Source organism: Oreochromis niloticus, linkage group LG20, assembly GCF_001858045.2.
Source record: "Oreochromis niloticus isolate F11D_XX linkage group LG20, O_niloticus_UMD_NMBU, whole genome shotgun sequence".
Classification (NCBI taxonomy): Eukaryota; Metazoa; Chordata; class Actinopteri; order Cichliformes; family Cichlidae; genus Oreochromis; species Oreochromis niloticus.
In genome coordinates, this window is record NC_031984.2 from 22,016,007 (window position 1) to 22,304,364 (window position 288,358).

At 40.5% G+C, this 288,358-nt stretch overlaps 9 protein-coding genes and 2 long non-coding RNA genes across 38 annotated transcripts; 7 read left to right on the top strand and 4 right to left on the bottom strand.

Moving 5' to 3' along the window:
• Nucleotides 1–23,514: 23,514 nt before the first annotated feature.
• On the top strand, nt 23,515–61,272 carry clstn1 (calsyntenin 1). 4 transcript variants are annotated; one of them, XM_005478202.4, is made up of 19 exons: nt 23,515–23,800; nt 40,017–40,139; nt 42,593–42,622; nt 44,210–44,405; nt 45,504–45,712; nt 46,436–46,585; nt 46,836–47,021; nt 47,109–47,357; nt 49,898–50,019; nt 50,168–50,330; nt 50,635–50,685; nt 51,635–51,792; nt 52,094–52,242; nt 53,198–53,442; nt 54,655–54,825; nt 55,010–55,155; nt 55,265–55,400; nt 56,182–56,366; nt 57,985–61,272. In XM_005478202.4, the coding sequence occupies exons 1-19, from the start codon at nt 23,719–23,721 to the stop codon at nt 58,177–58,179; spliced, it is 2,946 nt and encodes a 981-aa protein (XP_005478259.1). In that variant the 5' UTR covers nt 23,515–23,718; the 3' UTR covers nt 58,180–61,272. The 4 variants fall into 4 exon arrangements, with proteins under 4 accessions (XP_005478259.1, XP_005478261.1, XP_003444853.1 ...); XM_005478204.4 differs by lacking the exon at nt 50,635–50,685; XM_005478203.4 differs by lacking the exon at nt 42,593–42,622 and having other exon boundaries at nt 23,516–23,800.
• A 954-nt stretch (nt 61,273–62,226) lies between these two features.
• lzic (leucine zipper and CTNNBIP1 domain containing) lies at nt 62,227–65,845 on the bottom strand. Of its 2 annotated transcripts, none has more exons than XM_003444804.2 (7): nt 65,639–65,845; nt 65,229–65,471; nt 64,921–65,056; nt 64,698–64,796; nt 63,589–63,684; nt 63,348–63,429; nt 62,227–63,265 (listed from the first exon to the last, which is right to left on the bottom strand). In XM_003444804.2, the coding sequence occupies exons 2-7, from the start codon at nt 65,327–65,329 to the stop codon at nt 63,210–63,212; spliced, it is 570 nt and encodes a 189-aa protein (XP_003444852.1). In that variant the 5' UTR covers nt 65,330–65,471; nt 65,639–65,845; the 3' UTR covers nt 62,227–63,209. The 2 variants fall into 2 exon arrangements, with proteins under 2 accessions (XP_003444852.1, XP_005478264.1); XM_005478207.4 differs by having other exon boundaries at nt 65,229–65,370; nt 65,639–65,825.
• nmnat1 (nicotinamide nucleotide adenylyltransferase 1) lies at nt 65,802–72,262 on the top strand. 2 transcript variants are annotated; one of them, XM_003444802.4, is made up of 5 exons: nt 65,802–65,938; nt 66,340–66,468; nt 67,656–67,839; nt 68,923–69,029; nt 71,345–72,262. In XM_003444802.4, exons 2-5 carry the CDS (start codon nt 66,354–66,356, stop codon nt 71,743–71,745), a joined length of 807 nt encoding a protein of 268 aa, XP_003444850.1. In that variant the 5' UTR covers nt 65,802–65,938; nt 66,340–66,353; the 3' UTR covers nt 71,746–72,262. The 2 variants fall into 2 exon arrangements, with proteins under 2 accessions (XP_003444850.1, XP_003444849.1); XM_003444801.5 differs by having other exon boundaries at nt 65,875–65,960.
• Nucleotides 72,263–73,893: 1,631 nt separating this feature from the next.
• Nucleotides 73,894–75,430, top strand: rbp7a (retinol binding protein 7a, cellular). The gene is made up of 4 exons (XM_003444803.5): nt 73,894–74,130; nt 74,298–74,476; nt 74,617–74,718; nt 74,849–75,430. Exons 1-4 carry the CDS (start codon nt 74,058–74,060, stop codon nt 74,918–74,920), a joined length of 426 nt encoding a protein of 141 aa, XP_003444851.1. The 5' UTR covers nt 73,894–74,057; the 3' UTR covers nt 74,921–75,430.
• Nucleotides 75,431–76,911: 1,481 nt separating this feature from the next.
• ube4b (ubiquitination factor E4B, UFD2 homolog (S. cerevisiae)) lies at nt 76,912–95,287 on the top strand. Of its 3 annotated transcripts, XM_003444905.5 has the most exons (29): nt 76,912–77,265; nt 78,265–78,484; nt 80,924–81,059; nt 81,302–81,389; nt 81,697–81,841; nt 81,950–82,175; nt 82,359–82,835; nt 83,378–83,488; nt 85,608–85,749; nt 85,965–86,065; nt 86,257–86,371; nt 87,130–87,213; nt 87,389–87,445; nt 87,920–88,036; nt 88,428–88,526; nt 88,632–88,745; nt 88,953–89,151; nt 89,518–89,656; nt 89,742–89,841; nt 90,034–90,161; nt 90,342–90,440; nt 90,674–90,909; nt 91,057–91,183; nt 91,337–91,481; nt 91,707–91,841; nt 92,314–92,505; nt 92,756–92,930; nt 93,899–94,045; nt 94,198–95,287. In XM_003444905.5, exons 1-29 carry the CDS (start codon nt 77,239–77,241, stop codon nt 94,260–94,262), a joined length of 4,146 nt encoding a protein of 1,381 aa, XP_003444953.2. In that variant the 5' UTR covers nt 76,912–77,238; the 3' UTR covers nt 94,263–95,287. The 3 variants fall into 3 exon arrangements, with proteins under 3 accessions (XP_003444953.2, XP_019205215.1, XP_005478265.1); XM_019349670.2 differs by lacking the exon at nt 83,378–83,488 and having other exon boundaries at nt 76,913–77,265; XM_005478208.4 differs by lacking the exons at nt 82,359–82,835; nt 83,378–83,488 and having other exon boundaries at nt 76,919–77,265.
• A 1,233-nt stretch (nt 95,288–96,520) lies between these two features.
• Nucleotides 96,521–156,319, top strand: kif1b (kinesin family member 1B). Of its 17 annotated transcripts, none has more exons than XM_025901525.1 (51): nt 96,537–96,848; nt 98,045–98,200; nt 115,952–116,028; nt 116,116–116,295; nt 116,971–117,039; nt 117,435–117,613; nt 118,242–118,353; nt 119,283–119,360; nt 119,478–119,543; nt 119,725–119,742; nt 120,064–120,139; nt 120,547–120,625; nt 120,709–120,851; nt 121,484–121,525; nt 123,148–123,359; nt 124,785–124,864; nt 125,747–125,822; nt 126,820–126,899; nt 127,210–127,316; nt 127,608–127,691; nt 127,851–128,031; nt 128,140–128,212; nt 135,171–135,276; nt 135,486–135,503; nt 136,419–136,567; nt 138,424–138,602; nt 139,185–139,322; nt 140,165–140,416; nt 142,012–142,130; nt 142,453–142,538; nt 142,751–142,880; nt 143,231–143,384; nt 144,399–144,489; nt 144,579–144,697; nt 144,853–144,908; nt 146,012–146,120; nt 146,240–146,306; nt 146,464–146,548; nt 148,070–148,175; nt 148,642–148,668; nt 150,532–150,646; nt 150,745–150,878; nt 150,979–151,040; nt 151,135–151,280; nt 151,467–151,727; nt 151,822–151,893; nt 151,990–152,111; nt 152,205–152,357; nt 152,584–152,776; nt 152,923–153,041; nt 153,153–156,319. In XM_025901525.1, the coding sequence occupies exons 2-51, from the start codon at nt 98,095–98,097 to the stop codon at nt 153,193–153,195; spliced, it is 5,529 nt and encodes a 1,842-aa protein (XP_025757310.1). In that variant the 5' UTR covers nt 96,537–96,848; nt 98,045–98,094; the 3' UTR covers nt 153,196–156,319. The 17 variants fall into 17 exon arrangements, with proteins under 17 accessions (XP_019205396.1, XP_013126573.1, XP_025757310.1 ...); XM_025901530.1 differs by having other exon boundaries at nt 96,538–96,848; nt 123,226–123,359; XM_025901532.1 differs by lacking the exon at nt 140,165–140,416.
• Nucleotides 155,819–158,406, bottom strand: LOC109196177 (uncharacterized). Its single transcript, XR_002057649.2, has 2 exons — nt 157,790–158,406; nt 155,819–157,667 (listed from the first exon to the last, which is right to left on the bottom strand). It is a non-coding gene; the product is annotated as an uncharacterized LOC109196177 (long non-coding RNA).
• Nucleotides 158,407–166,528: 8,122 nt separating this feature from the next.
• pgd (phosphogluconate dehydrogenase) lies at nt 166,529–171,994 on the top strand. Its single transcript, XM_003444904.4, has 13 exons — nt 166,529–166,686; nt 167,113–167,188; nt 167,276–167,455; nt 167,549–167,614; nt 167,697–167,815; nt 167,901–167,970; nt 168,090–168,224; nt 168,334–168,523; nt 169,523–169,653; nt 169,911–170,044; nt 170,581–170,680; nt 171,167–171,289; nt 171,482–171,994. Exons 1-13 carry the CDS (start codon nt 166,679–166,681, stop codon nt 171,599–171,601), a joined length of 1,452 nt encoding a protein of 483 aa, XP_003444952.1. The 5' UTR covers nt 166,529–166,678; the 3' UTR covers nt 171,602–171,994.
• Nucleotides 171,995–176,668: 4,674 nt separating this feature from the next.
• On the bottom strand, nt 176,669–181,695 carry tardbpa (TAR DNA binding protein a). 2 transcript variants are annotated; one of them, XR_270265.3, is made up of 7 exons: nt 181,455–181,695; nt 180,638–180,801; nt 180,379–180,519; nt 179,828–179,998; nt 179,444–179,528; nt 178,469–178,615; nt 176,669–177,622 (listed from the first exon to the last, which is right to left on the bottom strand). XR_270265.3 is itself a non-coding variant. In XM_003444799.5 (5 exons), exons 1-5 carry the CDS (start codon nt 181,693–181,695, stop codon nt 179,055–179,057), a joined length of 1,191 nt encoding a protein of 396 aa, XP_003444847.1. In that variant the 3' UTR covers nt 177,704–179,054. The 2 variants fall into 2 exon arrangements, 1 of the variants encoding a protein (XP_003444847.1); XM_003444799.5 differs by lacking the exon at nt 176,669–177,622 and having other exon boundaries at nt 177,704–179,528.
• Nucleotides 181,696–181,751: 56 nt separating this feature from the next.
• ciroz (ciliated left-right organizer protein containing ZP-N domains) lies at nt 181,752–191,677 on the top strand. Of its 4 annotated transcripts, XM_019349701.2 has the most exons (14): nt 181,752–182,260; nt 182,388–182,474; nt 183,479–183,573; nt 184,151–184,244; nt 184,317–184,399; nt 184,477–184,578; nt 184,668–184,792; nt 184,903–185,046; nt 185,143–185,181; nt 185,311–185,448; nt 185,530–185,614; nt 187,322–187,518; nt 187,661–187,778; nt 189,792–191,677. In XM_019349701.2, exons 4-14 carry the CDS (start codon nt 184,213–184,215, stop codon nt 190,295–190,297), a joined length of 1,569 nt encoding a protein of 522 aa, XP_019205246.1. In that variant the 5' UTR covers nt 181,752–182,260; nt 182,388–182,474; nt 183,479–183,573; nt 184,151–184,212; the 3' UTR covers nt 190,298–191,677. The 4 variants fall into 4 exon arrangements, with proteins under 4 accessions (XP_019205246.1, XP_025757766.1, XP_019205245.1 ...); XM_025901981.1 differs by lacking the exon at nt 183,479–183,573; XM_019349700.2 differs by lacking the exon at nt 183,479–183,573 and having other exon boundaries at nt 181,752–182,474.
• Nucleotides 191,678–191,797: 120 nt separating this feature from the next.
• Nucleotides 191,798–213,223, bottom strand: LOC112843366 (uncharacterized). Its single transcript, XR_003215690.1, has 3 exons — nt 212,822–213,223; nt 195,721–195,772; nt 191,798–193,477 (listed from the first exon to the last, which is right to left on the bottom strand). It is a non-coding gene; the product is annotated as an uncharacterized LOC112843366 (long non-coding RNA).
• Nucleotides 213,224–288,358: the final 75,135 nt, after the last annotated feature.

A 288,358-nucleotide genomic window follows, 5' to 3' on the forward strand; every position in this document is an offset into this window, starting at 1 on the left:
TAGGTATGTAGCCTAGAGTACAACCAGTTGAGTCAAAGAGATGTGGTGCAGACTGACTCAGATTGACTGCAACTTGTTGGAAACCTGGCTGCATTTATAAACTTGACAGCAATTATTTGCAAATCTTCATAAATCTGTGTGTGAGCGATGGCAGTCAGTTCAGGTTGGACAGCAATTGTTTGGAGACATGTTGCCTTCCTCCAGGTCACACATGTAATCACCTTGTGATCGAAAGGCAACTGGTTGTCCGGAGGTTGAGAATGCAACCAGTTAGGTAGTGCAACTATTTGCACTCAGTCGTCAAATGTGGGAAAAATTTGCAACCCGTTATTCTTCCTAGTTGCAAGGAGGGAGTGTCCTATTTTTAATCTACTGTGAGGGAACCATGAACAAGCTGCATCTATAAACTTAACAGGTGCAACACAGAGTAACTAAAGTGAACCTCCACATGATGTTTGTGGTGTTTTTAGTGGGATTGTCTTACAAATAACACTTTTGCTGTGGTGTTAATGCTACTTACAAACCATCTGTGAAATCTGTGATCCAGTTTTGGTCTAGTTTGTTATTAGTCTGATGACGCTCACTTAAGAAATTAACACAGCAGCAGCCAAAATTGTACCAACGAGGCTTCAATGAGGTTTCACAAATGATGGTGCAGTGATTGTGCCCAACCACTCTGGGACCAACATGGAACCACAAAAGAAGGTTTCAGATAGTTTTACCTTCATTTAATTATTAGATTTATGATCCTACCCATAAAAACTTTTAACAACCGTCCTTTGAAATGACACACTTTGCACTGGCATCTTTCCAAATGAAAAAAAAAACAAAACTTTGAAGCTCTCTCATTTACCTCATTATCTAGCAATAACCAACCACAGCACTGTGCAATTCCCTGTCGGCTTTTAATTGAGGCAGATGTTTAAATTACCGGGGGCGCTACTTGGTCGCCAAGTTGGAGAAGGGATTCCCTCTTTTTTTTTTTCCTCTGCTAATGATGAACATCTGTTTACTGTTCCGGTACCTTTATCAGCTCTGGGGATAACAAGCCAGCTGCTGTAGGTGTCTTTTAACTGTAACTGGACCAAGGTATGGATGAAAGTGCGCACATTAGAAACTTGCATGTTTTGTTGTTGTTGTTGTTGTTGTTTTTTTAAACAATTTTGCATATCCACATGGGGGAACATTTTTTGTCCATCAGTTATTTTTAACGCAGCCTCTCAGACAAACAGGGGAACATCAGTGCCCGACTCTCATCTGCCAGCATGTGAGAGGACTTCTCTCTCCCCGGCAGTATAAGCTCCCACTCTCACTGTACACGTGAGCCCTGACGTTGTGTTTATCTGATGTCAGGCAGATCAGACCCGGAGCTCGGCGCACAGCAGCTGATCTGTGCGCCAACCAGCTGATAACTGCCACCAGCACAATCGCACTGCATTATGCAACTCTGCGTGTGTGTGTCTGTGTGTGTGTGTGCAGCGCTCATCATCATGATGTTCATATACTGCGGACAGCTGTTTAAGAAACGTTTCAACTGTGTGATGCGCAGTCACATCAGTGCCTGTGAATTTAAGTTCTTTAAAATATGAAATAAGTTTGAAAGGATGGTTTTTCTTAAAGCAGTGCCTGTTGTCACATTATAAGGAAGAGCTCTCTGGAATATTCACTTTTAATTGAATAGTGTTGTGTTTTCTATAAATTTCCTTTCTTTGTTTTTTTTAAACGTACTTTAAGAAGTTTGGTGTGTCATGTGTCATTTTTTGACTAATAAATCATGAAGTTGACCTTTAAGGTCTTGGTGGACAAAAGCCAGATTTGAATGCATTGTTAACATGACCCCACTCTACACCCCTACAAAGCTTTGTCAGAATTCATTCGTAACCTTTTGAGCTATCAAAAACATAATCTCCTTGAGGTTATGTTTTAAATAAAACAGGATGCAAATTAGTTTTAATTAAATAAGGGTGAGAACGATAGCATTACCAAACTCATTTTCATGTTCTTTTGATACAAATGTATTCATTCAGCTTAGTTTCATTCAGTCATATTTTTCACTTGGTTGTCTGAGGCCCACTTGCAGGCCCAGTTAAGTTTCATTCTCCTGATTTCAATGTTTCAAGAAAGACGAAAATGAAGATGAGGGAAGGACCTGTTGAAGCTAGGTTAGGCTAGAAGAGAGGTGACGATCAGTGAGCAGCAGTATGGCTTCATGCAGAGAAAAAGAACTACTGATGTGATGTTTGATTTGAGAGTGTTGATGCAGAAGTATCGAGAAGGCCAGAAGGAGTTCTGCCGTGTCTTTGTGGATCTAGAGGAAACGGATGATAACGTCCCGAGAGAGGAACTATGGTATTGCATGGGGAGGTCAGGAGTGGCGGTGAAGTATGTGAGGGTGGTGCGGGACAAATGTGAGGACAGAGAGACAATGGTGAGTTGCACGGCAGGAGTGACAGATGGGTTCAAGTTGGGAACAACAAAGATTAACTCCGAGCCGCTTCTTGTCAGCAGTGGTGATGGACAGGTTGAGTTTAAATACCTGGGGTCAGCTACCCAAAGTAACAGACAGGTGAAGAAGAGAGTGCAGGCGGGTTGTAGTGGGTGGAGATGAGTGTCGGGGATGATTTGTGAAAGAAGGAGAGCAGTAAGAGCAAAAGGGAACATCTAAAAGATGGTAGCGAGAGCTGTTGTGCCGTTTGGTTTGAAGACGGTGACACTGACAGAAAGAGACGAGGTGTTGCTGGACGTGGCCGAGCTAAAGGCGCTCAGATTTTCTTTGGGAGAGATCCAAATGGACAAGATTAAAATGAGCACATCAGAGGGAAAGCTCAGGTTGAGCAATTTGGAGGCAAAACTAGAGAGGCAAAGTGAGGAGGGACAGTGGATACTGGACCAAGGATGCTTATTATGGAGCTGCCAGGCAAGAGGAAAAGAGGAAGGTCACAGAGGAGGTTTGTGGATGTAGTGAAGGAGGACATGCAGAGAGTTGGTGTGACTGAGGAGGATGCTGGGGATGGGGTGAAATAAAGGAAGATGATCTGCTGTGGCAGAGGGAGAAGTTTAAGAGGACGAATGTAGGGTAGGGGTAGTTTGTCTGACTTGCCTGTAATCAATTTGTAAACACAACTGTAAGAAAAGGGGGAAAAATGCCTATGACATTCAGGAGTTCAGCATTTTTATTAACCTATCTAAAAAATTAATTATAAGATTTGATTACAGAAGATATGAACTTCTCGGTAGGTCTCCATCGATGTCTTGAGCAGTTTGGACTCTGTTGCTGGAGGAGACCACAGCTGTGGGGGAGTGTCATTGCCATTATAGAGCAAAGCTTGGGCAAGGACAAGCTTTCCCAGCAGTGGCAGACCTTTGCATTGTAATGCGAAGATTAATGTCATTCGCTTCACTTGTCAGTTGTTTTAATTTTGTGGTTGATCGGCGTGCAATTGAAAATATAAGTACTGCTTCTTTTTCTTTTTTTTCCGGTGACAGTGGGTCCTTGGACTCCTGACAGCATTCCGAAAATTTTAACAGAGTTTAAAGTCAGTATTATTGAAAGTAAGAAACTTTAAAGCCACATGACTCTCTGACCGGCACTAAAAATTACTCCACCCCCATACGTTTGAGGGGGAAGGATATAATTTTATGGGACAAATGAATGTGATCAGCTCCGACTTTCATCTTCAAAGCAAAAAGCGAGTTGAAAGCGTGGCAGCTCCAGGAGCGAGGGAGGTGACGCTCCTTCCCACCTTGTGACTCAACACATCGGGCAAAGCCAAGAGTATCCAGAGAAGAGGGAGGGAGAGGCGCGCAGGCAAAGAGGGGCACATGCGGAGTAATGCAGCACTGCACAGTCACTCACGGGCATACACAAAACTCTGCAGACACACACTCCCTAAACCTCATGACTAATAGATGAGACTTGCTCCCAGTTTCTTCTACTAGCAGCACCTCACGCTCGCTTCACGGAGAGAAATGAAACCGGTTTTCTGCATCAGATGCTCTGCTGATAAGAAAACTTTGATCATTCCTGCGCTGGTCCGCAGCATGACTGTTACATACAGAAACGCATATTTTCATGAAGAAAATACAAGGCAGGTTTATTTGTGTTCTTCAAAGCGAGCTTTCCCCGAGACATCAAAGGCTTTTTCAGCGAGATGAAAGAGATACGAGCCAACATAAGAGACATCCTAACTGGCAGTAAAATAAAATGAAAGCGAAAATAGAATCAGCTCCATAAAATAATGAAATTTAGCTGGTAGTTGCAGTGCAGTGCAAGATATGTAAAAAATAGGCCCGAGTTTAATTGAACAAAATGCAGTGACAAGCAGAAAAGTCTACATACCTGATGATAAATTTATTATTTTGGTTCTATGTTGGTGATGCATAAAACTGACTACAGATCCATCCACATCCAACAATAATGCTGCTTCTCCTTGTTTAGTTCAGCAGCCATGTCACATGACCTGAGCCTGAGCGGTAAGGGCAGATGAGCCAATCAGAAAGATGCTTTTTAAAAAAGTTAGTGAAAAGATCTGTGAACTGGACTGTTGTGACTCCCTTTTCTGCAGCAACAACAAGCAGTGTTTACAATGGTTTCCTTAAGTCTTTTTGAAGCAGACCACCTTTATTTCTCAGCTACTCTTAAAGTTAATACTGAAGCAGCTTCGTGTGGATAAAAGGTTTAGGCTTGAGTCCATACTTTCCACAAACCTTCTGGCTCATTTTGGAGTCTGTAAAACATCTTTGGTGCACAGTTGTCTCAGTTTTATCTGTTTTACTCGTCATGACTTTCTCCGGTGCTCGATAAAGCACGAGCTCCTCACAGCTCATGACCGCACATGAATTAAGGATAGAGCTGGGCTGCTACTGTGACTGTGCTGCAGATACAAATACACAACTTGAAGCATTACTTGAAAAATAATATCAGTTGACTACAGATCCAACCGCATCCAACAATAACAACTGGAGGAAATGATTTTGGATGGTTTGGGGATTTGCTTTTCTTTCAGCGCTGTCATCACGTCAAAGGTTCACTTTTAGCTCACCCACCGATGTCTTGGACATGCAGATGTGCATACAGTCTCACAGCTTTGCCAGTATGGCTGTGAAGTCCTGCCTTGCTGTTATCCTACACACATTAACCCTCTTAGTAGATAATACCTGCTGAAAACTCATGTAACTCCCTACCCCTGTAGGGTGGAGAATAATCTCCTTCCATGGTGTGAGACTATATCTCACATGAACCTGTCATGTTTTATATATTATGTACTTGAAGCTTAATTTAAAAAAAGAGTTGGCTGGACTATCTTATCATATCATATTCTCTGTCAGGCCTTCTCTTCATGCTCCCACTCATCCCATCAGACTGAAGGCACTGCTTCATCTGCTAAACTACAATTTTCCACAAAACTCAATACTGTTGCTAATTTGGGGACTAATTACCAAAGACTCTGTACATATTCCTTTAACTTCTCCATATTTGGAACACCACAACAAAGAAATAACTTAAAAAAAACAAAACAATTTTATTTAATTTGTGTATATCCTGAGGGGAATATCACCAAAACTCAGCTACGTTTGGTACATCCTGCATAAAATGTGTGCCTCTGATGTGCCGACGCTTTAAGGAAAAAGCGTCTGAAATTACATACCTGCCATTACTGCTGTCCATTTCTGCCATGAAAGTAGAGGAATTACTTCTCACTACAAATAGATTTCTTCCTCATGCTCATGTGCAGTCCTGTGAGAGAGACATTTCTTTCACAGGACTCTCTGCAGTCCTGTGAACACCCCATGATTCAAGTAATAACTTGAAGCTATTTTTTTTTCCTGTATGACTTTATCAGTCTCTCACATAATTGTGAAAGAATTCTTGTAAGGTCCCACCACAGCATCTCAGTCCGGTTGAGGTGTGGACCAGGTCTGCTCTGGATCATTCTCTTGTTGCATGACCCAGTTTCGGCCAAGCTTTAGCTGTCAGACAGACGGCCTCACATTTGACTTGAAAATACTTTTGTATACAGAGGAGTTCATGGTTGACTCAATGACTGCGAGGGGTCCCGGTCCTGTAGCTGTAAACAAGCCCAAATCATCACCCCTCCATCATAACTTTCACAGTTACTATGAGTAAGTAAGTAAGTAAGTAAAATTTTATTTGTATAGCACCTTTCAAGATAAAAATCACAAAGTGCTTCACAGAAAAGCTAAATCATAAAAACAGAAATCAGCCAAAAGCAAGTTTAAAAAGATGGGTTTTAGCTGTTTTTTAAATGAAACCACTGAGTCCACAGATCTCAGGCTCAAAGGAAGGGAGTTCCAGAGTCTGGGGGCCACAGTTACAAACGCTCTGTCGCCTTTTGTTTACAGCCTCGTTTATTGGACGTCCAGCAAGCCCTGGTCACATGACCTCAGGGACCTGCTGGGGATGTACGGATGTAAAAGATCTCTGATATAGGTTGGTGCTTGTCCATGCAGAGCCCTGAATGTCAAAGTCAAAATCTTGAAGTGGATTCTGAATTTTATGGGGAGCTAGTGCAACCGGATCAGCAGAGGTGTAACGTGAGAGTATTTAGAAGACTTGGTCAGAAGCATTTGTGCTGATATGCTGTGTTTGGTTTTCACCAGATGGCGTGCTGTGCAATATGGCCAAACATCTCCACTTCGATCTTGTTTGTCCAAAGGACTTTGTTCCAGGAGTCTTGTGATTTGTTCAGATGCAACTTTGCAAACATGCTGCCATGTTCTTTTTAGAGAGAAGAGGCTTTCTCCTGGTGTGTGCTGTCATGAATGTTAGCATTTAACCTGCTAACTGAGGCCTGTAGAGTCTATTGCAGCTAATGTAGCGCCTGGGTTTCTTGCATTTTTGTGAGCATTGAACGGTTGAATTTGTAGGGACATTCACTCCTGGGAAGATTGTAAAATTCTGTTAATGAACACCTGAATGCGACGGACCAGCAAAATGCCAAAACCTCTGTTTTTATAGAGGTGATCACACATACTGATGATCAGTTTACCAAGGGTATTTGATTATCAGCACCTAGCTGCTACTTCCCCTGGTGTTTTATTATTATACTGACCGTACCTGCCATCAGTTTCAATGCCAACATCACTGTGTGCCTTTGAATGCTGTTTAATCCATAACAGCATTTCTTTAGTGCAGTAATGAAACATTGCTTTTCCCACCAGAGTCAGTTCCACATTCTTCCATGCTGTGCTAAATCCCTGCTGTGCTTGGTAGCTGTGAAACCAGGCCATATGGCCATTGAGCTGCTGTGGGGTCAACCACTGACCATAACAGCCAGAACAGTGGCAACAAAGATCCACAGCTTCCACTCGGTCTTTGAGCTCCCCTGAAGGCGTACCAACTCCCGCCATCTGCTCGACTTCTTTCTAGCTGTGATATCGTTTTGACAGAAGCTTATTTCCACAATATACTCTCAGGATCAAAATACCTGTCCACCTCCAGGATTCCCACTCCAGTGCCTCCTCTGAGTGAGATTTATTTCGTGCACACATTACAGCGCGTAGGCAAAATATATGGAGATGTCATCACCGCTCTTTGCATTTGACACACTGAAAAGGAGAATACTGTGGAGAGAATTCACAAGGGTGTGTTGGGTAATCAAATACTGCATGTGTTAAACGATTCTAGAGTAAACCCAGAACTTACAATGAGATTTGAAAAGGTATTCTAATTTTTGCATCTATTAATGGTTAATTAATAGTTTCTATGCTATCAGAGTGTAGTGACATAATTTGACAGGTGTAAGGGAAATCCAGACCCAACATCCTGTATATGTGCAAATATAAACAGTTCAAAGGCTATAAATATAATTACTATTCAAGAATCATACGCACAAGTTTCCCCTCAAGCCTTAAAATATCAACACAGGTCTGTAACTTGGTCTCAGTTTATGGGTGCGCCATCAGGCCTGAAGTATGTTGACTGAAATAAGCCTGAGTGAGTGAGTGAGGGTACTGTTGCTGGAGGACCAGCATATTCTTAGACCGTGTTTAGAGAAGATCCAGCTACAACAACAACACAAGTGGTGCAGCCAACTGCAGTTGTGCCTCAAACAGGAAAGATGGATTTCACAACTCGAAAAATTGGGAGCAAATTTTGCATTTTTAGATACTGAAAGCTTCGTCTGGCCTGCCCGTCTTGCAGTGACAGCAGGCATCGACTGCAGCCTCTCCCCACAACCCTGGATTGGATGGGGCATTTGTTGCAACTTTGTTTATTTTTGTTTGGTTTGCAATGAAATAAAATGAAAAGTAGATACTCCATAAAATTCTCCAGACTCCCTCTCTCATTTCAATTCACCGAATGAGTGAGGGAGGAATGTGAAAATGCTGAAACCTTAAAGTGATAAAATTCCTCCCCGAGGAGGCAGGGGAGGAGGAGAAAGATGAACAGCCAGCAGCAGCTCTGGCATTGATTAATGAAACAGACTCTAAGCTCTCGAGTTCAAAGCTGTATTTATTACTCTGTTTTCTTTTCGCTACACGATGGAGTCTGTAGGCTGAGATTTTTGTTTTCCCTCGCCTGAAACTCAGGTTATAAACTGGAACAAACTGTTGATGCAAGTGCTAAATATGATAAACTATCAAATCAGACTCATTCAAAGCAGGATAAAGAGCGATGCACGGAGCTATTTGTGGATTTTGACCTCAGGTGAACATTCGGAGCATTGAAGCCGGTGCAGCGTCCTGCTGAACGCTGGGAATGCGATAAATGACTCAGCGTTCTCAGCAGGAGCTGGCAGAGCTGACATCCATCACGCCACTGTGACGGTGTGGCCGTAGCCTATAGTGACTCCTCTGACATTATAACTCTGTGCAGGTGGAGCAGACACTGCTGACTGCAGAAGAAATATTAGTCTTTTTCTGAGCAGAGGTCAAACTAATCTGAGGAGAAGTCATTTCGAGGAACGGCCAAACTATAAACGGCGATTAGGTCTGAATCAAGACTGACTGTCTCGGTGGGATTGTAGGATTGGGATGCTTTATAACAAGCTGCAGGACCTCTGGTGCAAACATGAGTTGCGGGGCAGCTTCATTAAATTTTCCCTTAAGCCCCCTTAAGTAATTAACAAAAGCTCCAATGCTTGGAAACTATCCTGCCTAGCTAGATCTTTCTCTTTCTACTCCACGCCAAGTTTTTGTTTGTTTCCAGAAATTAGCACAAGATCACTTCTTCTTCAGCTTCATCCCTTACACTATGAGCAATCAGCCTGAGAGGAACCAGCCTTTCCACTGACAGAGCCGAGGCTGAGAAACACATCATCCAAAAAAAACCCATCACACTCACAGCAATCACTACCTTTTGTAACTTTGTTGCTTCCCATGAAGGAAATTGACAAAAAAAAAGCTTCAACACCTTCAACAAATTATTACAATCTAATAATGATAACACCACAAGCCACAGCTGTAAGAAATCCCCATATTTTACCTCTGTGTCAAAGAATCAATAACATCACGGAGGTTTAAATTTGTTTTGATCTCCTGCAGGCCCCGCGCTGCTACGTCTACCTTTGCCCTGCACAAAACATAGTTTTTATTTTTCACTCCTTTTTTAACTCCTCTCTCCTCCTCCATCACAGGCAGCAGAGGTCGGGATCATCTGGAAATCGGCACCCTGCAGTAGCTTCTCTGTGAACCAGCTCAGCGAGCCTCTTGCTGAAGGACACACTCCGGAACGCCTTATTGACCTCGTGCATGACTCCCACATAAGAATTTGGAAATGCATGCGCCAATACCAGTTCTGGAAAGCGTTGCTGGCATGATTGGAATAGAACCAGCTTTGATTCAGAGCATCAGTGGCCTGATGCTAATGCACTGTAATGAACCAACTGGATCTTATGTAACAGCAGCAGCAGCAGCTCCTGTTAGCACATGTTAGCATCAGATGATGATGCAGATATTAGTGACTGATGACAACATTTCAAGCTAATTATTTTCAGGTCTGGCATATGCACCAACCAGCTCACACAAAACAAGTTTGTTTTTTCTTTGTTGACATAAATTATATATTTTCTCATTTAACAATTGCCTCACTCGCACCAGCAAACAAACCCTTCAATCATACTCCCATGACACAGGGGGAGGTGTCACTGTGAATGCTTTCCTTGGATCGGCAGGTGGTGTTACCACGGCAACAACAGATGAAACTGTCTTAGTGGATCATGAGTTGACTGTTGGAGAGGGGGAGTGGGGTTCACTCTTTGCCCTTAGATCAGGTCCTGACCTCCTCGGGATGGGTCCCTTGGGAATAGTAGTCAGAGGTGCTGGTGCAATGATATTCTGCCACGCACATGCAACATGCAGCTTTCTTACTGACTTTAATATCCACTGGCTCTCAGCTCTCTCTGTGACACCCATATCCTTGGGCCCTCCACTTAAAATTAGAGAGCAGCTGTCCCCAGATTGTCTTATCCTGAGACAGATTCCTAAAATACCTGGGACAGAATTATCCTGAGGGTGATGCAGAGAGGAGGTACGGGGCGGAGAGCCTCTTTTAGAGGTGATGGTACATAAATGACTATTTTGAACTGTGTTGGTACTCAGGCAGCAGCCTGGCAGGAATGAATGCATCTTAGTTTGTGTTTCTATAACAAACTGCCAAAGCTAGGGCATCACACTTAATCCAGTGCCTTAAACCATCTATTTTAGGATTATATGATGTGCTTAGTTATGTATTTCATTTTGTGTCTCAGCATGTTCATCCATCCATTCAATTTTCTACCCCTTATCGGGTCCAGATCCAAACCGCCCTTTCCCTGGCCACCTCCTTCACCTCATCTGGGGGCTCACTGAGGCAAGTTCATGACTGTAGGTGAGGGTAGAGATACAGGATGACTGTTATTCCTGCCGCTTCACAATTGGCTGCAAAATGCCCAGTGTGAGCTGGAGGTCACCCAACACATTGAAGCCAACAGAAGCACTTCATCTACAAGAAGCAGAGACAGGTTCCTCAGCAACTAAAGTGGATCCTCCAAAGGATGTGATTGAATGCCTTTTCAAAGGCCACATAACAGACATAGACTGGTTGGGGAAACTTGCATGCACCTTTAAATCCTCGAGAGGACAAAGACCTGGTCCAGCATTCCATGACCAGGACAAAAACCAGGACAAAAACCACATCATTCCTCTTGAATCCGAAGTTTGACTAACAGACGGACTCTCCTCTTCAATACTCTGGCGTACCCCATTTGAGGACTGTGATCACCTTGAAGTTGGAAGCCAATCACTGGTCTCACTTCTTAAACTACCACACCAGGCACTGTCCCAGACTTTTATGTGTCAGCAAAGACACTCCAACAACATCCAGAGAATTGAGAAACTCATGGTGCATCTCATTCCCCCCCCCCCAGGGACCCTGCCAGCAAGGAGTTGTTTAACTACCTCATTGACCCCTGCCCCAATAATGGGCGAGTCATACCGCTCGTCCTCAGACTCTGCTTCCTGTATGGAAGGCCTCAGACTTGTCATTCCACGAAATGGAACTTTCCCCTGCTGAGTTGCCAAAGAGTTTGCCAGAATCATTTTAAGGCTGAAAGAATATCTTGCTCATTCGCCCCACCAAATTCCTACCACGCCCAAGTTTATGCTTCAGCTACTTCCAGAGTCACGCTCCAGTGGCTTGTTGGTACCTGCCAACTGCCTCCGGAGTCTCACAAGCTAACCAAACCTGACAGAACTCCTTTTTCAGCAACTTCACCTCCAGTGTTAACCACCTGATTTAGGGTTTACTGTCACAAAAAGCACCAACTACCTTGCAGCCACATCTTCATGCAGTCCCCTCAGCAATGGAGATGAAGAACATGGTCAACTCAGATTAAACGCCGGCAGCCTTTCTGGAATGCAATCGACGCGTTGCTGAAGGTGGGAAGTGAAGACCTACGTCGATTTCTAGCACACTTTCACCACATAGCTGGTGATGATCAGTTGACAACTCGCTCCTCTTTTCACCTGAATGTCCAAGACACAGACAAGCAATACAACTACAAAATCAATGATTGATCTGCAACCTGTGGTTTCCTTATGAACACCTTTATGCTCAAACATCATTATAGACAACCAGTGATTAGTACAGAAGTCCAATAACACATTGGACAGGCTCTTCCTCCCATTCACACACCTCCAGATCTCGCTGTTGTCCCGCACCAGAACAGTGGAATCCCCAGCAGGGCCACCTGCAAGCACCCCACCCAGGTACACCAACAAAGCTGGGTACTCTGAACTTTCATTTGACACATGAGTTCAAAGGCTCCTGAGGACAGATTCCCAGACCCGAAGGTACAGGGAAACAACCCGGTTGTTCACTGGAGAAAAACCCCAATGCACAGTCAGAGAACCGAAGCAGATACAAGTATGCCCACCCCCACTCAACTGTCTCTCACAAGGGGCAGTGACAGATTGGAACAGAGTCCAACCCCTCACAATATATATGCTCTATATACTGTATTTTTGTCTCAATGAGTGTGTGCTTGTCACTGGGAATGTGGCTGTTTGCTTTTCTGTGTGTGTCCTTGTGGGTTTGGTAATAGAGCTCCAGTGAGAACTGTGACAGTCTGTTTACACTGGTGTCTCAGAGAACTGGGCTGGTGCTCTAAAATATACCTCATGTGGGTGTAAACACATCTAAGGCTTTCTACGAACCGACATCTCTTCACAGGAATCGTTTCTCATCGAGAGGCTTGTGTCACCATCTCCACGGAGAACTAAGTGGATCTGACCAAATAATGTAATTCACTGATAGCTATAACTCAGGGGGTGTGTGCTCTTAGGGGCGTTGCAGGTAGCGTGAGCTCCCATTTATCTCAATCTGAGCTCCGACAGTACAAATACACGCCAGCACCAGGAGCGTGCAGTGTTTAATGAGATCGTGTGAGGCTGTCGTTAGTGCAAGGAGAGATGCTGGATTATTGATGCCTCTAAGGTCCTTTGCTGGGCTCATTTCTGGCTGTCTTTTCAGGGTAGAGGTGTGCTTACTCACCTCCAGTTTCAGTGACAGCCCGGTATGAATTACCTTCCTCATTCCCCCCTGCTGACACTGCAGGTAGCGGCCGGCAGCGACGCATTTTAATATGGAGACAAGACAGGGAGAAGCACATGAGGGAGAAGCGAGTGGGAGAGAAAGGACAAGACGAATTTGGTGCATGTGCGTTTGGGTTGCTATGAGTGATTTTGTGTTTTGGAAGAAAAAGAGCCGCGAAGATAAAGGGAGAGGCGGAGGCACAGACGAGAAGAAGGAAAGGAGATGAGAGGCGAGATGAGTCCTAGTGAGCTGAAAATCAATAATTAAAAGGTCACACGAAATGAGAAAGTGAAGGTCCTTTCACTAAATAATCCTCTCTTAACATGCAGCTGCCAAAATCTGCTGCTTCCTCATCCCATCAGGTCTCTGGGAGTGCTGACACCAATGTACCCAGCGCTTTATTCATGCAAAATATATATCCACCACACACACGCATATGTGTAGTGTACATACACAAAGAATGAGTCCTGAATTGGCCGGTGATGTGTGGTTATTGCTGAATAATATACTGTAGTGTGCCTCTAACACTTGACTCATGCATTATGTTAAACACACGCCGGTACTCACTTAGTGCATGCCAAAGGAGCATTTGAAAAAGCACTTGGTGACGGTGCAGAAAAAAAATGTTCCCTTTTAACAGGAAGAAATCTCAGAACCAGGCTTAACCGGTTGGGCTGGGAAGTGGGGGGGAGTAGTGAGGCAAAGGAAGAGCACTACTAGTGGAACATGCAGATCGGGAAATGCGGCACTTTAGATCCAGAAACAGCTGCAGAAATGTAGAAGGAGAGAAAGTATCGAGGGGGAAAAGGGGTCAAACCTACAGGAGAGAGAGGACACAAAGTTAATGACATGCAGTAGTGACATATAAAAGCATGATGGGTGAAAGAGAGTTCAGTGGGAGCATTCCTGGGCCTATAGCAGCATGGCTAGGAGACTAATCATAACCCCTACACCTAAACTGAGCTGGTTCAGGGGGAAAGTAGAGGAGTCTGATAGCTAATGGCTCAACCTCTCGTTGTCCAAAGGGTTTTATTGCAATGTCAGCATGAGGTCATTAAGATATGACTGCGCTTGATCTTTCAGTACTTATTATATGAACAGAATATTTAATATCTACCCTATAAATCTAGGTGATTCCATCAGACTGACCTTAAAAACGTCCTCGGTTTGAAGACGTAGACAGAGCTTTCTCACCTAAGCCCAGCCGCTCTCCTTTTGAATGCTTAAGTCCTTGTCTGGTCTTTCTATTTGTTTGCCGCACTGAGATTTTGAATAATCAAATAAATTCAATCACCTTGTGCAATGTGTCGCATTGAAGCACCCAGTGCAATCAGTAAGTGCATCACTGGCCGTTCAACTTGGACAAGAGACAGACTTTTGTAGAGAAAAGGCCAAGCTCAACAAAATCTATAATGAACGAACCCAATTAACAAAATGGATGCATTAGAAGCAGCTTTCCACCTTCCTGAGCATCACGCAGTGCTGATGCGTCGATTCTGACAATCTTAGCCATGGACTTTGCTGCAGAGTCTAAAGGACATCTTAAAACATGAGCCTGGGGATCATGTGTCACACTGTGTTAAAGCTCAGAGTCATTTCCAGTAGCTCTAACTGTTTGGGGTTTTTTAGCGAGTGGGGGCATGAAGTGACTTTGAGTGTGACCTGGGAATACTTCAATTGCTCCCCTTCTGCAGCGCTGACCTGGTCAGTTAATAATCGCTGATCTGAGTTAATGGCAGACTAACTACATAATTATGTGTAGTCTGGGAGCAGGACACAAACACTATAACATAATGGGACCTCAGTGACAGTGTAGTCAAGCTGACTGCACAGACCCTGATATGTCCTTTGCTCTAATGTCTTAACACCAGCTTTACATGTGTTGAGGGACATGAGGGTGAACAAAGTAACTAAATACCACAGGAGGGATCAAATATTGTTTGGGGAAGAGATTAAGTGAACAAATTACTATCATTAGAGCCCACAAGACTTACAATTTCAAAGGGGGGAATATTTCTGCTCTTTAATTAAATTAAATTGATTTTTAAAAAAATCTGTGTCGGTCTTATGTAAACACCTGAAACGAAGCTTAACTTTGAGTATTGAACCTTCCTTTTGTACTATTTTCACATCTCTAAACTTACTTGAATTCATTGAATTTAGCAGATTTCTTTCTTTTTTTGTTTTTTTACAGCTTCTGGGTCACCGTGCTCCCAACTACACTGCTCAGCCAGAAATCATGGAGCACACCACACACTGGCTCGGAGCCATTTCTAACCTTCTCCACTTTAATATAACCCACTCACCAGATGAGCCTCCTTCAAGGGTAATGATGGAGAAGACTGCTCACTTCCCCCTGTCTGGACAGCAGATTTTCCTATATACAAAAACAGGGGCAGAGATTTTAATCACAGACATGTCTCAACTTGGGGGTTGTTAAAATGGGTGGGCAGTGTTTCTTAGGTCTGTGTTATTAGCTTTATCCGGTGTGTGGGTGGACACATTTGTGTGTGTTTGTGTGAGTGTGTGTCAAGTGTTATGTTTGTTAGCTGAAATAGGAGAAGTCTGTCAAAACTCCCTCACGTGTCTTGTTCCAAACATTTATGTTTTAAGTGGATGATATTTGAAAAAAATGAACAGGTTGAGGTTCATTCATACTAAATTTATTAGTGGTGAAGATGGAATCAGACTTTTGAACCCAACTTTCAAGGCTTGATTTATAGCCAATGTTTTGGTCCTAGAGTTTCTTCTTCTCCTTCTTCTTCTTCTTCTTCTTCTTCTTCTTCTTCTTCTTCTTCTCCTCCTTCTTCTTCTTCTTCTTCTTCTTCTTCTTCATTCAGCTGATCCCAGTGGATCATCTGTGTGTCGCCCTATCCCTATTATCCTCTTCAGTCATACCAACCCTGTGCATGTCCTCCTTGAACCTTCTCTTTTGTCTTCCTCTTTTCCTCCTGCCTGGTTCCTCCATCTTCAACATCCTTTGTTCCATCTATTTACTAAGTTTCCTCTCCACATGTCAAAACCACCTCAGATTTGCCTCTCCAACTTTGTCTCTAACCCACCCAACCAGAGATGTCCCTCTCATATACCAATATCATGTCCATCCTGCTGGTCACTCCCACTCAACACTTCCAGCTCTGCTTCCTATCCGTTTGATATAGACACAATCCCCATTAGTCTCTTTGTGACAAAGAGGCACCATCTTAAATAGGGAGTGGCTGTTAATAGAGTTTTTGTTTGTTTGTTTGTTCGTTTGTTAGTTGTATATAAGCTAAAGACTGTTATATAGTAAAATCTAAGTTAGTGTATAGGAGTCTGTTTGCACTATTTGACTGTTCTAACGTTTTACAATTATTTATTAAAGGTTGTGCATAAAAGATGGGCACAGCTAACTTTTGTTTCTGGACTCAATATTTTAAAACCTCATTGTTAACTTTTTTGCCTGTAAAATGTTTTTTTTCTTTGTAGCCAGAAGCCTGTTGAAGTTAAGGGTCTGGCTGCTGGGTGCGGTCAGCAGACACTTTGGGTCCTTGTCTAGCTTAGAGTTAGCATGCTGTCTGTGCAGGTGCTTGTAAACAGCCAAAGTGGTGTTAGCAGCATAATGCTGTTTTGCACTTGTCCTGGATACAGTTTCCACTTTACCATCACCTTCTCGTCCTTTCTGAGCCTCTAATTTTCTCCTCTTTCACGGGAACTGAAATCAGCTGATTGTAGTGCAAGTGTAATCAATAAGCGTATCAATGGGCAAGCTGACTAACAATACTACAGGATTGATTATCTGAAGCCTGGTCATGCAAAGGTGAAACTGGTCACAAAGTGATATGTGGTGGTGCATCGAAAACCACCTTGGAAATGTTTTGGTTGCTTGCAGATTGCCACAGTGACTGGTAACTTCTATGGAAGGCGGTGATTTGTTTGCAAACTCAGACAGTCAGCAATTTCAAGCAACCACTTGCCAATGAACTGGGGCATACACATTTTACCCTAGCAACTGCCAGAAGGCCTCTGGACCTGTGTGACTGATGCCTAAGGTGACCGACTTGCCTCAAGTGGCCAGAAGCTGCAGTGTTTTTGTTTCATTTACTCAATAAATTTAGCAAATTGTTTCTTTTACTTATCTACTTTATGGTTTATTTCACTTGTCAGCTATTATTCCAGCAGCTGTTTTAATGCTTTAATCATTTCTACTCTAATTTATGAAATTATCTGTGTGAACCATTTTTCCCATCACTTATCACCAGCGTTTAAACGTCTCTCCTCGATTTCCACTTTTCATGCACTGCCACAGCACACACTGTTGGATCAAGTCCTGCTTTATATTTGCTGAGCAGGTGCTCTTCTCTTATAAGTCAAGTTCTGAGTACCACCTTGGCATTTTTAGTATCTGTGGTTGGAAATCGCTGGTACTTCATTTACATCTGAACACTCCAACTTTGTCCGGCATGTCTGTATTCATCAGCTGTCATCCCCAGGGTCCTAATATTCAGCGCTTAAAATGAAAGACTCTGGGGAGTCAAGAGACCTTGCATATCACAAATGACTGATTGGAGTTGGGGTGACAGCCATGTTAGTGCCCCCTCCCTAAACTCTCCAAGGCAATAAAGCCAAGGAGGTGAGAGTTTCACACCAGCTTAACCCCCTATGAACAGTCTCCATGGCGTGTCAGAGGTGACCTTCTGTAGGGTTCAGGGGTGAAGGTCCTAAAACAATAATATAACAATCATTCCACCCGCCCCCTTCTGAGCAACCTGATGCCCATCTGGAATCCACCACATATAAACACAAAGGTGGCTAAAAATTATGTTTTAGCTCTGCCTTCAAAATGAAATCAAACACATGTGATGTCTGGTACCAGCGATAAAACTAAAATACAGCTCTCATGAATATTCCTGAACGTGCTGAGTGAAAGTTTAATCTGCAAGATCCTTGAACCCTGTTGAGTGGACCACAGCGCTCTGTTAGGTTATCACGCCTCCATCTGCTACATTCCCACTCACTCCGTGTCTTTAATCAGTAACAATGAGACCTGAGGCACCGCTAAATCTGCAATAGCGCAGGGGGACAAAGTGCTTGATCAGGTTTGGATCAGTGTGCATATTACTCCACATATATCACCCCTAAACTAAACTGGGCGGCTGGAATTCTGCATTGCGTCAATGTGGAAAATGAAAGCAAATAGAGAAATGCACAGATTTCTTGTCTCATGACGTTGGCTCCGTGCACTGACAGCAATTGTATTGGCTCCTGATTAATGATGGTGGGACTGTTTAAAAAAAATAAAAGGACCACTGACAGTGCATTTTCAGGCCATTTTTAGACAGAGTTTGTACACATTAAGGAAGAGCGTGTGTTTAATAAATGACCACAAGTGACAGCCCAAGGCAGTAAGATAAATGAGAGCTTCTTAAGTGGAGAGGAATCAGTCACCGCGGGTATGTTTTAAACGTTCCCTGTGGGAAATGTTTGAATTAGATGGCAAAGGCAGCTTAAAGGTGCACAGCTTAGGTTCTTTGTGTGATTTGTTGCCGGGCTCCTGCACCTACAGACCCATCGGCTTTAAAACTTCCTTTGGAAGAACTTGATATCGTCCCGAACTTCTAAAGTGGGATTTAATTTCTCCCCAGCCGAGGATTTTTTAAAAACTGCAGTCATGAGCAAAGTCAAGGAGACACCCGTACCGAAGCAGAAAAAAAGGCTCCGTGTATAGAAAATGAATCTTTCATTGAAAATGTTCTCAGAAAATTGAGGATTACAAATGGATGAGGCGACACTAATTCAGCATCCGTGGGATACATTTTTGATCATCAGATATAGAAAGAGAATGTGACTTTAAATAAAAAATGGAGGCAAATTGGCATGCAAAGCTTCAATCCACTGAAATAACTTTGCTGAGCTTTTTTTCCTCGGGCTAATTAAATCCTGGGACGAATATGCTGCTCCTTTGTGAAAGACATACTAACAAAAACAAATAATTTGGTCTGTACACATAATAATTATAAATTCCCATCTAATGAAGTCATTACTAAATGTTTCTGTTGTGCCAAATAATTACCTTGTGAATAATTATCCTCGGTAAAGCCGGTGCCTGTTATCAGAAAAGTAGTACAGATAATAGAAGTCCAGCTTCTCCTGGGAGGAAAAGCCAAAACTTTGTGATCTTTAATGACACAAGCTGCAGTCTAGACATGAGACAGGAAACAGAATATTGAGAAGCCGTAGTCTTTAATGGTCACGGCCACTTTGATTCCCATGGTAGCAGTCGAGTCTTTTTCATGCTCTGTTTGCTGCCAGCCGCCCACCGTGATTGCAGCCCACAGTAACGTCTCTGATGGCGCGATTCCTACGGTCAGTGACTGAACACGTTCAACCCCCGCTGGATCCACCCTCTGTCCATGCTGACAGTGTGTGCAGCTCAGGCAGAAGGATGGCAACTGAGGTGGAAAGGTTTTTAAAGAATGTGAGCATCCATGAGGCATTCATGACCTTCAACCATGATAGCCTTATAATGTGTCTAAACCCCAAATCCTTGCCTGGAAGATGTGTGGTCACTCTCTGTGATGGATAGCTATTTCATATTCTATTTCATGCTGAGGAGCTCGGCAGTGGAGGGGAAAAAACTGATGATGTCTTCTTTTTTCTTCTTCTTTTCATTTCTGACCAAGAAACGAGAGGAAAGCGGCAAATTCTTACATTTTAGAAGCTGGAAACTCCTTCATTTTTCTTAGCCTTGATTCTTCCACACAGCCTGAATTCTTTTAGCCAAGCTTTCTTGTCATTTCTTAGATAATACTTCTCCAGGCTTCTACTGAAACCATTTCTGATGAGGCTTCAGTAAACAGGTTCAATTAGTCCAATTTTCCAGTTTCCTTAACAGTAAACACCATGTTTTTGGCTAATAGTTCTGTGGCACTCACCTTACTGGTTCAAAAATACTATTTCATGCCTGTCAAACTGTGTTATCTTTGGCATTTTTTCCAGATTCAACTAAAGAAATTGGGGGAAGAAATTATTTGTTCTTGCCCCTAAGCATACAGTTTAAAATCAGTACTTTGCTCAATTGTCTGTTACGTGTAAACACAACACTGTTTCATCTCCTGAGTTATGTTTTTTTAAAATGATTTGCACTTCAGTGTTGAGTGTGTTAGCAAACAAACAAGGTCTAGACTGAAAATGAGGAAAACGCTGCCGACATTCAAAGAAAAATGTGAAAGATCTTCACATCACCTGGAAGTTGTTGCTCGGGTTTGGCTGCTTGGAAGCAACATTTAAAGCAATGAAGGGTGGCTCAAGACTTTTGCAGAAAACTGTACAAAATCCAAAATGTCATATGTTATTGCAGCTTCCCTTTGTTGATCTATCATATTCCAGTCATTCATTTTCTCCCTCTTGCCCAAATCAAGGTGGTGGGTGGGCTGGAGCACATTCCTGCTCTCATACGGTAAAAGTCAGGGTACACAAAGAGACAGACAACCATTCACACCTATGGCTACTTTAAAATCACCAATTAACCCGACATGCATATCTTTAGACTGGTGGGGGGGGGGGGGGGTGTCAGTCTGCATGCAGGCAAATTTGCCCAACACACCCCTGCTGTCCTATAATATACTTCATCACAGTCATCTCTCGTGACTTCTCTGTGGACTTACGCTGATTTCTTGCAAATAACCCTAAATCACTGTTGAGTCACTGTTTTTTTTTAATGCTCATCTTCATTCCCATTTAACTCGCCTTCATTGTTTAGAAATAACAAAGGACAAATATCCTGAAACCTGTAAAATGCAAACTGAAAGTTTTTTCCCCAAAAAACTGCTTGGACTAAGCAAAAAATCTGGTACCTACCAACACCCATATGTGGATATTAGTGAGGCTGACAGGTACGGTGAGAAAGCTCTGCTTATGAAGCCAAACCACTGCTCCAAATTATACAGACTGCTAAGTTACTCTTAGTAAGAATGCATTCATAGCAGACATTAAACTATCAGCAGTTGTGAAAACCCCTAAAGAGCACAGTGTTTCTCTCACAGTGGGTAAAATGCTCCTGAGGAAGTTGCACCTACCTGAGCTTTTGTTGTTGTCTCACACCTACTCACGAAGCCCTCCTATTGGCTGTCATTGTATCCTAAAGAAATGATAATGGCCACTCTGTCTTTCTTCCAGAGTGCCGGGGATCTGTGAGAGAAGCTTTGTGTGTGTGCGTGCATGTGTGTGTGTGTGTGTGTGTGTGTGTGTGTGTGTGTGTGTGTGTGTGTGTGTGTGGTGCTGGGTGTCCACTTTCTCTCGTTCACTTCATGTGTTGCCAAACTGGAAACAAACAGGCATTGTGCTTCAGTTCTGCAGCGGCGGCCCTGATGTCTGTAGACTGTTCCTGTTTATGGACCCATCACTTAATTGTGGCCTCACACAACTATGCCCATTATTTGGTGTTTCCCTGTGAATGCTGTAGCCAGCGCGGCTTTGCTGAGGTCTAATGGTGGGCCTCTATCCTTCCAACATCTATATATGATTTGTTTGGGGCAGTTTTTCAAGTAAAAATCGACAGATATGTAACAAGATTCCTTGCTTCACAGCGAGAGTTTGCATCATGGGCTGCTGACCTTTTCTTTCTGATTTCCCAAGTAAAATAATTGAAGCTACATGTGTCTGAATTTGCATGAGCTGCAGCCGTAGCAAAGTTCACAGTGTGATGCAAATTTAGCGATGCAGACGCATCTGAAGTAATTCTCTGATTGCTTCGCATCCTCCTCTCCTTAGGGGTGCTATCTATATCTGAGGGTGTTGATTAGATAGCAGTCCCCACCCACATTAGCAATTCAAGGAATTGCTATTCTCACATTGCTATGCGCACCGCCGTGTGGTTGTTCCGCAGGGTGAAGACTGTAGTTAACTCATAAATGATCAATATGCCATACGAGCCTCTTTCACAGAGAGTGAGCTTTCTGAATGTCCCTCTGTGGAATAGAGACGGGGTGAAATGCATGGATGTACTTTTGATTTACAATTCCCATCTTGCCTGTCTGGACTTAAGGATTAAAAACAGCTTTTTAAGCTTCGCACATAAACAGTTTCACACATTTTGTCACATTCTGGTACAGACGTTTTGTTGAAATGTCAATTTTACCATGTCTGGATTATCCATCCAGGGCCTTAAGGCATTGGGCACTTATGTGTTTAATCTACTCTCTACCAGCAATGTTCTCTGTCCTGTCCAGTGGAAACCTTTGAGATAACTGAGGGGACTGAGATCTGCAACCAGTGACCATGGGTCAAACACAAATTTGCAAGTAAACTGTTAATTTGTCAAGTTGCCCTTTGTTGGCCCCTGTGTTTCATGTGTTAAGTACTCTGTTCAAATCAGCCATGCACTTTAAATTATGGCGACCACTTAGAGCCTGCCATCCCCACAGATCCCCACATAGCACCGGAAAGCATCTGACCCTGGACCTCAGTCTTAGTTTAGCCGCCCGTGCTAAACTAGCTGCATGCTCCCACAATAACAGTATTGACGTCACTGACCATCGTTGGACACGTGCTGCCTTCAGGTTCTCATTTTAAGCTCAGATTTTGGAGATTTGGAAAGCTGACATAGAATGGATAGAGATGGAAAGAAGGGACAAAATAAATAAATAGATAAATAAAACATAGATAAAATGCAACCCAGTAGGCTTCATTAAACATCTAACAGTATTCATTTGATCCTAGTGCATGTGAGTTATGGTTATTTAAGCAACTGGCCTAATATGGATGTTTTCTGATACTTAAATGTGGATGCATTTAAAATGTACAATGTGCCATGTATTCCGGTGCCATGTCGAGCACTTGCATAGCAGGGGTCTTTTGCAGAAAACGTATACCGGACTATAGCAAAGTGTGATAAAAATGGAAAAAACATAACAGTAGCTGACTTGTCATACATGAATGTGTTTACCTGCTATGGGGACTGATAAAACAAACTAATATTTCCTTTCCCTACATACAGCCTAACATTTGATTGGCACCCAGAACACTCGATTCAATATTTAAACTAAACACATAACTAAAGTAATCTTCCCTGTAACAACGCAGCATTTATTTTACTTCAGGTTTTGGTACTTCTCCCCCAAATTTAAAAATTAGACAGATGCTGTGACAGATGCGGTTTTCCTAATAGATAATATTGAGTTTTGCTCTCATACGATAAAGTTAATTAAATACCCTTTTATTTAGGCTCTCCTTCTTAGTTTAATATCGGCAATCCCAGCTTCTTTGATACATTTGATACATACGAGTCTGTTTTGATACATTTAACATTACATTTGGTGAAACAATCTCAATACACGCCTTCTTTTTGTATTTAAATTGTGACTAGGTGGTTACTTAATACTTAAACTGTGTCATCGGGCGCACACCCATGAGTAAGATTTAGGACTGTGTGTATTTTGGTGAATCCGGACAGGTCTGGGATTTTTTCCGACAGTCCCTGAACGCCTCGAGCTGCAAAACTGCGAGAGAAGCGGTGATTGAAGAGGATAGCAGAGCGGCGGTGGCGACGACGACGGCCATCTTAGAGCTACCGTGGTAACCGACACACTCATCTCCTGGATTTAATTTTTCTTGTGAGACAAACACTCCGCCTGACTGACGAAAGGAAGAGGAAGAAGAAGACGGCTGTTTTTGACTTCGCCGCGGTTGAACTCGAAGTCGGGATGCGGTTCCGAGGGAACAAGCAATTTGCATCCGCAGTCGGACTGGTCCTCGGACTATTATGTGCGGTGGAGGCAGCTAAAGGTAACTAAGCTGGGATTTAGATCCCGTTGTGTCTTGTGAGTGTCAGAGGCAGACAGGCTTTTATTTCATTTTATTGTTTGTTTGCGGCTGTCTGAAGCCGCGGAGTCGCTCCAGGACGCTGAAGGTTACAAAGAGAGCGGTTAGCAGGCAGGGGCTGTGCGGTCCTGAGGGGGGATGCGTGTCCAGTAACCTGCTCCGGGATTGCCAGCCCCGGAGCCGCAGCGGATGGATGTGGCGAAGTATCCCGCCGGTGGACAAGTGCATCCCGCGATGCTTTTTCCAATGCAGCTTGAAGCAGAGGGAAATTAGCCATTATGGTCCAACTGCACTTATTCCCTGTCCTGTTAAACATTGCCTCCTTAGTGCAAGAAGTGTGCCGCTTTGAGATAATATCGAGGCTGTGAACGACCCCCTTCTGTCATCCGCATCGATTCTATTTTTGGCATCTAGTCACTTATTTATACTCTTTCTTTTTTTTTATCTTTGTGTTTTGTATTATTAGGATTAAAAATCCGCTTCACCCGCTGCATGCTTTGTAATATTGCCCGTGGCTGGCACTCCCTGTACTAATCTTGTTTTTAAATACGTTTGAGTACATCTGGATTAGGGCTAGTGGTGATATGTTTCTTTACCCCCAACCCACCCAGTATTTTTGTGTGTGTGTGTCTGTTTTATGTCCATGCTGTTAAAACCACGCAGGTTTATTTTTCCATTAGTGAGTTTAATACTTGGGGTTTGGCAATGTTGTGTTCGCACCAGGATCGAGTGGCTTGGTTGGCTGCGCATTGCAGATCCTCTTCACCCTGTCCCTGTTTCGTCGGTAGATTTAAAAAAAAAAAAATGTATGTGATGTGATCACGGGCTTAAAGTGGGGGAAACACACACACACGCTCAGTAGGTCTGGGCCTACTTTTGTGCAGAAACTATGCAAGACCTGAAAGTGCATCTGCCCTCTCCTTGTGCAACGTCACCGGTGGGCATTTGCTGCAGGGCGGTCCACCTCTCGTGCTTCACAGCGGCTCCAATCTGACCACCGTCGATGCGTGATTTACACACCGTGTTTCATAGTTAAACTCCCAATCGACGCACTCCCTAGCGTGAGCTTCCTGTTTCAGGGTGTGTAGAGGCAGGTGCGCCTTAATCACCGGCCATATCGGCATGCCCAGGCAGGGCTACAGAAGCCAGGGTGTGCTTTTGTCTTTGATAGTTATTGTGATGAGAATACAGGCGGTGAAATAGACACAGGTTCCAAAAAAAATGTCTGCACAAATAAGGGGTGGGGTGGGGAGATTATTCCAGTCGTAATTCCCTTGTTTCCAGGTTAAGCAGCTGGGAATGCACCGCTTGTACAGCTGTAACTTCATTTCTTTTTCCATCCATCAAAAGAAAGAAAAGGCCTGTAGCACCTAGGCCTGGATAGTGTGTCAGTGTGGCTGCCTTTTAATGATCTACTAAAGTGTGTGTGTGTGTGTGTGTGTGTGTGTGTGCATGCGTACAAAGTGCACCTGCTGCCTTTCCTGTGCTTATCAGCGGACAATACCTGTGAACTGGGCATGTTGGTGTTGGCTTATCTTTTATTAACCAAAGATTACTTGCTTGTTTGTGTGCACTCTGCCCTACAGCTTTATGTTTTCATTGCTTTTTTTTTTCATTACCAGCCATCTCACAGCACATGAAGACACCAGATAGTCCTTGGGTAGTGGTTCTTGTTCCCTTCCCTCAGTGTTAGCAAATATAAGCACTATGGAAACTGATTGAGGTGAAAAGCTTGGCACAGTCAGGTGATTTGGCAAACTCTGACCCACAACTCAGACTGATGTGTTAAGGATGTGTTGAAACACTATCTTTTTGGCTCCACCTATGATCATATGATCCATCATATTGCCGGTGAGGAAATGCTGCTGTGTGTACCACAAAAGTCAAGAGCTAAACAGACACATCACTTGTTTTTCCGAGGTCTCACCCGTGTAATTTATTTAGTTTTCTGTATACTGTGAGCAGCGGCTGTGTGTCTCCCATGCTCCAGAGTCAAAACATTAGGTCCGCTGGGATGCATGAGTTTGTTCTGTGCACACAGGGTCAGACAAAAGAGAGGCTGGCTTGTTGGGAAGTTCCTTGGCTCATTCATCATTGAATTAAGCAATTGTAGTTGAACAAATCGGATGCCCTGCTTTGTGGGGTTAACATATGCGTCCTTCTCACATTGCTGGGAGTTTTTTTTAAGTCAGAGACCCCCCCTCCGGCAAAAAAAAAACTTCCCAGTCCTGCGTTAGCTGCAGATGCCTATCACCAATCAATAGTTGAAATTAAAACAATGTAAATAAACTCTTTATTTTTAAAAAAAAAATTCTTGCTGGGCTCTGAGGTGACTTATGGCAACCTCATTAAAATATTCTTCAATGGTGTAATTAGCTCAATTAATTAGTTATTACATCAACAATTTGCTCAAATTACTAATAATTGCATTTGTAATCTAATCACTTATTACATGCTTTTTCATGGTCAAACAAAAGCTTCATTGCAAAAATGCTGCACTGATTGAAACTGCTTGCCAGGCTTATAAAAAGGCCCCTCTTTCCAGTGGATTAGAGCATCCCAGGCACCAAGTGATGGATGATTGCCATTTGTGACTTTGCTGACCCTGAAGGAAATATATACTCTTACATTTTCTACATGCTGCCGACTGTCTCATTGGAGCCCATTTCAAGCCTTCAAACTAGCAGCGATCTGCGTGACGTATGTTATCTTGCCGTGTTATGGCAAGCAGAAACTATGTGGATGCACACAGCTGACAATGACTGCATTGTTCGCCTCTTCCATGCAGCTCGAGAAGCACTGTGGCGTGCTGCTACTTAGAGTCAGTCCAGAGACTTGTGTTTTTCCTTAGAAAGTATGCCAGTAAGTATGGGGTTGGGACAAAATATTGATAAAGTCATATCTCGCTGTTTGCTCTCGAGATGCAATTATGGGGTGAAAATGTCGATCTTTTAATAAAACGTGCAGCAGCGGCTCTAAACAGTTTCCCCTGATAGTTTGTCTTACTAGAGTCACCGCTTTATGACTCCTTCTTGTGGTGCTTATCAAATGATTGATGGTAAACTGAACCGAGGCTGCAGTGAAAAAGAAATTTAAGGGGGGAAAAAAGACAAATCGCACATTTAATTTCACACATTCTTGAAACTGAATGCAAATTATAATAAATATGCACAGACACTGACACCACGGTGCAGTGAGTAAATGCATCACTCTTGCTTTTTGCTTTGTTTTTTGTCTTTAATTATGCAAATATTGTGATGTATTGTATGCAGTTGTCTCAGAATCGCTCATTGAGGCATTATTATGGTCTTAACATACTGTGATATTAGTCAGATGGCATGGCAGTAGCTTAAGGTCCACAAGTGTGATGTAGCGCTGAAATTAAAAGTGAGCTCTCGTTTTGAATATGTCAGGCTTCAATTAGCTGATACGTGTGTTGCATAAAAGATGGATTGCTGTAACATTATTTTTAAGTTGTTGAAGAAGGAAGCATCTAGAAAGAACTCAGGGGAAACGCGTAGCTTTCCTGAAACATCATAATATTATGAAACACATATCCCTTCTTTTTTTTTTCTTTAAACTGTTTGAGTAACCAAAATAGAAACCTGATTGTGACTGGCTCTGTCATTTATTCTTAATTTCCCATTCACCCATTTATCCTTTCATCAGAAAAGCATGTTTGAACTAGGTGGGAACAGCTCCACAGGGCTACGGGAAGGTGGATGCCTTCAGTGCAGTTACTGCCTTGTTTTCAGAAACTTTGCACTCTTAGTGTTTATTTGTTATACTGTAGCACCACTTGCTGCGAAAATGTTTTGGGTGCATGCGATGAAAAAGTGATTACATATTTAGATTGTGTAAAGGTAGTTTGTTTTAAATACATCATGCCCACCACACATTGGAAGTTATCTGCTTATCGAGTTCAGGTATTCAGCTAATGGTAGCCATGTTTGCAAGGATTAAAAGCCTCAATGATTAAAATGCTTCATGTAAACCCACCAATTAGAAGATCCTGCCTTTGTTGAAGCTAGTGGTAAAGATGGAGTGAAACAAAACTGGTCTGTATCTGACAAACCTTTTATTGGAAATCGGAGCCATTACTACTTCTACTATTTCTGGAAAGTTAGACAGTTGTGTGCATGCAAAAATTCCTTTTTTTCCCCTTTTTTTTTTTTTTTTTGTTTTGTTTTGTTTTGTTGAAATCGTTCATGTGTATGTGTATGCTCTTCATGATTGGCTCGCCTCATTTAGGGTCCATGTAAAGAGTGAAGCTCTAATATGAATTTTAATCAGATTGAAGAAATTTTGCACATTTAACATGGCTAGTGGGCAAGAGGTTGGGTACACCCTGGACAGATGGGTTAGCTGTTTGTGGCATTCCTACAGCCAATTTAGAATCTGCATTTAAAGTAACAAGCATGTCTTTGGACTGTGGGAGGAAACCAGAGGCACTGAATCCACCTCAACCCTGAATTCAGAACCCACTCGCAGCGCTAACCAAAAGGAATAACGGCCAGATATCTGAGGAAGATTGGACGGTAAAGATATTAGAGAAAAGTCTGAAATGGTGGACAGTTTCCTTGGATATATGGGTACAATGTGGCAACCCTGGACAAAAAGAAAACAGTACTTTGTTGTTCTTGGCACAGAATTTAAGGGTCACACATTTTATTGTGAATGGCTACAGGGTGACTGATGGTGCTTGTCATAATTAAACCTAGTCATCTGGGTCATGGCCTGCACCAGATTTCATTAAAAATGTATTCACTGAGATCAACGAACATCATGTCCAAGCTGGATTTAATATTGAATGTTTCTTCTGTGGAGACTCACAAGAAGCATTACAAAAAAGTTGCCCTCTGTTGGCCTGAATAACAGTTTGCTTGCCCTGAAGGGAAGCTCCAGTCACACTCGTTACCTCTTAACATTTTTCAGTATTTATTCAGAGATTTCTCAGAGGAACAAAGGGCTTTTATTGGCTAGATGTCGGGGGGGTCGGGATCTCCACTGATCACGTCACAGTGCGGTCACTGTTCATGGAGTTGCGCCTCAAGCCCCTGAAGAATGTGTGTATGAGTTAATCCCCCGAGAGTGCTAAGATGTCGAAGCATTTCCATTTGGTAGTTTGCCACTTAGGCCACGACAATACTGGACTCAATTTGTGTCTGTGATGACTTTCCTCTCATTGGTGCCTTCAGGAGCTGAAAGGAGTCAGTGAACTGTCAAGAATGGGTCATTCAGTTGTGAATATTAAGCCGGCCAGAATACTGGGAAGTTGTGTCGGCCACCAAGAAAGAAGTCTGTAGTCAAGTCAGCCTCTGGTTGTTAACTTTTGCGTGAGATATAAAAATAATAACGTGAGAAAGTGCTTTTTTATTAATTTTTCCCTTTAAATCTGCCTTAAATCTTTTTTCATTTTTTTCATATATGTTTCTGCATTTGAAAATAATACTGCAATAAACTATCCAGGTCTGCAGAGAATGTAATAAAAATATCCCCTTTCCTCGTAAAAATGTCAAAAGTGAAACAGAATGCGTAGAATGCCTTAAAGTAATAGCCAGTGATGATGATCCTATTGTGTTATTTCTATAAAAGTGTAATAAAAACCAGAGTGAACAGGGTTTAACTGAGTTCAGCAGCTTATCTGGCTGTTACCTCCTACCATTGCTGCCGGGTGAAGATGTTAACCCGCTCAGCTATTCACATTTAGGTGCGTTCTCATTAAGATTCGGTTTCCTTGAGAAGCAGGTAACCAGAGAGCACATTACCTGCCGCAGGTCGGCTCCACCCGAGCATCTGGTTAGTTTCGTCTGTTTTACTCTTGTGTTTTCACTCTCACTGGCCCCTTTTGTGCAGCTCGCACAGAGAGGTGATTGAGTTGCGTTCAAGGCCCCGCAGCTCCCCACCCCCGCTTCGGAGGAACGCCGCGTCGTCCGGGGTGTGTTCGCTCTGTTGGGCGGTTGTGACTGCACGGAGGACAAACAAATGTTGTTGCCTGGCAGGGAAACTGACAGGCTCTGCTGTGTGAGCCGGGTGTTTAAGGAGTGAAGGGGGCCTGAAGTCTGGGCTTCGTTTAAGGGTCTTCGGGCTTCTGTGAACAGTCCACAGTCTGTGATGGAAGTAGCTTACGTCAACAAGCTCCTGAGCTTTTAAGGCAAGGCAAACAGAGAAGTGTGCCTGCTTTTTCACACCCTGAGCAGATTATTCTTTGATTATTTTTGGTCCACAAAAACAGACTAAATAATTCAAGTCATTCCTTGGCTCACATTTGCAAGCATCACATACCTTAAGCTGTTTGGCCACAGCTTCTGTTTGACTGTGCTGCCTTAAATCCCTGAAGTTGTCATCTAATTTGCAACGAAGGCACACCTGTTTATGAGGCAAACTTTTCTTCTGGCTAGCACAAAATTATTGAATAATTTTACATAGTTAAAATGCATATGCCCTCATATGCTGAGGCAGGGGATATAGCTGGGGCATTCAGCATATTCTTCTGTTAGAATAATGTTTATTTAAAGCAGTTCAGAAGTTTCTAGACTCTCCATGAAAACCCCATAAGGTCTGACTATCTCCTCAGTGCACACACGCCCTCCTTCTTTTCTCAGTGCAGCTACTCCTGCAGCTAATGGGACAAATGTGATCAACCTGGCAACAACAGGCTTTATTTAGTCTCAGACAACACACTCTCTGCACGCGCTGCGTGTAGACCATTCAGCCACTTGTATTCCTTTGATTGGCCAGTTTTTCTACTAGTTTCATTATATTTCTCAGTCTGGTTAATCAATCATTGGAATGAGGCTGATTATTCACTACATTTGGTTGTGTGTGTGTGTAGTATATCATAAATAAAATTTCCATATACTTGGTTGTATGTGATAGGCACGAATGAACGCTCGAATTGTTGCTGCACAAAGGAAAAGTGTTGCTATGGTGTGACCGGCCATAGCTCTGCATTTGCATGTAATCAAACAAGATTTCAAGTCTTGCAGGCTGCCGGCCTGTCAAATATAAAATCGACGAAGCAGACCTCCACTGAATGTCACAGGCCTCACGTGTGACTGCAGCATCATCATTACACAACAGGTCCTCGGAGGTTCCCAGGCATTATGAGGCTTTATCTGATAATTACGGACTGATCGTCTGCTGCTATCATGCAGCTACAATCTGGACAGCTGTGGCATTTTTCTCTGGTTCTTCCAGAGTGAGGACAAGTGAGCCATGTTTTCATTGTGTTTGGTTTAATCTGTACTGTTAGGGAGGATTATACAGTGAAGTGAAAACTTTTGGCAAGTGGTTTGAGATTAAGATTAAGATTTTTATCCTTGTGTTTCCCTTAGGGGAAATATGTTGTGGGCTCAGAGTTGCTGCCACAGAGTTTTGGTGTTGGGGAGGAGGATTCACAGTCCTGGCATAGATGGAGAATGAGTGTAAAGGCTGCCTATTGAATCTCAGGATTACCAGGACCTATTGTGACTCTAATGTTCTCGCAGGAAGTATTTCATCACGGTTAATAGGCCAAACTGTATAGGTTAGGATTCTATAAAAGAGCAAGGCAACCATAATGGGGACTTTGTCTTTGTGTCCAAGTGAATGGACAGCCTGTAACCTCATTCTTTTGGGGTCATGAAAGAAATCTGTGGTGGAGTTACATTGGGGTAATTTTTGAGGTTTTCTGTTGTTGACTTTGTTTCTTTTGAGCAGATTTGAAAGAACCTATTGGAGCCTTATTAAGCCTTTATTATATAAAACTATTGTGCTTTTGGGTAAATTAGTTGCAAGGCAAGCAGAAAAGCAGAAAAATTGCTACGCTAATCACTCTGGACCACAAAGTTTTCTATCGAAGCTCTTTTTCTCAAATCTTTGCAAATTCTTTAGTTTGTGGGATAAGCCTATCTTTATCTAGCTGCAGTACTTGCCGATCATGATTTAGTATATATGAAAATTGAAACTTAATGTGTTGAAAAGGAAAGCACATGACAAGGAATACACAAGTCTTCATTTCAAGTCCTCAAATGCCCCTCTGCTTCATGAGAGCTCAGTGCAGGTGGCAGAGACACAGAGCTGATTAGTCGAAGGCATGCCACAGCACAGCTTGGCGCACACAGTCAAATCGAGTACTTGATCCTGGTCCATCTGTGTCATCAGTCAGCTGTGTTTCAACTTTGCTTTCCAAAATGTTCTCAATCTCTGCAGTTCTTCCTGTCATTTGAGCATCTTTTATGCTCACAGCTTAACCCTGTCTCATGGTGGCCATCCATTATATCAGCAGTGGTGTGGCAGTATTGTTCAGGAGAATACTGTGGCGGCTACCTGTGCTTTAATGGCGGACATAAATAGAACTGACTGTGTAATGATGATGATGTGGCGTTACGCAAAGTGACCATTGTGGAGGGCATACTGGTGCCATTCTATGACACCAGCGTCCACTAGGGTCCGCTTTGGTTCCTATCATGTAAATTTCATCATCAAACGGTGAGGATCTGGAGGGACCAGTGCACAGAGAATTTACATTACAATAAACCAATTATGCTTGCGCCCAAGCAGCAGACTTCAAAGAAGTGTAACAGGAATGACTACCCGGCTGTCGGGTCTCCAGGTGTACTTGTCCATATCCACAACAGGGTATAATCTAGGCTTTAGTCTTGCAGGTGTTGGGTGGGTTAGGGGCAGTCTTTGCTAATGTCGTGGTATCATGGTCACCTCTGTAGAAATAGTATATTGGTTTACAAATCATCTAAGAATTGAAAGATGCTGGTTTCAATCCTGGGAAGAGACACAAGTCCCTTTGGAGTTGCGTCAAGAAGGGCATCCGGCTTAGAAATCTGCATGTGACTCTACCTGCAGTAGGGCCCCCGACTCGCCCTTGTGAATAAGGGAGCCCCATGAAAGTAGCTCCATGCCGACCTCTATGTGTACACGATCAGAATTTGGCAGGAATTTGTTTTCTCCAGGTTTCGTTGATGTCTTTATATCTCGCTCGTTGCACGACCTTGTCATTGAATGAAATAGACGCATCCCATTATAGGATTAAATGCCATTGGCCTTATTTGCTGTGTAACAGGATTGCATGGCGCTGTGTGGTTGCCGGCCTGGAAGTGCATCCAGTGGCCCACCATCTGTGCACATTTAGTAATAATATCTTGATATGTGTGTTTGTCCCCAGCTTCTGACACATTCATCCCTCAGAGGCTTCTTGTACATTTTCATTTTTCCCGTGTCTATCTTTTTGTGTTTTGTGAACTTATTTGTATTCATGGTTATTGGCGGGGGGATAATGCTGCCTGAAAAGACTTTATTACACTGCAAAAGGCCAAGATTGGTTTCATATGTCTGTGTATTTATGGCCCAGTTCTGCATATAATATTTATACTGAGTACAAAGACTTGCTTGTGTTAAAAATAGGATGGTGAATAACTAGTCCATTTCTCTTAATCTTTAAATATATGCATGTGTGTGCAGTGGTTTAAAAATGGCTTTCCTTTTCTGTTCACCTTTTACCTGATAAGTCTGCACCACAGAATTTAAATGACACATTAAATGTGGTTAATGATGCGCCATCCCTACTGTTTATTTCTCTAGGCATCTTAAAAATGAGTAAGGGTTTGTGTTTCTTTTCAGTCTGTCGCAGTGATAATGGGGCCAGATACTCACAGAATTATGCTCGGCTTGCTTTTACCTTTTGAAGTGCGCTTTTTAAAAAAAGAGCTTTATTTTGCAGACCGTTAAAAATGGATTTAACGTGAAGCTACTTTGTTCCATGTTGCTGTGACTTCTTTTGAGTCTTTTAACTCAGAGAGCATCTTGGCAGCTCCTGCGGGCAGTTACTTTATGACCAGGACGTAAAAACTTCATGTATAGAATCACCAGCCAGTAAATGCTTGAAGTTTGTTGACTTTGCTGAAAATTATGGGAAGGTTTTTGGGGTTTTTTCAGTTTGATAGTTTGACATTACAGGTTTATGTACGGCTAAAATCAGAGTGCCGGCACAATCGAGATTTCTGGTGTGTTCCACTGGAGCACTTCAAGAAAAATTGCATCATAATTCACGTATACTTGGTTACATTTATATGACAGTATTGAGTAGATATATCACCACACAGTTAAAACTGTGTGGACCTTCTCTTTGCACTTGTGGCGGTGCAACAACACAATTGTAAGTGTAATATAAAATTACTGAGGGGCTCTTTGGGAGTGAGGTGCAGGATATCCACTACTTTCTGTATCATAGAATATATTTGTGATTACGGTTCTTTAAGTGCTTTTTCTTTCCCTTTCTCTGATTTCGGCCTCCAGTTTTCTTTTCTGTTCTTTCACATTTGGAAAAACTATTCTGAATAATTTTCAGAGATTTTGATGATCAAATAAAAAGTCAGTTCAACTTTAGGATTAGCTTTAACCTGGTCATTTTTGGCATAAAAACACTATTAAGATTAGTTGGTGGTTAATATAACTAGTGAAAAGAAATCAGATCTATTTTATTTGTTTTTTTACTAACACGAGACACAGTAAGGCCAGTTTATCAGTTTAATGTTAATCACTCACAAGAGGGTATCAGCTTTCCGCTGAATTATATGCTTTGATTTGTATGAAGACCTGAGTCTGCAGGTTATAATTGTGCTGGTTGGGCCTATGCACTGCATTAGATGGATTCATTTCCTGATTAAGTTAAATTAAAGAAATGGCACTCGTCCAGGTTGAAAATCCTCAGTGCTGCAGCAGCAGGCCTTTAACAGACTGCCTTGTTCAGCTCTTACTTCTAATCTCATCCCAAAGTCTCCCCTTTTTTTTTTTTAAGCAGCCAGTCCATCCCTTACAACACATCTTCTCCCCTTATAATCAGTATATTATAAGTAAAAGATAATATAGAAACATAAAGGATAATGTGTGACAAATGACACTGTTTTGTGTCTGAAATTATTCATGTTCCTCTTTGTCAAATGTTGCCAAAGCACAACAAATGTTCTCACTACTCGCTGCAGGCTTGATGAAGCGATCATGTTAAAAAGGCTTTGTTGGCAATTTCATGCAATACATGTGAGATTTCCCGCTTTAAATAAAATAATGTTTTAGATTTGATTTCTTGGGAAGTGTCTGTTTGATTTGGGCTGTGATTTTTGACGGCAGTACAGTAGCGGTAATCTGTCAAAGGTGTGTTAACGTCTTTTTCCCGGGCGTATACATCGCTATTAACTCTTTTTCATTCGTTTTGTGTTGTACAAAAAACACACTTCAAACTCAAATTTGTATATGTTGTATAACACAATAGGTTTGCACAATTAGACAAACACATTTATAAGCTACAATATCAGACTGTGAGTAACTCCAGCCAGTTAGGGTATTCACACAGGACGTCTTGAGGTGTCCTGTGGTGTCTGGCACCCTAGATGTTGGCAGCAAAACCTTTTTGATTAGGGTAGGTGAAACGGATCAACGTAACATCTTTAGGAATCCCGGGACTCAAGGTTGCCGAAAAGAAGTAGCGTTGTCACATGGCAAGATGTTTAGTGCTATTCACCTGTCTGTCTGAGATTTGCTGAGTTGGTGTTTATTTTCTTCATCTCCTTTTTTTTTTTTTTTTTCTTGAGGGGAATGGAGGCGTTCCACCTGACATTTTATTTTGCTGTCTCACTGGGTTGTCTCCTTGAGAATAAAAGCCTGTACAGCTATACATAATTTAAATGGCTCATTGAAGCTATCATTTGGGGTTGGACTCCATTTTGCACATCCTTTTTTCACTGATTTCCTTCTTTTACAGAGCACAGACGACACTCGGTGACGACCTCTGTATCGTCAGTGTTGAATTTTAAAACCTCATTATATATCAGTAAAGATATGGGTTGACAACCATTAGAATAGCTACCAGGTTTTTCCAAGGTTTTCTAGTACTAGTAAGCAGTATAGGCAGAGATCACCCTCACGAACTTCTGATGCACAAACCACATACACCTCTGTGAATATATCTGCAACTGAATAGATAGTTGTTAGTAGAAAAATGGTATCTATCACCTAGCATTGATAAGTAAATGGACATTGTGTTTAATATATTGGGGCAAATAACTCTTAACTAGTGCAATTAGGGCTGTGCGATATGACCAAAATCTCATATCCCGATATTAAGACATCTATCGTCCGATAATGATATAAATCACAAAAATGTAACATTTTCTGTAAATTCTGTGAATGCCGGGCAGCTCGACTTGCGTGAAGTGTTTCCAGCTGGGCGTCGCGTACCTGGAGTCGAGTGTTTTAACTGATGCATGAAACGATACATTTTTAGACATAGGTTGTAACGGCCGCTGTTTTCTTTGTGAGTATTTATTACACAGCGTGCTGCGGGGAAAAGCCTGTTCTAACGTTTAAGTCTAAGGTTTATTTTTTTTAGCACCTGACGGCTCTTTTTTGCTTCTCATCCGTTAATACTCTGCATCTTTCACGTGATTCAGTTTATTTTGAAAAGTCTCAACAGGATCTTGAGCTTTATTGTGAAAGGTTTATGTGGAACATAAACAAGCGGACACGAGGTGGTTTTACCATCGTTGTTGCTAACGACAACGCATAAAAACAAGCGCTTGTCAGTCTGTAGTGTGGTTATATTAAATATAAGAGAAAGAGAGAACTTTAGGAAATTAATATAGCCACTACAGTGACCATCAAAATAATGAAAAAATATTGCCGTAAACACTTTATTTTGCGACACCACGAAACAAACGATAGCGTAAAATGAAACGATAGACGTTTTTATATTGTCATCCGATATATATCGTTATATCGAACAGCCCTAAGTGCAATTCATTGCTATTCTACCTGAGAGATGTCCTGGTTGTTTCATCGCTGGGATAAGATTGCAGGTTTATACGAAACATTTCAGAGTCTAGGAGGATATTGCATGACCTCTTGCCATTTAGTATTAGTCCTGAAGGCCATAAAGGACTCGTGAACAAATGTGATCATGTGACCTAGCTCACAGTAAGTGTGAGTCTGAGGAAGCTAAAGCTGATTATTGTAGTACTGGTCTGTTCTGGCAATCTGTCTGAAGACATCCACTTCACTTCAGGGTCACGAGACGCTCAGCAAAGTATTCATTAGGCTCAATCAATTCAAAAATTACTGGCAGGCAAAGCAGTGCCTTCAATTAAGGCACTGGTGTAAAGTTGTGTCAAATAAAATGTTTTTTATATTAAAGACTCAATTTGAGTTAACATTATAGTGACATTTAAACTCAGTTTGTTGTCATAGCTGTGCAGTATTTGTGTCCTTGCTAAGACTAGACTTGAGGTTATTACATATTGTACGGTTCAGACACACTTTTAATGGGTGATCAACTGTTTCATAATGATTATACAGGCTGTGACATTAAATAAAGTGAATAATTGTTGTAAGTCATGTTTGAAAATCCTTGCTTGGTAGATTGTGCCAAATTCCTTCGCTGTAAGGATATCTAACTAATTTCTGGATAATAATACTAATGCTTGGTGATGCGTGTGTCGTACAAATCCCGTGCAAGTAGCTTGTAATTAATTTCCATTTATTGTGCAATCACTGAGAATTACACTTAATTATGTGATGACACAAATGCAATTTAGTTGCTTGACTGAAATTGGATTTGGCAAGCTGTCACCAAATGTCATCTGAAAACATTTACATTGTGCGTTTATGCTTGTGTGGGTTTTCTATTTACATCTGTGGTTACTATTTAAAGCTCATAATGTAATTGTAGCCCAGACTGTCTTGGAGAACATCAGGCACCTTCCTATTAGTAAAGTAATTTCACTAAAAGGCATATTGCAATTGCTATGTAATTGTAAAAAGTCAGGTAGGAAAAACGTCTGGAAATGTGTGCGTTTTGTGTAAGTCTTAGTGGAACGACAGATTTTTGAAGGTCTGGATATCCTTTGGGTCAGTTTGCTTACTAAAAACGTTTCTGGAAAAAATAGTTATCAATTATTGAGTGTAAAAGTTTAACAATACACAAATTCATGTGTACATTCCTGAAAATATCCGTGAACATTTTGCAGCACAGATCCGGTAATTAATCCTAAAGCTGTTTGTTGAAACGGTGTTGTCTTGTGAATGAATTTTGTGCATAGGATCAGCATTATCATGTGCAATTAATTGGTAGACTTTAAGATTTCTGTTCATGTAACCTTTTACCATTTTTTCTTTGTTATTGATGTAAAGCAACCAGAAATGTAAAAATGCAATTTTGAGCTTTTAAACAAGATGATTAAAGGAGAATATGGCTCATGAAATAATGACCATGCTGAGCTATAAGCGTATTTGAGTAACTGCCAATTATGTTTAGCACTGTGTCTGGCAAAGAGTGTTTGATTATAATTACAGTTTGATGTTATGCCATAGTTTTTATATCGTGTGAAACATGCCAAAGTGTGTGTGGACAGATACAAAGCATTGATAATGGACCCTCCCACTGTCTTTTCTTTATATCCAGTTTGTGTCTGACACTGTCAAAATGGGCCTTTATAATAGCAAACCAGGCTTTTAGAGGCTATTATTTAAGCGGTTCAGCACTGCAACGTTTCCCTGCAGTGTTGTGATTAAAAGTGGAAAAAGCTCATGAAGCAGGTAATTGATTAACTTGTTTGCGGAAAGTCTGTATCTGCTCTATTGCTTTTTGTCTCATCTCAGAAAATTGAATGTTACAGAAAAAGTTCATTTACATCCGACAGCAGCCTGAGGTCACTTCACGTGTGCTTTAACAGCTGTAGCATTCTTATCAATAAACCCCCCAAAAGTGCCTTTATTAACACTGGGAGTTTTTCTCATCTTATTGATTATTAAAAGAGATCACTCTCAATCCCACCTGTTATATAACTGGAATTGTTTCCTATTTTTGAGCCTCCTAATTATGCTGTGATCAATGATTTCCCGCCATTGATTGTTTAGGCTATTGCAGCACTTCATTGTTAGCAGGGTTTAGATTGTTTCTATTCAAATTTACCATCTGAATAAGAACTGCGGTTGGTCGGGGCAGAGGCAGCATGTCTGAACGGATTTCAGCAAGCTCTGTTTGTTTGTGTCATCACAGTATAAAAAAATAGAGCTGTTATATAATATTTTCTTAATGTGATATTATGCCTGAACTAAAGCTACAATTCCAAAATGCAGCGAATCAGTGTCAGAGCGATTTGGACGTATTTATGTGGTGTTGTGCCTCGTCTGGTTACCTCTTCGACCGTATCTGTCCCCCACGGCGTGCTGTCAGCCAGCGTCAGCGTCACCTTTGCAGATCAGTAGCACAGGAATACCGTCCTCCCTCGCATTCTGAAGTGCTCGCATATTGGCTGTAAGAGAGCTGTATCTCCCCGCATCAGCGCCATGTTCTGCACCGTCCCAAATATGTCACTCACTGCAGCTTTTTACTGCAGCCGCCAGCTACAGCCGAGTCCCGTCTGCAGCTGGGCTTCGTCCCAGGCCGATGAGCACGCAGTGATGTAAACGGCTCGACCGCCGCTCCAAAAACTGGCCTGAAAGTCTTTATCACTCCTGAATCTACTGTCAGGACAAATTAACTCATGTGAGCTGTGGATCATGCTTTGTAACTTGTACATCTTGAAACTGAAGCTATAGAAGGATGTTCAATACAGGGTTTTTATTAGTGATGAATATTGATATTATTGATATTCCTATGCATTTGTGATCAGTTTTCTGTGTGTGTGATGTAAAAATGCTGTTTAACCCTTTAAATCCTGAACCAAGAATTTATTTATTTATTTATTTATTTATTTATTTATTTTAATTGAAGCTTGTGAGATTAATTTTTTCCTCGCTGACGCTGGCTGAAAAATTAGTGTTGATACACATGCTTGGAGGCACATCAGTGTTGGACCTGCTCCTTCCTTCTATAAACAATGCATGTTGCATGGTTGTCAGTTGCTGTTGTACGTGATCTTTTCTTGTTTGGTGTTGCTTCTAATGTCATTTCTAAAAATACCATTAAAAGCATCCAAAACCTCATTAAAAATGTATTTAAGCTTCACTGGTGAGGGGAAAGAAAAGTCAAGCCAGCAATGAGATCACACACACACAGTGTCAGTTTGTTATTCAGCGTTGGTGAGAGGCAAAACAAGTTGCCAGCTCGATTGTGAACAGATATTTAGTGTTTTTGATTTTTAATATTACATACTCATACTTTTTCTCTCTCTCTCTCTCTCTCTGACAGTCAATAAGCACAAACCATGGATTGAGACAACGTACCATGGGATCGTAACAGAAAATGACGACAAAGTTCTTCTGGACCCTCCTCTGATTGCACTGGACAAAGATGCTCCTCTACGCTACGCAGGTGAGAGAGAGCGTTTAATGCTGCTGCATCTGTTCCTTAACAAGAATTATTCTTTTCACACCAAATTATAGAAAACATCCAGCAATTAGTTTGTACCTTTTTGAGCTTCGTGACATTATAAAGTATTATGGATGCAGGAAAACCTGCAGGAATAGCTTATAGACTTGAAGAAGAAGAAGAGTCCCTCTTATCCAGCCTTTAATTAAGAGTAAATCTTATTCTTCTTGATAAATGAAATAGAATAAAGCTTGTTTAACACTTGATTCTTTAAAAAATTACATCTATGTCATGGTTAATGTGTGGAGGTCTCTTTCCCTGCAGGGTGTCTCATTATGCATTGCTCGTAATTCTTTCTGTGATACAGGTTATAATCTTAGATTAGCTATGCACACGGATACAAATCAAAGCAGTGAGTCTGCAGTGAAGAAAGAAGACAGTAACTGTCAGGTCTTAATTCTCAGTTCACTCTTGAATAAGTTCTGCTAACACATTTCTGCACATTAGTTTTTTATGACTTGCCTGCCATACTGATGTACAGCTGGCTACCATATCCTCCAGGCTGAACCTTTTGATATTCAGATCAAAAACTTTTTTCAAGTTTTTTCCCCCCCTCCCTCTCTCTCCCACTGTAGAGGCACAATTAGTGTGCTTTATGTACCAAGGCAGCATTAGCTCTGGGGGTTTTAATCACATCAGGATTGACTTTGGCCATGATTCAAAGCACCACAGCACTGGAAATGGTTTCCCACCATCTCACATCACATGAGTTGTGTGATCTCTTGTCTGCGGCTCTCTTCACACTCGGTGCTCTCACCAGGCTTTATATGACTATTTTAATCACAGATTACTCCCCCTGATTTAGAATGTGAGGCTTTAGCATCCACGTGCACGCCACAGGACATGCCAAATGTAATCTTCTTGACAAAGTTATGTGAAATTTCTCCTGAGCTGATTGGCTTGGCAGCTTTTTAAGGTGGACAACTGCACCAAGAGAGCCATGATTAGAGTAATATGCCCAACTGTCTGCATGATGTTTGTCTCCCTTCACAGAAAATTTGTTTTGAATGCAGAGCTTTGGGGAGGGGAGTCCTGTTTCTCTCAGCTGGGGCTCTTCTTTTGATGAGCAGGCCTTTTGCGAGTGGACTGTGTGTCCTTGTGAACTTGCTCTTTTGAGACAGAGCAAGCAGTCCGGCTTCACGTGGCAGCAGGGGTGACCTACTCTGTCATGCCAGCCTCCCTTTTAGTCGGTCCTCCTGTGCGAGCAAGCAGGGTTCACTTTAAGCCAGCCTGCAGATCATTCAGAAGCCCAATCCCAGGTTCTTAAGTCAGTCTGAGGAACAGAAGCTTCACCACGAACGAGGAGTTGCTATATAAGTTGTGTCTGTAAGGCTGATTCGCTGTGGGACGGGCAGGGTAATTGGAACTGAAATGGCTGAAACTAAAGCCTTTGAAAACAAGCTCAGTGCTCATGGATGACTGTGCTGTAACACAAGTGTGAAACACAAAGCAAGAACGGCCCACCCACCAGATCTGGTTATTTCATTCCCTGAGAAGTAATAGACAAGGCGACAGGAGGAAAGATCTTGTTTCTGCGACACAGCTCCTGGAAAACGGGTTAAGATATTAACCTTTTGTGAGTGTGTGAATGTATTGAGAACATTACTCACTGTATTTAATTAGTACTAGGCAGGCGGAGGATAAATGTTTAACTATCCTTGTGATTGCTGACCTGATCCGAACTGAGAGGCCTGTGAGATAAGTGAAAAGCTAAGGAAATCCTAAACTCCTGATGTGAGCTGGTCGTTAGAAGTGTGTTAAACTCAGCAGCCACAATGCCTGCTGCATGTCAGACTTTAGCAGCACCTCCATCCATCCACTATACCAGCTTGCCCTGGCTAATGTAAAATCCATTTCTAATTGTTCAGTAGGTAAAAACAAAGGCCCAACTCACCGGAGCCTGTGAAAGAGATTGAAAATGCCAGCTAAGCAACAAAAGAAGTTGTCATTTTGTTTTTCCTAAGCTACTTTATCTTCATGTCTTGAAGTTTAATATATAAAATATATTAAAAAATGAATGGAAATGGTAAATGTGACGTTTTGAGAAATATGATTTGAATGTGATGGGACTGACTTTCCATAATTGTCTAAAACGGGCTGTGTAAACTATCCTCTAATTATATATTCTTTTTCTTTTTTAACTTGTTGACTTACTGCAGGCTTGTAAAAATCACACATTTCTATTGTAGATAGTGGGGAAAATGTGATGTTTAGTACTTGTTTACTCTGGTGTAGTCCTTATTCCCCACTTGCAGTATGTTTTTTGTTTCTCTGAGGGAGGTATTGTAAGCCTTTAGCTAGCGTGTATTATCTTCCTGTCCTCTGTGTGTGTTATCTCTCAGCTTCTAACTCTTCTCTGAACTGATCTGGGTTTATCTTGTCTCCCTTCCTTGTAGAGAGTTTTGAGGTGACCCTCACTGAAGAAGGTGATCTTGGGCTCTTTCTTCTGCCTTGTGCTTACTTGTTACTATTAACCCACTAACGCTAAAACCAGCATCCACACTTTTACACAGAAACTCCTCCTGCTCATGCTCTGTAAACTCCCCATTTGGTTTTCTTGACCTTGCGTTTTATTTTCTCACCCTGAAGTTTTTGCCGTTCCAACAGCTGGATGAAAAGTGTGATGTGGGGGCTGACTGTTCTTAGAAATATCTGTGCATGAGACATCCATTGCAGTTTGCAGACCCTAACAGTTTTTCAGCTGTCAGCAGGAAACAGAAGCCGCTTTAAAAATAACAACAACAAAAAAACAGGAGTTCTGAGTCTCTTTGCCGTTTTGTCCAATTCGGTCCTTTTAATTCCCCGAGGGGGAGAAAAAAAAGGGGGGGGAGGAGCAGAAGGCTAAAGCAATTTTCTGCACAACTCCAATTTAAAAGTCTGTGTAGGATTATTTTATAACCTCTTTAACATGCGGCAATTGGAGCAGAAATTGAAACTCTAATTGGTATTTTAAGAAGCTGAACCTTCTTAAAGTGTAACCATCTTAAAGGCACCGAGCGTGCTCGGTTGTGGCCATTAACGACCTCGTTATAGCTGCGCAATTCCAGTGACTCCTGTCAACCTTTCTGACATTTTAAGTCTTCACGTGAGATTGCTGAGATTGTTAACTAATGCAAACTCTCTCTGCTGCAAAGTTTCTGTTATCGCATCTTTGCCTCAGTGGATCTCTTGATTTCTAATTCTCCACCACTAATCTCTACCATTAGCATGGCTGCAGTTGTCATTTGATGTGGATGTCGAGCAAGTTGATATTTCTAACCCCAGTTCTCATCCAGTACTTTTGTTTTTGTTTGAGAACTGTTCTTGTACTGGTTTAGTTCTCTATGATTTCATGGTTTTCTTTTCAGTTCATTTTGCAGTAGTTTTGGGTCAGAGGCAAAATTACACAGGAAGACTTTTCTCAAATTGTGCCAAAATATTAAGCGTTGTCTGGGCTTTTTTTCCCCTTTTCTTTTCTTTCGCAGACATTTAAGCCGGGATGGCTGAATCTCAATGGTCTCCATTGTTAAGGATCTCAATTTTTGTTCCTATAATTTGTGTTATATATTGTTTCTTTCATGAGATAGGATGTAACGTTATTTTTTTTATTCTCAACAAATATACTGTGCTCTATATGCTTACTTTTCGAACTTGGTTTCATGACTTTTTTTAATATCTTAAGTACTCCTGTGAAATGCCTGTCCATATTTTTTTCAGTTTCTGCCTGCATGACTGGATGCAATGTTTTCAAGCGGCTTGGAAAATACACTCTCTGTACTGATACGTAATGTCACCCACCCCCAAACTACTCACCCACACGGGCTTCCTCCACAGACCCCACGCACCTCAATCTACAAGTCCCTGGCTCCCAAAACCTGTGGCTGACTTTGATTTGATTTTGTTTATTTTTGAGGCGTTTAATTAATTTGTTTTGTGGTTAATATAATTGCTTAATCGCTTTATTAGACGTTTAAATTTCACAGCGGTCACCAGTTATTCTGAGCAAGCTCTGTTTTGGCTCTTAACGTGTTCAGGTGAGATTTGCGGCTTCAGGATCCACGGGCAGAATGTCCCTTTTGAGGCAGTGGTGCTGGACAAGTCCACTGGAGAGGGGGTTATCAGGGCAAAGGACAAGCTGGACTGTGAGCTGCAGAAGGAGCACACCTTCACCATCCAAGCCTACGACTGTGGAGAGGGTCCTGATGGTGCCAACATGAAGAAGTCCCACAAGTGAGTTAACGCCTGCAAAATTATCTTAATTATCATAATTATCTTTGAGCACATTTTCTTTGAGATAAAATGTTTTAACTGTTTAAAAAAAAGGGGGAAAACATGTACACTGGTTTTTTTAAAGGGAACTGGTGTAAAACTTCCAACTGTATATTTTTTGTTCCCCGACCTTACCATGTTAGGGTTACTGAGTCAGCCAATCGGTTTCTTTTGATTGGCTGCCCCTCATGAATTGAAGGTGTTAACAAGGAATTCCTTGGGCTCTTTTCATTCTCAAAGCCATAATTGTGTGCTTAGAATGATCACATTAGGGCTACTGATTCAAAACTAGAAAAAAAGAAGGGGGGGGGGTGCCAAAATATGACAGAGCAATGGGAAGCCTCAGCTTTTGGCTCACAATGATCACTTGTTCATACGCTACTATAAAGGAATACAAAAAAGAAAAATTATTTTAGGTCTCCCAGGTAAAAAATCCTGATTGTGGTTCAAATGCATCATCAAATCTGATGCATTTGCCCTGACAAATGGGTTATGAAAGCAAAGCAGAGGAAGCACACAAGTGTGCAAATATAGATATGTGGTTTTGGCGTAAAATCGAAAGCTGCATTCTGTTAAGTCTTTATGCTGATTGTGGGAACTGTCAAGGGAATCCTTTCCCGAACGAGCCGTATAATTATCCATGAGGATTTGGTGACATGAATGCACATCTGGATTGTGAGGATTTCCAATCGTGAATGAATGGAATAAGGGTCATGATTAGATGGTTATTTGATTTGTCTGTCAACAGAAAATTAAGCTGCACCTTTTTCAAAAAAACAAAAAAGATCAGCAGTGATGAAGTAATGATTACAAATAGAGTTGACTCAACACAAGAAGATTATTCTTTCCATCTGCGGTAATCGCAAACAAAAGCCAGGCCAGGGCTTAAAGTCAAGAATTGATTTTATTTTAACCAATCCAGGATTTGAGATCAGTCTTAGTCATCCATTGAAAGAGGATGATCATGAAGGTCTCATTTTCATAATAAAATAAAATAAATAAATAAACCATTGACTATCCAACTGATAAAGTGTCCTAACTTGAATATCTCCCTATCAGGGCCACTGTCCACATCCAGGTGAACGACATAAATGAGTATTCACCAGTGTTCAAGGAGAAGTCCTACAAAGCCACCGTCATTGAGGGAAAGAAATACGACAGCATCTTGAAGGTGGAGGCGGTGGATGCCGACTGCTCGTTCCAGTTTAGCCAAATCTGCAACTATGAGATTGTGACCCCTGATGTGCCCTTCACCATCGACAAGGATGGTATGGATGTTCACATAGCGCCTTTGTCTTTGTGCCCACTGGAAAAAAGCTGCAGCCCACGCTCAAGAGTCATGAGTGCAATGACACGCTTCACAGTGCCTATTGATTTGTTTAAACGATGATGCTGCAGGGCTGTCATTCAAAATTCAGCACAAACTTGTCGGCTTGCAAGACAATGACGGCGTTCTTTGAACGTCACCAAGCTGGTCAGTGATTAGTGCCGGATTTAAAGATCATTTCTTTTTATCTTTTAAAAAAAATAAATAAATAAATAGAAAAAGTGAAGACCCAGTTTTCGAACTCTGACCGATATAATGCCTAAATAGAAAAATAAATAAGGATGGGTGATAATATGAGGAGATCAATCAGTGAGAACCGGTGATGTGACACTTTAATTTCACTTTCACTTTAATTGTGAGACTCTGCATACACACAGGCTTTGAAAATAACTCTCAGTACAGCATTTAAATTCAAAATATTATGAATCCTAAGAGTGTTCCATCAGTTTTTTGTTTGGCTTGTCGATAAATCCCTTTTGTTTTGTTTTTTTAAATAATCTTTACTCTACGCGTTTCAAACAGAATTATAATGTGTTAGTGCTTTGAGGGTTTCTATACCTACCGATACCTCTGCCAATTTTAGCACAGCCGCAGCTTTGAAGTTAAACAAAGAGTGGTCCTTCTATTAAAATTACATTTTTTTCCCCCCACCTGCTCTGTTCAGGCTTTATCAAGAACACAGAAAAACTGAGCTATGGCAAAGAGCGCATGTATAAACTGACCGTGACCGCCTACGACTGCGGAAAGAACCGAGCCTCTGAGGACGTGCTGGTGAAGATCAGCGTCAAGCCCACCTGCAAGCCCAGCTGGCAAGGTATGAAAGCTCTCCTCTTTTGTTGTAGCTCGCCAGCCATCACTGTTAAGTTGTGTCTTTTGTGTTGAATATAAATGATCATTGATGCAGTCCAAACAGGCTCTGAAGGATAATTGAACTCCTCTAAACTATAAGGCCTCATTTCAACTCAAAAGAAGAGGAATACTTCTTAAAGAGTGATTAGTATTAAAAAGGCTTGTACTTAAAGAACATCTTTTAATGCTTTTTACTCTCTCTGCTTCTTTTTCAGGCTTCAATAAGAGGATTGAATACGAGCCTGGCACTGGTAGTTTGGCCCTTTTCCCCAGCATGCACTTGGAGACCTGTGATGAGCCAATCACGTCCATCCGGGCCAGTATTGAACTGGAAACCAACCATATTGGAAAGGGCTGTGACCGTGACACCTACTCTGAGAAGTCTCTGCATAAGTTGTGTGGTAAGGAACTGGAAATGGTTATTGTTAGTAGTTGTTTTATAACTCTGTGAGCCACACACAACTAAGTCTACCATCTTTGTTTATTAGGAGCCAGCTCCGGCACTGTGGAGCTCCTTCCTGCTCCCAGCAGCTCTGCTAACTGGACCGTAGGGCTGCCAACTGATAACGGCCACGACAGCGATCAGGTGTTTGAATTTAATGGCACCCAGGCCATCAAGGTTCCTAATGGTATGGTGAGCACCAGCCTGAAGGACCCCTTCACCATTTCTGTGTGGATGAGACACGGCCCTGGGGCCCACGAGAAGGAGACCATCCTCTGCAACTCTGACAAAACGGGTAGGAGTCACAGCTTATTGTGAAGAAAATAAACATGCGTATTTAAAGGCTCCAACTATTATTCAGCTGTTAAAAAGGGGGGAAAAGATAACTGACTCACCGTATAAATTAAATCTTTCTATCAGTCCACTTTAATTGAAGATTTAGCTTTATAATAAGATGCAGCATCTTTGTTTGTCTGCAAACTCCTCCAACTTGGCACACAAGAACATCTTAAGCCCGTATCACATTGCCTGGCAACCAACTTGGTTAAAATGATCTGTGTTTAGTCTTTATGAAAATACAGCACCTTATGAAAATATCCTGTTGTTTTATCCATCCATTCTCTTTCACTTATCCAATTCAGGGTTGTGGGAGGCTGGAGTGTATCCCAGCTACCACAGAGCGAGAGGCAGGGTACACCCTGGAAAGGTTGCCAGTCTGTCCAGGGTGTACCCTAGACACATAGAGACACTCTATCATTCTCACTCACATTCACAGCTATGGGCAATTTAGATTCACCAATTAACCTAACCCCACTAACTGCATGACTGTGGGAGAAAGCCCATGCAGACTCCACACAGATACTGGAATTGAACCTTCTTGGTGTGAGGCAACAGTGCTAACCACTGTACCTCCTTGCTGTCCCTATTGTTGTAAATCCAGTACAATCATACTTATAGCCACAAAAGTTTAATTATATATGCTTAGAAACCACCTAGCAATAGGCAAAAATGCCTTGTTTTAGCTTATAAATGACATGTACTACCCCATTTTCACCTTTCCTAATGTAATGAAGTGCATCCATTCGCCAATGGCATGATAGATCAACTAATACTGTAACGCTGGCATGAAATAATAATAAAAATCTTGGAACAGAAGGTTTGAAGAGTTCTGTAGGACAGAGCGTCTTGTTTCATACATATAATAAGCATGGCACATGGACTCATTAATCTCAAAACTGTGCTATTAAAATATCTGGCGGCTACTGATTATTGGTGCACATATGGTGTCTGAAGAGATCCTCTGATTAAAAACAAAAAAAACTCCACCATTGAAACTTCAGGCTATAATCAGCGTTTGTGCTCAGCTGGTGGTCTAACACATGGAAACGTGATTCCTTTTTAATTTCTTTCTCACATCCCGCTGAGCGCTTGCTGACCTTTCCATTTTGACAGTCGTTGTAAATTTTCTGCATGGTCACAAGCTCCTTGATCTTATGGACTGTAAAGTCTGCCGTGGCCAGTGACGGGGAGCCAGTTCATCAGCTTCGGCCCAGCTGCTTATATAAGGAGGATTACATCAGGCCTGTGGCCTGGACAGGAAGCTCCCATACCCATGAGATCATGGGTCATTTGTGACCTTTTTTCAGCAGAGTCTGGAACAGAAAGATGAATCTCATTTTGCTTTAGCTTTACAGAACCACGTAAAACTGACATTGGAGCACTTTGTAAAAATGTCAGTCAAAAAAGATAAGAATGTATTTGCAATCATTTAAACCATATTTTAAAAATGTTATTTGCTTCATGTTAATGATAAATTGACCATTTCTTATATGGTGGTTTTGTACTCTACTTGAGCACTTTATCTAACGTGGACCATTCACAACTGCATTCATGGAAGCACCTGCAAGTGCTTTCTATCTAACACTCACACTACAATCAACATATTAGCAGCAACCTAGGGTTCAGTATCTTGCCCAAGGATACTTTGGCATGCAGAGCAGCCAGGGACTAAACCTCTGAACTTCTGATTAGTAGATGACCTGGTCTGCCTCCTTAGCTACAACCACCTTTCTGTCAGTTTGATGGTGTACTAATAAGTTTTAATTGGCAGTATTAGTTAATTGGTTACCAAAAAAAACCCCAACCTTCCCATAAAGGTTGAATCTTTCAGAATCAGAAACAAGGAGAGGATGACCACTCTGTGAGAGACTGTGTGGGCAAATAGTTCAGCATTTCAAGAGTAATTGTGAAGATGCAAGACAAGATTAAAAAAAAAAAATGCATAACCTATGTATCCATGAATCATCGTATTTAAGGACCATCCATTTCTATCAGCACACTCATGCTTTAGACGCATGGCTACATACATGTGAGGGCACCATTAATGCTAAATAATGTTCGCAGGTTTTGTGTCGATCTGTAAAATCCCATCCAGGCATTGTTTTTTTGTTTTTGTTTTGTTTTGTTTTTTTCCTGAGGTTTTGCTTAATTCAGTAAGGCGTTGCTAAACCACGTTGTGCATATTACAGCCACATAGCTATTTTTGTAATAGAGAGAGGCTGCTAAAAGGGCCTGTATTCAGTCCACACCTTCTCAACACTTAGTGTTCTGACAGATTGCAGATTTCGACACTGAGCTGGAGCATGAGTTCAGTTTTACCTGGAGAATCATCAAGAAAACACATTTGTTATTGTTTCTTCAGAAGATTGAGATCTTTTCTACAAATACATTGCTACACATTTCCATGGATAGTCAGATACTTGATTTAGGGAAATTATTGCATATTTTAGAGTTACAGTTTCTCATCCTGATCTTTTGTCGTTTTCTTCTCTGCAGAGATGAACAGACACCACTACTCGCTCTACGTCCACAACTGCAGGCTGATCTTTCTCCTACGACAGGAGCCATCTGAGGCAGAGAACTATAAACCCGCAGAGTTTCACTGGAAGCTCGACCAGGTCCGCTGCTTCCAAAACTAAACTTTGTGCCAGTGTGCAGCATGAGGCGGCACATAAAGTTAAAAAAATAATAATAAAAAAATCAGGCTGCAGTGTACTGCAGAGTCTAGATTTCAGTTTTTCACTCCTTCTGCTGTCATCTTTCCAGGTGTGTGACAAAGAGTGGCATCACTATGTGCTTAATGTGGAGTTCCCCACCGTTTCTGTATTTGTGGATGGGACTACCTTTGAGCCCTTCCTGGTTACGGAGGACTACCCACTGCACGCCTCCAAGATCGAAACTCAGCTCACAATTGGTGCCTGCTGGCAAGGTAAACTGTGTAACTGATTTTTGGAGAGCTCTCTTTTTTGACATCTGTATCATTTATATGCATTGTATTGAAAAATGTGATTTCTTCTTTTGTGTGTTTGATACTCTATTAGAAACGGTTAAAACTGTATTCATGCTACATGATATAAACTCTTGTATAAACTATTACTTTATATTCAGCCAATGCTGTATTAACTCTTTGTAATATTAATGACGTGACCTCGTATGTAGCATCTGAATCTCTCCTCCAGATCCTCAACCTTCCTCCCTGTCTCTTCCTGCTCTCTTGTTTCTGTCATTTACAGAAAACTCAGGACATGACAATGACACTGAGACAGTCTCTGAGCCCAGTTCAGGTTGCTCACGTCTTTCCCTTACTCCTCAGATATGTCCATGTGTCCACAATGTCCCACCATGCTAATTGCATCCTCATTCCATTAAGACTAGAATGATTCCTACACATTCTAGATGCAAAAATAATTTGTTTTTGTTGCAGTATTGATGTTCAGTGGCACCTGACTCCCATTTATTTTATTTTCTCTTCTAACTGCAAAAGCTACGTAGTTGTTTTGTTTCATTTTCCCCTTATTTCTTTTTTTCCCCAACATTTGATACACCAGCAGATCGCAAATAAATATATAACGAGTCAAGATTCCGATCCAGCTGCAGCATTTTAGCCATGCTGGCTTTTCTTTCAGAGCTTGACCTTGAGGCTGGAAGCAGTAACTCCTCTGTATCAGATAACAAACCTGCAGCAGAAGCGCGTGCACACATCAGTGGATGAATACGTGACCTTGAGATGTAGAGTTTGTCGCTGACTCCGCAGTGGTGCAGACTAATGCTCATTATGATGTAGCTGGAAGACAGGAGTGGCGTACCTCTCTCAAAATGTCAAGACTCCAAATTTCAGATCATGAGCATTTTGCGGTCCTCAAGATGGCTCTGTTATTTTGTGAAAATGAGGTGACTAAAGAGGATTAATTCATCATTATCTTACGTAATCCCTTCTTTGAGTTTCTTTTCTTTTTTTTCCTGTTGATGCCATTTCTTTTCCCACAGTAAGCCGTTCACCCTTTTAATGCAAACGTTGCATGCTGCCGCTGGCGTGCATAAGCTCATCAGTCATTTGCCTGTCTTGCTCATTGGGCTTCGGGCCTCTTGAAGGGCACACATACTAACTTGCATGAACTCCATTCACGCCAGCTTTGTACAGTGAGACAGCATGCTTGAAGCTCCAGCTCAGAAAAGGTGAAGCCTGTTAAATGTACCCCCTAAATAACTTCTATGTGTTGTCTTGGAAACCAGGTGGAAATGCTCGAATGGCGCAGTTTTTCCGCGGTAACCTAGCAGGGCTGATTATCCGCACCGGCAAGCTGGAGAACAAGAAGGTGATCGACTGTTTGTACACGTGCAAAGAAGGACTGGACGTGCAGCTGCCTGAGGAGGTAGCTTCAGCTATCAAGGTGAGGAGGGCAAAGAAAGCTTTGAGATTTGTGAATCTTTAAGAGGAAGTCTCATTTTAAATCATTTTACAGCTTGCTCATCTAATGAACTGCGGTTCATACCATCCAACCAAACCAAAAGAATGATTTTTAATCTTAGACCTGCAACTTTTGGAGAATATTTACCTCGAAAGTTGCATTTTAGCTGATACTTTAAGTGGTTCTGCAGGACTGATGTTGGAAAGAATTGTTTGTTTGTTAGCTCAGCATCAGTCACAGGTCATGTTATGTACAAGTCCCTCACCTTGTTTTCTTCTCTCAGGTGGAGTTCAACCCCAACCAGTCCTCTCTGACTGTGGAAGGTGATGACATCGATGCCTTTGACAAGGTCATGCAGCACATCTCCTACTTAAACTCCCGCCAGTTCCCAACCCCTGGCATCAGGCACCTGCGTATCTCAACCACCGTCAAGTAAGTAGAAGCAGAAGAAGCAAGAAGCGCTTATTGTTTTCACAGCCTGGCCTGCTTCTTGTCACTTCATCTGTTGGCTGGCAGCAGCAGCTCTCTGTTATTTATAAAGCAGGTCCTTTCTGCCTCATAGACATTCAGAAAGCTTCTCTGTTGCTGCTTAAAATGTAAGGATGGTTTATTGAGGTAAAATGGAGGTCAGGCGTTTTACCTGATGCCCATAACAAAGAGAATAAACACGAGGTGTTTTGGTGCTTGAGAATGAAAGACTGAAGAGCGGTAGGCTTTTTTCCCCCTTTCCTTTTTTCCTATTCTCTTTGATGTATGCAGCACTGGAAAGTCAGTAAGAACAGCAGTAGTTTTACTGATTTATACACGAGTATGAAATGAATTCATCAAAGCTCTCGTAGTTGTTCTCAGCCTAGTGTAAGATTTGTTCCAGTTGGTGAAGTCGTTTAGTATTTGTTCTTATTTGCACATGCACTAATGTGCGTCAGCTCCCAGCTTTATAATGCGGACTGAGTAATCAGACTAAAATGTTTTTATTTTTTCTTAAAATTTGTGATGGCAGTTAAATTTGTATAATTGATGAGGAACATTTGAAATTAGCTTTTTATATGTAGTTGCAGTCAAAGTGACATTTAATGTCAGTGAAAAGCAAGAATGTGTTCTTTATTTGTTACACATCAAACAGCTTGATGCATAAAAATACACACATACACACAAGAACTCTTATTTTGCCACTTCTACAGATAAGTGAGCTTTAGGCTTCTACACGAGCACAAATAAGGGTCTTTGTCTTTTATGCTGCACACTGTTGTTGGCTCAAATTTGTTCACATACCTTGAAAACTATTCAGAATGCCACTTTTCTTCTATAGGGAGAAGCAGCAACTTGATTTAATAAAAGACAGAAGGAAAATCAAATTTCTGAGCATTTAAAATTGTCTGTTTCACAGATGCTTTAACGAGGAGTCCTGTGTAACGGTGCCAGATGCTGAAGGTTACGTGATGGTGCTGCAGCCAGAAGAACCCAAGATCAGCCTGAGCGGCATTGACCACTTTGCCCGCAGTGCAGCTGAATTTGAGAGCCAGGAAGGAGTGACGCTGTTCCCCGAGCTACGCATTGTGAGCACCATCACCCGTGAAGTGGAGGCCGACACGGAGTCTGAAGCTGCAGAGGGAGCTGACGATGACCCTACAGGTAAGAGATGTGCACACTGGACTCTGAAGCAACTTCTTATCATTCTAAAAGGATTTAGCATATACACAGGAGCTAACCTGTACCTGTCCATTTAAACATGGCTGCATATGTAATAGTAATTATTGCCTTGATGGCATTACAGAGTGATGATGTGTTGGGGTGATTTAAGGCACATCGGGACTGGAGCTGGGGATCGAACCACCAACCATCTCATTTTAGCTCCTGAGCTTCAGGTGTTTGTTAAGAAAGCAGCTGGTCTTCCGTTTGCACCACACATAGGCACGTAGGGCACGCCCACACTCACTGGTTTGATTTCTCTTTAAACGCTCACCTGTCTGCACCTTTGACAGTGAATGATTCTGCAGTTACAGGGTGTGTACAGTACAGACGTTTGTGCAGAACTACAGTAGCAGTCTATGTTGAGGATTACGCTTGGGGGATGAAGGGATTGGAAAAACAGAGCGAGGGAGGGGAGGAGAGATAAGTTGTTTACTACTTTGTGGGAGGGGTCAGTGACCGGCCGTGCCATCTGTTGGGCTTGCACATAAGTTAAGCGGAGGAGACACAATAGACAAGCTCTGAGGTTGACACAGATACCACGAGATACGACGTCCTGCAGTGAGCAGCAGGCCATAAGAGACAAAAGGGCTTACAGAGCTGTGCTGCTATCACCTGCATTACCCTGCCCCACCTTACACACCCCGCAAACAAGAGATGACACAGTAGATAATTAAGAGTCATTAAAATGGAGCTTTGAAGAGTCAAATGGTACAGGCAGTAGATGCATAAAATATTAATTTGTTTCATAAGCAAGCTGAGGATGCAGACTATTACATTATTATGATTTAAATAATAAAATCACTTTCTCTGATATACAAGTATACTAACATTGCTAAATCTGCTGTAGTTGTTTTATTGGACTCTTAACTGTTGGAGCCAGGATTCTCTGTTTACCGGCATTTCTAAGGAGCAAGCTGCACGTTGCATATTCTATAATGTCAGTAGTTGACTCGTTTTAGCATTTTCATATACAAAATTGATGCTTTGGTTGTTGTTGTTTTGTTTTTCCCCTCATCCTTTTAAGATTTTCAGGTTTCGGATCAGAGTGAAGCCAAACATCAAATATACATTACAGGCACAGCAGACTGCTGCATTTCAAAGGAGTGCTCCAAATCTTTCTCCTCAATCGTTTTTGTCCTTTTGTTCTTTCAGTCCAAGAGACTGTGGTGTCGGAGGAAATCATGCACAACCTGGACACGTGTGAAGTGACTGTGGTGGGAGACGAGCTGGACGGAGAGCACGAGAGCCTTGAAGTGGACATGTCCCAGCTGCAGCAGCGCAGCTTAGAGATGAGCTCATCCAACATGGGCCTCGTCATCACCGGTACAGATCACAGTGCTCGGCTAGGAAGCTTTATCTAGCGTATAGCCCTGGTTTCTGCAAAACCTCTGATAGTACTGTGAGATTAAAGAAAATGACGAAAAGATCTGGAATAGTACATTTTCACCAACAAGAACTTGTCACTAACACCCCCCCCCCCCCCCCCCCCCCCCCCTCTGTGTTCCAGGTGTGAACACCATGGCTAACTACGAGCAGGTCCTGCACCTTATCCGTTACAAGAACTGGCACACCGAGGCTCTCTTTGACAGGAAATTTAAACTGGTCTGCTCTGAACTCAATGGTCGCTACATCAGCAACGACTTTAAGGTCGAGGTACGTCTGAGCGTTTGTCACGTGCACACTGAACCGTGACCAGCCTGTCCTGGTGTTATCAACACACTTGTGTGCCCTCACTTCACGTGTGGTCTTTATTTCTCTGTAGGTTAATGTAATCCACACAGCCAGTCCCATGGAGCATGCCAACAATGCCATGGTGCAGCCCAACTTCATCAACCCTGTCCATCACGCCTCTGTGGATCTGTCTGGGCATAACTTGGTCAACGCTCATCAGGCCTCAGGTACTGAAACATGGAGAATGCTTCATCCTTTTTCAGCAGGTTGCATAGAAAATCAGTAGTCATCTGCAGCCATCAATTCACCAAAGTTTAAAAAAAAAAAGGAAAAAATCAAACGTATCTTTTTCAGCGACGTGGAAAAAGACAAAAAATCAAAGTATAAAAATCTTTCCTGCATAAATTGATTTAAGAATGCCTGGAAAATAAATTAAGCAGTAGTGTTTATTTTTTTCCTCAGTATTGGCTGCAATATCGTGTGTTTATCTGTTGAATGCAACACTAAATATCATAATTAAACCAGTAATCAGCTTAATTGTTGCTGTAGAAAAAGATTTGTGATATGAAGCAGGAGGATTACAGCCTACTAAGCAGAAGTGGGGCATGTATGAAACACTGGTAGTGTGTCTGTTTTTTAATGGACCAAGTTGGGGATTACTTTTGAGCGCTGTTTGTGACATCTGTACAGGCAGCGCACACTGAGCACGACCTTTTATTTTCCGGCTTTTGTATTCTTCTAAGCTGACTGCCTCGCTAAGCTCGCCACTGCGCCAGGGAGGGCTCTTTCTGCTAATATTGAAAGTGGAGCAGGTTGGCGCGAGACGGGCTAAGCTATTTAAAGAAAAACGCACACCTTGAACAGCCAAAAGCACGTGTGTTCAGATCGCTGGGAGCACGCCATAAAGCCAAAGCGGCTGTGGAAGCTGCGTCTCCACAGATTAGATGGTGAAGTGTTGTTTTGCGTCTAATCACTGTGTTTTTCCTGATGTGGTTTACCTCCTCGTAGTGGTTCCCAGCGCTGCCACCATTGTCATCGTGGTGTGCGTCAGCTTCCTGGTGTTCATGATCATCCTGGGCGTGTTCCGCATCCGAGCTGCACACCAGCGCACCATGAGGGACCAGGAAAACGGCAAGGAGAACGAGATGGACTGGGACGATTCAGCCCTCACCATCACCGTAAACCCTATGGAGGTAAAACCACACGAAAGGAAGCAAAATAAGCACCAGATAGATAGATAGATAGATAGATAGATAGATAGATAGATATAATATGATGGTGATTAACTGGTGAAAAGCTGTTTAACAGAATTTCGCTGCTGGTGTTAGGCTGTAGCCCAGACAGCTCTTCGCCTGCTAATGCGAACTGGGTGATGTTAAAACTGTGCCCTAGTTTTGTCTGAGCCCCTCGTAATTAGCAGCCTTGCGGGGACGCGAGAGAGACTCTGTTGCAAATATGTAAGTCACATTACCTCACTGACACACAAGAATGAAAAGAAAGGAAGCGGCTTCTTTTCCCAAAAGCCCAAAATGAAGCGAATGAGTCAGCTCGTGGGCTGAATATATTTGTACAAGAAGATTCGTGTCTTTCTGAGTCATTCAATTACTCATTGTTGCTTCATTGTTTGTTAAAATGGCCGATTATTTACCTCGTTTTGATTTGCTTTAACTCCCATCCTGCTGTTTACAGGTGACTAAATCACAAAGGTGGTTTGCCACAGCACATCTGCCGAGTGAGACTTTACACATTTGACCCAAATGAATCTGATCTTATACAAACTCTCCAGTGAGACTTAGCCCGTCGAATACAGATTTGTTAAAAGATGATGGGGTTTTTGTAGCTCTCTTTTGTTAAACAGAGCTGAAATGAGACGCTCAATATCCTGAGTAACTTGGAAATGACTCTTTCAAAGAGGTTTGTTATTTTTATTGAATGGATTTGGTTCGTAGGAGACAGTTATTGAGGTAAAGCAGCGTTTCTCAAAGGCAATGCAAGACATTAAATCCTCTCCCGTGGTTTTATTGTATATCGCTGCCTTTTAATGCTAATCTACATCCCATGTGAGCTTTTCACCTGATGTGTTGAACCTCCATCATATTTACATCAAAGTGTACTTGAAATGTCCAAATCTATTTAGGTTTGGTTGATGTGTGAGTTCACCTTGAAAGGCTCACTGCTCTGACTGGGTTTTTTTATTGTGTCTAATGGCCCCAGTATTTTCTAATATGTGAAATTCAGAACAGTGGACTTGATACACTTTTGTCACCACCACAGAGGATTTTAAGCAAACAAGATGTGATTGAAGGGCAGACTTTTAGCTCCAGTTTTGCAAAAGCTTTGCAGATGAGTGACGTGGAGCTTATTCCAAGTGTTGACCAGCTCAGCAGCACCAAAACAGCCTGTGAGACCACAGAAGACAACTAAAGTGCACGATGGCAGATTTATTTCAATGGTTCAAAATCTTGAGGAGGTTGGCATATTATTGTCAGGAGTCTATAATCAAGAGACGTCTTCGTGAAAGGGAATGCAGAAGATTTACAACAAGGAGCAACAAGAAGGACAGATTAGTCTTTGCTAGAAAACATCTAAAGGAGCCTGCACTCGTCAGATTAGCAGAGGCTGCTGTGTTGTTGTCCAAACACACATACATGAAAATGATGTGAAACAGGAAGGTAACGTGCACGGTGCTTAACAAAGCCATGACCTGTGTAAAGTTCTCTAACACTGATTTAAGTAATTGAGTAGTTAAGATCACAAAATGAGTGCCCACAGTCACAGTCTCCATCTTTTCTCTCGCTGTCACTAACGCAGACATACGAGGACCAGCACAGCAGCGAGGAGGAGGAAGAAGAGGAGGAGGAGAGCGAGGACGGCGAGGAAGAAGATGACATCACGAGCGCTGAGTCAGAGAGCAGCGAAGACGAGGAGGGCGGCGAGCCGGAGGACCAGCAGGGGGCCAGCAGACAGCAGCAGCTGGAGTGGGACGACTCCACCCTCACCTACTAAACACACACAAGACACCCAAACAAGAGCTCCCGACACACACATCAGAAACTCACTCATACTCCCTCCCTCACACACACACACACACACACACACACACTCTCTCTCACACACGCAGCACTCCCTGCAGTTTCATGTCTAGGAGCCATGATGTAAAAACTTAACAAAAATAAAATAAAAAAAATCAAGAAAAGGAGAAACATAAAGTCCCTTCAGCGTATATATGGTCAAGGTTTTCCTGTTGTTATCTTAGTGGTGGTACTCAGTGTAGTGTAGTCATCACCAGATTGCTGACTTTTTTTTTTATTTATTATATTTTAATTCCCAGGAAAACCTGGCTTACATTGGAACTGTGTGAGGAAGCCAACCCTGCACTTTTTTTGTTTTCTCTCAGATGTACGTATGGCTTTGAAGAGCAGAGTAATCGCTTCTCCTGATGTATATTCTTTGCTAATGCTTGTAGATTTATTCGCTAATCTCACAACTAGCTCCGACTTGGGTTTTCTTGACTTGTAGTCCACAGTGAATCGAAAATGATGCTTTTAACAAGTAGACTGCATTTTCCTCTTCCATTTCTTTTTGTTTTTCTTTTTAGTGCATGGAGAAATTTTGGGGAAGTCATGTGTAGAGAAATAAATTGCTTTTTAAAGATTTTTGTAAATATAATGAAACCATGTAATTAGTCAATGTGTTAGTGAAGACCTAATCAATGGGGTCCAATATCTACGATTATGTAATGTAGACTATTTGTGTCACACAGGCTGTCGCAGCATGCCGCTGAATTTCTGCAAAAGCTGTTCCATCACGCTTGTACAAAATGTCTCGCTTCATGATGCGAAACCGAGGACTGTTCAGCGGAGGTTTCCATGACAAAAAGGTCTCCATTTCGTCCCTTTTCTTTAATCTTTTGCGAGGAGTAAAGTAGTTTCTTTTGCTTTCTCGTAGGCAGAGGACTTAGTTGACGGTTTCAGCTTCACATGATGCTTTTGCTTCGCTTGCACGCGTTGCAACGCTCTACTCCTGGCTTTAGTGTTATTTCATTCCCAGCAGATCTCACTGATGTACACTACAGAGGGAATCTTCTTTCAGTTTCAGAAAATGTCATGTGGAATCACAAACATCGGCTCAGCAGTGCCGTTCGTGGTGAAAATAAGGGTACTAAAATGTCCTCAGCAGCTTTAAAACCTTTGTCCCTGTCCCTGGTGTGGTTCAAGGAGAAACCCTTTCAAGCTACTGAAAGAAAATGTTTATGAGCTTTAGTGGAGACTGGCTGAATCGTTGAATTTCTGGCAGTGTTTTTTTTTTCTTTTTCTTTTCATGGCACGGCTATTTTACCTAAAATAATAATACATAGCCTGTATGAGGTACATTTTTAAACTGTCTACTTATTGCTGAAGCATCGTCGTCTTTGTTGGCTGCGATGCTTACTGCAGGAAAACACTTTAAAAATGAATCTTCTTTGAATCTTAAAGTGAGATATTTTTTTGCAGTAGACCACTAGATTTTATTGTACATGAAACTGTACTGTAGAGTTGTTCAAAGATATTTGTTTACATTTGGTAAACTTATTTTCCTTCGGGTATTAGTATGAAGCTTACGATTGGGAAAGGGTGTCCAACCTCTTGTCTCCTCTCAGACACTGTTGTCCATAACTGTTGTATATAATCTTTCATCAGACCAGATAAAAACGTGCCGTCACACTGAACGATTTTAGTGTTCGTCTTTTTTGGGGGGGGGGGTACAGAGTAAAATATAAGCGTTTCCCAAACCTGCATTTATTACGACCATGTTTGGGGCATTGGATTGTGCAGAAAATGGCATTATCAGGATTGGAAAAGTCTTTGCGTGCAAATCTGTTTTCAGAGGCCAAAATTGATTTAAAAACACCTTCAATGCTTATTATTGTTGTTGTAAAAAGTTTCCAGGCTACTTTTGTTTTCAGCTCAGTGAATCCATTTGATTTATTTTATTTTTATTTTTAATAGGTGTGTATTTGAAACGTAGTGAACAGTCTCCCTTCCACGATGACTTTGGCTTGTTTTAAAAAACTAAAAAACTAAAAAAAAAATTAAAAAGGGGGGCGCCAGGTCTGAGCCGGCTGAGATGGGAGTGCCTTTTGCCGATCATAGCGTAATTAGCTGGTCTAACAAACACACTTATCCGTGCTCTTTTGTTTTTTTAATGCTAGATTTCTTTCGTAGCTGGGGAGACGTTTTCTCTCAGTTTGTCGCGATAATAGGCCGACGCTAGTTTTATTACAGGTGAAAACATTTTACATAGATGTCACGTGTCCTTGTTGATGTGTAGAGGAAGTAGATCCACATTGTATCTTCTATAGATATTGTACTTAAAAATCATATTGACGGAATCCACCTTTAAAAGATGTACATTATGAAATTGCTTTGGCAGCATACAGCGGGTATACTGGCCTATTTGTGTATAGTGGAAGGTGAGTTTTTTTTTTTCTTCTTCCTTTTTGAACAGTGTCCTGTTGCTTGAGCTGTTGAGAAACAATTTTATTAATTTTTTTGAGGGCAGCATGAAATTTCACAAGAGTATATATGCCTGTCAGTGCCGCAATTCTCACGGTTTCATTGTGTCAAACACTTCATGTCCACATTTCAGCTACAGTTGAAAGGTTAACTAGCATCTCGTTTTTCGGGTTGTGTGCTTTCTGGTGCGCCCCCAATGAATGTCACTGCCTAACAATCTGAAATGCAGCCATACTGTAACAACACCAAGACGGAGTAAGGAAGGAAGGATGGGTAGGTGGGTGGGGGGTATATTGACTTTGCATGAACCACAAGTGTGTGTACGCTCCATGTGGGCCTATGAGACCGGAGTGAGAAAGGAGACGTGATACACTACTGATTCTCAGATTGTCTGTTTCACACATCCATGACACTCCAGAAATGTTTTTTTTCTTTGTTTTAAAATCTGCTCAAAATGGGACGGTGACGGTGTTTTCAGCGTGGTTGGATGTTTCCTTTGTGCTTGTTGGAGCTGCTCTCTTTTCTACCAGTTGAAAGGCAAATGTAGTGAAGTTGATGCTTGCTCGTAAACAAAATAAAGGATGACGAGATGGGGTATAACTTACGTCTGCTCTTGTTTTCCTTCATTGTATTCTCTAGTGTAAACGTGGTTCTATTGCACAGCATGGGAACACACCCTGGGTGGTGCTGTGGAAAGTCTGTTTTTAAATATTGAGCATTGTTGCCCTCTGGTGGTGAAACTGAGATCTGCTACAGCTCCACGATAAACTATAGAGCTGGTGGATTTATTATCATTTTCAACTCCATGCTTTTATTTTTGCGTTCTACCAGGGCTGCTTTGCATGATTCACATTTCAAACTGTGTATAGTAGAACCACCAGTAATACCAGTAAGGCCTTAATACTTGGGTATATTTCTCAGTTCCCTTTCTTAGAATTGGCTGCCCCTCAAAAACGGGTTTGAACAGCAGGTGGGTGGGCCTCCTGTGCTGAGAGCATATTTATGATACCCACTCTCAGTGACATCATACAGAGCCAAGATTTGAAAAATGTCTGAAGTGAACCTTGAGAGCAGTTTGAAGCCAAATCTTTAGGCACTCCGGGACGACTTGAATGTTTGCCGATCTCATTATTTCAGACTTTGGCCGTGTTTAAAATGAGCAGCCATGACTGTAACAGTGAACACACTGATGAGATACTTTATTAGACTTAACCTGCTAGTATCAAGTTGGACCCTCCTTGCCTTCAGAACTACCTTAATTCTTTGTGGCAAAGATTCAAGACGGATACACGGTGGTCATAAAGTGATGGACATGGCCTGCAGTAATACTCAGGTAAGCTGTGGTGTTTATTCGATGCCCAAAATGTTTGAAGACAACAACCATGACACTTTCAAAGTCACTTTAAATCTGCATTTTGGTACTCTGTTTGACCATGCCAACATGCATTAAGTTGCTGCAATGTGATTGGCTGATAAAATATTAATGCTGATGAGCAGCTGAACAGGTGTACATAGTGGCAGGTGAGTGTACATGGCGGGAAATAAAACACGAAGCCTGTTGTTAGTTTTCTTTTTACTCACATTAAAAGTAGCAAGAATATCAAGATTAATGCTGTAAACATTGTGACATTCACTTCTACACAGACTCTGATGCGAGTTTAAAAACTATCAAACTTCATCACTGTCAATATGAAACTACAGTCATCAGTTTGAATTACATGATAATAAATGCATAGAGGACTCATTAAAATAATGGAAACACCCAAGTGACACTGAATAGTGGTAAAGCCTCTCAATTCATTACTTCATCCTGTAAAATCTTTGTATTTTCTCTGTATTTTCTCCATGAACAGACTGAAGACCCACACTATTAATAAAACTTTATGATTCTCATATTCTTGGACGACGGCTGCTCTAATCCACCCTGCAGACTCAGCACATTTCAACTAAACTGGTCAAAGACTCGTCAAGTTTTACTAAAGATATCATCAGACTCTACATCCCATCGGCACACAAGTGGTTTACAAATGTATTCATATATAAATGCAATTGTAAATTGGTTATAGTGTACATATTAATCGAGGCAGATCCGATCATCTGAAGCGCTGTAGTTCTGACACATGCAGTGTTTCTATTATTTTATCCAGAGTCCTGCAGACGGCACAGTTCTAGCTGAAATAAAACTACACCCTGAAGGAAATCAGCATCATAAAAACAGCACTGTTGAATGTTGAATATTGAAATTTTGGAATAAAGAATCACTGCACAAACCACAAGATCATAATAACAAACTGTCTGCGCCGTCCTCTACATTCACGCGCCTTTTAACAAATCACACGCTCGTACCTAAAATACATTTTTACACTTTATCTGGACGATTAAAAGACATTTACAAAGATTGACGTGTACATATAAAACAATACTGTTAAAAAGTGTCAGCGTCTGCAGTAGCACTTAAAAGCGCACTGATTGTTTAGAAAATCCATAATTGGATGGCACATTTTTGTCTTAGTTAAAAACACACTTTTTTTTGCAGAACTGCTATGACTTTGTTTTCACACCAGAGCTAGCTAAAGCCATTATTTTGTCTTCAGACCCTGAAAAAAGGAAGGCAAAATGAGGTCAACAGAAATATGTGAGAAAATATCTGTCTTGTAGTAAAATCACCTTTATGCTCACCTTGGTTTGCAGTCACTTTTTCAAACTGGCTCAGGGTCGCTGTGGCGTTTTCAGTGAGGAAAGTCTCGTCTTCTGGGGTGAGCTGTCACGTAATTACAACATGAGTGAAAGGAAACATTTGAGGCATTTCGAGGCAGCTAGTGAGGGCTGCATGACTGAAATGAATCAGTTCAGACTTTACGTGGCACAAGCCGCTGAATCATCCTAGACTCTAATCATGTGTGCTCTGAGTGCTCCTCACCTTCTCCCCCAGTTTTCTCAAGGCAGTGAGGATTTCCATTTTCTGCTGCGTGTACACGTCCCGTGACAGTTTTCCCACCATCACATCGCGGTCCATCTGCACAGTACGTCACACACCGGTTGGGAAATTGTCAGGCAAATGAATCTCCACATAAACACTGAGGTGTGACTGAACTCTGCTGTTGTGGTCAGAAATTTGCGTACAATCGTGGCAATTTGGGGCTTTTGATAATTTCTTTGAACTGTTCTTCCAGAGTGAAACAATTTCACAGCAAACATCTTTCATGATATTAAAAAAGAAGAATTTTAAAACAACGTTGAATTTTTGGGGGATTTCCTCCAATCCACACAGGCTGAAAATAATAGGCTCAAATATAGACATACGCTCACTTAAATCTTTTAATAAGTGGCGCTAAAGGTTCTACATGTCTTTTAACTTGAAAAAATTAAGTTCTACTAACTAAGCTGTTTTGCTGCCAGTGTCACTGGTACACTGTGCAAAGTGGATGAAATAATGAAGGATGAGGAATACCTCAATTCTTCAACTTCACCTCAAATGAACACAACACATGATCAGAACAATGATCCCAAATACACATCAGAACTGGTTTCAGTTTGGATAAAACAGGCTAACATTAAGCTTTTGGAATGACCTTCCCAAAGCCCCGACTCCATCCTTGTTGAAAATGTATGGACTGCGTTTAAAAGTCGTGTCTGCGCCAGGAAACCAACCAATTTAACTGGATTCTGCCAACACTGCCAAGAAGATCGGTTAAATATCCAGCAAGAAGTATGCCAGAAGATTGTTGATGTTATCCAAAAGTGGGGATGACAATTTAACCAAATATTAGTGGGGGTGTATGTTTATGTTTGAGCCTGTATGGTTTAGAGAAAATCCAAATTAAATTCAATCTTGTGCACACAATTCATGTTTTTTCAAGTCATTAAAGATAAAAAAGAAGTAATATAGAAAGTAAAAATGAAACATCAAAGAAATCATTAAATGCCCAAAATTAACATGATATTCATCCACATGGGTGGGTGTGTAAACTTCTTACCACACTCTGTGTGTGTGTGTGTATTATACAATATAAATTTGACATTGCAAACCTCTGCCAGTCTGCTTCTCAGCTGTCCTGGCTGCTTCTTAGCAAAAAGTCGTATCACCTCCGGGGTTTTGAAGGCTTGGCTGATGGCAGCTTGGATCGCCTGATGAAGACAGAAACATCTGAACGTTCTGATATTTTACTAATCATCAGTTTTCTTAATCAATGTGCTATAACATATTTAATGCACTCCTAATACACAGTAGTAGCACATTAATTGTCCATACCAGTTGCATCCCACTGAGTTCATCCACAAGTGTCATATCTCCTGACATTATTTTCTTTAAGGAGTCATTGAATTCACCCAGCTGCTCCAAAGTTTCCTTCTTTGTCTCTTCGTACTCTTCCTCATCCAGATCTTCTCTGGAATAAACAAATGAAGGAATGAAAACCGAGACACAACAGAAGAATAGAGAAGCATTTATTTACCCACTGTTTTTATTCTCTCTGTTATCCTTCAGGTACTGCATGCCAGATTTTCATATACAAAAAGCACACAGGAGGAGTTTATTGTTTTTCTTTTTCTGTACTACACCTGCATTCCTCCAGGTCCTGAAGCTGCTGCATTAGTCTGTCAAGTTGTTCCTCCATATTCTGCTTCAATTTTCCAGTTTCTGATTTCCCTCGAGAGGCCATCTTCAGTTAAAATCCTATTTTTTCTACGGGAACTGGGAGAACTGGCACCAAACAACAGATCACGTTAGGTTTTGTTGCTGAGGTACTTCACAGATAACTCAAAGATGACCTAACGTGCTATTTCCACTCGATGAGTGCAGAGCTGTTGGAGTCAGTGGAAAAATACATAACATTTTATCAGATCTAACAGTCTCTTTGGCGACTACACTGACAGGATAAATTTATCTGTGTGTTGGAAGTTCATGCAAACAGTCCAAGTTGTTTTGTTAGCTAAACAGCTAGAGTGCATGCTAAAAGAAAACACCTTACCGGGACTTTCTTTGTAAACAGCTGCAAATCAGCCTTAGTAGAATGTTAGCATTTGCTGAAGAGTTTGTCGTAAAGAAGGTGGCCGTACTAGAGGAAAATTTAAAAATTACTTAAAAACACGGCTATAATACGTTTACTATTAGTCGAGACGTTTGGGATTTGGGGAATTTGTGATTGTGAACGCAGCACCACCAGAGCGGGTGCGGTTCACCTCTTCCTGGTCTATTGTGTCCAATCAGATTAGGGGATCTTACAGCGTAGTCCGTGACGTCAAAACAGGAAGCGGGTGAAACACAAATGGTATCTGTGGCCGTTTCTCTTGGTACTACAATATTTGACATTATATTAAAAACGCATAATTTGTTTTTGAGTTAAGCACCGAGTTCATGCTTTGTCTGTTTAAGGGTCCTGTACGTGAATCTTTGATGGAAAAGGAGCTGTGTGCTCAATAGATAAGCTAAAGTTAGCTACTTGTTATAGTCGAATGCTAACGTTTAACGAAGATAAAGCGTCAAGCTTTAGTTTTCTTTACATTTGTAGTTAATTAGTTAATGAAGCTCACAGACTCTAACTTTAAACGAGGTTAAACTACTCTCTTGATACAAATATACCGTTTCCTCCCCCCCACAAAGCGATTCTTGACATGTGATCAGCCAAGTTTAATTTGTCTTCGTTTCTTCTCCTTGTTTGTGCAAACCCAGGTCCAGTATGAGCCATGGAGGGTCACAGTATAACCAAAGTGGTCCTGCTGGCCTGCGGGTCCTTCAACCCCATCACCAACATGCACATGAGGATGTTTGAACTGGCTCGAGATCACCTGGAAGACACAGGTTGAGTTACATGACAATTGGGTCTTTTATTGCGATGCATCTCCACCTTTATCAGTTATTCATTAATTTTTTCCCAAGTTTTGTGAACACCACAGATTTAATTCAGTTACCCTCCATGCTCTTCAACTGAGTTATTCTAAAGGCTAAAGTCTCAAATATTATCATCATGATTTAGTTAGTTAGATTTAGTTAGTTCTCTCTGGGTACTCCAGCTTTCTCCCTCAGTCACCCGACGTGGAGACATGCATGGGGTGATTCTAAAATTACTGTAGGTGTAAATGTGAGCATGAAGGGTTCTCAGTTTCTATATGTTAGCCCTGCAACAGACTGGCAATCTACCCAGGATGTACCCTCTTGCTTTATGACAGCAGGGATAAGCATCCAACCCCCAGCAATCCTGAAATGGATAAACAGAGGAAGATGGATGGACAGGCAAAAATTAAGTGAAATGGGTAGCTTTGTCTTAAAAAGGGATTGTGAATCAGTACATTGGAGAGACAAGTGTTTTGGATAAAATTGTTATACCTATAGTCTAGTTCAAGAAGGGATTATGCTTTTGTAAATTGATTAATATGACACTACAGAAAAGCTGGCAGTATTTTAATATTGCATTATTAATAGACACTATTAGGTTGTGCCTCATGTTTCATTTGGGAGTTTTATGCCAGATGCCCTTCCTGACCCAACCCCAACCCCCAACTTCTCTCCAGCTGGAATCACTTTGCATTTCACCACATATTTTGATTTGGCAGATCTTTACACTGGATGCCTTTGTGTCTCCTCCTGGGATCAAACCAGGGATCTTTTTGTTTGTTAGGCTAATGTGTAAACCACTACACTATCGAGCTACAACCAATTATTTATTCAGTAAATGCTGGTTTCTTTGATTCTGGATTCTGTTCTGCTCAGACAGTTTCCCATGTGTCATTTCTTGTCTACTCTACTGTTCTGTCCAATAAAGTCTAATAATTCATCTCAAAAATTAAAAGAAAATACATTATGCAGGAAAAACTGAACTTATTTCAAATACTATGCAAATTTTACACTTATTATTATATTTTGCAAACTTGTAATGACCTTTGTATATGTTTGTAGGAAAAGTACTAGTAATAACTAGTAATAATTGGGGTCAAATATAATATTTTACCTGACCAGTACTTAAACACATGTCTTCTTTTGTGCGTAAGGTCAGTATAAGGTGGTGAGAGGAATCATCTCTCCAGTGGGTGATGCATATAAGAAAAAGGGCTTGATTGAAGCCTGCCACCGTCTGGAGATGACCCGATTGGCTACCGAAAGCTCAGACTGGGTTATGGTGGATTCCTGGGAGAGTTTGCAGCCAGAGTGGGTGGAAACAGCTAAAGTAGTTCGGTGAGTTGGCATTTCTTGCGTCTGAGTGCTGGGAGTGCTTTTGTGTGGTGTATGTGGTTTGTCTTGAGACAAAAACTGTGTGACACTACCTGTGACCTTTACTGTTTTGTTATCTGTTGTTTTCTGATTCACCTTTATTACTGACTCACCCCAAGCTGCGCACTTCTTTCTCTATTATCTTAACATTATCACTGCAAGTAATAAACCTATTAAAATACTGATTTCCTAAACCTAAAGCATCTTTAAATGACATGTGATGTAGATAATTACTGGGAACCTTAATGGTAATTGATTTATGAATTCTTTAGATTTGGTTTGTGTGTGTGTGTGTTGCATCATGTAGTATGAACTATTTTTACACACAAAGCGTCAAACTCCCTGCAGTTACACTGGCTCACACACTGCTGAATGATAGACTCTGTATTTTTCAACACATGTCTTGAAACTTTTTATCCTTTTCTAGATAAATTAATTCTTAAAGTAACAAAATCCATTATGGAGGTTTGATTTAAACCTTAGGGATTAAAATTAAACTTGTGCAGGCTTAATTAGATATTAGATAATTAACATCATTATGCCTCACATAAATGAAATCATTATTTAGAATCTTTGTCATCTGTTTTCTCGTGGCAACAGGAAAAGGAAGAAATGCAAGTCAGGAAATGTGAGAGCCTTTACTGGTATGATACTTGATACATGTTATGATTTGCTGAATACTTCCCAGAACTTTGCAGGTGCAGTTCAAACAAGATAGAATCAGACAAAGTCAATCAAAATTCCATAATTATTTAAGGTGAAGGCTGAAATTATTAAATGCTGATGGTGTAAAGAATCTGAAATAGTATCCCAACTGCAGCCTCACAGACCTGAAGAAAAAACCCCCCATAAAAGGCACAAAAGCAGTTTAATAATAAGATCAAATGCGTTTAGCATAATGAGAATTGGATTTTGGAGCACTCATTTGCTGACTGACAACTACCAATAGTAGCCTTTTTCCACTTTATAGCAAACTGTAAATACAGTACACACTCAGCGTGGTTTTTGCTTGATAAAAATCTTTGATTTCAATTTGTAAATTTACAGGCATCACTATGAGGAGCTTCTTGCAGCAGAGCAGAACATCGATGATGTGGACACGATCAAGTATGCAAAAAAGAGGCGCATAGAAGAGAATTATCACAAACATAGAGGTAAGTCATGCCCTACATTTACCTCCCTGTCATTGTCTGTAACTTTTCTTGTCCATCAAACGAGCCATGCAACAAACGTAGTTGTCAGGATTTTCCTGTTTGCAGCTTAACTGACAAGAGAATGGGTTTAGGGTGTGGATACACAGGTGTGGTGTTAACAGCACGAGCTGAGCCTCCGGGGGATGGAAGGGAAAAATATGCATTACGGAAGCACTTGAATTTTTGCTGAAGGTGCATTGTAAAAGCTGGCATGTTGAAGTGCATACTATGCTTTGCATTTAAGTTCTACTAGCATCGCTTGACCCTGTAAAGCTTGAACCATGAAGTATAATTGCCAGAAAATTCTGAGAAAAGGTTTATGAAATATCAATTTTATCAGTTTGCATATATGAGTTATATGTGAGCTACAGTTGGCATTTTTGTGCAATGTATTACTTAAATATTTACTGTCCAATTTATTCAGGAAAAAAAAGGAAAACAGAAGATGCAGAGGTCACAAAAACTCACGTATCAAATATGTTACACTTGGTGTTTCAGGGTAAAGATGTCAGCAGTTCAGTTTAAAACCAGTGCAGCAGAACCGGATATCTTCTTCTTTATTTCATGAATCACTCTCTTTCCTCATCAAAATTTCAACCCTGCAACGATCTGCAATGCAACATGACCACTGACAATTCATTAGGACATTTGGGTGTGTTCTTATTCGCAGCTAATGTAGGCGAGTTCCAGTAAGCGCACTTCTTTGTTATTCCACACCGTCAAACTCAGCTGATGCAGAAGCTGAAATACATAGAATTTGATTTTATGTGTGACATTTCAGGGAATTCCTACAACAGTAACGTATGCACTGTTCTGCCCCATGACCTGTGAACAGATAGTGAATACACTGTGGTCCAAACTTGAAGAAGACCCCAATTCTTCCATTCTTTAAATTGAAATTCAAGCAGCTCAAGTCCAGTGATTAATTTGAAATGGCATAAAGGTAAGTAGTGAACTGTCAGAGATTTAAAGAATATTGTAATATTACCTAAAACTAAAAAATACATATTTCAGAAATATACAACAGCCTTTTTTAGAGAACAGGAAATGGATTAAGAACTTAAACCTGTTCCGTAGCAAAGGCGGTTGATCGAGCTTTGACAGTTGGTCCTACCAGCCTACTTTTGTACACTATTGAACAAGAAAAAACACGTTGAGTGTGACATCAACTTGTAAATATGAGGAGGAAGCGTGATGGTCTCGGGATGTTGGTGACATGTACAGATTTAGAGGCACCTTGAACCAAAATGGTTCTGCATCGCCATGCAGTACCCTCTGGTATGCACCTAGTTGGTCAGGGGTTCATCCTACACCAAGATAAAAACCCAAAACATAAGTCCAAGCTGTGCCAGAACTACAGTAGGAAAAAGGAACAAGAATGGAATGACCAGCACACTCTCCATCCTAAAAGTGCCACGCATTTATGGGAACTTCTGCAACACAGCTGGGAAAAACTTCCATCCATCCATTTTCTTCTCCTTATCCATGGCACGGTCGTGGGCGCAGTAGCCTAAGCAAGGACGCCCAGACCTCCCTCTCTCCAGCCACCTCCTCCAGCTTATCCCGAGGAACACAGAGGCATTTCTAGGCCAACCGAGAGATCTAATGTCTCCAGCAGGTCCTAGGTCTGCCCCTGGGCCTCATTCTGGTGGGACGTGCCCGAAACACCTCAACCAGGAGTTGCCCAGTAGGCATCCTTGCCAGATGCTTGAACCACCTCAACTGACTTCTTTCGATGTGGAGGAGTAATGACTCTACTCTGAGCCATTCTCAGATGGCTGAACTCTTCATCCTATCTCTAAGAGAGAGGCCAGCCACCCTTTGGAGGAAGCTCATTTTCGCCGCTTGTATCCGTGATCTCATTCTTTCAGTCACAACCCAGAGCTCGTGACCATAGTAGAGGACAGGGACGTCGATTAACTGGTAAATCGAAAGCTTCACTTTCATGCGGAGGGATGGATGGATAGATGACATTGTAGAGATAATGCCATGAGTGTATTTAGCTGTTCTCTCTGCCAAAGGTGACTACTTTGATGATTCAAAAGTTTAGATTACATTTTGAATATAAATGGATTCTATGGTTTCCTTTTTAACTTTATCTTTCTATGCTTTAATCTCAGAGTACAATGAGATATTGAACTGCTTGAATTTCAATAAAAAACTGGAAGAATTGAGGTGTTCTAAAATTTTTGACCTGAAGCATATGCACAGTGTGGATTAGTTGACTCTTGTGTTGTGCTGACAGAAAAACGGTTAACTTGTCTCTCTGTGCTCAGATGGCCTTCAGCTGATGTTGCTGTGCGGGGCTGACGTCCTCGAGTCTTTTGGGATTCCCAACATGTGGAAGCAGGAGGATATCGCCGAGATCGTAGGCCGCCACGGTTTGGTTTGCATCACCCGCAGCAACAGCGATCCATATAAGTTCATCCACCAGTCAGACTTGCTGTGGAAGTATCGCAAGAACATCCATATCGTCCGCGAATGGGTGACTAACGACATCTCAGCCACTCATGTGCGGCGGTCGCTGCGGCGCGGCCAGAGCGTCAGATACCTGCTTCCAGACAGCGTCATTCACTACATCAAAGAGCACGACCTATACAGCTCTGAGAGCGAGCAGAAAAACGCAGATGTGGTTCTAGCGCCTCTCCAGAGGTACACGGGTGCTTCCTCAAGTTGAGGAAATTTGACTGTGAATTTAAAACAAAACACAAATTCACGTAATTCATGCTTCCGACAGTGCCTGCACTAAACAGGGGTCTTTTCTAAGAATGGGTGTGTTTCAGGTTGTTGAGTGAAGTGATTTAGTAACAGTTTCACTTTGCCAGAACTTTTTGTTTGCGTGTGTGGAAAAATACACAAGATCACAAAATAACCGAGCAGCAGATCATATAGATGAGTGGTCACATAAATGTGTTTCCAGTCAATCAAAGGATTTACATTCAACTGTGAAATGGTGAGCAGATGATGCACAGAGAATTAATTGAATCACACTTGTTTTACCACAGTTATCTTTTCCATGTCTGGCTTCAGCATACGCCTGTTAGTCAACATGTTTTTGTACCTAGAGCTGTATTTTTCCATGCTGTCCCTCAGGCTGTGCGCTTTAAATACCCACTTCTGCAGATCTGATAGTAAAGACATGATTTGTGATATTCTAGAAATAAAGAGATAAAGAAATAAATCTTTGTTTTCCACCTTGTGAGCCGTTCATTGTTGCTTTCATCGCACAGATAAGAATCCTTAAATATCTCCAGTAAAGTCTCAGCTTTGCTTTCATGATGAAAATGATTATCTCGCAGGATCATCCTCACTTTTAGATTTCAGGTGAAATAACAAAACATCAGCCAAATGAAGAGATTTGATTACAGTAATGGGGTTTAAAATTAAAATATAACAGAGAACATCATCATTAGTATCAGAATTGATCATTATTAGTAGTAGCTTTTTAATAATAATAATAATTTTATTATGATTAATTTTGAAAAACATTATTATTTCTACCAATTTACTCTGAGTATGTTTTAGCTAGCATCCCAAACTCCTCTGTGTTTTATTTAAGCAGTTAGTACGTCTGCATTGTGTTTACGCACATTTAGAGTCTTGGCAGGGAAAAAACCCTGACGTGGTTTTCCCATGTCACAAGACAACCCGTCAGAAGAAGCAACAACACCTGAGTATTTGGATAAGTGCCATGTGTTTCATTTATTTTTTTTCCACACTTGGCTTACATCAATCCTTTTCACACTGCATGACAGAGTATGCAACAGTGTCACTATGTTCCTCATTGCACATAAAGGTGTGCCATTTTTACGTAGGCCCTGTTCGTAAGAATCAGTAGCTGTCTGATTCTGTTTATGTCTGAAGCCAGCTTTGAACAACTGGAATATTGAAATCCCTCTCCCTCTACAACTATTATATAAATATAAAACCTTAAATGAGATAAGCATGATTTTTTTTTTTCTTTTAACTGGGAATATGTAGATTATTGAAACTCAGAGCGAGTCCAGTGCCACAGCAAATTCACACATAGTACAAAAACATTACAAAAAAAGATAAAGTGCTAGAAAATGTATGCCTACCAGCTACTACACATCCTAATCACAATTTAAGATTTCTCTAACTGTGCAGTAAAAAGTATAGTGTGCAAATCAGTCGATATAACATTTATAGTCGTGAAAAACAAAGATTTCAACAGGACTGTGCAGCCCTTAGCACACCCCATGATTATTACCTATTATTATTATTATTATTACCTATATATATTAGCTTGTAGAACCACCTTTAGAAACAGTAACTTGGAAGTTACAACTTTCTGTTTGATTTTTCAGTCAAACAGAAAGTGACATGGTTGTGGAGGAACTTTGGTCCACTCTTCTGTGCATGTGCTGCCTTTTTCTTTTTAGAGAGAAGAGGCTTTCTCCTGGTAACGACTCCAACGATTCCAGCAGCTCCTTGCTGCTGCTTACCTTCTTAATTCCTATCGAAGCAATTAGGGTGTACTTAGTTTGTGTACTTAGTCATGTAAAAACTCTTTTCACATGGCTGTATTTACTGCAGTTATGTAAGAGAAATAGAGTGACTGCTTTGCCATCATTGTACAAGTGATTAATTCTGAGTAACTTTTTGTTTTATTAAAAGAAAAGGATAAAAGCCTTTCAGTCTGTCATTCAAATCCAAACATTGCTTCTGGATAACATGCACCACTAGGATTTGAATGCCATAAAGGCGTGATGCCTGGGGCAAATTTTCAAAGCCATGCTTAGACTGAACTGTTGCACCAGTCTGACACGTCTGGCCTCTTCTTTACTCTGGAACAAATCAGTTCACCTCTCTCATCCTCAGGTGACAGGACACACCTGCCTCTGTGTCTCCTGACCTCATATAAACAGCATTTGCCTCAGCCTCTTCTCAGCAGTCTGCACCTGACCGGCTCAGGATCACCTTGCACTTACACGCTTCCCAAAAGAAGGAAAAGTCAAGTTCGTCAACATGCCTGCCAGCCTGAGTGGCAAATGGGAGATGATCAGCAATGTCAACTTTGACGACTACATGATTGTGCTGGGTAAGTCCTTCAAGCGTGTTGTTTCCCTCATGAGAATGTGCATTCACCTCATTCAAAATGCACTTTTGTAGAAAAACACGGCAGCAGGGCTATTTATCATTTAACTGTGCGAGAAATGAGAAAATGAATTTGTGCCTATGGCTCAACCTCTGTTTCCACTTTTCCAGGCATCAGCGCTTCCTTACGAAAAATTGCTACGAAACTTAACTTAAAGAAAACAATTGAGCGGCAGGGGGACCAGTTCATCATCAAAACCACGAGCACTTTCCGAAACTACACGGTCACCTTCAAAGTGGGCCAGGAATTTAATGAGTTTACAAAGGGACTAGACAACAGACACCTGAAGGTAAATGGGAATGGCTAGAGTGTATCATAAATATCATAATTGGAGGGGGTTTTTTAATAGATAATTAATGTACTTTGAATATTATGCATGTTGAAAAACAAGTCGTGATTCACACTTTCGCTTCTCTGTTCCCTTTGCAGTCGCTTGTGAGATGGGAGGGGAACAAACTAATATGTGAACAGACTGGAGAGAAGAAGAACAGGGGATGGACTCACTGGATTGAAGATGACAAGCTTCATCTGGTAAGACTGTGAATTTGGACATTCTACATAATACACAGAATTAAAAAACTATGTATTATTGAACTCATTTTAATCTGTTATATTTAAATAAAATGTAATTATTAAAGCTTTTCTGACCCTTTCTCTTTAGGAGCTATTCTGCGAAGGACAAGTCTGCAAGCAGGTTTATAAGAACGTTTCAAAGACGAGAGAAGAAGAATGAAGAGTTGGAGGAGGATCTTGAGGTGGTCCAGAATTAGAAGGCTTTATGTATTAGATCCAACCCTGACTGAGAATCCACACCGAGAGTTACGACTGGTGTCTTACCCGTCGCTTAAATACTCGGTTCAGGTGGAAACGTCTGTACTCTCGGGGTATGCATTTACACCACTAGATGGTACCGCTGCAATACTTTTGTCAGATGCTGGTCTGTCTGGTCCTGTAGCCTGTCGGTGCGTGCCTCTATCCCAAACCGTCAAAAATGTTTATAGCACCTTTCAGCTGGCTGAAAAAAATGTATTTTTTGTTAAATATTTAGAGCTATGAGAAAAAGGAGACACGGGTGCAGCTTGTGCTCTCCGTCGTGCATTTTGTTCAATGTTTCTGTAAATTTCTGTTCATTCAAGAACACTTATAACCAGTGTAACTGAAGGTTATTCGTAGGATGTTTGGAATACAGTTTTGTTGTATGTAATATGTGAGTAAGAAAAATAAATCTGATGTAAAAGTTGAAGCATTTTTTTTTATTGTGTTCTTAGTAAACTGACAGGTTTTTGTTGTGCCATTAATCACACGTCAGCATCGGATCGACTGGTAAAGTCACCATACCCCGTCGGCTAAATACTGCTGACACACTTCAGTTATAAGTTACACTAATGCATACGATTTGCTGCTTGAGCTCTGTGCGGTGGAAGCTTCAGGTAACAGTAGTTTAGTGCTTCTGCAGCAATAGTGGTAACCAGCATGACTAAAGGACACTGAGCGGATTGTCCCGTGCAGGTCACACTTTGGGGAGAACCCCTCATGTCTCTTTGTAATTTAAAAGAGGTCAATCATCAGCGTGTGCAGCTAGTTTTAAAGCTCAATCCTACTTGATAATTGCACAAATTGCCAGACAAATAGAAATGTGTTGAGGAAATTCTGCGCTCACAGCTGCCCTTCACTGATCCACTTCTGTGCCCAGAGTAAATGTGTCATCTGATTTGACTCTGCAGCACCACCCGTCAGCTACCTATGATCCACTCCCAGGCGCTTCATACACCACTCACACTTTGCCTTAGGTGACCTAAATAGGTCACATGGGGTGGGGCAAGGTCTCATAGTGACTTTACCCTTAACCCCAGGTAATGGTAATGACCCACACCTTTTTTCACACCATCAGGACCACCTCCAAAGGGGACAGCCCCCACCAGGGGTTATATACCTGGGACTCTCCATCTTCTTCATTTGTTTTAAAAACTGAAGAAGCTTCTTGGATGGGAAGTGAAACGTCTTCACAAACCTAAAGAAATCCAGTTGACCTCTTTTTTTTCAATCTCAAGACTCAATCCAGGACAGATATTTTTGCACTTTTATAAATGTAGCTGCATTTCTCAATGCACATACCATATATTTATGAGTATTCCATGTAAATAGTGAATGAACTGGTACTTTCTAGTTAGTTGATCAGTCAGGTGGGGCAACTCAAGGTTTAAGTGTCTTGCCCAAGGAAACTGGGTATTTTGTATACTGACTGCCTGTGTTTAAAAAAAAAAAAAAAAAAAAAAAAAAAAAATATATATATATATATGTATATATATATATTTATTAATTATGGCGAGTTATTACCAAAAATTGTCAAATTTGGTTGCCTGTTCAGTTCATCTGGTGTACTGCCCACCCTGTCACACACGTGATGTGGCTGTAACTGCGGTAAAAATAAATAGGCATTAAAATAAAATGTATAGGCACATACTGTATATTGCAGGCATCTTTACCTGGTGACAGATGATTGGCAATTACGTCACTAATATAAGTCTTTGCAGTGACCTTGCACCCCTCTGACTGGCCATGGTTCACGCACGCTCAGTTTGATACGTTGTATGTGGTAACTGTGACCTCAGTTATAACCCGAGGTCATGCTAATGCAGGAGCGTTACATTGAAGTGACCTAAAACAGACTTTTATACTTACACAACAGGTGAAATACTCCATTTATCTGTGCGACACGCTACGCACCCCCACCTTTGGTCCCTTTGGTCACGTGACTTGTGGAACCAAAATGGCCGCTGTTGTATTTTGACGTATAATAGCTAGCTACTTTTCTTTTTGTTTCATTCTTGGTAGAAAACCAGCAAACAGCAGACTTTTTGGGGGAACTATATTTCGCCATCCTCCGAATATCGGTGTCGTTTTTTATCTTGAAGACAATCAAAAGCCTGACACATATATTTGTTGAATGAGTTAGACTATGCATATTTAGATCTAATACAAGCTAGCTAGCTGGCTCTGGCTGGCATATTAAAGCATTAGAAAGTGAAATAGCTAGCTGTCTTAGCTGGGATGATGGAGGAGTTGAGCGCAGATGAGGTAAGGTGACAATATGAATAAACGCTTACACAGGGAATTGAAATGATTTTACGTTACTGACGTTACAAATGTACGTTTTGCAAATTCTTCCTTTACCCCTTTTAGGGGTATTGCTGCTAGCTGAGGTGCTACAAAAACTAGCTGATGGAAGAAATACATTTTCGACAAAAATCTCAGTTAGCTAGAACACGGTAGTGGGTGTTACGCAGTTTAACTCAAAGGCCAGTTATTCACTTCTTATATTGGGAATATAAGAAGTGAAAGAACGAGAGGTGGATTTGGGCCGTGTTCTATTTAGCTGGAGCAGCTGGGTTGCTAAATGAAAGTAGCTAACGTAATGCTACAAGCTGGAGAACACTGCTCTTATATAAAGCATCGAAAATATTTCAAGATCTTGTTAGCCGCTTGTAAGTGGCAGATATTTGTCTGTGTTGTGTTTTCACAGGGAAGTTAGGAAGGGAATACCTTTTGACTGATTTGTTTTCGCGTGTCACCTCGCGGCGGTTTAGCTGACAGACAGAAATTAGCCTGCGAGACGACTCAGCATAAAAAACACACACAGAGACCGGGCCACCATTGTGCAATCAGCCGTGGGCCGATGCATGGCCATTGAGCTGTTTATGTGAAATCGCATACAGCATACTGCAGTTTACAGTCATCATTTTCAGCTGCTCGATTAGCATTCAGCAGAGTGTGCAGCAGATAATTTAGCTTTAACGTCGCTCCTCGGCCAAGCTGCGACGATTCGTGTCCGCATCTGACTTTATTCGCGATGTTTTTCTTCAGATCTGACTTTAAAACGTACAACAAAGAAAATCTGTGCCTTAATGATCTGTCTTTTCTGGGCAATATATGCATAATTTGGTTATTCTTACAGTGTCCAGGGATTTATATACATACATATAGGTTTATTATTAACCTATTAATACATTTCAACGTTATGCAGTTATGAAGAGCTACAGAGTTCTTTTAATGACCCTGTATATCTGCCCATTCAAGATTCGCAGGAGGAGATTGGCACGATTGGCAGGAGGACAAACGTCCCAGCCTAGCACCCCTCTCAGCACACCCCTGACATCCCCACAGAGAGAGACTCCACCTGGACCCCTCCCTGGACCCTCAGGTGCTGCACCCCAACCCGTGCCACCAGCTGCCTCTCAATCACTGGGCCTCAATGTCCACAGTGGTACCCCTGCTACATCCCCTATGGGCACCTCTGGTAAGAAATTAAAACAAGGTTCTGGGAGGCAATTTCCTATAAGGAAAAATAAAAAAAAATATTGAAAAAAGTTTGTGACATTGAACAGTGTTAAAATATCAAAAATCCCCCAAATCAGGGTACACTGTGACAAAAAGTGTACCCTACTAGACACGAATGGTGAGCCCTCTAGTACAAAGGTAGAATGGAGGCTTCAGTCATGCACGGGCTCTAGAAAATGCAGCAGAGATCCATGTATGGATACAGCAACAGTTTCCTGGCATTGTTTGTTGCTATGCATAGCCATGCTGCTTTAAAGGTCTTCCTTTTAGGCCCAGTGGTGCATTTCCTAAGTGATTAATAAGAAGAAAAAATACTGGCAGTTGGACAAGCCATACCTACACACCAACTTATTAATGTGTATTACATCTGACATTGGTAGGGTAATCATTCGATTGCATGATTGTTGTATAACCAGGAGAGAGCTGTTAATTCCAGCCCCCTATCCGGTGTAAGATCCTCTGTTAATCAGATTTCTCACTACCTGTCTGCAGTAGTCAGTAAGCAACTTAAAAATTCCAATCTGAGCCTTTGCTAACCCAGACTGACTAAACAGTTGGTTCTTCTTTAAGCAATAGCTGTGACATGAATTCTAAAACTGTACATGGTTGCCTATTCATGTCATATCTTTGTGTGGTTCCCAGTGGTAAGTGTTAGAGAATGGCAGTAAAAAGTGCCTTATTTTCAGCATTAAACGTCATCTTTGATTACAATATCAGGAAAGATAAAGACGATAAAAACTTATTTTGTATAAAAACTGAACTGAACAATCATTTCAAAATCAAAGCCTCAAACCTGCTGTTTCTTCTTTAAAAACTTGTAGATATGTATATTAATATTTTCTTCATTTCAGCAGCTCTAACGGAGTCTTTTTTTTCTGGCAAATGTATACTTTTTTCCCCGACTACTGCCACAACTTTAGGGCCATTTTGCACAACCTCTTCCTCATTTCGTCTTCCTTTCTTGATCTTTTCATGTCATCACACTCTGATATTATGCCAGCCATGTATAGATGTATGTACTGCGTATGTCTCAGATTTTAGTCATTACATTTACTGACATAGAAAATTAGGATTCCCTTTGATCACAACATCCAAATGCGTTTGCCAGTCCACACGCAAGGTATTTGATTCGTTTATTCTTTTTGTTTCAAAATATTTTCATTGAATACATCCGAGAAAATAGGATTTAATGTGAAACATAACTCGAGGGCATTTCAAAGAGGAATCAGCCCTGTGTGCTTACACAGTTCACTGGTAAAGGTGTCTTGTTTTCTTTCTGTACGAAGGCCAGTTGAAAGTGAAGAGTAAACATGACTGATGTTTGGTTTTGGGTGACTGTTTGACATCAATGACCTGGATCCATCATGTTTTTTGTTTCGATTTAATTTCCTCAGAGTTCTTAGTGTGCTTTTTTTTGACTGTAATGTCGTTACTGTAATCGCTGTATGTTGGGACTGTTTATACCTTGAAAGCAATAAAAAGATTACAAAAATCTATAAAACAGGAAAAGACATGATAGACTAAAATTCAATGCTGTGCAAAGGATTTAAAGTGTACAATATGAATCAATACAGTCAATATTTTTCATTTCTCCAACTCTTTAGTTCATCTGAGGGGTTGGTGAGTTATGTCAAACTTCAAGTCAAAATTTTTTTGCGTCACAAAAGTAGCTTTAAAACCTCTGCTGACCACATAACAAGGTAGGGAGCAGGTTACGTTCAGTTTCGATTTAAAGGCTTGGGGGATTTTGGGGTTTTTCTTGTTTACAGTATGTAAGTGCTTTATAGGATTTTTTTTTTTTTCTTTTTTGAGGGAGGAGTGTGTTTTATATGTGGAACTTTTTAAGTCTCACCTTACCAAAACTATCCAATGATGCCCAGCTGTAAAGTTACAGTAACACAAACTGTGCATCTCATTCTGACTGGAAATAAATGGATACATGTTGTTATACTGGATTCTAATCTGCTGCTAAGTCACTTTTACACTGCTGGAATTGCAGCTACCTAAACACAGAGCACATACCAAGAATACCAATTCAATCAATACAATTAATTTCACTTTGATCTGCTGACAGACTAAAGCGACTTTGTTAGGCTGTGGAAGAATAACAGCAATGTTACATTGTATGCAGTTTAAAGTACTCACGTATGCACTCGGCACTGCAATAATTAACTCAAATTAAATGTTTTTCTTACTGCTCTGTGCACACAGAGCGCTACACCTGTGTTGAAAAACACAAGAAAAAAATTAAAAACAAAAGCAAGCAAATTTAAAACCTTACTATTTCAGTTTTATCTGAAGATGGAGGCACAAGAAAGCCTCCAGAAATGTGTCAGATTTGATTCATTTTTGTCATTGCTGTTCAGAGAGATTCACTTGTGGTGTTTTGCTCTTCCAGGGGTCGCTTATGGTAGTCAGAGCAGCGAGGGTGTGAGCTCACTCTCCAGCTCCCCCTCCAACAGCCTTGAGACTCAGTCCCAGAGTTTGTCCCGATCGCAGAGCATGGATATCGACCCTGCCTCCTGTGAAAAGAGGTGAGAGCGTCTCCTGTGTCCCATTGCCCTACCCAGCTTCTGTTTTCATTCTCAAATACTCCTTATCTGTGGAATTGAACACAAGCTGTGAAAATAATGTAGCTTTCCTCAGCTCAGACTGAAAGGCATATGGACAGAGATTAGATAAATATTGACACTATGTACAATTGAGCTTGGAATAATAGCATAGTTTGCTTGGAGATAATGGCTTATTAAGAACTGTGGTTTCTCTTTTATTCCAGCATGTCCCAGGTGGATGTGGACTCAGGGATAGAGAACATGGAGGTGGAGGACAGTGACCGCAGGGAGAAGAGAAACTTGACTGAAAAGGTAAGCAGTTAGAGTGAACATTAATCAAGAGATGTTGCCTCCTGGACTTTGATCATATCTATCAGGATATCAAGAAAGTCCTAAACGAATAAACATTAAAGGAGTGTCTGGTTGTTTGCAGACGGGTGACGAGGGACTTTCCACAAACGCTATTCTTGGTTTCATTTTTGTTTATATCAACTTATACACACGTACCTCTGTTGTTTCTTGCTCAACCAGAGACGTCATGAGATAACGAGTCTCCTGAGACTCAGTAATGCTTGTTCATTATGCACGTTTTTTTGTTTTTGTTTTTTTTTTTCCTTAGGAAACTTCTGCAAACTCAGATGTCTCTGAAGAACAGGCCCTGCAGCTCATTTGCAAGATTCTCCGCGTATCGTGGAAGGAGCAGGATAGAGATGTCATCTTTCTCCCTTCACTGGCTGCAGAGTTTCACCAGAACCCTAAAGAAGGTAACGCCACTAAACAACAGCTTTTACCATAAAAAGCTGAATCATCAAACACTTTGTTTTTGTACACCTGGGAGCCTCGTGCGACTGTTGTTATGTTTTCTCCTGCAGTATACTCTGACTTCAAAGACCTCATCAGCCAGATCCTGATGGAAGTCTTAATGATGTCCACCCAGTCACGTGTCCACAACCCCTTCGCCAGCTTGACGGCCACCTCACAGCCAATTGCAGCAGCCAAATCCCCCGACCATCGTCTGACGCTGGTGCAGCCCTCCAGCCAAGGTGGAAGCCCAATGGGCCCTAGCGCTGGATCCTTTGGAGCCAGCTCTCTGTCCAGGCAAGTGTCATGAGTCATTATTAATCTCGCGGAGACATATCAAGGCTGCTGATTGGGCTGTTTTTTTTTCTATTTACTTTATTATCATGCTGCCATGTTCTTCCCAGTCTTTTTCATCAAGCTTTAATCATTTCTGTTTTTAAGGCTTTGAGATCATTCTTATCTTAACAATGTTATCCACAGTCTGTATGGCTGTGGTAGTCCTCACCCAGTGGCTTTGGATGCAGCAAAGAGGACCTCCCCCTCTCTCCTCACCCCTACTACATCCGTTGTATCTACACCGTCTACCCCACAGTTCGTTGTTCCCCCCAGCCCACCTGCTTCCACTCCTCCACGGCACTCCCTCAGTGCTCCATCTGCCCCCGTGCCCATTTCCCAAAGGTATCGCCCTTACTCGGTCACCACTCCCTGGGTGGCTCCTTCCCCGACAAGCCCGGGTCACAGAGGGTTTAGTTTCCCTGGACCCTCTCCCAGCCCTGCAGGACCCTCCGTTCCCCCCAACACTCCAGTTTCTGTGCCACCACCTTGTCCCCAGTCTTTATCCTTGAGCTCACCTAGGGGTCGCAATCAACCCTCCTCTGCAACCTCTCCTATGGTGCCTCCTTCTCCCAGACTGAACACTCGACAGGCTGCCTTTGCTGCCAGGATGCCTCCATCTAGGTATCTAAACTGTCACCTGCATGTCAGAGTGGAGTGCAAACGCAAGCCAGCATACTAAAGCCTGAACCTTTGGTGATGTTTCTGTTCATCACTGGTGATATCTGCTCCTACATTAACTTTCCTGCATTCAGAAGTTACTAGCACTTTAACATTTCTGTGGTTAAAATCTTGTGAGACAACGAGATTTAAAAAATGCTACCTCTATCACAAAGTAACAATTTAAATTTAGGCAATTAAAAAAAATTAATACATACATTTAATATTAACAGCTGTAGTTCTTTGTATAAGGTCATCATGATACAGAGCTAGCATGAGTGTGCTAAAGCGATAGAAAACTAGTTTAAAAAGAGAAAGTAGTCTCCAAGAAAGCATGCATCTTCCCTGTTCTCCCTTTCCCATTTCCTTTTTTTTGTTTGTTACTGCGCCACATTTGTCTTGATGCTTTTTTCCCCCGTTGGCTTTCTGCCTCCTCACACTTATACATCATCCTCCTTTCTTCCAGTCTTTCTCTCATTTCACCTGTTTTTCTCTCGTCCTGTCAGCCCCCTTTCGTTCCTGTTTTTTGCCCTCTCTGACATGTCTCAGGACAGCGATGATGAAGACTCTGAGGAGGAGCAGGAGGAGGATATTTCACAGGTTCAATTTGGGTCCAGGTACACCACTGTGTGGTGTGTGTTAACGCGCGTGTGTGTGCACGCTTGCTCAGGGATGGGCTCTGCTGCATGTTCCAGCGGGTCCGGTAGGCTTGCCACTAACCGTGCACAAAGACGACAGGCGAGATTAAAGAAGATTAAACCATCTTTAGGAGTGTTTTGGTCATCGACATTCAGAGATAATTTCCCATAACTATACATTTTAGTACATGCAATATGGAGGTAAGTAATAACCACAGTAACTCTTCTGCAAACGGCTTTAAGATCTAGAAAATCTTCAGTGCTATGAATCGCTCATTAATGACTCTGAGTTTCTGTCTGTATAAGAATCCATTTTTACGTGCATAATTTTCTTGTTCAGAAAGAGAAATCACCCTTAGCTCAAAGACACGTGAGCCACTGTTTCATCATTATGTAACCCGATCAGACAGCATTAGATATTTATGTATAAGCCTACCAAACCCGTATTTTGTGTTTTCGATTGCAAACATGGGAAGTAACATCATGAATCCCTGACTGCAGAACTGCCCTGCTTTTGATTCATAAATGGAGAATTATATCTCTAAGAAAATATTGTTGCTTACTATTTAAAGCCATCATTTAGCCAGTATATGGGTATATATGTATGTGCACAGAAATACAGAATATATTGCTCACATTAGTAAATTAAATCTACTATGTTGATATCTCTTTTTTTAATGCTGTGGCTCAGAGAAGTTTGGAACAGGTTTGACCTTTGCAGCTTTAATTTGTTTCTGCTGTCTAAATCATCTCGACATTCTTTTAGACTAATATGGAAATTGACAGCAAGGCTTATTGTGCCATATATATACAGCTGAGAAACCATAGAGAGAAAATCATTTTGATTCCTCTTGTTCAGATGTTTTAGCTCACACTTTCAGTGAGTTTGTCTTCATTGTAGCCTCATCTGTTCATTGTAGCTTATAGGATCCATAGATATCTTCAGTAGCATAGTTGCCTAAAAATCAAACCGTATGTGTTTTTTTTGTTTGTTTGTTTTATTTGAGGACCATAAGTACAAACCTTAAAGGGGATTGATGAAATTAAAGTAATTTGATTGTGTACCGACATTAACATTTTCTTGCATGGAGCCGAGAAACTGTTCCTCACAGTAGCAGAAACAGTTCATCTAATTCACAGTTGAGTTCAGTTTGCTTCTTACCTTATTGAAGAAAGAAAAAAATCTGTAGAGCTCGACCGATACAGGACTTTTTAACACTCATACTGGTATTTGGTGATTTTCTTTTCTTTTTTTTCTTTTTTTCAGGCACACAAAACATAAACAGATTCCCTTTTTCTTACATGTAATTTGTGTGAGCTCTTACTGAGCTGACATGGCAATACAGTTTAACACTAATCTTATTTTACCATCTGCTCAGATCACCTGGTGGTTGAATTCATAGCGTTCCAAACATAAGTTGCCAACATGAACACTCATAGTGTGGTTGAAGTGTGTTTCCCCCATTTCTTCTTTACTTTAAAATTTTTCATTTATCACCTGTTAGAAATGCAGCTACCAATTTATATATATATATATATATATATATATATATATATATATATATATATATATATATATATATATATATATATATATATATATATATATATATATATGCAAATAGTGGCTCTGAAAACATGGCATGAACAAAGATGCATTTTCAGTTTTAAATAAAATAATTTCTTGTGAGGTTTTCTATTGTAGCTTTAGATATAGTTACATATCTGGACAGAACTCCTGTTTCTGCATTTCCTGTATGACTAACATCTTATTACCTGCTAGGATTTGTTGTGCATTTCTTGTGAAAATTTTTGCTGTTACAGCTGATCGCTAATGGCAACTGAAGCTCTTAACGTGTTTGTCAGATAGATATGACGAGCTGAATCCTAATGTTGATTTGAAAAAAGAAGGTTTAATGGCATCTAAACATTTTCTTACCGATACTGAGATTTTGCAGTGCTGCCTTTAAAGTGTTTTAGTTTGTCTTCTCTCAGGACTTTTCAGGAAAGTTTGATTCTAATGCTACGTCTGTCCACACTGTGACATTGCCTGTTATGTGATGAGCCTCTCTGTCTGTGTCTGATTTTTTTTTTGTAGTCTTGGGGCATGTGGAGGGGGGATGTCCTGCGAATCAGCCAGTGACCGCTTCACCATTGAAACATGCAAAGAGACAGAGATGCTGAACTACCTCATTGAGCGTTTTGACAGTGTTGGCATGGAGGAGAGGAAAGCTCCCAAGGTAGATGGCAATCAAAATCATAATAAGAGCTGATATATAAAGGTCTTTAATGTGTTCTTCTTGTTTCAGTTGTTTTAAAATGCACTGAGCATAGAAGAACAGGTTGTGCTTTGTAGACTAGCTGCAGGCATTAGGCATAGCTCGTCACATAACACTTTCTTTTTTTTAATCACACTGCAGTCGTTCTCACTCTTCTCTCTGTGTTTCTTTCTCAGATGTGTAGCCAACCAAATGTCAGCCAGCTTCTCAGTAACATTCGCTCTCAGTGTATTTCCCATGTTGCCCTGGTCCTGCAAGGCGCTCTGACCCAGCCTCGGTAAGAAGCCATCCATTAACTCAGACGATCTCTGGGTTTTTACTTTTTTTTTTTTTTTTAAATGCTCTCACCATATTTGTGCATGTTCCGTTCCTTTTCCCTCTCTGTATCCATAGCAACTACTCATTCACCTTGTCTCCAAATGTGTCATTTATTAATTTATTTATTTGCCGTGTGTTTACTACTTTTAGGAGCCCTCTTCAACAGTCTCTGCTGGTACCTTACATGCTGTGTCGGAACCTTCCATATGGCTTTATTCAGGAGCTGGTGCGCATTACTCACCAGGAGGATGAAGTATTCAGACAGGTGATGAGCACATCCATCCATTCTTTTGGATCTGTTTATGCTTACTGAAAGCTGTGGGTTTTTTCCAAAAGAATTCTTACTGCTGCACCCATTTGCTTCCTGTGCACTATGGCGCACACCCATAAATAATCTAGTTAACTGTAATTAATGGGGATGAATCAGTTTAAAAAGGTAGAACTGTATTTCTTCATAACAGCTGGAGATGATCTCATACACCCATATACAGTTTGTACTGGGTGATTCAACTAAGCAAAGCCCAAATATCCATTTTTAATTGTCAAAGATAGAACTGGAAAGTCTGCACGCTGAAGCTTTACCAGCCCAACATGACTGTAAACAGACTGTACTAGGTTGAATCTGCACACTGTGTTTCGCTGGGTTGATCCTGCAAAGCCAGAAATTATGATTCGCTACAAAAACATCCCTGCCCTTTTTTTTTCCCCCAGCCTATTTCTCCTGTAGATGGAGCACCAAATTTAAACAGCTAGAAGGTGACGCCTTGACTCCATAGTAGTTCAAGTAAAATACTGCAAATGGAAATTTATGTTGGTGAATTCATTTTTCCCCCATATTTTGCCGTCTGCTTGTCCAGATGCATGAATATAAAAATGTAAAAACAGAGTGATCCCATGTTTAGGGCAGCTAGTTATACACCCTCACAGTGATGTGTAAATATGGACCGTGTGAACGTTTCTCCAAGGTCAAAATGCACTGAAGCACTGAAGCATGCTGTTTAATGTGTTGTTGTTTTTATTTAGATCTTCATCCCTATCCTCCACGGCCTGGCACTTGCAGTCAAAGAATGTTCCTTTGACAGTGACAACTTTAAATTTCCCCTCATGGTAAGGAGACATTGTCCTGGTCTTTCCTGCAGCTGCAGTAATTCTGTAGGGAAATATATCATACAGCATGGGATGAAGACACATCCACACAACTCATTTTTAGCACAGTTCACGTGTTGGGTTGTGATCTGTTTCTGACAAGTCACTGACCTGATGTCTGTTTTTGATTTTACAGGCATTAGCTGAGCTTTGTGAAATTAAGTTTGGAAAGACTCACCCGGTGTGCAATTTGGTAAGTATGCAAATGGAAAGGTAAAGCTACATCGTAACACTTGAGTGTTGTTCACTGGGTCCTTATGGCTCCGATTATTTTGGACATGTATTGTGAAAGCAGTTTAGTTACCCTGAGCTTATTAATAAATGTAACTGTTGTAAATGTACTTTCCTCATACCAGATGAACTCTGCCTGTTGTGAGACATTTTCCTGTTACGTGGAAAAAGGGCAAGAGGAAATTCCCCGGTGGGGGGGTGGGGTCTCTTAGCTCTCTTAGTGCTTGTTATCTGTCCAATAATATTTCTTTACTGTGTTTAAGTTTTCAAAATACTGTGGAATTAACTGATGCATAATTAGCCATTTAGCTTTACTTACGTAAAATGAGTTATGAGTTACAGTTACTGTTGATTAATATATAAATATATAAATCAGTGTTATTAACCACACTTGACAATAATATGTATTAAATCAAGGATTATGTAATGTGTGCAGGTAACATCACTGCCTTTGTGGTGTCCCAAACCTCTGAGCCCTGGATGTGGCAGAGAGATTCAGAGACTGTCCTACCTGGGAGCCTTTTTCGGCCTCTCTGTGTTCGCTGAGGATGATGTGAGTTGTTTGCTACGATGAGTTGTACTTTGTCTGATTCTCAATTAAATGAGGAGTGTCAAACATAAGGCCCAGGGGCCAGAATCTGCCCGAGAAAGACTCCAATCGGTCCCAGTGAATGGCTTAGGAAAAGGTGAAGGAGGACATAAATTGTGGACTTTTAATTGTCTTATCAGAAATTTTTCTACTTCTCCTACTGATGAGGACCTCCCCCATGACCATCTTATATTACACCATATTATTGTTATTATTATTATTATCATCATATTATCTAATTAAGTAAAGGATAAACTATGGGAAGTAACGCAAACCTCATATTTAAAAAAACAGAACAAAACTGAAGAGTACCAACCATTTGTTTTGTTGTTTTTTGGGCTTTTTTTTTTTTTAGACCAAAGTTGGAGACAAGTACTTCTCCGGCCCGGCCATCACCATGGAGAACACGCGAGTCGTCAGCCAGTCACTGCAGCACTACCTGGAGTCTGCAAGAGTAAGTCTCTGTTTCATTTTTTTATTTTTTATTTTTAACAGCTGTTTTTTCCAGCAGTGTGGAATGATGTTGTTTATTGATTGATATTTTTTTTTTTTAAATCAGGGTGACATGTTCAAAGTTCTCCACAACATCCTGCTAAACAGTGAAACGCGGGAGTTGGCTCTTAATTACATGGCAGCTCTAGTCAACTACAATGTGAAGAAAGCCCAGATGCAGGTAAAGTTGTATGTTTTACAGTCAGCACTGCTGATAAAATTGATGTTTTTGGTATTACTAGATTCAGACCATAAGGAACAAATGTGATTAAAAGTATATTAATTTTAGAAGACATTCTTGATATTATTTAATTTTCGGGGCCAGGTGTTTACTGTGTGTTTGTACAGATTTTAATTAAAAAAAACAAAACATTTTCCTCTCTTTCAGACTGATGACAAGCTGGTTTCGACAGACGGTTTCATGCTCAACTTCTTATGGGTGCTGCAACAGCTGAGCATGAAGATCAAGTTAGAGACAGTGGATCCCTACTATATTTTCCATCCACGGTGTCGCCTTGTCGTCAGTCTTGAGGAAACGCGTCTCAAAGCCACCATGGACGAGCTCAAGGCCTGGCTGTCTGAACTGCGTAAGCTGGCATAACCAGAAATGTTCAGATACATGTGATCATTTCAGTAAATCTAAGTGGACCACATAGATTTTAAAGAGGGCGGTCGTTAAAGATAAATATCAGTTGCATGTGAAGTCATCATTCTGCAGTTCTCATGAACGAATCTTAAGCGTATCAGAGCCACAGTTTTATTTTGTTTTGGGGTATTTTTAACTAATCTAATTGGTTAAAAGAGTCACTTTGTTGCTTTGATGCAGTGAATGAAATCTTTTAAATCTTTGGGCTTAGTAGTGTTACATAATAACCTAGGTCACTAACTTTGTAGAGACTAAAGCTGATATTTGTGTCCTTATAACCATAAATTTCATCTGTGAATATGTACAGATAAAGACCCCGCCAAGTTCACAGAACCCAAATTTCCTACCGAGTGTTTCTTTTTGACGCTTCACACCCATCACTTATCCATCCTGCCTGGCTGCCGGCGCTACATCCGCAGATTACGAGCCATCCGCGAACTCAACAGGTACACGCTCGCACATCTACACGGACAATCATAGCGCGTTAAGTGTATGCGTGTGTGTATTAATACTGCTATTTTTATCTTTTAGGACTGTAGAGGAGCTCAAAAACAGTGAGAGTCAGTGGAAAGATTCTCCCCTGGCGAGTCGACACAGAGAGATGCTCAAACGCTGCAAAACTCAGCTTAAGGTCAGTTTCACGTACTTGTAGATGGAGCTACTGTCTTAATTCATTTAATGATCAAACATCAAGGACAAATTTAAATGTAGAGGTGTGCGAATGCTCTCAGTATTCGTTGGTTGGGTATATTTGGAAGACACGCGTGGCTGATTTTGGCACGGAGCATGTTTACAGACGAGTGATTGTTACTGTGTGTGACAGAAACTGGTGCGAGCCAAAGCTTGTGCTGATGTGGGCCTTCTGGATGAGAACCTGCTCCGCAGATGTCTGCAGTTTTACAGCACAGTCATCCAGCTCATTCTTCGCATGGTGGACCCCACCTACCCCAAGTTAGTCACCTCTCCTCTGACGCACCATGTTGCCATTTGTTTTGATATCGATGTCAGAGGAACAGCTGTGGCATCACACAGTTTGTTTGTTTGTTTGTTTTTCCAGCATTTTTTTTTGCTTCACTTCAGTTTGTTATTAAATCAAGAAGTAATATGTTTGTTTTTCCCTCCCTTGCGCAGCATTAACCTGCCTCTGAACCCCGAGATTCCCAAAAGCTTTGCCGCTCTGCCCGAGTTTTACATTGAAGATGTGGCAGAGTTTCTGCTTTTTGTTGTGCAGTAAGTCCTCTGCTCTCTGCTCATCTATCATGTTTTAGTGACTGTCCTGTGGAGGGCAGTAATAAAATGTTAACAGGAAGGAACGATGAGGGGAAAAATACAGATATTGAATGCTTAACAGGTCTATAAATGTGTATGTACATGTAAAAATCCATAATTCCCAGTGAATTTTGTGAGGAAAAATTAAATCCAAATAAGGGATTTGTGAACTGCTATCTCCTTTTTTCTCCCAGGTACTCACCCCAGGTTTTATATGAGCCATGTGTCCAGGACATTGTCACCTTCTTGGTGGTGTTCATCTGCACTCAGAACTACATCAGGAACCCCTACCTTATCGCCAAGTTGGTGGAGGTGCTGTTCGTCACCAACCCCGCTGTTCAGCCTCGTACTCAGCGATTCTCTGAAATGATGGAGAACCACCCGCTGTCCGTCAAACACCTGGTCCCTGCTCTCATGAAGTTTTACACTGGTGAGCTTTATGTTGTGCTGCAGTTCTCTGCTGATGTTGTGCTCGGTAGAATAAAAATCCAGCTGACTGGCACGTATTCTTTCTTTACTACAAGTTGCGATCTTTTCAAGAAAAAAGTTCACTAAAATCTTTCCCTCCTCTGGTCAGATGTTGAGCATACCGGTGCTACCAGTGAGTTTTATGATAAGTTCACTATACGGTACCATATCAGCACGATCTTCAAGAGCCTCTGGCAAAACATTGCCCACCATGGAACCTTCATGGAGGAGTTCAAGTGAGTTTGCCATTGACAAAAACAGCAGTTGCAATGTTTTATTTGATTTTTTTTTACCTTATTTTAAAGAAATTGTGGTTTAGAGTTTGTGGCTGTATGAATTTTCCGGCCTCACGTCCTCTTCTGTCTCCTTTTGTCCTTCTTTCACACCAGCTCTGGCAAGCAGTTTGTGCGCTACATCAACATGCTGATTAATGACACCACCTTCTTGTTAGATGAGAGCCTTGAATCCCTGAAGCGTATTCATGAAGTTCAAGAGGAGATGAAGAATAAAGAGCAGTGGGAGCAGCTGCCAAGGGTCAGTGCTCAGTTTTGTAGGGTGCTATATTTATTTATCAGTTTTTACAGAGTCTAGCAAAGACGAAACTGTGTCAGAGGTCATATTTGATCAGATTATCGCTTCATTCACAGTTGTGCTGAGCTGTGAAGACAGGCAGAAGGTTACTGCCATTGTATAGGGTAACTTATTTATTATTTTGTCTTTTTTGTGTTTTGTTTTGGGGGGGGTTGTACAAATTTTCAGGAGCAGCAGCAGAGTCGTCAGTCCCAGCTGACTCAGGATGAGCGGGTGTCCCGCTCCTATCTGGCCCTGGCTACCGAAACAGTTGAAATGTTCCACATTCTCACCAAGCAGGTCCAGAAGCCTTTCCTAAGGCCTGTGAGTGTCACTGTTACCAATGAACACTTGATGTATTCTAGAGATTTATTCTCAGTTATACAAATAATATAAAGGAAGCATTATTTGCCATTTTCCTCCAGGCATAGCATAGAATAGGTACGTTGTCATTCAAACTTACACCAGGTAGTGCACGTTGGAATGAAATGTCGGTCTATTGACTCAACATTGGACTAATGCATGCATCCATCCACCCATCCATACATCCATCCATCTTCCCTTTTCCACAGCAATAAAACAGCAAAAAACAATGTATATCATTATTCCAGACATAGTGCACTGCCATGAATATACAGTAATGTGAAACAGTCCAGAGACAGTTTCAGAATGTGCCTTGTTTATGTATAAGAGGGGTGTGGGGGTTATGGAGAGTTCAACAGTCTGTCTTGGGGAATGAAACTATTGGAGAATCTATAGATGTGCTTTTCTAAACAGTGGCTCCTTCTTCACACAGGAGCTGGGGCCTCGTTTAGCTGCCATGCTGAACTTTAACCTCCAGCAGCTGTGCGGGCCGAAGTGTCGGGACCTGAAGGTGGAGAACCCAGAGAAATATGGCTTTGAGCCCAAGAAACTCCTAGACCAGCTGACAGACATCTACCTGCAGCTAGACTGTGCTCGCTTTGCTAAAGCTATAGCAGATGACCAGGTTGGCACTGATGGGGGAGGGGGGAAAATTTGATGTCCAGTCTACATTTAGTTATCCTGAATCATCTATTATCTATTACACATTGTTGTGAGAAATTTCCATCAGAACATATATGTATGAAACACAGCGGTTGATTGTTGTGTGCATTATCAAAACCTGTGCAAGTGTGAAGACATGGCTTAAATTTCAAATCTGTGATGTGATGACAGTAAGGTACTGAAGTCTGACCTCAGGGACTTGTTCTTTGCAGAGGTCATACAGCCGTGAACTCTTTGAGGAGGTGATCTCAAAGATGAGGAAGGCTGGCATTAAGTCCTCAATTGCCATTGAGAAATTCAAGCTGCTATTGGAGAAGGTGGAGGAAATAGTCGCCAAGAACTCCCAGTCTGAAATGGACTACAGTGATGCACCAGATGAGTTCAAAGGTGTGTGAAAGACTGTGTTTAAACAGCACAACTAGAACTTTTGAATCTGGTTATGCAGCAATGGTAAAGCGAATCATCTTTCCCACAGCTGGTGTAATAACATCTCACTTTGATATGTGCTGTATCATTAAATTAATCTATCTAGATCACTTTAGAGTAATGTATTGAGATCCTCAAAGAACATCTATATAAAATAATGGGTCACATTGTGCTGCTTCTGAAAGCATCATATTAAATGTCTCTCTAGGTCTTCAAATGCAGTTTTTAAATAATATTGTCATTGTGTAAAAGACTGACCTGTGACCTCGGGTCAGTCAATGACAGACAGGATCTTTAACGGCCTCTTCTGCTATTGAATTCCAGACATATGCGGTGGATTTTGAAGCTCACTCTGGTCATCTAGACAGCTTAGTGCAAGGCTATCGAGTAACCACAGACTTAATATAATCTAGAAAGAGTATGTGGTCTGCGTGCCTCCTTTGATTCTCAGATATGCCAGCCAGCCCACCACAGTTGATGGGAGTGTGCCATACAGGAGACTTGAGTATCAGCTGTCTGTGTAGATGAAATCTCCCACGACAGGTTTTATTTTTGTAGCACCAGAGTCCTACTGTAACAACCTTGTGACATTTCAACACAGAGCCCCACGCCACCAAACGCTCTGTATCGGACTTCATGGGAAATTTTGTTTACTAGTGTTTTGATAGGTGCACCAATATTGTGGTCATATAAAACATTTTTTTGGACATGTGACAGGCTCCTACGCAAACCATCATGGGCACACATGTATGTCACTTGCTGATTACATTTAATTATTTATTGTTTTTACGCTTACTTTTAGTGTTGTAATACTGGTCCCTCTCCTAATCCAATCAGGGCGCCAGTGCTGCTGGTGATGAATCTGATTTTTAGTGTAGCATCTCGCTCGTAATTGTCTGTAAAATCTGCGTGTGACTGTGTTACAACAGACCCTCTGATGGACACGCTGATGACCGACCCTGTGATGCTGCCTTCGGGGAACATCATGGACAGATCCATCATTTTACGCCACCTGCTCAACTCCCCCACTGATCCCTTCAACAGGCAGCCACTCACAGAGAACATGCTGGAGTCAGGTAACCCCACCATTGATCCTTTTGCTTTATTTATTTTAAACAGATAATGTAAATAAGTGTTTATTTTCAAGGTACGCAAGATCATGCACTTATAGCTGGAGATGAGGCTAATAATTTCAGGATGCCTAAATGTCACAATGTTAATTCCACAGTGCCTGAACTGAAGGAGAGGATCCACACCTGGATGAGGGAGAAACAGGGTGGACGGAGTGTCTAAGGACCACGTCACTGATGTCTGGCCTGCTAATCATCATTAAGGGATCTGTCCAAATCACCTGAATTCAGCATCACTACTACCAATGAGAACAAAAAAAACAAACATTTTGAATGGAGAGGAAAAAAGGAGACTTGATTTGATTATTTTTTTTTTTTTTTATTTTTTTTTGCATTTACCCTTTTTGTCTCAAACCATTATCATGGTTCTAAAACAAAACATAATAAAGCTAAGACTTTTAAGTTTTTCTCATGAGTTTGTGTATATATATATACATATATATATAAATAAGTATATATATCAAAGTATATACATTAATTTAACAATAGTGCATTATAAAGCTGCAGAAACCATTACCAACAGGTTTACCTGCGAGGTGCATACAATCTCTTCATTGATCACCTTCCTTTACGGTTCTCATTTTGTTTGGTATTACTGAGTCTGGTTGGGTTCTGATAAAACTGTTAGCCTCAAGTTTTCTTTATCAAGACTTGTGACGGTGATGAGTTTGAGTCCACGTAATGTTTAATGGTGTCCCAGAGAAAACTTATGCACAGTGTGTGCTTGTAGAAGAGGTTCAAGACTGGGAATACCCTAAACTAATCCTCAGTGTCAGCTTTTGTTTTGAGTACAGTAGGAAGATGAGCTGTGGCTCACCATGATAAAGTGTGCCCAAATTTTCCTTCTCGGACACGTTTTCCCCGCTGACTTTGATAGATTGAATTTACTTGTGTGTGTGTGTGTGTGTGTGTGCACGGCCTTAAGTCGAGAACCTCCTGAGCGCCACATGGACATGTAATCCCCATTTTAGGTCGAGTGGAAGGACCGTGAGAATGTAGCATGATCACCTGAAGCACCATCCTAGGAGCACACCATTAAGTCATCTCACCTTAAAATGGTCTCTTTCAAATAGCACTGTACCTAACTTGACCTTGCTGACCTTAACTGTACAGGAAATTATTTCCTTTAACCACATACCTGTTTTGGAAGCTAGGATTTTGAACTCGAATAAATGATGATGCACATTATTTCACAACTGGTCACCATTTTTTTTCCCCCTCAGACTGATGTCTTAGTGGCTTTGTTTAGTATCTTTTTTAAAATTTAAGTTTAGTGTAAGTAAAGAAAACAAAGACGCTCATGACAAGATACAAAATAACAGATCAATTGCATTTTATTTATACAGTGCCAAATTACAACTGTTGCCTCAAGAAGCTTTATATTATAAGGTGAAGACCATACAATAATACAGAGACAAGCCCAGCAGTCAGACTAACCCCTATGCACTTGGCGAGAGTGGGACCAAAAAACTCCCTTTAAACAGGAAGAAGCCTGCGGCAGAAGCAGGCTCAGAAAAGGGAAACCATCTGCTGCGACCACGTGAGGTGGTGGAGACAGGACAAAAGACTCATTGAAACAGAGTGGGAAAAACAACTACTACATAAATAGCAAAAAAAAAAAGCTGGATGTAGCAAATATAATGCAAACCTGTTTTCATTTTGTGTCAGCAAAGGTAACTTCCAGTTCTAGGGAACAAAAAAATTGTAATCCTTTTTTGAAGGTGCATAGGCTAGTCTCGATTAAACTTGACAACTGTCCAGGATTTACTGGCAAGGACTACACCTGTTAAACTTTTAACTCCAAGTTCATTCCAAAAAGAAACTGCAACTGCAAAAATATCACAGGAAAATGAATTGCTTTGAATCAAACCTGCCTCTTAATGGTTCTTTCGGAGGTTTCCTTCTGTTAAAAGGGAGTTTTCCCTTCCCTTTGTCGCCATGTGCTTGTTAAAAGGGGGTTGTCTGATTGTTGAGGTTTACTCTCTATTATTGTATGGTCTTCACAATAAAAAGCGTCTTGAGGCGACTGCTGTAGTCATTTGGCGCTATATGAATATAATGTAATTGAACTGATTACATTCAAACACAGCAGGAAATGTATTTGCTCATTTTATTTTGTTTTATGGTCAGCGACATCTCTTGTGCCTGCTTTAAGGCCATTTATATGAGCAAAAATATAAATAATTTGGTTTATAAATTCGTGATGCACGGAAAAGGTACGTCGCTAGGCGGCGCTCTTTGCGGTAACCCACGGTGCTGCGGGTAGCGGTAATGAGAAATCCTGCAGTGTGGCGTCACGGGCGAAAAAAACGGGAGCGACACCCACCCTATTCCCTCCCCCTTCGCAACTCCGAGTCACGCCATAGGCTCTTCGCCGCATTAGTCACCACTCTCTGTTTGCTCATTGGCCCGCCAGCCTGTCCGTGAGCGCACTGAGAGGGAGTTGACGTAATCTCTTCGGTAAATCAAGACAATCTACCAATTCTTCTTCTCGCTAATTTGCAGATAGGCGTCCGCCGTTCATCTGTAAGGGAGACTAAAGCAGTCAACGAAGTGGTCGTTTCCAAATACAAATCCTTCCGCCGGAGGATACCGCTATAATGGGTGTTTTTCACGGAAATGGACTTTATAGCAGTTTCCTTGCGCACAGATTCTGATAGAAACAACAAATTTTGACGCTTGCTAGCTAGCGTTAGTTCTCGCCACTGTCCGGTGGTTTTGGTTTTGTCTTTTGCAAGAGTCTCCAAGCGTAAGTATATTTTTTAAAAATAATATATTTCTATTTTTGGGGAGTGTTGTGCACTGGGTTGTTATTACAGATTAGTTTCAAAGATGGATAGGGAGCAGTTGTCTGTGTTAACCAATACACGTCCGGTAGTCAGTGGACCTCTACGTGGCCAAGGTTCCTATAACACAAAAAAAATTAAATATATATAGTTACTTAATTGTTACAGTATATAGAATAATTTGTTTATAGGTTTAGTTGATTATAGTTGGATAGCTGTTTCCGTTAGACTGTAGGTCGTAAATATTGAAGTCAGAGCCAGTAACATTTAACGGGTTAAAGCTAGCTTGCCATAGAAAATATAATAGCTACTGTTGGAAGCTTCGCCTCTGGTAGGATTTAACGTCAAACGCTTTTAACCCTGCCGGATAGGGTAAATGTGAACAATGTGTCCAGTCTGGACCGCTAAAATAAGCATGTAACTCCTCCCTTGCAGTATTCCCCAACATGCAGCGGCGGAGGATTAGCCTACTTCCTAACATCAGCGAATTTAATTTTTTTAAAAGGGGGAAATTTAAGCTCTCCGTCTGCACAAAATGAACAGTGTCAGATGCAACAGACAGGCCCTCGGTTAGCTGTCCCACTGTAGCTCAAACCAAATAGGGGAGATAGGATTTCATGGGCGTATGCTTCGGCAAGTATGGCTGACTGACTGCAAGTACATGGAAAACATGGGATATTTAGGCTGTGTAGTCACCGGGTGTGGGTTGTGTAGCCTAAATGGACTGTAAAAACGATGGAAAGTTGTGTGGTATTTTAACGCCACGTTATTTTATGCATGCAACAATCGTGATTTGTGATCTTCATATTTTGTTTTCAGCTAAAGCGCATTTCACGTAAACTGTGGGTTTATGAAATAAATATAAAGTCTTACATCCTCTGTTTGATTTGCTAAATGTGTGATCGGCTGCTGTTTACAAAATATTAAAGGCTTCATCGGGTTTGGTCGGCCATATTTGTTGTAGGCTGTTATGACTAAAAATTGGGAGGGGGTGGACTTTCATTGTGTTTGATTTACATTTAGTGAAAACAGGCTCTGCTCCTTTCACTATAGCACTTTTGTTTTATTTTTAAAGAAGGAAGCAAACATTGTCTGGCTTCACTGCATCACTTATTGTTTTAACTAAGGAGATGCACATTTGTTTTTCTGTTTCCTTTAGGAGGGATATACACAAGGGATCTTACAGGGAGACGGACTTAAACTGCAAACATGTCTGGGGCGTCTGTGAAAGTCGCTGTTCGAGTTCGACCCTTCAACTCGAGGGAGATCAGCAAGGAGTCAAAATGTATCATTCAGATGCAAGGCAACACTACAAGTAAGTGGCCTACTGGCATCCATGCAAGACCACCAACACAAACTGGGGGGGGGGGCATCTTGATTTTATGCAGGTCCAGTCTGCAGGAACACTTTGGTGTACCATGCATGCTCCTGCATGTTCTTCCTTCGGGCGTCTTAGCAGAGAACAGTAGAATGAGCAAACTGAATAGTGGACGGTTGGGGACGAGCAGCCTGAAAGAGAATAAAAGGCTTACAGAGTGAAATTCCTCCTCCTCTGGAGGGGTGTGCATGCCAGAGGAGATTCTGTGTGAGAAACGCTTAGTTGGTTCACGCTGGGAGACCCAGGGGTCGTTCCACAGCGTGGCCTGCCAGCACCCCCAGTTCAGCTAGGCTTTATCACACGGCCACTGTTTTTCTTTAATGGATGTGTGTGCTGCTTTATAGTTTATGGTTGCGTTATCTCTTGAGTGTACACAAACAATTTGTGAAGAGCTTGTTAGATGCATATAAAACACAATTGGCAGTTAATTATTTACAAGATTTGCATCCCTTTTTGAACCACAGTGGTTGAGATAGAGATGCAAAGTCTGACAGGTTAAGTAAAAATATATATATTTATAACTTTTCTCATGTTGCAGCAATCCGTGATTGAGGCATAGGGAAGGATGTTAAGACCATCTAAGCTTTAGTTTTAAGCGAAGGCATATCAGCTTTGATTATGTGATAGTGCCCTTATTTACTGTAAAGCATGCTTGTCGACAGTGTTATATGATAAGCAATAGCAGAGCAAGAAGAGAAAACCTGAATATGGTTTGCAGTCATGTGATTCAACCTGCTTACTTGTGAGTCATCCGTTACTGTGAAGTGTTGGCTGCCTCCTTACTCATGACTCTGTCGTGTGTGCTTCATTCCAGCTGAGCACAATCTCCACGACGTTAGCGTGGAAGCATTTATTAACCCGCAGTAACGAGACAGCATGTGGAAACAGAAACATGCTCTACCAGCTGGCTCTCGAGTTTTGTCTGTCAGTCTTATATCACCCTCATTAGACTAAGCTTATATGAATCTTCCATAAGATCAAGTGTCCCTACCAGTTATGGCTTACTTGTCCTTTATCTCTCACACTCTACCAAAGAGAAGCTTTGTGTCAAATCCCTAGTAGTTTTACTCTATATCCTTGGGTTTTCATTATGCCAATGTCACCCGAAGGAGCTGGAGGGTGACTCGTGGTTTGTAGCAGAGCTGCAGTGGAATATGCAGCGTTTTTTAGGGGGTTAGTCAGTGAGTGTGTGTGAGCGAGTGAGGGAGAGGAGTAGGCTGCGGTACTGCCTACTCTGCCTCCTTTCACATGGGCAGATTGCAGAGCAGAAAGGGAGGCTGGCAGGCGGCCATACTCTCCCTTCGTCAGGACTTCATTGCAGATGGTATGCTGAGAATGCGCTGTCTTATTTGGATGCCGAGAGGCCGAATCTTACCTGATGGCTCAGACACGCACAGGATCATACTGAGATCATTTGGCTTGAAGTTTTAAAAAAAATCTGACCTTTATATTGTTGTGGTCGTTGTATTCCCTCAGACTTTCTAAAAGACATTGTGCATTTTTACTCTAACCAAATGAAATAGACACAGCATTGCCATTTGAACAATATTTTAATAATCAAAATTTCTATGGTATGTTTTTAACAGTAAATAGATACAATTAGTCACATGAGTGTTACATTTACCAAGGATTTTTTATTTGTCAACCTAGTGTTTTCTTTCTAAGTGATATGTTCAGCGTCCATCTGTGTAATTGTAATTGTGTAACTGCATCATTGAAAAACAAATCTAAACATGACTCCCAAGTTTACACGGTGATCCGCAAAACATCTTTGGGTATCAAAAACCCAACAACGTAGCCTTTCCAGAAGGCGTGAAAGGTGGCTATGAAACAGTTGGTGTCTGACGTGGTGAAACAACAGCATCTAGAGAAACTTCTCAAATCCATGCTACTGGAAATTCCCTTAAAAAAAAATCTCAGGTCGGTATGTTATGTTTTTGCCTTTGTATGATAAGCTGTGATGTAGCACTAGCCAGTCAGTGTGTGTGCTCAGTATGGGTGTACTTCTAATGTTTTCACTGGTTTTTGCTTGGATTTAAATTGGGCTGAAGGCTGCCTGACGGAAATGGGATGTTGCGTGGTCAGCTTGTAGGTGTTTGGCAGATGTGTGCGTTATGCCATGACACTCCCCTTATTGTTGTGACTGGCTCAAGGGCATATGTGCCCGCCTGTGTGCATGTGTCAACAGTACAGAGAAAGATGGGGGTAGGGGGCAAGAACTCGGTCTCTTTCTCGCTCTTTCCCCTTTTCACCATGCATAGAGGGTTGTCAAGGATAGGGTGAGAGCAAAGGAGCAGCAAATTGATTAGCCAGTGTGCAGGAAATGTGTCCAAGGCCTCTGCAGGGAGACAGAAACAAAGCAAAGGCCTCATTCAGGAGACGCTCTCAGACATACCAGAGCTAATGTAATTATAAAACAGTGACGCGATGGCCCGCTAATTTTGTGTTGGTACTCTAAATGTTGAATAACTCCAGTACACTCAAACTCCGCCTTAATCTGGGGCCTGATGTGTTCTTCACATCAGTTTCCATCTTGTTATGTAAGTCATGTGTTATGTGCCCCTTGAGCCAGTGAGGAGCCACTCACGATGTATGGCCAGAGATGATCAATAGAGCTTACAAAGCACACAGAGATGTTATGATGAAGCATTTTGTCAACTGATTGCAAACCTGCAGTCTAGTCTAGTCGCTGTCTGTTGTTCAAAATCATGTTTCTAATGCCTTATCAGTAGTCTACACTAGCCACATTTTCAGGAACGGGATGTTAGACGATATTATCACTTAAGCTAAGAGTAAACAAAATGACCAATTGAAAGCACAAACAGAAGGTCACCACATCAATTAAACCTTCACCTTTCAGATACAATTCACCCAAGTGTGCTCTCACTATGAGGTAAGTGGATGCTGACCTTACCCTGCAGGGAAGAACGAGCTCAGCTCCAGTGTCAGTTACACATAAGAGGAGGCTCTCATCACAGCAGAAATAACAATGAACCATTTTCACGTCAATGAAATGCAGTTATTGGTGGGACATGCAGCAAGGAAGGTGGGTTTGGATGTGGGGCAGTCATACTTTCGCTGAACCCTGTGCAGACAGGGCTTATTGACCTGATTAAGACCAGTAATCCTTTGGCTTGCCCCGTAATCCTTGTGACCCTTGCAGGTGTATACATACCGACATGCACCCGCTCTAGGGTGTTACATTCCTCATCACTCAGATAGTTCTGGAGCCAAACATTCACAAATGTACAGAGCAAACTTTTACATTCAAACATGACCTCCTAATGAGGAGGAAGGACGGGCAGACTGTGTCACAGGACTGTCAGCTGAGAGGCACAAATGCATGTCATGCAGGTCACCCAGTTTTTACTGAACTACTCGTAGCAGGTGTCTTACAGAAAGTCGCACAGTTAGTGTATCGATGAGTGTGTTAAACTAGCTGTTGAAGCTAGGGAGACTGTGTGCTAATATTGTTATTATTATGTCTTAACTCACATTTAACATTGCACTTAGCATTTTTGAACAGCGTACAAGCTCTCTGCTCACCCTTACCTATCCATAAACATATTTAAATTTGTAAGCAAGTCACAGACTTTTCATGGAGCATTACTGCTAAGTGCACACTATCTGCTTAGCTAGTGTGTGTATACAATAGTACTAATACTTGTACTAATACTAATAACATCTTTCTACACAGTATTCCAAGTGCTGTGTTTGTTTGTTTTTTTACAACAAGCAACATGTACCCATTCAGATAACTCATGCAGTGCTTTATTCTGTGCCTTTTAAGCACTTTCTATCATACACACACTGACTCTCTGATGGATCCATCAGGAGGCATTCAGGATTCACCATCTTGCTTGAGGCCTCTTCAACATACGAAATGTACCACCAAGTCATAAACCCTAGACCAAGGTACACGCCAAACTTATAAACAGGAAATAGAAACCCTGTAAGGGTCTGAATAGCTGTGTCTCATGAAACCACTGCCATATGTTTTGTGGTTGTCTTCTGTAGTAGTCAAAGCAATAGCAATACTAAAACATCTGCAGTGAATGAATAAAAGCTTCTCTTTTTCTGTATTCTTTGCTTTTTTTAAAATGCATACGAGGGAAACCCACCACAGCTTATAATATTTTGCCTTGTGATTCTTCATGATGCTCTGTTTTTGGGTCAGCTTTGCAAATTGTTGTTAAATGCTGATGTTCTGGCAGTTATTGAAACTGACTGGTGGACAGATGTTTGGGACGTTTGAATATACACAGTCACTTTGTGTAATAGGATGTAGGCTGCTGAATGCTGACCTAGTTACAACAATACTAAACATAGGTTTTAAGATCAGAAGTTCTCAGTTATTGGAATCCTCTTTGATTCTCAGATTCTTTTGATAAGCTTCTCTTCATGTGTCACATGTTTCTTTACTTAATATCTGAAATGAAATGGCACCATTCTTATTTAAGATGAGAAACAAAGCATTGCACAGAGCCCTGATGGCCTTTCCCATTAACACTGAATTATGTTTCATTAATAAGAAATGAATAAGAAACCACAACAGTGCATTGCACATGAGGGATAGCCTGAATGCTGCCATATTCTAGATGTGGCTGAGGTCAGAGGGGAAAGTGTTAAACTCCTCAAAGTGGTTACAGCTTTGTAACTGACCAAGCTTCTTGTGGTTTTCACTTCACAGTTTTTGTTTGCTTTTTGGCAGCTAGGTTTTATTTTGTTTCCAATGTTCCTCCTTTTAAACACTTTACTTTAGTCAATATCAAATTACTTACTCAGTAATCTACATAATTATGCACACTCATTTGCTCAAACTGCAAACAGTTGTTTTTTTTTTTTTTCCTGACATCACTGAATCCTGATGTCAGCTCAAGTGAGTGATACAAGGCATTGTGGGATTTCTTGGTACAAAAACTATGGAAGCAGTAATTTCTCAGACTTAGAAAAACTGTGGACGCAGCGACGCTTGCTGTGGTAGAGCTAGACTAATGAAATATCTTAATAGCATGCAGGGCTGTAATGTAATGTGTATTATAAATAAGCCATGGACTGTCATTAACAGAAGCTACAGCCACACAAAGAAGAGACATCTGCTGTTATATATCAGCGTCATAGCAGATGGATAGAAACACCTCCTCATTAATTGATGCACTCCTTCTATTGAGCTGACGCAGCCTGAGATCTGGGTAGAGTTAGCTACTCATCATCGTGGTTAAAGATTAAGCCATGGCAGATTTTACTTTGCTATCTAGAATTTTAGTTCAATAACTGGATTTTTAAAATGGTCTTCTTTGGCTCTCGGGGAGATTTCTCTAAGCCTAAACAATTTAACCCAGAGTATAACAGATGTCTGCTTTAAAAGACAGAGGATCTCACTGAGATCACCCAACCATTCTCCATGTTGCCACAGATCAGGCCAGTTGCTTTCCTGTATTTTCTTGTAATAACCTGCCTGTGCTTCCTTGTTCAGCTTATTACGGGAAGGAGTCTTGTAACTTCCATTGTTGATTATTTATTTGCTTTTTGTTTTTCTGTTTTGTCATATCTTTGTGTTTTAATTGCTACAGGTAAATAAAGAGACTTATTAGAAACCTCTTTTTTGCAAACACCAGAAATTAAACATTGCAGCAAATGTCATAGTTGGATGACGTGATCCTCGGTCGTAACTTGAGGGCTTGAGGATCAGCTCCAGATGTCTTTAAGCGTAGGTATTACCAATGCCATAAAGCAGTACATCTGGAAAAGCAGCATACCTCCTGATCTCACGAGGTTTATTTGTCTCACATAGCACACTAGCTAGAAATTTGCCAAACTCATTCTGTACTCATCTTATGGTTATGTTTTTTTCCATGCATCCCATTGGTTAAATTCTATCTACCTCATTGTTTTTAGCTTTTCAGCCTGCGATGGAGATCAGAAGTGAGTGAGCCTTTTGCAGAAAAAAGTGGGATATTAGAGGAGCTGGTAGGGGGGAGGGGGTGTGCAAACGCAGCCGCAGCAGATAGACAGTGAAAGTTGTGCACGAGCACACTTCACGTGTAGGACAGCGTGAGGCGGCATCACATAGCGATACATCGTGAGGTTTTGGTCATAATTATGATTGAGGCTGACCGTGCATGTTTGTAGCTTAGCTACCAGTGAAGGGAGACGGTGCCATTATTTTTTACATCCATTAGTTCTAATTGGAAGCCTGTTTGCATTTTCACTTCATTATTTAAAATACAAAATGCAAACAGAAATGAGTAGAAATTGAGAGATCTCTGTATTTAGGCTGGTTCAGTTGTTTCTGACTCTCCTTGTTTTTCTTAGCACTGAAAATATTTCTTTATCACTTTGCTCGTCTTCCTCATGATGGCTAAGAAGAATGCAAACATTAAACTTCTGCACAGGATAATCAGCACATGCAGGGTTCAGAGTACAGCATGATGCTTTTGTGCTTTCGTTTGATTACCTGCACATGACATAACCAGCACGTATTTCTTTAAATGTCTTTGCGTTCCCAACAGCCTGCATCCAACACCATTCATCTCTGACTGGCAGCAAAAAAAAAAAAAAAAAGCCAAGATAATGGCATGTTTGTTATCATGTTCCGTCACTTCTTGGCTTGCTCCTCATCCCTGCTCTTTGGTTCAGTGCTTAAGTTGACTGAAATAGTCGGACTTTCCCACATTCAAGAAAGTGAATGTGTTTTTAAGTTTTTTGCCCTCACCGACACAGACTGTTGTTTGGTTTCCTCCCACAGTCTGGGGCTGAATTCAGAGGCAGACCGGGGAGCTTTACAGTCTGAGCACGAGTAGCTTGTTGGTGGGCATCATGCTCACTGTGTATTATTCATGCATCCAGAGTGGAGGGGTTGGCAGTGTAATATTTTTGAAACCTTAATTAATCAGGCGGGACAGCTGACCCATGACTAGGTCAGGTACCGGACTCCTTTGCTGGGAAGCTAATGAAGATCATTGGAGTGTACACCCACTCATGGATGCATATGCATGCAGCACACACACTTTCACACATCACTTTTGTTCTCTGCAGAGAAACTGTTCTGTGAAAGGTTCACTCATCTAATGTTAACATGAAGCATCAATCTTTGCTTAACCTGAATGTTTGTTTTTTTGAAAGATGGACACCAAAGGAAAAGAAATGTGAGGTTTTCACCGATCCATGCGCATGTCACAATGCGTACAGAAAGCCAGGGAACATTTAAAGTGAGACTTGTGTTGCAGAGTAGAGGCTAGTTAAGGAAATCCAGGTCACTGCTCTGTAAAATAGGAGCTTGTTGTGAGCAGTGCTGTCTTCCCCGTGTCTGCACAGCTCGGTCTCCACGTTGTTCCCACTGTTCTTGGGCCATATGATAATCTGAACACTGAAGAGATGCTCTGATTGAGGATTTCTGCACTGAATTTTTTCTTTTTCCTTTTGTCTTTGATTTTTTTTTTTTATGTATTCCCCCCCCCCCCTTTTTTTTAAGCACAAATTCAAATATGCAGATTTCTGGAACTGGATTCAGGGACCCCAAAACTGATGTGAGAATATATAAACACTGCCTACTGACATCAGTAAATGTCATGTTGCGTGGCTCCACAAGCTGAATATTGGCTGCTTAAACCATTGCATCCCTACTGTTTTTAGACGGACTTCAGATGTTGCTCTGTCATGATTTAGATATAAAAACAAGTAATGCTGCACTGCAGATCCATTCATTTATACTTGTCAAAGAAACTTTCCTTTCTCCAGGATTTATTGTTTCTGATGGCAGTAAAGGCGGATGTCTGGAAAGCTGAGGCGACTGCACTCATGTTAAAGTCATAGGTTACTGGAGTTGAATCAGCCCCTCTCTTTTTTTTTTGCTCTTCTTGTCATTTTTATGACTTTTTCAGCTGTAATTTCATGTTTTATAGCATCATCTGTGTGTAAATGTTATTAGTTAATCACTGCAATGTTGATCACCTCAGTTGAGTTGACATTAAAATCTTGTTCTGTAATGTGCAACCAAATTTTCTAAAGATTTAAACTTTAGAGGAACTGCTTTCTCTGTAAAGCTTTTCAGTTCCTATTTTTTTTTTAGTTGAGCACGTGCAGCTCCACAGGCTTATTGTGCCAAGGTTAATGCAGGAAATATTCAGTGCTGTAAAAGTAAGTGCTATTTTTAAATCGGAATATACCAGACTCTTAAAGCTGAGCTGGACGTGCTGAACTTCTTCTCGGCACAGGTTGTCATGGGAAAGACCTTTGACCTTTGAGGCAGCACCTGCACCAAGGAGAATATAATTCTTGGGAAAGCAGTGCCTCTTGAAGCTGTGAAAATGGCTGAAAAAAGCTCATTAAAGGTCCTGGAGTATGTTCCCAGAGTTTAGGTTGACATACAGAGTTTAGGTAGGTAATTAGAATTGAAACTCTTTTTTTTTTTTTTTTTTTTTTTTTTAAATATAAAAAAAAAAGAAAGAATTTAGTCTTATTTCAGCATTGATTTCATTTAACCCTGCATGCCACCACCTGTGAGGCTGCCTGGCATCCCTCTCTCTTTGTTGTAGTTCTGTGTTTGTTTAGCTCCTGAATGGAGTCCTGCTGGCCTTGCATGTTTTCTCTGTCTGGTGGCTTCTAGAAGCCTCTCTTTAGTCTCTGTTATCCTGGACTCAGTGAGTCCACATAAGCTGCTAATATCAAGAGGTAGTTGGAGCCCTCGCCAGCTATCAGTGTCTGTGGGCTCGGAGCAATGTATGGTTTGGCTACAAGTTCAGCGGAAAGGTTGGGCGGCTGAAATCTGTCCATTCCTTCCTGTCACTGACAGTCTGTCGGCATGCTAGGCACTAACTGCCATCTGCTGCTGTATAAATAGACAGTCGTCAGAGCTGGAACAGCTGGCACATGGGCCGGCCAGGACCACTGCTTTCTAGCTAAACAGGCAACTCCACCTATAATCAGGTTACGCATGTGGGGCTTTTTTGTTAAAAATGTATTGATTCAAGATTTTCAGCGATTTTTTTTTATTTCTTACCATGCTAACAAGAAACCCAGTATCCTAAATTGGGGCGAGGAATTAAGAGAAAGCCTGTTACCACATACATATATGCATATTAAGGGAAAAAAGCAACTCCTACTACACTGCCTCTCTTTTCTCTCTGCTATCACTCAAAATGCTTTAAAGAAATCCTCTTAAGTTGGTAGGTGGTGGGATTTATATGTGATAGCTCAGAAACAGAAAGTAAACAGGGGCTTTTTTTGCACTACATGCAAACACTGATTTCCTGCTCAGACCATATTTCCTCAGATAACCTAGGCACATGTATTGAATGCATTTGAAGCTTGACTTTTTCAGAGCATCAGTTAAATAAAGCTTGCTTTTGAATGGAGCGCTGTTGTTTTACATGTGCTTTTAAGCTAACTTCAGTCACTTTCCAATGAAAACACTGAGAGTATATATTTTTCTGAATGCTTTTTCTTCCCTAAAAAAAGAGAGGGGGGTAGGGCAGTGTGAAAAGGGTCATTGTCACAGAGGGGACTCGGCGCATAGAGCCTTGTCATAACAGATTACCTAATGTGTTTTGCAGGCTCTAACCCTGCATGCAATACCCTGCATTCAGTGCTTTGTTCAAGTGTCTTCCTGTGCCTTTTTTCCTCTCTCCTCTCACCCAGTAGAAGAATGACGTGATCGGCCTTCTGAGTAGAAGCTGAGATGCTGTTAGTGCCTTCCTTTAAAGTTCCAGCAGTACCTCTGAAGTACACTCATCTGATCAAATGAAAATGCCTGATTCTTTCATGAATAGAAAGATTGTTGTAGTTCATCTGAGTCAGTGACCGTGATATTGATTGTTTTATAGGGTCATGTCTCCTGGTAAGAAAAACTCAGCTTGCTGCTTGGAAAGTTACAGTATTTTTTTTTTTCTCTGGTAGAAGTATTTAACAGAGGCATATTGATTTGCTGTGTCGATATTGTTTTAATTAAAGGCCACCTGGCAACCCACCCTGACCTTACATGAACGTCACTGTATCCAAGGGGGGTAATCAAGGTGTAAGTTTCTGTTTTGGAGATGTTGTATGTGCTGTGTTGTGGCTGCGACAAGCTCAGCTGTTTGGCAAATGTACGCTGCAGTGCTCAGACACTACTTTTAGCCCTCAGCTTTAAGCCGCATCCAGCGACAACTCTGTCACCTGTGCCGCAGCCCTGGTAACCGAGCACTCTCCTAAATACACTGGATGCAACACGCAGAGAATTTCTGTGGCCAACTCAGCATGTACCTCATCCAGATTTGAGTCTTGCTACTTGACAGTGAACAGCTATATTAGCATTACTGTGGCACTGCTCACATTGTTGGTTCATTTTGACAGCTGTTTTGCTTCACCATTCATCCACAAACTGACACAGGTGGGAGGCTGTAGTTTGGGGTTTGAAATAAGTGTTCACAACATTTTCTATTTCTCATACAATACCTCACACTTTTTACCAAAAGGAATAATTGTGTTGTAGCCATGAAAAAGCTGTGATTCTTATCCATACTGCAAGAATCACACGATGAATGTCACTTGACAACGGTGACCTTAAATGGAGATTTAATATTTTAAGTGAATATACTTACCTTTTCCCTCAAGTCTTCTGTATAGAAAATGAATGATACTCTGCGACTTCAGGTGTCATAACTGCAGGCAATGGGAAGTAGGCCAGACCCAGGTCAAAGTTTTCTCAAATTCCCGGTAAGCGACTGAAGCAACTACCAATGAGAGCGAAGATTACCTCTAATTGACATATGACCTGGTAGTACAATAGAGGGTCACCTAGGCAACCAGAGCTTGTGTGCGAGCGACCAGCCGTCAGCTTCAAAGTTATGTATGGCAAATGAATGTCTTCCAGTGTGCGTGCAGCTTAATTTGTGGATTTGCCATTTCGTCCGTTTGTGTATGTATTCGCCTGTGAAGGCGAGTTTTCAGCCAACGCTAACATGCTTCCGTGCAGCGCGTCGAGTAACGTGTGATGCTTTGCATTGATCAAATGTTGATTGATTGAAAAGTGGACTGGAACAGGGAAGGAAGCGATAGCAGAGCTCACTAGGAATGATGCAAAAAAAACCCCCAAAAACCTAAACTGTGTGTTGTATGTATGTTGCTATGACAACTCAGTTTTCCTCTGGGATCAATAAAGTTCCTCTGATCTGAATTCAGTGCTGGCTGCATCTGTGTAAAACGTACCAGCTGTGGATGTAGAGGATGCAGCAGTTTCACTGTCAGACTTTGCTGCACTCACAGGGAAAACTGTAATGTTTTAGTTTACCCTCTCTGTGTCTCTGGCTTTTAACACCAATGCAGGGTGTTTCTTGGGGGGGGGGTGTTGTTTTTTATGTGGATGGCAGAGGGGGAGAGGGAGACAGAGATTAGGTTTTAAGTGGCATTTCTAATCAGCACCATGATCCATATTATCAGATTATGTTATTGGGAGAAATTCCATTATTGGAACAACAACAATTTTTAATTGACTTGCTTCCATCTTGTATATTACATATTAACTAGCAGAGAAGAAAATCATTCCAGACCCAGAGCTCTACCAAAGCAGAAAATTATTTTCTGACATGGGGTTTGTTTTGGTGAGGTTCCATTATTGTTTTGGACACCTAGATGTAATCTCTAGAAATAAAAACATGCAGTGATGGTGAACTGCAATCCATTTAAAAATAATGATTACTTTGGCCTTCAATATTTAATAATAAGTAAGAAGCTGGGCGCTAATACTGTACACTGAACTTTAAATGTTTCTCTCAGCTGCTATTACAAATGGATTTTCTATCACTAACAGTAATTTGCCTGTGCAGTTACATGTCATGAGATTATTTAATTAGTAGTTAAGTGCACATGGTTTTGGTTCAAGTGGTGTAACCAACATTTTTATTTAGTGGAAAAGAGCAGTCTGTACTCTTGTGAGTAAATTTTTGAATTAAATGTTTGACGTGATATTATTCAGAAGTGAACATCACACAGATGCTCTTGCATATGCACACAGAGACCCCAGGGACGCTATTAAAATTCCTGTCTTGTTCAAAGAAGCACGTGTTGCCATTCCAGCTGTGCACAGATATTATTTCTCTGGGATCCTTTAACTTCACCCATTTGTTTCTCTTTCAAAGTTTCCATATGCATTCACCCTAATGTCTTCACCCCCTGCCTGTGATCCCAGATAGTCATCGATCAGCTTCACTTAGCAGTCGGCGTATCCTTAGTGGGTTACTGGAAGAGAGAGAGGTCGATTTTGTTTAGCCATTTTAGACTCTGGCTGTTCGCGTCAGGTGAAAAGGGCTAGCTTTTAGTCTCCATCTGGTGCTTGGAGACCTCCTAACAACCTAATTACTGAGGGTTTTTTTTTTTTCTTTCCTGGTTGGATTATAGGCCCCATATTGAGCACTGTAGCACAAAATGTCTGCTGGCAACAACCAGCTGAGGTTGATGTCAGGATGTGGTTAGTTAACTGCTGTTCACCCTGACTTGAAGTGGAGGGCTTGCATCCTATCAATCCTAAATTCCTAGGAGCTGAAAATGTAAAGCTGCAGCATTTCGGAAGAGCAAACAGTTGAATGTGCCACCCAATAGCTTTTGTTTGTCTACATTTCACAGTCTTGAGAGAATTTTGACTGAGTACCTCAAATGTGTAGATTTGCATGTCATCTGTTAATGTAATGGATGTTTAGTGCTTACCAACGGCGGGATGATAAACAGTGCTACATCTCTCACCGTGTGCCCCAGTATTTCCTGGTACACACAGTCAGCCAGTGTATTCCTTCTGTTTCAGTGCATCTAAATGATGAACTGTCATTACTACACTCATTTTCTTATATTTTTTTCATTTTATGACATGTTATGTCTTTGCACAGTTTAGGTTGCTTCTCACGTTGCTTATTAGGCCTGACATTATAAGTGGCTTAATGTCTCCAGTGCTGGCTGCATGTTGGTTGTTAAGATGTGCAAAGGATTTAAACTTGGAAATCAGTGTTTGATAAATGACTGTAATTATCCATAAACTTGAATTTTAAGAATGTCTAAATAGTTTGTGAGGGCAATAACGGTGAACGCTTGAGACGAGAGAAAAGAGGACGCGATGTGCTGCATCCTCCCCGTCTGTGCCAAGTTTGAGTTGTTATGGCAACCAGAATCTGGTCCTATACCTGTTGCCATGGATGAGAAAGACGGAATGATGACGTTGCTTATGAGGCAGCAGGATGCGTTTGCCATTTCAAGTTCAGGATGTGACTGTAGCTGAATATTAAGTGGGAATACTATAAGTATTATTTATTTCAGGATTCATGACTTTTACTAAGTGTGAATCCCTGTTCATGTGCTTTATGGGATGTGTAGGTGCAGGTGTAGGCATGTCATGCTAGAGTGCAAGGGCACTGTTTTGTGATTGACTGCATATCAGATGGTGAGGATAAAACTCTCAACATTCTGCCCGTCCAATGTAACAATTTGACACATGCATGTGAACAAGTAGTGACACACCAGCCCAACCTTTCTACTCCTGGTAGATACAAGTACCACGACTTTGCGTATTTTTCCACAGTCACATCCTGATTGATTGCAGATATCAATCAAATACTGATGTTAAATGTATAGGTTGTACTCCTGATTGTGAGGAGAAAGGTGAGAATGATAAATCCACACATGAACAATTTAAGAACTGCCTTTATTTTTTGGAAAAAAAATTAACACAGAATTGTGGTATGAAAAGAATATGTAGAATATTCAGGCATGGAAAGTTTTTGCTACTGGACGTTTTATGATTGGATTAAAGCACAACTACATCTATATAGTTTTTGGGGATTATTTTATTTTTAAGACTCAGATTATTATAAATTTTATTTATATTATGTATAGTAGGTGATCTCAAAACAAATGGGCCATTATGTCTACATTACATATATGTGTTCGTTGTTATTTCTTTTAGTACAGAGGCACTTTGGGATCACTGGAATGTGTTCTTGTTTACAGATATGCATACATTTTCAACAAACTGTAACTAATAGTGCCTGTAGCTGATTACCTTGTCTTAAACGGTTAACAAGTAGTCTGCAAAGAAATAGAACAATACATTTTTTAAAAATTAATTTGCTTGGTGTTTATGAACAGCAAGTTTCTTAATGTACGCCGTGATAATGAACATAAAAAGAATGGCACGATAAAATTACACACATGTCTGTGTTTTTATACCTGAGCGAAGCAAACTAGACCCACAGGCCTGCGTTTGTGCTAGTCATTATAATAATGAGAAAGAAAATAAAATCACGTAACCAGAATGATTTGCAGTCCACACTTCCATTCGGTTAACAAAAACCAAAACTAATTGTCACAGGATATAAAGTCATTCAGTCCTTAAAAGGTTTCCTGTTATGCTTTTCAGTTAGACATAATGCCACTTTTTAATTTCCACTTAATTTTCAAAAAAAAATTGGGATATGTGCTATTGTTAGTGTTAATGTGTCCAGAGCAGAGAAGTCTAACTTAAAAATACAACCAATAAAGCTCAATTTGGATTTATTAATTTGATCCTTAAATCTTTGTGGCAAAATACCTGTTATCCTTGAGTAGCACTGATCTTTGTCTCTCTTGGTTCCCTGTACCCTCACAATCGGACTCGGCTTTATTCATTCACACACTCAACCAATTTGAACAAAACAGATTTTTTTAGTTCTCGGTATTGCAGCATGCCACTACACTGTGTGCAGAGGAACAGCCTGAAATGTGAGCACACAAAGAAGACGCACAAACAAAACAAAACAGAACAAAACAAGTCTATTTTAAACAGGAAATCTTCTAAACAATGGGCACAGCTTATTTCGGTGCACCTCTGGATTTGTTCTTGTTTCTCCATCTGTCTTAGCTGTTCTTGAATGTAGCGCAGGAGCCTCCCGGCTGTTAATAGACTCCAGTGCTACCTGGCTAGCTAGCAGAAGTATCAGAATTGTTATTTTTCTTTATCTAATTTGTCTGTAACAAATTAATCTCTGTTGTTATGATGGTGCTTTTGAAGAGCAACTAATAATTTTCGCATCATCAGAACCATGAGTAAGAAGGATTCACAGCTGTTTCAGTTGCCAGTAATATTAATACATTTAGCTGAAATGTAAAATCTCAGTGACCATTTTGTCTTTTTGTATTAGTGATATTTAAACATTTAAAAATTGGACATGGTAGTTACCTAAATTAATTTGGATACTGACAAGTTAGCTTTTTATCAGCTTTTTTTGAAAATGCCAAACAGTACAAAGCTTCCTACTTAACACCATTTGCTAACATAAATTCACAAACTGCTGCAAAGCAACAAACCCCCCAAAAACAAATCAAATTTGTTGGCGTAGCAAGCATGAAATATCTTGAGAACTCCTAATAGTTTGCTGTTAGCTTCCTCCATGCTGTGTAAGCTCTCTTTCTAGGAACTAGTGCACCCCAGGTCACACACAGCACAGCAAACCAAACACAGAATAACTTATATTTGAATAAAATAGACGGCTCCCTGTTGTCACAGTACCACAGACACCCAACCCAGCTATTTCAGTCTGTATCGAACCAATATCATGAACAAATATTAGACTAGTGTGTTTTCTTACTTCTTTCAACACAATATGTAAATAAAAGCTAGACTGTGAATATGTAACCGTTGCCATTGGTGTCCTTTATGTGCAGATGCAGCACTAGTTAGAGCCCCATTTTTGAAGGTGTGGGTGTCTTGACCTCAGAACACCTTTACAGGCTCTTACAGAAGAGACCCACTCTTATGACACACTGATGACACCACATGGATGAACCAGCCCTCCTTTCTGGGAGCAATGTTGTGGGCTATTGAATGAGATAATTATACTACATGAGCATGATTCACATTAAGGAGCTGATGAATCTCCTAGTAGTTGCTACCATGTAGTGTCTTGTCCAAGATTGAACTTGGGAAGATTGAGAGAGTCAAAGATTAAAAAGCTTGTTTAATGCTGATTCCCTGTATGGTAGAGTTTGTCACCATCAGACTTCTGTGCTATAATAGGAATATCGCTGTCTAAATGCCCCCACATGTGGAACTGTCTCATCATGTTTCTGTTTTTAATGCTTAGTTGCCTCATTGACACTGAATCAGAGCTTAGGCTGCTTTCTCATTAATAGCCACTGTAGATTGTTCCAGGAAAGGTGAATAAGGGCACTGGTAATCTAAATCCCCCTTCATTTCTTCATCCCCAGTCTCCAATTTCCCTTTGGAGGCAGGTCAAAGTTGAAATTGGGATTTATTTAGCCGCCTGTCTCGCTGTATCCTCTTCCAGTGCCCAATATGGAAGCTGCTACTCCGCCTGCACACCTTAACCTGTTCAAAGATTGTAGAGTGCACAGGCAAATGGATTATTTTTGCATGAATCTATATGAGTTTCAGTGAAATAGCTGCTGCTTTAATCATCATAGATTTAGCATGAAGCAGTTAGTGTTCAGGTTTCTGAGGACATGCTGTGCTTTTCTGTCAGCCTGTGACCCATGGAGGGCGATATGCTATCCCTGTCTCTCCAGATCTCTTGCATTATTGATAAGCACGCTGAAATCCTCTGAGCACATAAGGCACTCTGCTGGCGACATCTTGATGCAAAAGCCTCTCAAGCACCGTCATGTTGAGGAGCCAAACCTGGCTTTAATTTGCCCATTAGCACAGGGCAACACACAACGCTAATTATTCCTTTGTGACTGGTACTGCAGACTTCCCTGGAAAGATTGAAAATGTTCTAAATACTTACGCTCACAGACTGTAGCATTCTTACTAAGACACAGATAGTTTTTTTCCTTTTGTCCTGCTTCGGTTTCTGTTGTTGATCTGTTTGGACTGTTGCTAGGGCCTTGAGCACTCACATTATTTTAGTCTCTCCAAACCCTTCTTTCACTAGCCTCTTTCTCACTCCTTCCTCTCCCACTTCCCCCTCACTTCTAAAGGTGGTGGTATGCATTTGTCTGCCTGGCCTGAGCAAAGTCTCGTGCATTAGCCATGGCACAAAACAACTTTAATCCCTAAAGTTTAGTTTGTCTAAGAGGAGTGATTTCTGTGGTTATCTTATAGTAAATTAACATCCCGCTTTCTGCCTGTCACATATCCAGTGTGAAAGCTAGCGCACTTGTCACCAGCAGTACCAACCAGCATGGTTGAGGAGTGTGACATGCCAGACATGGCAGCAGATTTCTGTTCATTAAAAACTGTCCATGTGGCGACGGGGAATGGCTGAGTAGTGTTCGGCGAGAGCAGGTGAAGTGGTGTGATTGAAGCAGGCTGTGTTTTTCATTCAAACTCTGCTTTTGATTGTCACTTTGTAATGATGTCAATCTAAATGATGATGATTAAAACACTGGTTAAAGATAAAGCATATGTGGCAGAACTTGCCGCAACAGTTGCAGTTCTCAAAAAAAAAACAAAAAAAAAGAAGAAGCCAGCATCTCGTAGTCTGCCACTGTTTCATGTGACTTGCATTGCCAGAAATATCTCTCTAATTGAGGAACAGGAACCTGAGGTAGCTGCTATTTGCCAGCCAGGATCAGAATATATATATGTAAAGAATTCTGTAGAAGACATATCACAAACTAACTAAAGGTAGCTTTTTAAAATAACAGAACATGCGAGTAGTTTTTGTCACTTCAACTTTCAATCTAGAAAATATCAACCACATTACTAATTTTGTTCCTCCTCCACAGCTATCCTCAACCCCAAAGCCCCAAAGGAACCAGCAAAGACCTTCAGTTTTGATTACTCCTACTGGTCTCATACCTCTGTGAGTTTTAACTCTAATCACTAAAAGCAAAGAAAATATGCAAATATCATACGTATATTTAAATATATTTTTCTCTTTCTATTGCAGCCCGATGACCCCTGCTTTGCCTCACAGAACCTTGTTTACAATGACATTGGAAAGGAAATGCTGCAGCATGCTTTTGAGGGTTATAACGTCTGCATCTTCGCTTATGGCCAGACAGGAGCTGGCAAATCCTACACCATGATGGGCAAGCAGGAGGAGGGGCAGGAAGGAATCATTCCCATGGTTTGTTCAACAAAACCTCATTCACTATTCACTGCACTGCAGAGACTAAGACAAATAATGCAATCCCTTGTCTTGCAGTCTGTTTACTATTCCTGCTCATTTAGAGCCTTGAATGTATAGTACAACTCACAAACTGCTGAGTCCATTTAATCTACTAATTATTGTTGTCATAATTCTGTACACATCTTAGACCATCAGAGCTCTGGAAATATTACATGTAGTACCTTGTATATAATGAAAAGCCTGAAAAATATGTGGATAACAGATTTTTTTTATACATTAAATAATGTATGTAGTGACAAAGGTGTCCTTCCCCAAAGGTTTGATCTGGCTCTTTCCCCTCCTTTGATCAGATTGTCAGATCTAATGGACGAAAAGTTTCTAAATCCACCTTTCAGAACATTAAAACAGTCTAAAATAGAAGAACTGAAACAACTTGTCCTTTAAACTGCAACAACACTGAAAGCAATTTACAGCGGTATGGAAAATGAATGACATTTGGCCAAAGTTTACAATTTTAGATTCATTCTACCCTTTGGACGAGGTTTTCAGGCTATAACTATTTAAATGTTTGCTTTATAAGAAGCCCACAGATCTCACGCCTATTTATCACCCATTTTATATCTCTCATGCCGTCATTTGAACTAAAATGTGTTTTTTTTCTTTGCCACTCAGCTGTGTGAAGATCTGTTTGAGAAGATCAATGAGGACGGCAACAAAGAGGAGCTCTCCTACTCAGTAGAGGTGAGTCTCATTCTGCTTTGGTATCTGTAGTCCTCATGGCTCACCTCTGCCCCCAACTTTTTGTGTTCGCTGCTCTTTCCTGAACATTTCCCAGACATCAGTCACGTACTGCATGGTTTTCTTTGCAAATCTCTGCCAGTCAAATTGGGAAAACAAAAGTGTGAAGTTGAGGTGTGATTGTGGTCTGGATAATTTCCCAAATTTGGGATAAATAAAGTATACCTTATGTTCTTATGTTTGCTTACCTTAATATATCCATGCAAATACTTCCGCTTATATATATATTAATAGTAACATTAATATATATTCTTTGTGCAGAGCTGCATAATATTAGCTTAATATATTCAACCTGGGGCACCTGAAATTATTCTCTGTTCTTCTGAAATTGTTTCCAGGTCAGTTACATGGAGATCTACTGCGAACGCGTCCGAGATTTGCTCAACCCCAAGAACAAAGGGAACCTACGAGTCCGAGAACACCCGCTGTTGGGTCCCTATGTAGAGGATCTGTCCAAGCTAGCTGTCACCTCCTACACAGACATCGCTGATCTGATGGATGCAGGCAACAAGGCCAGGTGAGCTAAGCCCTGAGATCATGCTGAGATCACAGGAAGGAGCAGGAGGGGCTAAAGTTGTGGCGACAGCTGTGGTGATCTGATAATCAACGGTCAGTCAGGTCGATAAAAGATAAAAATTAGCTTTGAATCAGGAAATGAATTGTTAAACAGCAAGACAGCTCGACCTTCACTGTGCTACCTCCTTAATTTTTTTTTTTTTTTAATATAACCGCATGTCAAGCTTGACCTGGCATGTAATGAGTATTTTTCAATGAAATGTGCGCGTGCACGAGGGCTCGTGTGAGGAGGAGTGAACCCTGCCATAATCTCACTGTGCTGACTCAGAAGGCTTATTTCTAGAACATGCCGTGTAAAGCCCATATCTCCCCTGTGACTATCCCTCTGAGCACTCCTCATGTATTTGTGTTTGGCGTCCTCGCGTTATTATCCACCTCCACCGCACAAAGTAATCCTTTAGACTTACTTCACTCTAATAGGTGTAAAACCCACTGATGATAGCGCTAGTAATAGCCAAGACTAAGAATTAGGAATTAATTTTCCTTTAAAAGAATATTGTGTGGTTATTAAGGTGCTCAGAAATGATACTGTTTATTTCCTAACTGTGCCCATATGTGCTAACCTGCAGAACTGTGGCTGCCACCAACATGAATGAGACCAGCAGCAGGTCCCATGCTGTTTTCACCATTGTCTTCACTCAGAGGAAACACGACAGCGAGACGGACCTCTCCACAGAAAAGGTCAGAGCAGGAAAACAGCCACCCTCTTTGTTTATAATTAGTCTGTAAAACATTCACACTCAAATACACTTAAAGTTCGTTAGAGGTGAATTTTTTTATGCTGTTTTATTTCTTTGATTCCAGCTAAGATGTACCCTTTAGTCTCCTCAAGTCAGTGGTCACTGGAGGCAGGAAAAAAAAGAGAGAGCCATTTTAGATTTGACTTTTAGCATTTCCTCAGACTGTGGAGGAACAAAGACCGCTGTGTTACTGTAAACAATGCCTATTGTATGTGGCCACTCTGTTAGATTTTACACCCTTGCTCCATCTCACTTGACAGGAATGCCCCCAAATGCTTTGAATGTGTTCAACAATTCATTCTGCAGATTTTTATGGTGGGATTTAAGCCATTAAACTGGACTTTGTTTCAGTAAAATCCTCCTTTTTGGGATTGTTGTTGTCTCTGTTGCTTAAAAAAAAGTTTTGCATTTAGAATTGATTTCCTTTATAAATTATTTTCTAATGTGATTTGTGTGAATCTGCTGCTTGGCTCGGGAGCACCAGGCATATGTTTTCCTTGACATAAAAACTATAAAGTGAAAGTGGAGCTTTCATTTTTTACATCATACCTCCAGCAGTGCTCTTTCTGTTGCAGTAATGGAACAGATCTTTTGTAATAGATTACACTGACAGAGCTATTTCTTCACCTCGCCAGAGCTGGTCAAGTTTTATAGTGCGTGCTTTGTCGCTGTCACTGTGCTCCTCTATCTTTTTTTTTCTTTTTCTTTTTTCTTTTTTTAATGTGGTCACCATTATGAAGAAATTTAGATTTGGCATTGGTGAAGATAAGGGCTGTATTTTTTTTTATTTATTTATTTTTTCTACCCACCCTATTGAATGCGCATTATTATAGGCCTGATGCATCTAATGCATTTACTCCCTCCCTTTAGGTCAGTAAAATTAGTCTGGTAGACTTGGCAGGCAGTGAGCGAGCAGATTCAACTGGAGCTAAAGGTACCAGGCTAAAGGTAAGACTCCGATCTTCCCAAACACCTTGGAATCACATTAAAAAATTGGCTTGTATAACCTGGAAATCTGTGTAATTTTATTCTGTTTTTGTTTTGTTTTTTTGTCTGTGCTTGCAGGAGGGAGCAAACATCAACAAGTCTCTCACCACGTTAGGAAAGGTTATCTCTGCCTTGGCTGAAGTGGTGAGTCTTACACTTGATTTTATTTCCTTTATTTCTCTCCTTCTCCTTCTTTGCAGCCGTTCTCTTACCCTCTACAACTTGACCCTACCTTCAAATGGAATTCATGTTTGTAGCCTGGCATGCTGTAATGTCTGCCCTTCTGTTCTCTCTTCTCTTGTCCTTGTAATGCTTACTTGCACAGGATAATTGTACCAGCAAGGTAAACCCTTTGACAGCTAAACCACTAACCTGTCATTCATCCCATGAGACAGATTTGACAGCCTTTGGTCATGTGCAGTGATGAAGTTGCAGATATTTAGCTGTTATCAGTTTTATCACTTTAAACCTTAAACCCAAATCCCTGCACAAGAGCAAACACATGTCAAATTAACTCTCTCCTCATTTTACCTGACATGTTGACCATTACACATAAGGCTCTTACAACATAATATTATACAGCCTCCAGCGGCTTCCATAATTTGTACATCATTACATCAGCTCATTTTTTACTCATATTTTTTTTTTTTTTTGCTTACCGCAGAGCAAGAAGAAGAAGAAGAGTGATTTCATCCCATACAGGGACTCTGTTCTGACATGGCTGTTGAGGGAGAACCTCGGTATGAACATTAGTATCACTTGATTAATTGACGTTACTATGTGACAATAGTGGTTTGCCAGTAAACTACGTATGAAAATCCGTATTTGTAGACAGCCAGAGAGATTGAGCCATTTGCATAATGGAATATGCAGTCAGGATAAAAAAAAAGAAGACTTGAAATAGTCTACATTGAACTCAGGCAGTTTAAGAAGAGCATAGTCAGCAGCAGACCAACTAGTCACTCACCTCCTTGGTCCAGACGTGTCAAAAAAAAGTGTGCAGTGTATCTTAGATTTAGTCTAATGAAGCTCTTGATTACACAAAAAATGTATTTCAAAAATGTTGTATTTTCATAGACATCATAAGTGCTTTTGGTCATGTTCGGTCCTCAATGCTTATCTGACATCTCTACTGATCTTTTATCAGGTGGGAACTCCAGAACAGCCATGGTAGCTGCCCTCAGTCCTGCAGACATAAACTACGATGAAACCCTCAGCACTCTGCGGTAAGCTTTCTGTCCTGGAGAAAGACTGTGATTGTGATTGTTTGAATTGCACTTTAAATGATTTGTTTTATTATGGTTTTTAGCTATGCTGACCGCGCCAAGAACATCAAATGCAATGCTGTCATCAATGAGGATCCCAACAATAAGCTGGTGCGCGAACTGAAGGATGAAGTGGCCCGGCTGAAGGAACTGCTCCGTGCCCAGGGCCTGGGAGACATTCTGGACAGTGAGTTTTATGCTGTCTCAGCTGGTCGTATCTGCAGCCAGCGACCTTCTCTGTCAGGGCCCACCACAAACTGGCAACGTCTTCTATCTTCATTACCGTCTCGTTGCTCTCAGCCATCTAACTTTTTCATCTCAGTGCTTGTACTTGTGGCTGGTACATCACTAAAAACAAAGAATGAAGCAGCTTTTAACACGTTTACCTCAATACTGGTTTATTATGCCTCAGTGCAGTCATATATAGAACATCAAATATGTAGTATATTTAAGGTTGTATGTGTTTGACTGATTGTGTCTGACAACACATGAAGTCGCTCAAAACTGCACTAAAATATCATTTGCTATATGCAGGAGTAATGGCTCATAGCCTTGTCAATTAGATACATAATATACCCATTAATGACTTCTAATAGTCGAAGTGATGAATAACCTGACTACTTGCTAATGCCTGCATAGATCACGCCTAATGGCATAGCACTTAGCAAAACATGTCATGACGTTTCTTCTCAGCTTTGTTATTGTTTATCCAGCAAAAAAAAAAAGAAAAAGCAAACATAAAAAACATCTGTAACCTTTTCCTCCTATTCTACTGGTGCTGACCTCTGACCCTTCTCATCTTTTCCTGCTTCCCCTCAGTTGATCCTATGGGGGATGATTGCCCAGGAAGTGGAATCAAATGTGTGTATATGTGTGGTAGACTTGCACTGTATATCACTATTTGCCCTAATTATAGTAGCTAACATTGCTTATGAACCCCATTACCTGTATATTGAATCTGCTATCAGCTTTGCATGTAAGTGCCTTTGTTTTTTTTAAAAAAGCAAAAGCTTAATAGAGTCTCAGAAATGCAAGGCTTGCATAGGTGTTCTTATAACTGGCAAGAGTAAGCATGGCAGTAGGTTAGCATGCTTTGCGCTTTATTATTATTTTTTTGTTACGTTTTTCAGAATGACAGGGGGGAGGCAGCTACTTACAGGCTCAGATCCATTTTAGAGTAGCCCTTTAGTCTTCCCTGGCCTCAAAATGCAAATGCATCGTTTCATAACAATGTCTCACTACCTGTGACTCGCACTCTTTAAGCTTATTTTAATCCCGGTCATTCGTTCTGCTTTTTATTTTGTTTTCTTTCACTAATCATCCCCAGCAGGTGACGGTGCCCAAAGCTTTAAAATGCCCCTTCTGAGTTCTCAAACTGAGGCTCAGAGCTACAGACGGAAAGGTGCTTGATTTTTGTATTTCTGTATAGAGGCACCAGAGGTGTTTGTGTAAAGAGTTGACTAACTTTGTGCACTTTAGTAGTTAGTAGAGTGACTAGTTTGCTAGTGTGCTTTCTGCTGTATTCTCAAGCATCCCTAACATCTTAACCCTGAAAATGTTTCTGCACCATCTGATGTGCAGGGCAGATAGTTAACTAGCTCAAGCCATAGTTGGGTCTATTTTTTTGGGGGGGGGGGTAGAAAAAAAGCCCATATCTCAAGAAAGTCATCATCCCCCAGAATATTTACCCTTATCTAATATCACTTTGATTTAGTTTGGTCCTTAAAGAGCTCACTTGTGTGTTGCCTCAGAGGCCCTTGAGGTCATTATATTGACATGAGCTGCCTGACCTTTGAGTGAGGCTGCTGTGGCTTTTGTTATGGCGGATGCTGTGTGCGTATGGCGCGTGTGCTGTGAATTAATCTAATCAACTGCAGGCTGAACTTTCTTTGCCAGCATGTGTCCACGTCTCTTCTGTCCTCCTGCTGGACCTTCTTGCAGTCTCAATCCCCCTCCCGTCCTGTAGCCGATACTCTTGATAGCAGTTTTCACACAGTGTGTTCACTCTCATTCACACATACACAGAAGCAACAAAGTGACAACTCCCTATTCCTTCCAAACATACTACAAATTAAGAGCTCAGAGTTAATTGCTCTCCACTGTAATTGTGACCACCATAAAAGCAGCCCTTTAAACTGGTTATTAAAGCGCAGGCTGAAATCTAATGTGCTTTCTCTGGAAGATGATGAGTTGGAGCATAACTGCCTGGAGTGAAAACTGCTGCTGTCTGTAGCTGACTATCATGCTGGGTGTTTGTCTAAACCCTACAACGTAAAATGTGTGTCTTACATTGGTCTTTCCTCCCCTTTGTCCTTTCTCTTTCCCCATCTGCCCCCCCCCTCTCTTACTTTCTTTCCTTCTTTCTATTTGGTATTTCGTTATTCCATTTTTATGTGTTTTATTCCGTCCAACCTTTCTTGGCCTATCCCTCCTCTTTCTGTGTTATCTTCCTCCTCCCTCTCTCTTTCTTGTTGTTGGCTCAGACCTCAAAGACATTCAGAACAATAAGAATAGATACTTGATAGCCTCAGAGAACCAACGCCCTGGCCATTTCTCCACAGCCCCTATTGGTTCCCTGACAGCCTCGCCGTCCTCTGGCTCGCTGTCCAGTCAGGTGGGCCTTCAGTCAGTCACCAGCATCCAAGAGCGCATCATGTCCACGCCTGGAGGGGAGGAGGCCATTGAAAGACTCAAGGTAAAGCGGACAATGGTGTATGCAGCAGTTTTAAAATTACACTCACTGCTTGTTGTTGATGAAAGTTAAAAGTCCCGCAGCCATCTTCCTACTCTGGCCACTTAAAGGTGTAACCCAGATATCACATTTTATACCATGGCCCACATACAGATCTTTGATCTTAAGTGGAACTCCCCTTTCTGTTAGTTGGAATAAGACATTTACATGTATTTATTTGCTGAGATATGCAATTATAAGAAAAATATCTAAGTTTTCCTACATAAAGGAGTAATGTAGCTGTAGTAAAAGAAGTCTGTCAGCAAAACTCTGGACTTCAATTGTAAGAAATAAATGCGTAAAATTTAAAAAAAAAAAAAAAAAAAAAAAAGGTTCTGTTAGATCACTGCCCAGACTATCCTGTAATTATAAAACAGAAAGTTTTTGTTAAATCACAGAAAATTTTCTGTTATTTTCACTGCACACATTTAATTGTTTATGTATTACTTTATTACTTTGAATATCGTTGAGGGACATCTTTATCAGTAAGGCTGTTTTGGAGCCTTTCCTGGGCCGATTCTGGCCCCTGGACCTTATGTTTGACATCTCTGTTCTAACCAGTAGAGGCCTGAAAAAGGCCTGGTTTCATGGTTAATATGGCAAAAATAATAAAGTAATTGCTGACTTTTTCAATGCCACACGGGACAACAGGCTTGCTTTTAATTGTTGAAAAGTGTATTTTATCCACAGTATATATAAATATATAAATAGAGATGCAGCTTTATTTTTTATGATTAAATATACAAAATTTATTAGAAGTCAAGAAATTCACAGTAACATGAAATAAGATAAAAAGGGAGAAACTGTAACATTTGTTCAATACATTTATTTAAAGTTAAGATGGCTGTTTAATTTTAGGCCACATACAGCCTTTAATAAAATCCTGCTTTGTGTATCGGTCGTCACGCGGCCACCGAGCCTTATATGCCTCCCACTGACAGCAGTCTCTCGCACTCTGTAGATAGGGTAGCACATAAGATTGCAACATCCACAGCCATGAGGAGCTGCAGTTTCCATGGCAACTGTGGTGCCCGGTCCCGTCTGTCATCCAATGACGTCAAGCACCAACGCAAATACGGTGGAAATCAGACCAAAATAGATTCAGTCTTATCAGCTTTAGGCTTTAGTAGTGAGGAACAGCGTTCTCTATCAGTGATGAAGCTATTTTTGGGCATCTAAATGCAAAAAAATAAGTCATAATCACGTTGAATATACAAGTTTATTTTGTGAAGGGAAAGTGTAAACATTACACATAAACATTTCATGATGTGGCAAAGGTAATCTCCCAAATCCAGGCTGGGTGCGCTTGTTCCTGCTTCTGATACACTGCTAGTAGTTACTTTTATATTACACAGGTTTTGTTTTTCTCATAATTTTACCTTTGTTTAGGAATCAGAAAAGATCATTGCTGAGCTCAATGAAACCTGGGAGGAGAAACTGCGAAAGACTGAGGCAATCCGCATGGAGAGGTCAGTACAGGCAGACACTGTTCATTTCCATCTTTATTTCCCGAGGGGGGAGGTGTCTGTCCAACGTGTGCATTAAAGTCTTCCTCATTGCATCCTGTCAGTCTTAAAGGGGTGTGCGGTCTGTCTCAACTGTGTGTCAAATGCTCTGATAGCATTGGAAACTTCCCCCGACACACCTCTCAGACGTCACATAGAGGGATGTCTGTCATCCATTATCTGCAATTTGACGTTCACTCCCACCTGATGCTGTGATTGGCCACTTTCCTTCTCATTCTAGCTCTCTGAGGCTTTGTTTGTTTGTTACTCAGCATGTGTGGCTAAATGTGACTATTACCCCCTTCTTTGTATAGGATATTCTTGTCTTCTCCCTCTTTGTTGGTCATGATTTATCTATCCCCCTCTCTCTATGAGCACATTTAATTTTCAGCACTGTCAAACATCACATCTTAAGAACTTGTCCTGAGAAACTGTAACCAAACCTTTAGTTTTTCCCTTGTACTTTACTCTCTATCTCTTCATCCCTCTGTGCTGTCTGTTTTACTTTCCTCTCCCACCTTTTTTTTCTATCTCTGCACTAGTTCTGTCCATTTCACTGTCCTCCTTTGTCGTCACACTCGGCTGCACAAACACCCCTCTCAGACATCAACCATGCTACCGTCTGTCCATAGAGTCTAACTGGTGCCATTCTCAGCCGGTTGTCATGCTACAAATCACTTACTCCAACGTTGCACTCCATCGGTTCTCATCCTCTCCGAGTTATCAGTACAAACGATCTTTAGTGGAAAAAAAAGAAGTGTACACAGTGTATGTTGCAGCAAGAATAAAAGACCAATAAGGAATGCTTTCACTGAGTGTACAAATGTTTTTTTGGCTTTATTTCAGGGAGGCTTTGCTTGCAGAGATGGGCGTGGCAATCCGTGAAGATGGAGGCACTTTGGGTGTATTCTCTCCTAAAAAGGTATGACAGACTGGGTGGGAGCGCACAGTGTCGACATTCCCACTGGTGGTGAACCACATCCTTCCTCCTTCACTTCACTTTACTTCAGTGTCTTTTTTCCATGAGAACCCTCTCTGTGTTTTTTTTCTTTATCATTCTGTCTTTCTTTCCACTTCTTATTTGCTTCCTTCACATACTCAGCTTAGCGATGAAGGGCCATTTGACGAGCCTTTTGATTGTTTTGCCGCCAAAAAGGTTTGTTTAACTGAATAAGCAGACAGAACTACATTTCCCGCATTAGAAATAGCCCCACTTTAGACAGTTTAGTCTTTAATAGACATTTTATGTGCATGGTCCAGATCTACACTTTTTCTGCTCATTGTTTTCTACTTTTATTCTGCTGGATCATTTACAGTCTCTTTTTTTTCCCTGTAGATGCTTAGATCTCTCAGTGCTATCAGACCCTTATTAAATTACAGGCAGTGGCATGTTCCCTTCACTCCATCAAGTAGAGGCAGTGCTATAGTGCAGGGACTTAAAAACTGGTAGATATGTTTGTGTTTGTTTGTCAGTGGAGTCATTAGTGCCTGAAACAACACACGTCATCACTTCATGAGTCTGTGAGTCTTTGTTCTAGTGTGTGTGTGTGTGTGTGTGTGTGCGTCCTTTGTTCACATCCGATTGTCTTCCATAATTTCTTTTCTCTCCTTTCACTCACTGCTCCACGGGTTAGCCTTGCGATCTCTATGCAGACTTTAATGGGGTATTCTCACCTAAAAAGGTTGGTGTTTTGGAGGAATAGCTTGCAGGATCCTTTTTGAAGTAGTTCTGTGAAATTTAAGACTCCAGAGTTGTCAGGACGGTGTTGATGTGACCGCTTCTGTCTACATTTGCAGTGTTTGATATGAAAATATCCTAGCATCAGGGGCAGTTTCTGCACTTATGAATGTTGATTAAAGCAGCGAAATTCTAGAAATGTTTTTGAGGTAAACTGTCTGCCTCATGTGTTTATCTGCAGACCCCACACCTGGTTAACCTGAATGAGGATCCTCTCATGTCTGAGTGTCTGCTCTACTACATCAAAGACGGAATTACAAGGTAACCCAAACCTGAATAATGACCCTGCTGCAGTGGATTTGGAAAGTTCTGGCAACTCTCCCAGGCAAGGTTGTCTGGAAAATTACTGGGTCTTTTTATGATCAGGCTTAAAATCTGCTAATGAATACATTTTGCTTTTGTTTATGTCGCCTCTTTGTCCTGTTGGTACCCTCTATAGACTCTTTCTGTTGAGTCAGTTGTTACATTTCAACTTACAGAAACAATAACTGTACATTTTTGCACAAATGGCTGACAATGCATGTGGATAGCAGTATGGAGTCTCTCAAACTGGCTTCTGTGATTGTTTCAGAGTGGGTCAGGCTGATGCAGAGAGAAGACAGGACATTGTTTTAAGTGGTGCTCATATCAAGGAAGAACACTGCTACTTCCGCAGCGAAAGGAATGCCAATGGAGACGGTGAGACATAATACTGGCTGCTGGTGTTTGGAGGTGTTTGTGTTGTATGTATTGAATGTGTGCTAAATTAAGTTGAGCAAGATGTTTATAGTGTGATTTTAAAAACGCCTAAACACATACAAAAGAAACTTTTTTTTGAATGGATGAAATGAGTATATAAATATATAGACTGTAGTGATTAATCGCTACATATAATGGATGACGTATTTGTGGGTTGTTTTGTTTTGTTTGTTTGAATGGTGATGAGTCATTCAGAATGATTGATTTGTGATTGGTTTGTTTTTGCTAAAGTTATTGTCATGCTGGTGCCCTGCGAGGGATCAGAGACCTACGTCAACGGCAAGCGTGTTGAGGACTCGATCCAGCTTCGTTCAGGTATGTGTGTAGAAAGTTTTCTATACAAACTGTGAACATTTGTATGATGACTGTAAGCAGATATGATGTAACTAATTTCCTAATGCCCAAATTATGAAATGTATTTATGACCTGTAGCGTTTAAGAAATTTCTTTCATGCTTGTACTGCCTTCTTTAAGGCAATCGCATCATTATGGGAAAGAACCACGTGTTCCGGTTCAACCACCCAGAGCAGGCCAGAGCCGAACGGGAGAAGACGCCATCGGCTGAAACCCCCGTGGAGCCCGTTGATTGGACATTTGCTCAGAGAGAACTCCTGGAGAAACAGGGCATTGACATGAAGCAAGAAATGGAGAAAAGGTATGCAATCTGTGACATTCATTTATTTTAAATATGCGAGTAGTTGTGTGGCGTTAAATGTGGATTGTTTGATGTGTTTCAAAACTTTGATTTTACTCTGCTGTGTAGACTCACTGAGATGGAAATCTTGTACAAAAAAGAGAAGGAAGAAGCCGATCAGCTTCTGGAGCAGCAGCGACTGGTGAGTTCAAATAAGCCCCTTTTGTGAATTTAAAGGACTCACTCTGTTTTTTGTTATCATAGACGTTTGAAACCAGTTAGTAATAAGTGCAGAGTGGGTTTAAAAGGAGCTGTAATGTCAGTTCTTCCTTTTGTAAGTTAATGAAATCACTACTAGAAGCAGCCTATTGAGTGAACATGCTAGTCTGGGATATTTTGTGTGTGATTTTTTTTGATGTACTTCAGGCTATCTCTCGTGGATTTCAAAGTAAAAGTATCTCCAAAGCTACGATCAGTTAAAATTTGACAGCTTGTTTCTTTGGATGATGGTTTCATTTGGTCCTTTTAAATCTCACTAGTACTAATTCTCACTCCGAGCTCTGACACTTTGAGATGTTTATGTGTGAATCACACTTTTACTCCTAGCGCATGTCTGTTCTTTTTGCATGGAAGTTTTTCTGGTTTGAGACGGATAAGCTTTTACTGGCTGTCCTCTTGTGTTCAACAGTTTATTTATTTTTTTCTGTAGCAGCTTGATTGAGCAAGAATTAGACTGTAAAGCTTTCCCCTTTCCAAACCCCTGTTTTCCCCTTTCTTGTGTCTTCTATAGTGGATCTGAATCTTGCAAAACAGCAACTTGCAGCTAAAATTGATTTGATATGGAGATCAAATTTCCTTTAAAACCGATTCAGCATTTATCAGCATCAAAAAACATGTTAAAAAGTGACGCTGCTTTTGCATGGTTCATTTTAATAGCATGTTTTCTTAACTCATTCAGTACTGGTTGTGGACTAAGTTGCAGTGTTTGCCGGAGCTGGTCAACTCTGAAGTGGCTGTTGATTTGCTTGGATTAGATTTCTACTCTAGTTTTCTTACTCTGTTTTGTCCTGAGTTTCATCTCTTCAATGCAGTTGCTGATATGTACAATGCATTGTGATAACAACAATTTCTGCTGTAGTTTTTGACAGATAGTGACAATGTGGTTTCTCATTGACTTCTTTGGCATCTGTGAGGGCACGACTGAACAACAGTTACCACTTCTCACAGTTAACTCAGTGAATCACGGGGCCTCGTTCACATCCTGGTGGTTTTATATGTGAAGAATTACACACAGAGGGTTCAGACTCCCAGGGACATAACATGTCCAATTTTTCCCAAAGATACATACAGTCTCATACACACAATCTAAATGATCTCTACTGGTTGTGATCTGTAATGTATGCTGTCTCCGAAAAATGAGAAACTGCATTTTTTTTTTTCCCCTCCAACTAACAACTTTCCTGTAGTGGATTAACACTTATCCGCACTTCTGCATCTCCTCTCTCTACTGGCTTTCTGATCAACTGCAAGAACACTCTGTCTGCTAACTTACCACTAATACTAAAGCCACTCAAACCTTCTGGACTAAAGGGGGAAAGCTCCAGAATCCGTCTACATGCATGCTGCTGTAGCATGTTTGGGATCCAGCTCACAAAATTTTCCACTAAGAAGAGGAATATCACAAAACAGTACAGATGTGCTCCAATCAGCAACTATCATCTATTGATATTTTCTTTCTAATCATGATAGACATGCTTTACCTTTAATATCAATATGCAACACTGGGAACAATAACGTCTAAAAAGGATACATCCATTTCAGACATATAAAAAGTTTTGAGCGAGTGTTGTGTTGAACATGAATTTATATCCATAGCACTGTTTCGGTGGAGAAGTTAGAGAAAGAAAACTGACAAGAAAGTCAATAGAAGCCACTGTTTCTTGTGATTTAATTTTTTCCGTTTCTATAGCTTTATTTTCAGCATAACTTTAAAAATAATCTTGCATGTTGCCATACATCTTGTATAATAATGATGTATGCAAAATGTTTCTAATATTAGTGTCACCTTTGGTAAAAATCCAGAATTTGGAAATTCTGTCGGCGCTTAAGACAGAACGTAATCTTCTGATATATCTTTGAGTCTTGGTTGACGTTCCCTTGTTGCATATTTATATGTTCATTTTTTTTTTTCTTCTTTTTTTTAAGCCATCTTTTCATCCTCTCCCTGATTTCCCATTGTAATTTCTCCTTTTTTTTGGGGGGGACCCATCTGGTTTGTGTCCTGTGTTGTTTTCTCAAGGATGGAGACTCTGATAGTGGGGATGACTCAGATAAGAGGTCTTGCGAAGAGAGCTGGAGACTGATCACTTCCCTGAGGGAAAAGCTACCTCCCAGCAAGCTCCAAACCATAGTGAAAAAGTGTGGATTACCCAGCAGTGGGAAAAGAAGAGAGCCAGTGAAAATGTACCAGATCCCTCAGCGGCGCCGCATCACCAAGGACTCTAAGTGGGTCACCATCTCTGACCTGAAGATCCAGGCAGTCAAAGAAATCTGCTACGAAGTGGCGCTCAATGACTTCCGTCACACACGGCAGGAAATCGAGGCGTTGGCTATTGTAAAGATGAAGGAGCTTTGCGCTAGCTATGGCAAGAAGGACCCCAACGAGCGGGACTCGTGGAGGGCGGTGGCTCGAGATGTTTGGGACACTGTAGGGGTTGGTGACGAGCGCATTGAGGATGTCATGACCAATGGGTCTCGACCCGGAGGAGCTGTTATGGACGAACTAAAAGTGCACATTGATAAACTTGAGGACATCCTGCAGGAGGTGAAGAAACAGAATAACATGAAGGATGAGGAGATCCGCGCCCTCAGGAATAAGATGGTTAAAATGGAAAAGGTCCTACCGCTCATCACCCCAGAGGGCCAAGAAAAGCCTCCCAGTGTAGGTGCCTCTACTTGTGAAGCAAGAACTCCAAGCCCTCAGGAAGTAAAACTACCTGTGCCTGAAAAGCCTGATGAAGAAGATGCAGATTCACTAACAGGCCAAAGTACGGCAGATGATTCAACACTAAAGCGAGGCCACATGCGCTGGATGCGTCAAGAGCAGCTGCGCCTCAAGAATCTACAGCAACAAGAGATCTCCAAGCAGCTCCGCCGGCATCCCGGGCCTCATCGCTTTATACCACCAGAAGACCGTAAATTACGCTTCCCCTTCAAAAGTAATCCAAAGCACCGTAACTCGTGGAGCCCGGGTACTCATATCATAATTACAGATGAGCAGGTTATAGAGTTAAAGGTGCCCAAAGAAGCTGTACAGGAAGAGGAGGCAGAAAGCCTAGCTGGAGAAGGTGTACAGTGTAGCGATAAAATAGATAAGATGGCTGCTTCAGTTATCCAAGTCTCCCCACCGCTGCAAAGCCCATCAGTTCAGCGCAGAAGCAAGGACTCTGACCAAGGTTTAAACCAGGGTCACAGGCATAACTATAGGAACAACCAACACCAGCAGCCACACGAACGAGGCCGCAGCAACTCCTTTAATCACCGTCAGCGTCCCTCGGGCTCCATGGAGTCACTGCAGCAGTCTGAAAACAACAGGAGGCATACGCAAGCTTTCTACCAGCCCCGCCACTATCAGAACCAGCCAGCACATCCCCAGCCTCACCACTACCAACAGCCATGCCACTATAATGGCGCGATGTATGCCGATGGTGGCTTCAATGATTACCAGCATTACCATCACACTGACCATCCTAACCATCCAGTCAACTTTCAGCCACCTCCACGAATGCGCAGGCAAATGTCTGCCCCTAACCTAAAAGCCAGCAGAGAGACGACGGTCTGAGTGGGACTTGAGGAGTTAGGAACTAGATTGACAGACTTTTAGTAGGCAAACACATTACAGATCACAACAGCTCTGACAAAAGTGACTGTGACTATTGCACTAGATCGGTGTGTTACTGGTTGATCCAAGTATTGTATGTATTATATATAAATATATAAAAAAAAAAAAGACATTTTATCACCATCAGTATCATCGTATGACATTTTTATCATTTGTTTTCTGCATCGTGTGCATTGTCATCACTGTCACTGGGAGAACTGTCATAAGGATTCAAAGCCAACAGATGATTTTTTTTTAACATACCACGCCTACTCTTCATTTATCAGCATGTGTGACAAGTTGATGAATCACACTTTGATTTGCCAAAATTACTTTCACGGTCGAATTTCTGAGTTTACATTATTGCCATTTTAGTATTGATGAAAGTAGAGTGCTGTGTTTTGTTTTTTTTAAATAGCCACTGTGACATGAACATAGTGACGTGTCCAATACGCATTGAGATTTTTGTTGGTGCCCACTTTAGGAACAGAACACACCCAGTGTTTTATCTACGTACTGTTGAGCTGCATGGTAGGATGGGAGAATCAGTTGTCTTTAGCAAGATCACGTTTACCTCATAAAGCATTTTGTTATAACGCATCATTGGCCTAGATCTGGAATCAAAAGACCACTTGAGGAATAACTTGAAGCACCAGTCAATCGTGTGCCTTTTAAACAGACTGACATATAAAGAAAGTGTTTTTGTTAAAGTGCCTTTTAGATGCTCTAACTCTATTAATCCTGCTATGCCTTTGCAATTCAGTATTTGCTTTGCCTTCCTTTTAATTCAGTGCCTACGGACAGGTTTGCAGATTAATTTTGTAAAGGAAGCTTCATAACTTACCTAACCAAAACTAACTTTTTATTAATAACATACTGACTTTTACATTTTTTAGTAATCATCTTACTTGCTTGATTACAAACTTTTTCCTGTCTTTCTTTTTACTTTACAGTTTAACCAAAAACAAAAAAAAACTTCAAATATGTAGCTACCAGCTACTTAGATTACAGTGTTTTGCACTTCCTCACTTCACGGATAAGCTGCATAATTTGTTATTAACTGCACTAATTTTTAAAGATACTAAGTTCTTTTAAAAATATGTTTTAAAAGCAGAAAAGGTTTTAAAACATGTCCATGAGTTTTGGAGCTCACTAAAGACGCACCGAAATGCAAGAACCACTATGCTGAAAAGCACAGAGAGCACCCTCGATTGTACGTGAACGCAAATTGTATCCGTTTCAAAGTTTCAATGAATAGTTTCCCCTTTTCTTCCTGTATGAACCACTCGGTCTGGTCTTAAAATTACATTTTAGGTTTGTGGCTCATTGAGTAAGCACAGAGTTCACTGTGTTTCAGATGGATGCCCTACAGAGTGTTGTCAAGGTTCCCAAAGACTCGCCCTAAAAAATGTTGGAAGCAGGACAAAGACTTGAAATGTTTGCATAATGGTATTCAGGAGAAATGTCCATATCAAATGAGATTTTTGTTTTTTAAAGGACTGCCTTGTCTTTAGCTGCATATTCACACAACCAAGACAGATATGGGTGTGATGGTCTATGAAATCTGTTGTCCATGTTAATAACTTCAGTAGTCTGTGTCAGTGTTTTTGCCTCTGTGCTTTAGCGTGTGCGTATTTGCCTACGTTTTCAATCGGCCTGTTGTCTGCTGCATTTTTAGCTTTAAAAGAACCCCCATTAATTATTAACATTAGATATCAGATGGCCTTCAAATCATTTCAGACTAACAGCGACACTCGCAGCAGGACGGGAGAGACCTTTGAGGACTATCATATTGTTAAGCCTGGGATTTGAATTTATTTTCTTTTTTATGCTCTTAAGTTTTGACACTATATATTCTGCCTTACTATGCTGTAACAAAAAACCAAATGACATGACATATTCAGCCAGCCTTTCCCTCATATGTTTGACTATCTTTGCATGGAGTAGCTTACATTTCCTCAGCCCTGATGAATCTATTAGAAGAAGGTTGTTTAACATAAGCTCTGGTGCAGATGGTGACCGGGTAAGCTGGACAGTGTACAGCATCAAATGAACCACCGTGTGTACAGCTCTGAAATCTGCATTTATAAGTATGCTAGGTCTCTGTGTCTGAGTGTCGTACATCTTTTTGTTTTTTGAACCTACAACCACATAAAGTGCCTCATTGTGGCTGTGTACCGAGTTGTGTTGCTCCTTGATAGAGCACATTAACATTGAACAGTATTGTTCACTGGTTTTCATAAAGGATATACCACAACTATGTGTTTTATTGTCAAGGTATGAAAGAAATGAAATAAAATTACATGATCCATGTGCAGTTGTTTGTTACATATGGCTGGTATTTGTTTTTCACTACCACTAAACCTAAATAGGAGTAGAATCTGCATGTAGGCAGTGTGCAGGGTTAATTATTTGCAACACTCAGGTTAAAGGTGCTTAAAGTGTCCTTATAATAAACTCGGTAGCTTCAAGCTGATCGGTGAAACTTTCATGCCGGATTTCCACGGGCTCCTTAAATGAGGAGACGTCAGCTTGCTGGTAGGAGTTCAGCAGAGAGGAGGAGGGCAAAGACAAATGAAAAGGCTGCATTGTCTTCTCAGAAGACTGTGAACAAACAGGATGAGGTCATTGGGAACACAGCCTGTCCTGATGATGATGATGATGGCGCCCCTCATTGGATTACAGTTGACTCAGCTTCTACCAGCACCTCTCTGCTTCCACTCATACCACTGCTCTCAGTTGCTTTTTTTCCTCATTGATCAATATAGAATATATTCCACAGTTTATGCTGTTACACAAGGAGATGGTTTCTCCTTTGTTGCACTGGTGAAGAGCTGAGCGATCCACATAATTAGAACTTTATTGAACCTCTTTAGTCCTGGATTTAATAATAGTTTCATTGACAGTAGAAATATCTTTTTTTTTTCTTTTTTCTTTTTAATGATGCATGAATTACTTATGTGCAACATATTTATCTAGAAATTCATAATATAAGGGTAGGACTTGCAAAATTACTGTGTACATCTCACAATCTAATAACTATAAACCAGTTTAATGCTATTACACATCCAGAAGTACACATCATTTGGCTTCATAATCACAGTCTTCAGTGCTCATTTTTCACAAATAAAACCCTCGTCGGGTTGGCGTGAGCCACTGCGTGTTCATTTGAGGTTGGGAAGAGAAGCTGCAGTTCTGAAGGCTCGCTGAGTTCACCTGTTGTTGCGGCTGACGGACAGTTTTCCACGTTCTCTCTCCTCTTCCCTGTGTTGGTGTCCAGGTTTACGAGAGCAAATTGCAGGAACTTCAGAAACAGGTGGAGACTCGCTCACTGGTAGCTGAGACACCCGATGAAGAAGAGTTGGAGGAGGAGGAGGAAGAGGAAGGTGTGTAGTATGCATTTTCAGACCTGAAGATGATTGTTTTTTGTTGTTTTTTTTCTGTACACACTACATGTACATGTACATGCTAAAATATATATATATATGTATATATAAATATATATGTGTGGGTGAGTGCGTGTGTTTTTTTGTTTGTTTGTTTTTTAATATATATAAATGAACTGTGTCTGTTTTCTTCCACACTTTGTGTCCAGAGCCTAAACTCCTTGGATGTGCGTATAGTATTTACATATCCATAATATCACTTTCATTCAGATTCAAGTATTTTAATAGTGCCACATTAATTACCCATTGAAGGTATTAACAGAAAACTAGCTCAAAACTAGTACATCCTCTAGTCCATGCAAAATAAAACGTACTACTAATGGTATATGTTGTTTTACATAAATTTCTATATTACTTTTACTAAACTTCTGTTTAACCAAAAAATCCATTGAGATTTTTTTTTTTTTTTTTTTCTTTCAAGGAAGACCAGGTCTGAAATGCTCATCATTATGAAGTCTAAAGGACCATACGTATTCAGCCCAGTGATGACAGATTGTCATTAAATCACTGTTTCAGGTTTCAGAGCATGCCTCTGTGCTGGTTTCCATCATTTTAAGTCTGGATGAAAGACTGGTAATAACCAGCGATGGGTCATTAATTAATTTAGTCTTAATCTCATCCATCTAGGTGGCACATTAGTCAAAATGAAACCTAATGTGAATACAGGCTCAGTCATGTTTAAAGAGGTTTTATTTATTGTGACAGAACCAAACCTTTATGCTCATAGATTGTAGTTTCATACAAGAAACTCTTAGTTTTGGTTCTCGACGCATAAGTTTGTAAGTTTCATGCCTTTCTGGAACTTGTTTCATTAATTCTGTTTGAGGGACTCAAAAAGAAACTGTCGATACTGCAGTCAGTGCCTACAAGTAATGTTACCTTTAACTGAAGTAAAGTTGACAAAATGCTATAACTGAGAGATCCTCTTGAATTTCAAGCATTAATGCTAAGTAGGATATATCTGTGGCTGGGCTAAATCAAAGCTATGGTCCTTTTGGGTTTTATGATTATTTGATTTGTAAGGTTTAATAATTGCTGTATTTATCTTGATAACGCCCCCTCTGTCTTCTGTATCCGCACAGTGCCGTGGACTCAGCATGAGTTTGAGCTGGCTCAGTGGGCCTTCAGGAAGTGGAGGTACCATCAGTTCACCTCCCTTCGAGATCAGCTGTGGGGAAATGCCGTCTACCTAAAAGAGGCTAATGCCATCAGTGTGGAACTGAAGAAGAAAGTAAGTGAATTGGTGTTTCTCTTTACTTACCTTGAAGTGAATCACCCACACAGCAGTAATCTGTCGTTTTCTACGTATTTCACTGACACCTAAACACAAACCCACATGACACGCCCTCAGGCCTTGTGAGAGCGTCACAAGGGAAGCGCCTGATGATGTTAATGGGTCAGAGGATGTTAGACTTAAAGGTTGCTGCATAAAACATTATGCATATAATGGTTCCTAGCATTATTTTAGGGGTTTGGTAGAGTGTGCTTAGATAACTTAGTGTTAAAATAAAATATTATCATCCTTACACTATACACTGCTTCCCCGCCTCTTTTTCAGCTCTGTAAAAAGAAAAGTTCCATTTTAGCTCCTTATTTATTTAAAGCCCTCCTCTCAAGAAGCCCCGTTTATATAATACAGCTTCATCAAGATGGGAACAGCCTTCTAAGAGCTGTCGACTGGCAGTAAAACCCACAAAGAGGATAGACTTGTTCAGTACGAAATGTTTTCATGCAGTGGTGTTGACATTTCAGAAATTACTTGTATTGTGACCATAGACTTTTCTTATGCATCCCCTTCCCTCTACAGTTTCATTGTACATGTACAATGACAATGAAAATAAAGGGCTATTCTAGTCTATTCTGTTCTGTTCTATTCTTCAGGGTGTTTAGGTTACAGTGTAGCACACAAGGTGAAAAAGAATCCCAGACTCACTCCTTGTTTGTTGGCTTAGCATTGCATTTCCCACACAGGTCTGTGTTTGGTCAGTGCTAATTGTGGCCACATTAGCGTGCAGCATGCTAACACAAAATTAAAAGTGATGCAGGCCTTCAGTTTTTTTAGATACTGGAAGTTCTTGCTGCCAGCAGTAGACCATTTTGGTGTGCTTTGAATGTGATTGATACATTTTAAAGAACCAGCAAATTAAAAAAGAAAATGGCGGCACTCTCCTTGTTAAAGGTGTCGACACACTGTAAGAAGGTTCCTGTTTTTGAACTCACCTGGACACCCAAGTTTGTGCATGCGATAGCTCGGGAACAAAGTAGAGTAGCAGTTTCAAATTGATAACATAGGTGTATCTGCTAAAAGTCTCGGCCGAGTTTGAATCTCAGTGGCATCGGCCTCAAGGTTAGAGGTGTGGCTTTTACTTTAAAGCACTTTAAATGGTTACTAAGATGACAAAGCTGTATATCAATGCCATTCCATTACTACTCATAACCTTAAGGCATTATTTATTAAAGGTCACACAGATATTTATTTTTTATGTCCCTGTGAAAACTCCTTTAAATAAAACTGAGACCCTGCACTTTAATGTAGTTTGAATTTTATATTAACAACAAATTGAATGTGCTGAAGCACATCGCCTGAAGATGTTTAACTGTCCAAATACATACGATCTAGACTGTGTGTTTTGAGATAATACACAGGGCCGTGTTTTCAAATGTTACAGGGAGCAACCGCTGATTCACCGCCTCAGAAAGAAAGAAATATTACAAAGCAGAAGCTGGTTTGCCTGGTTTACCTCCCTCATCAGGGATAAAAGTGTGATTTATATGCTTGTCCACTTCTAGGCCCTCTATGATTAATACCAGTAATAGGTCATCTGTCACATTTCCAGGCCATTTTCATCATAGGCTGACAGGATTTTATCTTAGGTTTCTATCTGTGTGTGATTTATATCGAATGTTATTAATTGGTTTAGCGTTATGTGTCCAGAAGATGCTGAGATCAAAAGGGCATGAAGAGGAAGGGAGTAGAGGGGTGTTCATCTGATCTTTCAGCTTCACGATACCAACCAACCTTCGAACATTTACTTACCTGAAGATATAAACCGTCCCTTTTATTCGTCCTTTCCCATCATTCATCAGGTCCAGTTCCAGTTTGTCTTGCTGACAGACACACCGTACTCGCCACTGCCCCCTGAGCTCCTTCCCCCAGAGCCAGAGAAAGATCGTGACCCGAGGCCTTTCCCTCGCACCGTGGTCGCTGTAGAGGTTCAAGACCTGAAGAATGGAGCCACGCACTACTGGTCCCTTGAAAAACTCAAGTAATGCTTCCACTTTTCCTTTCTTAAACCAGTCCTGAGTTTATTTACAATACATAAATTTAAATCCTGAAGCTCCACTTGAGACACGTTTGACACGTACTTGGGGTTTTTTGTTGTTGTTGTTGTTTTCAAATTGGTTATACTTAAAATGCTGTTAAACAGGTGTACCTAATAAACTGGTAACGTAGTGCTTCGTCTATCACTGAAAGACCATTCTCAATAATAATAATGATAATAATAATAATAATAATAATAATGATAATAAAAGCCCTAACTTCAGATTTTAACTGTAATTTTAGAGTAACTAACACGTATAAGAAATAACTTACCAAAACACATTTTTAAGTATTTTAAACCTTTTTTTTTTTCCTTTTTTGTTTTTAAATCATCTATCTGCTTTTGTGCAAATTTATTTTTTTTTAGTGTGCCTCTTCTCATATTTCCTGTACCAGGAATGCAAGAAGGACACACAGAGCTATGATATCAGCGTCTGTACACCCAGCAGCGTCTCTGCCTTCTGGCTTTTAGGAGCTCTATTTCTCATCGCTTGTCCATTAAAATGACTCGCTTGTCATTTTGCAGGCAGAGGCTGGACCAGATGAGAGCGATGTACGACCGCGCTGGAGAAATTGCCTCCACGCACCAGGAGGATTGCGAGGGCACTCTGACAGGAAACGACCCCTTCTATGACCGTTTCCACTGGTTCAAACTCGTGGGGAGGTATGTAACGCAGAACAAGCCAACAGAAGCGTACGGTGCATCACATTCACTCGTGTTCCACTTTCACTTTCATCCTCTGCCATTGGAGTTACGTGCACCAGCGTTATCACACGTTTGGGCCTCATGTTTTATTATTTATGTCTGTTGGTGTTTTGCGCCTCGTGGAAATCCTTCATTTTATTTTTTTGTTGTTGATTTTATTTTCCCATATGATTTCATGTCACATATCAACATTCCTTTTTGTATTTATTATTTTATTTGATGTCACATTTTAATCCTGTGTTGTTGTTTTTTTATTTATTTATTTTTTATCATTTTGCTGTGTCTGTTCTCACATGTCACTCCCATGTTGATATCCAACTGTAATTCATACAAACACTTGTTAACAGCATTGTGGATTTGGATAATGTGGAATTTTGAGGCATTTTGTATTCTATCCTCTTTTCATTCAGCCTGTGTGAGACGATTTGTATGTTAATCCTTTAAAGTGACGTTTCATTTTGGTTTAAAATGGTCATGTTTCTGTAAACCGCTGTCACACTGTTGGCTTAATACCTGCTGCCTATGAATTGAATCCTACAATTTTATTTGCATTAACACTTCAGATTATTCTGTGTAGCTGATAATTGTTTACATTACCTACTGGAGAAAACCTAAATACAGGCCTTTCCTGCTGGTTAGTGTCCAGCTATGTGTTTTATGTTGTTTGAGGCAGGAAATGTTTGTTTCTGAAAGTGAAGTGTCACATCGATGCCATGCTCGCTGAGCTGTTTTAACTCTATTGCTCCACTGTTACCTTTCCTTGGTTCTCGCCACTCTTCCCAAACTACCGCCCCTCTCAGCTCCCCCATCTTCCACGGTTGCGTCAATGAGCACCTGGCTGACCGCACGCCCTCTCCTACTTTCTCCACCACCGACTCGGAGATCACGGAGATGGCGGACGAGCGTCAGAGCGAGATGTCTGATTTGATCGACGACGAGGCGTTCGTGGACGACACGAGCTCAGACGCCGGCACCGAGGAGGGCTCGGACATCTTCAGCGACGGCCAGGACCCCTTCTACGACCGCTCCCCCTGGTTCATCCTGGTGGGAAGGTTGGTGACCATGGCGTTCTCGTCCTCCACATACAGGCTGGGGCAGCAGTTTGGAGCTGATGTTGGCTTGGTTTATTTTTATTTGCATGTATGCAGATACATAGCAAAGAGAAACCAGTGAAGAAAATGGGAAAAACTGAGGATGTACTGGATTACGCCCTGTGACGATGCAGAAATAGATTTAGGATAGTTGATAGTTTTGCATCGAGCAGCAGTGCAGTGAATAGATGTAAAGGGACAAAATACATCAACATTATTATTAAACAGCTGGAAGGTCAGGAGCTTAAAATGTGAGTAAACACATGCGTGCAAATTACTTCCTGAAAGAGTCAGATCATGTTTTCAGAGCGGTTTGAGATAATTTGGGCACTTTTTGGATGTAATATGATTAGTCACACTTTTAATTTAGACTCAGTCGTACAAAAAAAGCCACCATCTTTATCCATCCTCCCAGCGTGATGTCTCATTCCCCGCCACCATCACAGTGCTGACTGCATTAACTGCCATCTGTGTTTGAAATACATGTATTTGCTGTGTGAAAGCTGATTGGCTACTTGTCATCTTATGTTGTTGTTTTTTTTTAATCTTTATTTCTTTTATTTATTACATTGTAATTACATCATTATGTTTTTATAACCTTGTCTGCTTTAACAGTGTGATGGATTGTAGTTCATATTAACTGACCAGTAGTTGGTAGCTGTCACTTAATCAGGCTCACTGGGATTTGTTTTAATTCATTTTTGCAAAATGCTGCAGCAGCTCACGTTGCACCCATGCCGCAGCCTCAGTGCTGTAAACACAATGGCTACTTTAAAAAAAAAAAAACGACTCTCCCGCCTCAGAAGAAGATGACAGATCGGTGCAGCCAGACTGAGCTGAACTAAGCTCGGCTAACCTGCGTCACTGTGACTTCAGAGAATTTACAGATTCATATCTTTCCTCCATCTTAGCCGCGAGTCTCCCTGCACTGGGACAGCAGACAGTAAAAAAAAAAAAAAAAGAGTAGGCCATCAGAGGTACAGCAAAACAAATCAAGTCCCACAAAACAAACTGTCAGTGAGCGCGTGGGTAAGAGACTAACACGGCCATAACGCAGCACAATAAACCACCCTGTTACAGGCTTTACCGCCGCAGCCCCGGCGATCCGTCACCACCCTGTCACGCAGTTTAAAAATAAAACAGATGGTTTGAGCTGCTGCAGATTTCAGCACCCCGGAGCATGTTTGAGTTTATATTCCCCCCCTTGTTTTTGTTTTTTTTCTTTGGTCCTTAATTTTTTTTTGCTTCTCCTCACATAAATGTCACTAATATTTTGCAGTATGTTATTGTAGTCATTAATATGTGCTAAACACTCAAAGCGATTGTGCGCAGGGTGTTTGAACTGCTGTCAGTCTGTATATGTTCTGTAGAGACATCAGAAAACTGTCTGTGACACTGCTCAGATTTTTCGATATCCAGTCTGCTTTGGGATCCAGCAGTTTAGTGAAAGCCTCCGTGAATCGGATGTTGTTTTCTGTATCTGAAAAATGCCGCAGCTGTTTCCAGACTGCACCGCGCTCAGGTTTTCATATCTCTCTCCTCCTTTTTACTCTCAGAGCTTTTGTGTACCTGAGCAACTTGCTGTACCCTGTACCTCTGGTTCACCGTGTTGCCGTAGTAACAGAGAAGGGCGAGGTGCGTGGCTTCCTGCGTGTGGGGGTCCAGGCTATAGCTGGTGAGTAATTAATGAGATTCTTTAACGAGTGAGCCTACTGGGGGAGATAAAAGCACGCTTATTGCTCTTTATTAAATATGAGCGCCCCTGTATTTGGGCCATATGATGTTTTCCATTTTTATGCTATTTAGATGGTAAATTTAACTGCTTTAATGTTCAGTAGCAGCATGGCAGCATATTGAAGAGCCTTTTTTAAGTTACTGGTGCAGTGGCAAAAAAAAGATTCCTTAGATTCAGTGTATTCCTTTTGATCCGTGTTGACAGTTTAAGTCATCTGTGTCTGAGATAGATCCTGATTAGAGGAGGGTTTTTCTCTTTGTAGCTGACGAGGAAGCTCCAGACTACGGGTCAGGAGTGAGGCAGTCAGGAACCGCCAAGATTTCCTTTGATGATGAATACTTCAAAAAGGTAAGCCCGGAGAAGCACCTTTTCTGTGATGGCGTGTAATATTGTGGTTCAAACATCAAGTCATTGCTGTTCCTTTTTTTTTTTTTCCCTACGTATTCAAGTCAAATAAAATGCCTAGCGTTAAACGGCCAATGCCTCACACTATAGCTAGGTTTGGAGATTTAGTGTCGCTCCTCCAGCTATATGCTAATGTCTTCCTCTGTTTCAATCAGAATGACTTCCCCTCCAAGGTCATAACCCGCTCTGGGTTGTCCCTGGAAGAGCTGCGCATTGTAGAGGGTCAGGGTCAGAGTTCAGAGGTCATCACACCCTCAGAGGAGCTCAACAGAATCAATGACATGGGTAAGGCTGCCAGACTTTCACCCCTTTACTCGTAAATTTCCACCTATGAGCCCCAGTGTTAAGCGCAGATGGTCCTGTTTAATGAAAAAGGAGGAATTAAAATGTTTTGTTATGGAAATTTGGCAGTTTTTCTTGTCCTGTGAAGGAACGTGTATGAAAGCTATTTGATGAGTGAACAGCAGAATCCGCTCTATAAATTACAGGCGTGAATGTGTGCTTGTTTTGAAGTCAAATGGAGACTGCAGAGTCACAGGTGCAGTCAAGGGTCTTTTCAGTCAAGGGTCTTTTTTTCTTTTTTTTTAATAAGTCATCCAGCAAGCCTACTAACCTTTCACTGTGGCTTTCTTTAGACCTCAAGCTGGGTAACATTGGAGAAACCAAACTAGGTCATGGTGATGATCTGGCAAGCCACTTGGAGGTGGGCAGCGTCTTTACCTTCCGTGTCACTGTGCTCCAGGCCAGCGGCATCCCGCCTGAGTATGCTGACATCTTTTGCCAATTCAAGTGAGTGCACGATCCTGAGAATATAGTAGTTGAGTCGGGTTTCCTTTACACTTTGTTATCAAAGCTAAGTGAATAGTTCTGTTGCTGATGTAAAGTCACTCCTTGAGCCACTGCTTATTCTTCATATTTTGTTTCCAAGCAGCCAGACTTTCCTTCTGAAGGGTTTCTAAATGTCTTTCAAAGTTTTTCTTTGAACATTGGATGTTTTCCACTCATTTTTTAGTCCAGTCATTGTACTTGAGGTACACGAGGAAAACACCAACTTTAAAATGTATGTTTAGGCACTTTCAGGCAGTGGTGTTGGAGATCTTGTCAGTATTGATTAAATTAAGAATGCAAAAAAGTACCGTCAGATTTTGATCCACCGCAAAAACACACAAAGGAGCATTATCAGTCATGGATTGGCCTCAACAGAGCCCAGAACCTTAATGAAGCAGCGTGGGATCATCTAAAGGCAACATCCAACAAAGAGCTTTGAATGTCCTTCAAGAAGTCTGGAAAACTACTTAAAGAAATGACAAGAACGCTTGCCTGAGAGTTCAGGCTGTGTAGATGAATAAAGGTGGTCATGCCAAATACTGACTTTAAAGAACATTAGAATTGTACAAACTCTGTTTCTTATATACCAAATTTCCATCTATGTTTGCACGTTTCAATGAACTGCTGCACCTGTTTCCCATTTTATTGGGGAAAAAAAACTAAACAAGGGAAGACTTTTGCACAGTAGTTCATATTTGTTTGAAGCAGACTGGTTAAGTGGAAAATGCAGTGCTGTAAAATCAGCTTTTTAACTAAAGTATGGTGTTATTGCTGTAACTTTACACCAAACTGTTTTGGTTTAAAAGTCGTTTGATTTGAGTTCAGTGTTTCAGCTTTATCTCTAAATATAATACTGAGAACAAGGAGGATTCAAAATTCTAGCTAAATCCTGGAGTGTGACTTTCAGCTGTCTGTCGTTATCTCGTGTAAAAAGAAATGCAACCCGCTGACACTCATTTATGTTTCTTCCCTCAGTTTCTTGCACCGTCACGATGAGGCTTTTTCTACCGAGCCTCTGAAAAACACTGGCAAAGGAGCTCCTCTGGGCTTTTACCACGTCCAGAATGTGAGTGCACACACACATCTGCACCTACACACACTAACTGTGCTTCAACGATTTTATTCTAACTCAGTTTGTCAAATCCTTTGGAGCAGATTTCTGTCGAAGTTACAGAGTCTTTTATTGAGTACATCAAGAGCAAGCCCGTCGTGTTTGAAGTGTTCGGCCACTACCAGCAGCACCCGCTGCACCTCCATGGCCAGGACGTGATCAGGTTGGTGGGGGTCAAACAGCAGATCCAGTCATGCAGTGATAATTCAGCATTAATGCAGCAGATTTTGTTAGAAATGTGTAAACGATTGTATTCTAATAACGTTGGCTAATTTTATATGCATATGTAAATAAAAGGTCTTGTTATTATGTCAACAGTCCTCCAACACCATCCAGGAAATACTATCCTATTCCCATGCCTCTGTCCAAACCAGGTGAGTGTTTCCATGTCACTTCAATGTGTTCTCTGCCATCAATAATTTTATGTTGACTTTTTCTTACATAAGCATGCCTCATGTGTCCTTTCACTTTTTTTTCCTTGTCATTTCTCGCCTCCTTTGGATTTTTTTTTTTTGTGTCTCTTATTCAATCATTCCCTCACAATTTATATAATCCACTTACCCAACTCTGTCCTCCTTCCTCTTCTTTTCCCCTTCAATCTCTCTCGCCGTTCATCAATATTGCACATCCAGACCATACCCGTAAGATAGAGTTGATCCGCTACCTCGTGAGCGGTTATGTGAACGGCAAAGTGCTGGACACGCTGTCCGAGCACGCCAACTCCCTGGCGTCCTCTGCTCTGGCCAGTCTGGAGGACGAGGCTGACCAGCTCTCTCACTTCCCCTTCCTCCCAGTGGCCAGTGACCCTGTGCTAACTGTCCCCAAGCATCATGGTTGGTACAGTGGACTGTAGCTAATGAGCCAGATTAGAGTGATTAGAGTAGTGCTGTGCTCTTATAGTGCTCTGTGGCTGCAGGCGGTAGCACGGTAAAGCTCTGCTGTTGTTATGAGTGCTGCACCTTGCTGCAGGTGCGGTTAGTTCGGTCACGATGTCCTGCTGTCGCTTAGAAACTGTCCTGAGGAGACGCCTTCAGGGTCAATGACATATCATTCACACCATATAAGGAGTAAATACAGCAGTTTTCAAGTGAAATAACGTTCCTTTCGATCATATTGAGCATAGACGAATGCAACTGTGAGCTTTAGCGATTAGCCCGTTTCAACAGGACCGTAATCCTGATGTGTGAGACAGCAGGGTGCTGCCACTGGTGTTGTAATCTGTGATTTAGTTCCTCCTAACATTTCAGTATGCTTCCAGTATCTATCCTCTGTGATTACTGGCTCTTTAGACAGATTTAATAGAAGTGTGTGAGCTACTGGCTCAGTATAAAGGGTCAGCAGTGTTTTCACATCACCTATCCATCCTCCATTTAGTCACCCAAAGCATGTAGTAAATACTCCTTATTTTTACTCATCTGCTCTTAAATTCAAACAAATTCCCGCTTGATAACATTGAGCTTCTGTCTGTGTGTGCCAGTTCCAGCCACCAAGTTGAACACCATCACCAAATCCAACCTGGGTCAGTGTGTCAGCAAGTACGACCTGCTGGTCTGGTTTGAGATCAGCGAGCTGGAGCCCACTGGAGAGTGAGTATCCACCTGGAGTGTTATATTCCCACACAAGCTTTAAAGAAACAATAAAAATTATCTCCACAAAGAATATTATAAGTTAGGATGTTGTGTGACCTTCCTCCCTCCATGCACAGGTACATCCCAGCCATCGTGGATCACAGTGGAGGCCTGCCCTGCCATGGTACCTACCTGCTGCACCAGGTACAGGATTGATCCACATGTTGTTTTCTTATTACGCACACAGTGGTAACTGCTTCCTTTGTACACAGATTGACAGAGTTGAATATCTTCTTTTAAAGCGTAATGTTGCTCTAGCTGTGCTCACTGTGATCCTGAGCTCCTGTTATGTTTGCTGCAGGGGATCCAGCGGAGGATCACAGTGACCCTCATCCACGAGAAGGGCAGCGAGCTCCATTGGAAGGATGTTCGCGAGCTGGTTGTAGGTGAGCAGCCTACCTTTAGGGTCTAGTCGTACTATACCTCTCTGTAGAAAACAAAAAACCCAAAGCACAGAAACAATGTTTTATAGTGTTTATTTGGGGGTGCAACGATACACAAAATTCACGGTTTGGTTCGATACTTTGGTGACACGGTTCGATATTTTTTCGATACAAAAAAATGTTCATGCCTTTTTAATTTATCATTTATTAAAATTATAAATATATATTTTAACTCAAAAGTACAGTTTTTAAATTTAATGTTGCTGAAACAACAAAATAAAAAAAATAAATCTGTCTGATCGAGAAATCACTCATCTTTGGAAAAGAGAGTTTATTACAAAGAAATGGCTCTTTCCAAAATAAAAGCTATACTATACGCTTCTTCTGGGCTATATTCTCAGCAGCATCTTAAACATATCAGGTCCCCATAAGGAGAATCATGTGCTAACGGCCGTCTAAATGACTCGGGTAAAGTTTGTAGCATGCGTGCTTGTTGTTTTTGTCTGCTTCCACTTGTCTTTGCACTAGGATGATGTCGGCGTAAATGTGCAGTCATATTCGTTGTGTTCCCACTAGTGCTGTCAGCGTTAATCTCGTTAAAATGACATTAACGCCATAACGCAGCAAATCTCCGTTAACAAGTTACCGCGGATCGCCCCGTGTGTGGGGCTGGACGGCGTCAACATGTTAACAAGCTAACTGCGCTAACGCACTAGTTCCCACAAATTGAGCATTGCGTGGCACATCCGACATACTGTTTTACTTTTGTCCATGACGCGCTTACCATCAGGGTCATGCTTCACATGAAAACCAAGATAGTTCCAAACACCAGATCTGAATGAGGGTGGGGGAGGCTCAATTTCGGGTAGCGTTGAGGCAGTTGCCATGTTGCAACGAGCTTAGCTTCTGTCTTGCTAGCTTGCGCTGCGCTCAGTGGATCTGCACTCGACAGTGCAGCCTAGGCGGAGTAGTCGAACGCAGATCCACTGAGCGCTCAACACAGACAGCATCGTCAGAAGAAAAGTTGATAAAATAAATAAAAAATGTTGTATTGTTCGATACATATGCGTACCGAACCGAAAGCACTGTATCGAACGGTTCAATATCGATACGAATATCGTTGCACCCCTAGTGTTTATGTGCTTTTGATAGAGGAAGACAGGACAGAACATCATTAAAGGGATTTGACTTTGTGAGATCACACTGAAAACGCACCACTCGGTTCTCTCTGAGATATTTTCAGTTTGGAAAGATGAATCTGTCGGGCTTTAGGCTGCTTCTCACTTTAAGCAGTTCATGCTGTAGCTGTAGCTGATGGACCAAATAATTACATTTCATATTTTAGACATTTAGCTGCTGACTCTGAAGCCAACAGGGCTCTTGAGTGTGGATGATTGTGTTGGTACTGGATGCTGTGATAAGACAGCTGTTAGTGGACGAACTGCCTGCTGGCTGAGCTTCTCTATTGAGAGCTATTCCAACACAAGAAGGTCTTATAACTGTTGTGTGGATCTGCCTCACCAGGTCGTATCAGGAACAAGGCTGAAGTGGACGATAGCGCAGCCGATGCTGTCCTGTCCCTTAACATCATTTCTGCCAAGAACATCAAGTCATCCCACAACAACAACAGGTAGGTGAAACTCCCACGCTGAGTCAGTTTGAGTGAAAACGCACTAGTCACAACATTTGAAGGTGTAAAATGTTTCCATTCACAGATCTTTGAAGGTTTCTTGTTGCCTTCTTGCTTGTATTCTCTTCAGTTATTATCATGAAACACATTTATTTATTTTTTTAAAACAGCCAATGTGTTACATTGTTACACTGTGTTATTTTGTCATGATTGAGTTCCTGCCATGTAAAAATATCATTTTTTGATGCTTTGTAGTAACATTATCAGTTAAAATCTATGCATGTATCCTTGTCTGTATATTCTCTGAAGCCACATTGGAGTCATTGCACGACCTTTTCCATTTTCGCTGCTGTTACTTTGCTTCATTGTCTCTGTTGCCTGACTCTTTGTGCTTCTCTCTCTCTTTTTTTTTTCTGTGCGCTCTCTTTCTTCTTCCTGCCGCGGCTGGACTCATGATTGTGCTCAGGCTTTCTATTGATAAGGATATTGATAGGTACCAGCGACCAGAGAACATAAGGCTCCTTCACTGAAAGACCTTTATGCTTCTCATTAGTCCCATAGACTCATAGCAATAAGCTCTCCACAGTTTGTGTGTGCTTGTGTGTTGCATAAGATCTGTCTTCATTCATGCCTGTCGATATTAAGCCTCCTAAGCTCCAAACCAGTAAAAGCAGTCTTTGGAGGCAACACCCTTTTTAGTACTTTTCTGTATTTGTTTGTGATTGTGTGACACTGAACCACAGTGCTATGTATATCCTCTCTAACACTCAGACGTTTCCAGATCAATGTTTTCCCCCTCAGCTGTTTCTCACTATAGAGTCTTACCTCAGTAACAACGAGGCCAATGAGGCACCAGCAGAGCATATCTGGCTCTCAGTCTGTGGCTGATAGTGCCCCCTGCTGTCAATAACAGGAACAGTGTAACCTTGTATAGAGCTCATAGTGACGGTCTTAAAATTGCTGCTGCAAGGCAGTAATTTGTATCCATGTGTGCTGTATATTCTGAGCATATGCAGTTATGTGAGCTCTCAGGTTGTATGTATCAGGACATAATTTAAGAACCAATCAGGTCCTTAGTAGGTCTTAATATGAGGTAAACCTCAGATGAACAACAACGCATAACACATTATACCACGTCATTATTTATTTAACAAACACTGAGCCTAAATTCAGATGTGGTGAGTACATCCAATCATTTTACAGCAAGAAAGATTATTCACAAGTTTAAAAAAAAAAATCAAAGACTGTTTCCAATTGTCCCAGGAGTGGACGTCCCAAAAAATTCACCACAGATATTTGAGGCTCTACAGGCCACAGTTAGCATGCTAAATGTTGGAGTTCATGACAGTGCAATTAGAAAAAGACTCAGCAAATATGGCCTGTTTGGAAAGGCTTCCAGGAGAAACCCTTATCTCTCTATATACAACATGGCAGCATGGGTTCAGTTTGCAGAGTTGAAAACCTAAGCCCTAATGCACAGCTTCAACACTGGTGAAAACCAAACACAGCATATCAGTACAAACACTTCGTACCAGCGGTTTTGCACGGGTGATGATTATTTGGGCTTTTTTTGCTGCCAAAGAACCTGCAAAGTGTCCAGGTCACTGAGTGAGCCATGAAGTATTCTAGAGTCAAATGAGATCATCGTTGGGTCAGTGACTCCAAAGTACAGCAGCAAAGCTATAACAGAATGGTGCTGCAATGGCTTAAAGTCCAGACTTCAGTAAGATTGACATGCTGTGGCGGGACGTTAAGAAAGCTGTGCATGAATACATTTCTACAAACTTCAATGAACTGAAGCAACGTTATAAAGACAAGTGGGTCAAATTCCTCCACACTGCTGTGAAACACTAAAAAAAAATGGTTACCTCAAGTTTTTGCTGCTAAAGTTGGTTCTATCAGCTGCTGAATCACAGGTACTCACAGGTCACATGTACTTGGTTATAGTCATTTGTGCATTTTGGGTTGTTTTAAATAAATAATGATGTGGTGTAATAATCTAGATCCAGAACCTTAGACTGCTTTTTCACGTGTCTGTAAATGAATTTCTTTCTTATCATTGTCCCGATTGGTGTCGGCTGACACTTGACACTCTGTGGCTCCTGATTTATCTGTTGTCAAGGTCTCACCTCAGTGCGACTCCTCACGTTATGTCATGATTAAAGGATGAATGTGAGCACCGCTTCAGTCACTGTGTTCACTTCCTGATATGTCAGAGCTGTGCTCACGTCACTCACTTTTTTTGTAACAACATGACACACTGCTCTACACAGAGACCCTGTAATGTTAGCACCAAGTAGGACTTCATAAAAAATAATGCTGTCAAGCTAACTTTTCCTCTTTCTGTCTTTTTCAGGACTTTCTATCGCTTTGAGGCAGTGTGGGACAGCTCCCTGCACAACTCCCTCCTGCTCAACCGCGTCACTCCCTATGGAGAGAAGATCTACATGACCTTATCTGCGTATCTGGAGGTCAGCCGCTGCTCTGCCGTGTTGTACCTGTTTGTACGTGTTTTTAAGTCTCTTGATGTCATCGTGTCTAACACACACCCTTTATCTCCTCTCTACAGCTGGACCATTGCATCCAGCCTGCCATTATCACCAAAGATATCTGCATGGTCTTTTACTCCCGAGACGCCAAGATTTCCCCACCTCGTTCTCTCAAGAACCTCTTTGGGACTGGATACTCCAAAACTCCTGACTGGTAAATCTGGGCTGCTGTACTGTGGCCATCTCTGTTTCACATTCAGAGATATCTGCCCTGTTACAAAGTTTCCTCGTTCATAACTTCTGCTTCATTATAGCAACCGAGTGACTGGGATCTACGAGCTGAGCTTGTGTAAGATGTCTGACACTGGAAGCCCAGGTGAGCGGACATGAAACATGTTTAAAGAACGGCAGCTGTTTTATCATAATTCTGCTGAGAGCTTTATCCTAATGAGGGCTCATGTCCTGAGCAGGGATGCAGAGGAGGAGGAGGAAGGTCCTGGACACATCAGTGGCTTACGTGCGTGGAGAGGAGAACCTGGCAGGCTGGAGGCCCAGAGGAGACAGCCTCATCCTAGAGCACCAGTGGGAGCTAGAGAAGATGGAGCAGCTGCAGGAGGTGGGGCCTTAAAAGATTTATAAACAAATAAATCTCTGTTTAATGTCTTAGAGGGAAAAACGACTTTTCAACTCAAAGACCAAAGTGCTATTCTAAAAAATTTTTTCTTAGACTACAGACTTTACATGACTAACCCTACCTTCCCCTCTTCTCCCCACCCCACATTCACCCCCATCTTTTGTCCAGGTGGAAAAGACCCGTCACCTTCTGGCGCTGAGGGAGAAGCTGGGAGAGGCGGCTCCCGTGGGAACAGCTCCCACCACAAAGTCCCTGAGCGAGTCACTGTCCAGCAGCATGAGCTCCGGCACTCTGTCCACGTCCACCTCCATCTCCTCGCAGATCTCCAGCACCACCTTTGAAAGCGCCATCACGCCGAGCGAGAGCAGCGGCTACGATTCCGCCGACATCGAGAGCCTGGTGGATCGTGAGAAGGAGCTGGCCACCAAGGTGAGAAAAACGTCGGCTTAGCTGGCGTTCTCGTTGCCGCCTCTTCTTCCTTCTCTGCTCGGAGCTGATCGGTCTTGTTCCTGTTGTGTTGTAGTGCCTGCGCCTTCTGACACACACCTTCAATAGTGAATACAACCAGCTGGTGAACAGCATCAGTGACTGCAAGGTGAGAAATAATACAAAGAAATTTAAAAAATAGCCTTTCTGTGTCAGGGAGTTGATATATTAACGTCTAACTCACCCTGCTGTTGTCTCACTTCAGCTTTCTGACATCTCACCGATCGGACGTGATCCATCCGTGACGAGCTTCAGCAGTGCCACCCTCACCCCTTCCTCTACCTGCCCCTCTCTGTCGGACTCCCGCTGTGGCTCCATGGACCAGAAGTAAACATATTTTTAGGAACATTGACCTCGATGTGCAAACGGTTATTGGCAGGTTATCTATTTGATTCTAACTTGGTGTGATTTGTGTTAAAGGACCCCTGAGAACAGCTCACGTGCCTCCAGTCCCTCCTTCTCAGACTATGAAAACTTCCCAATGGTTCCCACTCTGGAGACCTCCTACCTTGCGCGGGCTGCAAAGAACGAGTTCCTCAACTTGGTGCCTGATATTGAAGAAATGCGACCAGGGTGAGTAATGCCGTGTTAACCCAAACACTGTCACTATGACATGTGTCTCACAGACCAAATGTAAGTCGATACTCATGTTCTCTAATTCAAGCAGAAAGGATGTGGATTGATTCAGATTCCTGAACCTGGATGATTTCAGCTGGAAACAAACCAACTCTGCTTCTTCCTCAGAAAAACAAGCACTCTCTTAAAAAATAAATGAATGAATAAAATCTCTTCTTTTCAGATCTGTTGTGTCCAAGAAGGGTTTTCTAAGCTTCATGGAGCCTCGCTCTAACTCATGGGTGAAGCATTTTGTGGTTGTTCGCCGGCCCTACGTCTTCATCTACAACAGCGACAAGGACCCCGTGGAGCGAGGCGTCCTCAACCTCTCCACAGCACAGGTGGAATACAGCGAAGACCAGCAGGCCATGCTTAAGGTAAGGCTGGATGTAACACGCTTGTCTTTAATGAGAATTTATTCAAATTGTTTTGATGCACGTGGCCAGTTTTGGACACATTGATTGCTGAAATGCAAATGCATCATTTGAATGAACATGAATATAATGTGATGTTTTCTTTTCAGACGCCCAACACATTTGCAGTGTGCACAAAACATCGAGGCATCCTCCTGCAGGCCAACAACGAGAAAGACATGAACGACTGGCTGTACGCTTTTAATCCTCTGCTAGCAGGAACGATAAGGTACACACACACAGACACACACACACTCCTCTCACACCACAGTCAAACGTGCAGCGTCTGCACCCTTCAAAAACATTCCCTCCTCCTCACAACGTAAAACTCTCCCCGCAGATCTAAGCTGGCGAGGCGGCGCAGCGGCCTGACGAAGAACTGAGCAGGCGGAGCGGTACGCGGGAAAACCACCGCTTCCATCCTTTCTGAAAAGCCTTTGAAAATACCGAAAATACCAAGTGTTAAAACTTATTAATCATTGTGATTCTTGACGGTTTTCTCTTGTAAGTAGACTTGTGGCTTAAGTCTCTTTTCATGCGACTAAAACGTTTAAGTTCCACAGAACTTTTGCCTCCCTGCTTCCCTCCAGCAACCCCGCTGCCAACTTAGCTTTCCTCCTCTCTATTCCCTCCCCTCAGCTTTTTGTGTTTTCGTTTCAATGACAATGTTTGGGTCTAATTTCGTTCCGCTTTGTTGTCATTCCCAAACTCCCCTAACTAAGTAGCATGTTGTAGTAGTCTACTTGTGTGTGCACGACTCTTTAGAAACTTTCCGTTTGCCAATCATCTGTACAAAAAAAATGTCTCTATCAGTGTTATTTGTCTCCTGAAATGAGTTTCATTCTATTTTTGGGGTTTTTTTGTTGTTGGTTTTTTATTAAATTAACATGCTTGCATGATACCTGCAGCAGTCCTCAGTTTAAAACAAAAAACAAAAATTAACCAAATCAGCCAGCTTACATTTGAAATCATGAAGGAAAAATCTACAGATCTCTCCAAGTGACGTGTTAGTTTATGCTCTGCTACCTAAACTATAGCTGCTAATAGATTTATAGGGTATTTTTCTTCTCGGAGTGAGATTTGCATCAGGCTGAACCGTCTCTGAAACAAAAACTCAAAGTGGGAATGAAATTTGACAGGAGGGCCACGCCAGATTTCCACTGTCATCCACGTCATACTTAGATCCTCCTCAATCTGTGTACATACGCCATCTCTAAACCCCCGATAGTGCCAGTGTCAGTAAAATACTCATGCATTTGTGTTAACATAAAAACTGCAGACTAACTAGAGACAAACAAGCAAGGAACGCTTCATATCTCAGCAGTTTAAAAGAATCATAGTGAGCTATTGTTCCTGCAGGAGTAGATTCGGGCCCCTTTTGCTTTTTCATCCCAAGGAAAAAAAACGGGGTTACAAGGAGATGAGGAGGAGGAGGAGGAGGATGAAAATGAACTAAAGAGAGAACTTGATTTGTACATACGGTCTGTTCCCGGGATCAGTGTGGTAGTTAACCCTCATTTAACACATCCCTCTCTGCTCCTCTAGCTCGCTCTAACTCGCTGAGAATCAGAAAGCCTTGACATTTACTGCTATTAATGTCACACTCTTGTTATAAAGATGCAAAGAAAATGCGGTGAAACAGTTAGAAGGACGTACGAAAAAAGAATGAAGGTGCAATGTTTCTTTAGTTTTTTTGCTTTGACGCCAGTGGTTAGCCAGCAAAGCTGCTTTTAAATGGCCCGCAGGACAGATTACGATGTAGTCCCATGACTCCCCTCGCTCTCACACCAGTGTCGGCTGAAATCTCTGAAGTGAAGTACTCGTGTTCAGCAGCACCACAGGGAACCATGTGTTCATTTTTCTATTCTTATTCTTGAATCAAAACCTCATCTAACTCTCATTGTGTTCATATTTTTTTTATTTTAACATTTTTTTTTTTCTTATGCTTTTAATCATTCCACAATGAAGGTTTCTATGAAATGTAACAGAGGGCATTTATTTCTTAATTTTTTTAACCTTATTTTGCACATTAACACATATCTATAGCAAGGACAGAGACACAGCCACATATGTTGAGTCCAGGATTGTATCTGAGCATCAGGAACAAATGATAAGAGCACATATCAGGAGTACACTGGATAGCTGTTTCTCAAAGGGTTTAATAGAAGGAAAGAAGTTAAAGGGACTACATATTCAAAGGTCTTATTTCTGATACTACCCCATGAAAATATTTGCTCTGTGTGCCGTGCTGCAGCTGCTACATTCAGCTCCGGATTCACTTTTTGGCGCCTACGCCTCCCGAGATGTGTTAATGCAGACAGGCATTAAAAAACTCTGGTCAACCAACCAGCTGTATGCCTGCTGTGTCATATGAAATGCGCGGAAGGAGAGGCACCAACTGTCTGTTACATATAAATAAAAAATAAAGCTCTGAGGTGACCTCGGGTCAGCCAGCCTGACGGTCAGAGAAACAGAAACGTGCTGGATTGGGGATCTCTGAGCTGCACATCAAAGATGCACCTATGCACAGATCAAATCTCAAAAGTGCAATGTACCTCATATACATGTTGATGCGAAGCGCTGCCAGAGCAAACGTTTTCACTTCATTTGCAGAGGTGTTTTTATTTTGGATTGTGTATTTATTGTTTGCAATGTATATATATTAGTTTGCAGCTCTTTGCACATATTAATAAAAGGTTCAACTAACTGATCAAATAAAGTCTGTGCGGTTTAGTTGTTCCACTCATATTAAACCAAATGATGGTGTGGCGGCCTGTTCTAGTGTGAACTGGGAGGGGGGTTGAATGTAAGAGAGAGGGGGGGGGAAAGGAAAAAGAGACCTAAAATGTAACCCCGTGCACCTCGACTGAGGAGGTGAGTTACATTAGTGCTTCCTCTTTATTAGAAAGTGGTTTGAGTGAATTAGAAGTCTGTTTTTGTTTTGGAGGATATTTACTCATCAGTCATGCTACGCATCCATCTGAACTCTATCAAAATAAAGGTGTATTTTAGCTCATTTTTATTTTTTCTAATATCAGGGATATAGGACTATACAAAGTAGCTTGTGACATCTTAAACGACAGCACACTTATTGTGTCTTTCTTCACCTCATCACTTTTTTCTGTGTGTGTGTTTGTTTTTCCGTTGATGCCTTTCAAACAAAACTAGCCATGATATTTTCCCCCTCTGACAATTAATATCAGTTAACCTCGCTCCCTTTCAGATTTGTTCACCAAAAGAAAAGGAAAAAAAAACAAAAAACGTCATTAACGCTGTACATTATTTGTCAGACCGGTTTCATTTTCATACTTACTTTGTAAATATCTGTGTTGTATGGAGCTTGAACTAAAATGTAAATATGTTTACTGTATTTGTAATAATTATAATCCATTCGCTGTATAGCATAGATGTGTCATGCAGATATCCTAATTCTGTGTATGGTAATCTTGCACCATTGAACTGTTTAGTGAATGAGGCAACAATAAAAGTGCAAAACGTGCATTAGCAGATGAAGTGGTGCCTGCTTATTTCCTGCTTTATGTGAGCTTCTGCTGTAGTTTATTGTGTGCTTTTAGTCCCAAGAAACCACCTTTTACTGTGGCGCACGATAAGATCTGATGTTTGGTGTCATCTTCCTGTGAACAGGTGGATTAACTCACTTCAAGTTTATGTATGTAGCACCAAATCACAGCAGTTGCCTACATGTGTATGTATTAAGGACTGACACAGACAAAGAATTAATCATACAATGAAGCAATGTCATTTTTAAATGTTTATTTATAAACAGGATATAACCATTCAAGTATTGAGTCATGAACAAAACAGCAACCTCTGATCTGCTAATTGGGAAACAGAGGATGTCAGTGTATTTTTCAGTGCTAGTTGTCCAAATTGAGTGAGAAGACTTCACATTTGATTACAAGTTATATTTAGTTTTAATTGAATGCAGTTCAATTTGATTTAAATTAAGACAATTCACAACATATAAACTTGCAATACATGGTGAGATAAAGGTTGTGAAATAATACAGAGAAAGGCCCAACAATCAAATGATCCCCTATGACGAAGCATTTGGCAACAGTGGGAAGGAAGAACTCCATTTTCGGCAGAACCAGGCTCAGGGGCGGCCATCTGCCTCGACTGGTTGGGGGTGGGGTAAGAAAATGAAACGAAACTATAGGAAGACAGAGAAGATAGATATTAATGATATACTGTATATGAAACTTTCCGCTAGCCCTGACTAAAATATTGTTTTTGGAAGTTAAGTATTGTTTCATTCATCCATTTAGAGACCATCTGAGCCAGTTAAGGTGAAGGATTAAGCCTCAACCTAACCCGATTTAGTACTTTTTGCTTAGCAAACTACTTTTCAACTCTAATAATTGCTAATAGTATTTTTCTTATCATCCATTGGCCATCTGACCTGATAAACTTCCGTTAACATTATAACACAGAAGTGATTGTCTGATCAGAAACAGTTTATTCCACGAGGTGGACAGCAGGAATAAAACAAACCAGATACTAAGAAAAAAGTATACAATAAAATATTCTCAATATGCTAAAATTCCCACCGAGACCAGATAAAATTATTCTAAAACTGGTAAAAATACAATTCTCTTCATGCACAAAAATCCCACCCAGTCCCACAACCCAGGACGAATATCCCCTGTGTGTTCTTGAGCTGGACAGAAATTCCTCTTGCGGAGCGGGGTCCACGCCAGCCTCGTGCCAGGCAGATGAGGAGCCTCCTATCCCAGTCTCGTCCCTCCACTGGGCCCATCACATCCCAGCACAGTTCGCATTCTGCATTGGAGTCCGCCGCTCGATACCACCGCGGCTCCCCTCACGTCATCGCCTTGTAAGTAAAAACAAATAGGAGCTAGAGCCATCATCCCGGAAGCTGCCCTGGCTTATAACCATGGCGACCCTCTCCCAACACGGCTGCACCCGGTGAACAACAGTGGAGACACTACTCACGAATGCAGGCAGAGGTATACATCTGCCCTGCTGTCAATCACAAGCGTTGTCTCCTACTGTCGCCGTTCCTGCTGTCGGTACTGGGTCGCCACACCACGCTGACCGGTCAGTCTCCAGACGAGGTGTCGCGCCCCCCACGATCAGGCAGCGGATCCCTCTTTTCTACCTGGGCTTCATGCATTCCTCTTCATATCTAGGGCCTCTCTCCTTCCACTGCTCAGCTTGCTTCCTTCTAATAAGTCCTTTAAAGAGCTGAAAGAACACCTCTGGACACACCCATGCCTCAGCAGGTGACACTATCAGCTAATTTGTCCCATGCCCAGCCAATGCATAGTGGATTAAAAGGATGTAAAATAACACACTAAAAACAAGCGATACGAACAGAATAAAATCATGCAAAAACTACACTTACAAATAAACACTAATATCAGAATAAAAACAATATTAACGATAAATACAAATTTCTACTGTGTAAAACTTACTCCAATAGATTTACTCCACATTCTCCAAAAGATTTTTAGAAGAAAATTATTTTCTTTCATGCATCACCAACTGAACCTTTTATGTTAAAATTTCAAGCTGCAACCTAACCTCATTTAATTTTGCTTAGCAAAGTACTTTTCAACTCTAATAATTAGTAAGAGTATATTTCTTATCATCTATTGGTCATCTGACCTGATAAACTTCAATGAACATTATAACACAGGAGTGATTGTCTCTAAAAATGGGCTCCTGCACGCTTGCAGACATTTTTCCATCACAACTTATGGATGATGAATGATTTGATTCAAGCTGTGAAAACATTACTGATAAACTTCATGAGATATTACATTCAAGCCAATTTTCTATTAAAATCAGGGACTTTTCTAACTGACCTCCGACTTTTGAGCAGTAGTGTGTACTGTATGCTTGTATGTAACTGTATCTGACCTGGATTTTATCACCAGTTTCAAATAAGAATTGTCTTTAAAGTCTGTCTTTAAATACAAATGAAGTTAAACTGTAGCAAAGCTGATGGTAAACTGTCCCTAACAAGTCCACTTTATTGCGTGCTCATTGACTTTCTCCTATCAGAGCTGTTTAACAAGTCCACTTTATACATGCTTATTAATCTATCACGCTTATCAGTGGCTCATGGTTGCTTAAAGCCTATGTCTGAACTTGAGCACAGAGCCAGAGCATCATTCATCCTACCAGCAGCTCAAGGATGACAAACTCCACTTTCTCTGCATCAAGACAGCTCATAACTTTTTTAACAGTCTCTCCTGATAGTCTCATATCATCTGCTCTAATCAATAACCGTACACTATAATTACAATGTAGACTACAGCTCAAAAGTCTGGAGTGAATTAGAAATGTCTTGTTTTCTGAATAGACTCAAATTTGGTTTCAGATTGAATCACAGCAATTAATCAAAATAATCATATAAATGCTTAATATTAACACTGATCACAGATCATGAATGATTTTTAATAGAATATCTACAGAGGTGTTCAGAGACCCATTTTCAGCAATAATCCCTCCTGTGTTCAGTGGTACATTGTCTTATCTAATGCAAGTTTAACACATTAAAAGCCAAACTTATCACTCAAAACAGCTTTTTAAGAGACTTTAGCACAAACTGAAACTATTGTGGTGATTAAAGAAAGAATAAATGTGTCTGGATCATCCCAGTTGTTGTTTTTAACCTCATTAAACCAAGTTTACATTTTCCTGTAAAGGGGCTGCAACACCCAGCTGCACAAAACCTTCACTTTTTTAACAGTTTCACTCTTTGAATATTTTTCATTTCTTACAATCAGAATTCTCCAATAGATTTTTAGAAGAAAATTATTTTCTTTCATGCATCACCAACTGAACCTTTTAATGTTAAAATTTCAAGCTGCAACCTAACCTCATTTAATTTTGCTTAGCAAAGTACTTTTCAACTCTAATAATTAGTAAGAGTATATTTCTTATCATCTATTGGTCATCTGACCTGATAAACTTCAATGAACATTATAACACAGGAGTGATTGTCTCTAAAAATGGGCTCCTGCACGCTTGCAGACATTTTTGCATCACAACTTATGGATGATGAATGATTTGATTCAAGCTGTGAAAACATTACTGATACACTTCATGAGATATTACATTCAAGCCAATTTTCTATTAAAATCAGGACTTTTCTAACTGACCTCCGACCTTTGAGCAGTAGTGTGTACTGTATGCTTGTATGTAACTGTATCTGACCTGGATTTTATCACCAGTTTCAAATAAGAATTTTCTTTAAAGTCTGTCTTTAAATACAAATGAAGTTCAACTTTATCAAGGCTGATGGTAAACTGTCCCTAACAAGTCCACTTTATTGCGTGCTCATTGACTTTCTCCTATCAGAGCTGTTTAACAAGTCCACTTTATACATGCTTATTAATCTATCACGCTTATCAGTGGCTCATGGTTGCTTAAAGCCTATGTCTGAACTTGAGCACAGAGCCAGAGCATCATTCATCCTACCAGCAGCTCAAGGATGACAAACTCCACTTTCTCTGCATCAAGACAGCTCATAACTTTTTAACAGTCTCTCCTGATAGTCTCATATCATCTGCTCTAATCAATAACCGTACACTATAATTACAATGTAGACTACAGCTCAAAAGTCTGGAGTGAATTAGAAATGTCCTGTTTTCTGAATAGACTCAAATTTGGTTTCAGATTGAATCACAGCAATTAATCAAAATAATCATATAAATGCTTAATATTAACACTGATTACAGATCATGTATGATTTTTAATAGAATATCTACAGAGGTGTTCAGAGACCCATTTTCAGCAATAATCCCTCCTGTGTTCAGTGGTACATTGTCTTATCTAATGCAAGTTTAACACATTGAAAGCCAAACTTATCATTCAAAACAGCTTTTGAAGAGATTTTAGCACAAACTGAAACTATTGTGGTGATTAAAGAAAGAATAAATGTGTCTGGATCATCCCAGATTTTGTTTTTAACCTCATTAAACCAAGTTTACATTTTCCTGTAAAGGGGCTGCAACACCCAGCTGCACAAAACCTTCACTTTTTTAACAGTTTCACTCTTTGAATATTTTTCATTTCTTACAATCAGAATTCTCCAATAGATTTTTAGAAGAAAATTATTTTCTTTCATGCATCACCAACTGACCCTTTTATGTTAAAATTTCAAGCTGCAACCTAACTTCATTTAATTTTGCTTAGCAAAGTACTTTTCAACTCTAATAATTAGTAAGAGTATATTTCTTATCATCTATTGGTCATCTGACCTGATAAACTTCAATGAACATTATAACACAGGACTGATTGTCTCTAAAAATGGGCTCCTGCACGCTTGCAGACATTTTTCCATCACAACTTATGGATGATGAATGATTTGATTAAAGCTGTGAAAACATGATACACTTCATGCGATATTACATTCAAGCCAATTTTCTATTAAAATCAGGGACTTTTCTAACTGACCTCCGACCTTTGAGCAGTAGTGTACTGTATGCTTGTATGTAACTGTGTCTGACCTGGATTTTATCACCAGTTTCAAATAAGAATTGTCTTTAAAGTCTGTCTTTAAATACAAATGAAGTTCAACTTTAGCAAGGCTGATGGTAAACTGTCCCTAACAAGTCCACTTTATTGCGTGCTCATTGACTTTCTCCTATCAGAGCTGTTTAACAAGTCCACTTTATACATGCTTATTAATCTATCACGCTTATCAGTGGCTCATGGTTGCTTAAAGCCTATGTCTGAACTTGAGCACAGAGCCAGAGCATCATTCAATCCTACCAGCAGCTCAAGGATGACAAACTCCACTTTCTCTGCATCAAGACAGCTCATAACTTTTTAACAGTCTCTCCTGATAGTCTCATATCATCTGCTCTAATCAATAACCGTACACTATAATTACAGTGTAGACTACAGCTCAAAAGTCTGGAGTGAATTAGAAATGTCTTGTTTTCTGAATAGACTCAAATTTGGTTTCAGATTGAATCACAGCAATTAATCAAAATAATCATATAAATGCTTAATATTAACACTGATCACAGATCATGAATGATTTTGAATAGAATATCTACAGAGGTGTTCAGAGACCCATTTTCAGCAATAATCCCTCCTGTGTTCAGTGGTACATTGTCTTATCTAATGCAAGTTTAACACATTAAAAGCCAAACTTATCACTCAAAACAGCTTTTTAAGAGACTTTAGCACAAACTGAAACTATTGTGGTGATTAAAGAAAGAATAAATGTGTCTGGATCATCCCAGTTGTTGTTTTTAACCTCATTAAACCAAGTTTACATTTTCCTGTAAAGGGGCTGCAACACCCAGCTGCACAAAACCTTCACTTTTTTAACAGTTTCACTCTTTGAATATTTTTCATTTCTTACAATCAGAATTCTCCAATAGATTTTTAGAAGAAAATTATTTTCTTTCATGCATCACCAACTGAACCTTTTATGTTAAAATTTCAAGCTGCAACCTAACCTCATTTAATTTTGCTTAGCACAGCACTTTTCAACTCTAATAATTAGTAAGAGTATATTTCTTATCATCTATTGGTCATCTGACCTGATAAACTTCAATGAACATTATAACACAGGACTGATTGTCTCTAAAAATGGGCTCCAGACATTTTTGCATCACAACTTATGGATGATGAATGATTTGATTCAAGCTGTGAAAACATTACTGATACACTTCATGAGATATTACATTCAAGCCAATTTTCTATTAAAATCAGGGACTTTTCTAACTGACCTCCGACCTTTGAGCAGTAGTGTGTACTGTATGCTTGTATGTAACTGTATCTGACCTGGATTTTATCACCAGTTTCAAATAAGAATTTTCTTTAAAGTCTGTCTTTAAATACAAATGAAGTTCAACTTTATCAAGGCTGATGGTAAACTGTCCCTAACAAGTCCACTTTATTGCGTGCTCATTGACTTTCTCCTATCAGAGCTGTTTAACAAGTCCACTTTATACATGCTTATTAATCTATCACGCTTATCAGTGGCTCATGGTTGCTTAAAGCCTATGTCTGAACTTGAGCACAGAGCCAGAGCATCATTCATCCTACCAGCAGCTCAAGGATGACAAACTCCACTTTCTCTGCATCAAGACAGCTCATAACTTTTTAACAGTCTCTCCTGATAGTCTCATATCATCTGCTCTAATCAATAACCGTACACTATAATTACAATGTAGACTACAGCTCAAAAGTCTGGAGTGAATTAGAAATGTCTTGTTTTCTGAATAGACTCAAATTTGGTTTCAGATTGAATCACAGCAATTAATCAAAAATAATCATATAAATGCTTAATATTAACACTGATTACAGATCATGTATGATTTTTAATAGAATATCTACAGAGGTGTTCAGAGACCCATTTTCAGCAATAATCCCTCCTGTGTTCAGTGGTACATTGTCTTATCTAATGCAAGTTTAACACATTAAAAGCCTAACTCTGCATTCAAAACACATTTTTACAAATATTTTTATCACAAACTGAAACTATTGTGGTGATTAAAGAAAGAATAAATGTGTCTCGATCATCCCAGTTTCATACATGGGATATTTTTTGTTTCTTACAATAAAAGTTATCCAATAGGTTTTTATAATAAAATGCTGGTTAAATAACAATAATTTTGCCACATTAGTATTTGGATTAACTCCAATATATTTATATCTATATACTCCAAACCTGTGGCATACCCAGCTGTACCATCCACGAAAACTGAAGTAATTTTAAAGATTCTGTTCATCAGCAGAATAGTTTTCAGTCTTATGCTAATGTCATACCTGAAAAGTTGGTTTTCACGTAGATTATCCTTTTGACAGGAGTGTTTAATGTTTTTTCATACTCACAGTTTTTGCCTTCTGCCTTCTGGTACCTTTGTTTGATCCACCCTTTGCTCTGCCCCATCTTGTTTCCTCTCCTCTTGCGTCTGCTGACATAACGGATCCAGCTCCTTCCTTGTTTCTGCCTTGAGTTGAAATCGAAATCATTATAGAGGTAAGATAAATCAGGAAACGTCTTCAAGTTGTAAGTACTGTTAATATTTTCAGCCTTATTCTAGCCATTAAATTTACTTGATTTGAGGAGAAGGTATATTTGGTGTGACAACATAACACAGTATTAGTTTTATGCAAGATTAAATCAAAGAGTCAAATCAAAGTTAGTTAACAAAACTATTATAAAACACAGTTATGTATCACATTTTATAACTTTCTAAATGTTTCAAACTACATTTAGAAAATGCATTTAAAAAATGCATTTTGAAAAATGCAAATCTGTTTGGCAGCATCAACCAGTTTAGTCAAAATACTAGCATTTTAGTACCACAAAATAAAGTCTTAACTCTTTCAGTGCATTACTGACACCTCATTAAACTAAGAAAAATTACAAATGAAAATTATTCAGTACAAAATGAAAATACATTTAAAGAGTCTGATTAGAGCAAAAAGACTGACATTTCATCATAACTGTTTTTCCAGTGTAGCTAAATAAAAAAAGTGATTTACTTGGAAAAACAATGCTGGGGAAATAATTTTAGCCACTTCCTAACACTGTACAGGAAATCTGACAAGAAAAAGATCAGCAAAAACAGTAGATCGGTCTTACCTCTTCAAAGGTGTCCTCAGAAGTGTGATCAGACCTGCTCTCCTGCAGATATGGTGCTGTTATGCTGTACTGTCATAGCAACCAGAATTCCAAAATCCTAGTGATGTTTACTGGACAGGACCACTCTCTGGTCCTGTAACAGCAGGAATTTAACTACAAACCCTCATCGCTCCCATCAGTGTTGTTCCTTCTGCACTGCAGCAGAGGAGGATTAAAGTAGTTTAAGCACTTTTTATTCCCAAACTGCTGATTTGTGGACCCCTGTGATAAATATTTAGACCTTCATATGTTTTAGTTTGCAGGAGTGGGCTGATTAAAATGTTTAAAACCTTTATCTCCATCTCATCTCAAACATTTTACCAATATGTATAAGCAGGACCAAAAGACAGCAAGCAATCATGAAACCACATATTAACATACACTAGACTTCAGTGAACACGTTTATGTATAAATTCACACAGTTCTAGTTTTTTATTCAATTGACAGGCAGCTAAATATCTTGAATGACCATCCCTCAATATGCACTTTATAAAAGCCCTAAATCTTGATTGTGTTTATCTGGACATAATGTTTTCAATGAGAAAAGTTTCTGATGCAAGTGACTCCTTCAGTCTCTGATTTACTTACATGGATGCCTGAGCACGCATCAAGACACTCTATAAAAGCTTACAAAACATGGGTGTTTTTCCTTCTTTAACTTTTTGTGAGGGTGGATACTTTTGCCTTTATTGGATAGTGCAGCAGTAAAGGAAGTGGAGGTGACATGTAGCCAAGAGCCAGGGTCAGACTTGAACCCAGGCTGCTGGATTGTGCCATATGACCACTTGTTCAAACAGCGAGCTAAACAGGCATTATTTTGACAGTAACATAAAAATTCTGATTGTATTTCCCTCCTACACATACAAACTGAAGTCAAAGTCAAGCATAAGACATGTGTAACTTTGTCTTTTCTATGATTTTTAATGTGTACTTGCTGTTGTGCATATTAATTTTGACATTGCCCAAAACAGAAACACAAACAACTTTTATTCTGAATAAATTTGTGTGATGGCCCTTAGTCCTCCATATCCGCTTACAGGTTATTGTGACTATTTAGATTAGGGGAGTGGCCTATTTAGAGTAATATTTGTCACTGTGCTTAATTCCTTAACTGAAGGTATATAAGGAGCTCAGCAATCACTTTCTGTCTCTCTCTCTTCCAGATGATTTGTTTTCTTGGGTTTTTCTTTCTTTCTTTTTTTTTTTAAACAAACTTTGTTCACAGCACAGGAACACCCATCGACACACTCTGCACACTGGTCCTCAGTTTTTCAGATGCCATTTATTTCCATTATACAGAAGAAAAGGCAAACATTTCAAACAAAGACAGCCAGAACATCTTTCTGTGCCAGAACGTGGGAAATATAACTTAACATGACAAGAATCAATGTGTACACTATCCTCTCTTTAACTGTCTGTAATGCATTGAGCTAGTTAGCAACAGGAAAATTGACTGCATATGCACTGAAATTATTACTGATTGTGCTGTTGCATAATCTACTAAAAATATATAGGCAATTCTTCTTTTAGAAAACTTGCTGGGCGTGTAATCATTATACTGAAATCATAAAATTTAGATGTTGTGATAAGAAAAACATTTGTGCCACGCACAGCTAAACAATGGGCATATCTTCCGCATTTGTGATTAAAAGATGAAATACACAATGTACTTGTTCAGATATTCACCAGAGAAAAAGAAAAAGGGATTCATGAACTTATAGATATATAGACATATAGTCTATTGTGGCGCAAGCGCAGCTCTCAGGTCTGACGGATTTGACCGCTGCCAGTAGAAACGAGGCATCCAACTGGGAGACTGACAAGTCAAAATGATGTTCTTAAGCTATACAGTCAAGACAAGTTTGACTGTATAGCGATACTTAAAGAGGAAAATTCATTTCTGAAACAGGTCTTTCTTCAAGCAGACGTATGGCGTGCACTGACGCTTCGTGAGTGACTTCCGGGGGAGCCAACAGGAGAAGCGATAGCTCTGCTCAGAATTCTAGACCAATCAAATTTAGTCTTGGACGTGGCTTGTTTGCAGGAAGCTCTTCGATTGGTTGTTGCTCTACGTGGGCGTACCTAAGAGTCTCAGTCAAGTTTAGATGAGAACGAGGAAGTGGAAAACGAGCAAGGAGGAAATCTAAGGGAAAGGACCGGTGTGCGAGCTCGACTGTCATTTTAACACAGTTACCTTACAGTTACTTTGCCTACAGAACACAATGGCCAAGTAAGTCCTTCACTAGTTTCTTTGTTTCTTTTTCTGTTGTTTCTTTTTTGTACAAAGTCGGGGCAATAGAAAGGTTATAACTACTAGTTGAGGTTCTTTTGTTTTTCTCCTTTGCTGAGAGTAATCTTCTTTAGTAGTTAATGCTAACGGTGCTGTTATCTTGTTATCTGACCGGGGTCAGCTTTAGAGTTTAGTAAAAATATGTGTGGTGTATGCAGCATTGAATTGGGTGATGGTCGCTATGGACTCTGGGAAATTAAAGGGATCTTCGGAGTGAGGACTCTGAAGCCCATGTTTTAATTTACTTGAAATAAAAATACACTGGATGACTAGATGCATACTAGACAGAAGGCTGTTTTGATGATAATTACCCTGAAGCCAGACTATCCGATCTTCTCACCTGTGATGTGATTCTTATTTCCTCAGAGCAGACATTGCACTGATTGGTTTGGCCGTCATGGGCCAGAACCTCATCATGAACATGAATGACCACGGCTTTGTGGTAAGTTGATGCCTCCTGTGTGTGTTGCTGCTACTCCCTGCATAACCTGTTCCACTTTTTTTCACTCATTCAATATCTTTCCAACAGGTCTGCGCTTACAACCGTACCGTGTCCAAGGTGCATGACTTCCTGCAGAACGAGGCTAAGGGCTCCAAGGTGATTGGAGCAGAATCTCTGGAAGACATGGTGTCCAAGCTCAAGAAGCCCAGGAGGATCATCCTGCTGGTCAAGGCTGGACAGGCTGTGGATGACTTCATTGACAAGCTGGTGAGCAGTCAGTCCTGAATTGGGCTAAAGTTTGGAAACTGCATCCAACCTGCATATATTTATTGGGTTTGTACTACATCTGTTCATTCTCAGGTTCCTCTTCTTGAGGCTGGGGACATCATCATTGATGGTGGCAACTCTGAATACAGAGACACGACAGTAAGTCATAAACATTCACTGTGGAACAAAACCTCTTTATTCCAGAGGATATCGTCATAGCTCATGTACTTCTATCCTATAGCGGCGGTGCAAGAGTCTGAAAGAGAAGGGCCTGCTGTTTGTTGGCAGTGGAGTGAGTGGTGGAGAGGAGGGTGCACGCTATGGACCCTCACTCATGCCTGGTGGACATAAAGAGGCCTGGTAAGTCGTCAGCTTCATTTCATGTGTGTTAAAAATCAGTGAACATTCATCAATTTCAGAGTGTAAGTTATTGTTTATTTTATAGGCCATACATAAAGGACATCTTCCAGAGCATCGCTGCCAAAGTTGGAACAGGAGAGCCTTGTTGTGACTGGGTGAGTGATATATTTTTTTTATTTTTTTTTTTAATCTGCGTGTATATTTAATGTTTATTAAAGATATATTTGTTATTATTATGCCAAGTCATCTAACAAATATTGTGTGGCTTGAGCAGGTTGGCGATGAGGGTGCAGGTCATTTTGTGAAAATGGTCCATAACGGCATTGAGTATGGAGATATGCAGCTGATCTGTGAGGCCTATCACCTAATGAAGGATGTCTTGGGTATGGACCATGATGAGATGGCACAGGTGCGCTTGTTGGACTTCTATGACACCACTTTCACATTTGTCTGGCAGTATTAATTATGTAAAATATAAAGACAATATGTGTTTTTGATTTTTTGTTTTGTTTTTTAAGGCTTTTGACAGCTGGAACAAGACGGAGCTGGACTCCTTCCTGATTGAGATCACAGCCAACATCCTTAAATACAAAGACTCTGACGGTAAACATCTGCTGCCCAAAATCCGCGACAGTGCTGGACAGAAAGGCACAGGGAAGTGGACGGCCATTTCAGCCCTCGAGTACGGGACACCTGTCACACTGATCGGTAAGAGGAAGAAAGGAGGCTTAAAGCAATGAACTACTCATAAAGGCTAGTGTCATGTACCAATTCCGCAAAAGCCACTTATCAAATTACCCTTTAATGATCAGATTTCTTGGGCTTATGCTTTTGATCTGTCAGCTGGCAAACACAGCATGGGCTGTGAGCTTCTTTTAGAGAATGTGATCAATATGTTGTTGCCTGTAAGAAGCTTGAAGGCTATTCTGATGGCCTCTGCATGTCAGGTGACATAAGGGGGATTTGGCTTTGGTCTTTGCTGTGACTGTATCATAGTCTGTTTTATAAACAGACCTAAACAAGAAGCAAGCTTTATATGATTAACTTTAAAATCATGCAGGGTAAACTATATGGAAAATGTATCCAATGTACCCACAAGTGAGATTTTTTTAAATTGCTGTGTTTGCTTGTTCCCTGTCTGTGTTGCATACCCTGCTGTAATAGAGAGTGATGGGTGCAGAATAAAAGGCTTCATTGTGTGAGAACTAAGCCCATCAGGGCGAAGCAGTATGCACAGGAGGCGCTCTCACCCAGCAGGGATCACATTCCTCACTAGGACAGTTTGACTCAGTCCATTGCGTTACAGAGCAGTGCAGGTTTTAGCAAGTCATGCTGACCCAACAGGTTTTTTTTTCCTACTCTCCTCAGTTAGTGGCAAGGAAACGATCCTCTCTAATCTGGGAAACCTTGAGTTTTGTCTACTGTAGCTTTGGCACGCCTGCTTTACCAAACCCTATTGCAAACACTGCTGAGTCATGCTGTCGCTCGAGCGTTGGCTGATAGCACAGGGTCACTGTGACTGTCAGCTTGGAAATTCTATGTAATGCTTTGTCATTTTTTTGAGATTTCAGGAAACCTAAATTACTATTTAAGAAAAAAAGAAGCTGAGCAGTTAGTTTATGTGACACTCAAAGCGCTGTGTGTAGTATGTGCACTAATGCTGTCCCTCTTCTTTCCTCTCCCTTCTCTCCTCCTGTTGTCTCCCAGGGGAGGCTGTCTTTGCCAGATGTCTGTCTTCTCTAAAGGATGAGAGAGTGGAGGCCAGCCGCAGCCTGTCAGGGCCACAGGGGGTCAAATTCAGCGGCAACAAGGCTACCTTCCTAGAAGACATCAGAAAGGTGAAACACACAGTAAATGCATTTACTCTAAATGGGCCAGTTTAGAGCAGCATGCCACAGAGAGGTCAAAGTAAAAATGTCTGTGCACCCTTTGAGATTACCAGGTATCAGAAGTGATGAATAAACATTACACTTTTCAGACCTACAAGTTTTAGCTGCTTCTGTCGAATTAAACACTTTTTATAAAACAAAAAAGACTAATTACTATTGAAAAATGTGAAAGTAATATGAAAATTGTTATGTTTTCATTTGTCCAGGCCCTGTATGCGTCCAAGATCATTTCCTACGCGCAGGGATTCATGCTGCTGCGTCAGGCAGCCAAAGAGTTCGGCTGGACGCTCAACTACGGTGCGATCGCCCTGATGTGGAGAGGAGGCTGCATCATTCGAAGGTACTTTTGCCCTCATGTGTCCACACAGCAGAAGTTTGCCTCACTTCCATGTTGTGCAAAAGTTTCAACACTGTTGTCCAAACAGTGGGGGCGAGGGTGTCTGAGAGCCCTTGTTAAGAAAGCTCGACTAAAACAGAAGTTTTTGTTGCTTGAGTAAGATTTAAGAACATTTGAGTTAAGCTGCAGTTTCTTTAGGTGCAAGAAAAACCTTTATGCAGTGCCATAAGGTTATAAAATCACCTTTTTGTCAATGCGTTGTGTTGTAATGTTGGAGTGAGAAAAGAGAGGAACAAAAGGACTCTTCCCATAAAATCATATTGAGAGAGAAGAATGAGGAAATTGTGATTGTGACACTGGTTTACTTTGTAATCTGGCACAGTCGTTGCGTAATCGCACATTTAACACTCATAATTTGCAGTGTACAGTCACCAGCCAGCTAATGGGGATGAAGTTCTCAAAGGGCATTGAACTTTGTTTAAATGGAGTTTTTATTACAGTATGTCGGGAGAACATTAACACTGCTTTTCCTCTTCTAGTGTCTTCTTGGGTAAAATCAAAGAGGCTTTCGACAGGAACGCTGAGCTGCAGAACTTGCTGCTGGACACTTTCTTCAGTAACGCTGTGCAAGACTGCCAGGTATGAGGAAGGAGGAAGTGGCCAAGCAATAACCTGCAATCACCACATTGACAAAGGCACAAAAAAACAAGTTATTTCCTCTTTTTTTAAATATAGAAAAGGAGTGAAGCAACAGTACGACTTGTCTTGTAGTCACCAGCCCTCTGGTTGATTTGTGATATAGTGGTCTGGGTTCCCTTTACATTTAACAGATGAACTAATTCAAACTGTGTGAAGATGATCAGAATTGAATCCATCCCAATAGACCCAAGTACACAATACATTTTTTCCCTTCTCCCCTTCCCATATTTCCAGGTTTTTCCTTTGTAAGTTTTGCAGTCGTAGTGAGTCTTGCAGAATTTGAGCTGATGAGAATGCTGCAGTGATTGTTTTGGTTACCAAAAGCCTTGAGATGACCTCTAATTTATGACCAGATTCACAGTGATTTAATTTAGTCCTGTAAACAAACTTAATTATGTCTTCATTCTGTTTACTCTCCTGCTGTAGGAGTCATGGCGCAGAACAGTCAGCACTGGAGTCCAACATGGCATCCCCATGCCCTGTTTCACTACCGCTCTGTCCTTCTATGATGGCTACAGACATGACAAGCTGCCCGCCAACCTTCTTCAGGTAACACAATTCTGGAAACGGTCACGCCTCCACTATAGGAGGCGTATCAGAATAATAGATCCCTTGTAGCTTGAGTCTTGTGCTGGAGTCTAGATGCTATAAAATCCTTTTTTATATCGTGAATCTTTTGGATAAACTATTTTAAGGATTTGCAGATTTTAAAAAGGTAACTGTATCTGGCTGTGTTTTTAGGCTCAGAGGGACTACTTTGGAGCCCACACATATGAGCTACTCTCAAACCCCGGTCATTTCATCCACACCAACTGGACAGGTCATGGCGGAAATGTCTCCTCTTCATCCTACAATGCTTAAGGGAGATCTTCACGACACCCAAAAGCAAACACGATGGAAGACCGAGGACGAGGGGACGTTATCAACAAATGAAGATTTTAAACATTCCATCTTTCAATTTTCCACCATCTAGGACCCAGAATCCACTTCAACCAACTTTTTACTTCTCACAGAGACTTGTTGCAGTTATATTTATCAAGAGGTAGAACAATAGATTATGTGCACTGTAGACAACCCCCTGTGTATTTTGATGTAGTCAGAGGGGATGTGTGACTTCATCTCGATATTACACAGGCCGCCATGACTGTTTCACAGTCATGTTGGGCACGGGGTCCACGGTGTTAACACTGGATTAAGGTGAACCCTTGCACTGTGCTGTGTTAGGCTAAATAAAGATTTTCAATCCCTCTATAATTAGCTTGAATGGTCCTTAACTGTCTGGATGCTGTAAACAGGATTGAAGTGTGTGATACTAAATAAGGCAACAAGTTACAGAGGACCGTGATATATAACCGTGACATGCATTTTAAAGGCAAAGACATTCTGATCCACATAACCTTTTAACACTGATGAAGACAATTTATAAAACAACTTTATTTTAAAAATAGCAAGTAGCTCCACACATCTGATATGGTGGAGTTTTACACCACATGACACTCCTGACGCAACCCTAAAGGGGCGGTGTCTCCGGTGGGAATCGAACCAGCAATCTTTTGCTTGCCAAGTGAATGCACTACCAATTCCAGATGGTAAGAATAATTAAAATCTGTAGCTACACATACTGATCTGTATCAAAACAATATCACAAATATTAACAATGAATGTGATAATAACAGGTCACCACAGTGAAATGACAAATGAACTATTTCATGTGTTGTCTTTTGAGTGGTTGCCCAGCAGGTGGCCCTAAGACTCATGTTAACCCTTCACTGTTTTAGTGGACACCAACAGGGAGACTTATTCAATGATACTGTAGCATACAGTACAATAAACTGTGAGACATTTTTCTTTGCTTTTTTATTAGACAACATAATGTTAGGTATGCTCTACAATTTAAATAACATGGGAAAAACTGACTTCAAATGCAGCAGGTCACTATAAAAATGGCTGTGAAACCTTAGAAACAATTCTTAGATAAATAAACAGCTGTTTATTAGGTATACCGGTTAAACTGCTCATTAATGCAAATAGTTAATCAGCCAATCAGATAGCAGCAAATCAATGCATGTAGGCTTGTAGATGTGGTTAAGACAACCTATTGAAATTCAAACCAAACATCAGAATGGGGCAGAAAGGTGATTTAAGCGACTTTAAACGTGGCAGGGTTGTTGGTGCCAGACAGGATGGTCTGAGTATTGCCAAAACTGCTGATACAAGTAGATTTTCCTGCACAATCATCTCTAGGGTTTACAGAAAATGGTCTGGAAAAAGAAAGTAAGAAGTGAGCAGCAGTTCTCTGGGCAAAAACTGTTGATATCAGAGGTCAGAGGAGAATGGCCAAACTGCATCAAGCTCATAGAAAGGCAATAGAGTGGTCAAATAACCACTCATTACAACTAAGGTATGCAGAAGAGCATCTCTGAATACACAACACCTCAAAGCCTGAAGGAAATGGGCTACCTCCTGAACTCACACGTGTCTTCAGTCAGTATCACTCAGAGGCCTTTAGCCTAATTTTTTATTCTGTGCTTTCATAAAAGCTTTATTTTTATACACTGACTACTACTGGAGAGAAGAGACGTGGGGTTTAAAGCCTGGTTCAAAGCTTTAAATCTTTTGTCTTCAAAACTGGAAAATGGCCAAAAGTCACTGGCTTTCATTTAGCCAGCTCCTCATGAGCACTTATTTGGCTGGAGACGTTTGTTTTAGAAAAAATGTGCTTATTTTTGTTTTTTGGCAAGACAACGGCTGCTGCAGCAGAAGTAGTTCTTAAAGAAGTGCTCAAAACAACACTTTTCCAGGGACAGTGGGTGGCATACACAACATGAAAGCATGTATCAGTGTTTCAGGTTGCTGGTGGTGTAATGTTATTTTAGAGTTCACTTTAGGCTCTTTAGTACCAAATGAGCATTGTTTCACCATATCCATGCCCACAGTGCACCTGATGGCTGCTTCCATTAGGATATAACCCTATATCACAAAGCTCAAATCATCTCAAACTGGTCTGAGCGAGTTCACTGTACTCAAATGGCCCCCACAGTCACCAATGCTCAGACAGGAAGAGCACCTTTTGGATGCAGTGAAACAGGAAAGTCAGGTCCCGGATGTACATGTCAGAAATCTGCAGCAACAATGTGATGTAATCATGTCAATAAGGACCAAAATCTTGAAGGGTTTTCCATCACCGTCCTGAATCTGTGCTACAAAGAATTAAAACATTTCTGAAAGCAAAAGGGGGTCCGACACAGTACTAGCAAGGTACATCTAATGAAGTGAGTGTGAATATTCAACCTCCTAAGATCTGAACTCTTTCATGGCATGCATTTTTAATTTCTCTTTGCTATTTGGGCTGATTGGGGCCTGATGAATGTAAAAACGAAGAATTATCTTTTTACCTGATTTTGCTCTACAAGGGCCAGGTTAAAATGGGATTAGCATTGTGAGCAGATACTGCTTCCTGGTGGCGTTAAAGTAATGACCAAAAAACAGCAACAATACACTTTCAGCTGTGAAAGTTGAATAGAACTCCACAGCTTTAATTACCTTCATTTCCTGTACTGGTCTACAGTTAGCTGCCCATTAGAAGCATAAAACACCTTCTCACCTTAAACACATTCAACTCTCCAGAATTACTCACCTCAGTTTCTACGTTCATAAAGTGTATTTTATAACAATCTTGAATTTTAAAACAAGAACAAAAAACTGTAATCCTTTAAGCACTTCAGGCTTGTCAGGAAATTCCCAGCTGCTGTAAAAAGAGTCTTGTAAAAAGTCTCGTGCTAACAAGACTGCTTTAACTCGTACAGCAGTGATGGTTGTTGTACCTGACAGGAGTGTGTCACAGCTGTTATTACACCTGCTGTTAAACAGTAAACAAAGCTTTGCCTCAGTGCACCCGCGCTGCAATAGCTTTGGTGATTACCATATTGATGTTAACATCAGACCTTCATTTGGCCATCTTGGGACGCTTCAAAGAGCTCGTTTGACTCTTCGTGTCGGAGCTTTGATCGTGAAAGGGAACACAGCAGAACCACACAATATAAACTCCGTCATTTCAGTGCTTAACAACATATATACACTTCGAGTACCATGAACATGCAGCTCTATCATCAGAGCGAGGCTCGCTACAATAGGGCCTTGTATTCTTAATGTGGCCTGACGCCACAGAGGCCGTTAGAGCTCAGTTAAGGCAGGGCAGGTGCAAGATGACACCTCTGAGTCATGTGCAGACAAAGCAGGCACCAAGGAGACACCAGACAGCGTGATGACGATGCAGGAGGAGGACTGGATGACGGTCAACAACTTGATTTTAGTCAAGATCAAACCCAAAATCCAAAGGATTTCTATAAATCATTTAAGACACATTAAAAACAGTGTTTTACATATGGCTCCAGTGCTGAAAATTTATGTGGTTTCATGGGCCCTGAAAAAGCAAACAGCTCAGTAATTGTGCTTGTGTACTAAAATACTGGCAGGCAAAGCTTTGTTACAGTTAAATTGCCTAATTTAAAAGATAGAAGATTTTATTTTTTTAAAAATTCATCTTTAGAACTTGAACGTTTATTGTAGTCAAGTACATTGAAGTACATTACAAACTGGTTATAATGAAAGAAGTTATCACACAATGCAGTGGTGTTTGGCTCATTGTTATTAAGATAATACAAATACAGAAAGTCACAACTCTTAAGTATTAGAGTATTAAAATTAAAGGCTTGAATACTTCTGCTTCATGATATAACAAAGCAAGTTAAATACAAGACATAATGATAGATTACGCTTTCTAAATGTTGTGTAAAATTTCTAAATTACTTATAGGAATAGTAGAACAGAAGAATCAGTTTGAACTCTGTGCTTACATCACAATAAATCACAAAAAACATAAAAATGCGTGGGTAGGTGGAGAGAGGTTTAATTTGGATTGGAACTGACGTCAGTTGGAAGTGAGTCACGCTTGAGGGTGTATGAATGAGACTGCAGGGCTTAAAATATGATCTAACTGAGACTGAGTGCAGCAGGTGTAGTAAGAGTGAGATTATTTTGTCTGGTACTTCAATATTACGCTCCACCAACCACTGACAATCTGGGACTGATGGAACAAGAGGTTTGGGCGTTTGCACACTTGGTTCTCCACAGGCTTCAATTTAAATTATAAAAACAAAAATCTAGGTACATTTTTGCTTGCAAGTCATAAGAAAATACAGAAATTTTTCTCATGGACCCATTCGTTTAATTCAGATAATCAGTCCTGGTGCATACCTCTGACAAGACCGCAGAGAGGACTCTCAGAAACCAGACTGCATCCTGGAAAAGATCAAGCTGAGACAAATTCCTCTGGAAAACCTTTGCAACCTGCTTGCAGTGGGAGAAACCACATTAAATCACACTGTGAGAAACGTTATTCTCTATGGAGAATTTGAGTTATAGGAGGACCTTTTAAAGATCATGGCTGTATGTATAATAAATGTTATGTTTAAGCACAAGGAAAAGATTTATACCCACTATCTTGTACTTCTGGTATTATTGCAGAGTAATTCTGAGAGATGTACAAACTTCTCTGTTATTCATTGAATTTTTTAGGTAAAACTTAAACTGATCTGGTTTTGATGCCTTTTTTCAGTTCTTAAAAAAAAAATCAAAAAAAAATCACAATTTCTGCATTTATGTACAGTTTTAATAAGCTCATCTCAAATAATTTCACACCAAAAATAACTTTTCAGAAACCTTGTCAGACAGCCCATAAAAATACGTGGTTTCCACACATTAAGAGTAATTTAGAGTCTAAAAGATTTTAGATAAAACATTTTTAATAATGCTTGTACATAAAAGCAAACTTGGGAGATGCATTCTGATTGTCAACTGATGACTTGTATGTTTAGTTTCATAGTAGTCTTGAGTGTGCAGACAAATTTTCACAAACTCCTACAGCCATTTAAAAATGGAAAATATCACCAAATTTTAATATATGAAGGGGATGTGAGAGTCCCGTCCAACAAGTAGCAAAAACTGTACAACGGCACCATCATCAGGAGGAAAATGTAAATTACATCCACCAAGAAAGACTAAAAGAGTCTGTTTATATAGTCTATCTTCTATATACATTATATATGAGCTAGCTTTTTGCAGGATGCTGAAGCAGTTTTAACAAGAGGACTAAATCTGAATTGAATCCAAGTTTTCAAATAAATGTTAAAAAGCGATATGGATTAAAAGCAAGGAAAACTAGAGATTATGGCCTGGAAAAAAATAAAAGTGACATTTTATCTACATTGAGAGACCACAATGATTAAAAACTCCAAAGCTTTATTTAACAATGCAATACTAATATGTCAGAATACAATGTGTGAATTGCTGCTGTTCAGTCAGTTAAGTCCCTTTGAGGAAAAAAAAAAAAAAGATCAGCCAGGTGATACATTTCAGCCACTTTACAATCAAGGTAAACAGAACAAGACAGCTTCCTGCTACACCGATATCATTTTTGACCACATCAAACACCCGACTGGTTATTACTTTGATGTCAGTGACTGTTGGGAGACAAAAGAATAAAGCGTTTACTGACAAACACCCAGTTTTAGTAAGGCAAGACCTGTCGCACAGATTGGGGACCAGACAAAGGAATGATCACTGCCAAGCAGCAGGTGTTACTTTGGTCCCAACTGTGACATCTTTATGTATGACAAAAAAAAATACCTTGATTGTCACCGAGTATGGTCCGCTCTAAATTTGGTGGTCCAAGGTTTCTTGCAAGTGAGGTGAAGAAGATCCTTTTCAGGATTAAGGTTCATTGTGGTTTGCACCGGCACACCCAACAAAGGCTTCGTCTCCCACGCAACTGACTCCAACCTTCATTCAGACGAAAACCTGGGCTTTCCGTGTCCGAGGTCCCTATACATGTGAATTAAAGTGTTGGCAGTTCAATTAATGTAAAGTAAGTTAAAAATAAGTGACTATCAAGAGGGCATTATACCTAGTCAAATTCAATTTTATTTCAGACTTCCCTTTATTCACAAAACATAGAAAATGCATTCGTAACCACTTCAAACACAAACTTTCAATGGGAACTTGTCAAACATTCACCACATCAACTTCTGAGCTCGCTTTCAAACTTCAGCACTCTTTCAGTGTCCCCCAACCCCACCCACCCACACAGACTTCACTAGCACAAGGTCACATTTTCACACAGAGAGGGTGGTAACAAGGAGAAAGTAAAGCACACAACCAGACACAGCATTCACGTCAAATCAGATAGCAAGAGAAAGCTACAAAAGGATACAAATACTCATAGCACTTGACATTTCACTGTGATTTTAAAGAATTAAGGTTGATAGAAAACAATGAGAGAAAGAGACCGTAGGGATCTCGAGATGCAATAAATGTCCTTGTGATGGCCATGATGAACACACTCGTACTGGTTTCTTCCTCTCACACTCGCACAAAGCCACAGGTTCTTCTCAACTCTCGCAGGCATTTGTCTCTTTTGAATTAAAAAAAACAAACAAACAAAAAAACCAACAAACCAAAAGAAAAACAAACAAAAAAGAAAAAACTCCGCACCAACAGTCCTTCTCACACCGCTTTCTTTCATTTCGCTCTCCCGTTCGCTCACTCTCACTCGGTCCAACACCAATCCCACTCACTGATCTCAAAAACGTGACAACAGCAGACAAAATTTCTATATCCCAAAAATTTAAAAAATTAAAAAGGGGGAGAGGAAAAAAAGACAACACCCACCGTCTAATACAGTATATGCAGAGTGAAGCTGTGTTCTTGGATGACAAAGCATTTACACATGGGAGGAGGGGAAATGATACTGAGATCTGTCGAACATTGCTGCCAATGAGGCGCTTCCTCCCGGGAAATTGGGAAAGAGTTGGTGAACTGCAGAAGAGATTTCCATGAAGGCGTTTCCAAAAGATGTCAAACAAAAACAAAGATAAAATCAAATGCATACATACATATATATATTTATATGTAATTATAGAAAGCCCATCATTTCACAAGAGGCAATCAGGGGGCTCTTGAGATACTCGTGCACGTTTATAAATAATTTTATCCTGCATGCACAGTCATCTTTGTAGAACATATTCTCAAAAAACAAAACCAGGTAGTGTGGCAGCTTCCACTAACAAACTACACTTCTCACCCATTCAATGCATGACTACATAAGTCACACACAAGTATAAATTTCCTCTTTAACAAAATAAAAGGCAGTGTATTTTTTCTTTTTTTAAATAACAGAATATCTAAGCCATTCCCCCTCATATGTATACTTACCAGATCAGCCTTATAGCAACAGAAAAAATTAGCTCGTAGCTATCTACATTCCCCAACTAGAAGACTTAGACTCCATAGATGCACCAAAGCCAGAGCTGAAGCCGCTGCTGGTGGCCGTGTTAGTGCCTGCAGCCCAACCAAGGCTTGCTGAGTTTGGGCTGCTGTAACTGGTGCTCGCAGAGCTATAGGTCTGGTCTCTGGTTGTAGTGGCTGTGCCTGCTGTTGTGGTCAGACCCTGCTGGTTAGCCAGCATGCCCATCATTCCCCAACTGCTCTGCAGCGCTGCCTGAGCGGCCGCGACCATGGCTGGGTTTAGACCGAGAGCCCCGAAGTTAACCCCTCCGCTACCGCTGCCTAGTCCACCGCGATTACTGCCATAGCCCTGATTGAACCCACCAGCCCCGAAACGCCCTCGATCCATCATTTGCCTACTATTATTGTGTTTGGGCTCAGCATTGGAGATGTGCACGCTGACACCCTTGATGATCAGGTCCTCTCCACACAGAGCTTGGGCAACCTGAGAAAGAAATGAGTTACTAAGTCTGTGTATTTCTTTTTTCTTTGTATTTCTTTTTTCTAACAGGTAAATAAATACTCCGTACACTATAAATACCAGGTATCAAGAGGTATTTACAGTATAAATCTGTAACTGAGCTCTCATGTTTTCCACTACTACACCAAACTTATATGCATATAATTACTGATATTATAAATTTGTTTTTGTTTTATCTAAACATACATATTAGGTATTCCTCACTCTTCCTGTATAATACCATCTACTCATATTCAAAGCCCGTCATTTAAGGTCACTCTTACCTGGTCATCAGCAAATGTGACAAAAGCAAACGCCCGGAAAGGTTTGGGAATGAAGACGTCTGTGACTTCACCATACTGCATGAAGTACTGCCTCAGATCATCAGTTGTCATGTCCTCCGTGCAGCGACCAACAAAGATTTTACGGCTCCGCATCGGCTCATCAGGACATGCCTGAAAGGAAGAACAGGCACAGCCACCATTTCATTTTAAGTCATGCTGCTCAACAATCCAGATTCAGTTTGACAAAATCTAATCAACATTTGCAACCCGTGTTAAACTTACATTATTAATGAAGATGTGTTTTTAAAAATTCATTGCAATGACTTTAAAACCCCTGCTTGTAAGTGTGGAAACCCAATCCTAATCCGAGGTGAATGTGAATGAATGTGAACATGTGACACAGATCAACAAGCAGTAACAGGTCCTGTAAGCCTACATATAAACCTAAAAAGGAATTTATACCAGACCTTATTCACTGATCTTTAATGTAAAGAAATCAATTTCTACCAGAAGCACTTTTTTGAGACATGGTATAATCGTGCCCAACCCACCTTTGAATTGGGAAGTTTACAGTCACACCATCTCCCGTCAATCATGTGCCTCTGAGCGATGACTTTGGTTTGCGTCTCATAGTCGGTGAACCGGACGAACCCAAAACCTTTTGAATTGCCAGTTTTTGCATCTCTCTTCACCTGAAAATGGGCGAGGTGAGCAAAATCATTAGTACACAAACAAAAGTCACACCCTCGTTGCGCTCAACGTCTAGAAAAGAACTGAGAAAACATTCACAGTCACATGACACATCAATACCTGCACCATGATGACCTCTCCAAAGGTACTGAAATAATCCTTGAGGTCTTGTTCTGTTGTTTTCCATGGCAACCCGAGGACAATAAGATCCGATGTCTTCTGAAAGCCCCTTTTAATTTTCACAACTGAGGCAGCGTCTATTTCCTCCATCTTTCTTTTGTTATCTATGAAGAATAAATAAATCATGCCAGTGAGAAAAAAAAGCAATCAAAACCCTTGTCTTATATAATTACAAAACTCCCCTAAATTAAAAAAAACGGCAGAAAACCGAAATACAACTGTGTTTACTATTTCAATAACATGTTGCCATAACAGCATCAACTAATCTGTTATAATTTTCCACAGTTGTCACAACCTTGCTGCCGGATTTGGTCACATTCAGTAAGCAAGCTATTAAATACAGGGCTTTAATCCAGTTCAGTCACCTGTCTCACAATGTTTTTTGTTGGTGTCATTTGTGTCTTTTTAGAACAATCTAATACAGTGATCTCTCTTTAAGGTATCTTTTAGAGGCTCCAGTTTGTGATGCTGCTGAATTTTGTAATATAATACTACTTTACAGTCACAAACATTTTTTTATGAGAGTTAAAATACAGCGCACATGCTTAGGTGTTGGGCAAAGCAGCTTCAGCACAATATGAACACAAAACAACACTTTATGTTCAAATTTGGACCAATCCCGAGCATTAAAGCGTTAATTGTAATACCATGTATTGGTACTTTTAACTAGTTGTAGTCAAATCAACTTAACAGGCAGTTTGTGGGCAGGGTTGTCAATTTGCTTACATGTTTATAATGACACAAACACCTGGCATACCTTTGGGGTAATTGACAATGTACACCAGGTTTCCCCAGTCGTTCTCCGGTGGGTGCAGGACACCCTCCACAAGCCGGACTCCCCTCATGCACTGGGTCTCTGGGTTTCTGTATCGCAGCCCGCAAGCCCCTGGAAACTGCGCTGCTACCGATGACAGCAAAACAGTGCCATCGTCCTCTGACGGGATCTCCATGGGTTCCTCATTTTCTTCCTCAGCCACCCGAATGTAAAGCTCTGACATGGTGTCCAGGATGGCTGAGCTCTGGTCCAAGCGCGGTCAGCTGAGAGAGCTCAAGTTATCAGTAAACACCGGAGTGGTGCGAGCGGATCTGCCCCTGGCTTGTAGTTTACTTCTGTTAACTGTGCGCGAAGCTAATGTAACACAAGCACAGACACGCGAACTGCGTGAAACAGTCACTCTGCGACTCTTTCGCTTTAAACAGCTGGTGGCATGAAAGCCGGGATGCTTTCTTAGCCAGAAATGACACGCGTAAACAAGTTAGCCAGCTAGCCACTGAGCTAGCACACTCAAGTCAGCTCGAAAAATGAATGGCCGTCCAGTTTTACAACGCGCTGTCAACAAATATACGACGACTCCTCGTGCTTACGAGCGCGTGGCCGAAAATTGTACGTCAATAACAACATCGACAAGTTATCGCGTTCGACGCAATTTCACCACCAAAGCGAGTAAATCAACACAGCTGCACACGGCTAACCTCTTTTAACCTCAAGCTAGCTAACAAAATGGCTGCTGATGCTCACCTTGTAAAGATGACATCATCGACTTGGGAGGGTGCACTCAATTTGTGGGGCTGCCATAAAATTAATTTGAAAACGTTTTCTGAATAGATCAATTTTTGACTATCAATTGCCAGTTACCGTTTGTGAATTTAAGTTAAACCTAATCTGCGTTTTTTTTTTACATTTATCAAGTGGAGTGTCGTAACTTGTTTGTGCCAAGGATAAAGCTCCCGGGTTACCCTTTGAAGTCTCACACGAAGCTAGGAGCCCAAACAAAAGGTGTGTAATGTTTTGAAGAAATAAATTTAAAAAAAAGAAAAGCCCGACCGATGTTTTGGTTGGCCAATATTATTGCCCGATATTGGTCAATTGCAGAGACTAAAACTTCCGGTCTTCGTGGTAATTTTTAAGGCACATTGCTGACACAATAATAAACAATAGGGACCAAATCTCATCTTTTCCAATGCTAAGTAACTCTAACTGTATTTACAATTGTTTTTTTAGAATTTTTTTTTTTTTAACTCCCTAACAATCTGTACATAAAACCCTGTACCCTGACATAAATGAATGAACAAAATGTTTTAGAGATGCATACAAACAGAATTTACAGGATAAAGGAAAATAGCTGCAGAAAATTAATAAAAGATGTACAAGCATCCATGCAAACACAGTTTATAAGGCAAACACTGAGCATGCACAATTCTTATGAGCTTGAAAGTCAACATTTGGTATGACAACCTTTATTCTGCAACACAGCTTGAACTCTCTGAGGCAAGTTTTTGTGTCACTTAAAAAAAAAAAAGAAGTTTTCAGGGATTGTTCTCCAGGCTTCCTGAGGGACGTTCAGAGTTCTTCTTTGGATAATGGCTGCCCTTTTCTTTTCTCTGTCTAAATGATCCCAGACTGCTTCAATAATGTTGAGGTCTGGGCCCTGGGAAGGCCAATCCATGAGTGTTGGTGTTCTATTATGTGTTTTTCTATCCTGGTATGCTTTTACTGTATTGGCAGCGTATTTGGGATCACTGTCTTGCTGAAAAAGGAAGCAGTTGCTAATCAGATCCTTTCCAGATGAAACTGTGTTCATAATTCATTCAACTCCAATCAGTTTTGACAAGATCTTCAACACCACAGACTCATCAAGATTGAACAAAAAAAAATTCTAATTTGTATTCATTGCACCATATAACCTGTGGATATGGATCTTCAGTCCACAGTTTGGGATTTTCAGTCTTGTGTCATTTGATATAGTTCAGTCTTTTTCCTTCCTGCTTCCCTTTCTTAAGAATGATGTCTTGACAGTCACCCTTCACTGCGACCATTTCTGATGAGGCTTCGGTGAACAGCAGATGATCAACTAAGGGTCAATTGCATCTCTCAGGTCCTGTGTCAGGTCTTTGCTGGATTAGTTTCCTTTTTCTTAAGGACACAACTTTCAGACACTGTTCATCTACCACAGTTTTTTGTAGGCCTTTCACATTTTCTTTTGTCCTCCATTTGTCCAGTGTCTGCATTTTTTAAGGACACACTGGACACTATACTGAGATATGACAATTTTTTTTGGCTAACAGCACTTTGAGAATCAACTTGTCGGGGTAAAATACCATTTTCTACCTGCCAAATTCAACCAATAAAATGATTATGTGTTTTTGCGACAGGCTGCTAGTAACAAAGTGCCTAAAGACGCAATTTAATAGAAGGCAAAGTAAAGTGAGATTTTATTACAGGGGCAACAATCTCTGCATCGATGTCAAGAAAACAATAAAGGTTAATAAAAGGAGGTTACTGGAAGTGAAAGGGGTAATTCGTGATGGATGACAAACACAAAAGGACACGTTCCTGTAAAGTTTATTTTCACACATGCTCGAAACAGCAATTGTTCTTTTATTTTTAAGATTTTTTTCTCACTTATCTTTTAACAAAGCAAAGTAAACACACCTGTGCTTCAACCTATCCAGGCCAGTGCCACCACCCCTCACCTACAAATAAGACTATCCACAGACGTTTCCATCACTTCACCATGGATCACATCAGAGTTGGCATCCTTGCTATGTGAGTAACAGACTTTCTTTATATCTACATCGTCTTTCAAATATAAGCTGCATTCGATGCTCTTTTCTACAGCTTTTTGCAGTGTTTTATCACAAAGAGCGCATTTTCCATTCAGAAACGAGAATGGATTCAAACTTCAGCAGCAAGATTAACAGGTGAACATTTATTCTGATATGAGCTAAAGCTGTTATGTTCCTAGTGTTTGTGAGAAATCTACCTGCTGCACTTTCAGAAGAAGATGTGGTTTGCTTTCCTGAATACATGGAGATGTGGATGCACAGTGCAAGAATTGAGGAGTTCAGGGTCCTGCTGTCGAGGGCGCTAAGTATCCAAGGTAATACTTTATGACAAGATAAATGACTTAAAAAGCATTCATTTAATGTTGAACATGTCATTTCTGAATCACTGCTTGCTTTTCACAAGCCAACCTTGCATCTCTGGATCACCTGAATCTCCAGCTGTCTGCTTGTGGATTCTCACTGCAAAACGACTTCGACAATAACTACGTTTTTAGAGTCAGCTACACCGGGTGTTTTGTTCGGCAGCAGGTTTGCCAGTCTTTTCTGAAATATGCAATCCATATACACAACCTCAGATATTTTAGTCTTGCACTTGGGCTTGATGGTGATAATGATCTGTTTTTATATTGACTATTCAGAATGGCTTTAATGTCTTAACATTAAATTTGGTGCGGAGGATGAATCGATTTGGAAGCCAGCCTCACAGTTTCACAATGAAGTGCCCTGTGATGTCTGTGGTGCAAAGCAGGGAGCAAATCCACTGTGACCCTGAATATGTTCAGGTAACAATGAACATTTTACCACATTTCAACCTAACTGTATTTATATATTAGGATTAGTTTGCTTTGTTACTAGAAATAATTTGTGTGTGCCCTCAGGTGATCAGAGAAATTCCCAATGGAAACTGGGATAATGAGGTAGTAATTACATTCAGTGCCTGGAATTCTGATTACCTTCTAAATGATCACAATTTTGTCTGTAGATGTTTAATGTTTGGAAAGCAAGTCTAACTTTTTTTTGTATTTATTGTCTGGTTTTTGCTGCAGCTGCAGTGGTTGCTGTGTCTGGACGATCACCTCCTTGTAGCTCTGGAGGATGCCAGCTTGATTCAGATGAACATTGATGTGAATGTAAAAGACATAAGAGTTCAGGGCAGGAGGAGGGAGATCTTAAGGCCTGTCAAAGTGAGACTTCACACAGCATTATGCCACCTAGTGACTATTAGTATTACAACTGAAATGTACTCAATTACTGTTTTAATACAGATAATGGAAAATGAAGGGGAATTTTTGGCTTTGAAGCTGGTCAGAGACAGATATGCCTACAGTATGGAAGCAACATGTCCAAAAGGTGGGTAACAAGGACAGAATTGGAGCTGGAAGATATTTTCCAAAATGAGTTGTGACTTTTTAAAAATTATCCAACAACAACAGTAAGTGTTTGAGTTTAATTAGAGCAAGGGTGTCAAACACAAGGCCTGGGGGCCGATTGCTGCCTGGCACAGACTCCAATCGGGCCCACTGGGTGGCTTTGGAAAATGTAAAAGAGGACATAAATTTTGGACTTTTAACAGTATTTTCATCTGTTTTACAGTCAAAGGAGCTTGCAAAGAAAAGCGTCTGGACTTCTTTAAGTTGCTTGAAGACGTTTCACCTCTCATCCGAGAAGCTTCTTCAGTTCTAAGGTCAAATGGCCGAGACCTTAGAACTGAAGAAGCTTCTCGGATGAGAGGTGAAACGTCTTCAAGCAGCTTAAAGAAGTCCAGACGCTTTTCTTTGCAAGCTCCTTTGACTACGATGACCTGGATGACTTAGAACCTTCACAGACATCTGTTTTACAGCTTTTACAGCTACAATTTTTCTCTATCTATTATAGAAATATAGTATGTTTTTCGCAGTTTAAGAAGAAGGCTAATATTCTGTAAAAAACAAAAACCTGTCACTGTGCTGACCTTTACATCAGTAAAAATCATTTGGGCTATTTTTTGTTTAATGTTGATAAAAACATGTGGGGTGGGGACATTGGCTCTTTTTCCGTCTTCTAAAGAGAACGTATCAGTTATAAAAATGTTAAAGATACTTAAATGGAAAAGTCCTGAATCCAAAACCTAAATATTCTTAACTCCCAAGTATTCACAATAGTTCTGTATGTGGTCATAGTTTGAACTAAAGCTACAAAGTTTCAGCTTGGTCCAGTGGATTCAAGGTCAGATCTAAAGGGTCACAAGTTAAATCTGTGGGTATCATCAGATGACTGATGAAAATTAAATAATATTTTTGAAAGTGGCACACTTTTTGTAAATTTGCCTCTGTACACAACACAGTAGATTTTAAATTAAACCCCCACCATATAACTGAAGCACAGACCTCCAGCTTAAATTCAAGGGGTTCGTCTAAAATATTGCACTGTTTAGGAATTACAGCCATTTTTTATATAAAGTCTTCAACATATACAAATGTTCAGCATTAACTGAACAAACTAACATGATTTTAAACACAAGGATTGTTGCAGTCAATGACTGGATAAAATCTAGAGCCCATGGAGCTCATTAAGTGCTGTGTTTCCTCCAGTGAGATGCTAGGCCAGGTCTTCACTGTAGTTGCCTCAGTTGCTGCTTATTTGTGGGTCTTTCTGCTCTTTCAGGCTCTTTGAACAATAAGGAAATAGGCCACGAAACGCTTTACCAGTCCACTGTCCGATAACTTTTGAGCATCTGAAAGTAGGAGACTGTATATAACAATGGCTGATTTTCAAAACACATTGTGCAATATTTTTGTTAAACCATTTGAAAGTTTGCACTTTACCCAGATGGTGATTGTTTGGTTTATAATCCACTGTGACGGTGCAGAGAAGCAAGATTTAAAAAACGTATGATTGTCCAAAAATGTATCAACCTCATCGTCTATCTCATTTTATATATGTTAAATAAATACAGAGCAAAAGTGCAAATGTAATCAACTAGAAATTGGCAACAAGTGAAAATACTTATAAACAGATACATCAAATATAATTACTTGTTAATAACTAACCACATTAACACATCTTATTTTATTTCAGTGAACGCATCCACGGCAGACAAGACTGTGCTGCACATCCTCAAACGCCGAATAGGTTTGACCAGAAGAGGCACCTATCACAATGAAGCACTGACACTCAGCGACCTGTCAGTTAACCAGACAGACACTTTCACAGTGCATGAGACGAGTGAATTTGTAACTCTGTCCATTCCCACAGCCCAAATACTCCAGACAAAAGTTAGTGCTGAAACACAAACCTGTATGACTCCAAATCACCGTGGTAGTGCATGGCTGTTAAAGCATGCGCTAACATGAGTAAACTGTGTGGCTTTGAGGATTCATTAAAGAGTAACACATCTAACCCAGGTTTATTTTACAGCCCTGCACAGATGACAACCGGCTCCTGCAGCCGTTCTACAGGGTGGATGCTGTGCTCACCTTCAGAGAGACAAATCACAAAATGCACTGGACCATGGAGAGCACGCTGCCATGCATAGGTGAGTTTTCTGCTGATGAGCACAGTAAAAACTAAAGAGGTGATCAATTATTGGATGTTTTCTTGACCATGGCATTTAATGTAGTCACACCAGGCACTTCTTGTTTGTTGCTCAGCCAGACGCTTAATGTTTCAATCCTATTAATGAAAACACTCCTATATACACACATCAGACACTTTATTAGGTACACATTGTCTGTACTGGGTTGGATCCCCTTTTGGATGCCAGTCTAGGTTTATATCTGACCCATGGCCCAAACCTCTCTCTTCACATTTTCCACTCTTCACTGCACGCCTCCAAAAAATGTTAAAAAAATTAAATAAAAATAATGTCACATAGCAATAATCAGTCCTATCAATATCAATAGCACTCATTTATAAAATCCCTCCTTCAACAATTATTTTCAGTGGAACAATTTCTAGATATATCACAGTATGATTGCACATTTTCAGCATATGAGTGTTAAAAATGTTTCAATCCTTTAAAAAAAACACCAGGAAAAACTACTCACCCATCAACACTTCATCTTTTGCGGCACCAAAGTCTAAAGTCCTGGCTGTATAGCCATCCTGCTCTCTTCTCTCCTTCTTTTGAGGACCACTTTTTTCCTTTGGCTCGCTAAATATAATTTAAAATGCCGCTGCACTGACTTGCTACTGTATAAGACACCCGCTGAAAATCAAATGGATAAATATTTAACATCAACAGCTTTTGCACACATTTTCCACAAATGACAGGGAGCAAGGTCATGAAGTACAAGTCATATATTTGCTAGCATACCCCTCTGCTATCAAAACCTTTCAGAAAAGATGCCGCTTTGAATCAGTGGAGAGTAAAAATGATTGAGTAAATATTTGTAGCTAAAATGCAGTTCATAAGGAAACTGCATAACTGCATGCATACAGTTAGGCTTTGGGTCACAAGATAGAAGCAGGACTTGAACTTACAGTGTAACTTATAATCTATCCACTTTAAGTTGAGGGTCTCAGTTATTCTGTGTAATATGAAGGGAGAGATATGCTCAGTTGATATCCGTGTTAACTGAGCTTCTCCTACTTTCTGGTTCTGGGGCATTTCTTTGGCTGCCATGTTGAAAGTTTTGCCTTTGCAGCCACAGTTACCTGTTCTTAGGTGATAGGAGTGGCAATTACTCTGGTCTTCTGCTGCTGTAGCCCATATGTTTCAAGGTTTGAGGTGTTGTGTGTGCAGAAATGCTCTTCTGCATACCTAGATTATAATCAACTGTTATTTGTCCATTCTGTCCATTCTTCTCTCTTTTCGGACCATTCTGTGTAAACCCCAGAGATGGTTTGTGGGAAAATCCCAGCAGATCAGCTGTTTCTAAAATACTCAGACCAGCCCAACTTGCAGGAACAACTACGCCACATTCAAAGTCACTTAAATCACATTCTTCCCCATTCTAATGATTTGGTTTGAACCTAATCAGGTCACGCTGAAGATGGCTACACAGCTACATTCACTGGCTGATTAGATATTTGCTTTAACAAGCAGGTGTACTTAACAAAGTGCCTGGAGTGTATAGGGACACAATATGCTTCTGAGATTGTATCCAAGATATATTCTTTTTCAAAATCAGTCTTAACAATACAATAAAGAGATCTTAACTGGATGATTGGATGCATCACTGTGGACAGTTATTGTGAGCCTGCAGTTCCACTTCTTATAGTGTTTTGTTAATATGAAAATGTTAAAACATGGGAAATAAAGATCCTTAATAGATATATTTTAAGATCTCTAAAATAGTTTTGTGTCAGTTAAACTACTGCTGGGAATGTACAAATAATTGTTTTTAAAAAATGTGGCTTCAAATTTTCACATCACACTCGTGTAAATTCCTTATTAAACCTGTGTTTGCTGCATTGTCACAAATCATGTTTTTGTGTTAAAAGTCTCTGTAAGTCATAATTTACTGCACCAGTTATTAAATTGTGGAATAGCAGGCATTGTTTCTGTTTAATCTCACCCTTGTTGAAATCACCATTATCTCCACAGCTGCACCTGATAACACATCATCACATGTCACATCTTCTCCTGGCCCAAACAACATAAGCCCGTCCACACTCGACTCTACACGTGAGACTGTAACTACAGACGAGCCTTCGCCCGACCTCGTCACCATCCCACAAGAAAACCTAAAAGAGAGAGATTCGTTCAAGCCTGCAAAGTTTCCCACAACTAATCTTCCTCACATGCTGAGGGAGGGCCGCAGTTTTAATATCCACGCTGATGAGATAATAAGGGATGATGTGTCTTCTTCAGTGTTGGATAATGGCACCAGTATCGACATTAACACAACTACAACTAGTTTCTTTGATTTTCTACATGCAGCTACAAATGTTTCAGCAGAGTCAGACTTGCTTACGTCAGCAGCCACAGCCCAAACACCACATATGTCTCTTACCACGCTGGCTCAGCCTGATGAAGAGTACCAGGTACTCAACACAACCAGTAGGAATGAACAACAGCAAAAGGAGAAAAAACTGCAGTGGATTTGGTAGGATTAGATTTATTTATTTAGTTAAGTCAAATTATTCTTCAACTACTATATCTTAATTACTTTAAGGCCTTTTTTTTACTCCTTTTCCTTTTAAACCCAACTGGTACCACATACATCTGTTTGCAGTCATGAAAGGTGACGCAGTGGTCAGTGAAGGCTGATTATACAGTGCAAGCAGAATTACCGTCAGACCTCTGCCAGCTATTGCCTCAGGGTGGACATTATCCAGACTCAGACAAAGGCAGGCGTTAAATAAACACGTCTCTTTCCGAGCAGCAAAACAGGCTGATGAAGAGAAGACCTTGTGTTAGCTGATGCCACCTTTCAGAGCAACTTGAACTCAAATCACAGAAAGTCATAATAAAAGCTCACGGATTGCTTGTCAGCGGTCATTCTAAGATTCTTAGATGTTAGAATCAATTTTATGTGTTAAAAACTGTTTTCTTTTCAACAATAGATCAAATTTAGCTTCTGATTTACTGTAATGTCAGCTGTAGCTGTCGCTCCCCTCGTTGCAGTACACTAAACCAACAGCAGAGGGCACTCTCCAACATGTTTTCAGTAGACTCCTGATGGGTCACAGCCTGCCTCCAGATGCTCTTTTCCAAATTAAGCAGTTTGACATATTTTTTTTTTTTTTAAAGGGAACCTAGATTCAGTGCTAGTTGTTTTTTTGTGTGCACAATTAAATGAACTTTATTCATCATAAGATAACTCTTGAAAATCCAATATGCAGTATAGAAGGGGGGTTTAAATTTATTCAGTTGAGTGCTTTAAATGTAACACCCATACAGAATTACTAGTATAGATCAAAATAGCTGAAGAGGTTTCATTTTTGTCCCACGGCTTTTTTTCCCCCCACCTTTGTTATTGTGACCTCCCGGTATGCACCAAAGCGTCTCTAAATGATAACCGCGCGGTGTTGCGCAGTTACATGCATCATATACAACGGTCTGTGGGGCAGAAAATCTAAACTTCCTTGTGCCTTTGGTTCCCATCTGCTCAGTGAACTTATGAGCAGGAAATGGAATAAGTGGTGCAAAAAGCATGCCAACATCCCCGGTTCTTTCATGTGGCCTCTCTCGGCCATTAGCCTATCTGTATCGACTGTTAACTGTCTTTACAAAGTTAAAAATCCCTTTCATGTTTCACTGTTTCTTTTTTGTTTTAATTTCAGTCAGAGCATATGGTTTGCACATCTGGGATATGCTAAGCGTGGTGGCACCCCCTCCCCCCCACCCCTCCCCCCAATACACACACACATATACACACGAACACACACACAGACTCTGTGAAGTGATCCATATATGGTCTTCATTGTTATTGCTCATAATCACTCATCATTATTATAAACAAGTTCTGTCATGATTGGTCGCTTTGAGTTTGCTGTCTGAAGATGCTTAATAGTGTGAACTTTCAGGATTATATATATATATATATATTTAAAAAAAAACATGTGACTAAAGTAGGCGAAACTTTCCCTCATTTAGTAGTAGAAGTGTGAAACCTTACAGAGACATGTCACGGGGTCTGGTCATGCAACTAAATTTACCATCTCTGACTATTCTGAGTCTCCTTGCATGACCGCTTGTCCACAATTTTTTAAGCAAGACACATGCTGTGGAGCAAATTCTTTATTTGTCCTTATTTGAGCTACAAAAATGACATTTTTCTAGTTCAGATCATTAAAAGTGGGCCAGCAAGAAGACTGTGCAGCTTGTTCTGTATGACCACAAACAAGTAATCAGATGAGGGAATGTGATCAGTCTCATCCCACTGCAGAACAACCACATTTTAATCCTGCATAATAGAGCGAAAGTGGCAATCTAATGACATCAAAATGAAGTCAGAATTACTATTGTGAACGACTTTGAGTCATTAAATGCCACTTCAGCATTGGCTACCAGCTCTCAGGCAGACGGAGTTTCATGCCACTGGAGAGACACGGTGGGGGAAGGAGGGAGGGAGGAAGAGGGGGAGAGGAAGGCTATGTGTGGCTTTGAGTGGTTTGTTGGGCCTCTTCATCTCGCTCGGCGGGTAATTACAGAATCATGGGTCAACCACGCATGCAACCACGGTTACGTTGCACAGTAGCAGATGTGCTCATGACATTATCCAGCACCAGAGCAAAAAGGTAAATAAAAACAGATGCAGCTGGTTGCTACGGACCTTCGCCAAACTTGCGTACACCCCTAATTGTTCCCATGTGGGCCTGCTGAGCTGGAATAGTAAAAGGGGCGGGTATGCCCTGTTTAAAAATGCCCGTGTTTCTCAACAGGAGAAATTTATGAATGGGACAACGAGCCTGTGTGTGGTTCTGGTGGTGCGTGTGTTTATATTGTGTTAATGTGTGCGTCTGGCTTTGGGTTGTGGGGCAAAAATTAACAGTAAAAGTACATCCTTCTCCGAGGAGAGAGCCTTATTCCATGTTCCAGGCCTTCTCTGAGCATCCCCACTTGCTCGAATGCCTCCTGCTTCTTGATGTTTCCTCTGTCAGACCATGCCTGGATGCGAGTGCGTGACACTGCACAATGTCAGGGAGGTCCCTGGTTGGACATGAGCCCGGTGTGCTGCAGGCCAGATGAAAAACTGAGGAAGAGGCTCGATTTCAGAGAAATCCTGTCTCAGCTTGGATCCGATTCCCGTACACAGCCTGCAGCGGAGGATAAGACCTGTGTTTGTCGGTACAGGTACAGGTGTATCTATCTAACTGCGAACGCAGGTTTGCAGTAAGAGCGTATATACGTTTGGGTGTGGACTTGAAATTCCTGATTCAGAGGCCTGTTTCGATAATTCGACGAGGCCCGTTTGATGTTTCTTCTGTGTTACTCGCTTCTGAGCTGGAATGTGATCTATCCTCTTTTCACCACAGACACACACCCACACACACTTACACGTCTTACACTGTGAAAACTGGCTGCCAACAGAGTGTGCCTCCTCTCCCTCTCTCATTAACCGCAACTGTCAGATCCTCCAGATGAGGAGCAATTAAACCAGATAATAAACACTCGCCATCAATTCCTGTTTGTTGATGTTGTTGTTGTTGTTGATGTCGAGCTGGGGGCTCCTCTTCTGCCACCTCGTGCTAACTAGTACTTGAGGAACACACGAGAGCAGCAAGGGAAGAGTCCTTCATAACACCGAAAAGGCCTCTACCTGCTGCATGTATGGCAACACCGGCCTGATGATGATAATAAAAAAAAAGACAGTGAATGTTAACAATTAGATCCTAATCAGACACAGCTCACAGAGGCTGCTCTTTTATCCCCAGGCTTCACAGAAAAGGCAAACAAAGAGCTGCAAACTGTCAAGATAAAGGACTACTTGGGATTGGTCGTGTCTTAGGGCGTCTTAAAGGGCAGTAATCTTGCCGTGCACTGCTTCCTGAGACAACGTGCTGTAAAGACTCCCGTGTTTGCTCTTGTATTGGAGTGATAAGGCCGCTCTTCATCACTCCTCGCTTCTGATGAGGCTCGTCTACCCTGACTGTGAGAAGATGGGAAGTGTTGGATGGGTGTGTGTGGGAAGGGTGGGGGGTAGAGAGAATAGCCACGGAGGTTTTTTTTAACAATGTAGATGGTGATTGGCTGATGACATAAAAAGCAGCAAACGTTCCAAGTAAAAGGCTTGGACCTGATATTTTTTGGGTAATTAAGGAACATCCTCAAATAAAGAGTTCCCTCGTTGTTGTTTTTTTATGCCGTTGAGATGAGAATCACCGATGGCGGCGTTTGAGCCGGGATTGTTCTAATGAGGTGAACTCTGTTTGACCTGAGGAACAAGGCATAGGTGTATGTTCACTCGTCATTGTTTAGCTTGTGGAAAAAATAGAGCCTAAGATGGTTTTCCACTTAAAATTTGAAGGCTGGACAAAGCCTTCTTAGGAATTTAAAGACAATACCCTTTCTTCCAAAGGCTATAAAAACATGTATACAGCTGTACAAGGAGTTTCCTGACCCAAAGGCAAAATACAGTGTCAGATATTCCTATTACTAATCAGGATGCCGTGGCCATGGAAAAAAATTGTACAAGATGAAACTGTGGCCTGTTCAGAAAAAAAAAAAAGTAGAAAAAAACTGATCTGATTTCCCTTTCTCTGTGGAAAAATGGACGTGGCCTCTTGTTTTGAAACCATATTTCCCTCAAAAACACTTTGAAAACTAAACAAAATTGACAGAGCTGGATTTATTGTCTCGTGCTCTTTTGTCTTTGGCCACCACTGTTTGTGCCTTTGCCATGGCAACGCCAGGGTTATTTATCTTTACAGGCCTTTTACAATAACGTCCCTTTCCTGACCAAACAACAGAGGAAATATCAGGTCAAGCCTCTTCCTCCCTCTAATGATCAGGTCAATTCGGGCTCAGGCACACTCGCATGTGCGTCCACACGCAGTCATGCTATTGATGAGAAACATACAGTTTGTGATTGGATTTCCGTCTTCTCGGCTGAGTTTATGTTTTTCTTAAACATGTTTTGTTCTTTAACATTAAAGGAAAAGGGAGGTGATGGCTTTCTATTTATTCCCCGGGCTCAGAAAGTTAGTTCAACCAGAAACACTAGATGGAGACAGAGAAAACTGACTCCCAGGTTGGATTTTGGACACTTTTGAGATTACAGCTCAGTGTGTTTGAAACAGCACAAGGCACGTCCACATACAGTTTTTTCCCCGTAGTCTTCTTGACTTCTTTTGGGCAAATAGTGTATGTGTTACGTATATATTTAACACTTCTCTCCCGTGTCAGACACCCCTCCCCTCAGATCCTCTTAGTGCCATAGTTTTCCTCTTTGCGTGATAAACCTAATAATCTCTTTTCACACGTAAAATGTGCTCTGTGCAGTCATCTGCAAACATCTTGCAAATCCTTGTGACTTGTATATACTCCAGTATACTTTAGCTGTCGGGGCCTGTCCCCTCTCTTTGCAATTACTCCTTTTAAGGAGCCGCTCTCGTGAAAGTTGCCTAGAGTGTACGCAGACTACTTTCCTCAATCCACATAAACAGCACCAATAATAGAAGAAAGTGACAATCTGGATGAGGAGGAATGGGCATAAAAGCACGAGGTGTGCAGAGAGTGCATGTCACAATTAAATTACTTAATGGGTGAAAGTCCCACGATAGATCACATGTAATTTGCATCAAGAGTCACTGTAATAAAGACTTTTTAAAACTTACATTGAAATTCAATTAGAGTGTTGAATGCATAACCAAAGCCGTGAAAAATGAACTCATTGGGGGTCCCTTTTCATTACTGCCCTGAGGCAAAAGAGACCATTAATTTAATACATTCCATGTTTTTTCACATGAGCATTTTTAAGTTGGTGCACATTTCCATCCTAATGTATCTAATACAAAGAGAGAGCCTGCCAAAGACTGCATTATACAAGAGGCAAAGAATCCCCCCCCCCCCCATCTCCAGTTGTTACCTTGAGTAGTCAGACCACTTTCAATCAGTCAAGCTTGAAAAATGACCTGGCCCTAAAAAAAACAAAACAACAAAAGAAGAAATTATGATATTGTTTTATTGATTCACGGCGTGGTGAATATTCCTGTACCGCAGGTGCCGTCACGCAGAGGTGCCGAGCTCGACTGTAAACAGTTAAACGGCGAGCCTTAATTAAGATGTTACTGTTTTATCTTAGAACAGTGGATCTGCACACTTCAGTCAACCACAAAGCCAAAACAAAACAGGGACCCCTTCAGAAGTTCCACCCTTAAGAGGAGTGCTAATTAAAAGACTATTTCATTAACTGTTCCAGCTTGGTAAATATAAGTTTACCAGGGGTCAATAGACTTTACAACACATAATGATTTGGAATATAATTACTGTGTAAGGGGAGCCGTAAAAAAATGCCTTCAAAATAAAGCAAAGTTGTTTGTCAGTCCAACGCTGACCCCCGCCGTGTCAGTCTAAGTTACCGGAGTTCAGAGGGCAGATCATGTTGGCTGTTGTCAGCCTGACGCACCAACAGTTTATCAGCCTCCTTTGTACCTTTCTACAGTACACATGGCTGCCATTTGGCGAGTGGCTGGGGAGCAACAGTAAACCGCAGCCTCTTATACTTTTGCTCAAGTCTTGTTGCAAATATGCGAGGCTATTCCAACACTGTCTGCTCTTCGGCACAGAATTTCACAGGAAATGCTCAAAACCTTTGAAATCACATTAGGAGTACGAAGCTTTGAACTTTAGAGTGCATGCTAAATACTTAATTTAAAAAAATGAACAAATGAGTTTGAATTGACCACTCCAGCCTGCTTTTTTTGGTTGTTAATGAAAATCACAGAAATCATAGAACAATGGCCTTTAAAGCAGTGCTGCAAGTGGAAAGTCATAAATGCGTATTTTTTTCCTTTTTAGGATAAAGATGAGTGACACTGGAGCCAATCTGGGCGAGTCCTTGTGAAAGCAGCAGAGACATGCATTATTCATAGAAAAACTGTGAATGTTAGTGCCTCTTTTCCTTGTTTCAGCACGCATTTTTTCCATTTGTCTTGCGATGCTAAATTTTTAACGTTTTCCCCACATCGCATTGATGTTGCATGTAATTAGTGACTTTGCAGCAAAATCACTCCTGACACCGCTGTGTTCACAAATTAGAATACTTCAGATATGGAGGATTCAGCTGGGAGAGTGGGTCTGGGAGAAATATGCAAGTTGCCTAAATATTATATGCGCTTCCCCGGAAAAGTGACAAAATCATTTGAATTAACAGAAAAGATGCAAAAAGCTAATTGAAAACTCGTGGGTTATTTATACACGCGTTTAGAAAAAAGCTCATGGTGTTTTCAGGAGCCGGATGTGCGCCCTCCGCCATCACGACACCGTATCCTGCGTGGAAAAAGAGCAGGAAACGCTGAAGTGCATATTTGATTTATTTATCTTCACCCAGACGGATACTCAGAGCTTTATACAGATTTTGCCATTTGGAGGCTGAAATAATGGATGGGGCGCTCATCCATTTTTAATTCCTCCATGTTGTGTGAAGGGTAAACATGTTGTTTGAGATGTCTTTTCTCTGCTGAACTGTGTTTTCTCATTATGAGACTGTGTATAGGGAGCAAAAACTAGTCACGAAAGTGCTTAAAGTGCGTCGCGACAAGTCATTGAAGGTGATTTTCGAATAATGCTCAGTCCCAAAAGCCACTTATGTCTGCATAGCCAAAAAAAATAATAGAAAAAAAGAGATGTCAGTGGTCCTCCCTGTTACATCACACATCAAGTGTGCAAAATCCCCACCTACCCCTTCCAAAAAAAATATTTTCCTTTAATACATTTGAAATATTCACTGATCTAAAGACAGGGATCTATGCTGACAGACCTTGGACCCATGGGAAGTTATTCTGTGACTAATACAGCGCAATGGTTTTCAGTTTGGACCCAGACACCAGCCCACAGATCCACTGATAATTTGGAATCATTTTTAATAAGTCGTAATTACACAGAGGGTCTGATTGTGCTCTGCAGCCCTTGAAAATGAAATATGCTACATGGGGGCCTGATGGTAAAGGATATTGCTTGCCGTTCATACATAATTGAGAGATCTTGAATGTCAAACCAGTGGGAGAAAATGCAACAGAAGCAACAGAACACCTCACCACAAAACTACACAGCATCATCTCTACTCTGAGCCAGCCAGCAGAGAGGAACATGTGTTATGTGGTGTACCAAACTGCCCGGAGGAGGTGTACATTGACAGGTTCTGTATTCAAAAGTGCTTTCCCAAATTGCTGCGCTTTATTTACAGCTACTTTCTTTCCCGCATCTTAAATAGAGCAAAAGGACATATTTTTACCAGTTCGTGCTCTACATAATAAACGTTAACTATATATTAGCATGAGAAGAACTCCCTCCCCACCACCACCTTTTTTTTTTATTGCATTTAAAATTAAAAGAGGATGTTTACTTGATGAGAAATGTGAGTGTCTTTTGTCTGCCTTGTTTCCCTTCCGGTCTCTTTGTCTGTGTGGCTGATGGGCAGGAGGAAGAGAGTTGTCTCTAAACAGATAACCTGACTTTGTTAGTAAATGAAATACACAGGAGCTCGGGATGGGAGCTCTTTATTTCCTCCTCTTCTTCATAGATAAATGACTCGCTGTCTCCCGGGCAAAGAGCCATCTTTATATTTTTGACGTTTTTGTGTTTAATGTGTTGTAGATTTTATACGGCCCATCTTTATGCTCGGCATTTTTGCATTTTCTTTTAAAGCTCAAACGCAGTTATTGATGGCCCTGCCTCTAGTACATTATGCATTATTTGTTAGTAAGTACCATTTTTGCATATTGACTCTAACAAGAAAATGCATGTATGGAAATTCTAATATAAATTGACTTATATGTATAGGCTTAGACTGTGCCCACTAAGCTTTTCTGCAAATAATATATAGTCCTTTATGCTGCTAATCCTGAAGAGCAGTCCTAAAGACTGCCGACTCGAAGGAGAGAAAAAAAAACCCCCAACCCGGACCTTTAGCTTTTAAAGACTTTTATCTTATATTACAGCAATGACAGCTTGCGCCTCTTTCTAAGGCTTTTATGCTTTGTTTCAAGAGGACCAGGAAGGGGGAAGAGAGATGTGTTGGGAGACGAAAGGTGATATTGATAAGGATGGAAGGTGCAGAGGAGTGTACTCCAGTGTAATGCAGCTTTATGATGCCCTTTTTCATTTAGCATGAATGGTTTTTATGATTCCATTTCTTGGGTGAACAGGGATGAAAGAGGGCTGAGGGTTTGAAACAGACAGAGGACACACAAGGATCACCCGAGAACGCTTTATCGTTTCGCTGTCAACACAAAAAAACGCTTTTACTTAAAATTGTCCCACCTACCCTCGACAGACTCTTTAAAAGTGACATTCAGGCAAAGAAAACACACACACGCACACACATGAATGAATCTGGCTGTGAAATACACGTGTTTTCTTCCCAACAGCTCCTCCATTGTAAAGCTGCTAATAAGGTGCCGCTGTATTCATCTCTTATTAGTAGTTTGCACATTTTGGTTAAGCAACCCAGTTATTACCTCATTATCGGCCTTTATTTTCTGGAGAATGTAGGAAAAACAAATAAATTCAAAGTCGAATCTTCAAATCTAACACACACAGAACAATTCTGCTTTTAGTTTTGTCTTTTTGTGCAAACACATTTTTGCAATGCTTCACCTTAAAATGACAAATATTTGCTGACAGTGAAAGAGATGCGCATTTTCATGGATCTAAAGGTACAGTAATGTGGATTTACATTCTTTCTAATAAAAGTCATCACATTTCTGTCACGCAGAGCAGAAAAAATGAAAAAATAAAAGAAAAAATAATAATTTCGGTGAGTTTATCTGCTAGAAAGCACCGCTGATTCTTTAACCGCTAGCCTTTCCTAGTTAGCAGTGGGCGAAAGACGTGGTACAGGACAGGTCTCCAATCCATCACAGAGGAAATTACATTTTAAAATTTAAGTTGGGCAAACTGTAGTGATCATTCCCAGTGAAGTCTGAAGTACTCAGATTTCAGTATTAAAATCAAACTGAAATTCAACCAAACGCCAGATGTGTCATATTTGATACATTAGTTTTTGAGACCTTTGGTGATTTTTTTAAAACTGTAACTTTATCTCTAACTCCTCTTTATGTTTTTTTCTTTGTTTAAGATAAACTGCGAGCTACAAATTGCACAAAAATGTCAGATGTTCAGAAAAACCCCCACTCCAGTTTCAAAAAATGTGATTTTTCTGGCATTTCTTTCATGTTTTGGGCTTTGCAAAGGGTAAAATTGAATGTTTTCTAAAGCATTTCTTTTTGGGAAAATGTGAAGCGAGACTTGAGAAGTGTCACCTTAAACAAGAGATTTCATAAAATTATAAACAAAACAGATAAAATAAAGATATTTGGTCTAAAACACAAAATAAAACTGTTGACAGTGCACGCATAAATTACTTGGGAAATACTGCACTCAAGCAAAGTAAAAATACAACAAAATACTCATTTCTGAGAATCACGTGTAATTATTCGAGTATCAGTGTCAGGTAAGTCCAGAAGAGCAGCTGTGTCATTTAACTGAAACAGGTTCTTCTCCTTTTTTAAACTAACATTAGCTCTGAGCAATCCCAGTCCCTCCTTCCATCCTCAGCAGCTTGCTGAACATGTGTCCTTCTGATACTGACTATTTTACTTGCAGACCAAAGCTTTTAATTTTTCAAGTAAGTTTAGCGCTTCCTCTTAGAGCGGGATAGAAAAGGGAAAATTTGGTTTCTTTGGCTGTTTTCCTGTAACATGTAATATTTCTGATGGGTTTTTTTTTTTTTAAATGAGTGGTAAAATTCACAATAAATAAATAAAGTATTTTTCTCTCACACCTAAAAGTAAAAAATGATATCTTGTTTTATGGTCTTCTACTCTGGGTGACGAGCAAAGCTGCCTCACGTTGTCACACCGCAGCCCAAGAGCAGATATGGTGACGCTGACTGATGCACACTGTTACATATTTATCCAGCCCACTCACTGGCACTGAGTTTAAACAGAACAGCTGATATGTTTCTAAAGTGGGAAATAAGGAAATTGGAACAATCCACTTTGACTGACTATCTGATAAAGCCGTACAAACCCCCTTAACCTTAGATATGAGTGGACCTTAAAGTAGAAACAGAGACCTGAAAAGGTTTTTAAAACATATTACAAGAATGCTTTGGATGGATGACTTCCTTCAGCCTTACTTACTCGTGTCCGCTCTTCGATCCTGATACCGATAGTACTGTTTAAAGCGTCCACTTACCAGGAACAGGGTGTCATTTTTCTGTCTCTCAATAAGGATCTGTGGTTTTATCCTCTGTGTCTAAGGCACATAAAGGCTTTATAAGGGTGCTTACAGAGAGACTCGAGCAGAATCAGGGTTTTTGAATCTGTTTAAATGATTTTAAAGGCGGGGCTGAAGGCTATGATTCTCTGATTTATTGCTTCCCCCTCTTAGTTCAGATTGATGTTTTGCTTTTCCATGCCTTCCTGCTTTTATGGCATCATCTTGTGTCCAGAGATGTGGCTCCTCCAATAAAGAGCCTTTTAACTTTGCTCACATTTCTATTAAAAAAGAAAACGGAGAAACAAAAGGAACTGTTTCGAAAACTTGTGAAAATCTATTAAATCTGAGCGGTATGGTGCGCGCAAAGCGTGTGTGATATGAATGAAAAATGTGGCGGTTCCTTTCCTCTCAGCGACACAATGGAATATAAAAATAAACTACGCAGATATTTTATTACTGGTAGTACATTTATAATTCTCCTTGAGGCTTTCAGCAAGGGACAGCCAATCACAGGCTATTTTATGCTGCCGTATTAAGACTCGCGCAACAAGAAAATCCACTGAACCACAGTGTCCTCGTGTCATAAGTGTCACATTGGGCTGTTGTCTAAACAAAGACATGGCCTGGAAACAAGAAGGAGTTAGGGGGACAGGTTAGGCACAACGAGAGACATCCATTTTAATTAAATGTTACACAGTCCCACTCCCAGCCCCTAATACAAGTAGGCTTACTGCAAAGATCTCATTTAGGACAAACAAGATGACTGCATCTTTCTCTAACTATCACCCACAGCCGAGGAGCGCTCTGCGATACAGGGCTGTAAAATGACTGATGTTTGTAAAAAGCGACATTTCTGCCTAGTAAGCACTTCTACAGGGACGCTCCTGAGTTTTTATGTGCGGGTTCATAAACTCCCAGACTAATGCACCCTGACACTCTGTTTTGATATCATTACGGCATTATACCCATCCTTTTTTTGAGCGAAAAAACGCAAGTACTTAGAAAGTCGAAATTCATAAATAAATTTATGTCAAGCTGCACTTAATATTGATTTTGTTAGTGTACAGATTCAATAATAAGGTACCGAGTACATGAATATTTAAATATAATCTTCATTTCTGCATCTCCTAATGGCCTTTTCTCCTCTACACTCAATTTAAACACAATTTGGAAACTATAATGTATTGAAAATGACTGGAATTCAGCAATAAATCACTGCTGGTATACTGGGGGCCTTTTATAAGATAGTCCAATATTAGTTCCCAGAGGGATCGGCACAATTAGATTTCTGTTTTTTTAAACTTAGCAATTATTATTCCAGCTATGGTTTCACCAGAAATTATTGTCTCCCCTTTTCCAATTTCCATGCAGAAATGGAGCAAAGCCTAAATGGTCTGCAGGTTAACCAACAGACGTCAAAGGTCAACCCCTGCACAGAGCATGCAAATGAAAGCCACGGCGTTACTTTGTTTGTGCTGGAAACTCAGGGACCTGCGTAAAGTCAGTTATTGTTAACAGTTAATGGATAAAAGTAAAAGAAGAAGAGTGATGCGTCGGTCAAGGCAGAAGTCCAAGCTAGCGCAAATGAATGAAGAAAACCCTCTAATAGGCATGTGGAGCCACAGTGTGCGATCCATATGATGGCTATCAATAATTCATTCTTGGCTTTGGCCTTTTGGGAGGCATTAAGGTAATATGAAGAGCAGTCAGTCCAAATGGTTTGCAAATCCTTTTTAAGCAGGATACACAGTATCATTTACCTGATTTCTGCCACTAGCAGCTTTATAGGGAATCTAAGTGTTTTAGATAAGCACAATCAGAGACACTTGTGGTTCACTTTGTTTGAAAGATTAGAAGCAGGACGAATATGAAAACAGTTCAATCTTGCTCCTGGTGGTTACTTTGTTTTTAATGGATTAATGCATTAAAACATGATACGTGGCATTAAAAATAACAGATGCAAAATCAGAACCGATTAGGAGAAGCAGATCTAAAACACTGGGAGTTACTGTAATAGTTCATAGAATAAGAATGGGACAGCGTGTGCGCAGAACATATGGAGTTCACACTCCATACTGGTAACTGCTAATAGTTTGTTTCTTGGAGCTTTCTCTGTAGTTTCTTCCCCCCGGTCCATGTGTTTCTGCTTCCACAGGCACACTTTGTTGTCTCTGCTTGCCCTCAGGAAAAGAAGAAAAAAAAAAGCACTGCTTCAGCAGTAATATTTGGCTTTTCTGAGTCATTTTGATTCGTCCCAGCATTTGGAAAGCCACATGGATGTGATTTGTTTTGGAGAAACAGGCTTCCATTCACAGACAAACTGTCAATTGATCTCATATGATAAATATTAGCTGAGGATTAACAGAATTTAATTGTTACCCAAAGTGGAGCCGAAGGGAAAGGTTTTCTTGAAAAAGCTTTTCCGAGTAGAACATGTCTGAGAGACGCACATAAGGAGGTTGTTATCATTTTTTCTTTCTTTCACGTGGAAGGAGTATGTATACAGTTCAGTCCAAAAGCACTTTGGCTCATCAGCTCAGAGATTACGCCGCACACACCGTATTATGTAAAGGTGGACTAGCAGTGGCGGCTAATGGCCTCCCTGCCTCTTTAAGTTATGGATGTAGCCTTTTGTGCTGCAGGGTCGCACATAAAGGCCTCTCTTTTTAATTCACAGTCACCCATGGTCAGGCTAAATGGCTGACACTGGAATTGGAGGCCTGTGTTTATACTGGTAGACACACACACACACGCACACACACTTAGTTTCAAAAATGGCTATTGACATTGACTGAAGAGCTTCAGCTGGATTCTCTGCAATGTTGCTTCAGTGTGAAAGATTTTAGCGAATGCAGTAGGTTTCACACGTGTGTGATGAAGAGATTCCACGAGGAAATGAATGGAGTGAATTTCCCGAAAATATAATTGCGAACATGCAACAAAGAGCACATCTAGGGGTACATCTCATGATGTACTACTTGCTCGTAAAAAGCTGCCAGTTAAAGTACTTTGCACAACGGTGTTTAAGCTTGTATTTCTCTGTTATTTATGTTTTCATTCGCGGTCACCCCTTGAAATTAAAGACTGCGCATTAAATTTTATGATTGCTTCTGTAAATTACAGGGAAATTTAAAAGATATCTACAGTAAATGCGCAGGTTGTTGCCGGCTGCAGATACATACACGAGCATGCTAATAACGGAGCCGAAGCTCGCCGTTCAGCGTTGTATAACATGCACAGAGTGCAGGCGCTGTTAGTGGCCTTTCATGTTCATTCTGTCTGGGACTTCAACCCCGATTACAAAATGTTGCAGAAACCTGATCTGTGCATTTCTGAGCAGCCCACATTTCTACCCCCCCCCCTTTCCTTGAGTAGATTATTAAAAATTGATCAGTCTTTGTAATGTAATAATTTCTGTCTGTTTTCATATTTTAATCCTGTTTTAAGGAAAACACAATACATTAATCAAATATGACAGAACATACTCTTAATGTAATCACGCAGGGGAATATGAATTGCAAATGCCTCGGCACCACCCTCCTCCAGCACCAAATGTACTTCCATTAATGTTACAAAATAAAATAATCATGACCATTTTAAATAGAAATCAACTACATGGAAAGCGACGGAATATTTGAGAAACGGAGTTTGCGCGAAATGGCAAAATGCAGGGGCTTTTCATCAAAAGGCGGCGGCGTAATGCTGTGAACAAGCGCCGGTGCCTTTGGGACAGCAACTCAAGACAAATGCAAGGCGACGCACGCTTCGCCAGGCCCCATTTCCTCACTGATCGAGATGGAACACAAGTTTTCTGTGTCAAGAACAAAGATTCTTCTTAGCTGAGATGATTCTTGACTAATGGTACATCATCACTTTCTGCGCTGTCCTTGTTCAAGAGATTGACAGGTTGGGCCTGGGAGCCCCGAATGCACTGCAGAGATTATCCACTCTGTCTCTGCAGCATGTTTTTTATGATGGTTTTATATATTAAGATGCACAACTTCCCAAAAAAAAGGTTGAAAAAGCACTCGATAATTGAACAAACAACTGGTGCCCGTGAGTTTCAGAGGGCTGGAAATTAGCGCACTGATGACATCCTGCAATAAATGCAATACATTATGAACATCTAGGCGCCACTGCAGATCTGCACAGGATCGCATTTATGGACTTAAATATCTCATCAGCATTTAGAAGTTTTCCTTAAAGAGATTGGGAAGGAGCATTCCAGAGACATTCTCTCGAAATGGAGAGGCACCTTTCAAAACAAGTCAATATTCAGCACAGAAGAAAGAGGTCCTAATTAGATTCATTTGCCTCTTGGATCAATGTTTTCCTAGGGATGTGAGTTATAAAGTCAGAGTGGAGCATAAATAATCAAAAACAAATAAAGATGTGTGTTTGGAGAAATATGGCTGATGGTGCTCATAAAAGCTCAGCCCGGCATGCAAAAGCGGGATGAATATTTAAAGATGGGAATGAAAGAAAATAGCTCAGGTAGAAAAAAAAAAAGGCGGTTTCTAAAAAGGTCTGACCTTGGCCGGCAGAGTGGAGGAATCCTTTAGAGGGTACCTTGGCCATACTTAGCGAAAAGTAGATAATTTGTTAATGTCACGCACTTGTTGGAAATGGCAGATAAATGGATTTCAGCCATTATTTTCCGGCCTAAGTGAAGTGAAGGAGGAAACGTTGCGGAGAGGACAAACCCAGTTATGACTGATAAGTGTCTAAAAGCTAATGAAGGCTGGCTAGGCCAAGGTCAATGGCTGCTAGCGGGATGCTATGTGCTGCTCCGTTGTCCTGCTGCTTAAATATAGAGGAAATATACATTGAGCTTTTAACACCTTGAAACATAGGAGAGACTGGTATATGAAATATGGGCATGTAATGGCTTTTTAATGACGGCCTCCCAGCCCACCATTCTGGCCTGAGATTGGAAATCGGAGGTGAACCTTGATATCACTGCGCTAAGTGCTTGTAATGCACCGTAACTTCTGGCCATCCTGTTGAGTGAGACAGTTCAGGCCAGGAGATAAATGCCCCTGCACTGGACAGGGCCTTTTGCTGGCAGGAGGACACCGCACTCCCCGTGATCCCAGCCAGAGTTACTCATAAGTTCAAAACAGTGACAGCGCAGGAAGTGCGATTTTCAGACTGTAGCAGCTGATGAATGAATTCATAAAAGTTTGTTCTTTTTTAGGATTATAGGTTCAATCAGAGATGTAGTTTGAGCCTTCTACATGCTTTTAATTATATACTAAATCTTGAATAATAAAATGTAAAAAGACTCATTGTTGTGCGCATTCAGCTTAGACCCACCTGGAAACCACAGCAATGTGAACATCACAGGGTCTATTAAAGGAGGGCAAATGTCATGTCAATACTAATAGAATATTTATCCAGTGAGGTCTGTTTATATAGTCTGCATAGGTAATGTGCTGAATACAAGCCATCTCTAACTTCACCACAGCTGGCCAGCAGTTTTTAAGGACGATTGCTGCAACTGCATGGACCCGTCTGGTTAAAGTTCAAGATTTAGGGAAGTAAGAGGAAAAATAAAAAAACATATTTAATGTAAAACATGACTTGTTCAAGTTTATAGTTTATAGAAGATACATCTTTTTTCTCTCATCCAGGTGCCTGAGCAGCACACGCTATTGCAGGGATCGAGTTGTTACAAAAGCTGCTACAGTTTGGGACTAAGCTGACCCTTGGCTGGACTCTCAGTTTTGACTCCTATAATCCAATCATCTGAGTGAATAATTACAAAATAATAACACCGGTGCAACATCATCTTGGCTCCATCCAGTAGAGTGGCTTCCCTTCCGCCACTCGTGTGCTTAATGTCCTCTAAAGACCCATATTACACCCCAATTAGATGGCACTCTTGTTTCCTTACATCAAGGGCTTGACTCTACTGGCTTGTCACCCTCCCTTGGCCTAATCAATTTCATTACTCCAGTTACAGCCCCAGCCCCGGGAAAGCTGTGCCCTTAAACTTCAGCTCCTGCTTCAATCGATCAATAGCTCGAGTCCCTGCCAAGGTTCCATTTAAAGTTCATTTATTTCAAGCCATCATATAAAACAAGACAGAGCATCGATGCAGCCCCACTTTGTTTTATTTGACTGAGGATTTCCACCATGACACTCAAATCCACTCCAGTTTACTCCAAAGGCCGTTGTGGGAACGGGCACCTGGTGGGATCATGATACGACCGAGCTTATTTACTTCCTGTTTTCCGACCCCGGTGCTCTGAGTCACATGTGCACTTCTGCTCCATGTGCTGTAATAAAGGGAAATAAAGACCAAAGAGCCTTTATTTCCCTTAAATGACGTGAGCCCAATTACAGTATTTCAAATCAGCAGCCCGAGCTTTGCCATTCGAATCTGCTGGAAGGAAAACAATTTAGCTGAGCACCACGGACAAACTCTGAAAGTGTAAGTAACTCTCTGTAAATAATCTGACGCATAAGCTCACAGAACTCGGTGCCTCTTCCACGCATTTTGTTTGCTGGAGTTCCCTATGGATCCTGCAAAGTTAAACATCCCATATATTCACCAGTTAATTAATCCGAGTGATTAGTGAAATATAGCTAGGTCTGTCTCCTCCATTACATACTCTATTTGTTAAGTCTATAGAGATGCCAAGCTTTGGTGTGCAATTATACAGTATACAGAATTAAGATCCTTAAATATTCATAAGGGTTATATAGCAGATGATCATGATTGTGAAACCCTGCATCTTCAGTCCTTCATTAACCAGACAACTTCATTATCATTCACAGCTTGACAAATCAGTGGCATGGTTTTGGAAATCTAATGAAGATAATTTGCTTTGGATATTGTGAATGAGGTCCCAATTTACATGAAAGTGGCCCCCAACATTGATTGAAGTGGTGTGTTTTACTTATTTTGCTGCTGGGATGCGTTGCAATGCCCCACTGTATCTCGCGGCTTACAGTGCCGCGCGCCTATTAGCTTGGCTCAGGAATTACCTCCAAATTTCAAATTAGCAAAATTTCAGACAAGCAAATTAAGACCTCAGGTTGCATGACAGGTGTCAGGACAAAGCTCAAGTGACTCTTCAGATTTTTGTTGATTCGGGCCAGCGGTGAGTCAAAGCTGATGGGTCAGCCGGAGCCAGACTCTCCAGACGTCCAGTCACCGCCACACGAGAGTGACTTCATAAGATGTCAGAGAGCATTTCACCTGCCGTTGTCACATCTCTCCCACAACTGCATATTCCCGTGCCACTTATGAATTATGGATGGCCGGCGGAAACTAACCTATAGTGCAGATTCGAGCCTTTTATAAACTATTTAAATGCGGTTAGTTGTCATCTTTTTTTGTGAGGGGGTTTGGAGAAAGTCTTGTGCTACATGTGCTCAGTCACACACACACACATGCAAATGAAATCCTTTAAAATATTACTCTGCTGTACAGATTGATAGAAAGCCAAATTTGTCCTGGGAAAATGCAGACAAACCAATACCTATACAGCTTGAAACAAGGCCTTTGGCTCCCCTCACACCTCTGCATCCTTTAATTTAACAGATTAAGCAAGGCTAAGGGAAAGTAAAATATGCTGTTATAACTCTTAATCCGGAGCAAAGGTGGCTTCAAATTTTCTAGGCTTAAAGGTACTTATTTCATGCGCATTTGCCTCAATCTTAATATGAAAAGCTATTAAATGAGTGTAAAATTAAAGGGTTCTGTGTGAAAAATTATAGCGATGACCTCAAGCTGCATGGGGTTTTAATAACAACTCTCTGTTTCATGTTGACCAGAGTTCCACTGTGGGCTTTTTCAGAGCGCCACTTTGATGGAGGAGGCTTGATTCAGTAGCATGTTTGGGTTTAAACCAAGAAAAAAAAAAAAAAGGGAAAGCTCTTTTGGTACAATGAGCATGTCGGCCTTGCCACACATGGCAAACCTTACAGCAGTAGGGGCTTGGCAGGGAGAGGCCCATCTCTGGGAGTGATTTCTTCCAAAGCTGGCCCAAATGAAAGCATCTTGTTTTAATCAGGGATTCTGGCTGCGATAGCTGCAGTGGGAGCAGCGAGGACTTGGCAGTCGGTTGCAATACAGGCTGTGGCACTCGTACAAAATACACAAATATTTCCACAGTAATTATGTGTCAAGTTAAACAAGCAATTGAGGGCTCGGGCTGAATGTGTTGCGGGGGGGTGCGAGGTGCTCCTGGGAGTGGTTGAGGGTGGGGTGCTAAGCAAAAGCGCACGGTGTGTTACTTGGATGCAGAGGATCGAGTGAGACCCCCAACAGGACAAATTAGGCCAAAAGACTTTGATACGCTTCAGTTTTATTTGTTTTTTTCTGCTCCAGGAAATGCAACAGACCTCATTGTAACTGTGAATACTCAGTGGATTGAGCAATAATCATGTGGTATTGCCACTTCTCGTTCCAGTGTAGGAAGGCGCTTTCAGCTCGCAAGATACAGTTCAAAGACTGGGTGGATGGCCAAAGGGACTAAGTAATTGTGAGATCAGTGACTAGTGCTTTTTTGTGGTTCCTGGTTTATATAGGCGCATTTGTAAATCTACATTGGCACCGAAACTCAGAAATGAAATATGATCGCTGTATGACTCTGTGATCTTATTAAAGCTGCTGGAAAGGCTGGAAATCGAGTATGAGAAGCAGAATCCTTGCACACCAACTCAAGCAAAGGCAGCAGAAAGTAGTCCTGTCTTCTCCCGTGCTTGTACAATCCTCTGGATTTGTTGTTAAATAAGGTACAGCTGAATCAAATGAGATTGAAAATGTGAGGCTTTATAGTCTTAAGATTTCAGAAAATTCGCTTAGAAAAAACATCTAAAATCTGCCCAACAACTGCTAAAAAAGCCTGACAAACAAAGCTGCTGAACTTCATTCACTTCTGTGCGTAAGAAGTAGAAATGATCTTCCTATCTGGTTTATAGCTTTTTGAAAAATACCACAGGCTAATAAACTTAAAGAACCTGATGCCAGCACACAGTCCTCTCTCTCTGCATACAACAGATCGGACTACATCTACAAGCCACCTTAAGAGTCGCTCCACCTGGCTGGGGGAGTCAGTTGCAGCCATTGTGTCGCGCTGACTTCCCCGTGACCTTCCACCTTGAAGAATCTCTCTGCGCTGAGTATCACTGTACCTGATTTAAAGCTGGCTAATCTAAACAGGAAACCAAACACTTGCCATTCAGCAAAAACAGAATTCCTCCCTTTGCAGATCGACACATCCGAGCACCATCGGAAACAGACGTTTAAAGTAAAAGGATCCCGGAAAAATATTGGAGAGATTTCTCCTAACCGTTTCATTCTGGGACTGGAAATGAATGTGCACAGACGTCACTGATTAATATGTGAAAATAGCCTTAGTGAAATTAATATAGTTAAATTAGAAAAAAATAACAAATATAAAAACTGATTGATTGACATTCAAATATTTAAATCCACATTCTTTATTTAGGTATCCTCCAATTGTCTAACAGTTAAGTAGTTTTTGTAATTGTTGATTTCATATGTTAAATTATTGGCCTGAATTAAAGTGGAACATATGTTACTGCAGCTAAACAAATATCTAGATCCTCCATAGGGAGACTTCTAAATGTAACCTCTGAAATGTTAGCAACACATTTTTTTAGCTTTGGTTTTTGTGGGCTGATCTGATGGTGAATGTGAAGTCAGGATGTTCAAAGAAAGTACGGGCCTAAATAAGGAAGAAGAAGAAGAAACTTTATCGTCCCTTATGGGAAATTTGTGTTTAAAACTTAGCAGAATTTGCACAATAAAACCAACACCAACAGTTCCATCATAAATCAATAAAATAAGTTAATCAATAGACATTTGTTTCGTGATACAACTCCGGCAAGCATTCGAGCACACGTTGGTGTGGCTTTAGTGCTTTTACATTGCTACTGCACTATTTCCTGTTTAGGAAAGTAGAGAGTCATGCACGCAGTTCTTTTTTTTAAACTTCATTTTGATCAGACGTCTTACCTGCAGTTTAGCAATACTCATAAAGACTGTCTTCCAACAACATTATCTGCATTTCAGGCCTCATGTCTTGAGCTTCTCCACTGAGCTCCTCACAGCAGTATAGCTATGACACTCTCATTACACTCAATCCAATATAAGCCCCCTCATTTCTCTGCTTACTGTATGGAAGCAGCACCCGCAAAGTGACACCACCTCTCTGAAAGAATACGCTCATTAGCAAAACCAGCTAACAGTAGATCTCCCCATGTCTATTAGTGTTACATTTACCTCTGGCGTGACAGTGATTCATCACAAATATTAGCTTTGACTGGAATCCTGTCTCTGTACACTTCTATTGCTGCTGTGACAACCATTAAATCACCTGCCACGGTGCAGCCACTTTACTGATGCCGCTGTTGATGCCTGGCTGACCCGTCTGGCCCCGGCAGTGCATACTTCTGCTTTATGTCACACGCGGTAGCAGTTCAGGACCAACAGGCGCGTATTCTGTGTGACTGAGCTTCTTATTTCAAATAAATTCAGTATTTATTTTTACTTCTTTCCCTGTTTTCATGCATGCAAAAAAGGGGAGTGAAAATTGCATGCAGAGATGGATAAGGACACCGGAGATTCATCACAATTATCGCACATCCTATAGTGACGTTCTTTGCTCTTTGGTTTGGAACTTGTCATTTCCTGGCGTATGTTTTTCTTTACACCTAAAAAAGTGTTTTGCTTTTTTTTTCCACTCCTCTTTTTTTGTGCTGTTTTCTCAAACTGATGTGGGAATTGAGAAATAAAGCAAACAGTCGGGCTCGGATTCCATTTCTTATTTAAATGCTCACATTGTCTGCGCCAAAACTATGATTTCCCTCCTCACTCTGCCACGCACAAAGCCCATCTTCCCAGGTGCCCGCTACAGATGGCGATAAAAGGTATTTGCTTTTTGAAGGCGTTGTCTTGGGTTTTTGTGTAAATCCATTATTTAGGCTATCCTTGGTTGGATATTTATTGTCAGGAATTTGGATGAAACTTCTCGGTTCCTGGTGGCGTGAAGCATAAAGGAACGACATCCCCCTGGATTGTGCAGCTGCGCAACTGTGCGAATTCAAAAAGTTTTAATGAAAAAGTGAGACAAGAATGAGAACAGTTTTTCCTGTCATCCTCATTTGAGACCGTTCAGTATTTCATCCTAACCTGACATGGCATCTGCTGGTTTAGCGGCCTGGCCCACTTTTAACCAAACAGAGGGAATATCTGGTAAAATCATTCAGGGTTTCGCTGGAAAGCAGGCCTACAGATGTGGTATAATGTCCTGATGGTTCATCTTAAAGTTGTAACATAAAATCAGAGAAGGACTTTTGACTCATCGTGTTTCTTCCCTACTTCCTGTTAATGTTTACTGTAGTTACAAGAAGAAGAAGAAGAAGAAGAAGAAAAAAAGCATTTAAATAAACTGGCATTCCTTGAAACGACATTTTGATAACCAACCAAAGCCCACGTGGACAGATTTGCCAAGTGTGTTTAATAAGGCCTTATTTAGTGGGCTAACCACCTAACCAAAATCTGAATTTAACACATATTAAGCGCTTCCAAGCTGAAAATAATTCTGTGGTTAACTCAACCGCTTGCAGATATTTTTTTCCTCTACATAAAAAAGAATGAAAACATAATTATAAAAGATGTGCTATAAAATATTTACACAATGCATCCTTTAAGTGTCGCAGTTACAGCAACATCACAACTACGTAGTGGCAAAAAAAAAAGTCACCTGCGATGCCATCACTCCTTTTTCTGCACACATCCATCCCCCTGCACTGCATGGTTTCAAACTTCAAATCCTCTCGGAAAACAAGCAAACGGGAGAAGATGGTGGTCAGGTGTCTGATGAAGCATGAGGAGTACCGAGAAACGCCAGTGGGAGGCGCTTTAGCCGTGTTGTATTCAAGCCGCCTGCGTACAGGACGGAGAAGCTCTCTCCTCAACGTGAGAAAAGTTTTCTCTCTCTTTTCTTTTTTGACAGGCTCTTCTTTTAAAACTATGCAAAACTGTGACCACAGTTGCTTAAGTTGAAGACTCGTTATTTAACGCATGCGCATCGTAGAGGAAATCCGGGGCATTTCATGGAGATGTGTGTGAAGCAGAAGATGATCGGCATTTTTCCATAACTGTAAGCAACACCTCAGTGGTAAATAAATGAATCCTACAGGCACGCATATACCAATAGACGGATTTCACAAGGCCTCCACTCTTAAAAAATAAAATAAAATGAATTATTTTATTGAGAAATTGTCTTTTATGAATTTTGAATCTGTTTCCAAAGTGACACAGAAAAGCTGTTAATGTTATTTAAAGAAGAACATAAGGCCGCCCTTACAAATGATTTAAGCAGCAAACGGCCAAACATTGTTCATCCAATTAATAAAAGTCCGCGCAGCTGGTGACGGATGGGCTCAGGGTCAAAGTGCTGTTTCTCAGATTTCAGTTCATTTGCACGAAGACAGGCAGACGCCTCGACACACTGCGAGTCAATATCGCTGATAACAAAGGACACAATCCTTATGTGACAACGCCTTGAAGTTGGATCCCGGTGAACTCACGCAAGCAGCAGCAGCAGCAGCAGCAATGCAAAGTGCAGCTCAGTACTGTAAGGAAAAGGGGAGCATTAGCGCTGGTACTCCTTGTCATTTAGCTGCTGAGCTTTATCACAGGGGACCTGCTGCAAATAGCGGCGAGGTGGGGGGGGAAATAGCTGGATGCAAACGATCTGCTTTCCTCTTGTTGGGTATTAAACACTTTATAGAAAATTAAACCTTTCAGAGGTAGCAGTAAAAGACCCGGGTGCATCTGTCTTTTTCTCGGCTATAATAAGGCATTGGTATCCAAACAATTCTGGGATAATGCATTTAAATACAAGTCCTATTATTTTTTATTGTTATTTTGCATTTTCTCATTCCCTGCTTCGCATCTTTGGCTACCAGATGTGTCTCCACACTGAAGAATTATTTCTCCTCCCCAGAGTCAAATAAATGCAATCAATATGAGTATTGCTCTCAGGCCTTGAAATATTACATTAATGTTCCATGTGGTGACATTTTAGCTGGAATTTTCAAATACATCATGAAGGCTCAAATTAATATTTATCAGCAAGAGGCTTTTATGCTTTGCAAAACAGTATTAGCGTGAAGTCCAATAATCTTGTCCTCTAAGCAGGAAAATGGTGTCTGTATCTAGGCTTGGTCAGACGGGTTTTGGGATTTGATAAGTCAAAGAGAAGTGTCAACTAAACATTTAAGATGATTCCTCCCCCCCCAAAAAATTATTAAGCAAACATCTGGATTTCTGCTCTTTGAATTAAAGCACCAATGCTGAGGCTCACTCCTGCTTTTATATTTCATATATTTATTGCCCTTCTTGTCATGTGTGAAGGTGGTGAAAGTCAGATTCATTTGACTCAAATAGGAGGGGTTGGTGGATTCGCCATTGATATTATTATTTATTCAGGCATGTTAAACAATTTGTCCTTCCAGTATTTGCTGATCAGAGCAGAAAAGCCTAAGAAAATTCAGAAAACATTGATTTCTCTATATGAACCTGATAAAAGGATAAAAGGAGGAGACGCAAAAATAAAACTAAGGTGTGCTTGTGCACAAGCGTGCCTTATATGATTTTTTTTCTTAACTATATGTTCGCATCTGTTAGCTTTCTGCAGTCCATCCTGTCAATCTAGCAAATTGTTATGCATCTGTGACCATAGGGAATACCGTTCTATCGTTTATAGATCTGTTTTAAATTATTCTTGTCATTGAGCCCCAAATTTATGCCACCATTGATCCGGCAAGCAAAATATGAAACGAATTGGTGTTGCTATTTGATGACCTGCAGGTCAAGGAGATTTTAACATTGGTATTATTGAGCGTGGCATCTGCCGTTTTTCACCTGGGCCGCTGCCCTCTTCACTATCCCTGCTCTCTACTGCCAAAATGAAAACAAACACCTTTTTTTCACCACTACGAGGGCTCCAGATCTGTCACCCGCAAGGTGACAGTTGCAGGTGTAAATCTGCAAAGTGTGCGCAATAAGAATCTTAGTTTATTTTAAACCGGTGTGCACAATTTAATGTGTGTGTGTGTGTGTGTGTGTGGTTGGGCATTTTCATTCATTCAGTCTTTAAATCAGTTATTGTAAAGAGGACTTATTTTAATGTTTTTAAAGCTGTCTCAAAGTCATAAATCTGCAGGGAAAAATAAATGTAGTTGTCTCATTTAGTCATTTTTTGGGCTGATGCAAGTCTGCTGGATCAAATCTGATCAAGCAGTCCAAGACTGAACGCTCACATGTGCGCTTCTAGACCTGCACAGTATTGTCACTGCACATCTTCTTTTCATTATATATACATAGGATTGTTGCCAGTCTATCCGTAGAGGCATTAACATGATAAAGTCCATGTTAACAGTGGATCCTGCTGTATCCTTCAGCAGCGCAAGTCTATTTTCAGTCGGATAGCCAGACTGTGGCAGAGCGTCACCACTCTGCCTCGGAGCTCAGAGCAGAATGAGCCAGGTGTTGTGGTAACAGACTTCCCCTGTGGCCCACTGATGAAGAACATCTGGAGTGCTTCTGTTCCGCCACTTCTTTCCTGTCCCCAATATGACCAGGCGATGTAGCTAACAGTGCGATGCATGTCGACACATGGCTCCAAGGTCCCTAGATAGGGTAGGAGATGCTCCGATATTCATACCTGACAGGGCTGCCCCATTGACACGCTGTGCACTCTTTCCATATGTGTGGCTGGTGTTGGGTGCAAGGGTGCCGAACACAGTGAGGGAGTTTACAACTTTACTGGTAGCTGCTCTTTTTTAGGGTTTAAAGGGGAGCGACAGCAGTGAGAGAAGAGGAGGAGGAATAAAGGAGGTGTCCGATAGAGCAAACCGACATTTTCTCGAGTGGAAACTGACGTGAGCCGTCTTAAAGTAGGTGAAAATAGGCCCTATATTGCATTAGCTGCGAATGAGCAGTGGCTTCTGCTGATCTGACTAAAAACAAGTCGTGAGATGATGAAGAGAAAAAATAAAAATCTGTAGCAGTCACATTTTTTTCTCCACCTATAATTAAATTGCGGCAAATACTAGTGTAGCATCACTTGCTGCACTTTTAAAACATTTCAGCCGTATCCATTATGACAGCCAACATTTACAACATGATTAACAGCTGAGAATAAAAGCCTAACTCAAACAAAGTAATCCAGTATTACAACTTTTCTTTTACAATGCTGCCGTCCACCTTTGAGCACGTGGGTCTTAAATCAGCGGGAGACGTCCACTGCGGTTTGCTGCCAGGTGAAATGTGGAAGCAAATTCAGCTGGACACCTGCAGTATGAGCGGCGGGAAACCTCAAATATGGAATTGGTTGCTTTTTGAACTGCTCCCTTCAAACTGGGCTTCAAAGAAATGACTCATGTTGTCTACTTACAGATAACCAATTCTTTATTCCCAGGAAAACCAGATGTTTTTCGAAAGTATTTACATATTGTTTTTAACAGGGATTAATCAGCTTTAGATGTGTCGTCTCACATTTATTTACCTGAACAATGAATGCCGGATTGTTTTTGTCCTTCTGCCCTCCAAACAGCTGAGAGCCATAAAAGAGTTAAATCTGCTGGAACCCTGCCCTGCTGGCCAATTGAATGGCAAGCACGGTGATCCAAAACACCCTCTGCAGAAATAAAACAATATATAGAAATGTGCAATACTGGGATTTAATTTTCCTACCACCATCCATTTATATAATACATGAAATGAACCTCAAATTAATTTGCACCGAGCCTCTAAAGTAACAATGTAATCTCAGTGTTATAGCACAGTTGCAAATGGATTTCTGTCTCTTGTAATTTTATAAGAAGCACTCTAGGGGTCACCTTAAAAGATGTCGCTATTTTTTAAAAGCCAAAACTATCCCTCGGCCTGTCAGCAAAGGGAATCTCTGCAATGCAATCTGTTCTGAGCCATCGATTTGTCTGGTATTGCTCCTTGTCACATGGTTTGCCTGTTAGGTTTGCTGGTATTGGCAGAGATGACTAATATTATACCCAGATGTCTATAATAAAGTGTGGAGTATCTGCTTACTTGTGCGCAATCTGGTCCTTACAGCTTCCTGACCAGTGCAGAATGACTTGAACCCTGCTAAATGTTAAAGGGAACGACATGGTATTACACGGCATGGCAAGAGTGACAGAGAGAGGGGCTCAGCAGAATATGATGACACTTCTATTAGTGTCTTTCTGCTGAAGAACCTGAAACCTGCTATACTGCGTTATATTTCATTTGTGTGTTTCATTAGATGTATATATTTTAGTTAAAAAGATATTAAGCTTAAGGTCAAATCTAGGTTAAATCTGATTAATAAGCTGCATGGCTCGAGTTATTTCTAAATAAGAAAACAGGCACTGAGAGGTAATAAAATGCATATATTTCCCCATTTCTAAAAGCCACTTATCAGACACTTGTCTGGTAGCACCTGTCACGCTATCAGTCACTCCAAAGCTCTTCCCTACAGCCACAATGTGTCCCCTCTTGTACTTAAAATCCACTCAGCATTACCAGAACTTTTCTTACGTCACTTGAGCCCACCCAGATATCTCCCCCCAGGCTGTAACTCAGTACCTAAATTTAGGCAATATATTAAGATGCTCCCCTCTGGACCCCGATTGTGACTTCTGCCTTTTTTAGGGAGCAAAGTATTTAACAGAGGCCGTCCCAGTGCGGTGCTTGGTTTTTAAATTACCACAAAGGCTGGGTGAAGGTCACTCAGAATACACAGTGTGACTTGATTTAAAGAGCGTGTTCACGACAGTCGCAGTCGAGAGCAGAGCGCTACCAGAAAACGCGGTCGAGCCGCCCAGTTTTACGGTACACGCTGAAGTTCATTGAAAGAAATTGCACGTCACACACCCAAACCGCGCTGCTGGTGACACGTCTAAATGTGCTTCAGTGTGGAGATGAAAGCCCTGCTTGTTCTCTGATCACCTTTTTTAATGGCTTGTTTATTTCCTCATTTGGGATTTTTGCAGGTTTTTCCAAGGTGCCGGTTCGTTCTTAAACAAGCATTTCAGCTGACCCATGTCCTCACTCTTTATGTGTCAGCGTTTTCTCTGAAGGAGGAATTTAGGGCTGTGAAAGTTTATAAATAAGCCTTCTATCAAGTTCCACAACAGGTGTGACCCCTGTGTCCTAAAACTGAACACTTTCAGTGGGTGCTGTTTCGTAAGGGACGAGGGGAGGGCATGCTCACTTATCATATAGAAACCGCACACCACAGTGTGATAAGCTTCTTTTTTCTTTCTTTTAAGTTTCCCTTTCTCGACACTCTCTCCGAATTCTGACAAAGTGTTAAGTGAGACCGGTTTTGTGTACACACAATAGCGCCTGTAGTGTCAAGTTGTGCTCCTGCCAGAGGAGTTTGAAGTATTCAGTGAAGCTTTCAAGGATAAACACCATATCAGGTGATATACTGTATCAGGCAGCAGTCAGCATGACACACTGAGAAGAACGCAGCTCGTCCCCGTGGTCTTTCAACGAATGCAGGAGGAGGAGGAGGAGGACTGCAGAGCTTGCCATTCAAATTGTGAAGGACTTTTCAACACGTGGACTCAGAGTTAAGAAAGCACCTGTATGCTCCCTCCTCTCCCACAGCTTCTGCTCGAGGTGTAAAGACGCAAAGAAAGATAAACAAAGGCTACTGAAGAGGACCTACCAGTGTGGTGCTTGTAACATGACAATCCTAGTGCCACACTCTAGACCAGGGATGTCAAACTCATCTTACATCATGGGCCACATACAGCTCGCTTTCACCTTAACCGTGGCGAACAGTGAAACGTCTGGTTTCTGGTACTTCTAGTAGTTCATCATAACATCTAAAGTTTTCATTCATTCACAGAAAATCAATGTTTTTTTTGTTTTTTTTAAAGTGTGGCCTCTGTACGTGTTAACGTGGATTAATCAAGATTAACGCGATTAAAATCTTTAACGCAATTAACCCATCTGGAGCGCAGAATGATTCAAAATCCCTGAAATGTCTCTGTCAATGCATTTTGGGCTGTTTGTCCAAAGTTTGTCCATTCTGCACTCCAGATAGGTTAAATGCATTAAAAATTTTAATTGTGTTAATCGTGGGGACGCATTAACATTGACAGCCCTAACAAAAACATGTCATTTCTACTGTAGAGAGCAGACCTTTTCTGTCATTTGTTTATCTAATACTTTATCATTTTGGTGTAATATTAATCCCAATTGTGTGTGTGGTGGTGGCTGTGGTGGGAGGTTCAATATGAAAAGCTGTAAAACTTATGAAATACAGTTAAAAGTTCAAAATTTATCCACTCCGTCACATTTTCCAAAGCTGTCCAGTGGGCCGGATTGAAGTATATGCCAGGCCAATTCTGGCCCCTGGGCCGTATCTTTCACACCTCTGATCTAGACCTAACCTGAATGCAAATGGTTCGTAGGTGGCGTTGGATCTTTCTACAAAACTGACATTTGTCGAGCAAGTGTTAATGCACACTTTCAAGGTGCAAGAGGAGCACAGGTGTGGCTTTTTGAAATATTCGGATTTGTTAATCAATTCATTGTTTTTCTTCTGTTGTGCTTTGAATCAAATATAAGCAGTGAAGTTGAAAAAGTGATTCTGGAAGGTGCTTTTAGATCCTGAGGGAATAATTACGGTCAATCATAAAACTTTATCACAGTGTGAGACAAACAATGTCACCGAGCCTGAGCTGATTGCTCAAATTCAGTCTAAACAAAGATGCTTGGCCATGCATGACTGATGTGCTTTAATGTCCTATTAAAACCCCTTAAGGTTTTGATTTAAATTTTCCTATCATGAGTTTACATTTCTCATTCCAGCTTAGCGTACAAAAAGGAAGGGTGGGTTGGGGGTCGGGGGGGGATTTTGTGCCTCGGAAAGACTGACCTGATCTTAACAGGTGAAAAATAGTGAAAAATATCTCAAATGAAGCTCTTTTAAAAAAAAATTGTTTGCTGATATTAACAAAGGCATGCCTCGGGATAATTTCCGACAGGGGTGATAGGGCTGTTAACACACCATTTTATTTACCACAACATCACTGGTAAGACCAGTCGAGAAATAGGAGCCGAAGGGTAATGGTGGGTAAAATGCCCTCCTCCATGTTACTCCCATGTCCTTAAATGTCCCTCCCTAGCCCCTGTCAGCTGAGAGCGGTCTCAGAAATAGGGGCAGGTGAGCCAAGAATGAGAGCCGGCCAGATTACTTTACATTATTTCAATCAATTATTCAAATGTCCCCGCTGCCTTCATGATGGCTTGACGAGGCATGCCAAATAATGATCCCTGCCCCCGACGCCCGCAAGTTAGGACGCATGATCCGCTAAATGGTAGCTCACTTACGGATACTCAGCTGAGCATGAAAAATTCACGCGCACAAGTTCACAACAACAACAAAACACTAATTTCAGCCCTGTTGATTGGACCCAACTGTGGAAAGATGACAGGTAAACCTGTGTGAGGTCAGCACCGGTGGGTCTCTGTCACCATAGTCACAGATAAGCAGCTGGAGCCAGCGGCACAGCAAGGAGGGAAGAAGAAGTATAGCCAAACCAGTGCAAGAGGAACAGGTTACCCTTTGTCCCACACTGTGACTTTAAAGAGTGTCAAACGCTAATAAATTTTTTAGAATTAGGTGCGTGTTGAGGGCAGGCCCTTTCTATTGGGCGTCTGCTCTGTGTACTCTCCCAGGGAAACAGGTGCAGCCACATGAAGGAGAATTTCATTTCAAAAATAGCATTTAGCATTTTCTTCCTCCTGGAGGCCTTCTCTGAGACAAATTCTCATGTAATCATACACCGTGGTTGCTGAAAACTTCTGAAGTTGATCCACTGAGACATATGGTGTCTTGGGAAGAGGAGGAGCAGCGGGGGCTCGAGGGATGAAAACAGGATTTAAATTTGGTTGGGTCTGTCATTATTTGCAAGGGGCACGTTTCGGTTTTAAAAGTAATAGTTTATACTAAAAGTCAGTACAAGTAAAGTCCTTTCAGGTACGAAAACACAGTGAGCCAATCAAACATCCAAATATCCAAACATCGAGCAACCACTCATTATCTGTATTTCTAAATTACTGATTCGTAACATCTTTGATAGTTTCGTGGAACAGCTTTAGGGGGAGGGCTTATTTATTTTCGAGGACTGCGCCGTCTCTTGAACACCCAGGTCCACCTCCCATTGCCTCTGAGCCTTTGCATCTTATTTTTTGAGGGTTTTTTTTTCCCATTCACGTCATCGAATGCTGCCTGCAACATAATGAGAGATGTGGCAATTAATTTTCTTTTAATCAAGGTCGAAATGAAGTAAATTGGTGCAGCTTGGCAAGCCCTCATTTTCTATTTTTGCAGTGATGCAAAACAAATACGATAAAATTATGGCCCTCCTCACCTTCTGTAATTAGAAAGCATGAATGATCACAGGCAGATGATATGTACTATACAGTACCTCGACTATGCCTCTCCCCCCCAGAGATCAGATTTCAGCTCTTTTGAAACAGATGACCATGTTTTCCTCCCCTCGCCTGCCTCATTTGTCTGTTCTTTTTTCCCTCTGCCGGAGTTACAGACAGAGGGAGCAGCTCAACATGACATTGACTGCAATGTTGTTGTAATGCCTCTCAAATCTTATTAAAAACGCAGCTGTGAAAGACCTTGCTGACTCTACACATTTCCATTAACTGTGCTGTTTCAGTGTCCCTCCAAACTGATTAGGAATTTATTAGAATTAGATTTTACCTGGCCCATCCTATCATCACCATATGGTGCACTGACCAGCATTGTTTTTAGCGTAGACATGTGGACACAGCTTCTGTAATTATTTTTTAAGGAAACAGCTGTTTCCCTAGTCATCATTGCACTCTGTGAACTTTGAACACGGACCTAAATGTCGCCTCTTGCTGCAGAATTCTAGTTTGTTTTGAGAAAAGTTGAGATTGTTGTGATAGTGCAGTTCTATGGAGGACCCACACCTTAATTTCCTGTTGGAAGTGATTGAGGAAGTAGCCACCTACCTGTTATTGTTTGCTACCTAAACATGTAAATAGCGCAGATGAAGATATTATATTGCCTCCGCAAGAGAAAAAACACACCAGCGGCTCATGGAGGCATTTCAAAAAAAATTCCCGTAAAAACCACGAAGCTATAGGAAAGAATCGCACGTTTGCCTCAGTGCCGCTGTCTTTGAGGTCGTGCTTATCCCTGAAGTTTGACAGAAAGAGTAATTTACTGGCTCAGGCATTTCAGCTCTTGCCCTCTGCTGCTCATGTGCTGTGTACATCTGTCGCGCCAACTGTGTCTCTGCGCGGCCTCAAACACTAGGTGTACACAGTGTTGAAATGTACTGGAAAAATATATACAAAGGCTTGATCGAGCATTAGCTCTAAGTCAGCACAGTGAGGTGGGTATGGCGACAGCTGTCCAATCTTCCCCTCACCCCTCCTCCCTCACCAGCCACCATCACTTTTCAGAAAAGGCTCCCTGTTTACCATACATAGGCAGCTGCCACCACCGTTAACTTCCATAAGACAGCCACCTGCTACAGGACATTTGTACATGTCTTTATTTAATTAAGGCGAATGCCAGTTCATTGGGCCCCTCATGCAATGTGACTGAAAATAAGTCGACCTTGATCAGGCTTCTGCCGGTGGACAGTTTGGAAGCTTGTGGAGGGCACGCGTCTTCGTCATTGATCAAAGTTTTGCAGCAGAAAAAGGTGTCACGTAACTATTGCTGCAAAGTGCATTTGACTCATTAAGCATAAGCTAATCTGGCAACTGTTTGTGTAATGCTGTGCAACAGTTTTTATGCAATGCAGTGTTGTTGCACTACAAAAAAAAAGCATTTCACACCCATGGTTTAACTGCGTTCTTGTGGTCCAATGTAATATCACTCACTGCCAACGTGAAACATGATGAATGTAAAACAGGTATCTGAGCCGATACTGATGACGAGCTCAAACAGAGCTCTTGACCAACTCCACTCTGCCCTTTTCTGTTTGTCGCATCCAAACAACTACAATGGAAATCTGCAGAAAACGCTACATTTGAACAGAAATGGAAAATTTCAAGGGTTCATCAGGTGAATGGGGAGAATATGAGCAAATCTGGCGACTTTTACAGATGCTGTGTTATTGTACCAGATTTGCTTTATTCTCTCCTGCTGTGTATTTGTGTTTTCATAGTACAATTGGGAAACTCTGGGGGGTATACTGTCTGAAAATCACTGCCAGCCTTTCAAAAAAGGAGAAAATGTGCTATAGACAGTCAGATAATAACCCTCATGTCTATTTTTATCAAGACAGAATGTGTTTTACAGCAGCATTTATATCCTATTGATAAAAAAACAAAAAATAAACAAACTGCATGTTTGTTTTTTGGCCTTTTTGAAAGTGTAGAAATAGAAAAGTGAGATGTGGAAGGGCTTTTGGGTGGGACGATTTGTTTCTTTGCACTTACAGTCTCGTACTGAAATTGATGCAGGCCTTTGAAATGGACTGTAGTTATTTCCCAGAACAGAGTACTGAGCTCATGTTTTATGCACTTAAACTGTTTAGATCCATCACACATGACACGATACTATCAGGGAGGCATCTGATGGTCCCAAATTGATTCTGTAGCACGACAATGACTCCAGACATACAGTGAGAATAATTAAGATCCCAAGCTCTTCAGAACAACAAGGAGTCCTACAACAGAATATGCCCCCCACAGAGCACTGATCTCAACATCATCAGTCTGGGATTACATGAAGAGACAGAGGCAATCAAGACGGACTAAACCCATGAAACTGTGAAAATTCTCCAAGGTGCCAAACACAGTGTGCAAGTCTACTTAGGAGACATTTTTTCTGTTTACTGCAGTTTTTATGAAATAACTTGTATGTGTTTTCTAACCTTGGAGTGCCACATGATTAGCTTTTAATGCCGTATAATTAGTAGTACCAGTGGCAAAGGAGTCAGCAGGGCAGAGGTGGGGTGGGTACGCCCTTGAGAGTGGGCCTTATGAATAAACGGCCGGCGATAAATGGACTGGATCATTACTGAATCAAGTGATCTGCAGAATAATCTATTGATTTTCTGGTCTTTCTTACTTCTTTATTATTCTGTATCACAGTATTGCAACATCAGGAGGAACCCACTGATGGATGGGGTGCCCGGGCCTCTGCAGTGACCGTGGGGGGAGTTGTTTAAGAGTGCTGTGTATATATAACCCATACCAGAGCACTGGGCATAAAACATAAAATAAACTGTGTTGCTGAGATTCTTTACTAAATTTAGAGCATATGTGTTTTTGAGTGAGTCTTCATTTCGAGGCTTTCAGTAATGGGGAACTCGGGGTAAGACACAGAAGCCATTATTAGTCTAAAATCCTATATGCACATTATATAACAACTAAAGAGTGACATACCATATAAGGTTGGTCTGCACTACACTGTCTATCAAATAAATTTAAAAAAAGAAGAAAGAACTCGTTCAAACTAAACACTCCCAGATGTTCAGGTTCTTACTTTCTTTAGAGTATCTGATTAGTAAAATTATTCAGCCTAACCTAAATTTTGGGGGCGGCAGCTGCTCAAAATTTTAAACATGACAGTTGACTGAATTGAGAACGAGATGAAATCAACTGACCAAGGCCTTAATGTATAGAGATACACCCTGCAGTAGGTCGCGAGCTTTAAACCCTACAAAAGGTAGAGATTAAAGCGCTACCTTGTTAGTTGACTTTGCTATCGATCCTCTCAATTCTTTATTATGTACAAGAGGACACATCACAAAACTGCTAATTGGCAATAATCTGTTTGTCAATAGATCACAAGACTGCAGAATTTAGATAAGGAAAGTTCAAGTTTAAAATACATTATCACAGCCCCACTATTCCTATGGGCTTTGTTCCTGGAAAACCTTCAAGGAGTCTCATGCTCAGAATATTTTACAGTAAATTATTGATGTATGTGTGGTGGTAGAAAAGGTGAGAGCAGGAAAACAAACAGAGGAAGTGACTTTATTGTCCTACCAATAGTACGGTAAACTTTAACTCTCAAGCTGCTCCTATATAGAAGTGCAAATCTGCCGAAATGATCAAGAACATGTGCGTCAGCAAAACTTTGACTATATAATTCTTTAAAAAGTTAACAAACCACATAAGAAGAAGAAAACATAAAATATTTTAGAAATCAGTCAAAAGCTTGTTTAAAACTAACAATTATGTTTAATTGTGTGGTGTTAATAAAACTAAACGGAAACTATTAAGATTTGCAGTCTCTGCGCTCCTAAAGCTTCATGGTCCAACAGGTCAAGTGTCAGTGTTCAGCATTCAACTAAATAAACAGTGTTAAGTTGTTGCAGTATTGTGTTACTGCAACGTAAAACATTTAAGGCAGTCGGTTTCCTTAGACGAACAGAGTAGACACAACTGTGTTTGAATTTGTCACAAATGCTTAATCAAATCTGAATAGAAGCAAACTAAGTAAATAAAACTTAGCATCCAAGTAAAATAAACCATTTAAGTTCATCCTACTCAGTCCTCATTAATAAATTCACTTACTTAAGTTGAGGGTTTTTTTTAAAATTATGAGTACTCAGTTAACAAAATTACATATGTAATAATTCAAACAGTTCTTCAAACAGTTTGAGTTGAACTAACTCATCAGGCAAAGCAAACTGAACAGAATTCCAAAAGTTATTGGAGACCTCAGAAATTAATCCGTCATAACAGTGAACCACTAAGAAAAAATTTCCTTTTCGGGAATAAGCAAATAAGTGTAAATTGGGATGTTAATCAAAAAATACTAATGTGCTTTACAAATTTTTTCAGCCTTTTTGTAAAAGAGTAAACTGGAAAATTCATGTAGAATAACAATAATTATATTTTAATATAAAAAAAAAATATATATTTGTTATGAATATATATTATAATAAATATGTAATGACTGCGCTCCTTGGGAAGGATTGCTTTTCTCTTTTTTTATTAAAGACACCAACAACGTACAAAGTCAATGTAAGTGGTGAAACCAACTCCAGAAGAGTTACATAGTAACCTCAGGATTTGGTGGAGACCACTAAACCAATAGTTCAGATGAAGGTGAATAGTGAGACGAATATTGAAAGACTCGTATTGATGTTAATGTGGCTCTCTACCTGCTCTCTGTCTGTAAATGGGCAGATATTTGATGTTCTTCACATAAGGTAACAAAATGTATAAAATGTCAAAATGTGTTCACAGCTGATTTGCGCCTAAGTGTGAACATCCAGACCTTACAGTAACAATGACCTTGCAATTTACAGTTCATTTGGCAACATGAAAGCTCCACACCTACCTTGCAGTAATCTATCAACACATTAATAAAAGGTCTAACGTAACATTGCAAGTCCTATTTTTTCTCCGGTGCTCTGACGTTTTCATGAGGTGGCGCCTCAGCTGAGATATGCAGTTAGTTCGCCTGTCAGTAAGATCTTGCAAAAACTGTCAAACAATTAAGTTTTCTTAAAACTTAGTGAAGTGTGAACAAAGAACAAACCCAATTTATTGAGGTGGATGTTTGAATGACTCTCTTAAGAACTGGGCATTACCTCTGGCTGTCAACTTGTTTAGTGTTGTCGATTGTCTTTGTTATCCATAGTAGCAAAACTAGTCACACCTTATTTCAGAATGTTCTCTTTTCCACTGGAGCTGTGAGCGAAAATGACAAACTTACTGGATTTTCTTTCTGTTTTCTTAGCTGTGCATATTGACTAGTAAACTTTGAGTACCACATTGTTCACACAGTATTTAAGATATATTTTTAGTTGTTTGATACCACTGCAACATCTATAAACCACTGGCAATCATTTAGTCCCTGACAGGTGAGAGGGTGGTGCAGTCCTTACCTGAAGTCCATTATGGCCTTTTAGGGCTGACTGGTTAGACTGTCAATCACAAAACAGATAAAAGATGGGGTTGTTTTTATAGCCTAAGCTGTCAAGCTAAACTAGGACAGACTTGGATAAAAATTTTAGTTTGAGGTAAATCATCTGGATTCTTTAGCTACGTAGCTAGACACTGAAAACTAGCTGTGGCTCTTAACTAAGCTAAAATATATTAGTTACAGTAAGAAAATATGTGTTTATGTTATTATGGTGGATAAAAAAATACACTCACTGGCCACTTTATTAGGTACACCAGGTTCAACTGCTTGTTATTGCAAATATCAAATCACCCAATGACACTGCAGCAGTTCAGTGCATTTAGCCATATAGGCATGAAATGACATAATGAAGTTAACACTAAGCATCAAAATGTGGTAGAAAGGTCATTTTAATGACTTTGAACATGGTTTGGCTGTTGCTACAGGACAGACAAGTATTACAGAAACTGCCGATCTACTCTGCAGATCTTCCTGCACAACGTTTGGAGAGAATGATCGAAGAAAGAGGGGAAAACCCCCCAAACTGGAGTTCTCTGAGTGAAAATGCTTTGCTGAATCCACGGTTTAGAGAAGAATGGCCTTTAGGGGTGGCTGTAGCTCAGAAGGTAGAGCAACTGGGAAGTTGTTGGTTTGAGTCCCTTGAACCCTGCAGTTGCTCCTGGTGTATTTGTGTGAAAATGTTAGATAGAAAGTGCTTGAAAAAAAGCGATAGAAAAAAGTGCTTGTATGAATGAATAGAGTGTATTGTATATAAAGTGCTTTTAGTGCTCAAGTATGTATGAGCCTTCAAGGTGACAGGAAAGCAGCAAAACCCTAAATAACCACTTGTTACAACCAAGAGATGCAGAAGAGCATCTCTGAATGCACGGCATGTTGAATTTGCAGAAGTGACATTCTTCGCAGCTAAAAACAGGAAACATATATATATATATATATATATATATGTATATATACATCCATCCATCCATCCATTCTCTTCCTAGCCTATCCCAGCTGTCTTTGGTGAAAGGCAGGGTACACCTTGGTGGATAGGTCACCAGTCTGTTGGCTAACACAGACAGACAACCATTTGCACTCACATTCACACCTATGGGCAATATACAGTAGAATCACCACACCAATTAACCTAATCCCACTAACAGCATGTCTTTGGACTGTGGGAGGAAGCTGGAGTAACACCACCGTGCTGTGACATATATATATTAGAGATAGCACGATACCACTTTTTTATGTCTGATACCGATATCATAAATATGGATATCTGCCGATACTTATATGAATCCGATGTAGTCTATTTTATAATTAATAAAACTGTTTTTTAAAAATATCTTGCTGCATTTTGCATAAGTTCATACTCAAATTTAAAAAGACAAAAAACTAAAGCTATTCTATTACACTTGTATGCAAAAAATACACTGCACCCAAAATATGTTGCAGTTCAGCAATACTAATCTTTTTATTTAAACTTTCAGCAGAACTTTTAATCTAAGTATTTAAAGTAATATTCAAAAAGCAATTTAAAATGCAATGGTTTCTTGAATATGACAATGAGTTCACTTTACTCATACAGCCTCCCCAGTCAGAAGATCTCAATCCAACAGCACACCTTTGGGATGTGGTCGAACAGGCGATTCTCATCATGGGTGTACAGCAATTGTACGTTGCTTTTAATGCCAATATGGACCAAAGTCTCAGAAGAATGTTTCCAGCACCTTGTTCAATCTATGCCATGAATAATTAAGGCAGCTATGAAGGCAAAAGGGTGTCCAACTACTACTACTACTAGCAAGATACTAGAAAGGTGTACCTAATAAAGTGTCTGCTAAGTGTAAGTTAATACAAGTTAAGTTGTAAGTTAATGCAAACAGGTTGCCAGATAAATGTTAATACCACAATATTCATGTACAAACACACACACACACACACACACACACACCATATTTCGGATTCTTTCCCCTCAGCTAGCTTAATATCTGAAAACACTTTGGTAGCTATTTGGTATTTAAGGGCAATGTTTTAATTCCAGTTCCTCTTCATTAAACTGAAAGCACAGACTGTATTTTTTAATTGATATATATATATATATATATATATATATATTAATAACTACAATACACTGAAAGAGTTAACTGTTAACAAGTCGTCAGGGGAGACTATCCTAAACTCCAGTTCAGGTTTTCCAAGCAACACCTGCTAACCGAGAAATTCAATTAAGGGCTCCTCTTCCCACTTGGAGCCGGTCTCCAGGGCAGATCTTCCGGCCAACTCGCCCTGTAAGAAATTAGAAAATGCTACAATAAAACCTGAAAAAACTGAAAAAAATGTGGGAACTTTAATAATGAAAGCTCTCACACCGGCCACCGTAAGCACACTCACACCTCCCCTGAGTTGGAAGTCACCGAGAGACAGCGAAGTAGCACAGGTAAGAGTTTTCCTTTTGCTCTCAACTATACAGCACACGCTCATTTCATCTCCAAAACATATCACCCCGCGCTGAAAAGGACATCAAAGTGTCCCCAGCACCAGCGGGGACGCCGACAAATAGCATTATCAAGCGGTATTTAACGTCGTGGAAGCGATACTGTAGGATAGAGAGTTGATGTGAGGACTCTGTAAACACGGTGCGAGCAGCAGCCTCGGTTACAGCGGCAGCGCCGACAGCAACAGCGGCAGGTCTGGAGCGACTCCACACAGTCCGACTGAACCTACTGTACCTTTGAAAATGACGGCGAGGGGTCCGGGCTTTCCTTAAAATCTGCTAGTTCACACAGCGGTCTCATTTTAAACCGTCTAAAGAAGATAAGGAAACTACAAGCAAGCAAAAGCCAGCCAGCCAGCCCCCGTTTCAAAGTTGAGACAGAAAGGTGTAACTTTTTCCCCCCCATAAGTTTGTACTTTTCTTTTTTTATTGCCCAGTCAAGGTGAGCTCGAGTCCTCCCTTCCTCAAAATATAAAAAGTGGACTGCGTGAAAACAGAACTGACACGCGCTTTTTTCTTTATTATTTAATCAGCAGTTTTGGACGTACAGGCTATCATAGTCTGTTCCTGTTAGTTTGCACTTATCCAAAAGTGCAACAATGAGAAAAACCCCAACAAAACATAACAAAAAAGACACAAAAGAGCGACTTCAGCGCCGAAAGTCCCGCTTTTAAAGTTGAGAAAAACTTAGTGAAACTCCTTGGCTGCCCCTAAACAGGTAGTAGCCTTCACACAGTATCATTTACTGTAAATAGAGGAACTGCTATAAATGCAATCAATATTCAAAGCCCGAATTGCGGAAGTTCTGCTTTTGAAGTTTGGCTGTGAATGACTTGTTTTTTTTTTTCTTTTCTGTATATTGCATGGGTAAAAAGGTTAATTGGGGCCGAAGTGTCTGATCTTAGTCACAACTGAAACCTGCAAAGTGCATCACACCATCAGACCTTTTCTACTTATTAACAATTATTGTTTAACATTGTAAGGCTTCTTACCGATAATGTAGTTTCAGCTATTGGCAGGTCTGACACCACACACCACTAAACTATATTTACTATGGTAAATATGATGCAGTTCCTGCTCTCAGTGACTGCATGGGCTTTCTGACTTCCACTTACTGTCGAACAAACAATCTTTTTTAAAACACTGCGTGTGTTTGGTTAGTTGTGATCTCTACAAAACACCACTGTGATGCGAGATTTAATTTAACATGGTTTTGTAAAGGGTCACTGTTTGTTCTCTTGCGCATTTATAGATGTCTTTGCTGTGTGCTTGCCACTGTGTTTGTTATTGTTCTCAGGGATGATGAGGAGGACAGGAATAGATCACTGGCACTTTAAACCCGGAGTTCTCATATTCTCGCCGGATCTTTCTCCTTTGCTAATTATTGTGTTGTTTTCAGAGCAAATATGTCATATCCATGGCGACCAGGCAGGTTTATTGTCTCTCCCGTGCAATAGCACAAAAGTAATTAATTACCCCCCCCCCCCCCCCTTTTTTTTCCCTCTCTCCCTCCTGTCTTTGGTTAAACAGATCATTCAAGGAAAGCCATCTTCTATATTAAAAATGCCACTGATAGTACAACACCAGGTAAACATGAAAAGTTTTTTTTTTTTCCCCAGGTTTTTTTATCCTTTGATTTTGTGTGTGTGTGTGTGTCCCACAGATCGCTAGTAGATGAAATAATTTCATCATGTGAAGAGATGCATTATGCACACAGTGTGTGCTTTTGAGGTATTTTCCATAATACCCTCATGATGCAGCAGCTGTGCAGCCTAACTGTTGCAGATGTATTCATGCATGCAGAGCAAGCACACACTTGGCACTTAAACAAGGCAAGCTTAAAAAACACATGCTTAGACATGAAATTACATAGCGTTTTGCGTGTTTTGAGTACCAGTCATTAGCCGGTCTATATGTGAGTTCGCTTTACTGATGCCTCCTGTTTTATGAGCATACCAAAAATAAAAACCAACAGCAGGTGACACTACAGAGTACAGCAGTTCGCCTCGGTCCATCGCAGGGCTACTGTAAAATAGCTTTTGTACATTCTGTGCAAAGAAGAGCTGCAAAGTGATCAGCCGAAGCTGTTTCCAACTCTTCCGCCCTGTGTGCTCCCTCGGTGCCGCTCTCAAATGTAACGGCATGTGCCTGCTGTCCGGAGGTCCATCTTTAGCTGGACACCAGCCAGCCTTCACTGTCAGGCCGGTGGCGCAGGTTCTCATCTCTCTTCGGCATTGAAGAGACACTGCAATATCCATATGTCAAACATACTGCCCTTCCTTCCCTGCTTCTCTTTCGCTCGCTCTCCTCTCTGCCAGAGAGGTAGGCAGAGATGATAGCTGAGATGATAACTGTCCATTTGTGCGGTTTTAATTGCAAATTCGCTTTGTGTGCTTAGTTCAGTATTTATGGATGCGGTGGGCCTTTCGTTTCGGGTTCTCTGTCTCTAAAATGGACTTGAAATGTTGCCTGTAGTGCTGAACCTTTGGTTCACTAAAATGGTTGAGAATCTCATTAGTTAATCAGTGTGCGATGCCTCCAAGATTCTTATTGCTTGCAGCTCTATCAGTCAGTGAAATGCCTCATGTCTCATAAGTACCCATCTGCATCTGTCAAGGGGTGTGTAAAATTAAACCCATGTGTATTCCTCTTCTGTATGACCTTGGCTGTGGACCTCGGGTCTTTGATGTCAAATAAGCATCTGTAATCCCAGGCTGCATTCGACAGGCTTCAGGAGCTATTACTTTTGTTTCCCCGGCACCTAAGCTTTATCAATTGCCCACAGTGTAATGATTTTTGTATACATATTCACACTACCACAACCGTAGTTTTTTCCTTGTAAAAATATACTGCCTTCAACACGTACTCTTACACCGGCACAAATAGCACACATGTTTTTTTAATCATCGTTATTGTTTTTATTTTAGTGCTGAGGAAATGTCCTTTGTGCATGCTTGATCAGCCAGTAGAGAAATCCAATATAATGGAGGTTCAAGGTGAATTGCATCCCGTGCATCTCCCCCCACCCCCCCTCCACTCGACTGAAGGAATATTCTAAAGCAAAATAAACAAATCACGCAGACAACAGTAATATAGGGTTGATTTTGAAGGCATGAAATAAGTATCGATTAAATCCTGCAGTTCATAGATGAAAATGGCCTTTTTGGTAATTTGTCCTGGCTCCTTTCAATACGATGGAGAAAGAGGGAGAGAGGCATGGACTGGGGAAAAGAGAGAGAGACTGCATAAAGGGTGGAGAGCGGGAGCAGAAAGAAGAACAAGACAAGTGAACAGTGAGGAAGAGAAAGACAGAGAGAAGAAGAGCCTTCACAGAGTTGAGAAAGGGACAAGCTGCCCCTTTCCGAGCTCATTATCATTCTTAATAAGTCTTAAGGAAAGAAGGAGCATTGAGTGTAAATGCACGGTAATCCTTACACTGGCCAAGGTTAGTAGGGACGTCAGCACATGCGCACCGTTCCCAGCTGGCCACTTTGGGACAGGGAGGGGACCAGAGGAGCACAGTTAAGGATAGATGTTCAAGGAGAAAGTGAGGACGTTTAGACAGTGCATAAAGGTTAGGGCCTTTCCCCCAGCCTGTAGGTTTCCAGTAACTGCACCACCTGGCAATTAATGAGTAAACAGCTCTGCATCAGACTTAAAACAGCAGTGTTTGGGCGCTAAGACTGGGCGTAGGCTGGAATTATTCCCAAAAAGAACAGTTAAAAGGTGACAACTAAAGTTTCATTAAAAATTCAAGTGGAATACCTTCTGCTTTGGGGTTCATGTCTATATTTGATCTCAGTGTAACTGTTGATTGCACTGCCTGCCTAATTCACTGTTCTTTGGGTGTGGTCCAGAAACAGGCATTATGATGAATTAGATGAACTGGTGACCAATTAACTCATTTAACAAATTGCCAGCCACTTGTAGGGGTTGTTCAACCACACTGCTTTAATGGAAATCCAATGCAGTATTTATTTATATACTGTACCAAGTTTACAGTCCAGTGTTCTGTCACCCTATACATTATACAGTGTTAGTAATATTAAAGTATTCCTTTTCATTAATCAAATCAGTTGTGAGACATGTCTGGCACATTAATCTTAGTCCACATTAGGCCACACAAGAAGGTGATTTTTATACTCGGATTAATTAGCACAGAGAGTGTTTTCCTTACTGTTGCATTAGCAAAAAATGTGGCAAACGCCATTACCAGAATGTAATGACATTGACAAATTGAATGAAGGACATTAAAACGTCTGAAAAGACTTTCTAATTCACCACTGCATCTAATAAGATTAAAAAAAGCTCAACCAGTATGAACAAATGTCACTGATATATGCAGTACATTCAGTAGTTTTTGCGCAAACGTTATCATCCAGCTCAAATTGAGCACCAAACTGCAATAACTCAATCAGGCCAGCCGAGAACTGTAGACACACCTGTGAGTCATGGCGCAGGGCAAAGTAGTGCATCTAAATCGAAGCCCTAGCGTTAGCTCTGAGCGCTTGGAAAGCAGAATAAAGGGGAAAAGCAGCAGCAAGAGCAGACAACAAATTGGTAATTAAATTAAGTACTCAACGGCACTCGCCTTTCTTCATTGCTTCACTCAACAACGTAACAACAGCCTTACTGCACATGTGTAAGTGACTCAGTCTAACTTAGTGGGTTTATTGTGGGAAGTGAGTCTCTCCTGCTTTGTGAGAGAAGGAGCTGCCGCTACAGAACAGTGAATCCCATGAGCCATGCAGTCTGTAGATAAGCTCATGCTGCACTATAGTAGTTACTGAAAGTCTTTCACTGAAGAGGAAGAGTTTTTGATGGGATATCAGTTCTCATTTTTAAATATGGTTATTGTCAGTACTGGTATATTGCGACAGCCCTGTCAGCTGCTTGTGATGTGGCAGAATTGGTCACATCACAAGTGGAAACATATTTTATTTCCTCAGCTAAAGTAACTAATCGAGAATAGTGTTTGTAAGTGGTATTTAGGTGTCATAGGAATCTTCAGTAATTATTTTAAATTTGGATTCAGAATTGATCATCAATTCAAAAATTGTTCTTACTCAGTGCACGGTGTGCCACACCATGAGCTAATATTTTTATGACATAATTTATAAAAACTGCATTTATAAAAAATTTAAAATTATGATCGCTCAAACTTGAAAGCATGTTGTCTGCTCCTAAACCTGGCTAAGCAGATTTTAGTGCTTAAATCTGCCAGTGATTGAAAGTGATAGTAAAAATCGAGCGGAGAAAATGAAACAAATCAGCAACTGAAAAGCAGAACAAAGTGCAAAACACTTGCAGTGGTGTCTTTCAGAACACGCCTTCTTTGAAGAATGACTGCAAACACAATATCCTTTCTGGCCCTGACATGTGGCCCTACCTCTTTATTTTGTGCGGTATTTAGTATTTCATAATACTAAAACAAATTAAAAGTTAGCAAACAGTCATTAACAGCACAGCGAGACAAGGTTGTGTTCCTAGCAATTTTAAGCATGCTGAGGTAATTTCATTATTTAAAAGAACTCCCAAAATAATCTTGATTGGTGGTAAATTTTGACCTATTTTGAAACTGATTCAAATGTATTAGACAAAGATGTATAAAGTCCATTTAAATCCTTATAATGCAAATTTAACTCAAAAATAAGCAAGAGAGCTTCAAGCAAAATAACTCAATTGAAACTGCTCTTTTAAAGATCTATGATGGTCTTTTAATAGCAGCTGTTGTAGGGCATTGTTCTGTGCTCAGAATGCTTTATCTCACTTCTGCCTTTGATAGTGTTGGCCATAATATTTTAGTTAATATACTTAAGGTTTTGGCTGGTTTTGCCTCTGTATTAGATCGGTTTTCCTCCTATTTATCTGGAACTTTGTTGGTTAAGGTGAGCAAGTGCTCCCCTACCACTGCTTCCCTAATTTGTGGGGTTCCGCAAGGATCAATCCTCGGCCCGTTATCATTTTCTTTCTACATTCTTCCGTTAGCTAGCATCATTCAGCCTTTTGATTACATTTCTTATCACCTTTATGCTGATGACATTAAGCTGTATACATCTTTAAGCCTCACCAACGGGATAGGCTGTCCACTCCAGTTGATTGTTTATCCTGGATTAGTGACTGGCTTTCCAACAATTACCTTGTTTTAAATTCCAGTAAGGCTGAGACCATGATTATAGCTCCTCCTGAACTACATCCAAAAATCAGTCAAGTGCTTGCTTCCTTCTGCTCATCTGAGAAGTCCAGTGCTCCTAATCTCAGTGTGATATTTGAGTCTTCTCTGGGTTTTGAGTCAGATGTAAAATCTGTCTCACGTTCTTGCTTCTTTCATTTATGGAAATTTCTAAATTGCGAGCCATAGTCTCCCCATCTGAACTGAAGAAAATTATTACTGCATTTTTGTTGTTGCACCTAGATTACTGTAAATGCCCTGTTTATGGGCTTAGATAAATTGTCTCTTTCACGCCTTCAAGCTATACAAAATCCAGCAGCCAAACTATTAACACATTCTAATAAGAGAGCTCACATTACTTGTTTTTTTAAATTCGATACATTGGCTTCCAGTAGGTTTTTAAATTTGTTTTAAAATCTTTCACTTCAGCTATCGTTAGCTCACTCTGTAACTCTTTTAAAAAAGCAGTTGAAAACCTTTCTGTTTAACCCGACCTTTTGTTGACATTCTTTTGTTATTACTGTTTTTATTGGCAATTTTTTCATCTGTTGTCTGTTAAACATCGTTTTGTACTGGTGTTTGCTGTGTTTTAACTTCCTATTATAGTTTATGCTGTTTCTGTTATAGTGTTTTGTGATTACTCCTAGTTTTTATTTATTGCATTTTACAGCGCTTTGTGACTATATGTCTGTGAAAAGACACCTTTATTCGCTAAAGGTCTGTATTTCTAAAATGATCATTGAGGCTCTAAACTGCTACATGACCACCACCATCAGAACAAGCAGCTTTATGTGGGTGGTAGTTTGGGGAATAACTGTTGTTTGTAAATGCTGTTTTTTATGGTTGGATTCAGCAGTTTTCTTTTTGTGAATGTGACGTCACAGGTAAAAAAAAATACATTTTTTAGCATCTGTTAATTCTTTTTAAAAGCACAAGATTACAATTGTGATTTTTCCCCCTTATCTTTTCATATATCCAACAGTTTACGAACAACAAATGCCGTACTTAATCAGATTTCTCGCTGAAGCAGTTCACAAAGTGTTCAGCAACTTGAGACAAGAGTGAACATCAGCTATTTATGGAAATAAACTTCTAGATTAACATGCAAAATAAAGCGTCCTTTGTCTTTGTTTATTTTCTATGTATTTTTAACTTGAAGATGTCAAACTGTGTACGTTCTTTGAATGATTGTGGTTTAGTAAGAATGCAGCTGGATAAATAGTCACTTGTAACACGTTAAGAAATGAGTAAACTTTTAATGAAAACTACACTAGGTTTACAAGAAACCGTTGATCAGTCACAAACCCTACAGTGCTGTTTCCACAGGCTGAAGGCAGAAAAGTCACCAGTAAGTGGGCAAATTTCACTGGCTGACTGGCCACATTGCCTCCCTGTGCATGTGTGGCTGCACTGAGTGGGGATTTTTGTCCTCACAGCCAACATAGAGCGCTGTTTATTTGCAGTTTATACATAACAGTTCAATAAACTGCACTTTTCATGAATAATTGCAAGAGTTATTTGGGCACGGTCAAGTTAAGATAACAAACATTATTCATGATTGTATCATTGCGTCGGCTGTTTTTATGTGGAACTGGGATTCTCGGTCTGTGTCTGTGGCCAGCTTTTCTGCGTCACATTTAAGCAGGTCTGTTAAAACCTGGGCCCTATTTTCCCATTTCCAATTGGAAAGAAACTGGTCAGATACTGAGTGTGAATGGTTTTATCAGAAGTTGTGAAACTTTGTTATCCAGTCTCATGTGGCAGTTCCATCTGGGTCATACGATGGCTAGGCCTAGCTGACATTAGGCAAAGCATAGAGTGCCAGTCTATTACAGACACAACAATAAGCATTGGTGCCCACATTCACAACTATTTTCAATTTAAGGTCACCACTGAACCCTACGTTCACGTCTTTGAAAACAGGGACCGGAAGAGCATAAAACTTAAAGAACGTCCTTAGCTAAGCAACAGGTCCGAACCCCGAATATCCTTGTCATGAGTCACTGGTGCTAACCACAAGTGTTTGTGCCAACATTGTGCAAAAGATCCCTATAGAAACTAGCATTATTTTGCTTAAGGGGAAGTCCCACTGCAAAATGAGAGTTTGACAGAGCCGTTTAGAAAATCTGAGTATTACACAGTTGGAGTATGGAGCGTATAGATTACAGTTATAGTTTTCTCTATAACTGTAGTACAAAGAAAACAAATCCTAACAGAGTGCAGAAGTTGTCGCCAGTTGTGTTACAAGAGCATGAAAACACGGCTGCCTGTACACAGCGTCTTGGTGACAATAATATTTCAGTTACCATTTTAGCCAGGATGTCTGCTGGCTGTGAAATCAAAGAAATCCGTTGCTTGATTTTTATGAGAAACTGCAGACAGAGAGATAATACTGTTTCTGTCTAAAGTTATCTTCTTGACTTAGCATCAGTACATGTAAAAGCATGGCGGGAGAATGTCAAAAACAATCTTAGAATATCTATTTGACCCTGTCAGTGGTGAAAACAAGCACTTTTATCTTGTCACAGACTGCTGCAGTTGAGGATTACATCGGAGACATTGCGTTCTTGCATCACGTTGGACCAATTCTGATAATTTTTGTGCCATTAATTATTTGAAAAATGAAGCTCCTATTTAAAAATAATGACATTTTTCTCTAAGATTGTTGGCAACATAAGGTGCTCCTTATGTTCCCTGTGTATTTAAATCTTGATGATATTTCCGCAGATTTTCACGGGAATGTGTTGGCTTTAATTGTCCAAGTAAGGGGAATAAGTGAAACAAGCACATGAAATTGGAGCTGATGGTGTAGAATGGGTGTAACCTTTTGTCCTCTTTTGTCTTGCACAGTGTAATGCCATCTCTGTGCCTTTCTGTCATGTAAAAATGATTTACAAAGAGACAGATGTTCTCAGACCTTTGCTCATGAACCTACACGTTTAGTTCTATTTTTTGCCCTTTTAAAGGTTAGGCAGTGAAACGCGCTCCCTGCAACATGTCGGCCTCTTTTGATTGCTTTGATGTTGTTTGCTCTGCTCCACAGTGTGCTGAGTTAAAATGCTCCCCTTATAGTGGACTAAAGTCTGGAGTAGAAAAACAAAACAAAAAAACCCATTACGTTACATAGAGAAAAAGCTTGTAGGAACATGTTTTCTTTACCATTCTCCCAGTGCGTTTGGATTTTAGTTTGCAAGGTTGGCAAACTCCTCCTTTACTGCCCCCTTCCCAAGCGCCAACCCTTCGACACCCTCAAGGAAGCCTTGGGAGGCAGAGAGCCATTGCCATGGTGATGTGAACACAGATCCCCAACACACCGGTCCATTGTGACTGGCGTGCGTTAAGGTGAGAGAGAACAAAATGTCACAGCAACAGGTTTTTTTGTATGTTTTTGTTTTTGCCTCAATTCCCAGTGGAAATGCACTCAGATCCATGTAACCCGTCACACTGGATGGACTGCTGCAGGGACTGTGGGAGTTAGGCAAACAGGCTGATTGGGGAAATGAATGGATTGGTTTCAAAGTAGACTATAATAAGTGCATTTGTTTGTTTTCCTTCCTTCTGTAATGTTTAGCATCAGGGTAAAAACGCAAAAGCAGAGCCAGGGAGGAAGTTTCATTGTTTTTATCTGAATAAATGTGTTTGCAAATTCTCCAAATGGGCACAACCTGAAGGGAAAACTGCAGGGTTTTTAATTATATAACAATAATTTATAATAAAAACATGCAATTGAAAAGCAGAATTTTGTTTAATTAGTTTCAGTGCTGAAAAAGTTGTTTCATACCGAGGTATTTCAATTTACCTCAAATTTTATTCAGTTTAGTAGTATTTTGCAAAATAAAACTGAATAAATTAACCTTGGGAAAAAAAGCCATCCCCCTCTCTCTGACTTCTATACACACACTTTTCGCTGTGAACAAACTGAAGTCCTGCTGGGGCCTTCCCAATAAAGTAAAATGGTTAAATTGCATGGGATCTTTTCCTTGGATTGAAGTGCACAGTTTTCCTGTCAGATTTGTGGTAAATATAAAAAGCAGTAAATATCAGTCTCTAGAAGACCCTTGGGATCCCAGGGTCTAACTTCCTCCACGCTTCACTGTACTTCTGCCATAATGGCAATTCTGATCACCTCATAATGCCCTTTGAGCCATCATTTTACTTTGACCTTCGACCTGTCTTGAGGCAGGCTATTGGTTGCCGGCCTCAGGGAAGGAACGGTCATATAGATGATGTGTCACTGAAAATGCGGAGCAGATTTTGCCCTCAACCCTGAAGAAGATGTGGGCTGTGTACTATGACAGGTCCAGGGTTGCCCTCAGTCCCAGAGGTTGGGAGGGTGGGGTCAGGCTGAGCCAGAGGACACAAAGGTGACTTCAAACACACAACCCTAGCGTCTGGTGTAATGTCTGGGCCTGCTGCCCTCTGCTAAGGGTAATACCACCCCATGGCTCCTGTGGCATCAAATGCTAAAGTTATTGTCTTCTCTCAGAATATCCACATATGCATTATATACATACAGTAGAGCTGTTTTGTTTTGGAGTCAGGGCCAGTATGCAGTGCATACCACAGCTCCCCCGATAACCTGTTTTATTATGCAAGAACCTGAAGTCTCATTAATATTTGTTGATATGTAGCTATAGCAGTCAGGTCTTTTCATGCCAAGTCTGTAAGAGTCTGTCATCTCTGTTCCCCGAGCAGATGCAAAGGTGCAGGTCCTGAGAGATTCTTTTATGTTTGGAGACCTCTCCTTGCTCCTTTGACTGCGACCTCAACCACAGCACAGCTCTGTCTCAATCAGCTCTCTGCTGTAATCCCACTTCAGAATTCCTCTTGGCTAAGGGAGTAAATAAATTTTTCAGCATTTATTAGAATACAGCTTGCCAGAAGGGACTCCTCTCTCCTCTCCTATTGCTGCTCCAGTAATTAGCAAATTGATTAGGAGAACTTCAACACACCTCCTTGGCTCTTATCTCCCCATTCTAGGACAATATTGCTGTGCCATGGGACAGCGTAAATATTTTAAGGGAAACCCTCAGTGATTCTCATTAAATGGCTGTGGGGCAGAGCAGCTGTCTCCTGCTGAAGGTCCCAGCCAATTTTCTAAACTATGATTAAAGAAAAGTTTTGGATTATTTAAACATGCTGTGTCCTGTGGGTTTTTGTTTTTTTTCCCAGTCCCACTGAAGACCTCCGATTCCCCCACCCGTCTGTGCCAGGACTCCTCCTCTCCCTTTGGATCTATTAGTTTGAAATCGTTTGGGTGATGACTCTTTGAAAGCGGTGGTCATTCTGGGATGCCGTGTTCAAATGCAATGTAACAAAGACCTCTCTTTTATGCACAAATGCTAATTAAAATTTTTACCCCCCATCCCCGAGCTGCAGAGGGAAAGACTTGGTAGCAATTTGGCAGATAATCAAATTGCATTTTAAATGGAGCCGTTTAAAGATGACTAGGGTCTGCTCACAGGAAGACACAGTGGCGCAAATTGAGCTCGAATAAGCTGCCATGTGCACCGAGGAACAATACAAGGAAATTCATGCAACAATACCATAATGCATTTATGTTGTTAGACAACATGCAATGTTTCATTTATGTTTTCTTTAATTAGTTAGATTTGTTTTCTTAGGCAGGAATTCTGTCTTTCTTGTAATTATTGTTATTTCCCTCTTGTTCACTGACATTTTTACATAATGTGTACTTGCAATATGACCAATTGCTGCAAAAATGCTAATAAGACATGATTTGTTAATGGATGTTGTACCTAGGAAAAAAAATGTTCTTAATTTTAGATTTTCAGCCTGACAGAAATGGCAAACTGGGTGGAAAATGCTGTCAACACCTATGTTTGTCTAGAAAATATGCGCTTAGAAGCTGTCCCCCCACATTTGGTATACATCATTAAGTTCTTCGTGGCCAATCAAACTGTCTGTTCTCACAGCATTCCAGTACATATTAGTGACATCTCGTTAGCAGAAAACAGAAAACTGACACAAAAAATTTGGGAAACAGGCCTGAATTGTTTATCTCTCAGAATAAGTTAAAAGTGTGATTCTCATGAAACGATAGAATCAGATCAAACGCGCGGCTCCCAAAACCTCGCTCATCCTCGCCTTTTGTGTGCCTGAAAAACTGAAGGCACCAAATGATCTGCTTAGTTTTCAACACTACTCTTTCAGAGGCCATCTTTCCTGTAAAGTTAACCATTCATCACAAGACCAATACAGCCATCACAGTGCTTCATATCCATAAAACCCCATTATGGACAGCACAACAAGTGATGCTTGACTTGTAAGTTTAAAGGGTTCTTAATTGGCTGTGATTTGCTGGCTGTACAGCAGTGACTGGAAGTGGCATAATGATCCTCTGTGGATGATACATTACTTTTCTGCCAAATTAATGCACCTTAACGCGGGATGTATTCATACTCCTCTCTTTAAGTATTTAAGCCTTCATCTGGGCATCATAACAAACGGACATAACAATGGCTTTGACCTGCACGCTGCAGGTTGCAAATGAGTAAATGAAATGTTGACCTCTGCCACTTTCTCTAAAGTAAGTCCCTTGAGTTGTTTTACAGTGATTCTCCAATGAATTCCATGTTTTCGCTTTAGACTTGTGGTTGAAGGCCATGAAATACCAAAGCAGCTCATCTGTAAAGTTTTTTTATTCAGTATTACAGCTTATTTTCAGCATTGTGGACCACTCCCAAAAAGCCCAGGGGAACCCAGAGTGCAACACAGAAAAATGACTCCCCAGCTCCCAATGAAGGACCAAAGCTAAATACCATAAGTACTTTCGGCTGTTCTCAAAAAGCAGTTCAACTTAGATAGATAGATAAGCATTTAGCAAACCACAAGTTAACCATTAACTTTGACTCTAACTTAAATCTTAGCTATGGGTCTAAAGATCCCAAACAAGCCACCATCTGTTATCTGGTGACAAGTAAGGAGTCCACGTAAGAAGGTTTCTTAAATACAAAACAATTCATTAGACATAACCTAACCAAGAAAGAAACATCAGCTACATGCACACATATAATATTCTGACTGAAATCATTCTGATTAAAGACTTTGATGCAGCTGTTAACATTGCAGATGTGCAAAGGTAATAGGTATGCATGCATTTGTCCACATTTGCATCGACTGCATCTCTTTAGTTTGATGAGCTGCCTGCAGATGTTGCCTTTAATAGAAGCTTAATACGAAGTTTTTCTAATATAAACTTAAGAGTTTGTATTAGAGAAACACTCGAATTCAACTCAGAGGTTGTCATGTGTGTTTTTGGGGGGAAGTGGAGTTCATACATGCCCGTGGGTTTAAGATGGAGGGGATGCACCGAATGATTTCAGAGCAGAAGGCATGTGCATGAAAAACGCAGCCAGAAAATCCGGTTAAGTAGATTATGTGGTTCACTTTTTTTTTTATGCTTATACAAATGTTTTAACCACTCAAATGCAACCAGTCTGAATTTCATTTTAGGCCTGATTATTGTGATTATACATGGAGCTTTGTTTTAATTTTTTTTTAAATTTATGCTTTGTTTTTTTTCCTTTTGAAGATTTCCCAAAATCCACTTTGTTTTTGTAAACATGCCTGTTTTTGTGCTAAAAAAAAATTAAAAGCACACAAGACTTGTATTGTTTTGTAAATGCCATAGAACTCCGATTGGAGCCACACAATCCCTCTATTCTGATGTTGATTGACAAACATTGTTGCAAACTTAATGGCACAAGAGGGATTTAATTGATCAAGTGAATGACTGATCATAAAACTGCAGTCAATATTTGGCTGCAGCCTTATTTCCCTCTGAACAACAGTGTACCAGGATGTCTGAGATGTATGGTTAGACACACAGTGATGGCAAAACACATATTTACACTTCTTCTCTCACTGAGCGTGATGATGTTGCTCCTGTTTGCCATACAGTAAATAATATCCCACGCTGTTAAAACGAGCAGCCTTAGTGTATTTATTCAGTTGGAGCAAAGGGTATTGGTTAAAGCTGACCAACTTTTGAGTAGTTGGGATGGAAATCTCTCTCTAATTACTGTACTGTGTGGATCCTCTGGTCCCCGTCCCTCGGATGGTATTAAAAAGTCTCTTTTATTTATAGAAGTAAAATTTTAGCTTCAGAGACAATAGGTTCTGTTTTACGGTACAGCAGACTTTATCTTTTTAATAAAAATTCCTGACTTGGTGAAAGTTTAATTAATAAGGGACTTAAAGCTAAGGGAATGAGCAAGGGAGTTGGGTCTTTAAGGGGCTACTTATTTTTCCATCTGGGCTATCCTCCAAAAAAACTGTCAATTAGTGCGTTAAGCTGAAGAGACAAAAAACGTCATTAGTTCTTGCAAAAAGAATAATGGGTTTTAAATGTTTTGCTTCAGGGGCAGGCCAAAAGCACAGTGAGCCTTATGTATTTTCATTTACTTCCTGCAATTATCAAGGTTTGAAGGAGGGATTTATTGTTCTAAGGTACATTACTGAGGAAGCAGACACAGTTTGTTGCTTTCCTCACTAAGTGTGTGCCTTAATTGCCTGAAATAAGACAAAATTCATTTTTTTCCATTTATAATTTTCCCTGCTGAATTGCTGTGCTAAATAGTATTGTCAGTGAGGAAAGCTGGATGTCGCTGTAAAAATGTGAGCGATGGATTATTTGATAATCCACTGAGTTGGTTAAGAGAATAGGCACTTCCAAACCTTCGTGTGGCATTAAGCCAGCCATGCTGTAGTACAGGGGCAGGCTCTTATTTGGCCTAAAATAGTCCAATCAGTTTTTGTTTTTTCAATTTGGCTCCCGTGAATAAATTCATAAACAAATGAATCAAACTCAACAACAGGTGAAGTTTAATACTTACACCTAAACAAAGTTGGGTTGATTATTTTGAGGCTGCTTTCTTTTGTTCATTCGCATCATTTATATCGTCTTTTGATTTAGCTTAAAGTTCAAAGAGTGTTTCAAGACAGTGTTTCAGAGTGTGTTCATTATTTTATTATTCCTTTTTTCATCTTCAAATTCTACTTTCATCAGTAAGGTCACCTGGAATCCAGCCGGGTCCTTTTTGTAATGAACTTTCTGCCTTGCAGATGGCCATTAGAAGAGTTTTTTATTTTTTATATGTAGGTAGGAAGTGTGACATTGGCGCTTAAATGAGGCTTACATAACTGGTCAAAGAGCAGAGGGGTTGAGGCACTGAGCCCAAAATATGTCATTGACTTGTGCCACACACAACAGGAGATGGCTTTTGCATCACAGTGTGAGTGCTAGTAAATGATTGGTTACAGGAGATCCTCCAGTAAATTAATTGTTTCCACTTCATGGTTAAGTATGTGCTACTCTTCCAAATCGAGTGCTGGTACTTGGTTATTACACTTTAATAGCTCGCTTGCCAAACTAACGATATATTACTCCATGTGCTGGCTCAGATCAGAGAAGATGAATTGGCTATTAATTAGAGTTGCACTGAGAGGGCACAGGGGAGAGACTACTCATAGCCTTGCAATCAGTGTCAACGGGGGCCCTTTTCTGACTGGGACAGCCGGGGCAGGCCCAGGTCACCGAGTCTTATGGTGAAACCCGTTGAATCTGGCGGAAGAAGCGGCATCAAAGATGGCCATCGTGCTGTCTGCTTAAACAAAAACAAGAGAGCGCGAGCAGCTGAGCAGCTGCAATTTCATCTGATCGCTTTTAGTTAGGAGTGTGGATGGAATCGCAGAGATACGTGGGAGGTAGTTTGGCTCTGTGAGGTTCCTTAACAAAAGGCTCACGTCCGAAGGACTTTGAATTAGAAAGTTATGGAGGAAATATTTGACGGGCTGAGATGATTTGTGGGGAATATTATTGTTTGGCTCACTTTTCTTGTGCAGCCTTTGAATTAGCCCTTTTATCACAATTAATTAAGCTTGCCTATAGGAGATGTTCCATCTTGAGCTCATCCACACAGGATAAATAAGTCAAAGCAGTAGGATATATGTCCTTTTATTGGCTGACTTGATCTCCGAGGCATCTGTAGTGGGGGGGAAGCTGTCTCTGTGGTGCGACTTTGTGGAAGAGTCTTTGCCATCATTCACTTTGAATGCTTCTTTTATGACTAGTTTTTTTAAAAACCTCTTTTTTTAATGCAAGGTATCAGGAGTTATGGCCTGTCCATGCAAATTAGGAAATTTTGACAGTTTGTTATTCATGACGTCGCCTTTTTAAACACTTAAAGCTAATAAATTTCACTGTGACAGGCTGCTCCAAAATTGCCACTAAATATTATTAAATATTTTAACAAGTTCCTTGTAAATATGCCTTAAATGTTTGAACGATGGGCAGGAAGAAAAATGGCTTTGCATCAACTTATTAGAGGCTATAAAAGTGGCAGTGATTTATCATGGATGTGGAACAACTCAGGCCATCTTTTTTTCTTTCCTTTTTTTTTGTTTTGCTTGTTCTGTTGGCTTGCTTTGTTCTGGTGTGCACGTTAAAGAGAGTAACATCGTATTAAAAGCCTGCGCTTTTCACGAGTCGTGAAAATGTTAGAAGCAGAAACTGCTACGGCGTAGTCCTTGAAAGACAGAATGATGTATGGCAACAGCATTTTAAAGTTTTTAAAGCTTTTTATAGCCATTAGCAGTTCTACGTTTTGTGATGTGGCTGGCTCTAACAGTGTGTTTATGGAGAAATCTATCCGACGTGTTATTTCACCCACTCAGGCTTTCTAATTATTTTCTTTGATTATTCGTGTCACTGTTCAAAGAGACTAAACGTTGGCAACAGCGAAATGCTGCATCTCTGCCAGCTAACATACCTGTCACACTTTTAAAAGAAAGAAACTAAATTCTCTCTGTTGTCTGTTTTCCAGCTTGTAGACGAACTTTATAGTAGTAATTTTCTCTGGTATTATGTGCCAGAATGGATTTGACTCTCTTTAATTATCTTTAACCTTTTAATTACAAATTCAAGCGACAAAGTTCGGTTGAATGGTTTAAAACGGGTTGAGATGTGAGGCAGTCTCGTGGTTTGTGGTGCACCTTTCTGTTGGTTAGGGTTCAAGCTTTTGGGGGCAAATCAGGGTCATTTCGAGTAACAGGTTACAGAGGATTTGTTATTTACACTGAATATATGCAGCGGCCAGCTTTTTTTCTTCATTGTTTCGCGACTTAAAGCAGATTCTTTATGTTTTGAATTTCAGTTATGATCGAGTTCAACGTTATGTTATTTATTAACTCTTCAGAAATGATTCCAGCCAGGGATCACAAAGGAAGAGAAGAACAATTTAAATCATCACTTGGCACTAAATTATAACACACATAAACATTTAGTGAAAACACTTCTATATTAAAAAGGGCTGACTGTGCAGTTATAGTGCTTCAGCATCATTGTTACTGGGATAAAAGAGCTACCAAAAAAAAGCCTAGTTCACATTTCTATATGTGAACATCTGCTTCCGTAAGTCTTTCAGAGTATGGCTGTTTGGTTGTGATTTGCCTTATTTTGGAACTGAAGCACCAAAGCTGTGCACAAACCTTCGAGCCGTGTGTTATGGCTTATTGACGCTGCAACAGTTTAATTGCAGATGTGAGGTAAAAAGCCGTCGCTGTAGCTTCATAGACACGCTGAGGTTTCATTGGTTGTGTGCGCTTATGTTCATGATCTGATGTTCTCTTGCTGCCTTTGTTTTTTCTCGTGCTCCTTTTGGGATAATTAGGCATGAAGAAGGCAATCACGGGTCATATAATCTACACACCACTTACTGTTCTGGTTAGGAGCCACCGCAGTATTCTACAAATCTCGGTGCTGTCTGCGCACATCACTCTCGCCCGTTAGTACGACGTGACGGCTGCCATGTCAGCAACATGGCACATCTCTGTTCTCTCTCTCGCTTGAACCCTCTGTGAGTTTTCCCTTGGGTTGGCAGAAAACGAGTGCCCCCCTCCTCCATGTCTGAGTGGCTATAACCTTGCCACCAGCTTGTGTTTGCGTGCTTTTGTTTTTTCTTTCCAACTCTAAAGACTTGAACAATGATGACTCAAGCCATGCAGAGTACACCACAGGGAGAATTCAGTGGGAATAAAAATAACAAGTGGATTTTTGACTGCGGTAAGATGTGAGCATGCTGGCACTGGGCTAAAAGCCTGAGCAGATTTTGCCCCCCCCCCCGACCGTCGCACACACCACACACACACCCAGTTCATTAGATTAGGCTGTCTCGTGTTCAGGAAGTGCTGAAAGGCACTGCAGATTGCATCTCCACAAAATGCTGTCCTTACGTCCAGAGACAGTTGCCAGTCCCAGTCTTTGAAATTCCAAAGTAGTTCTCAATCCAGTTAACGTCCGATATTGCGGTCGTGTCTTTGCGCTCCCCCTGCTGCTGAGGTTTCTTATTTGAGGGTTAACTATGAGGATGCTGGTGTGTTGGTATTTCTGCGGTCGCTCATCTGCGCACCGCACATGAAGGTCTCTAAATTATTTACTTTCCTGACATCACCATATGGTGCTGTAACTTGTTTGTCTTGGAGCATAGAGGAGAAATGCAAGACATAGACAGATTTACTTCTTGCATGAATACATAGGAGACCCTCTTCAAACAATGCCTGGTTTTTGTTATTTCTTTTGCTGGGTGGGCTTTGTTGATGCAATTGTGTGCAACGCGCTACAAGAGTTCTCCTCTCATCTACTTGAGAGCAAAGCGATAATAAACATAATTGGGCCAAAATATGGAGATGTTTCAAAGAGAAGACCAGAGGCTGCCGACACTGGTCTGCAGCGGATGGGGCAACTGAGCAAGACGCTTGAAAGGCCTTGGAAAAATTGGGTCCTGATCTTCTTTGAAATGCCACAATTAATTGCTATGCGTTGTCCCCAATGCACGGATGATTAAATGTGCTCCTAAACTGCCCTGATTTGTGGGGGCACCTTGCCGATTTTATTTGCCACTGTTAACATTTTCATTCCTGCATTATGCATGGTGCTGTGGGGCAAGGAAGTGCTGCAAACAAATGGCCTGAGGGATCGGTGTAAACACATCGTGCCATAAGAGGGAGAAGACTAACAGTTCAGCACAGCCTCCCTCAGCCAGTCTTCACTGACAAACTAGACAGCCCCTCTGGCAGCTTTGCTGTACTCTAACAGATCAGTGTAAGTGCGACTGTGAATGTCGGTCAATTCAGATAGTTAAACTTGCCGACTGAAAATCAGCTAAAGAATATGTGAAAACTGTTCAAGCAGGGCTGAGATTTGATGCATGGGAACACGCTCTTCTGTATCTTTATTAATCGACAATGAATGCATGTCTGATAGAATATTTCTGTCTAACTAATTGAATATGATCCCTCCTCCTTCAGCCTATATAGGCTGAGGTCACTTTCACTAGTTAATTCTGACAGGCAAAGCAATGTGGTGCTGGTTGCTTTGTGTTAAGGGATTTTAATTCCTCATTGCAATAATCAGTGAGTGATGGAAGCCCTAGTGTTATATGAAGGCATGCCAAATGACATGTGCTCCCTTTTGAACATGAAACACTACAGAGCAGAAATATGAATTTTCACATTAGCTGCATATTAACTCACTGATTAGGATTTACTTGATCTGAGATCTTGGCTGTTAGAAGTGCAACGCTGCACACAAGGCCTGTCTGAGTTGTCAGCTGTCATGGCATTGGACCAGAGCCTTACACTTGGCAGATCTCCACCCTCTCACCTCCGGCTGACAATGCAAATACAGGCAAACGATGTGTAGCTGCTGGACAGCACCGTATACCCTCATCCAATTCCTTATGGATAAAAAAACTTTGAGTCAGACGCTGATCACTAAAATGATCCTTTTCGCTGTGACAGCCTGTTGTTTTGACACTGGAGTCAGTTTTTATATCACGTCATAAACGAGTCCATACTCTAAAGTTCCTACAAGTGTAGGCAGCTTTTTTTTTTACCTAGTCCCTTGTCATCAAAAAGTAACTAATGCACAAGTCAGTGGAAAGAGGGCAGATATTGTTTTTTATGGCGTGACCTTTGAGGCATTATTATTTTTTTGATGAATAACTGTTTACTCTGAAAGCGGGCATTAAACAAGTTTTTCTTAAGTTTTGCAGTCATTGTCCCTGACACAAATGGCAAAACAAAAACACCTCATCCTGTTCATGAAGCCTGTTGACAGTGGAAATAGAAAGTCTGTTTAAGTGGACTCGAGGGTAGTGTTAAATACACGGTAACCAGTTCATTAGGGTGCCTTTCGGAGCATGAAAAATGACCTTTTCCCTTGTAATGTAGGCTGAGTTCATAGATAGTTGACTGGAACGAGAGCATACTGTATGTTGACAAGGATCACTGGAAACAATTAGCATTGCGTCTCACGAGCCAATCTGGAAGCGGCTCTGTTTTCACTTTATTCACACCTTTTGCTCCAACACCAGTCTGATTTCATTATGTGGAACAAAGGTTAGACAAATAACAAAATACATTACTATTATTTTTTTTAATCAAGTACACTGAAGTTCATTTAGTTCTGTTTGCTTTGCCCTCATATTCTTTCTAGAGGGTCACAGCCGGGTTGGGTAATTTCTTGAACCAATTAAAGATTTCTTTTCAAGTTTCTCTTCTGCAAAATATTTATTTGTCAAGTACTTTGTTGCATATAATTAACTGAGCAATATAATCAGCTGTCTCTTCTCATTCTGCTGACGGACTCCCGCTCCACCGTCTTGGACTGTAGCTGGCAGTGGTGAGCACAACAAAGACGACCATCTGATTCCTCATTCGTTGCTGGAGTGAATGAGGAATCTTGTGTTGAGTCTTGCCGCCTGTGACAGAACATTTGACACACTTGGCTGAGACATTTTGGATCCAGCAGAAGTTTCTCTTGCAAGTCAATGTAGAGCAAATGCTTATTCTTTGTTTTAGGGTATGCTAACCCACCTGCTGGGAGGTTACTATGCTAATATGGTTTATATCTTTGATGAGGTTTGACACACACACACACACACACACACAAAAGCTACAGTGTAAAAAAACTAATCACTAAAACATTAAAGCAAATGGCTAAAAAACTAAAAAACTAAATGCGTATTATAGTCTCTTTAGATATTTTTCGTTTCTTGCAGTTCTAGATTGCAATCATCATCAGAATTTCCCTTCTCTATAGTGTTTTGATAAAGCAAATGTGGTTAAAAGACAGCAAATATTTAAGGTATCTGCAAATGTGATGCACATCTGTCAAACAGCCCAAGGGTGAAAACCAGCACATAAGAAGGCAACAAATGCTGATCCGGGACTTCTCTGCGGCAAAATAAAATATGGCTCAAGTTTTCATTAAGGTGCTATTGATTAGCTTTTCCTGGCAATGAATTATGGATGACATTAAATAAAAGGGAAAATATTTTTATGACTTTGCTTAGGCCATGCCAGATTCCCCCTTTGCCTCTTGTATGCTCGCCCTGACAGGCATTTTGTTTTCTCTCAAATTCTTGTGGCTTTTGTGAGACCTAGACCAAGTTAAAAAAAAAAAAAAAAGCTATTTCACTTTGATTACCTTTTCCATTTTAGATATGTGTAAAATGATTAGGATTGCAGACTTCACAAAAGGGTCAAAAATTTGTCAAATTAAAAATGTTTTAAAATCTCAACTCCTAAAGGTCTAATCAGCTCTCTCTTTGTAAAAAAAAAACCTAATTTAAAATGTCAAAAAATAAGTAGAATTGCATAAAAACAATTCAAAGTTGCCACAGTTCCTTTACATGCTTAGTTGTTATTGAAAACAGTTATTTTTTATGGGCGTTTCTCTGCTGTTTCTGATTGATTCTTGTTTTCTTGTGTTCCAAGGATGCTAACTGTACCTTGAGATAGTCATTGCTACTATGAAGTCTTTGCATAATAATTCCTGTAAAATTATTTTCTTGATACGATATCTTGAACTACTAAGTCAGAGGTGACAGAATGATTATTATTGGGTCTGTAAAGAAAACAAAAGCAGAAATTATTAGAAAATCCTGTATGATTGAAAATCTTTATTTAGCTGTTACATTGCAGTCTCACAAATGTCCCTGCACTCCAGGCTGTGCTATAAGCTGCCTTAGGCCCGAATCCCACTAGGCATGGCTGCTTTGTGTCACACCAGCGTAATCCTTCCAGTTCATCCTAGTGCACGTACAGTGAAGGAGCAGCACCGGCACTTCTTTGCACTACTAAAACTCTGTGCTGATTTTTTTTGTTTGTTTTTTTGTTGGAGCTGCACAAAAGAGGTGAGGTGCTGGAAGTCAGATACAAAAAGAAGATGTAGTGAATTTTCAAAATAAAACATCCTGTGCAGATTCAATGCTACACTTCTAAATTAGTCTGAGCGTGCGTTAAAGTTGCACGAAGGCGGGCACAGAACTAGGGATTCATCAATTTGACATTTGTATTGGGTGATGGTCCAATCTTAATATAAAAAAGAAAGAAAAAAAAGAAGCTAGATTGGGTATCCTTGACAACGTGCTGATCGTTGAGCTGACCTTTTGAATTAAATTGATCTGTGTTTATTTTGTCGCGTGTCAGCAGCAGCTAGCCTGAGAGCAAACATGGCATGGCGAAAGCTAGCAGGTATTTTACCTTCGCTATGCCAGCTTCTTGCTTTTTTTTTTTTTTTTTAACTGTAATGAGACTAGTGGAAATGAATTAGATGATCAGCACCGGTACATTTTTGAATTTTTCATTGTATTTATGGATCTTGGGCATGCTGTCAAATATTATATTGGTAGCAGATTGTTGGAGCCGTTGGAGTAGATCACCAGTCTATCACAGGGCAAACACAGAGAGACAGACAACCACTCAGACTCACTCCCACAGCCAATTTAGAGTCACCGATTAACCTAGCATGCAGTGTTTGGACAGTGGGAGAGAGCTGGAGTACTCGGCTTCTCTCATGCAGACATCAGGAAGGCTTCTGGCTGACCGGTGGATTCAGACCCAGGAATTTCTGACTGTGAGGCAATGGTGCTAATTACACCACCACAGTAGATAGCAGCTGAATGTTTCTCTTTCTAAAAATTCTCTAAAATGATTTTTTTAAAATGTCTAAATCAAACCTGATATTGCTTTCACTATATAGAATGATTCCTAGTTTTTTCCCATTCTGCTGATAGCTGAAATCAAAGTATGGAACTGGAAAAAAGTAGGCTTGATGAATCCAAGGGCAAAACCAGAAAAAATGGAATTGCATCCCAAAAGTGGAACGTCACATGCAAGTGTATTCCCGGGGTTAACAGCAGAACTGCTCATTTACAAATACACAAACCTCTTTTATTCTTGTAAGTCATCAATTGATGACGTCCTGCTGAGTTTTATTCCACATTTCTTTTTCTCTGGACGTCTTGTCTGTGCCATAGGTATTGCAAAGTTGTTTTTTTTCAAGTAGCTGTCCACAAATCCTTCTGCTGAGGATATGAAGGTGTCATGGGAGTCATTTAAAATTGTAACTGCTCCCTTATTCACAAGGGGTCGCCACAAGGGGTAGCTCGACATGTTTGATTCGGCAGATTTATTATAAAAAAAAGAAAGAAAAAAATGCCCTTCCTGACGCAACACCAAAGGGGAATTTTGTCTCCTCCCAGGAAAGGTTTCACTTGTTAGGTGAATGTGTAAACTACCACACTATGGAATATATTTATAAAAACAAAAGACACTTTTTCTCTGTTATAGCAACGGCAGCAGTCACATTCACAGAGCACGCACAATCTTGGTTTTAGTTTTGACCTGCTATGCATCACAGGAATGTACTGACTGTTGGTGGTGAAGACTTTTATTAGAAATAATTACATCTCCCTACAGTAAATAATAGTTGAACCTGTCTGCCCAGTTCTGTCTTCTTAAACTTCTTTCTGCATATAAATTGTCTGTTTTCTTAAATAGTAGTTAAGTTGCAGGGCCAGTTTTCTTAACTGGAACTTTCTTTTCTCTTTTGTCTCCTGATTAAGCGCAGTGTGTTGAATTCTAGCGTACGTGTTTTAGTATCTTCTACCTTTAGGGATAAATTTGTTCAGTTGATGTCTGCGTTATTTCTGTTATTATGCATAGAAAATCTGCAAGTGAACGAAATGACCTTAATGATATAAAATCTGAAAGAGATATTCTTTCATAAGCAGTAGTGCTGCTCAGATATTTGTGCATCTGACCAACAGGTTTGCAAGAGTCGCAACAGCTAGAGATCTCATATTTTAAATGGCAAGAAAAATGGTCTGTTTAGAGGTATGTCTGAGAATGAGCATTCCATTCACATTGTATGCTTGGTTTCAGTAGACACGGCAGACAAACAAAAAAATATGTTCCTGGTATTTGCGTCACTGAAAAAAAAAAAAAGTGAAAAAGTAACCGCACCTACAGGTTTTTACAATACGGGCTGTATGAGTTCTTAGTATTTTCTCTTCCCTGAATTATTATTGAATTCACAGAGAGATATGATTTACAAAAAGAATGTGAAAGGCATAACATTGTGTTCCTTTTGTGAACAAATGAGTTTCTCAGGGACAGAATCCTCATATAAACAGTGGACTGAGTGCAGTTTTAAGTCAGGTGAAAGGTGGTTCTTTATAGTTAGACTGATGGAATATATTTTGGGGGAGTTGTTTGATTCTCTACGGATCACAGGAAGTAAATAAGTTGTTTTTAAATAATTCATTTACTTAATTTTGACAAATTTACATATTCATTTACTATCTGATGAATCAGCAGTGAAATCATTATATTATGGTTCTTCAGTTTGCTAAACAGTGTTAAAGTCAGTGATATGTAAAGCCTGTAAAACCTGCCTTATCTACCCCCAGGGAGCTTTGCAGTCACTGGCCACTTTATTAGGTACACCTAGTTATCCTTGGTCCAAGTGGGTACTAACAAGCCTTCAGAACTGCCTGAACTCTTCAGTGATGGAAACATTCGTCAGAGATTTTGGTCCATCTTGACGTGATAGTGTCACACAATTGCTGCGGCTTCGTTGGCTTCAGCTCTATGATGCAAATCTCCTGTTTCACCACATCCCAAAGGATTGGGATCTGGTGAGTATAGAGGCCACTGGAGTACAATGAACTCATTGTCATGTTCAAGAAACCAGTTTGAGATTTATGTGCGTTATCCTTTTGGAGTCAGCCGTCAGACGATGGGCACGGAGTGGTAATATAAAGAGATTGACATTTTCAGCAACAATGCTCAGGTAGGCAGTTGGTAGTATTTTCCCAATATTCTGTTGTCTGATTTTGGTGAGCTTTTTCAAATTGTAGCTTCAGTTTTGCGTTCTTAGCTGGCAGGAGTGGTGCCCAGTGTGGTCTTCTGCTGCTGTATGCTCAGAGATGCTCTTCTGGATATCTTGGAAAGACCCTGCCTACATGCTTAAATGCTTTTGGTTATTGTCCAAATAGATATTTGCATAATGAACGCTTGAACAGATGAACTACTGTATCTACTGTGCAAGGCCCTTTATGATATTTATGATCATATTTATGAATTCAGTAGTTTTTAGTTTAAAACAAGTTTTTGAAAGACTTCAAAAGGATGTTTGTTTTCTTATTCTTATAAGTTGGTAAAAAAAAATGTTAAGCACTGTATTCCTACTGCCACAAAATATTTACCTAGAATAGGTTAAATAAAAATATATTTTTAGCTTACCTACTTACACATGTTGCTATTGTGATCATAGCATTTATATATATCTGTATCTCCTCCCTAACGGGAACGCCAAGCTGAAAGTACCTTTACATGAACATCGTCACACATACGGGAGTCATGCAAAATATTTTAAAATACGATTATAAATCCTAAATCTTTGGATTTTCCTATATAGTGTGTTGATTTCATCATCCCCCTGTGAATGCGACGTTACATTCTCTGCTTTTGTCTGTTTCACGTGTCACATTCAGTGTGCATTGCCCATACGTAACTTAATGGCCACCGAATTTGTATTCTCTAAGGAATTTTGTTTGTGTGACTAAATATGGAGTGAATTATTTGGAAAAGGGTAATTGGTCTAATTTGTTAAGAAACCTGAAGCTAGTCATCAGTCACAAAACCCATTTTTCATGAATCAAACATCCCAACAGGAAAGAGCAGAAGAGCAAGAGCTGACTGATTTAAGTGATATGTTTTTAAACAGATGGCTATTTTGCTGTTTAATGTAATTTACAAGATACAATCCTTTGAAATCTGACTTTGGTAGTTCATTAACTAGCCACATAATGAGTGTCGAGAAAGGACAAGTGTGGTACGAAGCTGCAGTACGTAGTTAATAGAAAATCTTTTAGAAGTGACAGCGCTTTATAAAAGAGCTCCATGACTGCTAGCTGTTGTTCAGTGTTCAGACTGCAGGCACTTAGTGCACCAGGTGTTTTGCCCAAGATTTTTTCCACAAGACAAATGGAAAAGTGCCATATCCTTTAAACATCCCATTAATATGTCTTATAAGAGTCACCGCAACTGAGCACCAAAAGCTCAGTTTTATTACAGTTTCTTGTCTTTGTCAGGCATAGCTTCCAGTTTACGTTTTCAGGTAATTATAGCGTTGTGCACACTAGAGTGGCACAAATTAGCACTTTGGGCGAAGAATCAGTTGGCTGGATGCCCATCACTGCTTGCATGGCCTGGACATGATAAACACAGAAGCACAAATGCCTATAAAAGGCATCCAAAGTGTGCATCAACATTTTGAAGACGTTATTTTATTTTATTTTTTTTAAGGAAAACTAAAAGACTAACTGCGGGATTACCGCTTTTGATTTTAAAGACCAACATTGGGTAATGTCCTGTTTGTATATTGAGCGAATCCTGCAGAGTCGTGTGTGAAAACAAGCCTTTGTAGAGGGTCAACTTTTTTTTCCTCTGTTCTTTAAGCTCGTAAATAAATGTAGTGGGGGGAAAAAAAACTTTGTTGCAATAAATGAAGGGAGAGGACACCTTAAGAAGCTGAGTCTGGTCTGAGGCTTTGCCTGTGCCTGTGCTTAATGTGTGAGGAATAATGCACGATGTTTGATGTGGTCTGAATAGTTCTTCTATCACACATGCCATGAAAGAGAACTCATGGCTGTACTCTATACTGTATGCAATTCCTCTTTATTACACGTGGAATTTCCTCCCAGATGATTGAAGTATCAGCATATTGCTGCCATATTCCCTCCCACAAGAGCCTAGAGTTTTAATAATTTGCAGAATGAAGGGGGGTAGGGGGGTTGAGAGGCTATCAAAGTGGCTTATATTTGTTTAATCTCTGAAGGACTGCCATTCACAAAGTTTTCCAGAAAAAGACAGGAGTTCATAGTTCCCTCTAAAAAGCAGTCTCGAAAGCCGGCTAAGCTGTATCAAACCGTGTAACTTACGTAGGATGCGTACACAGTGATCGATATATGCCGAGAATTACTATATGTGCTGTGTTTACAGTATGATCATGTGGTGGAAAAATAACAATAAGTAATCTCATGTCATTCTGCTGTTCTATGCAAAGTTAATGTAATCCTCTAATGTTTAGTATAACGCATCAATCATGCAAAAATCTATTGTTGCATTAGCCTTGAAAGAACAATAATAATAAAAATGCTATAATGGTTTTAGCTTCCTTTCCATAAATCATACTTGGAGGCTGGGGAGGGGGGGCATCTTAACTTGCCATTTCAGCTCATCTGAGCAGTTGAAGTGATGCTGAATACTGATAGGATATTGAACAATAACCAGAGCTGCAGTTGGTCACTTTCAACCTGAAGTGGTATGAAATACTGCATGACACAGTCAGTGGCTGCTTCTAACTGAAGTTGACCCAACACCTTCTGCAGTGACATAAAGCTGTTTTCTGTTCGATAGCCTCTCAACAAAGGACTGTAAATCAGGAGTAAATGCATAAAAACAGCGCGCAGCAGAAGATTTACTGTAACGCTGCGAATCCTTTTAAACAAATATTAAAATAAGGGCCAAATCAGGCGGATCATCTTTAAACGGGTCGTGCTCTCTTCAGCTTCGAGGCGAGCCACAGTAGCTGACAGGATGGTGGAATTTACATCGTTAATAACATTTAATTAATGCCGCAGCCCTCACTCTGAAGATAGGTTATGTTGTCAGCGTAAGTCTGTTATGTATGGATAAAAATTCGAAACGAACGAGCACGTCACTGAAGCACGGCGTACTTTACCATGATTAAACAAAACGTTGAGACGCACACGCGACTGAAAAGTGCTACAGTTGAGCAAATCTCCCGTGTCGTCATTCAAAAAGTCATGTGGCAAAGCACGTACGTATAGAGAGAATTGCTGAAGAGCACAGCTTTCAGATTTGATGAGTGGAAGTGCATTTCTACCATGTGGTTTCAACCTGGGACCTTTACAAGTGCTTGTCGGAGTAGTGCTTAGAGTGCTGCCTGAAGAGGCTTTTCGATTTCACAGAGAATACACTCTTCCCAGGAAGTGGGTGGAGAAGATAATTCTGCAAAAGAGGAAAGGGAAAGGAAAAAAAAAAAAGAAAACTGGAGAATTAATAAACCTTTTTAGTTGGCATAATCACTCATTTTGAACTTAAACTGAGCAGAGCAACAAAACAAATCATTTTTGGGGAAAGAATACATGTATTTTAATGCCCTCAAGCAAAACTAATTAAAGACGACACCTCATTTACATAAATAAGCATTATAATTTGCATGCGTGCACAAGGGAATAGAGTCAGAAAAGAAAGCAATATTTTGCAGTCTGCTAATTTCATTTTATTCAGGATTTAAGCTTAATAAAGATTCATTTTGGAGGGGAAAGGAAAATAATCAAAGAGGGAATTTGAACTATCTCCAAAGATGCAGCAGCCTACTATTCAAAGGGCTCCTTCCGAGTCACCAGATGACTCCTAATCTGGAGTGGCACTTCCTGGCCGAGTTCCAACACCAACTCCTTGAAAGGTAAAGAAATTTTAGAGCCCAATTTATTAGTATGCAGTTCTGGCTTCGGGTAGAGAATTAATGGCGGTGACTGATAATGACTGTAATCGTGGCACAAATGGGGTGTTGAAATAGCAAACAACGGGCACAAGGCATGTAATGGGGATTTTATTAATTACCCAAGGTCCCTAGCATGAGCAGTCTCCAGGATTTACTGTGGCCGTGCCAGCCGGTCGAGGAGGGGTCGGCCAGTCTAATCTGACAATGAAAGGGTCACTACAGAGACTGCAACGTGGGCAAAAGGGAGCAACGTGGCCGGCCTCCTGCACGTGCCTGAAAATGACTTTGTAATGTTATGAAAGGCACTAATATTGAAAAGATGAGAGCGGCTGTATTCATTTTGGTTTTAGGATCTTTTTGCTCATTCAGCAAATGTTTCGACAAACATGAAAACGGATCAAAAAGATCTAAGTCAGATAAATTGTCCCCTTTTATCAGAGTGTTTCAATTAAAGTATATTGTAAAGGCATTCACCTGCACTGCAGTAAGCTCCCTCTGTCTCTTTGTTGACTGTAAGAACAAAAAAAATCAACATATGGTAGCGCTGTCAGGTAGGATAGCCCATTCGCACATCAGCTCATCAACAAGAGAGGATTGATTAAAAGTCCTTTTTATTACTCACTGCATCCTTAATGGACGCTAGACTTTCAAAATGGAAGAAACAATTAGAGTTTTACTGCTTTGTGGGCACTACTGATTTATATAAATCACTGCACGGGTGTAAATTTTCCAATAAAACACTGTACCACTCCTAGCATACATAATCAACACGTCCATTCTTGGTACACACTCCAGACTTGAACAATCTCTTTAAATTGGTAGGACTCAAGCTCACTCAGTCAGTAGACTGTGTACTTCATGGAATTTAACTGTTTCTATATGGTTTACCATAACTACTAGTATACATTTGCAAGGCAAACAAACACAGGGAGACTGTTTACTTTGTATTTCAGTGCTGTATAAACATGAAATTAGAGTTTGCTCATTCATTTAATATGAAAACCAGCAGTTAAATCCAAGCCCGGTTAGGTGAGAGTCATTTTCAGGGGTGATGCGGTCACTGTGACACAAAACACTCACTCAGCTATTCAGGGAGTTTTTTTTTCTTCTGTTGTATAGCTTACTATTTTAGTGTCAACAAAGAGTGTGAAAAACAAAGTCAGGCAAAGAAAGTAAGGTGGGTCAGCTGCATATTGCATTTATGGGAGATGCCATTATTTGTAATGGTGATGCCTTTTTGCTCAAGCCACATTGCGTGACAAAAGTGCGTTGTGCATATTTTACAATGTATTTATCTCGTACTCATGCCTAAGGGTAACATAACCACAGAAAATCTCACCTTGCAGGTTCAGATTTTTGCTTTTTTTCCTCTCTTGAAGGTAGGGGTTTTTTGGCCTTTTCCAGATTAAGCTGTTAACTGTTGTCTTGTTAAATGTTAATGAGTCATCTCCACATTTTATCAAAAGGTTTCACAGTCACTTAATAGTTAACGCATTTCAGCCCCTGGGATTGTTGTTTTATCACCAAAATCAAAATATGCACTTTTTCAGAACCGTCCCTCATTCACATGTTCTGACAAGGTTTTCTCAAGTGCCTTGGCTCTAGGTTGTATTTGTAGTAATATGGTGTTTGTCAGAACACCTTGATACTTCAAATCATAACAAAAACAGCTGTACAGTTTGCAGGGAAATTCAATACTCTACAGAACTGGCCTGTAAATAAAGATAAGATAAGATAGATAGATAGATAGATGCTTTGTTGATCCCACAAGATATATTTTTGTGTTAGTATTAACACTTCCTGTAAATGTTAATGTCATTTATTTCAAAAAATAGTTCTCTACACTTTCTTTCGTATGTTTTGGATTTGAATTTTTTGAACAATTCTGGTAAATGTTAAATACTCTGCCTCAGTGCCTTCTCTTTTTTACTTTACTATTCATAGATGAGTCATGTCTGTAATGGAAAATACCGTACCACAAAGTACAAACCTAATTTACTTGTGAAATACCCATCTTGAAGTTTTGTTTTTTTCTGTCAGTGTTTTTTTTCTTTTTACCTCAAGTACCTGTTCCATGGGTGTGTACATTTTTTCACATCATGAGGTCATGTGTGAAAAATGTACTGAAAAACAGTCATGCCATAACAAATCAAAACCTGTTTTTACATAATGATCCAGATATTTTAAAAAAACAAAACAACAAAAAAAAGCGTCTCTATCTTAAACACGCACATTGAATGTTTCTCTGTGCTTTTTGTTTGTTTTCGCTCCTCCTCTTGTCCTGCCTTTGAGTCGAAAGGGAGAGACTTAGAAACTAAAGTTGGCAGCATTCCTCGGCGGTGACACACGCTGAAGTATCACCTTATTGCTCACTTTTAGAAAACACGAAAAACACAAAGAGCTCAACCAGATGTTCGAGTTCTGCTCTTAAAAACAGAAGTGTAAACACTCGCTGAAAGAAAAAAAAAAAGAACTTCCAACTGTTCATTTTTTTGACACTCTGTGCTATTTTGTGTGCGTTAAAGGCAGACCAGAAAACGAATAATTTCCCTGTTAATACTACAACCCACTGTGATCGTGTTTCATGGTAGTCGGAAGTAGCAGACCCGTGGGTGTTGAGGAGGAGATCCCTCTGTGTTCCAGCGGTGTCTCAGACAGGCGTGTTGCCTCACCTGGTGCTGTGTTTACCTCAGATGGTAGGATTAGGAAGCAGCCATGTGGAAGATACGACTCTAATCCATCGTGCCTTTGCTTGGCACTCAGACATGGCCCTCTGCAACACTTCCGCTCTCCTAAAGTTAGAGCAACGCCCTTAAGGAATGTGAGAAATATCAACATGGTTTCAAGACTCTTGAGCATGATGCAGCCACGTGGGGTTCAGTTTACCTCGTGGAGGAAGTGGGCAGAGTATGGTTGCTGATGATGGCAGTCATCAGCCAGTTGATAGATTGAGATTTATTGGATGGATCTGGGCATCCTTATTTCTCTAGGCTTGTGCCTGGCCTCTATTCCAACGAGATACTTTCATTTTCCTTTTTTAATTTTTTTCCCTCATGTGCACGAAACCCTCTTTCAACGTAGAGTAACAGATAAGCTGGTATCATGAAAGAAAACCTCTTAGTTAGATAAAATCCTGAATGTTGTCTTTTTAAACTTGCCGACATTGATTAGGCAAAAAAAAAAAGCTCATAACCTGCAAGAGGGAAGGCTGACCTCTGCATGCTCACAGTCTGCTGCTGCACCCCAATCTTATATAATATAACTAACTGAGCTTCCACGTTTACAATACTGATATTTTTCTGTCTGGCTGCGTTTCTTTCTTTCTTTCTTTCTTTTTAAAGAAATTTAGTTCTTTAGCAAAGTTTAGTTTTTTTCTGCAGAGATGGTTTTAAGTATAAATTAATAAAAATAAAGTGCAGCTGCCCGTTTGTTGAAAAGCTATAATGACTTTGTACTGAATGATAAATGCAGTTGTTTAAGGCCTAAATGCTGGCTTGTGATAACTTTGATATCTGATTTCCTTTTTTTTTCACACAGTGCAAGGGACATAATCAAATCTATAAATGAATATGCATTTAATTTACATGGTAAATGTTTTATTACCATTGAAGAAAGGGTGCTACAGCGTTTTTCTTGTGCGTTTCAGAGGACTTGCCCTTGATATCGTGACCAAATCACCACCCCAATCACAAATGGTGGAAAGCAAAACTCTTATTTATCCAATGTGCTGATAATTAAGCTGTTCTCATTAGTTACATAATTGGAAATGTAATTAGCAATAGTAATAATTATTGCATTTAATACCTTTTCTCTTTTAGTTATCAGGCTCATTCAAGCTGGTAATTAGCAGTCGTGAGAATTCTATACTTTTGTCCTAATTCATTTTGGTCGCCAGTTATTTATAGTGTATTTTATATCAATAAATCATTACCATATCCATTTAGATTTTTCAGTAAACATACAAACACCGTGCTCACTCAAATGTTTGCTTCATGTTTTGTGTAATACCAAAGCATAACTCTATCTGCATAGTTGCAGTTCTACTTTAACTTTGCCTTAACTAAGCCTTAAAGTGAGACGTCTGACAGAGCTCAGCAGCGAGGTTCCGAAAATGGAAAATCCCATTCGTATTTTCCGTAGGGATTTTGATTATGAGCCGTAATGTTGTAACCATCCAAAGCAGACTTACTCTGAGCTACAGCATTGTGAAATGATGGCATGTGCTCCTGTAGAAACCACAAGTCTGTGCGATATCCACCTTGTTTTAACAAAGATGCAGTTTATTCTCTCCCCGAAGGGAGGGAGTATGCAGTCGGTGCTGTTCGTTAGCTGTCGTTAGCTCAAATTTTGTGTCATGGTAAAACATGAACTAATTTAATTTTGGTGAAAATCAGATCAAGGTCACATAAAATGTATCATTTATTTATGGATCGTCTTCAAATTTCACAACAATATACTAGGAAGTTGTGGCCATGAGTACCGGGCTGTTTGCACCCCAGGTCAAAGTTGACCTTGAAAAAACATTTAAAGAAACCACAATGGGCATCATGTCATCTGAGTGAGCTGTACAACACACTTCAGAATCACAGCGATTACATAAAATTAAGCAAAATCACACATGGCATGAATATGTCTTAAAATCTCAAATTTAATGTTAAGAAGTCAGCTAATTCTGCTTCAATCACATGGCTAAAGATAATAAGCAAAATATAATTTTACTATGTAATGCTTTAAGGTCATAGGTCAAAGTTCAGATATCAGGGTGTTGTTATAAAAGCAGGTTGACGTCAGCATGTTGTAATAAAAACATCATAAAACATCAGTGTTTTAGAAGAGCCCTTGCCCTTTGAGGCGAGTCATGCTCTCCGAGTGCGCTTGTTTGCAAAGTCATGGAAAGGACTAAACTAAAAACAGTGTTATCTCTGATCGGTGGACGCCGCTGTTGCCATGGAAGTGTCCAAGCCCAACAAACCAAACTTAAGAAACTGCCCAAGAGGTGTTTGCAGTCAGGGATTATACTTTGATTTATACTTTACTACACAAAATGCAAAATAGATTCAAAACTATTATTAATATTTAACGCCATTATTAAGCATATAAACATTATGATAATGATATGGTTTGCATTCAATAAAGATACTGTGGAATCCGGATACTGTGGAATTTGCAATGCATTATGGGATGAGTAATGCCTTTCAAGTAATCATGTCAGTCTTGTACCTTGGCCTTTTTTTTTCCCTTTATTTTTTTCTGCATATCAAATCTTTTTATGGTCATGATTCACTCATAGCTGGTTGTCTTGGTTCAAGCCTTTAAACCAGGGGTGGGCAATCTCAGTCCACGAGGGCCGGTGTCCCTGCAGGTTTTAGATCTCACCTTGGGTCAACACACCTGAATCACATGATTAGTTCGTTACCAGGCCTCTGGAGAACTTCAGGACATGTTGAGGAGCTAATTTAGCCATTTAAATCAGCTGTGTTGGTTCGAGGACACATCTAAAACCTGCAGGGACACCGGCCCTCGTGGACTGAGATTGCCCACCCCTGCTTTAAACTCTTTACATCAGAATTTTTGTCAATAAATGAAAATGAATGAGAAGTTCACTTCTGGAACCAAAGCCTTTAGAAAACAGTGTGGTCACTGATGTGCTTGTTTTGTTTGACCATCATAAAACGAGTTGGTTTCTCTTTATTTTCCAAAACCAGCTGCATCACTGAATGCAAAACTGCTCCACAGAGAGGTTTCTACACCAAAGAGAAAAAGAATGACCTCAGAAGTTTGAGTTTAAATACTGTATATTGGACATAAAACTAAATTTAATATAAACTTTATTGTCCCATCGAGTCACACATTTGAGTGACTTGGTGGTTTGAAGATATTAACCTCTACATTCAGTTTGTTATTTGCAACATTGGTAATGGCATCTTTGCTGCAATCTGCGCAAATGCTTTAAATCTCTTATTTCAAAGAAACTACATGTGATGTAAACGGACTATATGTGATGTAAACAGCTGTTTTATGTTTATCTACAGAAATCAGATGGCAGTAGAGTGAGCATCGGCCAGAGGCGATAACTCCTCAGCGGATTAGTCTTCAGCAGACATTATTCAACAGGAAGGTGAGTCTTTAACTTTTATTCCTGCACCATTTTTATGTGGTATAGCAAATATAGGTAACCCCCCCCCCAAAACATTTAAGACTGGAACTGGCTTTCCTCCCTGTCTTTGACAGATCGGCCCATGTGATTTGTAATTCAATTGTATACAAAAAAAAAAAGAAGCAATTCACACATTTGTCATTAGTTTTCTGTTTTCTTCAGTGGGAAACAAATTATTGGATAATTGACTTTCGCAAAACACAAAATGTGTCATGCAATGTGCGGTATTGCTGTCTTTGCTCCATGTCGAAGTTGCACCTCTGTTTCTTGGAGCAACTTAATTGTCTCAAACATGCACGGAAGCAGCACGTTCGAGTCATGATACCCCAAGGCATAGATTAATTAAGCTATGAAAACCCATGAGCAGAGAGCATTCAGCAGGTGCCTGTTTGCCTTGGTATGGGACTTGTTTTTGGCAGTGGTGCAGTGGCTCATTATAAATCTATAATTAAGTTACAATTTTATTTGCTTTTTTTTAACATACTGTCATAGGGGATCAACATGGCTTAAACTCTGATTCTGTTAAGTGCACTCTTGGCTATATCGCTTTTGTGTCCTTTATTCTTCCTCAGGAATTATGCTTTGACAAAAAAATGAATGAGAGGCTGAAAATGATACTGTGTGTGTCACTTAGTGCTCGGTATCCCACGCTTCCTACAGGTGTTGATGTTTTGGCTGGCTATTGAGGCACTTCTCATGATTCTTAAAATCTGCTGATTTGTTCTTAATCCAAAGGAAGCTGATTTGCCCACCCCTTTACCTCCTTGTATCTCCGCACATAAACAACCCCCCCCCCACCCCCCACCCCCACCCCTCTCCCCTGCTGGCTGAAGGGATGGTCCTGAGAACCCCCCACAGTTCGACTCATCCCGTGTTGGGCATGTTGGCAGAGCTGGGTGATTGCGATGTAGCGGCTCTCTCAGGCCAACATCTGTTGTTCTGAGTCACCTGCCAACAAAGAGGGAGGGTGAGATGCACAGTGAGGGGCCTGAAGGAGGGATGAGCAGGTCTGCGGGGGAGAATCCCCGTGTCTGCAGGGTGGTCAGACTGAATGAGAGTCACCACCACGGCGGTAGTCTTTGCCAAGAGCTTCCTCAAGCTAACAATGTGGCCTGTGGAGGGGCAGACTAGGCAGGAAATTGAGGTTAACGACATTGTTACATATTAAGCAGGGGTTGGCTGCTTCCATAGGCAAATCCTTGAATAGTCAAGCATGTTATTATTCACACGTGAAATCTATTAAAACTCCCACAGTGTTTGTGGTTCAGTCAAGATATCAATTTTTAGTAATGTAAAAAAAAGCACATATTTTTGGTATTGTGCTGGAAAGCTTCTTCAGAGTTTTGAGTTTGAAAATCATAGATACAGAATAAAAATGTAATTAAAAAAAGTTTTAAATTAGTTCTCATATTTCAAGTACCATTATATCTGAGTGACCCCAGGAGATCACTGCAGTACACTTGAATCTGAATTGAATAATACATCTACAAACTCTCTTCAAGTGAAGTGACTAGTCATCAGTTGTGACTGTTATGAGTGTTTTCACAGGTGGTAATTGTGCACTACAGCACAGGTCTGTGCTTTAGCTTTCATAGCTCAGTCCTTACAAGTGAATCTCCACACTTTCCTTCACTCTTTCCCCCACTGTGCTTTGCCCAGGGGAGAGACGCCTTCTACGTGTTGTAATAAGGGTAGCTGATATAATGAAGGTCATTGTAATCAGAGCTAATGTGCCAAGGAGTCAAGACACTGTAGCTTTATTTGCCAGCAAGGCCCGGCATTTGGTACCCATGGGGATCAGGCTGATAGTGTTATCTTTGCTAACCTGACTCTAATACAGGCCTTGCTCCGCTGTTTGTGTCAGCGTCGGAGCTGAACTTTTCCCAGTGATCCCCTCCATGTGTGGATGGGCATGGATTGGGCTCTACTCTGCTCCATCCTGGTTAAATCCCATCCCAAGGTGTTTGGCTTTTCTCAGTTCACGTTCTGCATTTAGCGAGCAGCGCTCCCTCTCTCTGACTGTCGGACTTGGGGAAACAGGCTGGGCTTCAATGGAATGTACTTGACATAGAAACATTACATTGGCATCTGTTGAGAACTGGCTCGTAAGACATGACCTCTAAATCTAATCCTGTCCCTCAGGATATGCAAATGTCCTCAGCTCAAATTTGATTTGTTTTTGACTGTTCAGGACACGGCCGTTTGTTTATAACCGTTATCTGACACAGTGGCAGGAAAAAGCCGTGTTCGGTAGACAGCTTCGATATTATTTTCTTGGACAAATTTACCTTAAATGTTAGAATTAAAATTCTTCTTTCTTCAGCAAGTATTACGTAGAAAGAGCTGACCTGAAACGAGTTTTAGTTTCAACAAGGAAGTGAAAACTTTATGGTTAATACTGTGTTTAGTTGCAGTTAAGGGTATTTGTAAAACTGACTGAACTGTTAAACATGTTATGCTAAAAAGTTTCTACAACTACAGATTCACAACTGTCTTCTCCATCATTGAAGATTTTACCTCAAGGCTCTGATGTCTGATATGTGACCTGATATTTATGTAGGAAAAAAGAAATACCCCATCCCTACTGGGCATCATCAGCAGAGCTTCAACATTAATTTCCATTTTTCTTATTTTTTTCATAGTCGCCTTTTAAACTTGGTGCTTTCAGTAGCAAACATCAAAGATCCTTTTTTCCTATTCATCTGAGCACCTCCTGGAAAAAAAAAAAAAAAGGCTATCCATATCTAACCCCATGCAAGTCCCCTGATCCCATCATTCAAACTTCCAAGCCTCTCTTTGTGGCTTCCTAGAGGACCACGGTGAAATGATCTCTTTTGTTTCGCATCATTAGTTCCATCTGTTGTGCGAGCAGGCCTGTCTGTTCCGGAGCATGGCAACGTGATGGTCGCCAGGGGCGATTGGAGACGCTGCCGTCCCGGTGGCTTGTGGCTCAACCTCTGCCACCACCATTGCCTTGTCCCTGATCCCCATGACACCATCCCATTCGCTTCACTGTTTCTGCTTATTTATTCATACATTTGGGCAGATAATAAAAACGTAAGCTTCGTGTACATGCAGTACTAGTTTACCTTATACACGAGGCCCCTTAAGAGAAGAGTTTGGTTCAGTAGGGACGACATTCATAAAATCGCTTGCAAACAACATACAGATTTGAATCTCTATACCTCAAACACTTAAATTCCACATGTCCACTGTGTGTCAAAAACGAGCTTTAATAGGTCAGATTTGTGTGCTTATTTTCCTGCAGTCGGGAGTAAATGATGCGCCAAACAGATGTAGCATTTTCTCACAACAAGGAAATATTTTATTCATGATTTACATGAATGATAAATCTTCAGAAAGTCTTAGCGCTGATGGGCATACACAATTTAACATCTGTCTTCCTCAGAATAATTAATCGCTTACCAGAACACTCGGGACTCAGAGTTGGATTTTTCCTCTCACTTTACTTGGTCTAATTACTTCTTTAAAAGCAAAGCATTCTCTAAAGAAGACTTGAATGATAAACACAGCAGCCGTACGCTCCGCAAAAGGAAAAGTTCAGGAAAGATGCAGGAAACGTCCTGCTCTCGCTTCTTAGTGCCGTCCCTCTAAAACCAAGCAAACCCCACCATACTTAAGACAGAGAAATGTGGCCATACATTCTAATTATAATTCGTAATTCCCAAATGAACATTTCCATAATGTCTCCCAAGTGAATTGCTCTTATCACCATAGTGTGAATGTACAGCACAAGGGCATCCGTGTGCATGTCAATGCGGAGATCGCCAGATAATTTTCATTGAAGATGGAGCCATCAAAGGTCATAGCCATCCAAATGACCTAACCTTGCAATGTAACACCTGGGTGTAAAAGTGGACTCATCCTATCTACTGGGATGGGTGTAATGTACCTCTAATGTATAAAGTGCGGAAATAAAATAAGAGTTATAGGTTGGTGGAGGAGGCTCAGTGTGGGCTAGAGAATACTGTAACTCTATAGGTTGAAATAGCTGTGTTGGTATCACCCGAGGTGACAGGCTATTGCCAAAGTGCTGTATTTGTTGGAACCATTATGAAATAAAGTCTGTGGAAAAGGGCAATATTCAGTTTGAATTGATTCTTGGAAAACTCAAGAAGTGAATATGCTTTCATTTTGATGGTATTACTATGGACAAAATGTGTTGTGTCAGTTTCACCTCGCCATTACTTTGCTCCATTAAGGCAAAACCGAGTGATTTTATTTTTGCCCAGTCTATTTTCTGTGATAAAATGAAAATCTGAAAGCTTTATTAAGTCTGAGTGACACCTAAAGCTGAGAGCCAACAGGAAAATAAGTCATGTGGGATCTAGTTTCAGTTCATTTTTGCTCAATTCCCATCTCCTGATCAAATACTGCACTTTCCAGTAGGGGCTTAATGGGAGTGTCAAGTTCACAAAGGCCCTCTCTCTCCCACTGACTCCATTACCTGATAACAGCGCTGGTTTTGGCACTTATTTGCACAGTGCAGCGCTAAGCTCGGCTTGTGCCGTGCACATTCGAAGCAGGTTGTAATTGAAGCTGTACTGAGACCATTTTATTAATTTTTACAAATCTTCCCTGCCTGTATTTCCGAGCTACTACGGGCACTAACCCATCTCATTTTCCTTCGTGTACTCTGACTACTTGTGCTGCTCTTTTGAATGCTGCTTCTCTTTAAGCCAAACAAACATGACCACTGGTGTCTTGGGTTCAGGGCCTTTCAAACAACCTTTCAATAAAACAAGATCAGCTGTGAGACATACAGGATCTCACATGCTGGGCAGCCCCGCTGAAAATACCCTCCCTCCTGTTTCAAAGCCATCAGCTTTTGGTTCCCCCAGGAGAGCCAGCATTATCCTGCAGGGTTTATTTAAACTTGTTGGGAAGGTCTTGCCTTTTCTTTTTGATACACTAGGTTATTTGACATTTAGGCGAACCCTGTCACATTTAAAACCTGATTTTATTCGGCTTATTGATCCAGATTTCAAAACTTTAGTTGCCAATTTCCCGTTAAACGCAAACAGTGGCAGATTTAAGATGGGGGTCGAGTAATGCTGCGCCACTTGCAGCTCATCCTATGTTTAGGCATAGGATGACTGATGATGCGACGCCTGCGAAGCCTGCCGTGTTGCTAGACTTAACATTTTGTGAGAGACAGTAACCTGAAAGAGAGGAGAAGCACGAGGAAAAAGGACTGAAAAAGAGCGACAAATAGGGACAGATGACACAGGCATCTTTTACAGCTTGATAGTGCAGTCCCCGACTTGTTTTTATTGACCTTTTCTATCTACAGTAGAAGATGTGCCACTTAAATAAATGTCATTTGACCATCTTTGGTTTCAGTGTCACACGCTGACATGTGGTATTTTGATAGAATTCATCCGTTTGTGTGGATAGAGTATCCGCTCCGGCTGCTGTGTTGCGTCACCTTATATAGGGCTTTATTTCACTCAATGTGGGCACTTTCAGAGCATCCTTAACTGCCTCTTAAATCAACAAACTGGTCAGTCTCAGTGCGTTACTTTTTTTTGTACCACCCTAGGAGGACACTATGCTTTGGCTGAGACATTATTGGACCATTAAATTGCCACCCCTCCCACTCTCAACCACTTTCGGTTCTGTTTTAAGGCTTTGGAATTACGTCCAGGTGGTGGGGGGTTGCAAAAAGACTGCTGGAAAGGCTACTTATTCTCTTAATGATGTCTTGTCCTTTTAAAAGTCGTCATCTTCATTCACAAATGGATGACTATAGCAGAGGAGCACCCCGAGGGACTGAGGTCATCCCAACCTCCTTGTCCCAGCAAAGGAAGTTACTGTGTATGAAATGAGGCATGACAGTTTGTGTTAAAAATTAAATTTGTTGACATCGGGTGGGGGGTAGAATGTAATGGCACATAGTAATTATTATAGGGGTGGATTAGTTAGGCAGGTATTTATGATAAGTTTCCTGCCCATTAATAGCCGCACCCAGGGAAATGGGGAATGTTTTGTTGCATGCCAAATCTAAATCTCCAACTTAATAAGTGTATTTAAAATGTGACACTGTCAGTTTTCGCTAAACTGCTGTAAACACAGTATACAAGGTTAAAGACGTTTGGAAGCTTTTGAAAATAAGCCTTTTTTCGGTTTCTGATTTTATGACTAGAGGCTCCATACTGTGGTGGTTTACACAACTGCTTAACAGATTCCCGGTTCAGTCTTGGGAGGAGACTGACTCGTGTCAGGAAGGGCATCAGGTGTAAAAAAATAAATAAATAAATCTACCATATCAAACATACAGAGCTACCTGCTGCGGTGACCTCTTGTGAAGAAGAGACCGGCTGAAAGTCCCTTTTATGAGTGATGCAGTGACTAAAAGTTTAGACCAAGGATCATTATTTTTATCAAATACTTTTGAAATATTAGAAGGTTTTTACTAATACACAGACTTTATACAAACTCGGATGAGTTTTGCTCCTTCAGGTAATTTTTCTGTCCTGTTTAGTAAATAAAAATTGAACTGGAGGAACTGAAAAGATGTTTTTTTTTCCTTGCTCTATATATTTTCTCATTTTTAGTGCTGTACCTTTTTAGAGTTATGCTTTTTTGTCCTTTTGTATGCACTGTAGATGTATTTAACTGTGATTTCATGGGAGTATAATAACATAAAAATAACATAACGAAAACAACTGGACGTTCAAGATTTTCCCAAATTATCCTTGAAAGCTCCACACAAGTTTGAAAAGTAGATAAGGAGTGCACCTGAAACAATAGTACAGTTTACTGCATGTTGCCTTTTCCTTCAATCCCCGAACCTTTGGACTGCCTACAAGCTCACATCAAGCGAGCGAGGTGTAGTCGGTGATATACATGACACGCGTCTCTAAGGACCCTCTGATTTGTATAATATCCTTCAGACAAGGTCATAGCATTGCCTACATCTTTGAAGATAGAGGAAAGAGAACATGTTCCCCCTTCATTGTGCCTGTGGAATAGAACAAACGTGAGATCACGGTGTCGAGGGGCTTCCACTCTTCAAAGTTGATATGAATCAGACATGAAATGATTTAGATAAAGTGATAGTTATCTTGATTCCCGGCGCCGTCCGTTGAATAGACACGGCGCCGCGCGGGGAAGCTGAATAGCTGTGTTTTAGTGTGAAATCCCGGGGAAACGTATCCATCTGGTATATGAATAATTTAGATGGCTGAAGTTGGTTCCTGTTGCTGTTGTGTTTGCGCTCAGCTTTCTCTCTCAGCTCAGCACCCCCACCATCACCCTCCCTCCTTGACATCACTCCTGAGGTTTGTTTGTGATGCTTAAAGGGAAGTTGGGCCACATGAGGAATCGAGGGGAGGAGAAACTCACTTTCCCTCTCTGCTGTGCTTTCTGTGTCTTCTTTCTTTCTTAGATCTACACAAACCTCAGATAAACAGTTAAACACCCGCTGACACACATAGCCTGTCAGTCAGCCAGGCATGTTGCATGTGGGAAATACTCTTCAGATATCGAGACGCTTCGTTTTATATGGTAGACATTGCACACGTTTGAAACTTGTATACACTGGATTCTCTTAATTGAAATCTGATTTTTTTTTAGTGTTCACTGAGCATCATGGTAATGAGGCTGGGTGTGACTGGAGATGGATATTTATTTGACACATATAAATGGATATTTGGTGGAAGGTCTCCAATATGGAGCAATGTAAAATGGATTCAAAGATCTGAATTGTCCCTGCAGCACCAAGCAAAGGCAAACACACGCGTGCACGTACAATAATCACACGTATGCAGAATTTACGGTTTCAGTACAGATGTACAAAATTGCAATTGTGCACATGCGCTTCCATTAAAAAAAAAAACAGCAACAACAAAACACGTGTTCTGGCAAAAATGTGCAAAAGTGTTTGTGGACAGATAACACACAAACATGCAAATCCACTAATATGCCAGGCCAGCTATACTAATCCAGTCCCTGTCTTTAAGGGAACCAGTCAGGATGAGGAGGGTGGGGGGGGAGGCATTGAGGAATAGGAGGAGGGAAAGACAGATAGAGGGAGAGAGAGAGAGAGAGGAGGGAGAGGGAGAGGGAGGGGGGGATGTGACAGGCCCTTGGAATCTCAACCTCTCTCTCCTGGCGCCCGCACTAATCAACCCCTGTAATTTATGCAGAAAATATGATTTATATTTAATTTCACTACACTTGCATTGTTAATTTGAGATGTAATTAACGCGTCGCCACGGCAACTAATTTCTCAATGCCGTAAATTATCACCGCCTTTTCATCAAAATTCAGTTACTTTGGCTCCTGTGTGCAGTGTTGTGATGCAATTAGGTTACCAGGGCAACCCCAAAGTGTTAATTTTCTTTTGTTATATTGCAGCGAGGCAGAAGTTTTTATAACACAAGTCATATTCACTTTTTTAGTGAACAAAGAACTTGGGACTTTTTTTTCTTTCTTGAGTTAAAAAAAAGGAGGGAGGGTGGACGCGATGTTGAATGTTGGATACCGTTCTACCGTTCACGAACACCGGTATATAACCCTGCACGCTGCTCTTCACAACACTTATATATATACTGTCGTGACGTGGACTGAGTGATTGCAGAGAATTCTTTGATATTGCGAGCAGAGGCGCTTCAAAGTTGTCCTTTGGGAAAGGGCATGTTTGTCAAAGGAAATCTATATAAATGAGAAATATGTACAAATTTAAGAGAGCTCTCTTTTCTCTCTCTTACTTTTTTTTCATACCAATATTCTCTCTCACGCACACACACCACAGCACATTTTCAGTACTCACACTCTTTTTATTCCCCCAACAGTGACTGTGAAATGACTCAATATTTTAATCAACTGTATCTAATTTGCACTCCAGCAGAAGATAGGGCCACATGTGTGCTGTTGTTGCCTTTGCTGGCAATGAGTATGCCCACCGGATGGCTCTGAGCCGCCCTGGATTGCCACGCATGGCAGTCTCTGTGGCCCACTCGGCGCGTCCGTCTCCAATCCATCCCCCCTTAGCTAGTCTTCAGTGGAAATATCAGGTCATTGGCTGCTAAGCTGTGGTTAACTGCAAAGGTAATTAAATTTGGGAGCAGGCTTTTTGAATCTTTTTAGCCTCTTCGGTAATACCGGAAGGAATTACAGCGTTTTTTCGAAGCGAGGTGCTATTTTGACACCCTGGCAGAAGGGGGCCAAGTACCAGTGACTGTACAGAGTTTACAAAAGCCAAAGTACCGATTTGCAGGAGACTCTTTAGGAAGACCAAACCCCCAAAATAAGATGATTTAATTTTTCCAATTTTTGAGTATTACCCATTGTAAGAGAAAGACAAAGCCCTGCATGTCTGGTGTTTAAACTGTGCATAGCAAAAGTGCACTTGCCTTGCTCATCACACTTGTGATAAATACTAGACGCTGTGCAGAAATCTGAAAATGCAAAATTGATTTCACTGTCTCCAAACCAGTGATTTGTAACATATTGTCATTAATGTACTGCTGGTTTTTTTGTTGGGTTTGTGTACAAAAGTTAGCAGCTTGAGTATCCCTCTTCAGCCTCAAGCAGCTGACAAAGTTATTTGTCCAGTGATGTCAAACTTTGTCTAAATAACAATTAGAAGTCACAATGAGGCTGAGCCGCCTAATCAAAAGCAGCATAATAGGACATCTAACCTGTCTGGCATGTCTTGCTTGATTAGAACAACATAGTCAAAATATACTTGCTATTGTCCTGATGGGTGCAAAGTATGGCTGTGAGGAAAGGTCATCAAGGAAGTTTTTATGTAACTCGCTCTGTAAAAACATTAAGTTGATTAGACTTGTTTATTTATTCAGGTCCAAAAGAGTATTTGCTTTTGTCGCATTTATTCCCATTTTGCCAGCACAAGGGGCCCTGGAAGACGAGTTACCAAGGAACACAAAATTTTAATTAGTGTATTTTAATCATTCAGGCTTTTCAAGCTAATCCACAGACCCCTGAGAATTCCCAAGATGCAGCTCTGTGCTGCTTTACCATTTATTGTTGAGTCTATTATAATTACTGTTAGCAGGTGGGGGCAGGGAGACGTTTATTATGTTTTTCCATCTTTATTATAATTACCAGAAAAAATGAAAGGATGCTGTTTCATTAAGTTTAGAGATGATGCCATTTTCCCCCTGTTTTCCCCTCAATCTCCTTCCTGCCTTTGTTTCATAAAGCTATTGTACTGGCTTTCATTCCAGGGCTTTCATACGTTGCACAGCTTTATGAGAAAAAAACAACAAAAAGAAACAGATCTTTTATTAAGAACAGAAGAGGGGGAAGATGGTCTTAAAGAACTTAATTTCTGAGACAGTTTTCCTCCCTTTTTTTTCTCCTAAATGCAAGCAGTGCTCTGAGAATGAAGTTGACACATCCTCTGAAACACAAATGTTTAATCGAGTTGGACTGGGATCAGAACAGAAATGCAGAAAGTAGAATATGTTTGCCTCTCTTTCACACTTGTCAGTAATGAAAGATAAGAGGACTGCAGTAAATCTTTAAGCCCCATGCTTTTGGTGCTCTGCAGGGATTTTAGCATCATCCAGAAATATTTTATGTTTGTCTGTTTGTTTAAGTATTATTTTGCCACTCCCTCTTCCTCTGCTCGAGTCCCAAATGTGTGGCAATTGTGTATCTAAAACAATCAGGCTGCTGAAGTGATGAATCAAATAAAGTGGAGTTTTCTCAATTAGAATCCTTTTTGTGTCTGTATTTATGATACTTCTTGGAGGAGTAAATAGAGAGCCAACTTTTAGCACAGCAGTGTTGCTTTTTAAATGAAGAGAGGCTGCATTTAAGAAGTAAATGTGCCTTTTGTGCATGACAGAGGAAAGCACATCAGCCGTTTTCTGCTGGTGCCGTGTGGGTTGACTAGTTGATCAGAGCTTGTAGTATGGTTATGTTGGAGTCAACTACATCGCATAAAACTTAACGCTTGCTATCATTTCAATGTCTGTCAAGGGCACCATTTTGGCAATGATCTCATCAATTTTCTTAAGTGAGCAGATCTGAAGCCGTCACTTCGCCAGAAAGCAGTATGCCCAAGAACTGTATTTCACATTGATATGATTAGACTTCCAGTTCTGTAAATGGTTGCCATGCTCCAAGTCTTTCTTCATAAACACCTGAAGGGCAAAACTGAACACATACAGTACCTCTGCAAACACTTGGGATTTAAAACAAACGTTAAAACGGTAATATTTTAGCTGTTAATTCATTACCCAGCAGCAGCTATGTAATAGTCATGTCATTACCACAAGTCATGACAAGACAGGCGTAACTCTGAAGAGGCAATTGGGCAGATTGGCTCAAGAGATAAACGTTGGGGCTTACTTTGTCAAGCACTTGAAGACCGTTTGCATCCACGGTGTAACACGTAATAGAGATCTGAAGCTCACTGCACCTGTGTCAGTAAAACAAAGCACAACTTTCATGTTGGCTGTTAGATGACTCTTCTTTCTTTTGATTTGCAAGAATTAGCTGGAAATTAATAATAAATAACGAAAGAGAAAGCGATATTCTTATTTGTAGAAAAGCTGTTTTACAGGTCTTGCAGTATGTGAACCTGAACAGAGCATGTCAGATGTTCTCGTTGACAAACTGTCAGATCGGGCCAGTTTATGTGGGTGCCATGTGTACCTGGGTGTGATGTTTTATCTCTGTTCTGCCCAGTAAGAACAAGACTGGTTTTATTGTGACATGGTGATGTTTGCACTTCATGGTTCTTGCAATATGCTAATTAGTTAGCGGAAAACAAAAGAACAAATGCTAACTTCTAATGGATTGTGAGCATTAGCATCTGTTGTAAGATGTAGGGGTTTGAAAAGAAGGCGACTGGATTTCTTTAGTTTTTTTTTTCTTTTTTTTAACTTATAATAAAAAACTATAATGACCTGGATGAGTGAGAACCTACACAGGCATAAACTGTTTTATGCTAGCTACAAACATTTAGCAGTAGCAAAACATCTGCACAGGAATGCAGTTTTACATTTGTGAAAACAAGCCAACCTCTATTTCATTTCATTTTCATTTTTCTTCTTTAAGTGTGTGAAATTGTGAAGAAAGTTGAACCCATTATGATAGCAACAAGCACATGACTTATATATTGGTGTCTGCCACAAACATAGTCCAGTGAAACTTGACACTGTTGGGAAATTACATTAAACATACTTTTAGTGTGCTACCTTTCAAACAACTGTAGTGGGGGTTTTTTTTTTATCATGTTGTTTCCAGTGATGGTTATGCCCCAGTCACATGGGCCTAGGGACCATTTGGCAACTTCCTTGCAAACTCCTGGCAACCATGAGTCGCTATGGAAAAATTGCTAGAACATACCAGCAGTTACTGTGAAATCATCTGCTAAATCCACGCAGGCAGACACGCAGACCTGGAGAGCAATCAGTGAACCTCCTGGTGATCATAGCTCACAAGGGAAAAATTTGTATTCCCCAACCGGTTGCCAATTGTTTGTCGGAGGTTGTTTGGTTTGGTTAGTTGAAATTGATTGCAAAGAAACATGCTGCACCAAAAACCTTGTGATTCTTTGATCACTAGCAGATTGCTACGTCACCTGTAGTTTGGATGGAATTGCATGGAAGTGGTAGTGAAACTGTGAAGAGTGCAATGCACACCAGAAACGGAGACTGTCACACTTTTCACAGTTTCACTACCACTCTGCGGTTGGCTGGCAAACTACTGTGCAGACTGTGGCCGTCTGAGCCCAAATCAATCATCAGGAGGTTTTTGGAGCAGACCCCTCTTTGCGACTGATTTCCCCTAATGACAGTCAGCAAATTCCAGCAACTGCTCATCAATTGTTTGCAAATACACAGTTTTCCCTAGCAACCAGAGGTTTCCAGGGGGTCACCGTCCAGTCTCTAGGCCTGCTAGACCTTAGCAACTATCTAGCTGTGCAGCTATGGTATCATTTGACTGGGAGTCACTAAGCAGAAAACAGCACCATCCTCAGTAACTTAAGCCTGTCATGAATGTATTTTCTCAGTGGTGAACTGTAACCTTTGGCTCTGACAAATTTGTTGGCCAGAGTGAGGGAGAAAACACTGCCGAGCGCCATGGGGGGATGTAACCCTGCCACTCTTCAACAAGCACAGTGTGTTTTAACAAGTGTCCACTTAAAGCAGATTAACATTTAGAATGATAGGTGACAGCTGTACCTTCCCATCCTGACCTGACAGTTTCATCCCATTCTCATGAGCTTGGCATTTCCAGAAGGCACCAATTTCATTTTGTGGTAAAAGTCACACTGTACGCCCACTAAGCTCACCTTTTCTCACTTCTCTTGAATACTTTGAGGGTTTTTGGGGTTTTTTTGGTCAGACTTGGCACACATGCCCACTTGGATGGACATAAGGATGGACTGGTACGAATGGAGCGATCAATGTCACAGTGATCTCAAAACAGCTTTTGGTTATAAATCAACTATCGATTCCATGTTTATGAAAAAACACAGGGCATCATAATGTTACTTTCTGTAAGTCCAGAGTCTTCACTACATATATTTTGTGAGCCTGGTTAAACATTGATGTAAGCTGCAACTCGGCATAGATCTAAAAGTTTCCTTTTTTTTTTAAATTGTATCTATTTGGACGCCATGTAAATCTGTCACTCTTGAGGTTTCACCTCATTGACTATTATTGGCTTTAAATTTCCTTTTGGACTTCAAAATTATGCTCTAAGTATCTAATACCACGCCATTGCTCTATTCTGGGATGTTTTTGAGAGCAGAGAGTAGAGAGTGGGTGATGATCTCAAGTGGAAATTTTTATGTTTTCATGAAAAATTCCTCATCTTCTCATGAGGTGGCTTTTAGAAAAAAACCCCCCAGATATATTTCGGGACAGGTCCTTGGAAAAAATGAATAAATAGACATTTGAAGACTGAAAGAGTATACTAATGCAATTACAGTGTCTTTGTGAAGTGTCATGATTTTGGAATTATAAAATCACTTTGGATTGGCAGCGGTAATTATGGTGGGTGAAGGAGACATTCTCTCAGGCCTGTGTTGATACAGCTTGTCACTGCCCGGTCTTTTCAGTCTGTTAAAGGGTTTCCTATTTTTATAGCCTAGTGTTTTTATACGGAGCTTTGTAATTGTCAAAGAATTTAGTTACGTAATATGTGGCTTTAAATTAAAAATACATTGGATGACGTAGCATAATAATTAAATATTATACTTCTCATTATATAATGGCAAACACCTTCTACCAGAGGTGTACTAATACTGTAACTGCCATGTTCACTAAACATAATATAGAATTATTTTATATTTATTTGTCCTTTTCTTATCTTCAAATTCTTAACTTTGATTCATAACTGATTTTGTAAGATTATATAAAATCAATGTAGATACACAATCATTCATTTATTCATTCATCTGTTGTTTTATCTCTACAGAGCATCGTTTATGAAAAGTTTATGAAATCACAATCACTGATACTTCGATACTTTTAATACCCCAAATCTTCCAGTTTCCTTACTACTTTGCTAGCATGTCTGTGGTACGGTAACTGGACAGTCTTTATTGGACTGCTCAGTAGCACGGCCCTGATAAGCATTGCAGAATAATAATGAGTGCATCTGTCCTTCACACACAGCCAGCCAGGTGATGTTTAGGTTTTTGTATAATAGTAGGGCAAGTGATTCCATTAGCATCCATGATGGGTCTCTTGGGGTCACTGAGGACAGAAAACGTGGATGCCCATTCTGCCTTTTCTAGCCTTTTATTTAAGCTTGATGTCTGTTTTACTATGATACAATACAGAAGCTCTTTACCCAGTCTCAGCCGAAGGTCCATGCGCTTAGTTTGAATGAGGCAGGCTAACCAGGCCTGATAAAAGTGGCATTAAAACATCAGACTTCTCCCCTCACACAGCACACATCGACATCATACAAATTACTGCTCAATTTGGCTGCAATCATGCTCTTAACATGGAGCTGGTTTGGAGAGGAGCTTTTCTAATTATGGGCAATCTGTAAAAGATTGTTGTTGTGATTACAGCACAGACATATGCCCCAGTGCTGAGTACTACAAACTAGACACCAGTAAGCTAAAAGCCTAAGACCCTTTAGCTACTGACCTACTAATGAAGGTTTTTGTTGATATTTACATGGTAGTGCAACATGACTGATATTAATCATTAAAACAGCCATGGCTGTTTACAGAAATATGTGTCCAGTTGTGGAGTTTTGACATCAAAGACCAACTAATTATATGACACTGGACAAACTGGAATTTCTCAACGTATGGAAAAAAAAAACAGAGCAGCCTAAGGCTTGGGTGTATTTGGGAATTAAGATTGAGACATTGTGACTTTTGTTATTGTCAATAACAAATCTTAATATAATGATTGCAGCATATGTTTGTTTATGTCTGTATCTACCCCATGGGCTCTTTAATGGCCATGAACAAAACTGCATGAACATCTTCACACATACAGTTATGTTTTTAAAAAGGTTATAAATCCCAGTTATTTGGATTTTTCCATATATTACGACCAATTCACAGAATGAAGAATTTTAAGTGCCACAGGCCTGGCAAAAACCAACCTTAGGGTGTTTTTTTGCTAGTATAAACTAATATATAGAAATACCATAACACTGTGTCCAAATTTGCCACTAATGAATTATTTGTAGGTTTAACGGTGGTTAAGGCAGAAACACAAATGGTTAACAGATGTTTAAAGAGTGGAATGAAAAGTCTAGAAATGAGTTATTACCTTTTGGTCTTTTCCTGTTTTTACCAAACATGAGTTTTGTGGTTGTGACACTGAGGCCATGTGATCTTGGTGTAGGTTGTTCATACCGTAATAGGGATTTAATTTGTGGTTAAAGATGGTGTCAGTTTGAGAAGATTTTGTTGCTGAACAAAATGTGTCAGTATCATAAACTTTTTCTTTGATAATCCAAAAGGCTAAGGAAAAATCTTTTGTTAGTGTAGCCACTGTGGATTCACCTATTGGCTAGTGGACTAACCATAGACTCTAACCGTATACTTTTTATATTAATTATTTTTTTTTTATTTAGATGTTGGAGAATGAGGTTAACACTTTTCATAGAGCGTATAAAACATAAATTTAAGCTTCTGAGTTGAAAATTTACATTAGTGCTGAACTGCCTTAAACCTGCTTGCTATTAAAAGTCCATCAGATGGTGATAGTTGTGATTGGAGAAACACTTCTGGTCATATAGAAGTTTATGGGAAAACGGCTTCCTGTGATGACTGCTGTAAATACTCTCCTGCTGAGTTTATGGACTCAGTCACTCATTTTGGGTCACACTGAGTAAAAAAAATTATATCTGTTTTATAAGTCTTCATCATATCAAAACGGAGAAATTGCTGTGGTATGAAACCCTATGCTCACTTGCCTAGTTGTCAGTCAGTAGCCAATGAGTGTGCAATTTCAGTCAGACCCGCCTCTAACTACATCCAATGCTTCAAAATGGAGCTTCACAAAACAATGGGTGATTTCACCCATTCAGTACATGCCAGTGATAATTTTATGTGATATTGAAAATTTAATTGAATTAAATTTAAGCGAACTTCCTGAAGAAACTAAACAGCAGAATTCTTTGTTTCTTTTACTACAACTGAAGGCGGAACCATTCAGCTACATATGACTTTAAATATAATTTAAAGGGGTGTGTTTTATAAGAGTTCATCCTCATTACAGTTGTCATGAGGGGGGATCGATTCACTGTTGGAGCCAGCCTCAAGTGGACTTTCCATTAATTGCAGTTTTTAGGTACACAAGATTTAAATAATTTGTGATATTGGTGATTGTAATGGCCTTTAACTTCTTTCAGGCTGCTAAAAAAAAGTCAAAGCCAAAAACATTTAATGCCAGAAAATGCTTGGGATTAGATCGGACATTAAAAAATATTGTCATTGTGTTTATTTGTTTCACCAACATTTTTTAAAGGTAAGGCAATTAAATAGAACATAGAGACGACATCAGCAAGATTCATTTAAATCCTAATTTTAAAAAAACGCATATAGTACAAACATTACATCCAGTGTGACTGTTTTTAATTAGAAAATTAAAAAAGATCAAATTTTGAATTGACTATTCTGTGTAACCGCCTGGCTTTTCCACGGATAACTGTCATTGTCCGCTTTCCTGCGAGCGTCCAGGTCTCTGTCTGTATTGCAGTGTTCTGTTATTAATTCAGTTTTCTGTGTCCTGATCAAGAGGGTTTGAGTAGGACACCAATGCAGCTTTCAAAAAAAGACTTTGGCTCCAGCTCGCCTTAAAAAAACTCCCCATCAACCCAAACCGCCACACGTGCCCTTTTCCTGTCTCCTTTTATTACGCAGCCATGATCCTCTTACGAAGGCTTCCTCTCCAGTGGAATACCATATGTTTCTAGTTAAGCCCAATTTCTTTTTCTCATCATTCAAGACAAGCATTTGCCAAGCCAAAAGCATTGAGAAAGCCCAACTTCTGCCATTCTTTTTCTTTTTTTCTTCGCCTGACATGTCTCAGAATATTTCAAATTGCTGAGGTTTTAAATTAATTTACAGCCACAACAAAAGAGCTCAGCATTTTAATAGCATTGTAAGTAATTTTAAGTTAATTCAGTAACCTTTGAAATAGAGTTCAGGCAGCCACTAAATTGTGGTTGCTGTTGATGAACACAGAGGTCACACAGAGGGTTCCAGCTTATTCATCAGAGGATTACTGGGATATCATTTTTAAATTGTCATTTTTTTTTTATCCAATGGCACTCAAAATGTGTCACTGAAACACTGTGGAGAACATAAAAAACAGTCGCTCGTTTGGTTTGAATTATTTTTCTGGCTTCAACTTTTTCGTTTTCGCTCGTTCCGTCTTTGAACAGCGGCTATTGTGTTTAAAATTAAGCAAATACTTTTTGGAAATCAGCAAATTTGTCTTTGTAGATTCTTTCACAGGACGGCTCCGCTGCGAGATGAGCGCTTGAGGTCAACTTTAATGTGAATTTTCTTTCTATGAGGAAAAATCTTCCAGATGAATGGAGAAATGCAGCTTAAGTAAGTGAGAGCAATCTGCATTACTCAAACTGCACTTTTTAACTCCCGCCGCCAGTATATTATCTACACAGTCTTTAAAATCCCTTTCCAGCCATCACTGTTTCACAACCAGCATCAAGAAATAAGTGGCTTCCTTCATAACGCATTCAACAATATGAGAGTATGGCTGTGGTGTCAACTCCTTTTTAGTGTGAATTTTCCCCCCACATTAAATGTAAGCTGTTATAGGGCCCAGAGGAGCTCAGTAGTCTATTTTCCAATGATGTTGTCAGCCATGTGGCTTACACCCCTGAGAGGTGAAGGTAATCAGCCTTTTCATCTCCAGAGAAGAGGCAATGTCGAGGTCCTGGCTGACTCCATATTTTCCTCAGCCGTCCTCGCCGTGTTTGAGCAAAGCGTCGCTCTTTATGGATTAAATCTTTAATACTTAACTGGAGCCATCTCCCTAACCGTGCTTTAGTGTGACACCATGTTTGATGATGATTGTTATGATTTTGATGATGAATATGTTTGTGTGTTAACAAAACAAATGGCTTGTTTTTGGATTATGAGCACAAATTCTGGTTAAAGTCTGTATCCACGGGTTAAAGGTTTCACCTTTACAGTTACATTGAGATGTATCATTTTATCATCATGTATAATATATAAATATGGCAGCGTGTTGTTATTTAAGTCTCCAGCCTATTCAAGTAAATGTGTGTTCTCACTTCAAACCTCGACCTGGATTTTTTAATGCATCATATTTCATTTTTAATTTTTATTTTTGGAAAGCTGTAATTTGTTTCAAAGTCAATATATTGAAAAATGGAGGCTCCAGTTTGTAGCGCGCCGTGCTGTACATGGCTCTAAAATGAATGAACAAACAGTAATCAGCACTTGGGGATGTGATCAAAACCCAGTTTTAAGAAAAGGAGCAAAACCCTAAAGTTCCTCATTAAAAGCTTTGAAATCACTTTTCTTCTCCGAGCTCATCCGTGTTTGCATTTCTTTTGTGTAGGTGTTGAAACAATTGCTCTCTTCTGTGCACCTCCCTAAAATAGCAGACGTACAGGGCTTGTAAGAAAATTAGTCAATTTAATTTCCTTGAGTAATGAAAATGTCATGCACCATTTAATAAAACTGCAAGAAAAAAGTCTGCGTTTCACACGCTGGAGATAGCTAGGGCCCCGTGGATTTGAAACTTTGACAGTTGGCCCTTTTGATGTTTTCTCTGAGTTTTGTTTCTTTTCTTTTTTTTCTTGATGTGATTTCAAATTAATCTCAACAGCTTGGATGTAAATATGAAAATGAGACTTGTTTGGTCTTCCCCTGACAACCCAGAGCACTGCTGGCTGAGGTAACCGATATCTCTTTCCCCTTTAAACTGCAAATTATTTTACGTTTATGAGTTTGTCTCATCTTCAAGGTCAAAAATGTAATTTTTGCTCTTTCAAAGGGTTATAACCTTAAAAGAGAACCTCAATCCTTGCTGATTAATAAGAGACTCCCGCATTTGATGTTTCAACTGTGACATTTTAAACTTTAAATATTTTATATGCATACCTATGAAAAAAATGAAGATATGCATTCATGTGGAATAAACGCTATTGCAGAGAAGAAAGGCTGGGCTGGGTATCATTTTAATAGAACAGTTAGAGTGCAATGGTTTTTCTTGGTGATTTTTATTTGAGGTTTTTATGTGTGCGCAAGCTGATTTAAAGGCACACTAAATCATTGGGGATGGGGAGTAGTGGATTATGCATTTAATCAAGGAGTAGGCCTTGGGAGAGTGGCTGGCCGAGTCACTAGGGCATCAGTGAGGGGTTGGCTGTAACATGGGGTCTATCCTCTTTGTTCCTCGTTATAATGGACCATTTTTACATCGTTTGTTAGGAAAAAAATGATAGAGTGCGTGCGCTTGCTTCAGCTTTGTTCCTTTACTGGAATTATACGACTGCTGAATGTGTTTAATATAGAATAACTCTATCATTAGGCAGTGCTTAAACTCAGGAAGCTCTCGGTACCATTTTTGCTTTTTGCACAGCATGTTTATACTTTGGTAAAAGTCTAAAAGTCACAGTTATTGTTTACAATATGGACAGATGGACAGAACAGCAAACACGTGGTTCTGCTTGTACTGCACTGGGTAACTTCACAGCTAGGCTTGTTTGCACATGTACAGACAGCACATATAGTCTGGTGCAGTGCATATATTCTTTTAGCCCATCATACAGGTCGACTGGTGAACAAAAATTGCTGCTGTTTCAGATCCGGTGATTGATTTTTCTCTGGTTAATTAAATGATTAGTCCCCTTAAGTTAGAAAAAAAAGTTTGCTGGCATTTTCAGATTTCCCGTATCACATTTTACCGCTTGTTGTGACTAGGACCTCTTTATTTATTGAATTATAGTTTTAACTGGAACTGGGGACATTAAAATCTGTCCAGAAGGCCACTTTGCCTTTTGTAAAGATACTTGATTTAATTGCTGAAATATTATGATATAATTGAAAGCAATCCAGATTACATCAAAGAGTTTGGCCTGTAATTGCAATTGTAATTTTCATTAGTGATTTTTTTTTTCTGTACTTTCGTCAAACACATCACGGAAACAAAAAGCTTTGCAAACTGCACGGTGGACTCTGCAGTGTTTGTCTCCCTTCTGTTATTAGTCTTATCGTAGCTCCCGCAGCGTTTCCCATGAAATTAAAATTTTCCATCAGCGGTTCGGTTTTTAGACATGGGTTGACTTGTGACGTCACGTTGAATACTTTCTCGCACTGACACTGTACATTATGGGTAAGGGTGCATGCATGTTTAAAAACTGTCTACAAAAGGATTTTTTCGCCCACTATGGTTAAGTATTTAATATGAGTGTCCTGTCAGCTTCAGACAAGTCATCGCCACTGTCTCCAAGATGTTCCCATTACCACTAGTTCTTTGAAAATTAATATGTGTGCTTAATGCTTGATGACTTGCTTTCCTACTGGCCAGCAGAGCTTAATTTATAATTGAAAAGCCACAGTGTGCTTTGTATGTCAGGGCTGTGCAACTGTCTCAGGTCTTAATCAGGATGACAGCATACAAATCAAGAGTGATTTTGGAAAGCAAAGAGAAACACTCACATTTCAGTTTTAAGTTTCATGCATGAGCTTGTGAGCTAGAAAGCACACGCTGGATATTCTTCTCATAGGTTTTGTGCAGATCATTTAAGAGACTGGGCTTGTGTATGTGTATGTATGTGTGTGAGGGTGTTCAGTTGTTACTTATGCTAAGATTGCAACTTTTTTTGTCTGTTTGTTTCTTTTTAGTCAGCAATGCAGTTGAAACTCTTTCCCACCTACCAGGGCATGCTTGACTCTTCTGCACAGTTAGATGGATAGGTGAAATATTTACCCAAAGTAGGATTTAAACAGGGACATGTTTTCTATAAGGGCATGGTTTGTTTTCTCCACCTCTTCGCTCCTGTGGGGGATTAATAGTGTCAATCACATTGACTGGCACCTCTCAAATCACACCCTTGCAGCAAAGTGGCTGATTTTGTCAGGGAGAGAATGGCGTTATCGGTAGAACCTTGTTTAGAGACTCACAAAACCGCTAAACCCGCAATTCATGGGAGATCTGTTTACAATCTGCACCGGCCATTGACTGCTAAACAGCCCGCGCAGATCCATCCTGGGCCACTCCGAGGAGGAGAGGAGCAGAGCAATTACATCCTCAAACAGCAATCTGAGGCTAGGTCGGCATGCAAACAGACATCAAGTGCACACACAAACACTGACAGATTCAGACACAGGCAATACGTTTGCTCAAGACTTTGCAGAGTCTTGTTAAGCTTTGGGTATGAATATGCTTGGCCTATCTATAGTGGCGAATGTGTACCATGCAGTACAGTTATTTCGCTGATTTGTAGGCCAGAGTATCTAATGTTACTTTCCCTCTTCCGGAAGCAGGATAAGGAATTTGCAACGTGATACTTGAAATTGCTTCATACTTGAAATACTTTTGGGGAAAAGTGCTCGGATTAAAAGGAAGCGAACAAACCGAAACAACATTTTTGTTTACAAAAAACTATAAATGACCAAATGCTAAAAGGGTATCAGCATTAAGTTTGGATTAATGTGACACATTAGCAAACTCCCACATTTCAGGATACATTAATAAAGTCTGTTGGATGGAATTCCAACTTCTGTTCTCCCGTCACTTTTATCATTCAGGCAGTTTGTAGCATTTTGAATCACTTAGCACACAACGAGTGAGACTTTTTTGGCACTGTCGCCAGATTTCAAACAACAATCTTTTAAACTAATATATTTTGCCCAATTAGCCAGATCTGTATGTTTTCACTAAACTTGATAAAATCCCAAACAATTGCAAAACTAAGCTGAATTTCCTTCACTGAGCCTAAAACTGGAGTTAAAAATATACCAAAGAACCTTCATTTCCATGTAACAGGTGAAGCAGCTACTCAAAAAATCTGGATCCAAGAGCTGTCCTTTGAACTAACACCGCGCCAGACGGGGAGGTTTGTTTGCCTTACAAAGCAACGTAGCAAGCTATAAAGATATCACCAGAAGATTAAAAGCATTAGAGGCAATGTCAGTGGATCATTTTATTTTGCCTACCTTATTGCTCGTCAGCATCTTTTTTTTTGGTTGTTAAAGGACATATGGGCTTCTAATCCAAAGTGGCTGATTGTTGTTTTTACAGCCCCGGATGTGTTTCTCGATCAGAGTGCACTAAATCATTGTACTTTAAAAAAAAAAAACCCAGAGATGCACTTATATATTATTTGGTTTTCTGTTCATTAAAGCAATGAACACAGACATAATTTTCTGTTATGTTTAAGAAATCAGTTACCGTGTGTTATACAAATGTATTTCTGGATGAGCGCTCACTGGTTTAAAAGTCCTGTATAGGACAAATTTGTCAGTTTAATATTTACTGTACATTTAAGCAATATGTAACAATAGGTGTCATTCACGCTTTACGGTTCTTGAAATGTAAGTCCTATTCTCTATAGTGCCTCTGGCATTAAAGCTTGAGGATGATGCAAACAGCTAAGTATATTGCTCCATCCATTAAAGGATTTTAATAGTTGAGTTACATTATTGATTTTATTTTACAGTGATAAATACATCACTGATTGAAGGTTTTTCCACATCAAAGATGAATTGCATGAGTCTGGCTTTTCATACAGTGGGAATAGAGATTGGATGTGTGAAAGCCATAAAGTCTGTATATGTGACATGTGTGCTAGTACAGCCTTTTCACAGTATTGTTTTACAAAGCAGTAATGAGTAATCAGATGAAGGAACCACAGTAGCCGTAGTCTTAACGCATTTTAATTTGTTGTCCAATGTACGGTGCGTCGTAAAAGTCAAAATACACCAAAAATGCGCCGTTCTCTACTTGAACGTACTGCACGTGTTCACAGCTCTTACATAAAAATCAAATTGATTTAATTTATAACATTAAATGAAAAAATTAACATTAAACTCAACGCAAGTTAAAGATTATTTATGTGTTGAACGTATTTATTTATTTATTTTATGTAGACTGCAGCGGGTAAGAGATTGTTGGTTGGTT

Excerpts from the sequence above, each read along its gene's own strand:
- clstn1 (XM_005478202.4), top strand. The coding sequence starts at position 23,719 with ATGCGGTTCCGAGGGAACAAGCAATTTGCATCCGCAGTCGGACTGGTC. Across the intron at positions 42,623-44,209 it reads GGTGACCCTCACTGAAGAAG|GTGAGATTTGCGGCTTCAGG; the intron begins GTGATCTTGGGC and ends TAACGTGTTCAG. Across the intron at positions 45,713-46,435 it reads CTTCACCATCGACAAGGATG|GCTTTATCAAGAACACAGAA; the intron begins GTATGGATGTTC and ends TGCTCTGTTCAG.
- lzic (XM_003444804.2), bottom strand. The coding sequence starts at position 65,329 with ATGGCCTCTCGAGGGAAATCAGAAACTGGAAAATTGAAGCAGAATATG. Across the intron at positions 65,057-65,228 it reads CAGGACCTGGAGGAATGCAG|AGAAGATCTGGATGAGGAAG; the intron begins GTGTAGTACAGA and ends TGTTTATTCCAG. Across the intron at positions 63,685-64,697 it reads TGAGAAGCAGACTGGCAGAG|ATGGACCGCGATGTGATGGT; the intron begins GTTTGCAATGTC and ends CGTACTGTGCAG.
- nmnat1 (XM_003444802.4), top strand. The coding sequence starts at position 66,354 with ATGGAGGGTCACAGTATAACCAAAGTGGTCCTGCTGGCCTGCGGGTCC. Across the intron at positions 67,840-68,922 it reads GAAACAGCTAAAGTAGTTCG|GCATCACTATGAGGAGCTTC; the intron begins GTGAGTTGGCAT and ends GTAAATTTACAG. Across the intron at positions 69,030-71,344 it reads GAATTATCACAAACATAGAG|ATGGCCTTCAGCTGATGTTG; the intron begins GTAAGTCATGCC and ends CTCTGTGCTCAG.
- rbp7a (XM_003444803.5), top strand. The coding sequence starts at position 74,058 with ATGCCTGCCAGCCTGAGTGGCAAATGGGAGATGATCAGCAATGTCAAC. Across the intron at positions 74,131-74,297 it reads CGACTACATGATTGTGCTGG|GCATCAGCGCTTCCTTACGA; the intron begins GTAAGTCCTTCA and ends CCACTTTTCCAG. Across the intron at positions 74,477-74,616 it reads TAGACAACAGACACCTGAAG|TCGCTTGTGAGATGGGAGGG; the intron begins GTAAATGGGAAT and ends TTCCCTTTGCAG.
- ube4b (XM_003444905.5), top strand. The coding sequence starts at position 77,239 with ATGATGGAGGAGTTGAGCGCAGATGAG. Across the intron at positions 90,910-91,056 it reads TCTCATGAAGTTTTACACTG|ATGTTGAGCATACCGGTGCT; the intron begins GTGAGCTTTATG and ends TCCTCTGGTCAG. Across the intron at positions 91,184-91,336 it reads ACCTTCATGGAGGAGTTCAA|CTCTGGCAAGCAGTTTGTGC; the intron begins GTGAGTTTGCCA and ends CTTTCACACCAG.
- kif1b (XM_025901525.1), top strand. The coding sequence starts at position 98,095 with ATGTCTGGGGCGTCTGTGAAAGTCGCTGTTCGAGTTCGACCCTTCAAC. Across the intron at positions 120,140-120,546 it reads GCTGTTGAGGGAGAACCTCG|GTGGGAACTCCAGAACAGCC; the intron begins GTATGAACATTA and ends ATCTTTTATCAG. Across the intron at positions 121,526-123,147 it reads CCCAGGAAGTGGAATCAAAT|ACCTCAAAGACATTCAGAAC; the intron begins GTGTGTATATGT and ends TTGTTGGCTCAG.
- pgd (XM_003444904.4), top strand. Across the intron at positions 167,615-167,696 it reads CTGAATACAGAGACACGACA|CGGCGGTGCAAGAGTCTGAA; the intron begins GTAAGTCATAAA and ends TCTATCCTATAG. Across the intron at positions 170,681-171,166 it reads ACGCTGTGCAAGACTGCCAG|GAGTCATGGCGCAGAACAGT; the intron begins GTATGAGGAAGG and ends CTCCTGCTGTAG.
- tardbpa (XM_003444799.5), bottom strand. The coding sequence starts at position 181,695 with ATGTCAGAGCTTTACATTCGGGTGGCTGAGGAAGAAAATGAGGAACCC. Across the intron at positions 180,802-181,454 it reads CATTGTCAATTACCCCAAAG|ATAACAAAAGAAAGATGGAG; the intron begins GTATGCCAGGTG and ends TATTCTTCATAG. Across the intron at positions 179,529-179,827 it reads TCACATTTGCTGATGACCAG|GTTGCCCAAGCTCTGTGTGG; the intron begins GTAAGAGTGACC and ends TTTCTTTCTCAG.
- ciroz (XM_019349700.2), top strand. The coding sequence starts at position 184,213 with ATGGATCACATCAGAGTTGGCATCCTTGCTAT. Across the intron at positions 184,400-184,476 it reads TTCAGCAGCAAGATTAACAG|AAGAAGATGTGGTTTGCTTT; the intron begins GTGAACATTTAT and ends CTGCACTTTCAG. Across the intron at positions 185,449-185,529 it reads AGATCTTAAGGCCTGTCAAA|ATAATGGAAAATGAAGGGGA; the intron begins GTGAGACTTCAC and ends GTTTTAATACAG.